At 33.0% G+C, this 284005-nt stretch overlaps 2 protein-coding genes and 1 long non-coding RNA gene across 6 annotated transcripts; 2 read left to right on the top strand and 1 right to left on the bottom strand.

Moving 5' to 3' along the window:
• Positions 1–71427: 71427 nt before the first annotated feature.
• On the top strand, positions 71428–71943 carry LOC129218288 (uncharacterized). The gene has a single exon (XM_054852523.1). It carries the CDS (start codon positions 71428–71430, stop codon positions 71941–71943), a length of 516 nt encoding a protein of 171 aa, XP_054708498.1.
• Positions 71944–81107: 9164 nt separating this feature from the next.
• LOC129218587 (uncharacterized) lies at positions 81108–126350 on the bottom strand. 4 transcript variants are annotated; one of them, XR_008580344.1, is made up of 8 exons: positions 124513–126350; positions 118400–118558; positions 104411–104526; positions 100662–100725; positions 97781–97918; positions 94721–94919; positions 90704–90771; positions 81108–81546 (listed from the first exon to the last, which is right to left on the bottom strand). It is a non-coding gene; the product is annotated as an uncharacterized LOC129218587 (long non-coding RNA). The 4 variants fall into 4 exon arrangements; XR_008580341.1 differs by lacking the exon at positions 100662–100725; XR_008580343.1 differs by lacking the exon at positions 100662–100725 and having other exon boundaries at positions 125531–126350.
• Positions 126351–126777: 427 nt separating this feature from the next.
• Positions 126778–278795, top strand: LOC129218287 (uncharacterized). The gene is made up of 24 exons (XM_054852522.1): positions 126778–127135; positions 149986–150111; positions 186531–186719; positions 193554–193778; positions 193878–194121; positions 194638–194794; positions 209157–209314; positions 229637–229775; positions 229992–230190; positions 230338–230446; positions 233200–233372; positions 239651–240208; positions 241976–242121; positions 243143–243277; positions 245067–245302; positions 249280–249508; positions 258802–258985; positions 263006–263048; positions 263207–263301; positions 267548–267640; positions 271195–271230; positions 271312–271381; positions 277122–277216; positions 278289–278795. The coding sequence occupies exons 1-24, from the start codon at positions 126869–126871 to the stop codon at positions 278793–278795; spliced, it is 4413 nt and encodes a 1470-aa protein (XP_054708497.1). The 5' UTR covers positions 126778–126868.
• The last annotated feature ends 5210 nt before the right edge of the window (positions 278796–284005 follow it).

Here is a 284005-nt window from a genome sequence, read left to right as displayed (position 1 = left end):
AGGATGTTTAACAGCCGTTTTCAATTTTTTTTCCAAACACATGTATAGCAAGAAAGAGTGAGAGTCCAGATTTTTGCTTGAGGGGGGACGGGGGAAATTCATTACTTGCATATGAGCAATCAAATTAGGATAATATAAGCGGAGAAGGAGAATTAAGAATATGAACCTAAAGTTGTAAGTGTAACATTCACGAAGCTCCTCAACCGGAAAATGTTCGAATTTATAGTTCTAAAATCACCGTTTGCACAACTGATAATGTAAGGAGGAGGAGAGGTTCAGAGACTTTTATAAATGGTTCAAGCTCGGAGACTGCTTTTGAAATTTCTTGAAATTGAAGTTCAAAAAAGGAAGTTTTAGACGATTTTTAACGATAGGGGAAAGGGAGGAGGATCGGGAATGCTCTCTATTTTTTTTTTTTTTTTTTTTTGAAAGTGAAAAGGATATGTCCTAAAGAAGCTCAGTTGTAGGCCATCTTTTTCGAAGTTAAGGAAGGAGAAGGGGTTCAGGCAACCCATGCCAGGGGAATTTTTGAATTTGAAGTCCTAAAGATGCAATTATAAGCCATCTTACAAACGTTAAGAGAAAGATTTGTACTCGGAGATATGTGGTAGAAAAAAAAGTTATGAGGCTTTATAAATTCGATGAAAAGTGTCTCATTGTAGCCCAGTTATAGACCACTATGAGACATTAAGTAGGGTCACAATAGGACAGCTGAATAATCACTGTTTTTATTTAAAGTTAGCAAAATAAGTAACTTTAGCTAGCTCATTAAAGAAACTTAAATCGGTATAGAGTTATTAAAAAGCATTTTGCAACAGCATTTCAACCTTTCAGTAGAGCATTTAAACAACTCAATAAAGTATTTAAACAAAAAATAAGCAAAGGTTTTAGTGTTTTTCAACAACCTGGAAATTGCATTATAAGCACTTTCCCTTCTGAATGAGTATCTGGCTGAGACAGTTTTCCCAGGATATCTTGGATGCTAATATTCGAAATATCGTTATCTATATAAATGAATTTGTTTTTAGAGGAGTTTAAACTCTTCAGGCACACTGTATTTCTACCTCATTATCAGAACACTTTGAAATGACAGATACATATTTATAGAAAGTACGCCGGCTTGAGCTTTTTCCACTCAAAGGGAATTGAGCTAAGTCAAAATCCCCTTCTTTAAGGTCCCGGGTCTGACCTAGTTCAACTTCATCTAAGTTTTCACAATATTCATCTGATGAGCTGTCATCTAGTTCAAAAGAACTGCAACTCTCTTCAGTCTCAGAAAGTTTTGGTTTTTTTATTCTTTTGTTTTTGCTTTTCAACTGCAGTTTCCCAGCTTTTTGATTAAAAGAAGGTGTCATTCCTTGAACTTTCTTGGAATAGTTCTGATCCCAATTCAGAATTTAACTCGTCTTGGGCTATTTCAGAGTCTAATACTGCTTGGGCATTACATTCTTTAACACTTTCTTCAACCATTTTTCTGTCTGTAACTTGGCTCAATTTGAAGTCATCCTCTGTGAAGACGTCTCTATCAAATATATAGGTACCAGTTTTGTGAAAACCACTCTGAATATTCGTGGTGTCATTGAACGGTCACGTGCTATTCCAACACAACTTGCAATTTGGTAAATCGTCATCGAAATGCCAGGATGATGAACCAACCATGAATCGACAGCATCATTGTAGTTTGATTTGAATGAGGAATAAATGCCCACATCTAGTGGCTGAAGTTTGTTACTACTGTGAGGGGGGATCGTAACTATAGTAACACCATTTTCTTTTGCAATATTAAGTGTTTCTATGGTTATGTAACTCTTGTGATTGTCAAAGATCAAAAGTGTTGGATTGTCAATAAAAGTTCCACTGTGGTGTATGAAATGCTTCATGATACAAGGGAAAACAACACCAGTCATCCATCCTGAGTCTGTAACAAAACCAAGAGTTCCTGAAGGAGCCACGCTTATCATGTGCTCCTTAAATTTCTTTCAAGGAAATACCATAGCTGGTGGTATTGTGTTTCCAGATGCACTTTATTATGCAACAAGTTGAAACTAATTGACCTCTATCACCACTAGTACATTGGTTAACTTTTTTAGCTCCCTTTCGAGCTATAACTTTCTTTGGTCGCTGTACTGTCTACGTTCCAGTTTCTTCCAAGTTATATACTCTACTTCCATCTGCAAAATTTTCAGATCTGCTGTAAGCAGCTGGCATATTGTCAAAAAACATGTTGACATTTGTTTTGTTGGACGATGTGGCAAGGGAAATACTGCAACTTTCTGGTTGTCTAATACTTATATTTGGATTCCGCTTCAGAAACCCTTGCATCCAGTCAATACCTGCTTTTAGATTTGTTTCCCGAGATACTGGCATTTCTTTTTATTTATCCTTGCCATCTCATATGCTAACTCTCTTAAATCTCTCGTACTTTTTCCACTACACATTTTTGAACTACAACCAGAATAATAAAAGCCTATCCTCTGACTCAGGAACAGGGTTGCAAAGAAACATATTATTTTTGCTTAAAGTATATTTTAAGTGTGCAAAACTGTGTTTTTCTTACTTGCGAAACAATTTTAATTACAGTAAGCAAAAAAAAATAATTAGGATTTAAAAAACAGGAAAAGAAAAAAATAATTAATGCCAAATATTAATTGATGATTAACTTATATAATTATTTTATACAAATATTAATGAAAATTATAAAGTGCTTTGAAATAAGTACCATTTTTGGCAACCTTATGAATACCTAACAGGTTTCCAGTTTTGTTTTGTACAAAGCTGTGTAGTAAAATAAAAAGTTCACTTGTAATAATTAGTTAAAATACAAATATTTTTTAATCAAGCCACTTTTTTATTGTTAAATTTCTTTTTTGTAAACTAACACAAGAAGTAGATAAGTATTTTACACTTGCTTACTGCTGCTTGGAATTCATATCATTTAAACGAAAGAGGAATTAAAAATAATATAGCTGAATAATAAGAGATAAAAGGGTCAGTAACAACATAAACTACAACACTTAGCTCAATTTTTAAAGTTTTTCAAGATTATTACAGATGCAAGAAATTATCCAAATAACTTTCAGTGTGTCCAAACAGTAACTAATTTTTTTTTTTTTACAAAACAAAAGCATAGAATAGCATGGAAATAGGAATTCTGGGAAGCACTTTGGTTATGTTTACTCCTCCTAGGTGGTGGCAGCTGTCAGAATTGTATTTATTTTTGAATTTACAATGTCTCATTGTGGCCCATTTATCATTGTGGCCCACCCTCCCCTACACTATTTTTATCACGTAATATTAAAACAATAATAATTATGGTCTGAATAAAAAATCTGTTGATTTTCGTAAAAATCGTTTAAAGGTGTTCCCCACTCTCTACCACAAAAATGTCCACAAAATGAGTATCAAATTTTCAAAATGGTTGCATTTGCATATAATTTGATCGTTAGAGGGATTTGTTTTCTGGCTATAATCAACTGCACGTTCATTGATATGGTTAAAATGTTGCCGGACAGGATGTGCTGCAAACTGTGCGAAATATTTTACCATATCCCGTTGCCGCATTTCTTGCACCACATTCCCACCACCACAAAAATTCTTTTACTTCCCTTTTAACTGGATTAATCAGGAAAATTTAAGTATTTCTGGTGCTTATATTTACTTTGTAAATACGAAATAAAAATGGTTATGTTCTTCTAATAACGTTCTGCAAACAAATTTATGCTTTTATTCGACCTTAAGTAAAACACTTTTCAACCGTATAGTTTCTATTTTGTTTTCTCAAGCGTATCACGAGAACATAGAAACTTTCTTCTCAAGTTAAATGCACTACTGTTACTAAGGTGGATTATTTTATGATACAGTCAACTCTCGATAACTCGAAGTCCCAAGGGACCGACTAAAATGTTCAAGTTATAGGTAGTTCGAGTAATGGGAAGTTTCCACAACAGTCTCAAAAGTTTGGGACCCAATGAAAACTTCGAGATAAAGGAATATTCGAGTTATAAACTTCGAGTTATCAAGATTCGACTGTATCTTCTATAATAATGCTGCAACAAGACAGTGTAATTACAATCATTATCACATCTTATTTTATGTTTCAAAGCAAAACATGTATTTACCGTCCGCACCCTACTAAAATAAAGAAATAAAATGCCATTTCAAAAAAATAAATAAATGAACATATAAATAAAAACGAGATTACTTCGCTTATGTTTATTTTTACATTGAAACGTGAACATCAAAGTTTTTCCACTACCGTTTTTGTTCTAAATTGAAGCGTTGACTCCAAAAACCAGTCATGTCTACTATCTTACCAAATTGAGATTATTTTACTTTCCAGTACAAATGATGTAGACACGCCTTTTAGTTTGAGAAAAAGTCATCTTGTTCTACTAGTTATAGAAAATAATAAGCATTGAAAGCTCCATTAGTGCGAAAACGGGACATATCCAGGAGATGACTCGTTCTCTAACTAAACTTGAGCTCGTATCGTATATACAATCCTCAAAAATGCACCGCACTGATAAAATCATCAACGACATCACAGAAGTTCGCTGTGAAAGAGGTGACAGCAAATATGATTCTTGATTTCAAAAGCTGGTGGCCGGTGTATTATTAGAAAATGTATCATCAAAAGGTTCGTATGGTAAAACAAGAAAATAAAAATGCCATTTCTGGTACCGTATAGTGAGACTACTTGAAATCATGAGAAAAAAAGTTTAAAATCCATCCTGGTCATATATAACTCAATGTATAGACTTTAAAAACTTTCTCCATGACAGGTAGCAGTACTAGGTAGGGGTTGGAGCATGAAACAAAGTTTCTGCTATTCCCACCTTTTTCTGGTTGAGATTATGATTGCAAGTTGTCTAAACGGTTGCTTTTTGTGTCTGCAAACTTTGACATGTAAGTTCATGGAAACAAACATCTGATATCATCCAGGTCAAGATAGTTTTTTTATGTTTACATTCTATTTCTTAATAAAATAACAATGTTTTAAGGTTATAAGCTACGTAATTAACACAGTAACTAATATAAGTTAGTAAAAGTGCACTGGTTGCCTTAAAATGGGACTACTTGAACCCAGTGTTCAAATAGCCTCAAACCACATTTCAGCGCTAAATTATGTTAAGTAAGGTTTGTAATATTTTAAAATAAAGTTGTTAGTTACTATTTATACCCGTTTTTTGCAGATCTGGGGATAAAAAGGGTCCTAAAGTAAAAGAGAACCCTTTGAAGTAGGAAATATTGCGGATTATTGAGAGGAAAAATTACAATTGTGTCCAGATTCAACTAATTCCGGAGAAATGTCTTAGAAAATGGCATCAGCCCATTTTGACTAAAGTATATCAACTCTAAAAAGGAAATTAAAAGATCGTTCACAAAACAGGTCTGAGCATCCTGTGGTGTTTAGTAGCTAGGAAGAGCAGGTATTAAATAATCCTATCAGAGAAGAAAAATCCACCCGAACCATTAAATTGAGGGGTTTTCATTCTTTCTAATGTTTAAATAACGAGCATTTCAATTGGTTTTAGCTGTAAGTTAGATTATGTTTCTATTTGAGAAATTAGGTTTGCCTAAAAATATGTTTTTATGTACATATTCGTTGATTTTATATTAATTTATGCAAATAATTTGCAATTTATATAAACAGTCTGCTCACTAGAATGTACGTTTTGAATTTATTTTGCAAAATCATTGGTTCTTCTTGATACTACCACCTGTTTTATAGCTTTTTGTAATGGATTTGCTGAGCAGGTTCAAGTAGCCCCAACGCGGGGTTACATGAACCCAATTTGTAAAAACGGAAAAAATATATATAAAGAGTTAAAATTGTTGTTTAAAAAAGGTTTAAGGTGATAGCAGAACTTCTGAAAAGTGGTAAAAGCAAGGTTATCAGTTCACATTATGCGTTTAACAAAACATTCAATGTAAGACTTGAAAAAAGTATGAAATTTCGTGTCCACTTCACGCGGTATCTAATTACAATTCAAAAGTTCAAAAGTTCATTCAATTCAGAAGTTTTACTTATGAAAGTTGAACGCCAGGCGAAGTTAGAATATCTTAATTCATTGAAGATTTAAACAAATTAATGCATGCTTTGACAAAAACTACAGAAAAAATGGCCCCATTGCTAATAAAGGAAGCATATTCTGGAAACATTTCTATACACTGTAAGAAAATTGAGACATTAAAAAAGTGTTACATCACATACCAAGTGATTTTTTTGCTTGATATGAAGATATTAGTTTGTGGCCCAACACAGATTGTAATGATCCAGAGGAGGATTTACAAGTTGATAGATTTATTCAGCTCTCTCTCTCTCTCTCTGTTAAACTTACGTCGTTAACTGCTAATACTATTACAATGGAAGAAATCTTTTTACATTCGTTTAATTTATTGTATATACATGTACAATAAATTTTGTTTCAAGTTGTCAGTGAAGAATTAGCCTTATATTTCCTTGTCAAAGTAATGAAAAGTATTTTTAATGTTCTTTTCCGAAAACAAGTCATCTAAATTTTTTTAATTTTTTAATGAAATAATAAATGTTATAATTTCCATAAGTGATTAAATCTTAAGTAAACTGCCATGTTCTACAATAAAAAAAATAAAAGCCCTATATTTCAGATGAATTAGAAATATTTTAGTTTTTTGTCTCTCTTGTAAAATTAGTTTTAATGGAGATGACTAGTTTTCGAACTCATTGATTCAATTAAAGGAGAGGGAGTTGAAACTTTCCGTTACTCATATAATACTCAGCTGTAGATGTACATAAAAAAAGGAATTTCCCTTTAGTCGATTTTGTTCTTTTGCATTCCAATTTCAAGTGTAACTTTCATATAAATTTCAAACTGTGGGGTAAAGCGTCGTCGCACGTTTTTAAAATTCATACCAATGGAAAGTTTCAATTCTTCTTATGTTCGTTGAATTTTGTTTCAACTTTCGAAATCAATTAGAATGCTCGTGATTAACGTTTAAAGCACAAGAAAGCCAAGTCTTTTTTTCTTCACCTCATTTTAAAGCACTTTCGTGTTTTTGAATGGGAAGGAATGAAATTCGTCACTTCTATCTCTACGGTCCCTTTTTCATATTTATTACTACAATTTCCTCCTTCATCTGATGCATTTTTGATGGCTGATCCTGATATTATCTGTACCCCGGTATCACACATAACGTTCAAACGTTTCGTACACTTTTTAAAATGGTTGTCACAACGTTGACAACGATTTTAAAACGTTTATGAAACGAAGAGTGCTACTTGGGAAGGTATTCAGAGCTAAAGTGGATCGACTTAATCCACTTTAGCTCTAAACGTTGTAGATTTAGGCAACGAAATGCTACATTTTTATACGAGGTGTTTAGAGCTAAAGTGAATAAAATTGAAATGAATTTGATTCACTTTAGTTCTGAATGCCTCATTTGACTGGGCACATTTTCCGCCATTTTGACACATTTTCTTTTCTTGACATTAGAATCATAAAATCTAGCCCAAACATCAGAAGGACCATGAGGGCGTGCACCACATGAGGATTTTTTTGAATTACTAAAATGTTAGAAATCGAATAGTAGACAAACTTGAACGCGTATATAAATATAATAAAACAGTTGTGAAATGTCACAGAAATACCTGGCTTATGACCTTCACCGAACGATTAAATAAACAAGATTTCCCCGACTAATTTCAAAAAACACGCAGTCAACAGCTGCATTTCAAATTCAAAAAAAAAAGGAAAGAACGCATAACATGACGCTCTTAATCCTACATAAATCCAGATTTATCTTTTGGATTTGCTTCAAACAAGCTTTAGCAGAGTGTTCTTAAAAACACAGAGTAAATAAAAAAGAATATTTTCACTCGCTTGTTTTAAAGGTATTTTTTGTCAATACAAAAAGAAATTAACCTTATTGCTTTCGGGAGAAGTTCCATTCCTTTTATCTAAAAAGCACATCTAACAATAAAAACAAAATATTGTTTAACGTCAAAAAATCAAGAAAATTAGATATTCTAAACATTAATTTAGTTGTATTTATTTACCTTTATTAGTTCTTTATTTTTTTTTTCATGAAATAGAAAATATTATTAATAAGAATCGAATCGAAATATATTTTTCTGCCGATTTAATATTGACGAAGATATGAGACTGATTGATTCATTAAGTACATATGAGGCAGTGAGAAGCCAAGGGATGTAAGTGGTCATTTTCAAGTTTTGAGTAAAACGCGTTTATAGATAACATCCTAGGTAGGCTTTCATTGACATTTTTTTCTAAATCATGCTGTATAGCAGCAACTACCAGGGCTACTAGTACCATCTCTTGCCCACTGACAGAAGAGAGGTTCACCTACCATGTGGTTATCTCCAAATTTTTAATTTTGCCACTTACATCCCTTTGCTTCTCACTGCCTCATATTATATTTTTCCCACTGAGAGGAAATGGCAGCAGGTGGTTGTTATTTGCAGTCTAAATGATTTATTAAGGTGATTTATTTATTTATATTTTTATTCTAAATTTTGGTTTCACTTTTTTTTCAACAATGATTAAAAAGTAAACAAATTTTTTCTGCAGTAAAAAATGAATTTCAATATTAGGACCCGTGTGAAGCATTCGCAGAAGAATTTCAGCAGCTCTTTTTTTTTTTAATTAATATTTTTGAAGAACAGCAAAAATGTTACTTTTGTCTATTTTTGGTTGATAACGATGATATTTTCGCTACACCCTTACTCTACAGCAATAAATCGGTCAGGCTATTGAGTAAATTACCGAATTAATGTCTGGCAAATTAATTTTGTACTTATTTATAGATTAATCGACATACTAAAATGATTTATTTATTTGATTATTTTATTTATTTTATTTTATTTTTATCTTTTTTGATGAAAAATAGCGTCTGGCATACTATTATCGATGAGAAAAATGTCTGGCAACAATGAATTTGTGTTTGTGAAAGTGTTCTGAAAACCAATAAACGCAACGTTTACTTTCAGCCAGATAGTTCGCACGCTGTTGAATAGAACATAGGGAAAGATGTATTAAAGAACCAGCTGTCTTAAACTACTCTCCCTAAAACGTTGCCAGCTCTTAGACTAATTAAATATGATCTTAAAATATATTCTGCACAGCGCTTTATGATAAAATAATCCTAAGCTATTCCTTAAAAAAGTTCTGAGCTCAAAGAAAATATTTTCTTCATGGTTAAATGCAATACACATAATTTAAATTTGACATTGAATAAATAGTAGGGGAGACCGGGGTTAGTTGTTACATTTTTTTTCAATATTTTTTTACGCTAAACTATTTTAATTATTTAAACACGTGAAACTTTTAAATGCATCTAGATTGTTTAACATTCATAACATATTTTTTAAAAAATGATTAGAAGCCACTACTCCAAAATATTTCAAGTTTTTTGAATAGATGTAGATTGTAACAACTTACCCCACCACGGGGCATGTTGTACAGTATATGGATATGGGGTTAGTTGTTACATGAGATAAATTTTAGTAATAAAATCAATTTTACACATTTTCTGCTTTATTCTGTTAAATTTTAAAACTTCTTAACCACGTTAAAAATCAAAAACTTTTTGGCTTCACAAATTTACTTCATTAGTGACTTATTCTAATAAACTATCATCATCATTATCATTGTTCGCGAATTACAATTTTCACAAGCATATAATTTATCAAACTTAGCACATCGGTCATGTGCCCATTTGTCACAATTACGACATTGAAGCCGTTTAGTTGGTTTTTTGGATTCTGAGTACGGTTTAGAGCACTCTATGCAGAACCAGTCTTCATCATCTTCACCCGAAGGATGTACTGTTCAGACGCACCTTTTTGCTTTTTTTTTTTTTTTTTTGCCTTTGTGTCTGTTGGTTTCTTCTCTGTTAGATACAATTTCCTTTTCACAGATTTTTGTTTCCCAGCTTTGGCTTGCAAAAACATTTTTTACTAGTGTATCTGTTAAAGTGGCGCTGACTTATGGTTTTCGCTTGCGAACCGTCTTCACTTCTGCACTGCCTGCAGCGTTGGAGAAAGACCTATACATTCGAATAATACATTATTTATTATTATTATCATTGTTATAATTATCATTATTATTTATTCAACCATATATATTAACAACAAATTAATCATAGAATGAAAGAGATCAGAATTACTTTTATTATTATTATTACTATCGTCATCCAACTGCAGTACTTTATATGAATTAAATCATGCGATAACACAGATCAGAAATACTACTTGCCACTACAAGTATTTTTAATATTACTGCAGAATCTCTCTAGTGTCATGAAATTCATCGGCTGCCTTTCGTAATGAACTACCTGCAATTACTTCTTTAGCCACATCCAAGTATGTTTCTTTAGGTGTTTTGCCCTTGCCCGTCTTGTTTTTATAGTCTCCCGACATATTACATTTAAAAAGAAAACATAATATTGAATTAAAACTTGCATGGGACAAGTTGTTACTTGTAACAACTAACCCCATCAAAATTGTAACAACTTGCCCATACGACGCCACTTTAGTTATTGGCACATATTACTGGTATTATATGTATCTTTGTACAAAACTTTTAAATATGTTAGCACTTACCTAAAAATGTAGGTTTCACATGGTATAGAAATAAATTCGTTATCTGCAACGGCTTCGCCAGAAATAGAAAAATAACAGAGGAAAGAAAAATTACTTCCAGACTCTAAAAACCGTTTTTCTTGAGCACTCTCCATGCTACTGACTGCAAGCACTCCAGTGATTGTCAGGGAATGCAGATGGGTGAGTGCTATCATCTACTACAAGGAAAATCAGTTTGTCCTGGCGGTTACTTTTAAATTCGAATGTAACAACTTACCCCGTGTAACAACTAACCCCGGTCTCTCCTAAATGACTACCTTTTGCTCAGATGTATGCATGTCCACTATAGCATTATCTATCATTAGCGCTTTGCAATGAAATGTGTTTTGGAGTTAGACATTCCCCTCTTCTGTGGAAACGCAAACGCAATTTTCTTTCAAAATTTTACTAACATTCCTGGATTTGACAATACATTCATAATGAGTTTAAACAGTTAATTTTCAAAGAGTACGTTTTCTTTTTTCTTCTTGTGTCTTTCCCCACTTATCATTTTTTAAATGGGGACGTGTCCCCATTTTGCCATTGAAAAATTTGGTCACCTTAGTGTAGACCCAAATATCCTTAGGCTTTGCATATAAGAGATAGAAAATTTCTAAGAGCAAGCATTAGTTTCAAAGCATTCAGATCAAGATTTCAGATTTCAAGCATTAGTTTCAAAGCGATCGAAATAGCTTGAATAAATAATTTAATTTAATACCCTTAATTTGGAAACTAGCAGTCTTCCGTGGCTGTTTAAACTAAGTTTGGCGGTTATCGATTTGTTAAGTATTTCAACTAATATCTTTATCTCTGTACATTTATTTGTATCGATCTTATTTATCTCTGTGTATACCTATTCTATGTCTATCTCTGTATCCATCTATCGTTAGATTTATATCCCTCTCTATACTTATCTGTTTTCGTATTTACCTATCAATAAGATGAATATGTTACACTTTAAACATTGTTGCTAAATACACAGTATAGCCAGAGCTGCCAACTTTTGAAACTCTAAATTCGTTGCAGAGTTTTACACGCGGGGGGGGGGGGGGCATTACGACGCGTTTCATAATTTGATAGACGTAATGAATAAGTTACGTTATTAAAATCTAGAAAGTACCTCCCCCCCCCCCTTCCTATTTTCAAAACCAAACTCATAAATTTTAGGTGGCGGGGAACGATTATCGATATTTTTTGAAAGTTGTTTTTAGTATTATGTTATTTCTAAGTTTTGCGAGAGTTTTTAAACACCTTTTTAAACAACGTGTTTTCTACATGGCGTCAGTGTTAACTTTTATTGTACGTTCCGAATTAGTTCGTTCCAAATAAGTTCATTTTGCAACACATAAGAACAAAAAGAAAAGACACCCTAGCATCAAAATAGGCCAAGACAAAGTGAAAGGAATAAATCCCTGGAACTGGCTTTATTTTTTTTTTTTTTTGCATGATGTTTTTTTTAATTTCTTGTTATTATTAAATTATAATTATTTATTTTTTTTTCAGAAAAGAAAACCAGCACATGGGGGGGGGGGAACGTTCTGACTTCTTAAGCAGGGCTGAAAATGCTTGGTGTGAGTGAGTGTTTTTTTTTTTTTTTTTTTTTGAGGGAGTGGCAAAGGGAGTGGCAAATGAAGATCGTCAAAAATTTCGAGGATATACTGGATTACAGAATGATCTTACTTTCTGTTAAAAGACGGGGGTATACTGAAAGGAATGGTTACTTTCGGGATTTCACGATAAATTTAAATTAGGTCAAGTTCCATTTAATTTTCAAAAAATATTTTATTTTTGATTTTTTTTTTATCATTTATTATGATAAATTCTTTTTGTTCATTGTTAAGCAAAACTTTGGAACATTAGTTAGGACAAAAGCATTATAAACTAAATTATTACTAATGTGGACAACATCTATATTGATGGAAATTTTTGTAGGATTATAAAAAAAGAAGAAAATCCTAATTTTTGGACGTGTTTTCGTAGCTTCGTAGTTCAAGGCTGTCGTTCGTAGAAAGTACGATTTTTTCGTATAGAATTTGGCAGCTCTGAGTATAGCTCACAACAATGTAAAATTATTTCTAACCCTGAACGAAATTCTTGGGGGAAATTTCGTTCTTATAGGTTTTTAGCAATTCTAAGTCCAGTAAAATTGAGCCTGCAGTCTCTGGGTGGGATAACCGGGCTGTCGGTATATTGCATGTAGTTCTGCCTTAGGGGCGATAGCTTACTGCTTAATACCCAATCTTTGCCTTTAATTCAAGAGTGGGACCGCAAAATGTCTACAGACTCTCGCTGGTGAGATAAACTTACTTTACCTACCGGTTCATTGACGCTCTCAGCTTCAACGAGATGACATCTGCTTCTGGCTCGGTTGTTCTCTATACCAGACTGAAGAGTTCTAAAAAAAAACTAAACTGCAGTCTCTGGATGGGATAACTGAGCTGTCGGTATACTGCATATAATTCATCTTCCTTGATAACATTTTGACAGCTCATACACTGAAGACAATTCATGTAGTTTGCTCACATTAATTCTTGTTTGTGAGTTAAAAATAATATGCAGAATTTTTTATAAATGTTCTTCAAAAAAAAAAAAATCATGCTGTTTGAAAACTTTAATTCAAATTTGTGGAGGATTTTTTCCACCTTCATTTTTGATTAGACTCGCTAAAGTTACTGGAAGACCTGTACCATAGCTTTCATGGGCTTGGAGCTATTTAAAAGCATTCAGGTTCTAAACACAATAACATTATCGATTTCATGATTATAGGCGAAAACAAGTTTTGTCTCTGAATTCAACAAATATCTCAGCACGCTGGAATGAAAAATTCGCATTAGACAGAGGCTAAAAGGTTTTTCTGCAATGGTGCAACATGTACGCATTTAGAGAGACTTTCCCAAACTTAGGCTGTGAACTTACTGGGGAATTAATTTTTGGTGTGTCGAGACAGTTATCGGTCCATTTAACTTCATCTTAAAGCAATTTTTCACAGCTAATCTAAATTTCAAACATTACTTTTGGAACGAAAAATGTCAAGAAACAAAATGATAAGTTTCTCTTTTTAATTGCAAAATATTTCGGTTTGTGCATATACTGAAGGCAATTAGTTGTAATAATTTAAAGAATTTTCCGTTTTTATTTTAAAAAATGCTCCAATGTAAGAACGAACTGTACTAAGCTTAAACTTCAAGACACTTCGTTGTATTTATTTTCAATTATTTACGCTTTTTCGAACACAAATCTTCAAACCATCAAGAGCCTTCGCAGAATATTCAGTTCTCCGTGCTGGAGTGTAACCACTATCAGATTAGATCCCTGAAAAGTAAATCGCAATGCTTAAATACTTCAAAACTTCGAAACGAAAGAACGATTGTCTGCACGCAATGTTATGCGCCATTAAATTGCTTTGCATAGTTTTGATCTTCCTTGAAAATGAAGTTTAGCGCACAATCAGTAAAGTTACCGCAACTTTTTTTTTCAGAAAACGTTTTGTTTATTTTAATATTTGCCATAAATAGTTATCACCAGCACTTTTAAAGTATGAGTACAGGCTCAATCAAAAGGAATTCCAACAGTGCATTTCAAATTAAAATAGGCTAAAGCAAGCAGACTTTGTCACAGCTCAAAAATGTTTATCATCGTTATTATTATTACTATTACTATTATCATTATATTTGTATTATTATTACTATTATCCTTATTTTTATCTTTACTCTTACTATTATCATGATTTTTATTATTACTCTTACTGTTATCATTATTTTTATATTCACTCTTTCTATTATCATTTTTTTATTTTTAGTATTACTATTATCTTATCATTATTTATTATTATTATTACTATCATTATTATTAGCGTTGTTTTTATTTTTATTATTTCTATTATTACAATTATCATTATGATTGGACAAACGGTTTATGGTTATTTGGTTTCGCGTGGAAGTGTCATTTCTTAGCTTTCAAAATACTAATTTCTCAGGAAGATAACTTTGCAAATACATTAAAAGAAATTTGAAAAAAAAAATCACTTAATTACGATATTACTCCAATAATTTGTTATTCACTAACTAAAATAAGAAAACAAACCATGCCGTTTTACTCTACATTTTCAACTTCATCATTAAAAAAAAAATTACTATGGAAAAGGTCTTCATTACTGACAACGCCAAAAAATTTCCTGATCTGACAGATATGAGTGAAAGAGATCAAAGGTAATTTTTATTATCTGCACAAGACTATCAATTATTTTTCGTTAAGCTCAAAAACACATATCAAGAAATGAGCTTGTTGATAAAAAAGGCTTTAACTCTTTATTATCAGCAGCAACAGTAAAAATAGAGATGCAGCGCTGTTAAAGCCGTAAAAATGATCATATCAGAAAGTGTCCGAAACGTTTGCTCACTTGATAAGCTACTATTTGAAAGAGTTGAAGCGGACTTCTGTTTAGTTTAATGTGTACATCATATCTTAAATACCATATCTGAATCTTATCAAGGAATAAAAGTTTGAAAAGTGCTTCAACTTGTGCGTTGTTCAAAACTTTGTTTGGAAAGTCATTCAACACAAACGTTTTCCTATTATGTTGCAGATTATAAAGCTTATGTTAAAGTAAATTGTTCTTTTTACATGAGTAAATATTACCTTGGAATATCTTAACAATCATTTTTCCTTCTAAGCAAACAGGAACACACTTATTTCCTGATATTGTCGAAGTGCAATGCGTTCTATAAAAATATGTGTAAGAACTACTTAAAAGCTACTACATGAAATATAACATGTTAAAATTTCATTTAATGAAATGATATTTCAACAGATTGTTGAATGCAATCTTAACAATCATTTTACGTTCTGAGCAAACAGGAGCACACTTATTTCTTGATATTGTCTAAATGCAATGCGTTCTGCAAAAGTATCTGTAGGAACTACTTAATGCTGTTTCAACATAAAATTATAATCTGTTAAAATTTCATTTAATAAGATGAATGAATGCTAAATTAATGCATTGCTGCTCCAGTTTAATGCTAGGACAGGTTATAAGAAGGGTTGTTTTGAGAAAAACGTGTTTTAAACTTTTGTCCGCCTTGTAATTCGCTGAAATGAGTCAAGAAAAATGAAAATAGATAGAGGAAAAACTGGAATTCGATGAAGTTCAGTGTAGAACTAGATGAACTACGAATTACTCTTTATATCTTAACAGAAATATCGAAATAACACTTTTTAAAGTTATCTTTATATTTAACTCAAAAATGTGAATAGAACTTCGTAATTTCAACGAAGTTGATTATGTAGAAAAATAATCTTAACACTACGTATTAAATGAATGAATTACTTACCAATGTTTCAATACACAAAAATTGCAAATTTGTGCATTTAAACGTTGGTAATTCATTCATTTAACATTCAAGCACAAAGGTATTTATTTATACGTTATACTGTACGTATTACTTTTGATCTACATCCTCCCCCAACATTATTTATGCAGTGTGTCCCAATGAGAAGGGCTACACTCAAGACTTTAAAATAACCTAACATGATTGCAAAATTGCAATCATTATAGTAGGGGAATGATCATTATAGTGAACGATAAACTATATTTTAACACAACTTTCGTCATATAAAGTCCTTTGTCTCAACTGTGGCACTTAACTCTCCGTTACGGCACTGAACTCTCTTGATGAAATTTCCATCACCTTCCACCCTTGTATATCGTTGAGGTTGATGGCCCATTCAAAATCCAAATCCACCTTAATTTCTGTTCAGGAATGGTTAACATAGGCTTTTGATTTCAAATATCTGTAAAGCAGTGCCTCTATCTGCTTTCCGATCATACAAGGGCTGTTAGAAAAGTATATCCGACCTCATTTTTTGTGTGAAAACCAAATGCATATGAATCAAACGCTCTTGAATGAGTTGACCTTGAACCTTATGCAAATGCGTGATTTTTTTCTCATTTGTCAGCAGCGTCAGTCGCTGGCAAACAGAGTTTGACTGAGTTAGTTTGCAGGGTTCTCGTTGGATTCTTGAATTTCGCAAAAAATAACGGAATGACTGAAGATGCGCTACTGCATCAAATTTTGCGATAAACTGGGCGACAGCTGAATGGAAATCATATTCGAAAGATGCAGACATCTTTTGATGACGATTTCTCAGCACATTTCTCGCATTCTTAACTTCGATTTTCCCATTTCTAAAATTTAAAAAAGGTTCTGGTCATGAATGAAAATTTAAGAAATTATAACGTATAAAGAAGAAAAAAAAACATCTAGCATCCATTGAATCAGTTCAGTGAAATTGTTTGCGTTTATTACCTATTTGGATTAAATAAATTAGAAACGTTGGGGAATGTGAATGGTGAAATATTTAAATTTACTCTGTTTTCAACGTCACCTATCTGATAGTATTTTAATTATGCAGTTACACATGAAATCAGTTCCTGTAAGGAAAAATTTACCTCTGAAAATCAAAGCATTCGATATTATTAGCAATTTTCAAAGATTGATACTCATATTGTAATATTTTGTGGTAAGGTGCCATTCATTAATTACTTAAGAGTCCTGAGACGGAGGGGGCTTGAAAAAATCTCTAAATACCCTTTTTTCGGTAGGGCGGGAGGGGGGGGGGGTCTAACCGATTCTTACGGTACATTTTCCAAGACGATATTTTATATTAGAAATCTCACTGTCAGGTGCGATTAACAAGTCCAGTAACGATTCAGTAACGATTCTAGTGATGTAAGATTCGTGTACATTTGACAAAGAACTGTATTGAAATGTTTGTTCATATTACTTGCGGCGTATTTAATTACGCCGCGCGTAACAGTATTTAAAATATTTAGATAACGTGGGCCAACTACGTCGTCAGCTTTATCTAATCTAATAATGTAATAGTAAAACGGAGTTGACAGCAATAAAATGATATAACTCATCTGTTGAAAAATAAAAGTCTTTGATTTACGACAAACTAGGAGTTTTAGAGTAACTAATCCTTTTCTAACAATATTTTATTATTTTGAAAAACGAAATGGAATTTTTCGTAAGAATAGGGTGGAAGAGTTTGAAAAATCTTACGTACACTTCTATGGGGGTAGAGGGGATCAACAATTGCTAAAATCATCCTTAAATAATTAATAGATGGCCTTTAAGTCAAAAATTATTTTTGTTTTTATTAATTGTAAAGTTCGTGTTGTTAAAATGTTAAATATTATTGTGTCCTATAATATTCGGTGCAACATCTATTTATTGAAAAGTAAGCTAATTTGCATTTTAAATGCTTTGTACAATTAGTCAAGTGCGTGCGGAGTAAAGTGGATGGGAAAAAAAGAAATAGCCCATTTCATTTAATTATTCAGTCATTTATAAAATCATTTATGCATTCATTCATGAATTCATTTACATTCCTTCATTTAAATATTCACTTACTTATTCATTCATTCACTTATTTTCGTATTCATTCACTATTTTATTCGCCCTTTTATTTTCTTCTCATACATTGACTGATTAATTTATTCATTATTAGTGTTTAGCTTCGTAACCTTTTCATTTATTCATTCTTTCCTTTATTTACTCATTCATTTGATCAAAAATATTTTTAATGATCGAATAGAAAGTAGTTTATTAGAAAAATATTTTATTTTTCCCTTCGGAGAAGGAAAAAAAAAGAACATTTTCCACTTTATTTAAAAAGTTACAATTTACTGCCAAAAATATAAATAATCTTTCAATGAAAGTTTTATTATAAAATACATTGTTCTTTCTCAATGTACTGTAATTTTCAAAACAAATTTCTACTTTGTTCATAATGAAAAAGGAAAGCTATCTTAATACTTCACTTTGTCCCATATTCCCCTAACTTCCAAACTGTTTATTTGTTGTTAGTATATTACACAAACGATTTTTGTGGAGTCGCTGCCTAGAGATTTATTACACACATCTAGAGAACGGAAATATCAGGCGCAATAAAAAAAATCATGTATAATCCTAAAAGAAAATATTCGAAAGCTTAAAAAGCTACAAATAAACAGTTCACAAGATAACGTCAAAATTAATCCTATCTCTATGTATTTAACGAACTTTTATCTATCCAAAAATTATCAAATTCGAAAATTTATGCCGATTTGTTATCGGAATGAAAAGTAGGAAATATTTCTAAAAATAATATCTGTCGACTCATTTCAATCACTTAAACTAATCCTCTTGTCCCAAACATAGAGGTGTCCTTTCAAGATAAAATATCTCAAAAAAATAACAAAATTTTGAAGATCTGTTATTACTGTTGGACTTATAAATTGATTTCTCATTTCTAAAGCTGAAGTTATAGAATTGTTTCCTTAGTTCATTAGAAATGGTGTATTTTTAAAAATTACATTAGGCTGCTTTCTAGTTAGTAGATGAAAGCTATAGGAAGAGAGCCTGAGAATTTCGCTATCGCTAACAATGACATAATGCAACGCTTCTGACAGAACAGAAAATGGTATCTATGCCAATTAGAATTGTTTAATGAATTCAATAAAAACTTGATCTAATAAAATGTTATTTGGCTGATATGTAAGTGGAAGTGTTGGTTTTACGTTGTATTTGATTGGAGTAAGTCGCTGAAGGTTGAAGGGAAGGTCGCTGAACATGATATACCACAATAGGACTCTGAGAGAAGACGGTATCCCAACTTACAATTGTTTCATAAACTCAATAAAAAGCGATTGTCTTTCAAATTTTTATTTGAGACGCTTTTACATGAAGTTTTGATGGTTTTACGTTGTGTCTTATTTGGCTCAGTCGATGAAGGTTAGGAAGATGCCCTAAGAGATATGCTGTCACTGATCATGATGTAATACAATGGTTCTCAAAGAAGACGCTGTGGTTTTCTCGATAGAATAGTTTCATATGTTCAATAAAAAGTGGTTATCTTTTTAAATCTTACCTGGGATGTACTTAGAGGAAGCAATGGTTTACTGTTGTATATCTCATTCCGGTTAGGTGGTGAAGGTTTAGAAGATGCCCTGAGCATATTTCGCGATCACTGAGCATGATATACCACACTGATTCTCAAAAAAGACGACATGGCTTTTAGTTGAAACTACCTCATAAATTGCATCAAAAGTAAATGCTCTCAAATTACATTTGAGATTTTTTTATGAAAATAAAATTGTTTAGAAGTTCTTAATTGACGTGAATCAATCTGATTCATTACACTCTTTTTTTACGAATTCAAAGTATTCCTTCTCTCTTCCCACACACTCTGTGTCTCTCAAACTTTTGAGAAAAAATTTACATTCTAGATTAGAGGTCTTTACATACAATTTAACTTTTACAGAAATTCTAATTCATCCTAAATGAGATAAAGAAAAATATTGTTGCTTTTCCCTATGTATTTAATGTATTATATTTATTATGCTGGAAAGCTGTCAAAGTACGTTCGTTTTCAATATAAATTTTAAAAAATGCCACGTGATGAGCAAAATGATAAATGTTAAAAACTACTCGTAGTACATAGAGAACAATCATTTACTCTCGATATCTCTACTTCTTTTATCTCGATAATTTGATTATATATAGGGAATTTTTAAGTTGTCTCAAATTGTCTTAAACGCAGTTAATTCGATGTAACGACTTTCTCGCGTACTCAAAGCTCATTTTGGCTGCCTCGATTTTTCAAATTTAATTTTTTGTTCTTAAAGACCTAAAAATAATCTTTTCATGAACCCCAAATGAATAAAATATAATAATAATGTGTTATAATAAATATTGTGCATGTCATGTTTTCCCCTTGTTACAGTACTTTGTCTTCGATTACTTCTGTGGATTTGTTCAAGTTTTCGAAAAGAAAAGTTCCCTGCTTGGCTATTGGTACTTGAATTACATCTGTCGCGTTGAAAGATAGCAAAGTAATAATAGTATCTTGTATCTTCTTTAAATTTTTAAACTTTTTTCTAATGAATATTCTAAATTGCTGTTCCTTCGAAAGAATCAATCAAACGCAATTGATTTACTTTGATTGTTATCACATCAAGAAATATATAACACAAATGCCAGAACAACGTGTTTTGGTTCATGTAGACAACCCAAATATTATCTTGGAAACATTTGCTGAATTTATGTTGTTTTTGAATGGCTATGTTTTTTATCTTTGACATTAAAAGTTGTAAAATAAAAAAAAATTTAAACGTGTTTTCTTTTTCATATACTGGGGATTAATATTATCAGATTTTCTTTAACTTTAGACAATCAAAACATAAAATTTCTTCTTCCAATTCCACCTGCAATGGAAACAAATAAAAAGAAGTCTTTCACCAGTATCATTATTGCACTGATTTTGGTAGTGTCCAAAGTTAATGCTCTACATTTAGGTGACATTCGCTTTGAGTGTGAAAACAGTGTTTCACAATGTTGACTAAGACATGTCAACTTGCATTTGTTTTCTTCCCACCTTACAGGAACGTTGCCCTGGGATCTTCAACTTCAATTAAGGACTATAAATGAGATTATTTAGGACATGGCCTTGGAATTTCTGGAACGCTAAGAGCTCCCAGAAATCAGCATGAGCTGGGATCGCGTTCCTTTGAAGTAATCTCCCAGCTGAAGCATATTGCGCCATATCTTTATGACACTTTATAGCAGTCGCAAGCAGATGGATTTGAGCTTTCATAAAAATACTATAAAGATGGCTTTTACTTTTTATTTACTTTTATCTTATAAAACCACTGGACTTATTCAATCTCGAAACTCGTTAACATCAACATCATGCATGACAAAACTTGACACACGTGGCAAAATCACACGTGTAGCTACCTAGGTGTTCACTAGAACATTAGCTACATCTATACATTATGTTACATACACTCAAATATGTTCACATTACAGAATCATACACGTCATAAAATAAAATAGAACGCACAAAATGTTACTTTCCAGTACCGAAAAACAAAACTTCGTTACAATTAACAGATATCTTGATTGCAAATTTATATCAAAGAATTAGAGAGAGAGAGAGAGAGGGTCTTGTATCATTATCTTGACAATTTAAAATGAGCAGCAATCAATTTTGTTCTGATCCCGACTACAAGTTCACAGGTAAACTGAACCCTACATAAGTGTAAATCACCGATTGGAATAAAACTTTTCACATCGATATAACACTTAAAAATATTGAACCCGTATTTAATTTTTTTTTTTAAATCGGCAACAAACAACTTTAACTGGGTAAAATTTACCCCTAAATATTGGATAATTGGGATATTAGAGGGTACAATACATTCTTTTATTTAAAGTTTTAATTACAAGAATTCACATAATGATTGAAAATTTGGAGTAACTAAACAAACTAAAGTTGACGTGCTTAAGGATTTACTGAAAATGCTATTTATAGGGGTAAACTGCTCTTCGCAATCTTACCCCGTCGCGTGGCTAGTTGTCTATGAGCAATTCCATGTGAGATAAATCCCCTTCTTGATGTCACTATTTCCGATTTCAGTAAAATTTGGCATGAAGGACACAAGATAAGTAATCTTGCCAATTTTTAGATTTATACTTTGAAAATTGTATTGAGGCGGTTGCATCGATGAAGAGCTGCAGGTCACACGAAGTTTCTGAATGTCGCAGTTTCCTTAACGATCTGCTGTTGCGAAACACACAAGTGAAGTGCTCGGGGCAAGAATGTAAAATGACACATGGTGTGAATTTTTTAGTAGGCCAATTTTCAACTTTTGATAAATTCTACAAATACTTTTTTGGCTTCTTACACTTTATATTCTGCAATGCTAAAACCAGATATGTTTTTCTCCAAATGACATAATCCATTGTCATGTTTGTTTCAGTTTTTTTTATGAAAAACAAAAATTTTGATCGAAAAGTCACTCATCTTGTGGCTTGTCACATTTCTGCCCCAGAACTCTACTTATTGAAAAACAAAGTTAATATTTGTTCTCCGTGTGAAAATGATCAATGTAGCTTTCTGGAAAATACTGAAAATTTTATTTAAGATTACAAAATTTCACAAAATTCTGGAATATGTAAAACCATACTTTTTTTACTAAAATATTTCAGTTACGTTGTCATCTACTGCATTGTTTGGTCCAAGATTATTATAGTACTTGTAGTAAATCGGGGGAAGGAACGGAAGGAGTGACTTCACATCTTTATATTTTTTCTCATTTGTTTTGAGTGGCTCCTTTTTTTTCCAGAAAATTGTTTATTATTTGCAATTAATACGATGATCTGATTTTCCTGCTTTGTCTTCATACCCTTACAATCATCTGCCATGATAATGGCCAATCCTTGTTTTCATTCTCTTTGTTCTCTTCTGTTTCTCGAGTTGAGTGCTCAAGAGCTTCAACTAGCTGGATCAAGCCAAAAGTAGTTTATTTTGTTAATTCTTCAAAACAGGAATTCTTGGAAGATATATGCATTTGTTTCCGTATTAATAAGAGAAAAACCAGGAAATATGTCAAACACGTTGCTGATGGTTAGACAACCTTTCACGAGAACTACCTCATTTCTTTGTTTCTCAACGCAATGACTGAACTGCTTTGTTTGTAGCCCAAAAACTTCCAGTTTCGAATGCTGTACCATTGCGGTACAGCTTTTAGGCATTGCTGTAAGCATTCAACACGTTTTATTTGTAACAAAATGCCTTTCACACCTCCCACCCAAGGTTTCGCGCCACACGAAACTAGTCAACAAGCGAAGCACTGATACATCCCTCCAAATGAAACTTTTGCATCTGAAAAGACACCAAAACTGCTCATTAACGTTAAAATTTCGAATCCTATACCAGAACAATCTACAATTTGGTGCTGACTTGCCCATGTTGCTACAAAATACAGTAAAATAAAAAGCTTCCCTTTGTCACACTGGCCACCTTTTTTGGTGCAACGTATCCCCAAGTTTTTTACAATGTAGGACAAGGATCTATCTCCTTTCCAAATACTAGAAATTCCAGAAGTCAATTTAAAAGAATTGAAAATTTCCTCTGAGACAGGAACCGATAAGAAAAAAAAGCATTTTATTTCTGCCATGTAAAAGAATTACATGGTAGAATTTAAAAAATACTGTGAAAAATATAATCAATCCCATTAATACTGTACAAAATATAAGTACAATTATGAAGAAATAAATGAGTAGTAATATGATAACCGGATATATAAATAAGTTAAATTGAAAAGTATAAATATTGCCTGCAGTGACAAAACCTTGGAAATAGAGGAAACACTAATGGAATTTCATCAAATTGAAAACTATGAAGATAGAACTCTGCCGAATTCACGATCTCTTTTTCGGTAACAATGTCAGTTAGAATCTTGTCAAACCAAGGGAGTGACATGTCGAACGACTTGCAAAAGCTGAAAGATAAAGGAGGATGAAAATTTTTTCTCTTATGACACATTCTTTTCTTTATGACGTATGTATTATCTTTTAACTACGCCAGTAGTCCATTCTGTGATGCGATTAGGAGATATTCTCTTAAGCACCTGTCTTGCTTGACGCTTAAGATAAGGCATTTGATTCCAGATACCCGGCTTTCCTCATTAAAAATTCGGTAAATGAAATTTTAATTTTTGGATTCTAAATAAGACGTATTTCACGCCAATATTATGGGGTTATCTATTTTTATGGTTGGTGGACAATATGGTTGATAAATGCGTTGAAAAATGAAAAACCACGATAGAGTTGCAATGATAAAATGAAAAGGAAATAGAAGTTCAGTATACAACTAAAGACAAATGTCTCGTATCATTACCAAATTAAAAGTTTCACTTTGAAATTAACTCCTTGCGGCTTCATTTTAAAGGATTCAAATAGTACACAATAGCGATATAGTTCAACTAGCCGCCTTCGGAAGACAGATGGTTCGCCTTTTTATGCAGTTTGCTCTTTATCCCATTCACCTTTTTACATCAAGAAGTAGCCTTCGGCGAAAGCGTAAATGAAATTGGCGGCAGCATAAAATCATTTTATACTAATCAAACACAATTACGTGTAAAAAAAAATCTTATTTCATTACGTGCATGTAGTGTACTGAAGTGACAAAATTCATGAGATACCTTCTAGTATGAAGTCGAACCTCTTTTTCTCGAAGAAATGCAACAACTTGACGTGGCAAAGACTCCCTACAGAAATATTAAGCTACGCTGCCACTATAGACGTTCACAATTGAGAAAGTATTGCCGTTGTAGAATTTTTACACAAACTGATTTCGCGATTATGTCCCATGAATGATTAATTGAATTCATGTAGGATTGATATAGGGGCCCAAGCCATTTGCTGTAACTGTCCAGAATGTTTTTCTTGTCAATTGTTCAGGGCACATTGCCCTCACTAAGAATTCCATCATGTTTGGGCGGTTAAAGTTCCTAAGTGGCTGCAAGTGGTCTTACGTTAGCTGAGATAGCTATTTTTAGTGAGTCATGGGCTTTGTTGGACCAGCAGACCTCCATGCCATGTAAAAACAACCCACACCTTTATAGAGTCAACACCAGGTTGCGCAATGCCTTGTTGACAGCTTCGAGGGCTTTGCGTAAGACTCAAACCCTATCATCAGCTCTTATCAACTGAAATCGAGACTCCTCTATCTAAGCTACGGTATTTCAGTCGTCTGGACTATAACCAATATGATGACGAGCCCAGGAGAAGAGTTACAAGTGATGGTTTTGAAGGCACTCGAGTCAGTCCTATTCTGCCATAGTCCATTAAAGCTAAATTTTGCTGCCCTGTTCTAACGGACATGCTCATTGTATGCTCCACACTTATTCCAGTGGCTATTTTACGCAGTGTGTGACTCTTCTGTTAACCCTGGAATTTCTACGAGAAGTTATTCCTTAAATTGGGTATTTAGTCACTCTTTTGACAGTAGGAAGCTCAGAATGTTGAATTCCTCAATGAATTCCGAAATTAAACTACCCCACGCTTCTAAAGCCAACTACCAATCTGGGATCCAAGTCTCTTAATTCCTGTCGTACTGCCGTCACCAGGTTACAAATTTTTTCCTAGAGTAAAAATTAAAACCCTACCAATGAACTGATTTTATACACATTTTGTACGTGATCACAATCTGTTTATTTTCGTATTGTTATCTAATGACTTTTATCACCTCAATGTACTCTGAATTCTTGGAGAACATTTCATTTTTGCACATTCTTAACCATATAAGACTAGTAAAGTTGAATTCAGTCCTACACTGTAAAAAAGATTCAGAAAAGTTCTTGGAAAATAATAGGCAGCTGATGTGCCCAATTTCAACCAGTAACATTTCTTACAAAAACCAGGAACGTTTTCCGATAAAAGTCAGTAACCTTTCTGAAATATTGTGAAATCTACCCTGTTAAAACCAGACGTGAACCTTCTAGAAAAATGAAACATGTTTTATGTATGTTATTAGAGCCTTCCTAATTTCCCAAGAAAGCCCCAAAAGCATTAGAGCACCCACGGCAAAGCTACGCGAAATTTGCAAGCAAGAACCAAGCATATTTCTTGCCTGCAAATCCTGCCTCGCAAGGCTGCAGCTATCCAGTCACTCATTTGCTCCCATTGGGAGTTCAGTCAATCTGGACGAGCCGTGATCAAATTGAAGCCGATATACCTTATAAACATGCTCAGTCAATCTTTAAACTGGTAGCAAAAAATATCTTTCACACCAGTGAAAAGTCTGCATTCGGGCATCTTTTAGCAATTCAGGAAACTTTTTTGCGAAGATACTTGATTTTGCGGGGAAATAGGTGAAAACCTCGGAAATCCCGAAACGTTCCACGGAGATAACCAGTAACGTTTCGGAATTTTTTTACAGTGTAACACTAAAAAGTAACACAGTAATTAGTTCGGGATATGCTAGGTTAAATCTGTTTTTTTTTTCCCTAATCAGTTTGTCATAAAATCGGGTTCCGAGTTGCACAACTTCGGTTAAAACCACTCTTGTTTACCAAATTGCATATTTCTAAACCTTACCATTCCATCATCTTATTTTATTATATGAGCTAGTTTTTCAAGTAATTTCAGCATCGTCTCCTAAGAGTGCATTTTGTGCCCATAAACTGCATTTTCCGGTCCAATTTTGCAAATAAATTCGTAAAAAAAAAATAAGGAGAGGTGCTCCAGTTGTATTTTTACAGTCTACTTAACTTTACTACTCAAATTATAATATTTATACCGCCAAAAAACCGCAAACCGTAAATATTTTTTTTTTCATTCCCAATAATTATACTCTTTCCGGAGAAACTATGCGAAGTGATTCTTCAACTTTAGGGGATGGGTTGGGTACACATGAGGCAGTGAGAAGCAAAGGAATGTAAGTGATAAAATTGGAAATTTGGAGATGACCAGTGCAAATGATAGGAGGACTTCACCTCTACTTTGGGGCAAGAAATAGTGCTAATAGCCCTAGTAGGTGCTGCTGTACAGCATGATTTACAGTTTTTTTCAATGAAGGCCTACCTAGGATCTGAACTTTAAACGCGATTTACTCGAAGCTTTAAATAGTTCACTTACATCCCTTTGCTTCTCTCTGCTTCACATGGGAATTTCTTTCTTTTTTTTTTTCGCTATTATTGTCCATAATCATTCAATAATACTTTCAGATGAGATTTTCTTTTGAGAACAAATAGATCATCCTCCTGAAATATCAAATAAAAATATTCATCAGAACTATGGTTTTTTTTTTTTTTTTTTTTTTTTTTTTTTTTTTTTTTTAAAGTAAATTCTGTCTGAAAAGGATTTGACAATGTTCAATTTTGAAGAAATTTTAAATATTTTATTTCTGCTTATCAAAGCAAAATAAGTTTTATCTTCCACAACTTCATTTAGCACATTCAAAGCATTATCTTTATAACCAGAAAGAACCAGAATCCGTATCTAAAGCTTCAAAATTTTTCAATAAGCTCTTATGCTCTTATCCAAGAACTGACAAACGTTGAAAGTTACCTGTCAAAACATGATTGCCAAAACAATGTGTGCTGCACTGTTAAAATAAAGATGTTTATACATAAACAATATAATGCTTCAATTTTTTTAGTCACAGTAAATCGATTTTTCTCCATATGGGACAGTATCTAAGTCAAAATCGACCTAATTTTGGCAGCGAGATTTCGTGAATATCACATTTTTCCTAGATATTTATATGTAAGTTTGAAAATATTTATTACGCTAACATAAAAATCCTCGACTCGCATCCATGTGGGCCAATTTCCTCAGATAAAGAATCTTTACAGTTTTTCATAGTTCCATTAAAGTTGAATTTATTTTTGTTTTGAATACAAATAGATAAGTTCAAATATTTATTTTAAAAAATAATTAAAGAACTGAAAAGATTAGTGAAATAGTTTATACTTTAATTATAAACTGTTTGAACACAGTGAGGACAGATAATTGTCGACTGTTTAGGGGGAGGGGGGTCATGAACCCCAGATACTCCCCTTGTGTCCGCCCTGCTATTGAACACACCATCTTATGTAATATTTGAAGTTTAATCCTCATTTACGATGCTGAAGAAAATTTTTCACTTACAGTTGTGTTTTTTTTTCCTTTCAAGTTCTTTATATGTAAAAACAGCGTCTTCATTTACGTTTGAAGTAATAATTTAATAGTTTGAAATTATAAGTAAACAGAGTACTTTAAAAGAGAAAGACAACCAACTAGAACAAAAAATACAGTTGATAGCAGTGAAAGCAAAGAAAAGGCAAGCCAGAGCTGGCTGAGCATGTGCGATGTGCGTGCTTAATGTGCATTTAAAGACCATTTCGCAATTGCATAGGTCATTCAACGAACTCTTCATTAAGTATTTATTTTTCTAGAGTTTAATTTCAACCATTAATAGTTTCAAAAGAGAGATAATTAGATTTTGTCAGTCTATTTTCGTCAATTTGGTGAAAAATCCGGCTAAATACTTAAAATTTAATTAAAATTGAAAGTCAAATAGGCAGCTAAAGATATTATTTGTTTTTGTTGAAATTTTGCATGATAAATAGTAGGACTCGATCGATGCATCGGCGCCGATGGTTCAACAATTTAGCCATCGGCATCAGCAACGGCGGCCGATGCTAACTTGGAGGAAACATCGGTCCATCAACCTTAAAAAACATCGAAAAGCCGATAGAATTGGCCGATGTTTTCGAAAAAAATGATCTTCGCTGTTTTACTTTTTAATACAGAGTAAAGGAAGTTATTGTTTTCATATGAAATTTCTGTCAGGGGATGGCAAAGGAAAATCATGGAAAAAAAATTTTCTACTGAAGAGGTTAACTCGAAAAGGAAGAAAACAATGAAGTTTTCCTAACTTTCGTTTTTAGAAAAAGTTAACAATTGATTATAAGAGAGTTTCTTGAAAAATTCCTAATAAAACAAAAACTTCCATTTTTTAACATCAGGAAAATGGTGGCAAGAGTGAGAAAGGGGAAGGGGGAAGGATCCTTCAAATCCCTGACAATCTTAGCAATTTTTTTCCGTTTGGTTTTTTTTTTTTTTTTCTTTTTCTTTTTTTTTTTTTTTTTTTTTTTGCCATCGGCCATCGGCAATCGGCCATCTTTGAACAATCGGCATCGGCCAAAAAATGCCATCGGTCGAGCCTTAATAAATAGGCTTGGTAAAAGGCAACTTTTCCACATATTGCTCGTTTGGAAGAAGAGTGCCACAATACGAAATTTTTAATTTTCATTCGCTTAAAGGCCTTCAAAGAAAGGCCTTCTTCTTTGGAAAATAATGACAGACTGTTTTATTCTAATATTAACCACTGGGAAGCACAGCAAACTTTTCTTACTGCAAATTGCCTGAAGAGTTCAACTTCAAACGCTTCTCCTGTAAAATTTCATTTCTTCGTATTAGGGCACTCTTCTTCCAAATGAGTGATATTGGCTTAACATATTTCTCAGTTTCGTTTTTTTTACTCCACCCTAATATCCAGTATTTGGAAGAAGGTTCACATTATGCTTTGTTTTTCTTCCACTTTACTGAATAATGAAACTTGACAGCTTATAAATAGTTTCTGCATCCGCTCCTGGACACGACAACAACAAGAATGGGCAGATTGAAACTGTATTGCAGAAAAAAGAATAGGGTGAACCGGGGCACATTTACGCAGTGCCCTTTTTTCAAAACGAATTATTACTGGAGTGCCAACAGTCATAACAGATTGATGCTGCTCCCTAGCAAGTATTCTCACAAGTTTTTGAGCATTTGCCGAAACTCAACCTAGCATGCAGAAAGTATAATCTATTTTCTACCAAGTTGTGTAAATTTGTGTTGAGCGTTTTGAAGCTTATTGTGAACAAATAATACTTAAATTAGCAGAATTTTATCCTTTTTTGAGAATTATACTTTTATGAACTAAAATATTATTAAATTTTTTTTCACGTTGAAAATAAATCCAAACTTGGCGATGGATACGCCTTGACGTCGGAGCACCTTTACGCACGTTCTTACAGTGTCTTACTTCTAAATGTGCTCTGACACTTTTTCCGCTCCGAACTGTCTCAAGCCTTTTTTGTATTTTCAGGCCATTTAGTATTGAAAATCACTATTTATTTTTTAATTGAGTTACAAATTCGTATCTTATAGATTACAATCATGTAGTGCTGTCTTCATGCCCATTCAGCTTTTACTTTATACTCTATTCAGTCTGAAATAAATTTGCTTTATTTTAACGATGGTAAGACATTATGTTCAAAACACTAACAGAATCACCTTAGGTGTCAAAATAAATATGCGGAAACGTACAAGTTTACGCAACCGACTTGGACTCAAAAATATTTTTTAATGGTAAAAAACACAAACTAAGCATCAACTGAATACACCAATTTTGACTCCATTAACTGCTTCATAAAATCGCCATGTCTAAAATTTTCTAAGTTAAAACATAAAAATTAAAAAATTCATTGAAAAAAATCCGCGTAAACGTGCCCCGGTCTACCCTAACGTCAATCACTGATGAGAGTAGAGCATTATAAAAACTGCTTAAGGCTTTCACGATCGGCGTCAATATGAAGAGAGGACATTTCCGCTCTTATTGGCCGTGGTCTAATTGAAAACGAAGAAACACCAAACGTTTCATCAAGCTCTGTGGCTGACATCATCGGTGGATGGATTCGAAGTGACTAATAGGTTGCTCGAATCGCTCAGGTATTTAAGTCAATGGAATTAAGACGCTTTGCTGATGAATATCCTGTTACATGCAGATGGTGAAGTCGCGTGGTACCTTGCATTTCTTTCTAAGTCTTTAAATTTGGCGATTTTTCTTAAAATTTCGGCAGAGTTTAAGACCTTAAGTCTCGACAACGGCAAGACGAGGTCAAATAATTTATGCATCAAAAAAAAAATATTTCTCTACCCCCCCCCCCCATTCCGATTGCTCGTATTCCTTTTTTTTATTATTATTATTATTACACAATTCGTGTGCTTCCCTTGTGACGTGAGATTGATTTCACTTCTAAACGATTTATAGCTAAGTAAGTCTGTAATGTGTGACTGTACATATGAGAAAGAATGTTTTTGGCGTCTCTTTCGTCATTCTCTCAGATATGCAAGGAATAATCGACAGAAAACAGAATTTTTGACGGTTACTTTATGACTACAATAAATCACTCTCTCAACAGTAAAAAGAAATAAAATATCTTAAGTGTCAAAGAGCTGAAGCGGATGCATTCCACCAATGCTAAAGTATGATTTGAGAACTTAATATCTTATGGCGTCCAAGTTTAAAGCGTTGTAAAGCTTAATGGTATAGGATGATGCACAAGCCTAAAAACGTTCGTCATAATCTGAATCGAATTTCAGATAGCGTTTTATTCCCTGAAATACAAATCATACTTGTTGCATTTTAGAAGAATTTTTATGTTAAATGATAAAAAGAAGGCAGGGAAACCACAAGAAGTAATAAACGCAACATATTGTTTATAACGAAACGAAAAAATGACTACTAGAATTGTGTCACACTAATTTTAACTATGTATCATCGCTGTACGACGCTTGTCCGTTCAATTTAGGTTAGTTTTAAACTGAGACAGAGAACATCTTAAATTAAAAAAACTCTTCTTTTATTTACATTATTTACAATGCCACTTCTGGTCCAGCAAACAGCTGAAGAGAATAATTTTTGCAGCTTGAGCACCCGGACTTAATCTGTAAGTCATTTCTTGGTAATCAAACTCATTTTTGCATGAGTAATGTATTGCGGAGTTAAAATTGCTTAAATGTAACTAGCGACGATGATAAATCATGTAATTTTTGTTGCAAAGTCTTCGGGACAGGGTCCAGAAAAAGACTGACGATTCAATTAGTCAATGTGGTTTTCATTACTTCAATTTCAATAGAAAGAAATGTATTCAGTAGAAAAAATTGTACAATAACTTTTTTTGCCTTAAATTTATGTTATCTCTGAAGCTTTAGCTTGTAATTAACTGGTAAGTTAATGCTTTGAACAAGTACCATTTGTTAAATGTACATGAATCTATTAAAGTTTGCAAACAAGTCTGGTGACGCAAAAATGACGACGCTTTAAACAATCTTGCTGAGGGAATCCAGTAAAAACCTGAGTCTGATGGCTATGTTACTCTACACGCAGTCAAAATATCTCTAAACTCACTTTTCTCAGCATTGAAGGAGTTTTTTCTAATTGAAATAACCAAAACACTCTCATAGCGCACTGTTTTTTTTTTTTTTTTTTTGAAATATACCTAATAACAAACTAACACCTAATAATACTTAACAGCCTTAAGGAATATCATGCTTTGATGTCAAGTAAAACAACAAAGCGTTATTTTATCTTAAAAATTCAGTTTTCTGAAACTTTTACTACGAATGACGACAAAATATTATAGAAACTCTCACATAAAATACGTGTTTTAATACAATGATTCAAAAGATTGATCATAAAAAATTACAACAGTTTTCTTACATCCAAAGAGATAGCGTTAGTGTTTTGTATTTTATGATTTTATTTAGTAATATTGAACTACACAATCTTCATCTCAGGAAGATTTAAAGTTGCTCATTTAAACTAAGTATATCCAAACGTAGATTAACGCTTCTTCAGTCAGATATGAAACAACGTGATAACGCTATTTTATCGCTGATTGTCATATTAAATGAAATTATCTTTTAAAACGTCTCTTTAAAGGCAATAAAAAACATAATTTTATCTATTAACTTTTTATGAGCACTTGGTTAAGCGTTATAAGTATTTTATTTTAAATTCAAGTTGAGGAAGGTGGCCTAAAATAATACCCACAAGGCAAAAACTTGCGCAAACAGCATATGTATTAAAACATTTGCCACTTAGCTAGTAGTTTCCCCAAGGTTTCCATTATTAATATAGTGAAATGAAGTTTTAATCCTAAAAAGAGCAATAAAAAACGGAGTTTTGAAAAGGTATCCAAAAGATCAGTTTACGCTCACCAAAGGGTAAAATGATTCTTTAGTTGAAAATAATTGTAAATGGTTTTTATCGGTTAATAACGGGTATAAAAATAATTATGAACAGAATTCAACAAAAATTATAAAATTTTAGAAGCTCGAAAAAAAATTTTAGTTGCCAGAAATATTATTTTTCTGGCAACTTCTGGCAACTTTATTTATACTTCTGTAACATCATTCCTACCATTTATACTGATTTGACTTTATTTCTAACTTGGCGACTTCCAAATCTTTTGTTCTACGTTTAATATCCAGAGATTTTTAATAAGGATTATTACTGTCTAAGTTTTCCCCCATTTAAAAAAGTGTTGCTGTTTTTTTTTTTTGGTACTGTGGAAAAATTTTGAAGCTCCCTAATATTTAGGTGAGTCTTTTTTTTTTTTTAAATTAAGATATCCGGTAATCCGGCTGAGCTATCAATATAATTGCTGTAACTTTTTTTCATTATACATGGTTTATTGGTAGTACTTATGTATGTATACAGGGCTGTAGCTGGAAAAAATTATTTGAAAGAATGGACCTCTCTTTCTTTTGGGTAGATGGCATGGTTGACAGACGTTTGTTTTGGGGTCAAAAGAGGTCAGTTTCAACAACTTACGCCAGTTTTTATTTAAAAAGCAAACGTTTTATGATTATAATATGTTTGTTAAGTTTATGAATATTTAACGTACATAGTTTTAATAAACATTTCTTTACTCTCGTGTTTTATGTTATAGCCTGTTTTTTTTTTTTTTTTTTTTTTTTTTTTTTTTTTTTTTTTTTTTTTTTTTTTGCCTAGTTTAACAAAAGACTTGGAAGTCGCCAAGTTAGAAGTAAATTCAAACCAGTATAGATGGTAGGAATGATGTTACAGAAGACAAAAGGATCGCCAGAAAAGTGATAAAAGATATTTTTAAAAATAACTTCTCTCTTTTGTTTATTTCGTGATTTACATTTTTTTATACGTAATCTAGAGTACACATTCAAAGTTATTTTTTGTTTTATTTTCACCTTTGACCATACAACACTTGGAGATATGATATTTCTATTTAGAATTAGTGCAATATTTCTCGTAAGTTCAATTCTGCAACAAATTTTCTGAAGTCACAAACAATTTATTTCTTTATATAGTTTAATAACTTAATTTTGTGACCTGTTGAAATGGAACCTGCGATTTTTGGAATGGAAAACATATCTTACCATTCGGCAACTGAGAAATATCTTACAAAATGAACTATAATTGCTTTATACATCTATACTTTTTGATTTATTTTTCATAGGCACATTTTCTTACTTTTAGATAATTTTAGTAATTTTTTCTTCAAAGAATATTACTAATCTAATGAAACACTTCAAATGTACGTGAGTATGTCGTGCAGAGATCACTTACAACTTTTTTTAAATGAATCAAGTCGTTCAAATGAACGAGTCGAATGAACGGATCAAAAGAATGAACGACCCTCTGATGAACGGATCATTAAAAAAAACGACATTGCCCACCTCTAATAAAACGTGAACTTCTGAAATTCCTGCTCTTTTTAAAATATCAAAACGTGGAATTGATTAAAATCTAGTAAGAGGTGACACTTTGGCAAGAAAATCGTGTTCAGAAAGGCCGAGAGTGTACAAGATGACGCGCACATCACAAACTTTGCAGATAGTGCCAATAATTCTTTCTCATGATAAAAATATCTTTTTAGAAATTACAAATGTCAAAAAATGTAAAATGTCTAGATTACCTTGTTCAACATTGCACGGTTAAGAAATTTGATTAAGGTGGGCAAAGCTAGCATATTGAAGAAGAATGGCTGACAGTTTTTCTGCGATTAAAAAAAATAATGAATGAATTTGGATGTCTCTCATCGTTTTGCTATTTTAGGCACTATCTCCAGAAAGAGTCGGAGTACATTTAGTAATAAGAACATGGTGGTGGTTTGGTGATGGTATGGGATTTTTTTTTAGTGGTTTACAAACATTTTTTGGCCATTAATAAATTCCTTGCATTTATTAATGGTCAAAAAATGTTTGAATAGAATCTTGTCTGTGAATAATTTGCTATTGGATAATTTACGCTTGAAAGTTGAATTTTCTGAAGCATAATGCTTTGATCCAAACTTCAAACTCAACAACCTAAGATCTTCTCTTGAATTTCATATAATTTTTGAAATTTACTGTTACCAATCTCGATATGAATACCATGTAAAATCTTTAGAGTATTATTAATTAGCAATGTTGTCGGAATGCTAAGCACCACTCTTCCGTTGAATAACCGAGGTTTTTTTTTTTATGTTTATTGATGATTGCAATTTTTAATCCATATCAAAACGATTTTAAATCAAAGGCAATATGAATACTTTAAAGGAATTTTTGCTATTGAACTTTTGACAGGCTGTATAATGAGTTCCACTCAGTACAACTGTTAACAGATTCAGGGCAGCTCTTTATGAATACCCGTTATTTTCTAAGATATTTGTGTAAAACGTATTCATATTGTAACAACATATCGATGCGAGTCAGGTTTTTCAACATATAGGGTAGACCGACCAGTGAGTGAACACCACCCAGTGAATGAACAGCGCGTCATTTTTTTTTTTTAAAGAAGCTTCCAAAAATTTTTTTCCGAATAAATTCACTACAAAAGCGTTCGTTATTGATATTCTAAGCTATCTGACACCTGATTGGTTACTTTGGATACGTATTCTTTTCCTGGAAAAAATTTGAAATTTGTACTGCCGTGAATCGTTCTTTCTCTTTCAAAATAATAAGGCTGGTTTCGTGCTAGCAATTATTTTGATACATATTATTTTTATCGATAAATTTTATTTTTTAACTCTACGAAAGAAAAATAAAGTATACATATTTAGGCTATGGATTTAAATTGTTTCAGTCAATACAGAATGCGTAGATTTTCAGGTAGAGGGGTGTTCAGTCACTGGGTACGAAAAATTGCGAAAACCCAGTGAATGAACACTGGCAAAATTTCTTTTGATTTAAAAAGAAATTTGAAGTTTCTTTGAGATATTTTCATTTTCGTACTTTTTTGTAATGCAGATAGTTTTATATGCTTATTTATTTATGTATTTCATTATATATTTTATAATTTCTTTATTTTTGTCTTTGTAAACAATGCACTTTTTACTGACTTTTATCTATATCTCTATCTATATATTAACCTACCTACCTCCCTACATCTATCTTTCTATATTTTTATCTCTCTTGATAGATAGACAGGTAGATAGAGAGATACAGAAATATATATATACAAAGAGAGAGAATAGATAGGTAGATATGTATGTATGTTTGTATATACATAGATAAATAGATAGAGGAAGATATAGAGAGAGATATATAAAAAATAAGAGGTAAATAGATATAGGTAGATAAATATAGAGATAGAATAGGTAGGTAGATAGATAGATCGATAGATTTATTGATGATAAACAGATAGGTAGTGGTTAATAGATAGATAGGTAGATATTTAGATGTACAGACAGATAAATAGGTAGATAGTTAGGTAGATAGACAGACAGATAGATAAGTAGATAAGTGGACAGATACGCATATATATATATATATATATATATATATATATATATATATATATATATATATATATATATATATATATATATATATATATATATATATATATATATATATATATATATATATATATATATATATATATATATATATATATATATATATATATATATATATATATATATATATATATATATATATATATATATATAAAGTAAATAGATAGATAGAGATAGAGATGGATAGATAAGTAGATACGATATATAAATAGATAGATAGATATAGATAGTTATATATATAGATAGATAAGAAGATATAGATAAATAGATAGATAGATGGATCTCAAAGAAACTTAGTTTCTTTTTTAATCAAAATTTATCATGTTCATTCACTGGACCAATTTGTGCTCATTTACCGGTTCGAGGTGTTCATTCACTGGGTCGTTGTGCCATTTTTTCTTTAAACACCTAAAAAAGTCGGAAGCGGTACCATTTAAGTTCCCGCGATTTTTTAGAGATATTTACATAGATCAATTAAAATGTTTTAGCTATCACGATTTGTATAGTATAGAATTTAAAATTACTAGGATTTTTAAAAATTGTGCTTAACTGTTTATTCACTGGTCGGTCTACCCTACACACGCGGAAAAAAAACCTCAGTGCTACGCAGGATGTTACTTCCGATCTATCTGCAAAACGTAGCTAACTTTAGAGCTATTATTAAAAATACAGTGAAGCAATCCTACCGTTCACGTTCATGTGATCAACTATTATTATTTTTTTAAAATTATTAACAGTTCCGATAATTTGATGTAAAAGATGCCAAAATATAACTTTATCTTCCTATTCTTATTTCAAACAACAAATTGTAATTTTCATTGATAGTTTGGTGATACGTCACATGAAATAGTTACCTAAAATTAATAATCAATCTCCTTTTTTCACCTTTTCAACGATCTTTTATCTCATCAAAATTCGCTGTCTTTTTTTTTTTTATTATTATTATTATTGAGTAACAGAGATTATTAAATGGTTTCAGAGTGATCGAAATAAGTTGAGAACCGCTGTTTCAAAAAGTCTAAAAAAATATACTATAGCGCACACGTTTAGTTGAGCAACTTACGTTGTTTTCGTCGAGGATTGGGTAATAAAGCTTTGATAGAGTTTTCATATTTAATCGTCATGTAAATATACAAAGAAAACAACTTGTTTGCAAAATATGATAGCTAATTTTAAATTTTCTTATGAAGGCAGAGAACGCTATAAATACATAATGCATCCTGTTTCACATTCTGTATACTCCTTCTTTCAAAACCAGAGATGTTTGAAGCTTTTCTTCTCGATTTTTCTACGAAAAATATCTAACATTAGAAGAAATATCTTTTAAAGCTGTGCCGAGGAAACTGAAATTAATAGCTGAGTAAAAAACCGAAGACGAAAATAAATGATCCAATTTTTCGCTTTGAAATAAACTTCTGCAAAATTTTAATGAAGAGATACTTCCGCCAAATAATCGGTAATCAATTGTTTGACTTCTAGTTACGTAATCAAACTCTTCATTGTTCTGAAAATCATCAACATGACATGTTTTGATTGTTTCCATGACTGCTCTTTTATTGTGTCAACAAATGATTTCAAGGCGGAAAAACACAGGCAATTTTGTATATTATCAAGGTTAATATGTTGCATTGGGGGATAAATGCCTTGCGGAAGTGTGTTACTATTTCCGTAATTTTTATCAAAATCTCTCTAAATCATATAAAATTTATCATAAAAAATAATACGAAAAATGGTTCAAAAAGGTGAACTATCTCGAAAAACAATCTTCTTGTGAAGTTGCTTTTTTTTTTCAATCCTTCTTGATGTTTTGCTGACAATACTTGCTGACCTGCTCTCAAGTCATGGAATCACCGGAAGAGCTCATTTTCTCATGTCATAGGGACGAAGCATACTGGCCAGTCATAAACATTTTGAGAAATGTCATCATGGGGGGGGGGGAGCAAAATTCGATGATTGGCTCTCGACTGTAATCTGCAAATGAGTTTCTGGATGGAAAGTGCTTCAATTTTTGTACGCAGGTGTCGAAACATATGAGGTGGGAGGGAGGTGAAGTATAGCATTATTATCAAAATATATATTAAATGTTTTATTTAAGATATTTCTTACCTTAGATATAGGCTAAAAATTAGATTTATGTTTTCAAAACTTCATACTACGAAAACGGTTAAGGTAAAAAAAAAATTCTGGCAGCAAATTCACCCGATAAGGCATAATTCTTTCTCCCATAGTTCCCGATTTTAGTTTTAAAAAATTTCTGTAGATGGCGCTTCACATAGTAAATCCGTAAATCAAACAAAAAAAATTTAATTCCCATTACAATTTTTCTAAATTTTTTTAGAAATAAAATTTTATTACAATATTTTCCAAATGTTCACCGTCGGTCGGCTCGATCGTGTGTTCGTGATCAAAGGACGAAATTATAGACATTTTGGGGAAAGTTTAAAATGGAATCATTGCTTATTCGTCACTTATTTTATTTGATCAAGTTTCTCAAATGCTCGTAGATTTTGCCGATATACTGCACAATCACAAGGCACTTGAATTTGTTTCAGAAATACTGGGAAGAAAAATTTATGACTTATCTCATGAAGCCATGAAGATACCTCAAAAAATTTTTCTCAACCAACCCTAAGAATTTTCTTGTAATAATTTTCTGAAAACCGTTAAGTCAACCGACATGTTATTGAAACCGATGGTAGACATTTTGAAAACCTAGCAATGTAATTTTAGTCATTAAAATTTTCAAAACATTGTGATGTAATTTTCAATTATTTTTCTTTGATTTACATGCTTGCTATCTGCACCGCCATCTTTTGCAGAAATTTAGAACTAAATCCCTGAACTCTGGGAGGAAAAATTGATGTCCTGCTACATTAATTTTTCATTATGTAGCAGGGCATAGGGCAGGTTTCCATGTGCTTAGCTCTTTAGTAGCGTACGTAACTTCAAATTTTCGGGCCCCCCGCAAAATCTGATTTGGGCTTTCTCCTTAAAATCGTATTAATCTATATTTTCAGTGCAATCAGGGCTATCACGTGGTCAAAAAAAAGAGGAGGAGGGATACGAGTTTAGCACCCCTAATTTATTTTTAAACATGTATATATATGCACAGAGAGAGGGGATTCCCAAGTAGCACAAAAATATTAATCGACATAGTACCGACATAGATCGATGTTTGAATCCCGATTAATAATGGAGACGGTTTTGAGAATATAGAATTATGTCGAAGTATATTTTTTCGTCGGTTTTATTTAAAAAATCGTTTTTACTTCTTGTTTTGGTGTGTTTAACAAGTTAATCATATTTAAAAGCGTTTATTTAGTAATTTTCTTATGAATGCGCAATTCAGAAGATAATTAGAAAACTTTTAAAAATATCGAAAAACGTTTTTTAATGTCGAAAGAAAAATATTGTAACACTGACGTATTTTGACGTCAATCTATGCAATAAATCTTAACATGGTTTCTACACATAGAACTATGTCAAAATATGTTTTTGTTTCGACATTATTTAAAATTTCATATTTAAGCTGTTTTAAATCAAGTGGAGAAAATAAATCAACTTCATAAACAAATGATTAAAAGGAAGTACTCTGAAGCTGCACATATCGAAACAATGGAAAAAAGAAATACGTACCTCGATGTTTTTTTTGCATGAATTTGATTTAAAGCGTCATTTTTACTATTTTTTTCGTTGTTCGTAATCAATTTATTATTAGTAAAAGTGTTTATATAATGATATTCTTATTTATATAAAATCAGAAACAAAATAGAAAAAATTGCAAACATCGAAAAGCGTTTTTGGCCCTATTTCGACGTAAATCTGTTCTATGAAAATCTATTCTGCGGCTGCATGCACATTCTGGATCCGGATGTCACGTGATGACCCTATTTCCATTTTATGATTTGTGTTGACGGTTGAATTCCGATTAACGGATACGGGTCTTGAAATAGAGAAATATGTCAAAGTATATTTTTTCGCCGCTTTCATTCAGAAATTCGTATTTTCATTTTGTTTTGACATTTCTAACAAGTTAGACTCAATTAAAAGCGTTTATTTAGAGATATTCTTATGAATATGCAATTCAGGAGAAAATAGAAAACATTTGCAAACACAGAAAAACGTCTTTTAATGTCGAAAAAAAAATATTGAAATTCTGATGTACTTTGATTTCAATGTAATATATCTTAACATGGTTTTCTAAACATAAAACTATGTCAAAACATGTTCTTGTTTCGACATCATTTAAAATTCCATATTTAAGCTGATTTAAATCAAATTGGGAACATAAATATACTTTTCCTTTGGTAATATTTTCAATAACAAATGATTAAAAACAAAACAAAAAAATAAAAAATAAAAAATCCTGAAGTCCAGGTAGCACAACATACCGATCAATGTAGAAAAATTTGCAGCAAAAACATAGATCTACATTTTTCCCCCGACATCGATCTTCCGGAAAACGTAACACTTTTTCAAAATAGATCTATATTAGTCCTCAATATAGATCTACATTTTTTTCTTACGTCGATCTGTTTAAGAAAACCGCTTTTTCCGACATAGATCTATATTAGTCCTGAATATAGATCTAGATTTTTTCCTAACGTCGATCTGTGTAAAAAATAGCTTTTTTCCGACACAGATCTATATTAGTCCTGAATATAGATCTAGATTTTTCACCGACGTCGATCTTCCGGAAAACGTAACACTTTTTGAAAATAGATCTATATAAGTCCTGAATGTAGATCTAGATATTTTTCTTACGTCGATCTGTGTAAAAAAACCGCTTTTTTTTCGACAAAAACTTTTTTTTTTTTTTGCCCTCAAACTTGTACGACTTCTTTTTTTTATTTTGCGTTATATATTAATTTTACGCTATTACGCCTGTGCGACTTCGTTTTTTCCCCCTTGCGCTCGCAAACCTAAGCGCCATAAGTTTTTTTGCACCTTTTTTTTTTTCTTTCTTTCTTTCTTTTTTTTTTTTTTTTTTTTTGCGTCCTCAATAATTTTTATTTTATTTGTGCCCTCGATTGTGTGTGCTTTGGTTTTCTTTTCTTTTTTTTTCTTTTCTGTGTCCTGAAACCTGTGCGCCTTTGTTTCCTTTTTCGCCCTGAAACCTGTGCCCTTCGGTTTTTTTTTTTTTTAATTATTTTTTTTTTTTTTGCACCTTTAAGCTTGATCTCCTTCGGTTTTTCTTTTGCGCCCTTGAGCGTGTGTGCCTTGTCCCCTCTCCACTCTTAATTTTCTTTTTTTAAATTTTATAATTATAATATATTTTTTAACTTTAATTGAGTATTCGAACGTTTGCGCCTCCCTTTTTCTTTTTTGCGCTCTCAAACCTCTGCGCCTTCGTGTTTATTTTCTTGATACGCCCTCAAACCTATGCGTTTTCGGTTTTTTCCTTCTTTTTAATTTTTTTAAAAATCTTATTTTATTTAAATATTTATTTTTGCGCCTTCGGAGTGATTTTTTTTTTTTTTACTACCTTCGGGAGTCAAGGTTGGCGCCCTCTTGGGAGGACGCAGTCCTCCCTGAATATTAATAGTAAAAATTACGAACATTAAAACGTGTCTTTGAATATTTTGGAAGACACATTGAAGATTGATGAAAATTTGCCGATCTTTAATTATCTTTTGGCTATCTTTTTTACTTTTTTTTTTTGGTACTGTCAGCAGATGATGATTAAGGATTTTAGTTGAAATTATGGAGGGTTGCATTTAATTTATTCGGAACTTTAAGATTTAGCCGTTACCAAAATTTTAGAATCATTATTTTGACGAGAAATTTCATTTTTTTTTTTTTAAGCCTAATTGTTGAACACGCGTCACTTGCTGTAACTTTCATTTTCGAGGTAGACCGTGCAAAGCCGGGCAACGCAGCTAGTATTAAATAAATCTGCCAGACGAAAGTTTTTTAACTTTAGCTTGTCATGGTTTTGCAAACATCGAAATACGTCGAAGTGTGTTCTTGTTTTGACATTACTTTAATTTTTTATATTTTCATTACTGTTTTTGCCTTTTGAAATGTTATTAACGCAGTGAGAAGCTTCGACGAGTAGGGAAATGAACCCTTTTTCATTGTGGTCCTCAAATCAGCTTTTAAACGTGGGGACAAAGTGTTAAAAATAGGGACATTCGACATCCTTCATTTAGGGGGTCAAGAGTGGACAATTACTCTCCCGACTTGAAAATACTAAATGTATTTACAGTTACAAGGCGTAGTTTTTGCTGTTTTTTTAACATGATTTTCATTGAGAATATACTCTTTTTGTTCCCTCTCCCAGAAAATGTGAAATGATGGAGCTGGGACTCTCCCCTTAAAAGGGGGAAGTTAAGTAGCCTAATTAATGGTTAATGTTCTGCAGATTCTAGAAGAAGTATTGACGCTTTTGATTTTCATATTTTTTTAATGGACAAATGCAGTTTTAGCATTAAAAAAAATTTAGTTTTTTTTTTTTTCTTTTGACTGTTTTTCTTTGACAACAAATTGTTCACATAAACTCGTAACCGTACTCGGACAATTACCGCGTCAATGAAAATGGCATGATAGAGGGGTGTTATGTTACATAATGCCCCATCATAATATTTATTACTCTGCGATTCAATATCCATAAAAGTAAGTGAAACATTTTCTTCAATGTGAATATTTTTAACGGTTTCTTCTTGTTTGTTTTTATTTATAAAGAGCATGTTCATTTATTTATCGCTTACAACGAACATGATTAAAAGCATTGTGTAAAGATTTTTTTTATTCAAGTGGATTAGCATCCTGTGCATCTGTACTTTCTATCCAGAGCAAAATGTATAGTTATTTATGCCATAATTAGACTTCTTTCAGACATCTAATCTAATACGAAAATTCTTGTTAGACGTTAGCATGCATAGATGTACATTAAATACGCGAGACGTTTGCTTTTTCTCCCCTTTGTCTAAGTGAAATTACTGAGCTAATTTTTTTATTTCCCGCCTAAAGTAACGTTCATTTGTTTCAGACGTCCTTAAGGATTCTTCCTGTTAGCTTGCATAGATTCATATCAAATAAATCGTTTGTGAAACATTTGGTTGTTTTCTTTTCCTTGCATAATTGAAACTACTGATCTACTTAACTATTCAAAATTAAAACTCATTTTTTTAGAGGTGTTTAATTACGTAAGAATTGTTCCTGTCCGCCTTTAGCGTGCATATATATGCATCAAATAGACATTTACCGTGAGTAAATCGTTTAATTTCCATAATTAAGTAAAACCATTTTGATATCACCATTTTGAATGAATTTGAATGTTAATTTAATTACTGCCAAAGTTAGATTTATTTCTGCCATCTATTCTTAAGGACAGATTCTTCCTGTTAGCCGTTAGCGTGCATAGATGCAGTGGCGGATTGGTTGAAAAAATCGGCCCTGGCATTAGGAGATGTCGCGGCCCCATAGTTCTTATAGATATATTAAATTTTACCTAACGATTGGGCTATCACTCAAATATGAGGAAATTATTCTTAACAACTAAATATATTTAAACAAAATTTAACAAATAGGAACACTTCTACGCTTTAATGGTGAACAAACTGATACCGTATTAGATAAACACCTTATTTTGGGGGGAAATGTGATTGTAATTGTCCATTTATTTATTTTTATAGATCCCGGAACTTGATTGAATATTTCCGTAATGATAACACTGCTTGGCTAGTATGTCCTTTTCTGCAGTCATAATAAGTAACTTAATTACCCTGTTTTATGAAACTGATCTAACAATGTTCATATGGTGAAGGACTAGGGCTGTCTTAGAACGTGATGTGTCGACACAAACATACATTACTGGGCCTTGTCATAAAAATTGCCTTTTTTATACTGTCATACCCTGACAACACCCAGACTCAATGCGAGGTCAAAAACCTGGTGGGAGGTGTCGGGTACGAGTTTGGTAGCCCCTTATTATTTTTTTTTTCAAACGCATGTATCAATACAAAGAGATAAAGTGGACTTAGCTTTCTGGCTTCTGGGAGTCATTAAAGTATTTGCAATATGAACTTAATGGAAAGATTAACATTGAGTCTGAAATGGGAGGTCCGGGGGTCCTCTCCCCCGGAAATTTTTTTTAAATTGTAGTCTTAAAAACCCAATTTTAGACAATATTTGGAGATGTCAGGGAGCGTAGGTTCGGGGTTTCTCCGGCTGCAATTTTTCGGAAGTCGAAATCCAAAAAAAAAAACATAATTTTAAATTATCTTCGAGTAAATGGTATAAAGAGCGGTTCCGGGGGCTCTTGTCTGAAGTTTTTTTTTAAATATTAGCTCATCAGAAAATTTTCAAATTTAATTTTTGCTTACCTTCAGTGATGTTAGGAAAAGGAGTTTTCATCAGGCTCACCCAGGAAAATTTTCGTAATTGAAGCACTAAAAACGACATTTAAAATGTTCTTCATTGATGATGCCGAGAGAGAGAGGAGGGGACAGGGCACTTTCAAGAAAATTTTTGATACTGTTAATTTAAAAACACAGTTTTAGACTATCTTTGGGAATGTTAAAAAAAATGGGAGAGGTTCGAGTACGTACCTTCAGCAAATTTTCGAAACTGGAATTCCATGTTATGGTGGGAGTGGATTCGACTGTTCTCTTATGAAGTTATTCAAAATTAAAGCCCAAAAAGTTAAATTTTACACGATCTTCGATGATATTAGGAGGGGGGAGGTTCTGGGGACCACCGGAATTCTTTCGACATTGGTTTCTATCAACTTATTTTCTTTTTAAACTGAGGGGTCCGAAACCGCGAGTTTGTACAGCGTACAGAATACTTTGTTTCGTTAAGAAATGTATGAAACTCACATTTCGGTGGCCTTTGGCCTTTGATTTGATAATCTTAATAATGTAGAGTCTTTCATGCTCCTCAATGGTATTTTAAGATTGCATTTTTTAAAAATAATTTATGGAAAAAAAATATTTTTCACTTTTATTCCAATTGCTATAAACAGGATTGCCGAGAGCAAAAGCGGATCCTGGAAAAAAATGACATAGGTCAATTTTTTTACAGGCCCCCTTCTACACCTTTCACCATTAGGATATTTTACCCTCTGCACGAGTTCAATTTCTAGCCGGGCCCCTATTCTTTAACTAAGCTGATATGACCTCACGTCGGTCCTTGTTGTAAGTTGCATTTTATAGCAATCGTGAATAATCATTTATAAATAAAAGTATCAAAGAGAACAAAAGTATTTTAGCTTTTTACGACCGCTAAGGTTTCCTTGTTTTTTTTTTTTTTTAATTAATTTATTTTTTATTACACCACTAAAAACATATTGGCAGCTCCATGGCCCGAATAACTAGAAGTGAGGCCCTAGGCCCACATTAATTTGGAGGCCCCATGAAGACTATGCAATGTTTGATTTACATTTTTAAAGCACGAATGCACTTTTTGGAGGCCTCTTTGTCTAATCACACAACTATGCATAAATCCCTTATGTGCATTTATGAATCCCCTTTGGGCCCCTTCATAATCTTGACCAAGTAAATTCGTTACTGGCAGAATGATTAAAAATTCCCCTTTAAGTTTTTTTCTAAATAATAAGTCATAATTTTTTATTTAAAAAAAATACATGTATTTTTCATATCGCTGCAATGCTATGCATAATTATCTAAAAAATTTGGGGCCCCTTAGGAACATGGGGCCCCAGGCCTAGGCCGACAGCCTGTGCGGTAATCAGGCCCTGGGTAGCCCCATTTTAGGAACCCTCCCCCTCTCTTGGTGACTGCCCTGCTGCCTCCCTCCACCCACAAGCTTTAACCCAAGCGTAAAGAGGAGCTGAGGCTGTGTTTTGCAAATTTGCGTTATTTTAAACACAGCGCACTAAATTTACATTTTGCTGTTAGCAGACAAGCCCGAAAGACTTTGCTGTGAGTTGATCGGCCCGAATCATGACCGGCCCACCAGGCAAATGCCCGGTTGCCCGCCGGCTGTATCCGCCACTGCATAGATGTGCTTTTAATAGAGGTTAATTGTAACCTGTAATGTAGAGCACTTTTCAATGAATTATTATTAATATTTAGCAGCTAATTATATTTACTGCCGAAATTAAATTTCTTTCAGACTTCTAGTCTTAAGTAACGGTTCTTCCTGTCCTGTATATAATTGTGCATCAAGTGACTTCATTCTGACTTTCCTATTACATAGCTGGAACTATTAAGGTAAATTCTATGAGAATGCGACATAGATATCATTTTTTAAATTTAAACTAAACCAACTGTTTTTTGTTTTAGTTGATAGAAAATAAGTCAAATTTTAAGAAAATAACAAAATATGATGAAATAATTGCATACATAATTATTTAAAATTGATCACTTGAAGACTTACTGAGAAACTGAAAATCTGTTATTTTAACCTCTAGTTTCATGCTCCTTAATGCATATAAATACCACATAGATTTTTTAACAAGCGTATTTATTTGAAAGATTGGTTCATTTTCTTCTCAAAAATACCAAAATTTTAACAGGAAACCGTTTAATTAGTTTGCTTTCTCCCCCAAACTTGGTATCCGACCCCAGTAATGTCTGTTACGATAAGTTTTTAAAAAACTTCGCATTAATGCTTAGCTTTTAAGGTTGCTATATTATTGTTATTTAGCTTTGTATTGGTTGTAGCTGTATTTTTTACTACTAAGATTTACTTACTACTAGATTTATAACCTTGAGTTTTACTGCAAAAAATTAGATTCCTTTCAAACAAATATTCAGTCTTTAGGTCAAGATTCTTTCTGTTGTGCTATGCTACAACAAAAATGCGCAACAAATGACATGATTTTGTTTCACTAATGTCATTTAGCCTAATTCTGTCAGCTAATAGTTTAGAGACGTACTGAGTATACTCGGTAACTACAAGGTACTCAGCCAAATTTTGATCAGGTACTCCGCTAATACCGAGTAGTTGTAAAAAATTGAATATTGTTCAAAGCAGATTTTACAATTAGTAAAAAAGTACAAGTATATAATATACTGCAATCATTTACAATTCAAATTTAAAAGTCAAATTTAAATTTGTAAATCTTATATTTTAACGCCCCCAAGTTAATGAAACTTATTTCTTAAATTCGGCAAAAAAGGTAAGTACAGAAAATATGAAATTTTTATATTATTAATGGATTTTTGAAGCATTAAAATACCTTTTCTTAAAAAATAAAACTACATTAAAAGCACAAATGTGCAGGAACACTGCAAACACGTGTTTTGGCATTACAAGAAATGCTTTTTTAATTGCACAAAATTCGAGCTTATGGATTTAAAGACGTACAAGTCAGATCTTTTTACATTCATTAGCTCACATTTTATGCACTGAAAAAGATGTTCCTTGTAATTCAGAGACATGCGTCTGCAGTGCTCCTGCACATTTGTGCTTTTAACGTTGTTCCATTTGCTATTGAAAATTATTTACGTTTAGCGGACTAGAAGTATAGATTGATATAGTGTGTTTTGATTCTAACTCGGTTAATCCTACCTTAATGTATTTGTTTATTTTTGGTTTAAAAAATAACTTATTGGTAAAATTATTGACACAAACAAAATCTTTTCAGAGGTGCATAATTAAATTTCAGCTGGAATTTCGATTTTAAAACTAATTGTGGACATGGAAGAATGGAGGTCTATAATACTATTCCAATGAGTTCAAAATTCGTCACGTATGTGTGTCGTGGTTCTTCTTAAAACATAATTGGTACTCGGCACGTCTCTATAGTAGTTGATACAAATAACAAAGCAATAGAGAATACTTTTCAAATTCTTTTTAAAAAAAGAACAAATGACCTGTGCATATGGTAAGAATATTTTTCTTTTTAATTTGATGGCAATATTTCTCTCAGACATGAAATATTATCTATTTATTTTCATTTCCTGGAATAGTTCTCTAATTAACTTTTTATTTTGTCTAGCAACAAATGCGAAACCTGTTTGCAGTTTGCTTAGAGCTAAATTATTTAAGCATGGAATACTAATAAAATTAGTAGGGCACCTGGCATATTCGTGAATATAACCTGAAGTAAAAGTTTGTCTTTCAGTGAGCAGTCACTGTTGGAACAATTATTGAACTCTTTGAGGTAGTGCATCTGTTTTGCAGCATGAAAGCAATTGCAAGTTCAACTATGCGCTAACTTTCTGCGGATGTGTAAAAATGCCATATTTCAGTGTGTGCCCAAAGTTGAGTGTTCAATTTGTACTGTGAATTATGACTGCATTATTTGTTTATTTACATATTTATTTCTCAGAGCAGGTTCTGTGTTAATTTGGTAACACGTTTGGTAAATCGTTTGATCCTGAATAATGAGAAGATGCACAATTTCATGGAAACTTAAAGCACACCAGTTGACTTTAGACCTTGCATGACAGTTACTTTATTAAAGTCTGCTGCAAAGTCTGAATTTTGCTGGTGATAATGCTTTAATTGGAAGTTCACCTCTAAATGAGCTGGAAAAGTTAATGCAGTGTATCAACTTCCTGTGGACATCTCTGTTGGAATTCCAAACAGTTTGGAATACTCCAGGCATATTTCAAACCTTGGGTTGAGAGAGCATTTCCGACTCCATATTTGAGTCATTCCATTTCAACTGAACTAATTTTCCAAATCGTTCCCACTTGACCATCTCCGTTTTGGATGAAATTTTATAGAGGCCTTTGAAACTAACCTATGCAAATTTTCAGCTTCCTAGATCCAAATCCTGAGAGTTTAGGATCTCCGAAAAATATGATCCAAGATGGCGGATTAGCTTTTTGTGCCAAATTTCCAAGTTTACACCCCAAGTTTACAGGAAATTTTATTACACTGAAAGCGTGAAATTTTAGGCGCTTAAAGTATGTTTGACTGTTAGTATATTCAAGTATTTTTGTGAATTTGAGCTTGTTAGATTTTGTGTAGCATGAGCATGAACTTGTGAAAAAGCGCGATGGGAAATTTTTTGCCTGGGTTTTAGGATGTCATAAAATCTAAACGATGGTGTTCTTTCAAATAAAGATAAAAAAACGAGCTTGAAATTATATCTGTCGTAATGAATTGCCATGTTCAATCTCAGATAACGGGACATTTTATAACACTGGAAGCCTAAAATTTTAGAAGCTTTAAGTACTTTTGGTTGTCAACACCTTCTAGTATTTTTGAATTTGAGTTCATTCATTTTTGTGTAGCACGTATGCAAAGTCTTGACAAAACGCAGCAGAGAAACTTTTCCCTGGATTTTAGAATGTCATAAATTCTGAACAAAAATGGTTCAAATGCTCGAATTTAGTAATTCTATTGTCAATAAGCACGTTTTTAGTGGGTTGTAGTTGCAGAGCGTAAATATTGACTTTCTAAGAGATATTGGCATCCAAAGTGGCTATCAAAATAGTTCACATGAAGAATAACCTGTTTTTAATGCCCTGTAGCTCAAGTTTGTCATCTTGCATCTTCTTTTCGATGGTACCATGAGATAGAATATATTTTTTCCTATAAATATGCTTTTTCTTTTCGATGGTGTTCTTTCAGATAAGTGGAAAAAAATGAGCCTGAAATAGTTTATTTTGATATGATACTTTATTTTATTATGATAGAGCTAATTCGTCGTTAGCGAGAAAATCTCGTTCTACAATAAATAAAGAATGGTGAATGCCGTGACAACTGGCTGATACGGATTTTGCAACTGTTATAAGTCAGAAATAATTTTTTATTTATCATTTAAAAAGATACTTTGCAAATGAAATATGATAAAAAAAAGAAAATTATCTTGTTCTGTCTATTGTATCAGCTTCTTGAACAAAATCTTTTTCTGATTCTAACATATTTAATTTACAAAAGAAGTTTTTAAATGATTAATAAAAAAAACTATTTCTGATTTATAACAGTTGCAAAATCCCTGTAAGTCGGTTGTCACAGCATTCACAGTTTTTTTTTTTTTTTTATTGTAGAACGAGATTTTCTCGCTAACGACAAATAGCATTTCAGGCTCATTTTTTCCCACTTATCTGAAAGAACACCATCAAAAAGAAATAATACGTTTTATCTCATGGTATCAACGAAAAGAAGATGCAAGGTGACAAACTTCAGCTACAGGGCATTAAAAACAAGCTATTCTTCATGTGAACTATTTTGATAGCCGCTTTGGATGTCAATATCTCTTAGAAAATCAATATTTATCCTCTGCAACTATAACCCATTAAAAACATGCATATTGATAATAGAATTGCAAAGTTCAAGCATTTGAATAATTTTTGTTTAGAATTGATGACATTCTAAAATCCAGGAAAAAGTTTTTCTGCTGCTTTTTGTCAAGACTTTGCATACGTGCTACACAAAAGTTAATGAACTCAAATTCACAAAAATGCTAGAACGTGTTGACAACCAAAAGTACTTAAAGCTCCTAAAATTTTCTGGCTTCCAGTGTAATAAAATGTCCTGTAATCTGAGATTGAACATAGCAATTCGTTACGACAGATATAATATCAAGCTCGTTTTTTTATCCTTATTCGAAAGAACACCATCGAAGAAAAAACTTAATTTGAAAGGAAAAAAATGTGTTCTTTCTAATGGTATAGACGAAAAGAAGATGCGAGGTGACAAACTTGAACTATAGCGCTTTGAAAATGGGCTATTTTTTCACTTGAACGGTTTTGATAGCCACTTTGATTCATATCTTTTAGAAAATAGATATTTAAGCTCTGTAGCTGTAACCTATTAAAAACAAGCACTTTTACTATGGAATCACTCAGTACGAGCTTTTGAATTATTTTTGTTCAGATTTTACGACAACCTAAAATTGGGAAAAAAAAAATTCCCATCGCCCTTTTTCGTAAGTTCACGCGCATGCTACACAAAATCTAACGAGCTCAAATTCACAAAAGTACTTGAATATACTTTTGGTCAAACATACTTTAAGCGCGTAAAATTTCATGCTTCCAGTGTAATAGAATTTCCTGTAAACTTGGTAATTAGGCACAAAAAGTTAATCCGCCATCTTGGATCACATTTTCAGAGATCCTAGATCTTCAGGATTTGCATCTAAGAAGCTGAAAGTTTGCGTAGATTAGTTTCAAAGACATCTCTACTCCTGTGCAAAATTTCATCCAAATCGGAGATGGTCGAGTGGGGACCCCCAAGGTCACTTGACATGGAATTACCCATTTCTATATGATTTCGAGTCACCATGATGCATCTGACCCCTCTTTAGAGTACCGAAACAGTTAATTGAGACATCCTGTATAGCTAGCTGAGTTAAGTATGTTTATTTCATTCTTTATTTCAATAGAGTTTATTCATTTCTTATCTTTATTTTAGTTTTTTGTCCATAGCAATCAACAAAATATTTGTTCCTCTTATGTATTTAAATAAAAACATGCAGAAGATTTTTTATGAATCTTAAACAGTTAAGGTATTTCAACATGTTTCAAATGTTTGGGATGTCGATGTTTTTGCTGATCTAATGAGCGAACTGCAATTTGTTCTATTATTAAAAACGAATTGTCGAAGATTCATTGATTACAAACTGGTATTGATAAGTTTTTAAAGCATAATTTGATGTTTTGTTTCAATTTGTTCTTTTAAAATTTGTTTTTTTTTTTTTTTTTTTACTTTTCTTGTTTTAATAATTAATATATAGTATTAGTAATTTGCATATTTTTCATGGAAATTACAAAATTTGAAAGGGTTCAGTTTTTGTTTTATTTATCATTTGTTTTTGACTTAAAATAAAAAATGTAATAAAAAAGATTGTGAATACAAGAGTTAGGAAATTTAAGCATGCCAACATTGAAAGAAAAAAAAATCTTCAAATAATTGCTTACTCAGGCCTAGGAAGTAGTCTTTAAAGTATCTATTTTCATGTTGAAGTCTTAAATCTTTTTTTTTTTTTTGCTCTGCAAAATTCTTATTTTTAGTGTCTTTTTCAAACAATATTCAAAAGTTTGTTCAGAAAATGTGCAAATTACCTATCAGATCGCTTCTAGCTATCAGAAATGAGCCTCAAAAAGAGCAAGCTTGGTGAGCGGAATGTATCAGTTTGTTCAATAGTCCACATTCTCTTTTCATCATACTTAGAAAAAGTACTTCGTTTGTAAGCGGAATGCAGTAGTTAATTTACAGGTTTGGAGACACATCGGAATGTATTTTTTGAGGGCTCCTTTGTCGATCACAGAACTATGTAAAACATTTATCATATGCTTGTATGAATCTCCTTTGGGGCCTCTCTTAATTGTGACATGGTAAATTCGCTACTGACAACGAATAAAGATTCTCCTTTAAGAAAGTTTTTTTCTCATTTAGCAAGTCATTATTTTTTAACTATTTTTAAAAGGTGTTTTTCGTATTGTTGTAATGCCATGCACAATTTTGTAAGTAATTTTGTAGCCCCTTAGGAAGCGGGGGGACCAGGCCTAGTTGGCCTGTGCGATCAGGCCCTGGGATGGGGGGGGGGATTTCCACCCGCCAACATTGCTATGCTTACTTCAGCGATGTTATGCTAACAATTTCGATTCTTTTGCTTCCTGCAATTTTGGAGTATGGAGTTATTTTACCATATGCTAGCCTAAGTTAATCTTTTTAATTTTAATATTTTATATAATTTTTAAATTCATTTTTGTTAGTTGTATATTTTTGGAGATACAAAATGTGAAAGGAGTGAGCTTTTAAATGCTTAATTTTGAATTTGTTCAAAACTTAAAATGAAATACTTATTGAAAATCTTTTAAAAATGAAATAAACTAAAAAATGAAAATTTTCCATACATTGAAACATTGAAGTTTCTTTCCCATTTCCATCCTGTTGCATCTTGCAAATACTTAAGTTTTCAAGTGGAAGAGATACTTCACCTCTTGGAGATGGTTTTTTTATATGAATTTTTTTAACATTTGTTACTTTTTAGTACTTGTCTATTTTTTCTGTTAGAATAGTTGTTTACTTTCTCCTTTTGTTTTTTAATTAAAATACTACGTTTATTAACAAGTTCAAGATAGGATCATAAGTATAAAAGATACTTGACCATGCAAATACTGAAGTTGCCATTGCTTGATGGAAAATTGCTCACTGTATTTGAAATTTCAGTTACATTTGTGCCTTCAAAATATATTTCAATTATTTTTTAGGAAGTTGTTTTATTGTGTACTAAGATGGAATAGCTCTTACAAAATAATTGCTTATTTCTTTTGTGAACTTGAACTTCATGTAATGATTAATTATTGGCACTTACTTATTTCAGTACCGAACTGGAAGGTTAAGCAATTTTTTATTTGTTTTAACATGGAAATTAAGTATTTGATTTTTTAGATGATATAAATTCAAACAATTAAAGAATGCCAACATTGAAACATGTCCTTTGCATAAACTCGATTGTTGTGTTGAGATCCTTTTGCAGCCAGCCAGTGCATTTCATTTATTTTGAAATATGAAAATTCATATGTTTACTGAGAAAGGTTTTATTTATTTGAAATTCCACCTGTTAATACATTTTTTGTAGTTGCATATTTTCTGGGTTTGAGGAATGAACACTTCTTGTTTGATTTTTCTATTGTTTTTATCTCAAAGTAAAATGTTTGAGTAATAACTTTTAAATTAAATAAGAATTATAAAATGCGTTTAAACATGCCAACATTGAATGTTTACTTCTCAATGGGTTGTTTACTGTGTTTGAGATTTCAACCTTTTGTCTTTTTTTAGAAAAAATTTTAATTGTTTAATTACTGATTAATAAGCTGTTCGTAGTTATCTATTTTTCATAAGAATTAAATTTAAAAGGATTATATATTTAATTGTTTCATTTATCATTTGAAAAATAAATGTATTGAAAGCATTACAACAAATAAACAGCAAAATTTTACCTGTGCATGCTCCTTAGATAATTGCTTACTGTGTTTGAGGTGCAAATCCTTATTCCTCCTGCTGTTTTTTTTTCCTCATGTACCAAATAAGAATAGCATATTTTTATTACTTTTATTTTTAGTGAGAGCTATCAAATTTGAAATAAGGAGACAATTGTTTTGATTTTGATTATTTTTCAATTAAACAAATAGCTTATTGTGAAAAAATAATTTTAATAAGATATTTAAAATAAAATCAATATTTCAGCATACTGACACTGAAAGACTGCTTGATTTAAAGTTACTGCTGTGATTAAGATTTCAATCCCTTTCCTTTCCTGAATTTTTTTTAAATCTGGAAATTAGGGAATAAGTTGCTGAATTTTTGAGCTTTTTTAAAATTAAGGTAAAATGTTATTTAAAAGCCTTTAAAATTTGAATGTAAGAGTAAAGTGTAATTGTGTGTGTGTATGTGTGAACACATGGTTTCTGAAAAAATGCTTGCTGTGTTTCAGATTTTGACCTTCTACATGGAGTAAATTTTTCATTTCTTTTGAATTACAGAAATAACACTATATTATAATCTAGCTTTTCTAAATTTAAGAAAATAATAATGTTCAATGTTGTATAAATGTATGTACTTTTGTGTGATGTTAATAAATATTTTTAAACATTATTTGCTTTTTGTTTTTTAGTTTCCATATCAAATTTTCCTGCAAATATTCGATTAATCCACATGACTTATTAACGCGTAGCTTATGCTTGGCCTGCACGTTTCCATTACAGGCTGTAAGAAAACGAAATATTCCATAGAGATGAAGTAGTATTTATTATGTAACAACTTCAGAAAATCTGTAGAATCATGTCGGATTTGATTCGAAATTACCTTTATTTTGGAAGATATTTTATTTTTAAGAATTATTGAAAAGGGTCAAATGAAAAATTGTTTTAAACTTGTTATTCTGTAGGATCTGTAAATGATGTATTTAGTTTTGAAAAAGGAATGGGGGCAAACCCAAGTAACTTCAAGCATGTCACAGCTATTGGTTTAATTCAAACTAAAGGAAGTGGACCAATGGGAAATGCGCAAAAATATTTGCTCAAAAGGTAATTAACGTATGCAATTTCTAAAGCAGAGAATGTTGTAATTTATCCTTCAAAGTTAACAGCCAAGGGGGACAATGGCATGTTTACCATGCCAAGTACGTTTGGTGTCAACGAAGGAAGGAAGTCTAGATATGTCGGAAAAGGCTTGGGGGGGGGGGGGGGGTTACACAGATCGACGCAAGAAAAAGATCTACATTCAAAAAGTGTTACATTTTTCGGAAGATCGACGTAGGGAAACAATCTGGATTTATATTCAGTACTAATATCGATCTATGTCAGAAAAAAAGCTATTTTTTTTACACAGATCGACGTTGGGAAAAAAAATCTAGATTTATATTCAGGACTAATATAGATCTATGTCGGAAAAAAGCTGTTTTTTAACACAGATCGACGTTGGGGAAAAAAAATCTAGATCTATATTCAGGAATAATATAGATCTATGTCGGAAAAAACTATTTTTTACACAGATCGACGTTAGGAAAAAAATCTAGATCTATATTTAAGTTTGATATAGATCTATGTCGGGAAAAAGCGGTTTTCTTATACAGATCGACGTAAGAAAAGAATCTAGATCTATTTTCAAAAAGTGTTACGTTTTCCGGAAGATCGACGTCGGGGAAAAATCTAGATCTGTATTCAGGACTAATATAGATCTATGTCGAAAAGGAAGCTATTTTTTACACAGATCGACGTTAGGAAAAAATCTAAATCTATATTCAAGATTAATATAGATCTATGTCGGGAAAAAAGCGGTTTTCTTACACAGATCGACGTAAAAAAAAAATCTAGATCTACATTCAGGACTAATATAGATCTATTTTCAAAAAGTGTTACGTTTTCCGGAAGATCGACGTCGGGGAAAAATGTAGATCTATATTTTTGCTGCAAATTTTTCTATGTCGATCGGTATGTTGTGCTGCCTGGGTTCAGCTTCTGGTTCAGAAAGGGATCATTACTAGAATATGAGCATAGAAATCAGGATTGCAAGGACAGCATAAGAGTTATGAAAGAAAAAAAAATTCTTCGCGCTGTTGAAAACAAAATAAGTACCCCTTAAATTTGTTGATGACTGGAACCTGGAATTGTCAGCTTGGAGATAAGTTGACTGTTTCTCTGCTTGAGTGTTGTTATTGAAGATTCATTATAATGATCAAAGGTCATTTAAAACTATGCATTGTAATAATCAGGTATAAGGACTTAAATCCAAGCATTTCTCAGAGGAATAAAAAGTAAACTTTTCATTTGGATGAAAAAAAAATGGCGCTATATAAAATGATTTTGTGGAAGTTTATAAGAAAATGTTCAAGAAATGCATACTTTAAGAAGATAATTTGTTTTTACAATTATATTTTGCACCTTAAAAACGTAATTACATTGATAAGCAAGTACTTCTTAATTTATTAACTCTTCGTACATTATTAATTTTTAGTCAGTGAATTTTATTAATAGAAACATTCTAGGATTTTTTCCTAGAAGAGTATAGCGTTTAAAAATAAGTGATTAAAAAATTAATTTCTTTCATTCATCTCTTTTCCTCATCCACACTAAGACATTTCACAAGCTTAATATTTTTTAACAGATTGTAGAATTTTTGGAATGAAATAACCATGTATTTAGCTCTTTTCTTGTAGACCTCTATGGAAATATTCATGGATCACACTAGAGACTAGATGATAAATTTAGGGAAAAAATATAAAAAAGCTGCTTGTTATTTAATGAGAAATCAACAACATGCATTTGTTAAAATTATGAACTTCATACCTTAGCCCCGATAACGAAAAGAAGAAAAAAAATGCAAATGATGAAAAATGCAAAATAGCCTTGTAGTTATTCAAATGAAAGATAAAAAAAAAGTTTTGTCCATGTTTCGTAGCTTTAAAAATAAACTTCAAAAATAGACATTATGGTTTCACATTAGTTACTAAAGATTTCTCGTTCAACTTTTTTTTTTTTTTTTTAATGATGCAGCTCTCATCAGTTGTCTGCCACAATTTTATAATTGAAAAAAAAATTAAAAATTTATTGGTTATTTTATTATTACTGTTATTGTAATAGTGCATTCCGTATCACGTCCCTGACGAGATCATTTACTTTAAACGTTATGGTCTGAAAATTAACATACTTTTGAGTTTCACTCGAAAAAAAATATGTATATCATTTAGTGTACAATTATTTAAACATGCAAACATAAATAGACTCGCTTGCTTGCACGCACACATATATGATACAACTATATATACTTCGTGCCAATGTGCCATTTTTGTTTCTTCCGTTTCTCTCATATTTAGTTCTTTGGTTTCCTTTTGCTTTCTAAGACTTTTTTTTTTCTTTTTACTGTATTTCAATTTCTTTAATGCTGTAACCTGCAACAGGGTTTAAATTATGCAGGGCTGCTTTAGATGTTTCGCTTCATGTTTAAATCTTCCCATTCTTTGAATCGCTTTTAAAAAGTAAAAACGAGCCAAGAAAACCATTCTGCATCTTTTACTATACATTTAAAAAACACATAAAAAAGAGTTTGCTGAGAAATTAGCTTATAAGAAACATAATGGATTATTTTTTGAAACATAAAGAGGAATGAAAAAACTTTGCTTTGAAAATTTTAATATTTCTATTTAGCAGTCGTCATCACTATTCCATAATCGTAGTCAATCATGTTCTCTACCTCTCTAATCGTAGTCATATTCGAAAGCAAATTTTAAAAGCCATTATGATTGTAATTGTCTTCTCAACGTTTTCCATAGTGACCTTAAGCGATACATTTCAGTAAAATTGACCCCTCTAAGCTTCATGCACGTATGTGTTTGTTCTCTTATGTAATATCCAAATATACCATATGAGTACTTAAATTTACAAATTAATATAGATGTTGCTCTTTTAAAGAATATATTACTCATTTGTTGCAACGATGTCGTAATTGGAAATTATGATTTCCAATTTAGCTTTTGTCGGATGTCTTTTCATCCACAAGCTCATTTTTTGCATTGAAAAAGGCGTTCATTGTAACGCCGGAACACGTGTCTGCAGTAACCTGCAATACGTGCTATTTGACGTTGTTATTTCTTATTTTACACTTTATACACAAAGGTATTTATTCAACTAATGATTTCCAAATCAATACTACCGGATAATTGCAATAATCTACATAGCATTAAATCAAAAATCATTATTTTTCGAGTTACGACGTGTTTGCCTCAAAGAGTGATTGATATACACGTAAAATATGATATTTTTAATAAATTACGTAATCGTAATCAAAATTGTAATTGCATATCATAATCGATTTAACATATTTTACCGGCTGTAATCGTTGTTCCTTTTTGCTTAAGGATTAAAATCATAATCTTAACTGTCGTAGTCTCCTATTTTTCATGCTCGTAATCATAATCGTAATCGATTACATTTTCTCGTATTTGATTCAAAGCCAGGCCAGAATACTCACTTCTCATAGCCTACTTTCACATATAAAGAAGAAAAAAAATCAAGAAAATCAAAATATGCCATTACCAAAATTTGTTCTTTTCGCCTAAATTTCAAAACAATACCTCTTAAATATTTTAACTTTGACCAAAATGGCCGTTTTCGCATTACCAAACTTTTTTTCTTCTTTCGTGCATCGATACTATTAAAACCTGTTCGAGTCCGTCTGTGTGTGTGTGCGTGTCTGTAGTCCTATCTCCTCCAGACTGAATGTCTACCAGGTCACTATTATTAGCACCGTCGGATACAGGACATCCCAGGGGAAAACTATTCCCCCCTGTTTCACCCCACTAAACCTTAAAGGGCCGGACTTTCAGGTTGTCCTGAGAGATCCTGGGGGAAGGGGGACAGCATTAACATAATCCATCGTCACCCGCCGTAGATGGCAATAAGTCTTGGCACAGTGCCGAAAAAGGCTTGGCGAGCGAAACGAGCAGGGAGGAAGCTTCGGCATACTTGATGGGGAGACAAACAAAAGAAAAGTCTGACAAAACAACGTAAGTAGAAGCACAAATTTGAAAATTACAGCAGACACGTGTTTCGGCGTTATAGGGAACGCCTTTTTCAATGCAAAAAATAATGAGCTTATGGATGAAAAGACATCCGACAAAAGCCAAGAGCAGATAAGCATGCAGCTTAAAAGATAGAAACAGCGGATTAGCCAAACACCAATGACAAAGTTATAAACCGATCAGGAACCAATAGGAATGCAAGCAAAGGCCAAGAGCTTTCTCTTAGGTACGAACCCAGAAAGAAAGAATTCAATTGGACAAAGATTAAGCCGAAGCTTAAACAAAAAGAAAAGAAATTGTCAGTAACCGTGTACCGCAAGAAAGGAAAAGCAGAATGGAAAACCAAGAAATAAAATAAACAGAAACAAAAAATATTCGAAAAAAGGGAAAAATAAAGATAAATAGAAGAAAATTGAGGGGGGGGGGGCTGTCAATCAAGACAAAAAGGTAAAAATAAACAAAGGAAGATAGCTAAAAATTAAAAAAAGGGGGGGGGAATGGGGAAAGGACAGTATTAAAGATATGGGAACCAAATGTTAGAAAAATATGGAACTGCACTAAGATCGTTAACTAAGTTAGAACTGTTCCTCAAAATATGAAAGGATTCCCAAAAGTCAAGATCTGATGAATTGGGGCATTTTTGGATAATCTGATAAGAGTTAAAATCAAAAGAGAATCCGCTGTTTTTATCTTTTAAGCTGCATGCTTATCTGCTCTTGGCTTTTGTCGGATGTCTTTTCATCCATAAGCTCATTATTTTTTGCATTGAAAAAGGCGTTCCCTATAACGCCGAAACACGTGTCTTCTGTAAGTTTCAAATTTGTGCTTCTACTTACGTTGTTTTGTCTGACTTTACTGTTCAGCACAAAGGTATTTATTTATCTCAAACAAAAGAAAGTTTGAAAAATACTGATTTAGAGCTAGATTGTTGATTAATTGGTACACAAAGCTCAAATATAGATAGAACACGGAAAGAACTGTGCATTAGATTACGCTTTACATCAGATCACTAGATGGCGCCACTATTTTATTAATTTATTTTTTAATTTCAAGAAAGAAAAATTTGTAAAAGTAATATTTTTGATGGTGCAGATTTGCGGTCGGCAACCTGAATTGACTGTCGATCGACGACTTTTCAAGTTCGACAAACACTAAGATCGACTAAGGATGGAGGAATCGACTTCATTATACGACAGTTGTCTAGCATTTCACGGTTGAGTTAAGACTATACATGACTGAAAATTGTAGGTTCATTGATTCTTACCAAAACAAAATCAGGTGCTAATTAAATAAGTGCTTCAAGTTGCTAAAAGAATGTTATGTGAACACTTAATTCCCATAAGCTCTGTTAGGGTTTTTTTCCTTTTTTTTATTTTCAATGAAACACCTCTCATATTAAATGCCGATACATGTTTTGAAACTCACCGAGGACACAGTTATTACGAACAGAGGGCTCGATCAAGGTGAGGGGGTGCAAAAGTTCTAAGGTAAAATTTGGTGCCCCTCTCACAAGAAAATCTGAACGCTTTTAAAGTAATATTTTTCAATAAAAGGGAAAAAAAGGATAAATTTACCTTGTTTCTCGGTGCCCCTAAAATTGTGATGCTCAGGTCCACGGACCTGCAGGGGCCATGGAGACAACAGACTTTTTCCACGCACATTTGGGTCTGGTCACGTCTGAACACTTTCTAGTGGTCCAAATTTACTCTGAAGCAAAAATTTGCATTGGTCAGCAAAAAAACTTTGCTTGAAATTTAAAATGTTCACTGCAGAGAGATATACCTTTTTAAAGCCTTTATGTAAGTGTTTTGAAATTTTTAAAATAAAATTATATGTAAAATCCTAGTCAAAGCAATGTTTTCTTACTTAAAAGGTTTTTCAAAGATATCATATCAAGGTTTTTCTCTGAATGAATAACAAGTTTTGTGGACTATTTTTTCAAGAACAAAAGACATAAAGATTTTTTCTTCTTTCTTTTCTTGTTCGAGTTCTTTAATGCGATGATTTTTTCCTCTTTTCCGCTATTATTACCATTCCCCTAATGTCATCTTACGGTAGCCTTTTTAATAGGGATGTATCGTTCATGAATGAACGGGTCTAAAAAGACCGAATCGTTAAAATGAACGGAGGAGTACAATCTCCTAGAAAATGAACGACAGTTCTTTTGAACGGTGAACAGTCCAGGAACATTGCATTGATGCACTTGGGGTAAAATCTTTTTTTTTTTTTTTTGAACAATCACGATTACTTATTTGCTTTCATTTGACTGTTTTGATGTGCTATGATTTTATTTTCCCGCCAGCACCCTCTGCAGCATCACCGTCGACCGGCTCCTCACGATGCTGCTCCTCTAGCGAAAGCCATCTCCAGGTTGCGTCGATATCCTACACTTACACGCATACATACACGCACGTACAAACAAACACATACACACACATACATACACCCACACACATACACAAACACGCATACATACAGACACCTACACATACGACACCTACAAACAACTACCCACACACACATGCCTGCACACAGACACAAACACATATGCCTACACCACACATACACATTCCCCTCCCCCTACCACAAACACTCATACACACAACTACACACACCCTCATACCTGCATACAGACACAAACACACGCCTACATGCACACACACACTTGTGATTGCGAAAAACATAGTTTGAATTCCAGATATCAAAATTCAAATTAATTTTTATTTATTGAGCAATCACGATTGCTTATTGTTCTCACTTGACCGTTTTTGGCGTCCGTGCCTTTTTCAGCTTGGACCAGGGCTGCAGCACCACCGTCCACCGGCGGCGGCGCGGCTGATCCTGAGCACTGTCCCCCGAAATCCACTTTTGCTGGGCGGTGGCGTCCATGTCCCACACACACGAACGCCTACACACACACACACACACACGAACGCCTACACACACAAACACACGAACGCCTGCACACACACACGAACGCCTACACACACACGAACGCCTACACACACACGAACGCCTACACACACACACGAACACCTACACGCACACGCACGTACACAACGCTCACTCACACACATGCATACTACACTTACGCACCCACACACATGCGCCTACACAAACACACACGCTCGTGATTGCGAAAAACATAATTTGAATTCAAGATGCCAAAAACTCAAATTAATTTTTTTATTTTTTTTTCAATGGAATTACAGTCATTTTAAAGCTTTTAACAATCAATCTCTCTTAGATTTCCCGTCTATCAATGCAACAATGCAGTATAATGTATTCAATTATAACCATTTTTAGTTTCAGCTTTATTCATCACTCCTCTTTAACCATTGTAGTTCATTTGCATGTTTTCAATAAATTCATTAGCAATGTTTTGCGTAACTAGTTTGGGCAACTAAGAAAATATCTGAATTTTCCACTTTTTAACTCACGCAATTGTTGAATTACTGCTCATATTTTCTCGCGGCAAAACTATTTCTAAAAATTCATTTTTTCTCCTTTCTCTTACGCTTTTTTCTTCTAAAGGGGTCCAACCAACGGCTCGCGATCATCATGTATTTCGAGCAGCTGATCTGTGTGGCCCGATGTTGTTTTTGTTTTCTATTTTACCAATTAAAAACCTAGATTAGTCACAATGTCACAAATATGGAGCTAAATACTCAGAAATTAGTTCCTGGAGAATAGATACAATCTTTGCATTGATAAAATAAGCATCAGGTTCAATTACTGATAACAAGTTCTTAAATTTTAATTTTCATTCTTTTCCATGTTTCCCCAAATTATTTAGAGAATTTTCAAATGTTTTAAAACTCTATACCTGTTCTGATCACCAAGCAACCACTTCACTTTGAAAAGCTTTCCGCCAAACAAAATAAACAATTTAAAAGATCTATCCATATTTCTGAGGAGTTGAAGGTGGGAGGAGGTTCTAATGGAAGTAGCTGTGATGATAAAGGAGAAGAGGGAGGATGATAGTTTGGCAGATACTTGGCGGGCAAACTAGATATCATAACTTTTTATGGCTGAGGATTTTTGGGTTTAGGAGGCAGGTTTTCTTTTTTTGTGCGGAAAAGTTAAAGGTGTTCTTGGCGGGGAAATTTTTACAACAGGGTTGTTTTTGATGAGATATCACATCTTTTTGTATTGATATTATTACTTTGTCTGTATTTTTAGAATTGAGAACTTCAAGTCGGAAAATTTTCAATTGAAACAACGCTGTTTTGTGTTTTTAAGGAACAATAATGGCTAGCCTAATTTTACGTCAAGTTATTTTCTGACTATTAAGATTCTATGTTCATTTTGCGAGAATTGGGCGGTTAAAATTTTATTGCAATCCTTGTATCCTCTCTGTTGCAAAGAAAACTTCTTGGATAATAAAATACTATATTTTAAATTATATTGTTTTCGAGTATTTTACAACTTCGCAATAAATTCTATTACAGTTTCTTTATTTGACAGATTATTCAACATTTTCATGAAGGTTTCTTTAAATGTTTTACAGCTTGAGGGCTATTTTAATCTAGCGTTTCACTTTTTGTTTAATTACATTTTTTCTTAAATCGTGGATTATTTTACGTTTTATGGGATAATTTTAATTGCTTGGTGATTTATCTTTTTCTTGATAGAAGTCTTTGTCTTGTTTAATACCTAGTTTTGTTTAAAAGTTCATTTAAGAAACGAAATAACGCATGTTATCACCAAGCAAAAAAAAAAAAAAAAAAAAACTAAGCCATTAAATATTTTAAATTTGAATGTGTCAGAAGATCTACACAACTTTACTCGATGTCAAATCGCGGATATCCCAAATTTGCCGTAGCGAATGCGCATTAGGGTGGAGCGAAAAAAATAATTTTTCGAATTTCAAAACGCCTGAGGTCTCAAAAGTTGCCTTTTAGCATCAATAGGATACCCTCAAAATATTAGCCTCCTAGGATAATATCTTTAGGTTCCACAATCGCCCCAAAAAAGTCCAAAATTGCCAAAAATAGCTCTTTTTTGAACTTTTTTTACGAAATTTAAAATATATAATTTTGAAAATGCTTAGAGGTGCAAATTATAACTCTATGTAAGGTTAATATCGCCTAAAAGTTTTAGATCGATAGAGTAATTTCTTCTTATTTTCTAAAAACCACAAAATAAACCAAAAATCGACTTTTTTCTTCCATTTTCACACGACTTTGTAAAACACAAATAAGTCAAGTGCACACAATATAAGTATTTTTAGCACACAATCTAAACTTGTTTGTGAGTTAAAAAATTTATTTTATTGTTCAGTTAATTTATTGCATTACATTTAACAGAGTCGCCTTATTTTTAGGGTAGACTGAAAAAAATGAATTTCCGAATTTCGAAACGTACATCTGATTTTCTTTGCAAATGAAAAAGAGCAAAAAGCATTTTACAACTAATGTTGGATATCATTATACTCTGATACAAGAACCCGGCTCAAAAAACACAGGACAAATAACAATTCCGTGCAGAGAAGCTGAAATTATAGAGTATAACATTATTAATTTCTAAACAAGTAATGAGCATTTAGCAGCCACTTGCTAACTTGGTTATTATCGGTTGTGACGGTACCAACACCATCTGGTGTGGCAGGAAGTGTGATTCGACGTTTTAAGTTAAAGCTAAACTAACTCATTTAGTGGTTGATTTTGTCTGCTGTATGCAAATCAACTTACTTTGAGACATTTGATGTAACATTTGAACGGAAAACCGAAAGGACCCACAAGTCATTTTAGTAATTATCAGAAAAGATATCAATACCAGCAAAAATTTACCACTAGTGAAGTTCAAAAATATATTCTTAGAGAACATCCCTTCAACTTTTACTGGAACAGATCATAGCCCACTTAAGCAGTATATTATGAAATTTGCCAAGATGTTTCATATAGAGATTTCTCAAAGAGCAATATACACAGCTCGACCACACATTTTCATTCTGATTCCCTGAAAGGTATAACTTTAATAGACGGCGGCAATCATTATCTACCTGGAATGTACTACAAAACGAAGTTTTTTAGTATCAAGATTGCTTGAGCAATCTCCAGATGAAACATCTTGGGAAATTTCATACGAATGTATAGTTGATGGGAGCAAAGATTTATTCTCTGGTCTAAGTAGTAGAGACATTCTCACAAGAATATATTTTTAAATTTCACCAGTGGCAGGTTTTCGCAGGCTTTTCTGTTAGTCAATAAAAATATTTGAGGGGCCCTTCGTTGTTTCGTTCTAATTTTGCATTAAATGTCTCAATCAATGAACGATCATTTGCATACCGCAGACGAAATCGACCACTATGTTTGTTTAGTTTTAACTATAGACGACGAAAGACTCCTCCTGTCACACCAGTATTGGTGTTGGTACTGTCGCAACCAATTAACCAATAACAACCAAGTTGTCAAATAAATTTTCTTCAGCTGTTAGGAAATTAATAATGTTATACTGTATAATTTCAGCTTCTCCGAGCAGAGCTTTTATATATCCTGTGTTATTTGAACCGGGTTCTTGTATGAATGATATTTGATAGGAGTTATAATAAAATATTTTTTGCTCTTTCTCATTTGCGAAGAGAATCACTTGTACGTTTCGAAATTCGGAAATTCATTTTTTTTTCAGTCTACCCTAAATATAAGGCGGCTCTGTACGCAAATTGAGTCAATTCGGACTCCCATAATGGAAAATTCAGTAACAAATGTTTTTATAATCAAAAAGCTAACTGGAAAACAAAATTATTTGTTCCTGTTGGGTGCTTTTGAATGCGATTGTACCATTATGGTATAAAAAAACTACAAAAATGATGTGTAGCAAAAGCTCTTAAATGTAATGTAATAAATTATCTGAATAATAAAATATTTTTTTTACCTCATAAACAAGTTTAGATTCTGTGTTAAAAATACTTATATTGTGTGCACTTGACTTCTTTGTGTTTTACAAGGTCGTGTGAAAATGAAAGAAAAAAGTCGATTTTTGGTTTATTTTGTGGTTTTTAGAAAATAAGAAGAAATTACTCTGTCGACCTAAAACTTTTAGCAGATATTAACCTTGCATAGAGTTATAATTTGCACCTCTAAGCGTTTCCAAAATTATATATTTTAAATTTCGTGAAAAAAGTTCAAAAAAAGCGATTTTTGGCAATTTTGGACTTTTTTGGGGCGATTGTGGAACCTAAAGAAATTATCCTAGGAGGCTAATATTTTGAAGGTACTCTATTGATACTAAAAGGCAACTTTTGAGACCTCAGGCGTTTTTAAATTCGAAAATTTATTTTTTTCACTCCACCCTAATGCGCATGTTGCGCGCGGACTATGCTCATTAAAAGTCTAGCTTAAATTAATTGCAAAAATTTTTTCAGCTAACAAATTACTGCAAAGCACGGATATCCACATACGTATTTCATATATTTTCAATTCATTATGTGTTGTTTGTGAAAAATCCATTAATTTAGAAAATAAGCAAACCAGTAAAAAAGTGCTATTTTTCGCTTTCAAACAAAAAGTTATATGTGCCGTATTCATATGCGTACAGTTTCATATAATTTGTCACGTAAAATATTGTAATGGTTTAACCCCAGTTTCGCGCCGACATTTAAAATTTCTTCCCTCCATAAATATATCAAAACTGAAAAACAGGGGGAAGAAAATTTCGCATCGGCAAAACTTTGGGGGGGGGGGGGAGGGGGAGGACAGCATTCTAATCTTATTCATTAATTTGTTTCTCTGCTTAAGTATAAACAAACAACATAGAATCTGAAAACAGAAAGCCCAATGAGCTAAGTCTGCGCGCATGCGCAGTCGCTGTGGCAAATTTGTGATATCCGCGATTTAACGTCTAGTTGCAACTGCTGGATATCTTTTAGTCTTGATTGAATTTCATTTCCTAAGACAATTTTGGAATAACTGTTAGATCTGTTTTAACCTTGCAATAGCAGTTCGAGATAAACAAACCCTATGAGCTGAGAGTAAGTACATAAGAATTTAGGGAAAATTGGTGATTTTCAAACTTTAATTACTCCGGCCCATGATGTCCCTGGGGGTTGAATTTTTGTATATGTACTCGATGACCCCCCAAGAATATGTATACAAAAAATCATTACCGTAGCCCCCCCCCCGGGGGGCTGTGATAGAACCCCGGGAAGGTACAATTTAGGGGGTAAAAACGGGGGGGGAGGGGGTCAAATGGCACATCAGTAGGGCACAAGGAATGTGTGTGCGAAACTTCAGCTTGATTCCTGTTTTTCGTCTAAGCTGTAGCCCAGTCAAAGAAAGCGAAAACTTTTTTGAACAGCGATTTTATAACTTTAATACCTCCCCCCCCCTGATGGTCCAGAGGATTGTATTTTGGTTTACGGCGTCAGGGGCCACTAGAGATTGAGTGTACCAAAAATCAACTTCGGGGGTCTTCATGGGGCTGAGATACAGAGGGGTGAAAAACCCAAAAAACCGCAACTTGTTCTGTCGTGCAATCTTGTTCTTGGTTGCTTTTATTTTCTTTCGTCTTTGGCGGTGGATTTGCTTCTGTTGGCTGCAGACATTTGGTTTCCTTGGTGGGGCGGGACGTTCCCGCGTCCCGTGATTTGATATCTATTAATTTATCATTGTCTAAAATGTGTATATTTATTTTTGTTATTTAACTTAATTATCTACTGCACTTTTTTTTTGTAGTGACAAAGACAAAAGAAATTTGATAGAATAGTGGAAAGGTTTTGATAGAATATAAATGTTTTTTTCGCCCATTGTCAGCGATAAATGTTAGTATTTTTAATGTCAATAATTATTCTTCCCAAAGTTCTTTATTATTTATTCAAGAGTTTTCTCATCAAAAATATTTCTGAAAGTTGATTAATATTATTCAATTGTCCGGGGAAATTATTCGATAATGTGGGGATCCTTAACATTGCGTCTATGGGGAAATATTCGGTTCTGGGAGGTTTTATTCGTATAAACGGGGTATTTGTTTATCCATTACCCGATTAAGCGGGGCTGACTTTAATGTAAAACTTCCAAACATAAATATGTATATTAAGTACTGATTGTAAGATATTTTAGAGTGAAAATGAAAAAAGTAAGATCAGTTGAAGGTTATGCAAATGTGTAGATAATACAAATGAATATTAATAAGGGTTAAGGCATGTAATTGTATATATAAAAACACATCAGCAGTAAATTTTAAGATGCTTGCCTGTGACATGGGAGGCAAACTCACAAACGTATTTATAAAATTTAAAGGAAGAAAGATAAAGTTTTAACAGGTTACAGTATAAAAACATTAGAAACCATATCAAAAAAAAAAACTAAGATAACAGCACCAGTAACAGACATGCTTAACACATCGTTCTTAGGTTAACTCAATTTTCTGACCCCTTAAATGTATTTAGATTTTTAAAACTATTTTTCTCCCATGCAACATCTCATCTAACCAGGGGGCCCTGGCATTAGGAAGTGTAGCGGCCCATAGCTCTTATAGATATTAAATTTTATCTAATGATTGGAATGTCACTTAAATATGAGGAAATGATTCTTAACAACTAAATATGTTTTATTTAAACAAAATTTAACAGATATGAACACTTCTGCACTTTAATGGTGAACAAATTGATACAGTATTAGCTAAACTTTATTTTGGGAGGAAACTGTGATTGTAATTGTCGATTTAAGTATTTTTATAATGCTCGAAACTTGATTGAATATTTCCTTAATGATAATACTGCTTGGCTATTATGTCCTTTTCTGCAGTCATAACAAGTAACTTAATTGCCCTGTTATATGAAACTGATTTGTCCCTCGACACAAACATACATTACTGGGCCCTGTTATAAACATTCCCTTTTTTATACTGCCATATCCTGATGACAATCAGACTCGATGCGAGGCGAGGTCAAAAACCTGGTAGGAGGGGGGTCGGGTACGAGTTTGGCAGCCCCTTAATATTTTTCCAAACGCATGTATTAATACAAAGAGAGAGAGAGAGAGAGAGGACTTAGCTTTCTGGCTTCTGGAAGTAATTAAAGTATTATCAATATAAACTTAATGGAAAGATTAGCATTGAGTCTCAAACAGGGGGGTCAGGGGGGCCTCTCCCCTGGAAAATTTTAGAAATTGTAGTCTTAAAAACTCAAGTAATAGTTGGTGATGTTAGGGGAGCGTGGGTTCTGGGTTTCTCCTGCTGCAATTTTTCAGAAGTGGAAATCCAAAAACAGAATTTTAAATTATCTTCGAGTATATGGTATAAAGAGCGGTTCCAGGGGCTCTCCTCTGAAGTTTTTAAAAACATATTAGCTCTGAAAACGCAGTTTTAGAAGATCTTTGGTGATTTTAAGTCGAGATAGATTCCACGGCCATCCACCAGAAAATTTTCAAATTGAAGTCTTAAAGCCTTTTTTGGTAAAGACTAGGACACCGGCAGTTACTCGAAAGTTAAGTTCCAAAAACAAACTTTTTGCTGACCTTCAGTGATGTTAGGAAAAGGAGTTTTCAGGAGGCTCACTTCGGAAAATTTTCGCAATTGAAGCACTAAAAACTGGATTTAAAATGTTCTTCACTGATGATGCCGAGAGAGGGGAGGGGACGGGGCACTTTCCTAGAAATTTTTTGACTGCTAATTTAAAAATACAGTTTTAGACCATCTTTGGGAATGTTAAAAAAATGGGAGAGTTTCGAGTACTTTCCTCCAGAAAATTTTCGAAACTGGATGCTCCTCAATGGTATATTAAGATTGCATATTTTTTTAAATAATTTTACGGAACAAAATATTTTGTCACTTTTATACCAATTGTTATTAACAGGGCTGCCGAGAGCAAAAGCGGATTGCGGGAAAAAATGACAAAGGTCAATTTTTTCACAAGCCTCCTTCTACACCTTTCACCATTAGGATATTTTACCCTCTGCGCACGAGTTCAATTCCGAGCCGGGCCACTATTCCCCAACTAAGCTGACATGACCTCACGTCGGCCCTTTTGTAAATTGCATTTTATAGCAATAGTGAATTGTCATTTATAAATAAAAGCGTCAAAAAGACTAAAAGTATATTAACCTTTTACCTGCCGATGTTCCCAAATGGGAACATTTTTTTGTGAATTTTTTTAGTAACCTAATTATTTGTTTAGACTTGTCATATTTTCTGAAATGACACATAACAGTATGAATTTATTTTAAGTGTTCTTAATTTTTAAAGTACGTTTAACCTTTATCTTGAAATTAAAGTCAAATTTACTGAATTTCTGAACTTAGTATTTGTCTAAGTTTTTTTGTATCTGCTTTTAAAGAAAAAGATGTAAGAAATATTTTATTGGCGTTATTTAGTAGCCAGAGGGCATATATTTTATTTCAACTTAACAAAATGTTTCCAATTATTATTTCTTGTGAGTTATTTTCATAAGAACCGACACGTTCCCATTTGGGAACATCGGCATTTAGAGTATAGTATTTGAGGGGGATTTTAGTCAATTGCGGAATTTGAGTGTGATTCCTCTTTATTTCAAATATTTTGTTGTGGAAGATCTGTTTTGTGTTGAATATGCGTGCTCAATTCTTTCATTCACGAACATACATTTTTTATCAATCAGCTTGCCCTTCACACCACTATTCTATTGTAAATATAACCTTCACACCCGCCTTCATGCATTCTCTCTATTATAAGTAAATCGCGTTTTCGGGGTTGGAATTCTTGTTTTCTACCCTACTCACTTTCTATGAATTGTATGTGTTTCACACTTTTAAAATGTATCTCGTGACTGACGGGTAGATAAAGATAAGGGCCTTTTATGAACTTTGACCAGTCTCATTTCATCATTTCATATCATTACTCGGCTCACGTGCGTTCTGTTTCTTTTAGCGAGTCTCATACGTACCAACGATTTTGTTTTTAGACTCAGAATAATGTAGTTTTAATCTATTTAGTGTTTTTGAACTATCATTCCGTATAAACAGCAATCTAGAGATGCCTCGCAAGTTTTTAACGTTAGAAGCTGCGTTAGATTATTTCCACAGCTTATTCAACAGCGAACTTGATGACGGACACGAGCATGATCTTTGTATTTTGCTGCCTGATAAACACGCGAGTCTGAGTGATGAAGAACACATAAATGATGAAGCCTTAAATGAAGTTTATCCTAAAGATGTCTGCGGCCATGTTGACTTGATGCTTAGCGATGAAGATACAGGTTCAAATAGTTCAGATGATCAGCTTCACAATTCAGGATATCAAAAGGGAAACACAACCTCATGCTCGACTCCAGAAGCAAAGAAGTGGAAACAAGAACCCTATCCCAGGTGGAAAAAATATGCTAAGTTGGAAGAAAATCTTCCGGGAAAAAAACTCGAAAAATTGACTGGAAAATTCCCCGAGCTTCAGGCAATGGATCTCCTGCAGTTATTTTTCAAAATACTTCATCTGGATTATATGCAACATCTAGCTGATATATTAACTCTCAGTGAAGGTGTCAAGCAGACCTGAACCTAAATCACATCTTCCTGTTCTGAATTTAAAAACAGATAACCATTATCTTGTCCCCTTCACTCAGAGACGTTGTACGTACGGTTTGTCAGAAGAACGAGCGAAAACGGGCATTGAATGTGAAACGAGACTCCGCTCATCTTGCTTCCCCCAATACCATAGACAATAAGGAAGAAAAAGTGTCATTCAGAAGAGAAAAGTATAATAGTATGTAAAATAAACAAAAATATTCATATTTTTTCATCCATTTCGAAGTAATAAAGTTTCGAGATCAATCCTCCCGTTTACTTCATTCCAAACGCCGATGTTCCCAAATGGGAACATCCTGAAATTCCTATTTAAAAAATTTTTTTCGCCAAAACATGTTTAGGTTAGCTATACTGGAGGTAAATTGAGACATTTAAGCAAAAAATTAGGAGTAAAAATTAAAAATTTGAATTACGGCGTTTAAAAGGTTAACTTTTTACGACCGCTAAGGTTTCCCTGTTTTTTTTTTTTTTTAATTTATTCATTTTTTTTATTACACTATTAAAAAGGTATTGGCAGCCCCAAAGCCGGACTAACTAAAAGTGAGGCATTAGGCCCACATTAATTTGGAGGCCCCCTGAAGACTATGTAGTGTTTGATTTACGTTTTTAAAGCACGAATGCACTTTTCGAGGCCTCTTTGTCGAATCACACAAGTATGTATAAATCACTTATGTGCATTTAAGAATCCCCTTTGGGTTCCTTCATAATCATGACCGAGTAAATGCGTTACTGGCAGAATGATTAAAATTCCCCTTAAAGAAGATTTTTTCTAATTAAAAGGTCATAATTTTTTATTTTTAAAAAAATACATGTATTTTTCATATCGTTGCAATTCTATGCATAATTCTTTAAAAAATGTGGGGCCCCTTAGGAACATGGGGCCCTAGGCAGCCTGTGTGGTAATCAGGCCCTGGGCAGCCCCATTTCAGAAATTCCCCCTCCCCCCCTCTTGTGGTGCCGGCCCGACCTCCCTCCACCAGCAATCTTTAGCCCATGCGTAAAGAGGAGCTGAGGCTGTGTTTTGCGAATTTGTGTTATTCAAAACACATGCGCGCAAAATTTACATTTTGCTGTTAGTAGACAGGCTCGAAAGACTTTGCTGTTAGTTAATCCGCCCCAAGCATGGCCGGCCCACCGGGCAAGTGCCCGGTTGCCCGCCGGCTGTATCCGCCGCTGCATCTAAGGTTTGACTGCTTCTGGATCCTCTGAATTAATCAATTCTATTTTTATTCGCTGAATTTCAAAAAAACTCCGAACCCTAGTAACAGATACCAAAAAAACTGATGATACCCAGTAACAGACAGGATAACTCACATTAGAAGCGATTTTACGTGAAAAAGATGTGAAAACCGAAATGAGATTAGTTCAAACATTAAAAATACCTCCAGTATGCAATCATATCCACATTATACAATGCAAAATTATTGTGCGATGAGGTTTTATCAATGAAGTTATCGCACCGATGACTAATTTAATTAGTGCATTTTTAGTTGCAGAGTGTAACTGGAGTAATTTTCAGGAAATAATACCTGTATTTGAAATTATGACTTTATTTCCTCTTTGGTGATATTATACAGTGGTATCCCTGGCGAGCTATTTACATATGAAATATGATATTGCAACATAAGTTCTCTCGAAGCATAATTAGTTTAGTAAAACAGGCAAAACCATTATTTGTATAATTAATAATATTACCTATTCGAGAGCATGACGGCAAGTAGCCGACTTGGCTGACTACGAAACTTAAATACGGCGCCTTAACCGAGAGAGAGCAACTGAGCTACAGAAGCAACATATATAGTCAGCCAAAGTCATTTGCATGTGAAATGCGCATTTCCCGATGTTAGAACGGCGGCCAATCAAATGGATAAGGAACTTCATCATTTCATAAGGCACGCGCGTGTCTAAGATCGGAAAATACGTTACATACATTGAAATTAGCATATGTGACTTTGCAAGATAAAAGAAAATGGGGATTTAATTAATACCAAATATATCAAAATAAACGCGAATTATTGATAATATTATTTGGAATTCCCAACAGGGCCCGCCTCTTGCAAAGCATAATGTACAGTGAAACCTGTGTAAGTTGACCACTCGCGGTGCAGTACTTTGGCGGTCAACTCATAAAGAGCGGTAATGTTTTTTTCCGTCATTTCTTGCACCATGTATTCATTTTTTGAGGAATTCACCCTTACTCTTTCTGTTCAGCTCCACTTTCATTGTTTAACATTATTGAAAGTGAAACAATAATTAAACATACTATTCAAATACTTTTGTTATTTTCCCTTGTTTTTAACTATATTAGACACTGTAGATTTAGAAATTCCATATATGCCACCTAATTTTCTCTGGCTTTCTCCATTTTCAATTGCTCTTAATATTTCATACTTTTTATTAATCTCAAGTTCCACTAACTTTCTTTTTGAAGCCTTTTTATGTAAAATTTATAGCACAAAGAGCAACAAGCTCGACTCTCCCAGTTCATAAAGGCAAAATTAAAATGTCTTAATCCCTTGCACCAGAAACATGTAACTTTACTTATTACTAGGCCCAGATCTGCGTACCCGCAGTGCGAGGGGCCCGCGTCCTTAAAGGGGCTAACAGCCCTAGAAATTGATGAAAAAAGAGAAAAAATAACTAGCACTAAGGCTTATCGTTTTTCAAATAGACAGTGCTGGCCACTAGGGAGAGGCCCACATATTTTTTTGCAGGGGGCCAAAAATGTATAGATCCGGGACTGCTCTTTTTTGCAGAATTCCTGTGTTGCCACACCGTATTGCAACTGAAAGAAAAGACTATGAACTTTTCTACTGACATCTATTTTTATTGAAAAGAATACGAAAAGCCATCTCAAATAGAACAACAAATGAAAAACAAGTTTGGAAAATAAAGAGCAGCATAAACTTTATGCTGCTGTTTAGTTAGTAAAATGCTAGTATGTCATTAAAGCATTAAAAACGTTCTTTGAACGCTATCAAAAAAAAAAAAAAAAAAAAAATTATTATTATAATAAATAAATAAGTAATAAAATAAAATGCTGAAGAAAGTTTAAAAAAATAAACCAAGTGGTCTACTTTCAAAGGGTTTTTTACAATACTCGAGACCAAATTTGGCGTACATTAGTGGTCAAGATAGACAGGTGGTCACGATAGAGAGGTGGTCAAGTTACAGAGGTTTTTCCTTCATTATATGAGATAGGGCTAATTCCGTTCCTGACAAAAGCGGTCAACATAGACAGGTGGTCAACTTTACAGGTTTTACTGTATCTAAATATTACAATTTTTTTTTCCACAAATGCAATTAAACTTTTTAAAAAAATGTGAAGTCCTTGGCATGACATCAGAAATAGGTTGAAGCTTCAAAAGTCCTTTTTGCTCCAAAACGTCATGTCCGGTAGGCATACGAGAAAATGAAAGATACAATTAAAAAATGCATATGAATAAGTACAAATATACCGAATTTCATTTTCAAAGACAAAGTAATTACATTTGTTCAAGAAAAGCCTTGTTTGTAGTAAAATTTGCCAAGAAACACTCAAGTGTTGTTGGACTTTGAAATTTCTTTTTTTAAACCAAAAAGGTTTTCAAAAAAGAATTTAATTTTACTTTATTTAAAGGTTTCGTGAAAAGGTCCGCAAAATTTTGTTTCGTATTAACGTAATTTAAATCAAATAAATTTTCATAAATTAAATTTCTCAAGAAATGCAATTTTATATCAATATGCTTAGTTCTACAGTTCTCTATCGAAGAATTTGAAAAGTTAATTGCAGCTTGATTGTCACAGAGTAATTTAAATTTAGGTTTCAAGTTGATTAACTTTAAATTTACAATTTCATTAAAAATGCGAACAATCCAGATAAGCTCTTTCGCTGTCTCTGTTAACGACACATACTCCGCTTCCATAGTGGATAAACTGACACATTTTTGCTTGAATGTTTTCCAAATTATGGGAGATTTGTCGATAAAAAGAGTCATACCACCGATTGAAATTCTGTCATCGCGATTTGCAGCGAAGTCAGCGTCGCTGAAACATTCAATTTTCCAATCGGAAACATTCGATAAACAGAGTTTTAACGAGCAGGTATAGCTTAAATACCCGAGTAATTTAAGTAGAACATTCCAATGTATAAGTCCTGGATTCGATTGAAATTGAGACAAGATATTTACGGCGTAACTTAAATCCGGCCGTGTTCTACTCGCAACAAAAGCAATACAGCCCAAAATGTTACGATAGGGAAATTTAGAAACCATTTCAATCTCTTCTTTTGAATCCGCACAGTGGGTTTTTGAAAGAACTGTGCCAACTCCTATAGGCAATGAAACAATTGGGAAATTGAAATTCTTATAAGTATCACATACTTTGTTGATGTATGTCTGTTGGTGAATGAATAAATTGCCATTGCTTTCTTCAAATTCAACTCCTAGAAGTTTACTAGTTTTTCCTAGCATTTTTATATCAAATTTAGATTGGAGTTTCGAAGTGACAGTATTTAGATATTGTTCATTTTTACAAAACACAACAATGTCATCAACATAAAGTATTAACACAATATTATTTTCAAATTTATATACACACAATTTGCCCAAGATAATTTATGGAAAACCCAAATTTAGTAGCCCACTGTGAATTTCAGTAAACCATTCCCTTCCTGATTGGTCTAATCCGTACAGTGCCCTATTTAATTTGCAAACATATTCAGGTTTTTGAGGATCCTTAAACCCTTGTGGTTGCGATATATAAATGGTTTCTTTTAAAGGAGCGTATAAATATGCGCATTTTACGTCAAACTGATTATGCAACCATTTCATTTTACATACAAAAATTGAAAAGAACATTCGGATTAATGAGAAACTAATTACTGGATTAAAACCTGATCAAAATCAACCCCTCTGGTTTGCCGATTTCCCTGGGCACAGAGGCGACTTTTATATCTAACTGCCTCCCCTTTATCATTTTGTTTTACAGTGAAAACCCAACGACATCCAATTATTTTTGAATTGACTGGTTTTGGCACTAACTTCCAAACATTTCTTTTCTTAATAATTTCCATCTCTTGAGACATAGACTCAAGCCATTTATTAGCTTCTGGAGTCTTTAGTGCTTCATTAAAGTTCTTAGGAATCTGAGGTTGTAGTCATAATTGAGAAGATTCTGCCGCAATTGGATCAACAATTCCACAAAAGTCATTTTTACCGCAAAAACTAAAATTTTCTTTTATATACTCAATGTTATGTGAAATGCAGAATTTTTCCACATCATTGTGTGAGCGTAACCTAGCATTTGAACCCTCGATAGAATAATAAATTTTCGTACGCGATTTATCTGGACGAAGAACGGCTTTTCTAACCCAGACAATTTTAGCGGGATCTAGAATCTGGCTCGAACTTGCAGAACTCGATTTTCCTAATTCCGCAACGGGTGTAGGAATGGTATTAAGACTCTGCGCTTCATTATAAATTTCATTACACTTAACATCCGTAAAAATACTTTTAGAAACATTAGTATTTTTAATTTCATCAGATTGGCTATATTTTGAACTCTCCTTAAAGTTACTGGTGTCGGAATTTAAATCTGCTTTATTTTTCGGAAAAGTCTTACTTTTGCTTTTCATTACCGAAGCTTTAGATTTGCTAGCACCGTATTTAAAAGTTGAAATTTTAGTCACATAATCATTAATTTTATCATTTTTGGAATTCTGTACGAAATTGGCAAAAGCATCAAAATGAGGATACGTAGGATTAACAATATAAAAACCCTCTTTCAATTTAGCTGTAAGAACGATTCGACTATTACATTTAGATTTCACAATAAATTTACCACCTCTACAATAAAAAGAATTACCAGCACAGTCAACTAATGAAGCTGAAATTAAATTTCTGTGCAATTTGGGAGAATACAAAACATTATTCAAAGTCACTCTTTCTGTGTTACCTTTATTTCAGGATCATGACCACTGTTCTTTTTCCCTCGATTTTGCAGGTGGATCCTTGAAGAGCGGTAGCCATACTATATTGTTTCACGGGCTGGAAATCTCGAAACAGTCTCTTGTTGTTGCAAAAGTGATTTGAGTCTGCCGAATCCAGGGCCCAGCACAATTTTAGATCCTCTTCAGCTACTGATGCAAAACATATGAAGCTATTTTCTTTTAACCTCTTCTTTTTAAAACACTTGTGTGCCCAATTTTATGGCAGTACTTACACAGTTTGACTTTCATATTATTTTAAGTCCGACGGGAGGCGGCTAATGCAGAACTTGAATATTCACTGCGGTCTCTTTGAACTTGTTGCAACCGGGATTCCTCGGCTAAAAGTTCCTTGAGAATTTTGTCAAATGTGAAATCAGCGTCTTCCCACCGGTATATAGACTGAACTATTCCTTCGAATTCAGCAGGTATGTATCGAACAAGTTGAAAAGCTTCATAGTAACTCGAAACTGGTTTACCGGCATCTTGAAGTTGTTTCATTATTTTTCTCAATCTTGAAAAAAACTCGTCTGTGAGGCTGATTACTCTCGCTCTTGAATCAGGTCTAAAATGAATTTCTAATTTCTTCCAAGCTTCTTTTGGCATTTCTACATCACTGATTAGTGGTTTGTACTCCGAACTTACATTTAAATAAATCAGGCTGTACGCCTTATCGCTTCTTTTACGGAAATCTTGAAGTAAGGCAGAATCTTTTGCTGGCTCTACTTCACTTCCGGAAATTAGTCTCCAACAGTTCTTACACATCAGGACTGCCTTCATATCTTCAGTCCACGCGGCGTAGTTATCCCGATTCAGTTTTCTGATTTCCATTTTGAATTTTCAGGGCCCATCGTCTGAGAAATTTTATAAATCACCAATAAGTGCCAGTTTCATTCATCAACTCCAAATAGAAAACGCAAGGAGGGCGCTGGATGCCAATAACCCTATTGTGCGATGAGGTTTTATCAATGAAGTTATCGCACCGATGACTAATTTAATTAGTGCATTTTTAGTTGCAGAGTGTAACTGGAGTCCTTTTCAGAAAATAATACCTGTATTTGAAATTATGACTTTATTTCCTCTTTGGTGATATTATATAGTGGTATCCTTGGCGAGCTATTTACATATGAAATATGATATTGCAACATAAGTTCTCTCGAAGCATAATTAGTTTAGTAAAACAGGCAAAACCATTATTTGTATAATTAATAATATTACCTATTCGAGAGTATGACAGCAAGTAGCCGACTTGGCTGACTACGAAACTTAAATACGGCGCCTTAACCGAGAGAGAGCAACTGAGCTACAGAAGCAACATATATAGTCAGCCAAAGTCATTTGCATGTGAAATGCGCATTTCCCGATGTTAGAACGGCGGCCAATCAAATGGATAAGGAACTTCGTCATTTCATGACGTAAGGCACGCGCGTGTCTAAGATCGGAAAATACGTTACATACATTGAAATTAGCATATGTGACTTTGCAAGATAAAAGAAAATGGGGATTTCATTAATGCCAAATATATCAAAATAAACGTGAATTATTGATAATATTATTTGGAATTCCCAACAAAAATGATGGTTGAAAGCACTCACCTTCTTAGCGTAAATGGCTAGCTGCAGCATGAAACACCAGCTAATCTTGAGGTAGCTATTCATAACCTTCCACTACTGCTGTGTAAATACCTACTGACTCATGAAATTCACTCTGATAACACTAGATGACTGCACGGTATTCACTGGCCACAGCAACATTAGTTTAACTCGCCTAAATTTCTTGTTATTTAAATCCAAACTTATGACTGTCTGTTACTGGACCTTTGTCCGTTACTGGTGCTGTCATCCTGATTGATATTAGTAAAGAAAATGTTACCATGAAATGAAATTTGTTCTTGTAATACAAATACAAATGTGATGATCAGCAACAGGCACTGGGAGCAGCTGGGCTGTTTCTAGTTAATTTAGTCCCCAATGAGGGTTAATGGCCCTTTTAAAGCTATTGACCCCCTTGCTTATTCTAGTCTCTTCTGGTAAGCTGTTCATAGTGCTCACAACTGTACTAAAGTAGTAGTTTTTTCCTTACTTGTATGACATTAACATATCCATAAAAACATGCAGTGTACAAATATTTTACTATAGAGTGAAATCAAAAAGAAAAAAAAAAAAAAAACTCGAGAAATATAACAGTAAAAATGTTTTTAGATTAAGTTATTGCATAAAGCAGAACAAGAAAAGAAAAATAAATAAATACAGCAATGCATAACAGCCATACTGTAAAATTTTAATATGACAATCAATGTGCATAGATTGAAAAATATTTAATGATTGTCAAATGCTTCATCAGCAAGCCGTTTATCCTTAGAATTTTAGCTTTCATTCGCAATTACCAATTTGTGTTACCAGTTTGTAGCTTGCTTTGTATCATGTCAATATTTGAAAAGATAAGTTCAGTACTTGCTGATGAGGCTATGCAATGAAAAAATTGTTGACATGCGAAATTAGAAATATTTTCTGAATTACTCTATCTCTTCAGTGATTCCCAATCCCACCAATCTGCTAGTGATAGATTATGTTTATGATTGGCTCGGAAAAATACAGTATGTTGGTTGCTAGAAATGGAGATGTTTGAATAAAAAAAATATCGAGCATCAACAAGAGATTTTCATCAATGTCATTCAGTCAATTCCTTGCTATTTCTGATTGGCCCCTAGTAAGTCTTTCACCCATGTATTTCTGATACAATGTGAGCTGGGGTGATGCAGTCATCAAATCTTTTCTTAAAATCCTGCTGTGAATTTTAAGTCAGCTATTTAGCATCTTTCAAAAGTATTTGAAATTCATTAGTTACGTCTACAATAATTATGAGAAATTTCTTTTAGTACATCTAATGAAATACTGATGGGTTTCAAAAGACTAATTAGATATTTCACTTATCAAGCAATATCATTAATTATATTCTTTATGTTTGCATTCATTTCGTCCTCATGTTCATCAATAATTTTCAAGAAAATATCTTTGTTTTTTTATGTATTTCTCCAAGCATTTAATGAGACTGTTCCATTGAGTTCAATTTCTATTATTGTAATCACGCTCATTATCTTGTTCATTTTGTTAAATTTTATTACTTCTTAGTTAGTTATAATCTAAAAATAGTTGCACCAATGTGAGATTAACAACTTTTTTTTGGATTTATTACATTCTAATAAAATACAATCATTCTCATTTAATCAAATGATTAATTAACAAGAGCTAATGTATTATATGTACTAATTTTATTACACCATAACAATAAATCTATGTATCAAACAAATGGAAAATCAATTGATTTTTATTTCATCCAATTTTGTCCATTTTGTTTAATTTCTTCCTCCGTCCCGGACTTTTTACGTAAGAGTGGACAAAATAGCAACCCTGCCACTAGGAGGGTTAAGAGAAAGCATTTTTCCCGTCGATTGCAATGTTTCTTATGGCACATACTGGAAGAAGCATTTTGATAACTAGTCTTTTTTCATGCATAAAATCTCTAGCAACATCACTTGCATGTGGTTGCATGCCCCCAAGCATCTGCTTCAGCAAGATAGGACACTCCTAATTTCTGTAGCTCTTTAATCTGAAAGAAAATGCATACATGTATTTGAAAGTTGAAACAATATACACAGTGATCCAAAAGATAGTACACTTTTAAGAACCTTTTATTCATTGAACTATTTACAATAAAATAATTTGGTTTGCACAGAAATGTTAAAAAACATGGGGGGGGGATGATAAATATATATATATATATATATATATATATATATATATATATATATAGTAGTTACATTTTTGACCAAAAGGTGACACTAGTCACTAGTGAGGCATCAGTGAAATAAAATTAGAATACAGCTATTTTTGATCAATGAAAGTGTTTCAGTGTTGGAGCTATTTAATGTGGTTCCTATCATTGAGGATTACAGCCATCAGACAATCAAAAACACCCTGCACAATGCTAAAAATCATTTTACATAGAGGGTATATTTGTTAACTGGTGGCGAATAGCTTTCCTTGACTGCGTCAGAGCAGTAGGTCAATTTCTACACAAGTGGTTTTAAACAACCCCAGAAAGAGTCATAAGCTGTAAGATCCAGAGGCCTTGGCGACCGTCTTTGTGGATTTTTAATTTCTGTTAAAAGATCTAAGAGCTTCTATTGTGCAAGGATAGCATGTCTAAGCTCAGAAACTAAAGATACATTTTTATCGAAATTAGTTTCAAATTGTTTCTAGAATACACCTAATAAAAACTTAAAATTAAAACAATAAAAAATAGTATAAAACTATAAGAAAATTTTAGCATTATACACCGCATGTTAGCCAAAACAACAATCCTTGGAATTATTGATTAGGTTTCTTTAAAACAAACAAGTGTTTTAACAAAATCTATAATTAACTTACAGTGTTTAATTATCTAAATGATATTTTTATCGATGTATTAGTTTATAAACGATATGGCAAAATAATCAACTGCTGACAAAAAGGTGCTTTAGAGGGAGAAAGAAGAAACTAAGCAAACATTATTTTGTTCCATTTGACTTGTATATTAGGGTGGACCAAAAATAATGAAAAACTAGAATCTTGATTTGGAATACTGGCCAAAAGTTTTGTATTTGTAAGTACAAAACACCTATAGAATATTATCAAGTTTGAACTACTCCTTGAGGCCTCTACCAAGGATTGAATTTCTACAAAAATAGGAAAAAGTGGGCAACTTTCAAATTTTTTTATGAAAATAAAAATGTTTAAAATTTTTGTTCTAATACTACTAATGCTTCTTTTTAATGCTATTTCTAAATATTTTTAAGATTGTTTACAATTTTTAGTTTTCAGTTCACATATAATTCGTAACATTTTGCAAAATTAACCAATTTTGTTTTTATTTTCACAATGCAATACAATAGAATACCTTTATAACGCCGACCTATATAACGCAGTTCTCTATTAACCGCACAACTTTTCAGGTGTAAACAATATGTTTTGCAGTTAAAAAAAGCTCTCTATTCTGCATTGCAAACATAAAAACTGTTAGGCAAATTAAATTTTGAAACACTTTTGTATCTTTCTATCTGAATTTAAATGAAAATTAGAATTCAGTTTAAAAAAAAAACCAGATCACTCTTAAAAATGCAGCTGTTATGCAAACTATAAAGATAGGAGAACTGCAGGATACACTTTATTTTGATTGTGAAACATACTTTTTGAATAGTACATTGTATAATTATTGCTTTAATACAAACTGCAGTTAAAACTCATTCTGAAGCAAAAATATATAGATATATTTTGAATATATTAGTTTCAAAATTTGTGAAATGATCTATAAAATGCAAAAACCTGTATGACGCTACAGCTCTGGTCCCAAGGTTTGCGTTATAACGGCCTTCTACTGTATTCCATCTTTTATAAACCAGTAATCTTTTGTAATGAATGTACCCAATGCAGTTTTTAGTTGGGAATGCAGTTATATTTTATTACAGTAACAGTTTAGAACACACCACTAGAAGATGGCCGCATTTTGTGTTTTATTCTGTTCTTCCCTCCCAGTCATGTTATTTACATATTTACAATGCATTTAAATATTTAATTACTGTTTGATGTTTTGAATTTTTCAAACTGACTTAAAAAGTGAGTTAAAAGTATTTGATTTGATAAAGTATTCATTGTCCAGTCAATAGGTAGAAAAAAACGGGCTTGCCTTACAAAAAATGGGGTCAAAGGTTTTTTTTTAAAAATTTGTGTATACTAGTGCCAATATGAAAAAACCAAGTTATCCAACACGAAAGACCTCGGGAGAAGTTTCGGGGGCCGAAAACCCCCCAAAAATTGTGACTTTTTGTAGTATTTTCAAAATATCTCAAAAATGGTTAAAATTACAAAAAAAAACTTCCAATGCAAATGTTAAAGAAGATTAAATTTCCTTCAACTTTTGTCATTACAACATTTTTGTAGCGTGAAAAGCAAGCGAGTTACAGCTTCTTGAAAGTCACACTTTTTCTGAACCCCCTCAGCAAAGTGCGTGAAAGCGCATCTGATAACGGAGGAAAAAAGGAGAAACGCTGGCAGTCTGACCTTGGAAATCATTTGTCTTTCACAGCTGAGGGTAAATGCCTCCGTTCCCTTTAACTTAAACAAAACACCCCCATTCCATCCCCCCTTTTTTTTCTCCAAATCAGATGAATCGACTCAATAGCTACTCATGTTGGCGTTTCACTTCAGCGTTTGGGCCAGAGTATGTTTTATCAATTTGTGTGTTCTGTATTACAATTTTTTTCCTTAGAAATGAATACGCCTGACCAAGGTGTTTTATTATTATTATTATTTGTGAAATCAGTTTGCGTGAATGCGAAATAAAGATTGTAAAGGAGAAGGGAATAGAAAATCTTCAAAGATGCAGCGCAAAACGGCAAAATGAAGAACATGAGCGTTTTTTGAAGTTCTTAAAAGAAGTGACAATTCACACTGCCTGTCACAAATGCTGTACCAATGAGCAATCAATATCTTCCCTTGAAGTAATGGTTGAACCTAACATGTTGACTAAATTCCGAAAGATTTCTGGCAAATTATAACAACAAGAATAGTCTTATTCAACTTCTTGAGACACATTTCGAAGAGTGTGGCATTGAAGTCAGGCAGACTCAAGATGATGCCGACTTACTTACTGTTCTTTCAAAGGCAAAAGAAATTGAAAAGTTTGTTATAGTGGGCGAGAGGATGTAGATCTGTTGGTGCTGATGACAGCTTTAGGACAGCCTTTCAGCAACTTGTTCTTTTTAAAACCTGGAAGAGGGAATACTTGTGATTTGTTTTTTTCCCCACTAAATCTTTTAAGTTTGACCCCAGCAATATTCTTTTGATCCATGCGTTTAGTGTGTGTGATACGACTTCGGCAATCTTTGGCCAAGGCAAAATTAAGTTGTACAAAATAGTTAAAAAAGAAAAAAACTCCTGAAATTAAGGAAGCTATTGAAGTATTTAGGGACCCAATCTGTCATCATGAAGCCTCAGCTGCAGCTGGAGAAAACATTTTGCAAATATTATACACAGGTGACGTAAAGTATTTGAACCTATCTTTGGATACTTTGCAATTTAATCTTTTTATAAAACTAGTACAGGGCTAAGATAAATCTTGCAGGGCTACCTCCAACGTGCGGAGAGGGGGGGATGCTTCACGTTATCACTCATATCGGTTCTACCACCAAATTCAAAGTTGGGCAACATAATTGATCCAGAGAAGTGGGGTTGGGAATGCAGAACGCAAGGTCTAATGCACGTTGACACGAAAAGAGATTCAGTTACTCAGAATCTTTTGAAGATTGTACCTTAAACCTGCAAGAAAAATTGTACTAGAGCCTGTTCTTGTCACAAGGCAGGTTTAAAATGCTCCAGCACGTGCAAACACTGCAGTGGCACAAATTGTGAAAGTGTTGCAGAAATTTCATCTTTGGATGAGACTGCTGAAGAAGATGATTTGTTCCAGGAGCTTTTGGAATTACCGCAACAAGGAGATGAACAATTAAAGGACCACAGCCTCTTTCTACCCCCTACAGATTCTGAACCAGGAGAACATGGACCTTCAAAACGGCTTCGAAGAAGATAAACAGCGTATTTTGTTGTCCTTTCTCTATTTGCTTTAAGGTCGAATGAATCTCTCTGTAATTTAGATCTGTATTATTCTGTCTGTAATTAATCTGTATTAAGCTTCTACAGTTGGATTTTCATTTTGAAAGGTAATTCTTTTGAGTTTTTCATGCCTCAAAAAGTCAGTTCCTGCAGAATTTTTTCAAAGTGTTCATTACGTATTACTATTGTACCTTTATTTATGCATTATTATGTCTATTGTTTGCTTATTATCACCCTAATATTTATTCATTCACATTTATATTTTCGAATATTGCATTTTCACTTGTAATAGAATAGATGGTACGAATTATGTGCTTTAAATGAATGAGAAGATTATGTAATTCAATTACAAACTGCAATATAAATCATATGTTATTGGAGTCTGACTGAAGACTACCTCTGTCAGACTAGAAATATTAGTTCGTGAGCGGTAGGGGAGGGTTTATTATTATTATTGTATCAGAGCATAGGATGCATGACTGTGTTGATTGTTTGCTTATTAGCTGCCTAATATTCATTCCTTCACATTAATATTTAAAAATCCCATGTTTGTTTGCAATAATTAGACTAGAATGTACGAATTACATCCCTCAAATGAAGGTATATATTGTGCAATCCAGTTATAAACAGCAATTTATCATCTATTATTGGAGTCTGATGAAGACTACTTCTGTCAGATCAGAAAAGTTACTTCGTGAGCAGTGGGGAAGGTTTTTATTTCTTTTTTATTATTGCATCGTCGTATGTGCTTTAAATGAATGTGTATATATGTATTTCAGTTTCATAATACATCGTTTGTTTTTGGAGTCTAGTGGGAACTAATCTGTCAGCCAGAAATGCTACTCTGTGTCCAGGGTGGGGGGGGGGGGGTGGAGCAAGAAACTCAAACTACTCTAACTGTCGATAAACTCTCTGAAACTAAAGTTTCTCTTCAAGTTCTAATAATTATGACGCCTTGCTTTCGGTGTGAAAGCTTTTATTTTCGGAGTGGAGGAAAACTGCCTATTTTCAAAGAGCTATAGCAAGCTTGTTATTTGTGCTACAAAAAAGTTGTAAATACAAAAGTTGTAGGAAATTTTATGTTCTTTAAACTTTATATTTAAAACTTTTTTCTAAGTTGAACCATTTCGGAGATATTTTGGAAAAAACAAAAAAAGTCATAAATTTTTGTGGTTTTTCGGCCCCCAAAAGTTCTCCCGGGGTCTTTCTTGTTGGATAACTTGGTTTTTCCATGTCGGCACCAATATGTACAAATTAAAAAAATAAAATCTTTGACCCCATTTTTTGCAAGTTAAAATGTATCTATTGACTGGACTATTAATTCTGTATTACATATAGTACAGTAAAAATAGGGGTCGGACCCAAACATCCAAAAAAAAAAAGCTAAACCTGGTGCAAATTGTTTATTACCCTCCCAATAAGAACAGGTAAAAAGTCCCACCCCATTGTGCGTCGGGTTTTTGGATGGGGGGCATCTAAAAATTGCTGTTTTGGGTATTTTTCCAGAATTTTTAGAGTAAATTTAAAGTGAGAATATTATGTTATACTAAATTTAAAAGCATGAAACTAAAGGTGTTTGACCCCCAAGAGGGATGACATAACCCACCAATGCTACAGAGCCCCCCTATCGCCGTAAAACGAAGCAGTACCCCCGAACCCCCCTCCATACATTTCGTATGGAAACATTATTTTATGCTAAGTTAAAGTTAGAAATCGAGTGCGTCCATCCTCCAAGATCGATGGTGCACCTCAAAGCTACAGCACCCCCCCCCCTCCGTCAAATAAAATAAATCTTCACCCCCCCCTTTTATTTCAAGTAGAAGTATTATTCCATGCAAATCTAAAATGCATTAAATCAGGACTGTCCACCCCATAAGAACATAGCTCATCTCCCAAAATAAAATTATATACTAAAATATTATCCTCCCCCCCTCTCTGATGGTGCACATTCGATTAAATAACCAGAAAAATTACGCTGACCTGTTTTTTGCTTTCAAATGATTTCTCCTAATCTTGTAACAAAAAGTCAAGATGTTTTTTGGAATCTAGATCCTCAGCAAAATCGTTATAGTTGCAGCTATGTCTAACACAGTTTGAGCATATAATTGAGCACTTCAGTCCATTTTCAGACTTTTCAAACATTCACTATATCCAATGAACCCTTCAGAGCAAGCACAAGATTTGAGACGCAGGAAGTCTTCTAGAGCAGAAGGCTTGGCTGTTGTAACAGGACGCAGATTATATTTCTGTGGTGCTTTCTTTGCACTCATCAAAAATGACACTAGCTTTCCCATACTTACAAGTGACCTATACACTGCATTGCTGGCATATTTCCTTGAAGCTTACAGATCATTACCAAAAATATGATCAAGCAGGTATCTTCCATTTATTATATATGAGGCAGTGAGAAGCAAAGGGATGTAAGTGGCAAAATTAAAAATTTGGAGATAACCAGTACAAATGGTGGGTGAACCTCTCCTCTATCTTGAGGCAAGAGATGGTACTAGTAGACCTGGTAGTTGCTTCTATACAGCATGATTTAGAAAAGAAAATCAGTGAAAGCCTACCTAGGATGTTATCTTTAAACGAGTTTTATTCAAAACTTGAAAATGTCCACTTACATCCCTTTGCTTCTCACTGCCTCATACATGACACCAGCTGTTCTTTCTGTGATGGTGGATGAACCTTTTGCTTCAGATAATAGCACTTTAACGATACAAGATTTCTTTCCTTCTGAAACCAGATTCATCGAATACTGATGGAGGATCAGCGCATAACTCGTACCAGAAGTTTTTAACAATTTGTTATTCCATCTTTACTGTTCATACCATTCGGTGTAAAAGATGGTTTGGGCTTACACATCTTTACAGATAGTAACTACTCTCGCAACAGAAGCTAAAGACATAACTGTTTACCTCCTTTGCAAAGAAATGCCACAAAATTGTTTGCCTTCTATATCCTTTGTACCCGTACGTTAAAGGTCTCATCGCAACTCACCTTATCAGCGAGCAATACCACTACCAACTTGAGAGGGAAGAAACTTCTGGGGGCTTTTGAAACGGATTGTGATTTCCAAAATGGGAGATAAAAAGGTGTAAATATTTAGCATTCCATTGTTGTATTGCTCATTGCTCTCATCAAGACTTGTTCTATCGTTGAATCACTACAGGTTCTAGACCACCTGAATTTGTCACTGCGTTAGATCGTTGGATAGCTGATGTTTTAGCTGATGTTTGATGTGATCAATTTTTTTTTTATCGCATAATGTACTCAAAAGTTTGAGATAGTGTTGCAAGTATATGTCTGCATATTTAGCATAATTCACATAACCAGCTGCGTAAAAGAGAGGTAGCTCGGTGTTTGTCAATGAGAACCCCCACCGACTTAGAGGGTGCAGAATTGCAACATTGCTCGTCTCACTATTGGCAATTTTGGTTTGTCCCCCCTTACGGTGATGGCAAAAGATTGTAGAAAACTTGAAGTAAGTTAATCAAGAAGTAGGGAAACTTTGGTCAATTTGGACTTTTTTTAAGCTGCACAGGAATTTTGTTTTCCAGCGCTCTAAACAGTTTAATAACTCCAATCAAAAAATAATTTGGTTACTGAGCTCGCTTAGATCTTTTAGAATTATCATTCCGACATTACCATATCATTGTGTGGCATTTTGTACTTCGGAAAAGTTTGAATCAGGGAAATTTTTTCATGAACTTCACTGCAACAGTTCATTTTAGAATTTAAATTCATGGTTCCCCCCCCCCAAAAGCGATGGCGCACCCCTTAAGTGTGACGGAGTATCCATCCAGAATAAAAGGCCTCAAAAAAGAAAGAAATACCCCTTGAAAAAACTGCCTTAAAAATTTCAATCACGCAAAGCTGATCCATGAGCTCCCCCCATTCCCCCCCCCCCCGCCTGTGCACCCCTCTGTTAATTAGAATTTTTTTCCGGGAGAGTTTATTATTTTACTATTATAGAGTGTGATTACTGCGACTTTTGAGTATTTTTTTAAGTAATAGAAATTATTTTTATTTACATAGAGGATTATTTCGTCCCCCCCTTCCCCCCAAAACCCGACGCGCAAAGTGCTGGGACTTTTTACCCCTTCTTGCTGGAAGGGTAAGAAGTAATTTGCAACAGGTTTCACTTTTTTTTTTTGGATGTTTGGGTTTGGCCATTTTTTGGCCTAATTTTACTGTACTAATATTGTCAACGTAATACAGAAAGGAAAAAGTGATACTGAACTTGCTGTCAAAAGTCCAAGATTTTTCAGTTTTAACATTTGTTAACTTGCGCAAATGGAGTTAAAGAGCAATATATATTTTTCAAGATGAACTACTAACGATATGAATAGAGTTTGTACACACTTCTTTGAAACAAAACCAAGGACTTATAAGGACTAAAAACTCAAAAAACAAGAACCTCTAAATAGAATTAACAAATTGATGCACACATTTTTAAAAAAATGTTTCATTTTCTCAAATTTAAACTATTAGATGATGATGTATATTATAGAACGTAAAAGATACATTAAACATATAACAACAAAAATTTCTAAAAATGTAACGAAATAAAATGATGGAAAGAAAATCCAAAACTGGAGATTGATTAAATATTTTTTTAATTCTGAACCTTTTTCTCCTAATTTTAGATCTAAGGAACTTCTTTCTTTTATTTTTTTTCAAAAAGTGTTTTTCTTAATTTATATGATTGAATAAACAAGTTAATGTACTTTGATTTTTCAACCTCATCTGCCAAATGATTTGCTTTTGTATTTCTTTCCATTATGTTCCTTTGGAGAAACATTTTATTCTTTTAAAAACAAAATTACGTCCTTCTTGAATGTTTTTCATTTCACTTGCTTAGTTTCATTCTTTTCATTTCATTTTTCCATTTCCAATGACTGTGCATATTTTCTCTAATGAATGCAGCAGCTGTTCTCATTTTTTGGCATTAATTGACTCAGACAGCTTAATAAATACATTAACTACACGCTGGGGAATGTAGGAAGCACAATTTTAAATTTTCTACTTCCATCAATTATTAAAATAAAAAATAAAGTTAGCTAATCTTTGCTTATTTAAGCTATAATCACTTCCATTTGTGAAAAATGCATACTTACAAGATGCAAAAGAATTGAATCTCAAACAGAGACAGCAATTTCTTGCGGCTTACATGTCATATGTTGGCCTGTTTCGAAAAAATAGATTTTGCATTATTTATATCAAAAAAAGAAAAGAAAACAGACTGATCCTTGGTATTATGCATTAAAATAACTTCCAACTGCACAAAATATTAAAATATTTACAAGAAGCGAAAGGATTGAAATCTTAAACACCAAAAGCAATTTCCTGTGACTTGCACATCAAATGTTGGCATATTTCTATAAAAAATTTTATTAATTATATTAAAAAAGAAAATTAAACTAATATTTGGTAATAATCATGAAAATAACTTCCAACTGGGAAAAATATTAAAATATTTTAAAGATGCAAAAGGATTAAACATGTTGGCATATCTGCTAAAAGAAAATTATTTCCTTAATTACATCAAAACAGAAAATAAAATAAGCTAATCTTTGGTAACATAAGTTAAAATAACTCCCAGCTGCCCAAAGTATTAAAATATTTACAAGATGCAAAGTATTAGAAGCAATATTTCGCGAACACATGTTCAATGCTGGATGATTTCCAAAAATAACTTCTTGATACACTATTATAAAGCAAATATTGAAGTAAATACAGAACTAATGACTTTTAAAGCAATTCAGGATTCGATTTGAAAAAAGACAAGATGACATTAATTTAAAAAGAATTTACATAGTTACAGCCAAGTACTGTAAACTTGTTTCAAAACAAAGTTTTTGTTTTTCAAAAAGTAAACATCCCCTTTTTAAATAAAGCTGGCATAAGTTGTTGAAACAGACCCTTTTTGACCCCAAAACAAACATCTGTCAACCATGACATCTACCCAAAAGAAGGTGGTGCATTCCGTGAAATATTTTTTTTTCAGCTACAGCACTGTATATATACATAAAGTATGACCAATAGACCATATAGTGAAAAAAGTAAGAACAAATATATCGGTAGCTCGGCTGGAGTACCAGATAACTTCAATTTCAAAAAAAAAAGACTCTCTTAAATATTAGGGAGCTACAAAATTATTCTACAGTACTGAGATGAACAGAAAAAAAAAATTGCAACATTTTTTTTAAATGGGGGGAAAAATAGTAATAATATTTACAGTAGAATACCTTTATACCGCTTACCAATAAAATGCAATTTTCTATAAAACGCACACCTCTTCAAAAGTAAACAGTAGGTTTTTCAGTTTAAAAACATGTTTATTTTGCCTTTTAAATATAATTCTTCGGCAAATTAAATTTTGAGAGTGCTTCCTATATTGATCCAGAGCTTTTAAATGATAATTAGTATTCACAATAAATAAGTACCAGATTGTACTTGTAAATGCAACTGCTATACAAACCATTAAGTCAGTGAAAATGAACAATAATGCACTTTCTTTTTCAGTTATGAAACATATTGTTTGTGAATGATACTATATGTTAAATTACATAATTTTTGCTTTTAATCCTCATTGCAGTAGAAACTTATTCTAATGTGCAAATATATTCATATATTCTGAATATTAGTTTCAAAATTTGTGGAATGATTTATATCATGCAAAAACTTGTGTAACGCATATCCTTTGGTCCCAAGGTGTGCATTATAATGGTCTTCTACTGTATTAAAAATCTCTGGATATTGAATGTTAAATAAGTGACTTGGGAGTCGCCAACCATGTAAAAAATATAGCCAAATCAATGTCGATGGTAGTTGATAGAGATGTTATAGAAGACAAAAGGATCGCCAGAAAATGATAAAAGGTATTTTTAGAAATAATTTTGGCAACAGAAAGCGTGAGAAGGATTTTAGCAGGTGTGTGGGAGAGAAAGTGGAAAGTCCAAGCATTTTGTTATTAGCCCAAACAAGTAACACAAACATTGCTAATTTACTAAAATATTGCCACCAAACTGTGTCAATTAACTAAAGGAAGTGTTTTTGGTACAGTGCTACGTACTTGAAGATAGGATTTATTTAAATCACTGTCAAATACGTAACATCCAATATGTTTACTTTGCAACAAACTTATCTAATGAGACAATGAAACTGTATCCTTTAAAAGAGTATTGATAAAAAAATTATCCAAAAACAAAACAAAGATTTGTTGTTTTTCAGTAACATCAAGATCAAGTTTATGAAAGCATTATCGAATTCAAGTTTACCAGCAAGCTCAACGAAAAAATGTGATGCTGTTTTCAGCTTCTTATAGCTCATTTAAGTTAATAGCAAAATAAAAGAAAGCTCATAAAATCAGTGAAGAAATGATAATGCTGACTGTCAAGGATGTTTTTAAAACTGATTTAGACCATCCAACTACGTCTATTGTGATCAATGTATCATTAAGTGGCAACAGATTGCTAAAATGAATAAATGTAGAGCTCTTAATGCAAGCTTTTAAATATCCAGCAATTTTTCTCTTCGAACTGATGAACCAAAATTATCTAACAAATGGCAATAGTCACTGCTCCTCTGCAAAGGGAGGAACCAGATATTGCCTATTGAATAATGCTTTACACAATATTTAGTTGTGAGAAACCTTGTTTGCATCATATTGCAATTTGTTATCTCTACTGAAAACGAAATTTGTACACAGTCCAGTCACATTAATGTAACCACCACGTACTTTAAACGTCAGAGTTAAATAATCAATCACAGAATTCAGGTGGCAGCACAGTGCAGTTGAGCGTATATAAAGGGTGTGGAGGGCTTTGGAAAACATTTCAATCGTTGTCGCAATGCAGAAATGAAGCGATTTATCCGACGTCCAAAAGGGCATGATCATTGGCTTTCGGGCCAAGGGTGGAAGCATTTCCGAAAAGGCTGAGTTTGTGAACTGTTCGCGTGCTGACGTGGTAAAAGTGTACCGTGCATGGCAAAATGGGACTGTCCAAAATCAGCGACGTGGCAAATGTGGTGCACCACGAGCCATAGATGACAGAAGCGAACGACGGTTGCGGAGATGCGTTCGGGCAGATAGACGGGCTACCGTTGAGCAACTGACCACAAAAATGAACCAAGGGGCTACCAAAAGTGTCTCCCAAACTACTATTCAGCGAACATTGCTGCGTCTGGGCCTCCGAAGCAGAAGCCTGGTTCGTGCACCTATGCTGACTGCTGTTCATCGACGACAAAGGCTAGAATTTGCACGTCAGTACAGCAGCTGGACGTCCACTGAGTGGCGACAGGTAGCGTTTTCAGATGAATCGTGTTTTATGCTCCATTGGACAGATGGACGTTGGCGTATAAGTTGGCAACCTCTGAAAGGAACCACCCTGCAACCATTGCCTGAACAGTCCAAGCTGGAGGCGGGAGCATTATGGTCTGGGGAATGTTTTCCTGGCATTCTCTGGGTTCACTGATCATTGTGGAAGGCACGATGGATCAATACAAGTACGCATCTGTCCTTGCGGACCATGTCCACCCCTACATGCGCATTGTTTTTCCTCAGGATGATGGCATCTTCCAGCAGGACAATGCGAGGTGCTATACAGCTGCCAGTGTACGTGTGTGGTTTGAAGAGCACCAGAATGAGTTTACCGTCCTCCCCTGGCCAGCAAACTCACCTGACTTAAACCCAATCGAGCATCTGTGGGACCATCTTGATCGAGTTGTTCGCGCCATGGATCCTCAACCGCGTAATCTAGTGCAGCTGGCCACGGCATTAGAGTCGGCATGGCTCAACATCCCAGAGAACACCTTCAGGGACCTAAGTGACTCTCTTCCTGCACGTCTCACAGCAGTCCGCTCTGCGAAAGGTGGTTATTCTGGCTTTTGACAGATGGTCACATTAATGTGACTGGACTGTGTATTAATGTTCTTAACGATAGATTACTAGGACAGTGGTGTGAAGACAATCATGGAGAATTGTTATTGCTTGGTGTTAGTACACCCCGAGGCTTTACAGAGATTCCTGCCTCAATAGGTCCTGAAATCTTCGACTTGGTGCTTGAGTTTATCGAAAGGAAACATGCAGCTAGGAGAGAAGGTAGCTCCTATCTAAGTGTGATATTGCTTACCAGGATTTCCAATCCTGAAGTCCTGATCCCAAATCCTTCATGATATTTAGCTGGATTAATCCTCCGGGATTGAGAACAAAAGTGCCCAAGACTCCTAATCCCAGAGATTTTTCATGCTCACATTTTGCAACTTTTGCCGCTTGAAAAACAAATATTTTCACAAGCATCATCTGAAGTTCGAATCACCTTCCTTGTATATCTGCAAGAAGAGCAAGAAAAAATTTGTCCCTCATATAATGAATGGTTGATTAATTATTTAAGAACACAATAAAAATAGTGTATATTTTTCTGAGACTGAATCGATATTCTCATTCGAGGTTTCAGTTTTCATATGTTCAGTAGTTGAGAAAATGTAATAAAATTATAAACATTTTTGAAAATCATCACTAAAATTTAAAACCCAGAAAATTGAGCCTTAGAAAACATTGAGAAATTGTATTACAGATCACAAAATCTACTGGAGTAGCCAGAATGCAATGCTGGAATGCTTTTGTGAGTTTAAGGAATGCACTCGACACCTTTAACTTAAAGTAAACAATATTGTTCTTCAAAGAATAAAGCAATGAAAATCTAACATTATTTATGCTCTCTATCCTGTAGAAAAAACATGCCGATGTTTTGTCACCGTAAAGCTAATATTTTATGTGTTGGTGGTGAATTTTAAGCTATGTTGAAAGAATTAGCCAAGCTTTTTGCAATTTTTTGCACAACTGTAAAAGAGGCGTCAGAAATTTGGGTGAAACACAGGATAACTTGCATGACAGAGAGTAGTAAGATAACCCGCTTAAGTTTTTGAATGTCTCTTTAAAGTGAGAGTAAAATTAGTGAAACATCCAAAATCTTCCACTGAGGCTGAGGCTTGGTGAAACCAAACAGCATTCAACCTTTGTTAGGGCCGTATCCAGAGGGGGGGGGCTTGACGGGCCCGGGCACCGTAAAACAAGCATAACAAAGTTTTTTTAATTCTTAATTTTGTAACTATTAAACAAGTGAAAATGTGAAGAAATACAGAAAAAGCAATTCTAGTTCTCATTAGCTGCAAAGCGTACTTGTAATTTAGACCCTTAATTAGGACTTCCTGCTCTTTTTCCCAATTCAATTCAGGGCCGTCCAGGGCCAAGGCAGGCCTCTTGTCAGTTTGGTAAACTTGCCCTACTCCAGGGGCGTGAACAGAAATTTTGGGGCCCGTCACAAATGACTTTCTTGGGCCTCCCTCCATATTGTTTACCTCTATTTTCAACCCTAGTTTTAAAAATATTGGGCCCCCTTCAAGCTCGGGCCAACAGGTGTCCCTTCTTCCCCCTACGTGCACCCCTGCCCTCCTCACCCTAAAACTCTTATAAAACTTAGACTGCACAGATTTCTAGCTGAGGACTCCCCAAGGACCGGGTCCCTAGTTTCCGATTAGGCTAGTATCTGGTTGCCAATTCAGCTCCTTGATACATTGATAAAAAATGCAAAAATCATGATTATCACGTTTTTGCAGCATATTTTTCAAGATCAATTTTTGTGACTGATATGTTCTATGTTTTTCCATTTATTTAATGCTGAATTCAGTGTTTTGGAAGTTCTTTTGTTATTGCTTGTTTTTATCTCACTTCTACTGTATACTGTTAATATCGTAAGCATGAGAAAAAAAAGTACTTACTCTACTCTATTTCATTTTCTGTTTTACTTGTGATTGAAAAAAAAATATGTTTGTTTAGAGAAATATTTCGTTGCATTTATTTTCAACTTAAAGTTATAATCATTTTGTAAGACAATTTCTGAAAGTGCAAATAAAATGCTTTAAGTAACTTCAATTGTTCTAGGCTTTGAAAATAATTTAAGTTTTTGAAATTCCTTGAAAAGTTTAATTTTGTCTCTTATGAAGGAAATAAAGTATGAATTTTCCAAATGGAATATTACTCTTTTGTTCTTATTTTCTGAATCTCTATGCCATTTCTATTACATTTTTTATACTGTAGGGCATTTTCTGAAAAGGGGGGGATGGTTGGTGAAGTGATCAAAAACAAACTACACTAAAAGCCGATATGTGTAAATGGCGATGTGCCTCTCTTTTCTCTTCTCTCGTTTTTCCACTCTGTTGATTAATGTCAATGATTCAAGCAAGCAATTTTTATTTTGATTGATGTTAATTTGCAAAATAATGCATAACTTTTAAAAGACTTTGGCTATTTTTCTTCATAATTTTGTAGTCTCAATTACCCCATATAAGGCCTTAAAATACAGCTTTTTATACCTATTTTTCAACAAATTCCCCCCCCCCTGACCGTCTGAAATTATGGGTGTTCTACATCCCACATAAAAAGACACTCTCCTGTTATCCTTACCACTACAAGGTGAATAAAAAAATAATAAGAATTAAAAAAACAGTCGAACAATGGAATCATTAAAAGTCAAGACCAAAAACATCTTCTAAGTTAATATTGTTATGCGTGTATGTATGCCTATATGTAAATGTGTGTGTGTGTTAGGGCAATGTGCAAATTCGGGCCCCTCCCGAAAAAAAATTCTGGATAAGGCCTTGACTCTTGCTGTAATGAATCAAATGCAAAATACTGTAATGAGTCAAATGCAATACAATGACCAACATTAATGAAACAAGAAAACTCAGTGCTAGTTAATTTGGATACAGAAATACACAAATGAAATAGGCATCGTTTTTGTCCAAAATTTGCAGTTCCTGAGCGAAAACCAAGCACGACCCCCCCCCCCCCCAAGAAAAGAAAAATAGATTTTAAAAGATGAAGTTGATGGGAATCTTTTGCTAAATGTCCACAATTATTTAATCTTGGTAAAACTAACTGCAGTAGATCCACAGCATGTTTTCACCAAGTGCATTATTTTTTGCGCAAAACTCTTTTTCTGATATCTTAGCTGATCATCTATCCCTGTAGATCTTAATCCTAATATTTAGCACAGTTTGGTTTGAAATCTTGCAACAAAGAAAGCAAGCTTAAAAGCAATTATAACATTTATTTCTGATACACATACAATGTTAAAAACAAACTAAAAATGGAAAAAGAAATTGACCACCGGAACATGACGGTCACCTACCTGACCAACAACAACATCAAGACTGGATCTGCACAAAATGGAGCAATTCACAAGACAGCATCCTCAACTAACAGAGATGAACATCAACACTAATAGCCAACAACACTAAGTAAGGTAGATGCGGGTAATACTGCTCACCTAAGGAAGATCGGAAATAAAATAAAAACTATGTATCTGAATCAACAAATTGTAACATTAATTCAACATAAAGATCAATTACTATAAGAAACTATGGAAAAATAACTACTTTTGCCGAAAAAAACATAAAATTAAAAATTTTTAAAAACCTTGTCATTACGTCTTATTACACTGTAGTAGGATAATAAGGCCTAAGATTTTTAACTCATGAATAATCAAAATAAGCTTCCAATATTGGTAATTAAGATCAATTATAATATATATGCATGAATCATGCTTTAAAGTCTTCAAAATGATAACAAATTTCTTTGTGTAACAGCCATCAGAGCACTCAAAATTATTTTTGTCATCAGCTGTCAAACCAAAGCATTCTTCATGATACTACTTGCTGCATTTTGAACATGGTCTCAGGTCATTTATCTTATAATTTGCAAATGTGTGACAGTAAAAACCAGGATTGCGGAGTTGGAGGGAAAATGATTAGCTACGGCTCTGACTCCAGAAAATTTAGAACCTTCGACTCCAATTCCGACTCTTTTACCTCAAAATCAGTTTGACTCTGATTCTGCAACCACTAGCAGAGTTGCGGACTTTAAGGAAAAATGACCGACTCCTACTCATGAAACTTTTAACCTTCAACTCTTGACTCCGACTTCTTCACTCCAAACTGAGTCTGACTCTGACGCCCTGGTACCAACTAGAATTGTTTTCTTCAGTATCATTTCTTTCTTTGAGGACCAACGTCTTTTTTTATTTTCTTCTCTTTCTTGTTTTTGTCAAACAGGTCTTCGGTGACTGGAGTTCCCCGATTATTAATGGCTTTTCTCCAAACAATTGGTGTTTTTTCAATGTTTTTTGGCTGGTGTAGCAGGGTTGCCACTCAATTCTGGAGGAAAATTCCCTGTGTTTTCCCTGTATGAATATGCAAATGTGAGAACACTGATATTTTTGCAAGAATATTTATTTCCGTATAGTTTCATTACAGGAAAAAAAAAAAACAGCAAATAGATAAAAATAAGGGGAAGTAAATAAGTTCATTAAAACAGAAATAGCAGTGACTAAAATTTATATTTGCCTCTTATTCAAAAAAAAAAAGACTTTTCTAAACCATTCATTATTTGGACCTTAAAAGAAAAAAATACAACAATTAAACAGAACAATAAATATGGATGACATATCTCATACTCTCTAAATTGCTCTCTGATTGCTCAAATGCGGGGACATAACATCTCACCCCCCACAGTGTCGCGGGTAATCAAAAGGGTACACACCCTTGGCTGGGTTTTAGATCTTCTTTCATTGATTCACAGAACTGTGTTCATTTACAATACTATGAATAATATCTTTCAGGTCAATTAAACATTTTACTTCTTACACAGTAATGTTTATAAGTTAATTAAGTGAGAAGAAACACTTTTAGTGAAGAATAAAAGTTTGAAAAATAGTTTACATGCATATTGGTGCTAGGACTTTTTAAAAAGTATTTTTTAGTTTGAGTCTTGTAAAAGTCCTCACGAGCAAATCCAATATTAATTTTACATGATAATGTTGCAAATGACAATGTAATTATCCTAAATAATCCTTTATAAATAATTATTTTTAGACTTTTTCAGTCATCTATCATCAAATTTTTGATTCACCAGGACATGAAGTAAACCGCCCGGGAAACCGGGATTTCATCTGAATTCGCAAACAAGTTAATTAATTCAGTAAACAGAATTTAGTACCAACTGGGAAGCCATGCATTAAGAAGAATGAAACTTTTTGATAACTGATTGAAAAACTTAAAACGGGAGAAAATCATAAGAAAACAGGAAATCGGACCTAAGAAATGGGAGTCTGCCGTTAAAAACAGTAAAGTTGGCAAGAATGTATTGAACGAAAAAAGTATCACATAAGCTGTGAGCTACAATATGATTAAAGTGAAAAACCAACATAAATAAAGCACTAATTCTGAAGAAAATACAGCATATAGCTATTTCAAGGCAACAATGGAACCTCTTCATCAGTGTAAAAAGCTTACCAACACAACCAAAAGTCATGAAAGAACTAACAACAACCACGTGGACACTAGTACTTATACCAAAGAGGGCCAACCAGTAGGAACTCAGGACACAAGACATCAAACAAACAATAAGCAAACAAGTCAACTTCAGGTTTCAGAGCAAGGGGGAGAAGAGACAACCAATCAGAGGCCAGGAGACAAAAAGAGTGAGCGACAACGAAGAAACCGAAAAAGCAAATATAAAAATTGCTTCCAAATATCATGAAAAAATGGAGTGGAAAAAATGAGAATTTTTCCAAATATCGTTAAGTTTTTCAGAAATCAAGGTAATAGACCGAAGAACATTTTAAAATAATCTATTTTCTTCAGAGTTTGCTTTATTTACATTTGTTTTTGGAACTGATGTGATATACCCCACCCTTGGCGACTTTTTTCCTGTTGGCGCCAAAAAAGCGTTGCCAGGAAAACGATGTATGACGACATATGTCATACATCGTTCTTAGCGGATGCTTTTTTAGCACCAACAGGAAAAAATCAGATAAAAAAACATGATCAAAGCACTTCAGAACACAGTATATATATAAAAAAAAATAAAACCACAACAAAAAACACCACGAATATACGCTTCAAAAATACCAGAAACTAGAAAGTTTTTGTACACAAAGAACAATTACTAGAAAGTATTTAAAATGCTTAAATTGACAAATTACTATAACAGTTCACCAATTCCATACGTACCAATAGAAATAAAAGCTATTTTCCATCATGAATCTCATCGAACAAAAACTTTTCTCATACTCAGCTAAAAAAGAGCAAAGCGATTCAAATTGCGATGTTCAAAGCGGAAAACACCCCCAAAATCAATAACTATTTCAGCCAAAAAAGTGCTTAGTTACTCAAATTTCGATGTATGAAAAGTAGAAATGTTTTAACAAAACATCCTAAACATAAACAGTACAAAAGTACCATATATTTATTTGCTATCCAGACATGCTTTCAAAATACCTATTATATTTTACATAAAATAACACCTTCATATTTTTATAAAATGCTGGAGTCAACTTATTTTCAGAAATTCAGTACCTAAAGGAAGCACGTTAATAGAATGTCTAAATAATTCGTGGCATCGATAAGAATTAACTTTTAGAACAAAATAACCGTACTATTTTTGAAAAATTAATTTACAAACAGTAAAAAATAAAGTTAAAAACTACAAGAACCCCTCAAGGATTTGTAAAAACAAAGAATTTCGGAAGTGAGAGGTTTTTTTTTTTAAATTCTAAAATGAAGAACTTACCTTTTTATGGTATAAATCCTCACACTCAGTCTAAAACAATACATCATATGATAATGGCACGTTACAGATACACACCACGTTGGAGTTAACTTTTAATTAACATTCAAGTTTGAAGAAACTGGCATTTTCTAATGTTTTTACTTCAAAACACAACTACTGAATTTAAACTAACACAAAATAAGCTTTCCTGTAAGGTATATTGCACGAAACAACACGTATCTCTCCTTCCTGAAACCAAGTAAACAAGTTTGAACAGATCTAACTAGCTTGCCTTCGAGTTACCAAACACAGGTTAATTTCGCCAGGGATGCCATGCTTAAAAAATTATCGCCTCATTGGCAAGAAAAATATTTCAATTTTGTACAAAAAATCGGATGTCGCCAAATGGGGGGGGGGGGGTATATCACATCTGTACCTTGTTTTTCACTTTATTTAAGAATGTATTGTATTACATGGTACAAGAATACAATTTTTAAATTTTAAAGTTCATACAAATTTATCTTTGATCATAAAAACTTCATTTTTGAAACCTGCAAAAATAGATCTTATATGCAAGGTTATTTTTCTGATGTGTGCCAAGTTTCATTTGGGGTAAATTATGGGATCAGACATTATCTAAACTTCAGTATTTTAAATTATTACAAATCATATTATCTAAGCTTGATTGACCTTAAATATTTTCAAAGTTTTTTCTTTTTTTTATTATTTTTTTTTAACTCACAAAAATGTTTGTCTATTTACACAGGTACTAACTACCTTATCAGAAAATATAAAGAGTTAAACTCTGTGTTGAAAAACATTGATGGAGTTAGAAGTTAAAGACCTTGATTTATTAAAAATAAAAAAATTCTTTAACTTTCCCCAATTAAACCAGCATAAAACATTGTTTTCTTGATGAGTAAAAGTATCACATATAAGTTTTTTTTTTTTTTTGCAGAGATCTACTTTACATGACTGTGGTTTATACATGAATGAATATCATGCATCAATAAAAGAATTACTATCATGTACAGAAAATCGGCAATTGAAAATTGGAACTTTTCAGCCACATTTTCCCCATTTTTTCAGTTTAGCATTACTTTTATGACAATGTATTAGAACCTGTAAAATATAAAATCTCAGATTTCATGCGTAACTATTAGGACAAACCTTTAAATCCATTTTCTATATTTTTGAGAAAAATTTCAAAATTCCCTGAATGATTCTGCCTTATTTTAATGATTCTTTTTAATTCCATGTTCCCCTGTTTTCAAGGTTCTCCCCTGTGGCATGACAAACCTGATTAAGCCTTTATATGTTTATATATATATTTTTTATTTAAGAAATTTTGGTACTGACATTGATTAGGCACAAACAGATTGCTTAGTTGATCTACATAATAATTATTTAAATATGCTACAAGTTTGGTTTGGGGAAATTTTAGGTGAAAATGTTTTTAGGTTTGTTATCTAATAACATCCCTAGTAAAATGTAGCGCTATTACCGTGTTTATTAGGTAGTGCAGTATTAATGATACTTTTTAAAATTTTCATCAGTTCCAAAACAAGGCAATACCATAAACACAATACAGTGATGTTACGAAAAAAAAGTCTCAAAAGTCTGAAGTTTCCTTTAATTTGAAATGTTTCGCTTCATATTAATTTTGATTAATTTTTTTAACTGCTAAGAATTAATTTGCATTAAAATTTCAAAATTGAAATCTTTTGGTTTTGTAAAATGTCCTTAACTACATATAGTGAAGTAATAAAAAGGTATTGGGAGGTCAGTGTCAACATTCACCAAGTGGCATAAAAATATTCTTACTACTGATGGATTTAGAGATACCTTTGAGATAACTAGATACAAAAAAAGAGAATAAAATCAACATTATTTTACCACACAGAACAAATAAACAGCCTTTTTGGAATATACAATTAACTGTTGTGTTGTTGGGGTACGTGCACAGCACACTCACATAAAAATGTGGGAATAAAACTACAGTAGCCCCCTGTTATATAGTGCCTTGATATATTGCTCATTCGGATTTATTGCTCCTGTCTCTCAAAATATTAAAACCTAAAAAAAAAAAACTTTGCTTTAAGTTTGAAACTATATGGTATTACTCAGAAAAGGTCTTTTTCTTCTTTATTTTGTCAATGAACAAAACAAAGATGCTCCTATTCTTCTGAATTCAATGGAAAAGCAGCAGCAACCCCTACCATCTGAATGCACATACATGCAGTATATTTTACTTAAAGATATAGTTTGGAAACTACTTGAAGTTTTCTTTTGAATTGATACTAAGACCTTTACAATGAGTGAGAGACAGCAGGCAGGTGTCATACTGGTCCAAGTGGAAGAGAACATACGCCCTCTCTGACTACCTGCTAGAACAGAAAAGATTTGTGCTTGGTTGCACAAATCAGGATTTGCATCAAAGAAAGGAAGAATGCTCTGGACGGGCGATAGAGTTTTCTCAAACAATCTGGTTACTTTTACTTTTCACATCCTTTCTACTGCAAATCAAAGAGATTAGAAAGTCTATTGGGACTAAGAGGATATTGGAATGCTCACTCTTATCACACTGTAGCTATTGAAGATCATCTTTAGTTGCCATTTCAAAATGACGATGAAAATTTATTTAAATTTAAATCTTGTGTAAGTTTCAATACGTGTGGTAGTAAATTTGTGAACTATTTCAAAACCATTTAAAAATCATGTCAAAAAAAAATGAATGCTAATTTACTTGTATGTGTTGGAGGGATAACTATTTTTAATGACCTTGGTTACATCGCGCTTTCGGATATATCAGGCTTTTTCTTTGTCCCCCCCGAAAAGCGCAATATAATGAGGGGTTTCTGTAATCAGAATAGATTTGTTTTACACACAAATGTGGGGACTGCCACGGCAAACTCTACAGTCAGGATGAATATCATTCACAACACAAGAGATAATGAAAAAATTACTAACATATAATTAAACAAGATACAAACAGAAAAATTAAATATGTTTACAAACATAAAACAAAAAATATCGTTCTTCAACTTCAGCCATAGTTTGTCTAATACGAAAAATTTAATTTATAAGAATTTTTGGGATCATCTGAGTTTTCAATAATTCAAAGTGGTGTGAGCCCTAATTACCTAAAATTTTCGAGACTCAACGGTATCTGCCATTAAAATAAAAATATAGAGAAAAGAAAAGAACCTACTTTGTATCTATCATCAGATAGAACCAAGTCTCAAATCTATTGGACGGATAAGATCTTCATCAAAGAATTCCATCATTTAAAATCTCGACGGTCATTATAAGCTTTCCTATGATTTCCTAGGAAAATGTAACTTATCATTAAAAAAAATTTATAAAATAGCAGGGTTCGTTGATATATATCGGTTGATGTATATCATGACAGAAACGATATTTATTTTGAAAATATCATATTTTGTTATTTTCGATATTTATTTTTTTAAACTACGGTATTTTCAATACAAAAAGTACATTAATCACAGTATTATAGTTAATTAATTATTAAAAATAATTAAAAAGTTATGTACTATATTTTTAAGATGTATGAATACATCATTAATATAACAAATACAAATACAAATGTGACGACCAGCAACAGGCTCTGCGCCCAGCTAGGCCGGTCCTAGTCAATTAATTAGTCCCCAATGAAGATCAATGGCCCTCTTAAAGCTATCCACTCCCTTGCTCATTACCGCCTCTTCCGGTAAGCTATTCCAAGTGCCCACGACCCTGCTAAAGTAGTAGTTTTTAGTGATTTCCAAGTTAGCCTGAGATTTAAATAGCTTAAAACAATGACCACTTGTCCTGCTTTCCCCGCAAAAATTTAATCCATTTACATCATTCATTTTACAAATACAAATACAAAAATGACGACCAGCAACAGGCTCTGGGCCCAGCTAGACTGGTCCTAGTCAATTTACAATCCCCAGTGAAGATCAATGGCCCTCTTAAAACTATCCACTCCCTTGCTCATTACCACCCCTTCCGGTAAGCTGTTCCAAGGTTCCACTAACCTGCTAAAATAACAATTTTTCCTAATATCCATGTTAGCCTGAGATTGAAATAGCTTAAACAATGACCCCTTGTCCTGTTTTCAGTGCTAAACTTTAGCCCCGTAACATCTTTCGTTTTAATAAATTTAAACAACTGAATCATGTCCCCTCGGCCTCTTCTTTGCTCAAGACTGTACATTTTTAGCCTTCTAAGCCTGGAATCATAATCTAAGGTGGAAAGTCCACTTATTAGCCTTGTAGCCCGCCTTTGAACCCTTTCCAATACATTGTCTTTCTTAAGATAAGGAGACCAAAACTGAACAGCATACTCCAAATGGGGTCTTACCAAACTTCTATATAAGGGCAGAAGAACTTCTTTAGATTTATTTGAAATAGATCTATTGATAAACCCAAGCATCTTATTGGCTTTGTTGCTAGCAATGCTGCACTGTTGGCTAAACTTTAAATCCTGACTTATTAGGACCCCCAGATCAGTAACTTTGTCTGCCTGACTAATGACTGAACCTTGCAAATAATAACTTGCACACTTATTTCCATGCCCTAAATGTAGCACTTGACATTTCCCAACATTAACAGCCATACCCCATTTATCAGCCCACTCCGTAATATGATCTAGATCCTCTTGCAGCTGATTTGCTTGTTCTTCATTTTCTACAGTCCCCATAACTTTGACATCATCAGCAAAACAATTCATGTTCCCAGAAATATTATTGTGAATATCGTTCATAAAGACAATGAACAAAACAGGCCCTAACACTGATCCTTGAGGAACCCCGCTTAAGACCTCACTCCAATTAGAATAATTTCCCCTTACAACTACTCTTTGTTTCCTTCCGGTCAGCCAATTTTTTACCCAAATGAAAGTTTTCCCTCCTATTCCTATATCAGCTAATTTGCTAAGTAGAGCAACATGCGGTACCTTATCGAAAGCTTTTTGAAAATCAATGTAAACAACATCTACAGGCTTCTTATTGTCCAAAGCCATGGTAACTTTGTCATAGAAATGTAATAAATTAGTTGCACAAGATTTACCTTTCCTGAAACCGTACTGAAAACTAGTCAATAGATTATTAGTCTCTAGGAAATTTACTATCTTAATTTTCATCAATGTTTCAAAAATTTTGCAAACCACCGAAGTTAGACTCACAGGTCTATAATTTCCCGCACTCTCTCTTTAGACCCTTTCTTGAAGAGCAGTGTAATGTTAGCCAGCTTCCAGTCCTCTGGCACTGTCCCCGAATTATAAGAAGCATTGAAAATGTTTGCGATTACATCTGCTAATTCCTCTGCACATTCAACTAAAATTTTCGGATAAATATTATCTGGCCCCGGAGCCTTAGTCTCTAATTTTTTTCAAATGAAGTAAAACGTCATCCCTGGAAAATACAAAGTCCTCAAGCTGTACTATAGCTTGTGTCTTGTTGGTGGTCAACTGTTGAGATACAGTTATCGTTAAAAACACTCGAAAAAAAGTTTATTAAGAACATTAGCAATATCACTATTGTCCTGAATTAAAATTCCGTGCTCATCAACCAGTGGCCCAATATGACTATTTCGAACTTTCCCCGAATTAGCATATGCAAAAAAACCTCTTGGGACTCCTGTTTATGTTATCTGCCAGTCTTTGCTCCAACTCTCTTTTCTGAATCCGTACCAAATACTTAAATTTACGCCTTGCCTTACAATATTGGAGCCTATCTGCACTGTGACCCTATGAAAAGCAGCTTGCTTGTAATTTAGAGCGTCTTTAGTTTCCCTGGAGAACCACATTGGCCAAATTTTAGTGTTGACACCCTTTCTCCTAAAAGGAACATGATCCCTAACCGTATTCGCTAGATTTTCCTTAAACTCTGCCCACTGAAGATTCACATTGTCCAATTGTCCAATCCAGAAGAAAAAACTGCTTTCAAACTCTGCCGAAGTGCCACAAAGTCAGTATTTCTGAAATTGGGCACAAACCTAAAATTCTCTACTTTGTGCATATCAAATTTAATCCCAAACCTAATACTGTTGTGGTCACTATCTCCAATGTGTTCCCCTATACATAACCCCTGAACAGAGCCTTCTATGTCGCAGAAAACTAGATCTAAAATCGCGTCCTGTCGAGTACCCTGAGTTACAATTTGATCTAAGAAACAGTCACCAATTACTTTCAAAAATTCCTCTTCTCTGCTATTACTATGGTAAAAATTATTCCACTCAATTCCTGGAAAATTAAAATCTCCCATTATGATGACTGACCCCTTGCTAGAAATGTCACTAATAATACTAAACATCTGTTCGTCTTGACCCTGGCTTCAGTTGGGTGGCCTATAATGTTCCCTAAACGTAGTTTTTGCCCTTATTACTCCTCAACTCCAGCCAAATCATATCAATCTCATTAGGTTTATCATTAATTACCAATTCATTGCAAATTAAAGTGTCTCTGACATAAAATAAAACCCCACCACCTCTTTTACCTACTCTATCTTGTCTAAACAAGTTATACCCAGCAATAGATAATAAATCATCATCACTTTCGGTAGCCCATGTCTCGGTAATTCCAATAATATCCAACCTCTCGTCTATAATTATGCTTTTCAATTCTTCCATCTTGTTCCTAATACTACGAGCATTTGTATAAAAAACCTTAAGTAAGCCCATCTTACTTTTATTTAATGCTGCACGATTGTTTGAATCCCAAGTGTTAAAATCTTTTCTCTTATTAGCCACCCTATTTCCGTTTCTGCTAAAATCCCAAGAGTTAGTACCCTTTCAAATTCTGCTCCTTAAACCATGCCCCCCCATTCCAACTTAGTTTTTTGATTCTGAAGCCTCTAAAACCAAACCACTAACCATTTTGACCCCTGTACAGCTCAGATGTAGGCCATCCCGAGCAATCCAATCTCGTTTACATCTACTCCACACATCAATAAACCTGATACTACGCCTAAAGCAAATTTCCTTGAGTACCAGGTTCATACACCTAGCCTGTTGGTTTAACCAACTCCTATGTAATCCATACTTGGGAAGCAAACCAACCACTTGGACATTTGCCCAACAGTTGGTTGCTTTGTCCAACAGGGAATCCCATTCCTTTGTAAACTCATCATTGTTACTATGGCCTACATCGTTAGTTCCCGCCCACAAAGTAACTACATCCTCTTTATTAAATACCCCCTTCTTTTCAGCAACCCTATTTACATCTCTCACCCGAGCCCCTGGCAAACAACATCTAGCCACCTTACGTCTAACTCTGCCTATTGAGTTTCCCACCTCACGCACCATTGAATCTCCCAAAATTATACCCTTTGTTTCCCAGTCAGTCGCCTCAGCAATAACTTTCCCCTTATCTAACACACAGCTAATTCCCACATCCTTTTTACTAACTTCCTCCTTTAATTCTGGAATATTCCCACTATCTAACACACAGCTAATGCCAACCTCCTTTTTGCTAACTTCCCCCTTTCCCTCTGGAGTGTTTACCCCATCTACACGCCTACAGCCCAATGCTAACTCACCCTCCAAAGTAAGCATCCTAACTCTGATTTCTGAGAGTTCAACACAATGTGCAAATGAAATCCTTCTCATACTCATCCTTCCCCTTAAACAAGCAGAACATCTGACATAGGTCACAAGAAATCCACTTGTCCCCTTTACCACTTTTAACCTCCTTCATTATGCATATAACTCCCATTCTAGCTCAAAATAGTACACTTAAAAAGTCAATACAAAAATACAAAATTGGAGAAATAATGCTAATTATTAGAATTAGAAAGCATTGGAAGTAAAAGATACAAATATTACTAAATCCTAAGGCAAGCAGTAAATTAAAATAAACAAGTTACACCCTAAACAGAGCAGTCAGGCTTAACAAGAAATCAGCACAATTTAGGCTTAGCTACACAGAATAGAAAAAACACTTTAAGAAAGCAAGTAAATCAAAAATAAGACTTAAAAGCACAAGAATACTTAATTATATGATAAAATACAATAAAAATACTGAAACTAAAGTAGTAAAATAAACAATTACAGTAAAAAATCACTTATCTCTATGGTAAGGGAGGTGGGTAACACAGTTGGGAGAGTAAAGCGTAAGGTGGCTAGGTGTTGTTTACCAGGGGCTCGGGTAAAAGACGTTAATATGGTTGCTGAAAAGAAGGGAGTATTGAATAAGGAGGACATGGTTACTTTGTGGGTGGGAACAAATGATGTAGGCCACAGTAAAAATGAGGAGTTTTCTAGGGAATGGGAATCCCTGTTGGATAAAGCAACCAGCTTTTCGACGAATGTCCAAGTGGTTGGTTTGCTTCCCAGGTATGGAGTGCATAGGAGCTGGCTAAATCAACGTGCGAGGTGCATGAACTTGCTACTGAAGTCAATTTGCGAAAAGCGCAGTATCAGGTTCATTGATGTATGGAGTCACTGTAAACGGGATTGGATTGCTAGGGATGGCCTGCATCTGAGCTCTACAGGGGTCAAAATGGTTAGTGGATTTAATTTTAAGGGCTTCGGAGTCAAAAAACTAAGTTGGAATGGGGGGCATGGTTCAAGCACCAGGTATCGAGAGAATGAAATGTTTTTGGGTATTGCTAGAACTGGAAATAAAGTGACAAACAAGAGTAGTAATGTTGACAATTGTAATTTAGGAAATTTCAGGGTGTTAAATAAAAGCAACTTAGGCATGCTTAAAGTTTTCTATACCAATGCTCGCAGTATTAGGAACAAGATGGATGAATTGAAAAGCATAGTTATGGATGAGAAGTTGGATGTTATCGGAATTACAGAGACATGGGCTACCGAATCTGATGCAGAGTTATTACATATTGCTGGGTATAATTTATTCAGACAGGATAGAGTAGGTAAAAGAGGTGGTGGGGTTTTATTTTATGTTAGAGACAATTTTATTTGCAATGAATTGGTCATAAATGATAAGCCTACTGATATTGATATGGTTTGGCTGGAGTTGATGAGCAGTAAGGGCATAAAGCTACGCTTTGGAAACATTTATAGGCCACCTAATTCAAACCAGGGGCAAGATGAACAGATGTACCGTATTATTAGTGACATGTCTAGTAAGGGATCCGTTATCATAATGGGGGATTTCAATTTTCCGGGTATTGATTGGAATAATTTTTATCCTGGTAATGGCAAAGAAGAGGAATTTTTAAAAGTAATTGGTGACTGTTTCTTAGATCAAGTTGTAACTCAGGGAACTCGAGAGGAGGCCATTTTGGATCTAGTTTTTTGTGACATAGGTAGTTTTGTTCAGGGGTTGAGTGTAGGGGAGCATATTGGAGATAGTGATCATAACAGCATTAGGTTCCGGGTAAAATTTGAAGTGTGCAAAGATGATAATTTTAGGTTTGTGCCCAATTTCAGAAACACCGATTTTGTTGCACTTAGGCAGAGCTTGAAAGAGGTTTTTTCGTCAGGGTTGGAAAATAGCGACGTAGATCAGCAGTGGACGGAATTTAAGGATAAACTTGCTAAAACCGTTGGGGACTATGTTCCATTTAGGAGAAAAGGTGTTAGTACCAAAATTTGGCCCATGTGGTTCTCCAGGGAGACTAAAGAAGCTCTTAATTATAAGCAAGCCACTTTTCGTAAGTTTAAAGAAACTGGTCAGAGTGCGGAGAGGCTCCAGTATGGTGAGGCAAGGCGAAATTTTAAGTATTTGGTACGGATTCAGAAAAGGGAATTGGAGCAAAGGCTGGCAGATGACATTGATGGGAACCCTAAGAGGTTTTTTGCTTACGCTAATTCTGGGAAAGCTCGAAACAGTCAAATTGGGCCTTTGGTTGATGAGCATGGAAATTTAATCCAAAACGATAGGGATATTGCAAATGTTCTAAATAACTTTTTTTCCAGTGTGTTTAACGATAACTGTATCTCAACAGTTGACACTAACAAGACACAAGCTATTATACAGCTTGAGGATTTTGTATTTTCCAGGGAGGAGGTTTTATTTCATTTGAAAAAGATTAAAGCAACTAAAGCTCCGGGACCAGATAATATTTATCCAAAAATTTTAGTTGAATGTGCAGAGGAATTAGTGGATGTTATTTTGAATATTTTCAATGCTTCTTATAACTCGGGGACGGTGCCAGAGGACTGGAAGCTGGCTAACATAACGCCACTCTTCAAGAAGGGGTCTAAAGGTATTGCTGGGAATTATAGACCTGTAAGTTTGACTTCGGTGATTTGTAAGATTTTCGAAACTTTGATCAAAATTAAGATCATGATGTTCTTAGAGACTAATAGTCTGTTGACTAGTTTGCAGTATGGTTTCAGGAAAGGTAAATCCTGTACTACTAATTTATTGCATTTCTACGACAAGGTTACCTCAGCTTTAGATAACAAAAAATGTGTGGATGTTGTTTATATTGATTTTCAAAAAGCTTTTGACAAGGTACCGCATGTTGCTCTTCTCAGCAAGTTAGCTGACATTGGAATAGGAGGAAAAACTTTACTTTGGGTTAGAAATTGGCTTACTGGTAGGAAGCAAAGAGTAGTTGTGAGAGGAAATCATTCTAATTGGAGTGATGTTTTAAGTGGGGTTCCTCAGGGATCAGTTTTAGGGCCTCTTTTGTTTATTATATTTATGAATGACATCAATGAAAATATTTCTGGAAGCATGAATTGTTTTGCTGACGATGTAAAAGTTATGGGGATTATCGAAAATGAAGATCAAGTAAAACAGCTGCAAGAGGATTTAGATCATATTACTAAGTGGGCAGATAAATGGGGTATGGCAGTTAATGTAGGGAAATGTCAAGTGCTACACTTAGGTCATGGAAATAAGCGTATGAGATATCGTTTACAGGGTTCAGTCATAAATCAGGCAGAAAATGTTATGGATCTGGGTGTCTTTATAAATCAGGACTTCAAGTTTAGTCAACAGTGCAGTATTGCTAGTAACAAAGCCAACAAAATGCTTGGGTTCATCAATAGGTCTATTTCAAACAAATCTAAGAAAGTTCTTCTGCCTTTATATAGGAGTTTAGTAAGACCTCATTTGGAGTATGCTGTTCAGTTTTGGTCGCCTTATCTGAAGAAAGATATTTTTGTATTGGAAAGGGTTCAAAGAAGGGTAACTAAATTAGTAAGGGGACTCTCAGATTTAGATTATGATACCAGACTTAATAGGCTTAACATGTATAGCCTGGAGCAAAGGAGAGTCAGAGGGGACATGATTCAGTTATTTAAATTTATCAAAATGAAAGATGTAAATGGATTAAATTTTTGCGGGGAAAGCAGGACAAGGGGTCATTGTTTTAAGCTATTTAAATCTCAGGCTAACTTGGAAATCAGGAAAAATTACTACTTTAGCAGGGTCGTGGGCACTTGGAATAGCTTACCGGAAGAGGCGGTAATGAGCAAGGGAGTGGATAGCTTTAAGAGGGCCATTGATCTTCATTGGGGACTAATTAATTGACTAGGACCAGCCTAGCTGGGCCCAGTGCCTGTTGCTGGTCGTCACATTTGTATTTGTATTTGTATCTCAGGAGCAGCAAAAACACTCCCCAGCAACTGTAGCGCCCTCTAGCCGCGAAAGGTCAAAGAAATATAATATTTTTTTACTTTTATTTTATATTCATAAAATTAGTAGCAATATAACAATTTTAATTTATATTAAAAGTGCCTAATTAAATATTAAACATTGCTCAGAAAAAAAAAAAGAAAATGTCTAATGACTGGAACGACTAATGCATATTATTCATTTCTGAATTATATAACTGTAAAAGTAGCTAACAGAAAAAAAAATGAGTAAAACAGCTAATGCTAAATTAACTCCATTAAAATTGATAGAAATGTAAAATGAAATATTAGATATAAATAATAAAAGAAACCTTAATCTTGAGTCTTTATATTGTAATTGTAATATAAGAAAATAAAGAGTGATTTGAGGATGCATTTACTATTTTTTAAGACTAATTTGCAAATTGAAAATATCGGATACATATCAAAATATCCAATATATATCAAAATATCGTATATTTTCGATATTTTTGACAATATCATGATATTTTCGAACCCTGTAAAAAAGTTATACATATATATCAAATCTTATTTCACTTATTCATAAAATGGTAAAATTGAAAACAATGAGAATTTTTCCAAAAAGTTTTTGTGCACAGGTCATTCATACCAAATCAATCTAAAAACTGGAATTATCAACCTGGCCCTCTCTTCTGAAATTCTGTATAATGGTAGTATTTAGACATATAAGTAAAAATTTAAGTTTGTACATTTTGGACAACAAGCACTTTTTGGTTGGCGACAGTTAAAAAAAATGAAAAATTGTCAGAGTACTTTTCAAATAGTAATTGTGCTACATGCAAGAAATGAACTATAATAAATTCACTACCCTCACAGGAAGTTAAGATTATCACGTGAATGCAAAAATTAAAATAGGTACATCTGTAATTTCACTTGGAAAAAAGAACACATCTTAGAAAATTCTTCTTACCAAGATTTGTTCTTTCAAAGTGAAATTACTGGCATAGTTTAATTATAATTTTATATAATTTATTATAAATTCTTTCAATAAAACAATCCTACTTGGAATAAAAATGAAAAATTATTCTCCATTTGTGTCGGCAAAAGCAAACAAATAATATTAATTTTTAAAAACTTTGTCGATCTCCTAAAATGGCAGAGTGCCTATGTTATCATTATTTTTTGCATATGTTATTATTATCTTTTTTTTTTGAAGAATGTATGAATACCAAATGTTGAAGTTCTCAAAGTTTCTATTCAACATCATGGAGGTAAATAATTGTGGCCTACCAGTGATGCTAAGGGAACAGAATGAAAATTTCTTGAGACTCACTGGTAATGCTTTATGTTACTTTAATTACAATGGCCTCTTTGACATTAAACACTACATTTTTCAAATATTTACTCAGGAGCAGTCACTTACTGTCTGACATTTTAAAGTAAAACCTTGCTCGAATTTGTGCATGTGTCAGGTCTATTCTGATTTGATCACAATAGGGGTGATGGAGATAACGAAGTGAGGGTATTTTTATTTTTCAATCAGGATGCATTTGTTAGACCGTGGTTTGACGTGCCATCTGTTTCGCATTTTCTTTTCTTTCTTTTTTTCCCCTCTATTTCTTCCTTATCGGATCTAGGAAAACAATATCGGATTTATCAAAAATGATGCCGTAGTGCATTTTCTTATATACCAATTACAATTTAAAGTTCTAATAGGTTTACAGCAGTTTTTTTTTTTTTTTTTGAATAAAATAAATAAATATGCACTAACCGCCACTTAAAAAATCACTGTATAATTATCTAGATAATCAATGCCAAATCTGCCCTCTGTAATAGATGTCAAAAACACTTGTTAATCACACAAAAATACACCAATATTTGGAGTTCTTTATGTAAACAAGAAAAAAAAACCTTGTGTTTAGTTGAAATGTCAACCATTTTTTGAAATACTTAATATTAAATATAAATACAGCTATTCATTTTTTTTCCAGAGTATTGAAACTTAAAACCTCTTACGTTTTAAAGTGCAGGGATGCCGATTTATAAAATCAGCCGCTTTATAAAATCAAATGTCCTTGGTATCAATGTGATTTTAATAAGCGGCGTAATACATCAAAAGTATCTAACGAATAAAATATTTCCCAAAACAAAATGCTGATGATAGGATCATATAAGAAATTTCCTTATTATTGTATATATATTTTTTTTCAAACCTTATTCAAAAAAATCAACATTAAAAGTTGCAGGCACAAAAAAAGAGAAGAAAATATAAAACCAAAACTTATCAGAAAAAAAATTACCTTCACTCATCATATTCATCCTCCTCTGCCAAAACTGTAGCTTCACTATGCCATTCATTGTTGCTTTCTTCTGTATCAGTTAATACAATTTGCAGGGGTTCACACATTTCTTCAATTATAGCGTCTTTTTCCCAAGATTTAAGTTCTAGTTTTTCAACATAATTGCAGTGAGATTGCCACCTAGAGCTACATGTTTTACTTATGGCATTTTCTGTTTCTTTTAGCAATTTATCCATGTTCAAGTCACTTGTGGGATTCATGTTTCTTATTTCTCTTTTAAGGTTGGCTCAAACATATTCAATTGCGTTAAAATCACAGTGGTAGGGTGGGAGGCGAAGCACTCGAAAGCAATGTTCTTGAAGCAATTTATCGAACTTATATGTTTTATGCTTAGGAGCATTTAATTTTACAAGCTCTAACAACTCCACTTCCAAGGCATCAGGAGAATAAATAATGGATTTTGCAGCGAGCCAATCCAAAAGTTTCCTTTTGCGGCTATTGGAGTTGGGACACTTGTCAATTTGCACAGTGTGATATGGCGCATTGTCAATAATAATAACTGCATTTAATGGCAAATTTGGAATAAGTTTTTCTCTTGCCCATTTTTCAAAGATATTTGAATTCATCTGCCCATGGTAGTCTCCTTGCGTTGTATTGGCCTTATAAATTAAATTTGAGTTCTGCAAAAATCCCATAAAGCCCCTGGCACAAAGCACGATGATACAACATGCAGCATTTCCTGTTTGCAGTACGCCATCCACTTCCTCAAAAATCCCATACAGCCCCTGGCACAAAGCACGATGATACAACATGCAGCATTTCCTGTTTGCAGTACGCCATCCACTTCCTCAGATTGCCAACATTTGCTAAAAGTCAAATTACTATCGACCCAAGTTTCATCAATATAAATTAAAGGCCTGCCTTCACTAAGGAATCTTTAATGTTCCATAAGTATTGGATTCTTTTCAAAATAATATCCTCGCGTTCCAACAGTACTTTTCTTTTATTCTGACATTTCTTCCACTTGAACCCAATTTTATGAAGAAATTGGCGCAAAGTTTCTTTATTCCAAGGGAAGTGTATCTTTTCTTTTAAAACGGGAAGCAACTTACTGAATAATGGGATTTTTTTCTCTTTCACATAAAAGTGAATAGTTCATGAATCATGAATAGTTCGACGAATTACGCTGCAATCAAACTCATCAATATCTGTTCATTCGAAAACATCCTTTTTCACACTTTTCTTGGGAGAACAAAAGTCCGGATTTGATTCATCTTTTGTTTCGCGGCGAATCTTTTTGATACTACTAATCGAAACTCCGGCAATTTTACAGGCTCGTTTTGTGAGATGAATAATTGGAACACTTAATTGCTTATTTTCAGTTTCTTCAAAACAAAACCGAATAACTTTGAATAAAATCTTCTTGGTGCCGCTACAAAAAGCTTTATTTTTACTGGAACTAGCTATATTAAGTGTTGAAACATAATAAAAAAGACTTTCCGATATTCTCTGAGATGCACCAGAAAAGGGAATGAAAAGAAATGTTTACACAGACCAAGTTCAACTTTGTATTTGTGCAGATAACAAAACCCAAACTAACTTTTTCTTTGCAAATGCATAGTAAAACTAAAAACGTGATCCAAAACCTTTTTTTTAAAGTAGTTTTGCGTTCAAAGCATCCTTAACACATCACCTCTTTTTCAAATCGAACTGCTCGTGGCTGCTAGTCGTGGAGTTTGAGAACAGACAGTACTTACAAATACTCACTTAGGAAATGAATGTATTAAAGATCCTTGGAACAAGCTTTAAAATGATATGTATCATGTTTAAAAAAGAACAATTAAAAATTTTGAAGGTTATTCAAACAGAATTCTGACCAGGCCCACGCCAAGCCTGATCGGCGCCGTCGTGCAAATGTCTTTCGAACGCCTTTATGCAGTAACGTTTGAGCAAAACATAGTTATTACCTGGGGTGAGGTTTTGTAGACAAATGCAAAATTTAAAAAAAAAAAAAAGCATCTGGTATTTAATTTTTCAAAAGAAAAACAATCTGTAAATTAGAACACAGTGTATGTTTTCTTTTCATATCTCGAAGTTATTTCGAGTAAGGGTGGATGTAAGGAAGGGGCAATCGAAATTGACTTTTGAAATCCGACTTTCTCTTCGAAACCTTGCATGGAACAGCTGTTAAAAAAGAGATGGCCACTTTCAGTTAATCAAACCATTGTACCCCAACAATCAAAAGATAAATAAATCTTGGAATTTGATTGAAATAGCCATTACACATTTTAGTCTTAAGTACTTCAAAAAAAGGGGGGGGGGAACTGTTATTATGCAGTTTAAATTTCCAAAATTTGATATATTGTCTAGAAAGCAAGGTGTCTATTTTTGAACTTCTTATTGATCAATATTTAGTTTGTTTCTCAAGTAAATGTTTCAAAATGCAGAAAATTGTGAAAAATCCACTTTACTGAAGTAGTGAGTTATTTTAAGTATGCCTGCTCTCCCCCCCCCCCCCCAAAAAAAAAACAGCGGGTTTTCGGGCTTGGGCCGGTTTAATGAAAACTGCCTTTGCTATGCTAATGTGTTTTTGGAAAAAGAAAATATTTCAAATATCAAAGTTAAAGCCGCTGTAAATATCTCTCTAATCTATAAATAATTAAAGTTTTATGCCTGTCGAAACATGACAACAAAGTTCTGAATGCATTTCTAAATCGAAGTAGAGGATATTCCACCTTGAAATCTGAAACTGAATCATTTCCGGTAAAATCAAAAATTTTAAAATACGAAACCGTTACAAAATGCATTGAATTTAATATCTAACAAATATAGTCTCTCCAAAACTTTTTTTATACATTTAATATACAAATAGTTAAATAAAAGGGGAGGGGGGAGAGGAGAATCGAGTAATTATGGTTAATTAGTAACTTTTCAGAACTAAAAAAATTAACCGAAATAATTATCTAAAAATAAATATTACGCTCATCAAATGTGCAAACCGTATTTTTTTAGGTATGATAACACGAAGCAGTGGAATTACTATGAATTAAAAATCACAAAAAGACAAAATTGTACAAATTATAATACAAGATGTCACCGCAAGAACCTAAATAGGGAATAACAAATTTCTTGCGCCTCATATGCCCATCTTTATGTACTATAGACATAACGAAATTAGCATTCACGGCTCCACATTAAGAAGGATAATGTATGCATTAATCAAAATTACATGTTTTTAGTGTAAAATATTGCACTTTTGAATAGCATGTTTAGACAATAATTTTTCCTTTTAGATTCTCAGTAAGATGGATTTTTTGTTTCAATGAAGCAGCATAATTTCACCGCCACCAAAAGATACAATGAAGAATTCAAGTTTACTTTTTTCGGTTAGAGCTTTTTCCCTTCATTTGGAGCATTTTTGATTGGTAGAGCTCGGCGCCTTTTTGGTTCTGGCGCCGTCGTGCGTTGCACGACCTTGCACATAGGGACGGCCCAGCCCTGATTCTGACCTTGAATATCTCAAACACATCATTTTACCTGAAAAAAAAATTGCATACAATGTTATGTTTTTTATTTGCTAAAAGTTCCATACAGAAGAAACTAAGGATTAAGATATTATTATAACTCTATAGCAACATAAAAACATAGTTCCGAGAGCTGATGGCCAATGTCCCGTAACTAGGTCTAAGCACAGAACATTCAATATATCAACATTTCAAAATAGGCTCTTACTTTCAGGTGAACTAGTGGTTCCCACAAACCAGCATTAAACCTTCAAATAAATTAGCAATAGCTGGTTAAAATCATTCATTCCACACCTGTCATGAAATTCCAAGCGACCAGAGCATGCAACCTACAAAAACATGTAACCACACCACCATTCTAAAACAAACTTATCTCCCAGATAAGTCGTAGTAAACAAGAGTAAGCCTGCACTGATTAAACTCCCCATAGGTTATTTATAAACATCCAGGATACAGAACACAAATTTCACAAATTCCTTACTTGCGTATAGCGCAAAATAAGTTGCATGGTTAAATTCCCTTGATTTTTTTTACTGTGTAAACCTCACACTTCCAAACTTTCACCCACAAAAATTCTCTATAGTAATTAATTTTTCATACTTTCTGTGGTATTTTTGGATTGCTAGCCATTCTTTCCCTTTTTCGACAATAAAGCTCGAAGTAAATTGTAGTCAATGTAGTGTAAAAATCATAGCAACAATCAACAGTGTGTATGCATTTTTGACTCAACACAAGAGAAGAGCAATAGCTCTTTGTCCGACTCAAATGGTAAAGAAACTAAACACCAAAATATTTTAGTCGATGAAAACATTACATGGAGATATATACGAGCAAGTTTAATCAATCTTTCTGAGCAAAAGCTTCTGAGGAGAGAAAACTTTCAAATTCTTTCCTCTGAGAACACTATTTATCAGCAGAGATTTTTCAGCATGGCTTCAGGGCTATCATTGTCAATGGAAGCTCTAAAACAGACTCTTTGCACTGACAGAGTAAATTATTTATAATGTAAAATATGTCAGTTAGTATGCAAATATTTTCCTGTTAAGAGTATCGAATGTGCGAGAGCCAAATGAATAAAAAAGGAGCAAAATTTGCTTGAAACCACTTGAACATGAAACTTCATCAGAAACAGGTATGTTAAAGCTCCGCCATTACAATATTATTTTAGCAAACCCACTGAAAACCTCTCGCGAACCCCCAGGGATTAGCGAACCACAGGTTGGAAACCCCTGTTCTAATGTAAAGGAATCTGCCTAACCGTTTACAGGATCTCATTCAAGCTAGAGGATGACATATTTTGTATTAGGTTGTTATACTGTGCATGTAAGCTATCCTATACCAATTAAACAACATTTAGGAAAATTTCCGAGTTTGTCCCCAGGGGTCTCGCCAGAGGATATTTGGGTCCGTTAACGGACCCTTCACAAAAATCCGATCAACCAAAACGGACCTTTCACAAAATCCCGATCAACCAAAACGGACCTTTCACAAAATCCCGATCAAACAAAACGAACCTTTCACAAAATCCAGATCAAAGAAAACGGACCCTTCACAAAATTCTGATAAACAAGATCGGATCTTTCACAAATTGTTTATTGAAAGAGCAAAAACAAAATAACGCATATTTCTGTGTATAAACCGATAATTTTTGGAGCCTTTTTTGAAGTCAAATTAGAGGGTTCAGCTTAAACTAAATTGACTAATTTTGAGAAAAAAAAAAAAATCGGCACTCTTGCGATGTTCCTGCAAGTGATAAGTAATTGCTACTGCCAAATAAATATAATGGTTGTTTGTTTTATCACAGCTAATTAGCAGCTGTGTTGTTGTAAACTTTTCTGAAAAGGCATTGGTAAGCACTTTTCTCCCCCCTCCCCCCGCTCATGATTTAATAGACAATAATAATATATATCTGCGAAATGAACTTAGAATTGCAAAGGGATAGATAGTAAGGGTGGGGAAAAAAATATGATCTCTTCAGATAGGGTTACCAACTTCAAAATTATCACCACTTAGCAGCGTCTGGCGTTAAACCTTTATAATGACTTGATTAGAAAATATTCTTATCATTTTACCAGCTTGTCAATATTTGCATTTTAGCGGTGCCGTGCGATGTTTAATTGTTATTTTGAAAGTAAATTATATGGGTTTTGATTTTTCGATGTTAACAAGGATGATTAACTTTAAATAAACTCTTTTAATTACCGTTTTTTTTTCTTTAGGTGTCTGCATTTTGAAAAATGCAATCTTTTAACATCTGATATGAGAATCATATTTTGTTCTTTTTTCAAGCTAACTTCGCTTTATTAGGATGCAAATAAATGAAAAGTCTCTTTATTTTTGTTGGAACTCTCATTTCAAGTTTTTAAAGCAAAATTCCATTTTCTGTTATGAGTCAAAAATTAAAATGCTGAATAGATTTTTTTTTTTTTTTTTGCGTCAACTGTGTCCACAGATATTAATGAAATGTTTATCATAGGACCCTAAAATGCAATTTTAAAATAATTTTATCAAAAATATTTCTTTTACAAGCCGTTTTTATACTTTTGATGCCTTCACATTGAGAATTGCGATCTCTTTGCATCCGCTATGGGAATCCGATTTTTCGCATTTTTAATGTTTATTACGCTTTGTTAAGAGGTAAACAATTAAAATATCTTTTTATTTTTGTTAAAATCACGGAATTTATAAGTTTTAAATGAAATTCTGTGCTTTTTAAGTGTGTCTTGGGTCAAAAAGTTAAATGCTGAACCCTATTCTGAATTTTATTTTATTTATTTTTTTGTTACAGTTATTTTAAATACTGTACAGAAATATTTCTAGTATAATTTAACATAATGTAGAATAGTAGATAAATATTGATACTTGAGAGAGCGATGCCCCTACCCCCCCCCCCCCCCCAATTATCAGATAAACACTCCAGAATGATTTTTTCGACATAGAAGGGTAAAACACTCAACTTTAAATTTGATTGATGCAGTTTGCGCCATCTCTAAATTCTAAAATTTCGTTTTAACAATTTCTTTTTTTTTTTGCGAAATTATTTGATTTTTCACAAAATTAATTCATTTTTCACAAAATTATTTGATTTTTCACAAAAAACGGACCCTGTGAAAAATCCTGGACAGACCCCTGGTCCCAATTAATTTGCACAGTACTGTACATGCACTGCACACACGTTCAGACATACAAATGCTACAACCAAAATTTATCAAAATGAATTAGGACAGAGCCAAAACGCTTTTGTTTTGGTTGCCAACAAGTTTGCCCACAAAAGTACATTTGACATAATGCAAAAAGAAACTACAGTGGAGCATCAAAAATCTGCACAAATTGGGAGAAGTGGTTGTGGGGACTTTTGATTTTGCGGATTTCAGGTCACTAAGGAAATAGGTGGGAGTTGTACCTTTAAATTGGAAAAATAAAAACAACAAGGAATAAAAATATAATAGTTGCAGTTATTTACATTATTTAATATATACAAGTTTACAAATCATTAGCTATTTACATTTTGAAAACATTTCAGAAATTGTAGCTTGTATCATATTTTTTGATAGTTTAAGCTTAAGTCTTTTTTGTATGCTGTACAGCATTAGGAGTTCTTGCTCCGACACAATATCTTGTTTTAAAAATTCCACGTAGTGTTCTCCTACCTGCACACCCTCCGAGATTAGAATTTTTTTAGATTCTGCCTCTCCTTCATCCTCATTATTTACAAAATTAAGTTTTGGGGAAAATCGAAGCAGATTTTGGATGTTGGCGGATTTCAGGGTGGCAGATTTTTGATGCTCCACTTTACATCAAAATTTGTCCTGTTTAGTTTATGTCAAGTTTATGTTGAAACTTGAATGAAAATTGTCTTGAAGACACCCTACTCATTGCACAAGGAAGTAAAAAGTACATACCTTGTGCAGTCTCAAATAGTGCAAAAATTTAGTTGCTAAGAATTTTCTGGATAACCAGAATTTTCAGTCATCCGAGGTAGTCTGAGCCATAATTGCTTCATAGCTTCAAGACACTACTATCAGGGGTCTGGCCAGAGGATATTTGGGTCCGTTAACGGACCCTTCACAAAAATCCGATCAACCAAAACGGACCTTTCACAAAATCCCGATCAAACAAAATGGACCTTTCACAAAATCCCGATCAAACAAAACGGACCCTTCACAAAATTCTGATAAACAAGATCGTATCTGTCACAAATTGTTTATTGAAAGAGCAAATCTGAAAGCAAAATAACGCATATTTCTGTGTATAAACCGATAATTTTTGGAACCTTTTTTTAAGTCAAATTAGAGGGATCAGCCTATACAAAATCGGCTAATTTTGAAAAAAAAAAAAAAAAATGGCACTCTTGCGATGCTCCTGCAAGCGATAAATAATTGCTACTGCCAAAAAAATATAACGGTTGTTTGTTTTATCACAGTTAATTAGCAGCGGTGTTGTTGTAAACTTTTCTGAGAGGGCATTGGTAAGCACTTTTCTCCGCTCATGATTTAATAAACAATAATAATATATATCTGCGAAATGAACTTAGAACTGCAAAGGGATAGTAAGGGTGAGGAAAAAATATGATCGCTTCAGATAGGGTTACCAACTTCAAAACTATCACCACTTAGCGTCTGGCGTTGAACCTTTATATTGACTTGATTAGAAAATATTCTCATCATTTTGTCGGCTTGTCAATATTTGCGTTTTTACGGTGCGGTGCGATGTTTAATTGTTATTTTGGGAGAAAATTATATGGGTTTTGATTTTTCGATGCTAACAAGGATGATTAACTTTAAATAAACTCTTTTAATTACCGTTTTTTTTTCTTCAGATGTCTACATTTTGAAAAATGCAATCCGATATGAGAATCATATTTTGTTCTTTTTTCAAGCTAACTTCTCTTTATTAGGATTCAAATAAATGAAAAGTCTCTTTATTTCTGTTAGAACTCTCATTTCAAGTTTTTAAAGCAAAATTCCATTTTCTGTTATGAGTCAAAAATTAAAATGCTGAACAGATGGTTTATTTTATTGTTATTATTTTTTGGGGGTCAACTGTGTCCACAGATATTAATGATATGTTATCATAGGACTCTAAAATGCAATTTAAAAATAATTTTATCAAAAATATTTCTTTTACAAGCCGTTTTTATACTTTTGATGACTTCACTTTGAGAATTGCGATCTCTTTGCATCCGCTATGGGAATCCGATTTTTCGAATTTTTGATGATTATTACGCTTTGTTAAGAGGTAAACAATTGAAAAATCTTTTTATTTTTGTTAAAATCACGGAATTTATAGGTATTAAACGAAATTCTGTGCTTTTTAAGAGTGTCTTGGGTCAAAAAGTTGAATGCTAAACCCTATTCTGAATATTGTTTCATTTATTTATATTTTTATTAGTTATTTTAAATACTGTACAAAAATATATCTAGTATAATTTAACATAATACAGAATGGTAGATAAATACTGATAATTGAAAGAGCGATGCCTCCCTTCCCCCTGCCAAATATCAGAAAAAAAATCCAGAATGATTTTCTTATCATAGAAGAGGAAAACACTCAACTTTTAGTTTAATTGATGCAGTTTGTGCCGTCTCTAAATTCTAAAATTTTGTTTTAGCAAAAAAAAAATTTTTTTTGCGAAATTTTTTGATTTTTCACAAAATTAATTCATTTTTCACAAAATTATTTGATTTTTCACAAAAAACGGACCCTGTGAAAAATCCTGGACAGACCCCTGACTATATTAAAGTATGAAATTGTACATTAACAGGTTCTAATCTTGGTACATTGTCCAATCTGACACAAAAAGTAATTGAATATCAAACTTAACAAAATAATTATATTTAGTGTAATTTACTTTAGATAGCTACACAATAAAAGTAGTTAAAAGTTATTGAATGCAGGAATCAGAAATCAAGATTAAAAGATTAAGGTTAACTTCATACTACTTTATTCATACATAACTAAACTCACTTCCAAAAGTTAAGCACAGATTGATAAATGCACCACTCACACACAGTTGCAGCTTCTCCATCAGGAAAAAAATTATAGGTTAGGAGGGGACTTTTTGAAGACCCCTCTAAAAATAAACCTTTGAGGAACAGACGTCCCTCCCCACTTCCCAATTGCAACATAGTAAAGCCGTCCAGGGGTGACCACCTAGGGGGAATCATGGCTTTGACTGTGCCATTGAAATTTTAAGGGGGTGTTTTGAGGGGCATTTTTCTCTTTTTTTTTGAGGGGGGGCTCTTGTTTTTGAGTAGAATCTTAGCAATATTTAGGGAGGGGGCACCCTAGGTGTTAGGGGGGGGGCACCCCTGAAGCCGGCAGTTTTCTAAATGATTTTGGCTTCCTATAATAAATATTTTTCTTTCTGGGCTTAACTTTTGATAGTCGGATGTATCATTGCTTCTTTGATATTAACAATCAATAGGTAGCAAAAGAGCATTTCACAGTATTTGTGACATAGGGATGTCCATAACAAAATTTGTTAAAATTTTTATATATCTTTAAAAAGAACATTCCAAAAACCATGAATGTCATTTTTTTTTAAAATCTTTTTTTACTTTATATTATGCATGTAATTACACTCAAAACATCAAAAATAAACGGTTTTTTGTTACAGACTCTGAATATGGATTGAATTTTTCTTCAATAGTAGCTTGAACTGAATTTAAAGCCAAAACTTGCACTTGGGACAAATGAAGTAAACGATCATCTGTAATACAGGTAATAATTTTATTTAAAAAGTGAGTTCGTTAAAAAATTATAAGTAGTGAAATTGATGATTGTCGAGTCCGTAACAATAATTAGAAGACAAGTTTTGTTAAAATTTTTCTTTATGCTCGTTATATCACTAAATTGAATATTTTCTAATCTTACCTATAGTGTTAATTCCAAAATAAGTTTCATGAAAATTGAAACTAGGTATTTTTTATTAGTTTTATAAATTTGGTTATGGACTAGACAAAACGTTACGGACAATACATACGGCAACTGTTTCAACACAAGCCTTTCTTTACTAAAATACTTGAACAGCCTGCACAGAAAAAAGAAAGAAAAGTACTAAACCCTTTAAAAGGAATTACAACTTATACTTTAAAAAAACTTGGACTTTCGGAAGAACTTTTACTTCACAGAAATATAGGAGGAGTTGGGGCACGTTGGTCTGCATCTCTACTTTTCTTTTTTTTATCTCATCATAATATTAAATGAGTAGTTTTATTTTCTAACACGAGTTTTATTAAATATTTCTCATCATCCCAGAAAATATTTAATTCATTAACTTTTTCAACAGAACTTTGTGAAGTGAACCAACCTGCCCTGGGTCCCATGATCCACATTACAAAAACAATTTCTGGTGCAATTTCAATGATAAATATTATCTTTTATAATGAACTAGTGTTGTTTTGTGATTAGAATTGAAAAACAAAGTTAAAAGAGCAATATAGCATATTAAATTGACCAAAATCTACTTTTACGCTATTATGCCAGAACCATTAAATTTTTTCAAGAATCAGCACAACTTGGGTCTTTATTAACTTCATTTTGCTAATAATAGATTATTGCTCTTTTTAATTGTTTCAAAAGTTTTGGTGGGTTTTCTAAAAGTGAGGCAACATACCCCCCCCCCCCCATTTAATTGCAGCATTAATTACAATAAGCTTGAAAGTTAAACTATAGATAATTAAATCAATGGCATATTCCTCACGAAACAAGTTCGTAAGCAGAGCAGAGGGGTATCACAATAGAAATAATAAATTTAGCTTCAGGATAACTAAGTCACAATTCCTGAAAAAGAGATTTTCAAAGCCAAATTGAGCCCAGAGGAACAACCAATGCCCAATCTGATTGGTTTTCGTATTCAAGTGACGTATCGGAGGATTTGCTCTCCCGAAGAAACTTTCAGCGGCGATGTTTGGAAACTTTTTTTTCTCTTGTCGGCTACATTTTGTGTTTGATTTGTGAGGATGTACATATTCTTAATGAATTAAATATTTATAAACTATAGATTTTATGTTTTCTTTCCGTATTTTGATTTGCAGTATCGGCATCGCCATGCAGTTATTCGTATCAAATGAATCGTTCATCATTTTTTTAAAACGTTTCTTATTTAAAAACTTCCAAATATTTCTTTTTCAAATAGAAATATTAGAGAGAAAGATGAGTTTACTAGAGTCCCTAGAGTTTTTAGTTTGACATGACCAGAGATGGCAACACTATTGGAGGGTAGTAAAAACTAAAAAGTTGACTTCGGAGAAACACAGAACTTTGCAATACTTCAACGTAGACTTAGTTTTCGGCAGCATGGAAACAATTTCTCCTTGGGATGTGTTATTTTTTCAGTTCTGTTTCGATTTCTCTGTTCGTGTTGGACTGTGATGTGTTGTTCGTATTCTTGATTTTTTTTCTATATTATTTTATTATTTCTATTCTTGCCAGCATGGCAAAAGCTGTTGCAGAAGAATACAAGTCATCTTTAGCTGACCTAAATTTTAATAGTAAACCTCATATAAACATGCTAACCATGCTAGCAGAAGAAAACATCAACAATGCTTCTGTCATCGTTCAAACAATTGTGAATCATATTCAAAAGGTAAGTTGCAGACCGATATTAACGTATGGTGTGCGTCATCACTCAACGTTTCCCTATACGAAACAGAACAACTTATAGTTTGTGGTTGTGAAACGTATTTTTATGATTTAAAAAGTTTTCTTTCCCTCATATTGAATCGTTATGTTTTTTTAGAATAAAAAAATGTTCCGTTGTAATCATCGTAGGTCAATGCAGAACAGAACAATGTTATAATACTAAACAGAACAGCATTGAAGTTTTGATATGTTCATGTATTTGTTTTGCTTAATATTCCCCTTCCCCTGATCAACTGCATTGCATTATTCAAAATATGTTTTAAGAACAAAGGATTTTTGTTAGTCAGCAACAAGGCGCGGATTGGCTCCAAACATTTTACATGAGAATAAAAGCTATTCTATGCCATCCCATAACATAGGTCTGTCCAAGATTTTTCACAGGGTCCGTTTTTTGTGAAACATCGAATAGTTTTGTAAAAAATTAATTTTGTTTAAAATCAAATAATTGTGTGGAAAACTAAATAATATTGCTGATTATTTTTTTCGTGCGAACGAAATTTCAAAATTTTGAGAAGGCGCAAACCACATCATTGAAACTTTTAGTTGTGTGTTTTTCCTCTTTTTTGTTGAGAATATCATTCTTGAGTGTTAAGATAAAAGAGATAAAATAAAAAAATGTTCCATTGTAGTCATCGTAGATCAATGAAAAACAAAACAATGTCATAATACTAAACAGAACAGCATTGAAGTTTTGATATGTTCATGTATTTGTTTTGCTTGATATCCCCCCCCCTTTCCCCAAATCAACTGCATTGCATTATTAAATATATGTTTTAAGAACACAAGATTTTCGTTAGTGAGCAACAAGCAGGCAGTGTCCTATTATCCGATATTTTCCTACATTTCTGAAAAAGTTCCTATTTTCCTATAATTCCTATATTTTCAGTTTCCTCTTCCTGTTTTTTTTTAAAAACTTTTCCCCCCGACTTATAGCTACTGCCTTTTCCGCGAGCCACGTGCAGACACCTTTTTTTCTTTCCTACCATGATTTTTCTTGAGCAGAGCAGCGTTCGACTTTAGCTCGTCTGCACAGCTCAATTCTGCGCCCATGAAGCTCCTGTGCAAGTCCTCAAGACTTCGCTTTGGAACTCAGCATTGATGAACTTGGGCAATCATGATGGGTGCATGCGCTGTGTAGGTTTTGACGTCATTCCAGGAAGTTCTCGCCGGCTAACTGCTGTTTCAAGTCTCCATGAGTGCAATTTTTTTTTCCTGGAACTTTTTGTTTTGCTATGGCTGCAATTATTGCTGCTTACGTTAAAGCTCATCGTAACTTCGTTATTTGGTTTTTGATTCTGCAGAATGTAGTTGCTGCAGATCGCGTATCAACTGAACGTTCATTGTAATAATTATGCCTCCGAAGAGGCTGCACAGCCAAGTTTTCAAAAAAGAATAGGCAGAGCTGTTCCCAATTTTAAAGGAATCAAGGAAATCAGAAAAACATGCATACTTTGCTGTCGATCCAAACCCAAATTGGGTCTGCTTTGTGATCCTTTCACAAATTTAGGCATCATAAAAGCGGCCCCACTCAAACTTCCCCATCTCAAAAGCAGCTCATTCACATAATTTCACATCACAAAATAAATATACGAACAACATAATAGGGTACATCGGGAACATCATTTTTTTTCCCAACCGGAAAGCTACCGGACCAGCAGCTACGTGTGAAACATAGTCGCCATATTTGGTCATTCACGGGACGAGATGCTTAGCTGCTTAAGATTATAAGAACAAAGCAGAATGGGATATTTATTTAACTGCAAACTAATGAAAATAACACAATGTGCTGTAAATCTTTTTTTTTTTTTCGATTATTTTAAAGTTTTATCGAGAAATGAAAAATTTAAAATTTCATCTTATCCTCATCGTTTTGGTCGCTAATGTGGTAGAAACTATAGGATTTCCACTAAATTGTGGTTTTATGAGGATTTTTTTTTAAATTATATTTATGCTACTAGTTTCTAGATCGGTGTAGTCGCCATTTTTGGTCATTCCCAAGCTGGAAGTAGACTAAGCCTAAACTAAGTGCCTAAGTTTTCAAAAACAGAACTGGAAGTTTATTGCTATGAAAACTATTAAAAATACCACAAAATGTGCCGGTGTTTCTTTTTCTTTTTTTGGATAACACTTATTTTCTTGAAAAATCCAAATTTTTATCTTTAAAATTTTACCTTCAGAATATTATTTGATCTTCATTGCTTTGGATGCTAATGTGCTGAAAAATCTATTTCATCTGAAAGGCAGTTTTTTGAGCATTTTTAATTATTTACAATTACTTTTATGCATCCAATTCAAAAATCTATTATCTTAAATTTTTCGTGTAGCCACCATGTTTGGTCATTCTCTAGATCAAAGTAGACAAGACTATTATTTGCCTGAATTTCCATAAACAGAATTTTAGATGCTTATCTCAAAACAAACTATTAAAAATAGCATAAAGGTGTGTTATAAATCATGTTTTTTTTTTCTTTTAACTAATTAGTTTCTTAAACTGAAATTTTATCTGCATAATTGCATTTGATCCTCATTGCTTTGGAGGCTTTGGTATGAACTTAAAGAAACAATTTTGATAATATATATATGTATATATATATATATATATATATATATTTACCGTGGAAGGCTAATTATCGGAACTTGTTTTCCTAATTAGTCGAGGCGAAACCCCCTGCTTTTAGTTTTAGGTTCGAGCTCTAGTTTATTGTTTTTAGCTTAGCAAGTGGTGCGTTTGCCCATTGTTACTCTATATTACATGTACTGGAGCTTAAACATTCTCTTCTAGTTTATAGTTAAAATTTTGGTCTTTGACCATAATTAATGAATCCTCCATGGCTGATGAGCTCTGGATTCACTCTTTTTCTATTCCTACTTAATAGCTGTTTGCAATTTTCCTTTTTATCATCATTTGTTATTTAGAATTCGTTTAATATTTGTAATTCTGTTTGCTTAATTTTATATTTACTTGGCTTTTTAGTTTTGCTGCCTTGCGCATCTATGGGCTCTTGGTGTGGTCTTTTCAATATTTTTCACTTTTTTTATTATTATTATTATGTATATATATATATATATATATATATATATATATATATATATATTAGGGTGTCCCAAAAAAATGAAAGTCGTTTTTTTTTAAACGCATACCCTCTTATTTTTTTCCTTTTACATCAAAACCGTTGTAAAAAAAGTTTCATGCAATTTGAAGCACGGTAACCCGTGCCGACTTGCGCCTAAAGGTTTACACGTGCAAATAGCACGTGTATTCATAAGCAAGCGAACGCTGACGACGCGATACTTTGCGAAGCTCAAAACAGCTGTAAAAAGTACAATGAAAACAAATGAAAACAGAAAAAAACATGTGTTGGGGGGGGGGGGCTTATTCGTGGCAATTTTCAAACCGTCAAACGTGTCAGTACGAATACATTCCGGTCAGCGAGCGCAATATAGTCGGTCCATAGGGAACGAAACATGGCACTGGAGTTGCGAAGTTCGAAAAAAGATATTTTTAATAGGAGTCATAAAACACCAAATTACAGGTTTGAAACTTCCCTCTAACGGACAAGTTCTGTCTGTTTTGTTTTATAACATTCAAGAAGTAAATTTAACCATCAGTGAAAGTGCAAATCTCGCTATTCGGGAATGCATCATCTTTTGGGAAAAAGCACGCCTTCCCCCCAAATCGTTGCCAAATTGTGTGAATAACCTTAAAAACCTGTATCAAATTTGGAGAGACTTACAAAAAAATGCAAAACAAAAAACTGCAAGAAGTATTCAGGCAGCGCCAACAAGAATTTAAGAGTAATTTAAACAATTGATTCAATATTGCATATGCTGATGCACTTCGATTAATCAAAATGGCAGAAGATGGGATTTTCTTGCAACTCCAAAGAGAGAACGACCGACGTGGTCACTTTTGGTAAGGTGGATAAAAAACTGGTCGACAAAAAGGAAAGGGCTCGTCTTTGAGCTATCAAAGAAGAAAACAGGCACATGAAATACGATTCCGCTTCAACATCCTCGGAATTGTATGAACCTGTACAAGAAAATTCCTATTCGAACTCTAGTGAAAATATTAATTCAGAAGATTTCCTTGAAACATATAAAGCAGTACGTGGAACAAGTTTATCAGAACCTGGAACAAGTATATTAGAACCTGGAACAAGTATATCAGAACCTGGAACAAGTATATCAGAACCTGGAACAAGTATATCAGAACCTGGAACAAGTATTCTAGAACCTGGAACAAGTATTCTAGAACCTGGAACAAGTATTCTAGAACCTGGAACAAGAATTGTCAGAACCTTGAACAAGTAAATATGTAATGAGGAGCGATTTTATTACTCCGAAGTCAGTTGATGCATTGGACAGGTGTCCAGGTATACGAGATTATGTGTTTATTCCTGAAGCTACTATTGACGCACTTGGGTGTAACATTGATGAATTTCCCATAAGTATCTTCAATTCAAAGAATTCGAACCGAAAAGCGGAAGGAGCACGAGGAAAGAATAAAAATTGGTTTTCAGTAAGAGGTACCACATGTAGTGAATTTACCTTGGGATATGAAAATGTTGCCTGCTTTGAGCGCTCAAAAATCAAATGAATATCGCTTATCTATAGTTATTTCATTAGGATGTGACAAACAACTCATTGCTGAGTCTAAACTGGATAACTCTACAAGAAAAGAACAAAAACAGGCTGTTTGAAAGGCAGTTTTAGATTGGAATCTCGAAGACAAAGTTCAAAACTCTTTTGTTGTGATACTACAGCTTCCAAAACAGGTCCTTTAAGTGGTTCTTGCCCTATTCTTGAGCAAATATTTGACAGAGAAATGCTTTCCTTTGCTTGCCACCATCATATATATGAACTGATCTATCCCACTAAAATACAGTGCTATGGAGGAGCTGCGGAGTTGTTCCGAATTGTACCCTAACTCGGAAAATTTACTTGATTTTTACCGTGCTGAAGTCGCTAATATTACGGTCAGGGATGACTATAAAGAGTTGCTAGAACTGCCTATCATATTTTTAGGTGGAGATACAGAAAATGAATTTAAAATAAGACCACCGGAGCCATGCACCAAGCTCGATGGACGGCTCGAGCGATTTACTCCCTAAAACTATTACTATTTAGTTCACAACTAAAATTAGATACGAAGGAAAATGAAACATTGTTTGATGTCTGCTTGTTTGTAGTGACAATATACGTGAAACCATGGCTTCAATGCATTTTGGCAGTCAAAGCACCCAACAAAGATTTGTGCTTTTTGAAAAAGTGTACGAAAATGTGGACCCAATTATCTCAAAAGCTGCTCTACAAAAATTCACCCAGCTTTTATGGTATGGTCAATAATATTTCATTCTTTGATGTGAAAAAGGCTGTCTCAATGTTTAGAGCAATAAACAATGCAGCTGAAAAAGAGGTAAAAATGATGCAGGACTTTCATGGTTTGCTTACAGCTGATGAGGAACAAAAACAATTCGTGTTACGTTGCGTTCAAGAGCACCAGAAGCTCTATCCTGACTGCAAAAAGCAAACATTGAAATAAAAATATGTGCAGTAATGTTTCTTGTAGTCTAATATTGTTGTAAATATCTGCTTTAAATAAATTGATGTCACGTGTAGTAAATAATTATACAGTTAGCAATATTTTCACTGTAGTCGCTGTACAGGATTTCAGGTCCAACTTTGACCTCAAGTCGGCACGGGTTCCCGTTATTTTATTGCAATAAAACTTTTTTCTCGTGTTTCTGAGGTGAAAAGGAAAAAATCTGGAGGGTATGCGTATTCGATTTCACAAATTTTTTTTTCGCCATTATATCTTGGGACACCATAATATATATATATATATATATATATATATATATATTTATATATAGTGTTCCCGCTAGGCTGTTTTTGAAGGGTGCAGCGCCCTGCCTTTTTTCATATCGGCAGGATGCGCCCTGCCCTTCATTTAGTGCGCAAAGTCAGAAATAAGGAATTGCTCCTTGTGTTTTTGAAAAGATATCACAAGCACCTTATCCGACCCCATGATGTCCAGCAATTTCATTTGCCCAGCGATCCATCGATCACAAAAACATCCAAGTATTGTCATTGTCCCCAGAATTTCACCTTGAAAACAGCCCCATAAAGAAAAGGAGAAGTAAACACCTAGGCAAAGAGAGTAAATGAGATTCTCAGAACTCAGATTGGCTTATCAGTTGGGTACAAAAGCAAAATCTTCCTTCCTCCCAGGGGAGCTTAAAAGGGTATGGGAAGGGGTCCAATCATCTGTGAAGGGGGAGGGGAGAGATTGTTTCATTCAAGCCCCATCTTTGATCTTCTGAGAATCAACAATGAGAGTAAACATTTCATAGCATTTTCTGCTGTAGGATCAGGGATATCTGTTCCAGGAAAAGTAGAAGGGGTACTTGGAAAAAGTCTGAGTGAGAAAGCAAATGACACATGCCTTCTGCTAAAAGGAAATTTAAAGAGTTAGAAGAAAAGAATATAGATGCCAGCAGATATAATATGAAGATTAGTGATGTTTCAGGCATTTTTTTCTTCTGAAAAATAGAAATAGAACAGAAGAAGGGTTGGTATGCTCTTTATAAAACTTGAAAAGGGCTTAGGAAAAAAGTTCATTTTTAAGTGATTGAAAAAGTTATGAAAGCTTATCTAGTGCTTGAATTCCTTAGGCATTCGTTGATTTGTGCATTTTTTTTTTTTAATTTCATCAATGCAATTTTCAATTTTCTTAAACATGTGGCAATATGCTTAACACGTGCATCGCACAAAATCGTCCACCGCGCTTGAGATGTCGATCCTTTTGCATCTTGTAAATATTTTAATATTTTTGACAGTCAGAAATTATTTTGACACATGCTGTCTTATATTAGCATATTTTATGTTTTATTTTTAAAAAATACTTTTTTTTTGAAACCATGCCAACATTGAACTCGCATTTCGCGGAAACGTGCATATCATCTTTGAGATTTAAATCTTTTTCCATCTCGTAAATATTGTAATATATTTGACAATCGGAAGTTGTTTTGACATATGCAACCCAAGATTAGCTTATTTTATATTTTGTTTTAATAAATCATAACACTATTTTTGTGGTGTTTCGCAAAAAATTACTTCCAGTGTTTGAGATTTCAATCTGTTGCATTTTGTAACTATTTCAGTTTTTTAACAATTGGAATGTATATTTTAACATGTGTGACTTTCATTAGCACATATTGTTTTTCATTTTAAATACTAAAAAATTAAATGTTTTTGTTTTTAGTCTTTTCTATTAATTATTGCAAATAGGATTTTAATTATTTCCTCATCACTGATTTTTTGCAAAAAAATACTAAATTTAAACAAATGAGCTCACGGTATTGTAATTTAATGTTTGGCTTGAAATGCAATATTTTTTAAGAAGTTTAATTTACATTCATCATGATCTTGATGTCTACTAAAATATTTCATGGTATAATGCAGATTACTAGGAAGGTTTTTTTTAATCTAAGAATGGTGGGATCCGAAATTAAATGTTGTTCTTCTTACATTGCAATTCAAAGGATTTTGAAATGCCTAAATTTTTTATTCTTACGGAATAAGTAGTCAAACCCAAAATAATGTTGAAAAACACCCAAAAGCCAAATTTCAGCATTAGTAAATGCTCCTCAGGGAGTGGGGAAAATGTGCTTAGTCAAGCAAACCCTTTTCTTAAGACAAGTGACTCTTGCGAGGTGTTTTAATTGTTAAATTGTTATTTTTCCCCTTTTTTTTGGGGGGGGGGGGGGGATTGTGGCACTAAGTACTTTTTGAGTGGGTGTGGTGGTGGGAGGGGGGGGGGGGGGTTTGCACTGTGTTGAATAATGCCCTTTTTATGATAACTGCCCCTTTCACAGATCAGCACCCTGTCCTCTTTTCCTCTAAAGTGAACACTATATATATACTAAAATGCAGTTTGCTGCCGACTTCTCATTTATTTATTTTGAAATAATTCAAAAACCTATTTTAATTTAAATGTTCCAAAATGCATGTTTTGGTAAACAAGTGCAAGGTTCTATTTATTAATTTTTTTATGAAAGGTAGTAAAAACTAACCGACCCCCCCCCCCCTCACTTTTTGTACTTTAAAACATGGTGACAATGGTGGCCACTAAGTTTTTTAGGTCTGGTTTATTTTGCTTTCATGACCAAATCTAAATAAAATGTATATTTTACTGGGTGTCCTTGAAAGTCATGGGAAATCCTGGATTTCAACTATGATTGAATTTGGTACTCAAAAATCAGGATTTTCAGAAAAAAATGCTCAAAAAGTATATCAGAGATTTTTCTTTAAAAAAAAGCATACAGTATAGATTTAAATTTTTAGCTTACATATAGAGGTGCAGATTAGCGGTCGTCAATTTGGTAGCCATTTTCAATGGCTACCAAAGATTTCAGCGCCGATCGCCACCGGGTGACCAAAGGGGGAAAAAAATCCCCCCAAGTTGAAGTTATCGATTGCACTGTGCTTTCGGTTCCAGTTTTTCATGCTGTGGTAGTCACTTGTCTAGACGCGACGTCACTTACTGACCTTCAAGAAAAGTTGAAATGTTGCCCCTCTCCTCGCTGATTCGTTGACCACTTCCCAATTGCTACACCTACACTGCGTTCGGGGCTTAGAGCATTGTTCGGGGAGGGGGGTGAAAACTGAAACCCCTCCGCGGTCCAGCAGACATGATCCCCGAACCCAATCAAGGTCAATACCGCAGCATCTGCTGTGCCTGAGGAGGGGAAACGTAAATACGGCGGCATAGCTAATTCTGATGACTTTTTAAAAGGTTGAAAATGACGAGTAGAGGTAGCTCAAAGAGAATAAAATTGGATACATCTTCCAAGACTTTATTTTATTTCTTCAAAACGAAGACAATCAGCATCAAGTCGGTTCATTTTTCATTATTATAGAAAAAAAAAATTTTTTTTTTTGGAAAGATTACTGTAACGTGTGTGACAAACTAAACATGGCACCAAATACACTATTTTTCTGCTGTATAATACGCTATCGATTTAAAAATCAATTTTTAGAAGTACCAAATTACTTTAAAGTGGCCGACTTACACCGGTGTCATGAAACTTTTCACGACTTGCTTCGCGAAAATCTGCTTCCATTGTTCCTTTTACATCTTGCGAATATTTTAATATAATAATTTTTTTTTCAATCTGAAAATATTTTGACACATGCAGCATTAAATTAGCTTATTTAATGTTTAATTTTCATGATTTTTTATTTAGAGACCCATATTAAATTTGAACTCTTACTTCGTGCGAAAAATTGCACTTCGTGATTTAGATTTCAATCCTTTTACATCTTGTAAATATTAAAAATATTTTTTAAAATTGGAAGTTATTTTGTGCAGGCTAAATTTAATTAGCTTATTTCGTGTTTGATTTTAATGAATGGATTTATTTTTGGATCCATGCTTCCTTTGTAATCGTACTTCACGGGGAACTGCACCTCGTGGTTGAGTTTTCAATACAGGGGTCTGTCCAGGATTTTTCACAGGGTCCGTTTTTTTGTGAAAAATAAAATAATTTTGTGAAAAATCAATTATTTGTGTGAAAAATCAAATAATTAAAACAAAAAAAAAAATTTTTCTTGTAAAAACGAAAGTTTAGACTCTTGAGATGGTGGAAACTGCATCATTGACACTTAAAGTTGAGTGTTTTCTCTCTTTTCTGTTGAGAATATCATTCTTGAGTGTTTTTCTAATATTTGAAGAGAGGGGGGAGGCATCGCTCCCTGGGAGATAGGCATCCCTCAAGTATCAATATTTATCTACCATTCTACATCATGTTAAATTATACTAGAAATGTTTTTTGTATAGTATTTAAAATAACTGTAAGAAAAAAAATTAGGCTGGGGTTCAGCATTTAACTTTTTAGCCCAAGACACTGCTTAAGAGCACAGAGTTTCGTTCAAACCTTATAAACTCCGTGATTTTCACAAAAATAAAAAAAATATTTTATTTGTTTACCTCTTAACTAAGCGTACTAAACATCGAAAATTCGAAAAATCAGATTTCCACAGCGGATGCAAAGAGATTGCAATCCTCAAAGTGAAGGAATCAAAAGTATAAAAACGGCTTGTAAAATAAATTTTTTTGATAAAATTACTTTTGAATTGCATTTTAGAGTCCTATGATAAACATATCATTAATATCTGGACACAGTTGAAGCAAAAATAAATAAATAAATTAATTAAATAAAAAATAAACCATCGATTCAGCATTTTAATTATTGACTCATAAAAGAAAATGGAATTCCCCTTTAAAAACTTGAAATAAGCTTTGTTACAAAAATAAAGAGACTTTTCATTTATTTGCATCCTAATAAAGCGAAGTTAGCTTGAAAAAAAGAATAAAATATGATTCTCATATTGGATGTAATAAGATTGCGTTTTTCAAAATGTAGACATCTATAGAAAAAAATAACGGTAAATAAAAGTTTATTTAAAGTTAATTATCCTTTTTAGTATCGAAAAACCAAACCCATATAACTTTCTCCCAAAATAACAGTTTAACATCGCACCACCAGACACTAAGTGGCGATAAGTTTACATTTTGTAACCCTATCTGAAGCGATCACATCCGCCCCACCCATACTATCCTTTGCAGTTCTAAATTCATTTCGCTGTATATTATTGATGATTAAATCATGAGTGGGGAGAAAAGTGCTTACTACGCCTATTCAGAGAATGTTGAAGTTTACAACAACACCGCTGCATAAAACAAACAAGCAAAATTATAAACCAAACTGACTTTCAGCTGTTAATTTCTTTCAAAGAAAACAACAACAGGCATATTATATTTATTTGGCGGTACCGGCTTGCAGGAGCATCACAAGAGTGCCGATTTTTTTTTTCCCTTTTGCAAAATTAGCTGATTTTGTATAAGTTGATTCCTCTAATTTAACTTTAAATATGCTGTATTATTTTAATTTGAGATTTGCTCTTTCAATAAACAATTTGTGAAAGATCCGTTTTTGTTTACCAGAATTTTGTGAAGGGTCCGTTTTGGTTGATCGGATTTTTGTGAAAGGTCCGTTTTGGTTGATCGGATTTTTGTGAAGGGTCCGTTGACGGATCCAAATTTGCTCTGGCCAGACCCCTGCAATAGTTTTGCATCTTGTTCATTTCTTAATATTTTTGACAAATGAAAGTTATTTTGACGTATACTACCTTAGATTAGCTTGGTCTATGTTCCATTTTAATAAAAGAATTAATTTTTGAAGCCACGCTTCCTTTGTAATCGTACTTTGCGGGGAATTGCACCTCGTGGTTGAGTTTTAAATCCTTTTGGCTCTTGTACAGATTTTAATATTTTTGATAATCGGAAGTTATTTTGGCACAGGCTGCCTTAAATTAGCTTATTTTTATGTTTATTTTAAAGACTTGATTTATTTTTGGAATTGTGCTTTCTTTGTAATCGTACTTCGCGGATAACTATAACCACGTGGTTGAGTTTTAAATCCTTTTGTATCTTATACATATCTTAATATTTTTGACAGACGAAAGTTATTTAGACGAATGCAACCTTATATTAGTTGTTTTATGTTCTATTTTCATAAAATAATTTATTTTTGGAGCCATGCTTCCTTTGTAACCGCACTTCGCGGGGAGCTGCACCTCGTGGTTGAATTTTCAATCTTTTTGCATCTTGTACGATTGTCTTCATATTTTTGATAAGCAAAAGTTATTTTGATGTGTGCTACCTTAGATTAGCTTGTTTCATGTTCCATTTTAATAAAAGAATTTATTTTTGGAGCCATGCTAACTTTGGAATCGCATTTTGAGGATAATTGCATCTTGTGCTTTAGATTTCCTTTTGCATCTTGTACCAACATATTTTAATTTTTTTAGCAGTCGGAAGTTGTCAGCGTATTTTAAGTTTTATTTTAATAAAGAATAAATGCAATTATTTTCGGGAAACGTGCCGACATTGCACACCAGTTTTGCTAATCTTTTTGCATTTTTTAAATACTTCAGAAGTTTTGATAATTGAAAGTTATATTTTAATAACTAAAAAGTAATAAATCCTGTTCATATATTTATTTTTACAAGCTTTATTTTAATCAATTTAATTTTATCCTAAAATATTAAATCTAAACATTTTTTTTTTTTTGCTGTTGAATTTGAAATGTATTATTTCTATGAATGATACTAAATGTCATATGTTGATAGGCAGATTTCTAGAGTAGTGGATAGCTACTTTATTATTAGTTCAATTCTAATTCAGACTTTTAAAATAACCATTTGTTCGCAAAGTACAAATATTTTTCTAGTTTATTTTTATTATGTGGTTTTGAATTTTAAAATTTGGTCCTACAAATTTAAATTTGCAAATATGTTGGCTACGGGGATTCCATGAAAAGTGAAACCAGTAGGTCAAACAAATATTAGATTTTTAACTTAATGTGTGCCTCCGAATGTAAGATTTTTATCCACCAAATAATGCAACAAATCCAATTAGTGTTAATAAACGTATACTAGCAAATAAAATGATTAATAACTTGCTTATAAATATTCTAGAAAAAAAGTTCTATCTATTGAATCCATGCTTTAAAACTAACTATCTAAGAAAATACAACAGATTTTTCTAAATATCACATTGAGCAAAGTATTTTAATATCCATAGTGAAATGTCCCCACCATTTCTATTTCTAGTTTCAATTTATTCCTTTACGTCCACAATATATTTTTTCACACACATTATATCACCGCCTCAGAGCATCAGTAAGATATCTAATCCCAGAAATAATATTATGATATCTTACTGTTGCTCTGAGGCGACAACAGAGCCGATCCTAGCAGGTGTGCAGAGTGTGCGCCGCACAAGGGCGGCCAAAGCAAGGGGCGGCCGCAGGCCGCATCACATAGTTCTTATAATCAAGCAAAATTCCTCTAGAATTTCTCACAAGATAACTTATAATAAGTAGAATAAATATGCTGATTTTTAAATGTTCTATTGTCAAAGTATGTCGATTTCCTGACAGCATAACATAGTTTAAGAAAAATAGAAAGTTAGGGAACATTGTGTTGGTTCATTGTCCATTAATATCTACTCTTAACACATGCTTCATTTGGCTGCAAAGTTTGTGACAGAACCGGTAATCAGGCATGGATACAGGGGAGGGGAAAGGCCCCCTTCTGAAGCATGAAATGGTGCCGTCTGAAAGGAGTTCCGAGGGCGGCCACTAATGTTTACCCCCCCAAGCTTTTATAGACCTAAACAATGAAGACATATTTTATTTATTAAAAAAAAGCTATACTGATTAGATACTCTTGCAAGCATTTCAAACAACAAACTATGTAACAAACTCTGTGGTTAACAATCGTGGATGCGTGGAGAGAAAGTGGAAAATTAGGACTCCCTTGAGAATAACATATATGAATGACGAACTAAAATAGTGTACTTTTCTCCCTTTACGACAATTTTTCCGATTAAAATGTTGAATGAACTGCCAGGTTTCAGATCAGGTAGGAGGACAGGGCCCTTGCCCTGGGAAGCAAATTTAAATGTAGCTCCAAAACGAAGATCCAAAAGGATGCCATGACCTCCTTGACGAAACTAAAGAAGGCTTAAAATTGCGTTTCTAGGACTTTAATTTCGGAAAATTTCGCTGGTTGAACCATCTATCTTAAGGACCCAATTAAGTCTCTGATTCACCTCTTCCACCTTAACTTAATCAAACATAGCCTAAAAATGTTGACGCCAAAATCCAAAACCTGTTTTCAGACGACAGCCCATCCTATCATCAAACGTCATATAAAATTGCTTTGGCATTTTTCGAAATATTTGCAGTGGAGGACCCTGAAATCCATTCACAAACATTACTACCAAAGACAGTCTCAATTAGCGTCTTTAGATAAGCCCCTAATTCCACCCCCTTTCACTTAACGTATTGAAAAAGAAATTAAAATTGCGTTTTACAAACATCAGTTTCAAGAACTTTTGGGGAAAGACCCCGGATCCCCCTTTTCTCCAACGCAATCACTATACCTGAAAATTTCGTTTTTAGACGGTTCCGTGGACCCCCAGCTTCCTGACTAAACTAGCCTGAAATTGACTTCAGTTTCAAAAACACAGTTCGTGAGGGCACACTGAACCCCCGCCCGCTCTTAGTCCCATCGTTATCAAACAATGCTTAAAATACGATTTTGGGACTTATATATTTCTAAAGAATTCCGGAGGAGAACTGCTAGGTTTATGTAACTTTTCACGGCGCTGGGGCATATCCATCAATCGTCGAGGTGAGGAGGACAAAAGTCTATAGTTACATTTTTCAGATATTAATGTTGAAAAATATCCGAAAGATCCGTAGAAGCTACCCAGTTTTGTTAGCGTCACCAAAGATAATATAAAATTGCGATTTTAGAAATATCCGCTTAAGTGCCCCAAAATCCTTCCTCCCCAAAAATAGCCTATAATGGATTTCAGTTCCGAAAAATATTTTGTTTGGAATATTTTCACGTTTCCCCTGTTGTTTTCAAATCTAGTCAAAAACGAGTTTTTGAAAAAATAGTGCCTGGAAATTGTCGGAGGATAGCCGCCAGATCCCCTACCGTCACCAAAGACGGCCTAAATTTGCGTTTTAAACTTATATTTCGAAATCTTCCGATGGGAAACGATTGAATCTCCCTTCCTCTTGAAACGTCAACAAAGGTAACCCAAAATTGCGGGTTTAAAATTTCAATTTCGGAGATTTTTCGGGAAGAACGCCGATCCTTCCTAAGCTACGGTCTTAAAAAATAGCTTCAAATTGAATTCAATTTTTAAAGAATTTTAGGAAAGAACTGCAACATTACTTTCACCTAAAGTCTCGAAAAAGTTCCTAAAATTGCGATATTTGACGTCAATTTCGAAAATTTCTCCATGCACCTTGAATATACTTGACTCTTTTGTCCTTGCAACCAAACACAACTAAAGATTAACTAAAATATTTTTCATACGCCAATTTCGATAATTATCTTGGAGGAATCCTCCTCCCCTGAACCCCTGACGCCTCCACCTTAATCCGTCCCTTCTCTGATGTCACCGAAGAAAGATTATAAAATGCGTTTTTACGACTAGTAAATTTTGGTATCTATTACTTTCTTCAAAGATATTAATTGTACCTAAGGAGTTTCTTACTATAAAAAATTTCTTCCTTTTTATAAGATCATTCTTCTGTTTCCCCCTCCCCCTTTTTTAAATTCGATAGTACGCTCTACCTTAATGTTATGCATTATACACTGCGATGCAAAAGTTTAGACAATGACGTTCTTCAGCTGTAGAATTTAGAATTGCGATAGTAGAAATACAAAAGTCTACAAACATATTCGAAAACTCTTTTGAAATACTATAACCAAAATAAAATTGTTTGATATGTTTTAACAACACTGTTTTGGATAAAAATAGAAATTTGCTTGTTGCAAAAGTTTAGACACTATTACGAGTTTCTGGGAATTTTTTTTCGTATATGCAAATTTAAAAGAGATGATATCACAGACCTCTTTTACTTAAGGTCTGCCAAGCTGAGCAGATTAAAGCGGATGAGGTAACTAAGATTTGGCAGTTGAAAGCTGAAGGTAAGTTTGTTCCTGAAATTTCGGCTATTATTAATAGATCAAAGAAATCTATTTATCAAGTTTTATCATGTCACTGCAATTATAAAGCAAAACGCAGATCTGGGAGGCCTCGTGTGACGAATAAAGGGGATGATCGTCAGATACAAAGACTAGCAAGTACCCAACAAATGACTGTTCGTGAAGTTCAAAGCTCCTTGTGGCTTTCGGTATCAAAGGATACGATTCGTAGCCAAATTTTGGAAACAGGGACAATGGTTCACTGCAAAATGAAAAAGAAACCAGCTCTAAAGCCACATCATAAATCCCAACGAATGTTGTGGGCTCGGAATCATATGTCATATGGATCGAAATGGATATCAGTAATATTTAGCGACGAAAAAAAGTGGAATCTGGATGGTCCAGATGGCTGGACATCGTACTGGCATGACTTACGGAAGAAACCCAAATGTTTTTTTAGTTGCCGACAAGGTGGTGGCTCTGTGATGGTTTGGACAGCGTTTTGCTACAATGGACAAGTGTCTTTGACCTTTACCAGTGGTCGCCAAACATCACAGCATTACACTAAGACACTAGAGGGTACCATTTGCTAAGCTTATAGGGTGCCCTCAATAGAAATTTCAGCAAGACAATGCTTCGATTCACACTGCAGGAAACACAAAATCTTGGTTAAATTCAAATAATATAAAAGTTTGGCCAACTTGTAGCCCAGACCTCAACCCTATAGAGAATCTTTGGGGCATCATGTGTCGCAAAGTTTACAGCAATGGTAGACAATACACTTCTGTATCGGAACTTAGATCTATTGTGGAAGTATGGTACGAAATTGAGCCCCAAACCATGCAAGATTTAGTTTCTTCGATGGAAACTCGTATTTATGAACTAATAAAGAAGAATGGATGCACAAGCAGGTTTCAAAACTGTTTTATTTAATTTTTATTTCGTTTGTGTCTAAACTTTTGAGACTGTTAATTTTTTGTTACAATGTAAAAACTTGCAAAATGCACAAGTCAACTTTTCATTGCTATAAATATTATATAGTATGCATAGCACCTTAGACTAAAGTAGTCTTAGGAAAACTGAATAATAGATTTCAAAATATGTATGAATTGGCTTATTGTTTAAACTTTTGCGTCGCACCGTACTCATGCCAAGCAATACAATCAAATTAAAACAAACTTATTCTAAAACATACGTTTGTATTTTTGCTTACTATGCTATATATTGCAGTGTACTATTGAAGAAATTAAAAAAATATATATATGGCAAACAAAATATTGCAAAAATAATAAAGATTTCTGCAAAGTTACAGCAAAAGGCTAAATTTGTATGTCACACGTGGCATCAAAGAAAAACAAAAATAAGTCAAAAATACAAAGAATTGAGCATGTAAAAGCCAAATGTGAATGATTTAAATTGAAAACTAATGCCTTAACCCTAGCGTCAATGACTGGGTACCCGGGTACCTTTTTGCGACTTTTATCATAATTTTTAATCTTTCTAACTAAGTCTTGGTGAAATTGCTTTCAATCCTTGTTATTTACATAAATATGAACTAGAGAAAGTTGTAACCATGTTTTCCAAAACGTTTTTGGATGAAGTTTTTTAGCATTTAAAATAATTTATATACCTATATTCAATGACCAGGTACCTGGGTACTAGGGTGGGCCGAAAAAACTTTTTTTGAAAATCTGGTTTTGGATAGTGCGGAAAAGTTGTTATATGGGCCCGTTATTACCCATAAAAAATTTCGCTAAATTTGTTTAATATTTAGCCGGCGCTATTTGACCTTGAAAAACTGAAAAAAAGGGGCAAAAATGCACTTTTTTCAAAAAAAAAAAAGAAGAAAATGGGGGGAGGGGGGTTAAAAATAAAAACTTGAAGCTAGTTTCAGCAAACATTAGAAGTATCTGTCAGTGAATTAGTTGAAATCCTCAAAGACTTTTATACATTTCGTAGAATATTTAGCTACGCTCCTTTAAGACTGACACATGGGAAAAATGAAAAAAAAAAATTTTTTTTTAAAATTAGTTTCAAAATAAGTAAATACTGAAATGTTACGCAATACGTCACTTAGAAAAAACAGTGAAAATTCAATCAATTTTATGCGACATTTGTTCGCCAATTTTAAAAAATGCATACACTTAAATAAAAAATAGTTACATAAGATGCTAATTTTTTAATCTTCGGTTCCAATTGTTTCTCCTGGATAATAAACGGCGCTCAACTGCTTCTATTATTGCTAAGATTATGTTATAACTATTTTATATATGTTTGACAAATAGAGCCCTTGATTATTAAAAAAAATGTGAATCCTCGGAAGTCTTTTAAATGGGAGCCTGACATTTCGAATGTCATTGCATTATTATCTTTGTTTTGGTATACAACACGACTGTTATGTAGAAACGCGCGAAAAAGAAAGTAACGCGATCAAGCACAAGTAGTCTTCTATTTGAACCTGGAAGAGATTTGTCTCCTCCCGATGCTTTATTTCTTCCAACATATGAGGACATTATCAGATGTTATCAAATCACTAAGATGCAAATAAAGGGAGAAGGAAGTAAGCAACCATCTTCAGCAAGTGTGGCCGCTGTAGTTGCAAAAAAAGTTATTGATATTTGGGGGCGTGCTTCCCTTCCCCTTGTTTTGATAAGAAGAGTGATTGCCATGATTTTATCTTATTATTCTAAATATAATAGCGCAACAAAAAATGCTAAAAATATAAAGACGCAACTTTTACAATCAAAGCTAGGCAAATTTAAAGCAGAGGAAACGACTTTGTTTGACATTTGTGCCTGCAAATGCGCAGATTTATATTCGTGTCATTGCAGAAAAAAAGCAAAAGTCCCTGATAGAGAAAAACAATTTCTAATTGATCAAAGGACAGTAAGAAAAATGGCTATTGGAAAAGTGGATAAGGTAACAAATAATGCATATTTCGCTCATCCTGAACAGCTACTGTTGACAATGTTGTTTGACTCAAGAAAATGCATTCGGGAATTAGCTGTTAGGTGCATTCTGAACTCTAGAAATAAGAAGACGAAGAGCTCAGATGGTTACGCTTTTTTAAGCGTCCTAAACTCAATTTTGAAGTCATTGATTATGCTGTTTTAGTCCATTGGGCAAACTGTGTTGCAGCAGAGCCACCTCTTACAATGCATCTAAAAGACCAACAATTGAAAGAAATGTACAAAGAACAGCCTACAGCTGTTTCGAGAAATTTCCCTGTCACACGGAAGCTGTGAAACTAATAAACGAAGCTGCAATATAAGTTCGTGGTGAAACTGCACAAGATGGATACATTCCTGCCAAACTTCAAGCTAGGAAAGAGTTTCCAACATTTGATAACAAGAGACAATATTATTCCAAAAAATAATATTCATTATGCATGAGGTATTATAAATCAAATTTGGATATTTCTTTTTCAAAATTTTACTATCTTCATATGTAATTCTAGGAAATGTATGATATTATTGCGTGATAATAATTACTATGATTAATAGTGCTATTTAATTAATTAGTCTATGATTTAATTTTGAAAAATAATTTTCACAATGGTTTTTAAAAAAATTCAATATTTTTTCATTTTTCTCATATTTTTTGATGTCTGAAAGGAGCGGTTAAATGCTTATTAAAATTAATGAAACATTTTATGGGCTCGAACTGGCTCATTATATAACATTTTCGGTGCATTCCGTCAAAATATTTGGAATTTAGTTTTTTTTTAAAAAATTTCGACAAAAATGCATTTTTCTCTTTTTTTTTCGGTTTTTTTAGTGTTGAATAGCGCCGGTTAGATATTTTTTAATATCCAAGAAATTTTTTGTGAGTGCTAACTAGCTCATCACGCAACTTTTGCGCACTATGCAAAAATTGATTTCGAAAAAAAAAAATTTTTCGGCTTATTTCGGCCCACCCTACTGGGTACCCATTACACTGCACGTGAAAAGATACCCTTCAAAATGCTTCTGACACCAGTTTTGATGCTTATCATGTAAACTGAGCCCTTGAATCAAAATATGATCATCATTTTCCCTCATCGCTCCCCCCCCCCCCCTCTTTTGATATCACGTCCCCTAATTTTATTCAGTTTTCGGCAGTTACATAGCAATTATTTATATTTGATAGGGGAAACATCATTGTATTCACCATTAATATTCTTCTAAAGGGTTAGAGAAGTGTATAGTTCAAAGACATGAACATTTCTAGCAAGTTTGGACACTCAAGCAAGTCCCCCCCTTTCCCCCCCCCCCCCAAAAAAATCGAAAAAATTCTCACAAGTTTTTTTTTTTTTTTTTTCACTTCCTACACCCAAAAAATTTTTCACGCTGTAAAAAAATAAAATTTAATAAACGCTTGAAAACATTGCATATTACATACGAGTCACACTGCATATCTTAGACTCAAAGAAACTTTCCTTATTGTTGACATTTATTCAAATTTCGTTTACAGATATAATTAAGATTTTAAGTGAAATTACGGAATACTCATAATATGGAAGGATTAATGTATTTTTATATTTCAGAGGGCACTGCTCCCATTGTTTAACACCGCTCGATCAAATGCTTCGAAATTATAGAAGCATTTGATAAATTGTGTCAACACCAGATTTTGTTTTGTTATAAAACAAAATAGTTGTGACTTTTTGTTGCTCCAGAGTTGCTTTTGTTACTATATGAAGTGGAAAACAATATTACGACTTTTTTTCTTTTTGTTGATGCACGCACATATTGTTACATCGTCAGTGATACCGAATTAGGAACTTTGTGTCTCTCGAGATGTAGACAATAATATTTCAATTGGAATATATTACATGTCTTTTTTTATTATTTGAGTATACTTACAAATGTCGGATGCCATGACAGCAAAGGTTGAGCAAATGATAGTGAGGATAAAAATTACAGATAATATTTTTCGATGCAATGGGCTGGATGCATGAGCTTTGCGGGGCCCATGTGGTCTGCGGGCCGTAAGTTGAACATCACTGATGTAAATAAATAAAATACTACGAATTCACTATGAAATACCAAAGCTTATAAAACCTAATACATCGAGTATTACAAAAAAACTGGAGAAACATTTTTTTCTAGCAGACCATTTAGCATGAAACAAACATGAAATGCTGAAAAAACAATAAGCCATTTCATTTCTTTGGTAAAAACAGGATACATACATTTCCCAAGATGAGGGTGGAAGAAAAAGTTCCAATAAAATAGAAGAGGTGTCAGAATAAAAATATTTTCATACTCTAAATCTTCAAAATTCAAAATGGGTACCCGGTTATTGAGAGTAAGGGAAATGTTTGGTCATTGACGCTAGAGTTAACTCAGGGGTCTCCAACCTTCTTTATGCGAGGGCTACATTGTACATTTTTAAAGTTGAGGCGGGCCAGCAATCCACCAGTATTCGTCCCCCCCCCCCCTTACACCCACAGTTTTTTATTTTTGAATAAGCATCCAGTAGCATGGGCACAGCCAGCATTCACGTTAACGAGGGACAAACCAGGGTTCAACAAGATGGAGTTTTTTTTTCTGCTTCCTCATGCTAAAAGATAGATATCAAAAGTTATAAGGCCTTAAAAGTTTTAGACTTTAGACTCTTTGAATCAGAAGAGGGACGGAAATAGATGGATCATGTTATGTCTCCCAGAAATTTTTCCGAATTGAAGTCAATCTTTGCAAGTGTTAGAGATGGTCAGAGGACAGGTTTCAGAGTCCATTTAAAGAGACATTTTCGAAATTCACATCAAATTGAGCTTCTCGCGGGCCGATTAATATCTGCTCCCGGGTTGTAGGTTGGAGACCCCTGCCTTAGCCACTAAAAAAGAATAAACATCCATTTTTTTTTTCAAAATTGCACTGCTTATTGGTTTTTGTTTCCTCATGTTAGTGGTTACTCCAAGCACAAATATTTCTTTTGAATTCAGAAGTTTTTTAAGTAACAGTTGAAAAAATTAGTTTTATCATACATTATAAATAAGTTTTAAAACATTCAGTTGCATCTCATGGAGTAATTCATGAATATTTTAAAGTGCTTTAGGTATTGTTTTTTTTTTTTTTTTTTTCAATTTTAAGATACAGCTTACAGTTAGTTCCTTTATAGCCTGAAATCCACAAAATCCTAAAATCAGCACAACCACTTTCTCTTCACAGTTGCCCGGATTTTCAACCCTCCACTGTACAATTGTGGTCACAAAAAATGATGGGGGTGGGGGTCCAACCCCCTTTTGCCCTAATGCTACTTTAATGAAGCTTTTTCTGTTTCCTTAGGAGATTACAGTTGTTTAGAGGTGCACGTGCCTTTATTTTTTATTGCAATACAAAATGGGCCTGACAATAACATTCTTTTAAAATATGCAAAAATTAAGTGCTTCTATGTAGTTTTGTCAGCAAACAAGTAATTTTATTTGTAAGTCTGCTTTTTAATTTAGTTTGATTATATAATAAATCATATACCGTATTTTCCTGTGTATAATCCGTGGATTATCTGTTAAAAAAGGCAAAGTGTATGAGGTGTGGATTATATGCTGCCGCGGATTATTTGTGATTTTTTTGTTTTTTTCTTAACACCAACGCATTGAACCTCAATATTTACAATAGGATTCACACGGATAGTGACTGTACGCCGACTGAATGTTGTTTCTTTTACAAAGCTTGCATGTTCATTGTCGCTGCCTGGCTGTATGTTGGTTATTTTACGTTGTTTGATTGTTCCTCTTACGTGAATCAGGCCATGTAAAATAAACAAGAGTACAGTGAAGGAGGAAGCTATTTGCACAAGATTAGACCGTTTGCTCCTTTGTCTTGACTCTTTGTTTTTCAAGTAATTAGTGTACTATAATCATGATTTCAGGATTTCAGATTAATTTTGATTATGCCTTCAAAGTAATTATCTTTTCAGGTTTTTAGTTTAGTTGCTCAAATGGTATGTTAAATTCAAATTTTATTTTTTATATCGTATTATCCGCAGTTTATAAAAAACTTTTTTTTCTTCAGGCCGATTTTAGGTCCTGCCAATTATAGGCCTCCTGCGGATAATATGCAGGAAAATACGGTAGCTTAGAAAGTTTCTATCTTAATTATCAAGAAAAATGTGATTATTTCTTAACAAGCACTTACTTTTTTTCTTGTTTTGCATTTAAAAAAGTATTTGTAAATAAAATATTAATCTAGTTCTGAATTTTTATATGGAATTTATGTTTCTGTTCTTTTGCAGTCGTCAATAGAAATGAAACTGCCCGGATTTTACCTAGTGGATTCCATCATTAAGAACATTGGGAAAGAGTATGTTCCTCTCTTTTGTCAGCATATAGTCACACTCTTTACATCAGTGTTTGAAAAGGTTAGTTTTCTTTTAACTTCAAATCTTTTTTAAAATAGTAAACATTGGCAAAGTTGTATGTGCATTTGAAGCAGAAAAAGAAAATAGGATTTCTTTGTAACATGTGAAAAGCTGAAACTTCTGATTTTTTTTCAGTTTAGTTATTATTTTTTTTCTGTGTATAATCATTTTTGTTCGTTGGCATTTTAAAGTGAACTAATAATCATTACAGTAGGGGACTCGGAATGCTCGGGACTGCAACCTTTTGGATTCTCACTCAAAAAATAGTAAAAACTCTCCAGTTATACGATATTTGTTGTGTTTTTCCTGGTTCTGCTAATGATTGTGCTAAATTTTTATAAAAGTAGGAGATAAATTGCTGTGCCGCATAGTTCACGGATATTGCTTTTTATTTTTATGCAGTGTGCAGATTGATATATTAAATAAATCATGTTTTTACAAAAAATAATTCCGTAATTTTGTGCAATAGGCTTTGTATTGCATACTTATGAGAAGAAAAAAAATCGTTAACTATAAGTGTGTGTTAAAAGAAAACTTCAAAATTTTAACAAAATGCTAATTTTCGCATAACACGTTGCATCGAAAAAGTGTTCAAAAAAAAAAAAAAAAAAAAAGTGCTATGTTTTCAGCAAGTAATTGCCAAACGTTAATAGTTTTGAACCTTTAAAGCTGGGGGGGGGGGGATTTAATTTAAATTAATTTTAAAAATATATTTAAGGAAAGAAGCTCTGGTTTTCAAGGTTCCGAAATTGGGGTCTTGTACTGTGCTATTTTTATTTTGATGAGTAGGGGATACACGTTTTCAGTATTACATATTGTTTTCAAATCAGTGATGTATTAAACATAATACAAGCCTTAACTTAGCAGATGAACTTCTCTTAAGTGTTAAGTGAATTGAAAAAGAACGATTTTTGTTTGAAATTTTTTAATTCAAATAAGATTCCATGTCTGGTAGGCTTTTGCCATATAATGAAAGTCTTTTGCAGTGTTCCAATTTATTAGTGATATTTTGTTTTATATTTACTGTGAATAAAAAATCTCAAAGAAGAATCTGAAAAATGTAAGCATTAAGTCGTAGAAATTCAAAAAGGCGAAAAACACTTCTTAAAAAGAAAGGTTACCATCATTGCTGAAATTCTTGGTTGCGAAAACGTAAAACATAATTGAAATTTTGAAATCAAATTTTGCATGAAGAAATGCCATTGTGTTCCTACTGCTGTTGTTCACAAAATTGAATTAATGTTAAATCCAGTAATTGTGTTAAGAACTAATTTAATTCAATTGAAAAGATTTTTGAGTGCATAAAAAGTCCTTTTCTACATCTTAGGCAAATGATGCGCCAAAAGATTCGAAACGTGATGTTACACAAGAGTATTAATGAAATCTCCAGTCATTCATTATTCTATTTTCTTCTACTAATATACATGTATATTCCAAAGTTTTGTGCAATTTTCAAGTTGGCATGTTTCCAAACTATTCATGAGATACTTGACTCCTGCTACTAAGATATTGAAAAAATAATTATGTGATTCAAATGAAAATGTTGTTGAAAAATATTCAAATTGGAAAAAAAAAATCACTCGTCCGAACTAACGTGTTACAAGTAGTATATGGAATCTACTCTAGCCACCTTTTTTTTCCCTTTTTTGCAGTTTGTTGAGTAATGCACTACACTTTAAAAAAAGGGGGGGGGGAGTGTTAATACACTTTTTAAAAAAAGTTCATTTAGTTCAATGTAAAGTTTTAACGAAACAAATGTTTTGAATCTGATCAGTACAAATCTTACACAAGTTCATGTGCAGATGCAATGAAAGATGCTTTTTGTCTTTCTGAACGGATTCTTTGATAAAAACATACATCTAATGCACCAAAACTAGAAGGTTTTTCATAAAGATGGGCAACTTGTTTTTTTATTGTTGTTTTCTGGAAAACTCTTAAGCGGAATCACATGTGTGGGTGGTACGGAACAGGGAACCCCGCTCTGCTATGCCATCTGGGGCTTCCAGAGAACGGACCTTTCGGCCGGGGCCCCCTTACCCATAAGGGAACGAGATCTAAACCACTTACGACTCTAGACACCGTGGACCCAGGTACGGACCTGACTCCGGTGGTGCCCATTGCCTACTCACTGTTCCACTCGATAGCCATTGGGCAGATACAAATCTGCTCACACGCAAGTAAAGAGTGGTCGTTTTACATACGTGGATGCTACACCATCGTAAAACCCTCCCCATTTACCCGGGCTTGGGACCGGCATAGGGACGGGCCCGGTCCCCCAAAGACCAGACCCCACCTACGGCTGGGTTATGTGTGGGTGGTTATGTTTCTCCATGAAAATTGGTTCTATTTTCAAAAGTAAAGCTAGTTCCAAGTTTCATGAGTCACATGTAAACTTTATCCATTAAACTACTAAATACTATTGATTTCAAAGTCATCCACCTTGAATTTGAACTAGCACATGGAGGTAAGTTGAGTATATATATATATATATATATATATATATATATATTTAAATTTCAGATAGTTTATTGGTTTATTTTAATAATAAATATCAACTGTTTACAATATTTTTTTTTAATATTTTTACTTTTGCTTCTTTATTGAGAAATTAATTTTATTTTTATATAAATATAATTAAGCTGTGTTGTTAAATATTTGTAAGGATTCTTTTTTGTGTGATTGTTTGGTAGTGTTGAAAACATGATTTTAATTCGTCTTTGTCAATTAATGATAATAATCCAAGTTTTATTTTCAATCCTGGTTATGTCTTTAATTTTTTATGTTTTAAAATTACAAAAAGGAAAAAAAAAAGATTTAATGCTGCGCAGTAACTAAGGGAAGACAGTTTTAAAGCCTAATTTTGACCATAGTTTGCTAACCTGTGTATTTCAAACTTTAAACTTTAGTTTTATTTACTACTCACATTTTGTTCACAGTAAAGATACTCCTCCTAACTGAAGCAAGTATTGCTATGCTTGAATTTAAATATCAAATGGCAACAATCGGCAATTTAAAAATTACTGGAAACCAGTGATGGTAATTGCATAATGATGTATGCAGTTTTTACATGGAAATAGTTGTTCAGATACTTGGAGCAAAATAGCAGTTATTCTTGGATTTCATATACTCAAACAACGGTAGAATTTTTTTGAGTGACAGATTCCCTTCTCCAGGCCACAACTGTTTGTGATTGGTTTAAACGATATTCTGTACTGTTCCAGTGACTGATTTAGACACTTAGATGACCCAAAATGGATCCCTTCAAACATTTATGGGTCAGAATCAAGAGGTCGGTTTGAACACACAATAATGGCCTGACAATGCTTTTTAGGTTATGGACGTTTATAGAAGCAGCATGGTGCAATATTTTTGCAGGGGACTTCCCATGATTAATTGAGTCCATACTACATCCAGATGAAGTGCTTTGGCAGTTAAAGTAGGCCCAACACTATATTATAAAATATTCCATGACTTTTGTTACTTCTGTGCATAACCAGATATGGCTTCTTTTAGAAATTGTTGCCAATGAAATCGAAAGGGAAACATTGTTTAGGCTGAATGACTGCCCTTTATTTTAGAATGTCTGAAATTCAGTGTGAATAACATACAGTGACTTATACTATGGGACTAGAACTCAAGCAAAAAGAAAAAAAAAAAAAAGAAACTGCACCAAATAGATATATCCCCTATTTGGGAGTGTTCAGTAAAAAAAGGTTTTACTGTATTATGTTATATATAAGCTTAAAATGCAGATATTATTAATGTAATATATTAAATTAGGCAATCATGATTTTAAGAAACGCTTTGAAACTATAAAAAAATTGACCTTTCATCACATATGAGTCTAATTTAAAGTGTTAAAAATCTCCTTAATTATTACAGCATTTTCTTATTTTAATTATATTTCTTTTTCAGTTAATTCTAATTCGTGTTTGGATGTTTATAAAAATGGATTGCAAATTATTATTTTTTAAATTTCAGTCAAGTTGAAAGATCGTAACATTAGCTCTTCATTTCGAGAAAGCTGAGCACTTTATAAGATTTGAGGAATTCTTTAGAAAGTTATCTGTTTTTCTTAAAAACACAATGTTTTTTTTCTGCTATTAACGTATACTCAAGTGAAGTAATGAAATTTACAATTTCATTACTTCTGTGATGATTTCTTCATGAATAAGTAACAATTTTACTACAGCCTCAAATTTTTTTTGCCTCTATATATATTGAACTATGTGTCATATTGTATGTACTCGCATGGGCAAGTACAAGGGGAGGGGGTGGTGGAGTCGAAAATTTCGTGGGTAGTTAAAGAAAATGATTTTATTTTCATGTTAAAGTATTTTACAGTACATTAAAATCATTGGTTCAAATGTGGTATCCCGTTAGTGATTTCTGCATTTTGCTGTCTATATGCGCTTTTAAAGCAGTTTCATTACACTACATATGGACACAAATCTGGAACGCTCGGGACCACAACCTTTCCGGATTTGTGTTCTAACTCAAAAAATATTGAAAACTCTGGTGCCGTGTGGTATTTGTCATGTCTTTCCTGGTTTCATTAATGTTTGTGCTAAATTTCTTCTATCTTTTGATCAATCTAATTGAAAGTATACTTCATTATGCTAAAACAAAAGTAGGAAATAATTTGCGGCGGTGTATAGTCCGCGGACGTTGCTTTTTATTACTATACAATGTGCCGATCAATACAATAAAAGAACTGAGAAGAACAGAATTTTCGTTAACCGAAAGTGGATATTAAAAGATTGCTACACAATAACAGGGAAAGGCTTATTTAGGCATAACACGTGACATTGAGAAAACTTTACTAAGAAAAAAGGAGCTGAACTGAAAGTACTGTTTTCAGCAAGTAATTGCTGAATGTTAGCAGTTTTAAACCTTTAAAACTGGAGGAATTTTTTTTTTCAGAAAAATATTGAGAGAAAGTTCCGGATTTCGGGATTTTGAAATAGGGGTCTCATACTGTATTTCATTTATGAAACAACCCTATGAAAAAAGTTGATGTTATTTTGGGGCAGTCATTTGGCATCAATGATTTAATTAGTGACTCGAATGAGGAGTTAATTCTTTTTTTTTTTTTTTTGAAGCATTTTTGATTTAAATCACTTTGGTAAACCCTCGAAATCCTCTTGAAAATTCTAAATTTCACTAATTCTGCCAGGGACCAATTTACAGATATCGTGACTCTGGGCACACAGTGATTTGAGTATCCTAGGAGAGTTAGAAAGTTCTTGCTTTGTATACTAGTGATAGCTAACCATAGTTAAGAAAATTTAACAATTAATAATAACAAAACAAAGTAATAGATCCAACAAATTGACAAGACTAAAGATTAAGTTTAATAGTTTTAATAAAAACAATAAAAAACCCCTTGTGTTTCAAATCTAATAAATGAAATAAATTCAAAAATGGAACTCTAACTATAAAGCATCAACATACATTAGTTGGCAAGAATTAGCAACAAGATTCTGCCAAGTTGTGTTTATAGCTCATTTTTTTAAAAATACAATGGCTTAACACCTGTATATATGAAGTTCAGTTGTTTTAATGTTGTACAATAGGGTGGGCCGAAAAACACCTTTTTTGGAAATCTGTTTTTGGATAGTGCGGAAAAGTTGCTATATGGGCCCGTTATTACCCATAAAAAATTTCGCTAAATTTGTTTAATATTTAGCTGTCACTATTTGACCTTGAAAAACTGAAAAAAAGAGCAAAAATGCACTTTTTCAAAAAAAGAAAAAAAAAATAGAAAAAAAAATGGGGGGGGGGGGGGGTTAAAAACAAAAGTTTGAAGCTAGTTTCTGCAAACATTAGAAGTATCTGTCAGTGAATTAGTTGAAATCCTCAAAGACTTTTATACATTTCGTAGAATATTTAGCTACGCTCCCTTAAGACTGACACATGTGAAAAATGAAAAAAAAATTAAAGTAGTTTCAAAATAAGTAAATACTGAAATGTTACGCAATATGTTACTTAGACTTAGTATACGTTATTTAGAAAAACAGTGAAAATTCAATCAATTTTATGCGACATTTGTACCCCAATTTTAAAAAATGCACGCACTCAAATAAAAAATAGTTACATAAGATGCTAATTTTTTAATCCTCGGTTCCAATTGTTTCTCCTGGATAATAAACGGCGCTCAACTGCTTCTATTATTCCTAAGATTATGTTATAACTATTTTATATATGTTTGACGAATAGCGCACCTGAGTATTAAAAAAATGTGAATCCTCTGAAGTCTTTTAAACGGGAGCCGGACATTTCGAATGTCATTGCATTATTATCTTTGTTTTGGTATACAACACGACTGTTATGTAGAAACGCGCGAAAAAGAAAGTAACGCGAGCAAGCACAAGTAGTCTTCTATTTGAACCTGGAAGAGATTTGTCTCCTCCCGATGCTTTATTTCTTCCAACATATGAGGACATTATCAGATGTTATCAAATCACTAAGATGCAAATAAAGGGAGAAGGAAGTAAGCAACCATCTTCAGCAAGTGTGGCCGCTGTAGTTGCAAAAAAAGTTATTGATATTTAAGAGCGTGCTTCCCTTCCCCTTGTTTCGATAAGAAGAGTTATTAACATGATTTTATCTTATTATTCTAAATATAATAGCGCATCAAAAAATGCTAAAAATATAAAGACGCAACTTTTACAATCAAAGCTAGGCAAATTTAAAGCAGAGGCTACGACTTTGACGTTTGTGCCTGCAAATGCGCAGATTTATATTCGTGTAATTGCAGAAAAAAAGCAAAAGTCCCTGATAGAGAAAAACAATTTCTAATTGATCAAAGGACAGTAAGAAAAATGGCTATTGGAAAAGTGGATAAGGTAACAAATAATGCATATTTCGCTCATCCTGAACAGCTACTGTTGACAATGTTGTTTGACTCAAGAAAATACATTCGGGAATTAGCTGTTAGGTGCATTCTGAACTCTAGAAATAAAAAGACGAAGAACTCGGATGGTTACGATTTTTTAAGCGTCCTAAACTCAATTTGGAAGCCATTGATTATGTTGATTTAGTTCATTGGGCAAACTGTGTTGCAACAGAGCCACCTCTTGCAATGCATCTAAAAGACCAACAATTGAAAGAAATGTGCAAAGAACAGCCTACAGCTGTTTCGAGATTTTTCCCTGTCACACGGAAGCTGTGAAACGTTGTATGAAACTAATAACCGAAGCTGCAATATAAGTTCGTGGTGAAACTGCACAAGATGGATACATTCGTGCCAAACTTCAAGTTAGGGAAGAACTTCCATCATTTGATAACTAGGGACAATATTATTCCAAAAAATAATATTCATTCAGGGGTCTGGCCAGAGGATATTTGGGTCCGTTAACGGACCCTTCACAAAAATCCGATCAACCAAAACGGACCTTTCACAAAATCCCAATCAAACAAAACGGACCTTTCACAAAATCCCGATTAAACAAAATGGACCCTTCACGAAATTCTGATAAACAAGATCGGATCTGTCAAATTGTTTATTGAAAGAGCAAATCTGAAAGCGAAATAACGCATATTTCTGTGTATAAACCGATAATTTTTGGAACCTTTTTTAAGTCAAATTGGAGGGATCAGCTTAGACAAAATTGGCTAATTTTGAAAAAAAAAAAATCGGCACTCTTGGGATGCTCCTGCAAGCGATAAATAATTGCTACTGCCAAATAAATATAATGGTTGTTTGTTTTATCACAGATAATTAGCAGCGTTGTTTTTGTAAACTTTTCTGAAAAGGCATTGGTAAGCACTTTTCTCCGCTCTTGATTTAATAAACAATAATAATATATATCTGCGAAATGAACTTAGAACTGCAAAGGGATAGTAAGGGTGAGGAAAAAATATGATTGCTTCAGATAGTGTTACCAACTTCAAAATTATCACCACTTAGCTTCTGGCGTTGAACCTTTATAATGACTTGATTAGAAAATATTCTCATCATTTTGCCAGCTTGTCAATATTTGCGTTTTTACGGTGTGGTGCGATGTTTAATTGTTATTTTGGGAGAAAATTATATGGGTTTTGATTTTTCGATGCTGAAAAGGATGATTAACTTTAAATAAACTCTTTTAATTACAGTTTTTTTTTTCTTTAGATGTCTACATTTTGAAAAATGCAATCTTTTAACATCCGATATGAGAATCATATTTTGTTCTTTTTTCAAGCTAACTTTGCTTTATTAGGATTCAAATAAATGAAAAGTCTCTTTATTTCTGTTAGAACTCTCATTTCAAGTTTTTAAAGCAAAATTCCATTTTCTGTTATGAGTCAAAAATTAAAATGCTAAATAGATGGTTGATTTTTATTTTATTTTTTGGGTCAACTGTGTCCACAGATATTAATGGTATGTTTATCATAGGACTCTAAAATGCAATTTTAAAATAATTTTATCAAAAATATTTCTTTTGCAAGCCGTTTTTATACTTTTGATGCCTTCACTTTGAGATTTGCGAATCTCTTTGCATCCGCTATGGGAATCCGATTTTTCGAATTTTTAATGATTATTACGCTTTGTTAAGAGGTAAACAATTGAAATATCTTTTTATTTTTGTTAAAATCACGGAATTTATAAGTTTTAAACGAAATTCTGTGCTTTTTAAGAGTGTCTTGGGTCAAAAAGTTGAATTCTGAACCCTATTCTGAATTTTATTTTATTTATTTATATTTTTGTTATACAATTATTTTAAGTACTGTACAGAAATATATCTAGTATAATTTAACATAATGCAGAATGGTATATAAATATTGATTCTTGAAAGAGCGATGCCCCCCCCCCCCCCCCCCCCCCCCCGCCAAATATCAGAAAAAAAATCCAGAATGATTTTCTCGACGTAGAAGAAGAAAACACTCAACTTTAAGTTTAATTGATGTAGTTTGTGCCATCTCTAAATTCTAAAATTTCGTTTTAACAAATTTTTTTTTTTTTTTTTGCGAAATTTTTTGATTTTTTTCAAAATTATTTGATTTTTCACAAAAACGGATCCTGTGAAAAATCCTGGACGGACCCCTGTCATTATGCATGAGGTATTACAAATCAAATTTGAAGATTTCTTTTTCGAAACTTTATTATCTTTATATGTAATTCTAGAAAATTAATGATATTATTGCATGATAATAATTACTATGATTAATAGTGCTATTTAATTAATTAGTCTATGATTTATTTTTGAAAAATAATTTTCACAATGGTTTTTAAAAAAATTCAATATTTTTTCATTTTTCTCCAATTTTTTGATGTCCGAAGGAGCGGTTAAATGATCATTAAAATCAATGAAACATTTTATGGGCTCGAACTGGCTCATTATATAACATTTTCGGTGCATTCCAGCAAAATATTTGGAATTTAGTTTTTTTTAAATAATGTCGACAAAAATTATTTTTCTCATTTTTTTTTTCGTTTTTTTTAGTGTCAAATAGCGCCGGCTAGATATTTTTTACTATCCAAGAAATTTTTTGTGAGTGCTAACTAGCTCATCACGCAACTTTTGCGCGCTATCCAAAAATTGATTTTGAAAAAAAAAATTTCGGCTCTTTTCGGCCCACCCTATTGTACAATCAACTTGTATGGATTTACACTCTTCTGATTACAATATTTTAAAAAGTTTTTTAGGAAAATATTTTTTCATTAAAAAAAATATATATATAAGAAATTTGGAGGTCCCTTTCTAGATAAATATTCAACTAGTAAAAAAAAAATTATATGTAGTTGAGGGACCTAGACATGTGCCCGAAATGCCCAGCCATAAATCAGTCTCTTAGTTCTGCCCTTCTCTTAGTATAACCTTTCTTCTTTATTTTTCATTTTATGACTTGAGTTACCACAGCTGCATAAAAATGAAAAAAATGTTTTCAACCTTTGGTTTTGTACATAGCAAATTAAAAATGAAAAAGACTGCTTAACCAACATTTAAGTTCAAATCTTTGAATAAATAAGTAATATTATTTCTTACTTTGTACTATTAGCATTTCTGCAAAACTTGATTTCTAATATACTTGTTTTAAAATTTGTGAAGTAATTATATGGTCTTCCAATTCTGCTATTCTGCAAATAATATCTACTTGAGACAAAATACTTTAGAGTAATTATTTTGTTGCCAAACAAAAAGATAATATTTTCTTATTTACACTATCAATATTGGCTTTTTCAAAAAATATAATTTCAGTTAAAAAAACTCGGTTTACGTAAAACAAAAGTTGTTTTTCTGTATCTTCATTAATAACCTTTCATTTCATCATGTATTACACTACCCAATTCTTTTTATTTTCCCCTTTTTTGTATTTATATTGTACCACTCTGAAATCTATACTTAAATTTGATTTGAGTCACATACTAGATCAAAATTTGCTTTGCGTATATTTTAAAAATGAAGCTAGTAATGCTCAGTAATGTTATAGTTTTTTTTTTATATTTTTGAAAATGTATATTTCAGGTTTAGTTATATTTATAAATGTAGATTAAATAATAGTTCTTCAAGTCTATTAAAAAAAATCTGAACTTTTTATAATTTAAAAAAAAAAAAAGCACCTTGTTTGTGCAGTTAAAGAGTTCTTATTGCACAAGTGTCATTTGCATTGAGAGAAAAACTGAAAGTACCATGCAGTGCCAGATCACTTCTTTTGTAACCTTGCATTTTTTGATGAGAAGTGTATGTTTCAACCAGTTTCCAATTGATCCTATTGCAGCTTATTATGGGGTAAGTAATCCTTACTATGCAATAATTTAGTTGTCTCAACCTAACATGTATTTAGAGATTAGCAAAATTGCTCTTGGGGAAAAAAAAACCCCTTTAAGGAGCATGAGAATAAATTGAAACCATTTTTGAAAGTTTAATTGGCATTAGCTTGTCATGTGTCTGTTTTATATTAGTCTACAGAGACCCAGAGCTGTAATTTTTTTTGGTTCTCCAGCTCAGCTCCCAGATAATCGGCTCAGCTCTAGGTATGCAGTTTTACTGTAGGAGGAGTTGAGGGCATGTTGGTTCACTTTTCAACTTTTCATTTTTTATCTTATCAAAACATTTAATGAGCTGTTGGATTTTCTACAATAACTATTCAAAAACATTTCTCATTTTTCCAGATTTTTCTGAAAATGTGGGATTATTTTTTTACTGGAACCTTGTAAAGTGGACCAACGTGCCTCTTCCTCGGGGTACGTCGTTCCGTCCCCTGGGAGATGTTGGACCGCTTAGTGTGTAAACCAACTTGTTATAATTTTTCTGTTTAATATTATCCAGTATTGTTACTAACTTATTTTGTTTTGTGTGTAGAATGAAAACCACAAAGTTTATGGATCAATCTAACATATTAAATTGATTTTAATTGCTAAACCATCTTTAATTTTAAACAGCCAATAGGTATTCTCTCTCTCTCTCATTGTTAGTACACATTTATTTTTTAAACAAAAGAAATATTGATTATTTATTATTCATGAGGAAAATAATGTAGATTGTAGTTAGAAAAAGATGCATTAAATGATATCTGGAAATATAAAAGACTGATATTTCCAGACCAGACACTAGTTTCTGGAAGGATAAGATGTACAGAAGAACCTTGTTAAACCGCCAAACTTAGTGACAGGAAGAGAGTTGGAGAAAGTTGAGGGTGGCAGTTTAACGATATTTCACTTTCACCAATCCTTCATAAAGCTTGCTTTTATGAACATACATTTGGAGGACTTGAATTTTCTTTTCCAGATAAACTTGCCAATGGATTAAACTGTAAGGGTTTTCTATTCCGAACCTTTGTTTGTTTTTCCTTCAGTATCTCTCCAGTTCTTTTCTTTGGCTAACTTTTTGTTGTCAGAATTTCAGAAAAATGATTGGAACAAATGCCAACTTGTAGCTTCATACTTTATTTTTAAATTTGCAAATTAGAATTTTTCGTGCAGGCTTAGGATTCTTTTCAACATCTTTGCAAAAGGAAGCTAGAGTACACAACGCTACAGAATTCTGATACAAACTGTTGTTTTGGGAAGTTTGCCTACTAAGTCAATCACAGGTCAAAAAAATCCCTGATGAAAACAGAGAGATGGGGGCAGAATGAATTCTTTTCTGTGATTAGGGAAGTGTTAAGATGAAGAAGTAGAAAGGGATGGGGAGAATCTATATAAGCTCAGGTTAAGAATTTTTGAAGATGTTTTTGAAACTTTGTGGTTCATTAGATGGTGAATCCTTAGTAGAGAGCAGCTGAAAGGGATAAAAAAAGCTGTATACTTACCTCAAGAGGTTCCCCCCCCCCCCCCGCTCCCTTCAAAGGTGATGGTGCACTTTCTAGTAATGCTATGGCTCATACCCCCCCCCCCCTAGTGGCATGGTCATGGAGCCCCTCATTGGCATCCCTGCATCCCTAGTAGCTAATCTAGGGTGAATTTGTCAGAGGCCTTAGTGACAGGCATGGTGGCAGGTGCATGTGATCGAGGTTAGCTTGATTTAAATCAATTGAGTTAAATCTAGATTTAAATCAGTTGATTTACAAAAAAAAAATCAGTGATTTAAATCAGACAGTGTGAGTTTTCTTTACTATTAAAAATGTCTAAGCAAGTACTCTGTCAATGATATTAAAAGAAAAAGAAAAACCAAAAACGGTAGAAGCCATGAATCCAAATTTGAAACGAATGAAGATGTGCACCTTTCCTGAAGTAGAATCAGCTATTTAAGTGATTCCAGCAGTATTGAAATCAAAACCATGCTTTTGATTTTTTCCTCTCAATATTTTTAATTGAACTGTGCATATTGGGCTTAAAAACTTTTAAGTTTTGTAATTTTGTCTGTTATATGTACTTATTAATTAAAATATTTGATGGTTTTTTATATTAAAATGTCGAAAACCGAAACCAGCGGTAAGTCGCTTTTCCGATAAGTCGAAGTTTTTCGTCGTCCCGTTTAGATTTGAGTTATCGTGAATTGACTGTATACTTCTCTCCTCATTCGAAAAATCTAACCTGAAACAACAGGTGTCTCTTCTCCCCTCCCCCAATAATAGTTACAAAGAACCTTTTTTATGCAAGAATATGTGAGCTTTTAAATGGAATCCATTTGTTCACATCTTTTTGCATTGAAAAAATAGGCTCATTGTAATCTCAAAACTTGTCTTAAATATCTTTCACTAACTTGCTCTTTTAGCACTGCTTTGTAATGTAAATAATTTCTTTCTGGTGCTGGAATCTATACCTTGTGTATATTTTGTAAAAAGTTATACAAGCAAGTTTAAATTAAAAAAGTTGGTAATGCAGCACGATGTAAAAATTCCTACATCGCCCAGCCCTACTGCAAGCTTCTACCATGAGAGAAAAAGAGATGAGAACCCCTCAATAGATTGAAGAGGAACACACAACTTTAAGGTGGGGAAAAGTATTGGAAAGCATTTTTCTACTTTTGAAAGATGAGTTTAGTCGTCAAAGTATAATCAAATTCTGGTCAAAAGTAAAGATTCCTTTTTGGTTTATTTCTTGCTGATAATTATAGGAAACCCTTTTGTTTCATTCATTTAATTAATTTAGTGGAAAAAAGGAGTGTTAAAAATGTTATTCAAAAACTAAGTAAACCCTTATTAGAAAATGTTTTAGAATTAAAGAAAAAAAAAAGAAGTAATTCAAAACTATAAAAGTTAAATAAAGTTAAAAACATGAAACCATTAACTTCTTTTTCAAACCTGAAATTTCATTTAAAACTCATGTTTAATTACGAATTTTTGAACCATTCCAGTTATGACAACACTGTTGACAGTCCTAAAGGTGACGTGATAACGAGGTTCGACTGAATTTAAAGATTTCCCTCTGGTACATGATTGTTCGCGTGATAGTTTGAGCAGTAATATTATTGTAGCAAGGTTGCAGTTTTCGTAAAAAGTCGGTGGCAGTTGATCGACACCGAGGTAGTGGTTTAATTAAGGAATTTGTACAGTATGGTACCCCAAATCCAGAATGCTCAGGACCGTGACCTTTCCAGATTTTGGATTCTGACTCAAAAGATAGAGAAAACTCTCCTGCCATTAGGTTTTTGTTACATTTTTCCTGGTTTTGCTAAATTTCTTTTGTATTTTGATCAATCTGAATGATCATGCTGGAACAAAAGTCTAGATATTATGCAGTGGTGTATGGTTCGTGGATGTTGCTTTTTATTATTATGCAATGTGCCAATCAATACACTTTAAATAAATCATTTTTACTAAAAAATAAGTTTGTACTTTTGTTCAATGAGCTTTGTATTGCATACTTATGAGAAGAAAATAGAATTATCATTTTGCCAAAAGTCGATGTTAAAGATTGCTGCACAACTACAGCAAAATGTTTATAAGTGATTGCCAAATGTTAACAATTTTGAACTCTTAAAACTAGAAAAAAAATTTTGAGGTTTTTTTTCCCCTTTCAATTTTTATTTGTTATTATTTTTGTTTTGGATTTCTGAATCCCGAAATAGAGGTCTCATACTGTATTACATTTCTATATGGAACAATTTTTTCACCGTTTACCTTGGCAAACTACCAGTTTGGGCGGTTTAATGAGGTTTGCCTGGTATGTCACTTTTATGCGCTGTTGCATCAATATTAGCTGTTGGGAGAAAATAAAAACTTTTTTTCGTTGTGTTTCATGAAAGTTCCAAAAAAAGGGAGGGGGGGGGATCACCTTGAACTAATACCATATACCGTCGGATCTTGATAACTCGAAGTCTTATATCTCAAATATTCCTTTAACTCTAAGTTATTATTAGATTCTAAACTCTTGAGACAGTTGCAGGAACTTCCCTTAACTCAAACTACCAGTAAATCAAAGCTTGTGGCCGGTCCTTTGGGACTTCGAGCTATCAAGAATTGACTATATTGCAAAAGAAAAGTACAATAAAATTGACATCTTTAAGTTTGTATATTTTTGTGTTCTAAAAGTAAGAAAAGGAAATTAGATAACCTTAAGAAAAATCTTACGTTTTCTTCTTTCAATCTATTATTTATTTTACTTTGTTTCTGTGTAGAAGGCTTGTTTGACAAAAATTTCTATTTAATCCAAGCACTTAACTATATAGCAAGTATTAAATATTTCATTCTTTTAAAGCGATTGTTTGCAGAAGTTTAGAAGAATATTAGAAAATGTAAATAGTTAAAAATTGCCGATACAAATAAATATTTTTGTTAAACAATTATAAAATACACCTTTGCTTTTTTCCCTAAGTAATATATTATTTCCAAATATACGTAACATGTAATGTATGTATAAAACAAACAATTGGAACAATGTTATAATTTTTGAGATTTAAGGCAAAAAAAGTTTCTTATTTACTAGGGCTAAATGGTCTAGTCCAGTGGTGCCCAACCTACGCCCGGGGGCCAAATGTGGCCTGCAAAACTGATCCATGTGGCGCGCCGTTGTGATCAATTTTACAAAACAAAAAATATTTTCTGAAACCATTCCAAAACTATCAATCATCTTCATTAGGTATTATAAATGAATGTTGCAAATTTGCCAAGTTGTCATAACTTGGTTTCTACAAAACAGATGAAACATTCGTATCAATAAAATAAGCGTGTAGTAATGATGACAGCAGTTTGTTGTCATCATTACTGCATGGTTGGTTTGTAATTGACTTTCTGTTTTCCCATACTATCTAGAAAGAAATTAAACAATATTACTAAATTTCATATTTGTTCTGGCCCCCAAGATAGATCTTAATATGAGGTATTGCCCGCGAGTTAAAAAGGTTGAGCACCACTGGTCAAGGTGACCCTAAAGAAGTGGACCAACATAATGTTCTTCACCTAAAAAAATGCTCTCATAATTTTTCTCTTTATGCAAAAAATTAAAAAATTGCAAGTAATTATGAACTAAAAGAACTTACTCCAAGAGATGATTCAATTTATTTTTTACAGTATTGATGATAACTGTTAAAAAAAGTTTCAGATTGGATTTATTTCCATTTTATTTATTAGATTTATTTCCATATTTATTTCCATTATTATGTTATGTTGATAGGTACATAAATGTTGTAGCAATTTGTCTAGATTGATTTTTTTTTTTTTTTTGCAGTATCAAATTATTATTTATAAAATTTTTCATCAATTTTGAATATATTTTATCATATTTCATGATCAATATATTTTATCATAGTTCATTTTGCCGTACTTCATTGAATATTTTTTCTTTTTTGTTTGTCTTGATGCTACTAAATGATCTAATGTTTTCATTTCAGAATTTATAATTACAATCCTTTTAGCTGAAAATCATCTTTTATGACCATAGGAGTCATAGAAGACAATTATGTCAAATATTATGTTTACAAGATTTAAAAACATTGCTTGTAAATTTTCTATTAAAACTACCTTAGGTGTAGTGATATTTAAAATCAAAATAAAGATTCATTGTGATATATTTGTTTGTCTTATTTAACAGTTAACACAAGCACATTTGTTTCTTCTTGCTAAGGCAGAAAATATAGAGCAAAAGTTAGAGAAAACTATCATCCCTGAAACTTTTTTTTCCAAAATGTCTGTATCATTTTCAAATAATATTTTTGAACAGTACAGTAGAATGAACTTATTTCATACCAACCTATTGCATTTACTGTTCCCCCCAAAGCAGAATATTACTAAATTTGCAATGTACGTCGCAGAACAGATGCCTGAACTGCAGAACAATTCTGTTCAAATGTGAGAGAAAAATTCTAGATTTTTGTAAAATTTCTGCATATTTTCAACAAGTATCTCCAACTGAAGATAGAAGTTTTGCACAAATTCTGAAAATTTCTTTAAAATAGAAGAAAATTTAAAATTATCGCTAATTAATGATAATTCGGCGGAAAGCTCGCGAAAAATGTTGAATTTTATAAGTCATCTGCAGGAACTTCAGATTTACTTTGAACTTAAAGAAATCTGCAGAATTTGTGGAAAATTCTATCTTGGGTTGGAAGATATTTAGAAAATCTGCATTTTCTGCAGAAATTTCATATTCTAAATCTCAAAAGATTCTGTTTTTTTCTAGGGTTTTTGTGGTTCCCTTTTTCTTTATTTTTCCCACTCAATCTTCATCCACTGCAATTTCCCCTATAAACGTATGTTTTCGAAAATTGCCAACATTGAAACACTTCCATCGGGGAATATTGCTTGTCTTATTTGAGATTTCAATCCTTTTGCATCCTGAAAACATTTCAAATAAGCTAAAACACCAGTAGTGGCCAGTACTTAAGTAGTGACCACTTCAAGATTTATATTTGAAAAAAATTCCGGGTCTCCCAATAGATTCAAAAGTGCAGCATTCAAAGAGGTATTACCTCCTGCATTGGGAAACCTTAATACTTTTTTTTCAAATACAGTCGGACCTTTATTTAACGAATTAACCAGGACCAAAGTCGTTAAATCAGGGTAATTCATGGAGAGAAAAAAGTACTGCTTCTTTTGCTGCCTGCTGCATGAGATATGTTTTTAGTTTCCAGGCCATGTAAAGCATTTGAAAAAGAAAGTTTTAATGGGAGTTTCACTCTCTCTGCATCAGAATCACTATATTTTGGTTACCCCCTTGCCCGTCAAAAATTGAGGATTCTAGGAAAAGTCTTTTTCTGCTTCGGACAATATGGAATTGGAACACAATGGACATTTGGAAAACAATCCAATATTTACTAACTCAAATTAACAAAAAAAAAAAATATATATATATATATATATATATATATATATATTTCCAGCTGTTAAATGATTTTTATTTTGGGGTTTATTATTCGGTAAATAGGGATTTTTGCCTTCATTTTAGTCAGGGAAAAAGAAAAATTTGCTAAATCCCGAAATTCGTTAAATAGAGGCTCGTTAAATCGTGTCTGACTGTAAACTTTGAAGTGGCCACTACTGAAGCACTGGCCACTACTAATATGTTTAACTTATTTAGAAAGTTTTGAAGTGTTTTTTATATGCTACCCTAACGCAACTCATTTTATTTATTATTTTAGTAATTTATTTATTAACATTATTTTAATTCCTCTTTCATGCCATATGTAAAATTAACCAAAAAAAAAACCTGGTTTGCCACCTAGTTTGGATTTTTATAAAATTTTGTATCTTTGCTCTTTCTATGCATTTTAGAAAGCAGATAAAATAGTTTTGGAGAATCTCAATCGGTTTAGGTTCCACTCAGCAACAGTAAAGTTTTTTTAAAAAAAAAAAACCTAATGCATGAAACAATTTTGATTTAGGGCTCCCAATTTGTTTGGTTGCTTGTGTATACAATGCTTGAAGTACTTACAGAGCAATTTTGGTCAAAGGAGTTTACGTTGCAGAACATCGTCAAGTATTCTGCTTTGGGGACTGTTCCTATAATATTTCTATGCTGTTACTTAGCTTCAAAACTTTATTTTGTGCAATTACTTCAATGTTCAGAAATCAAAACGAACAAGTATAAAACTTTACTGCTGTGGGCAGGTAAAGGGAAGTAACTGCAAATTTTTCTTTTTTTTTTTTTTTTTTTTTTGCATTTTTGTCATCTGTTGTATGTTAGCTTTACTGTACAAGCTTCCTTATTTGGTTTCCGCTGAAAAAAAGGGGCGAAAAAAAGTCTAATTCCAACGTTTCTCCATTGTTTGTATTGAATCCAATACACATTTCTTTAAATATCTCCAGAGCTCATTTCTGCATATACTGCCGTTTACCTGCCCACAGCAGTTTACCTCAGTGTACTTATATGAATAAAAATTGATAGGTTCAATAAAATTTAATTTTTGACTAATATGAAATAAATTACAACATGTTTTAATTCAAAATTTTTTGATTGAATTGAATTTTGAAGGTATCATTTAATAACGTAAAAGTGCCAGAACCTAACTTTTAACTAGACATTACTGCAGAGAAGAAGTGAGCTTTTTATTTAAAATAAATTCATATTATTTGAACAAGGCGGTAAACGACATTGGATCTGCCGAGACGGGACCAAGCAAACGCCGTGAGCACCAATGATTCCATTGCCTTCATTAATGAAATGATCCAAGCTAATCGAAGGATTAAGACGTTAAATCAGTGACAAACTTAACCTCTGTAAAGGAACAGTTCACGCTATCATCCACAAGCATCTGCGGTACAATATCCTACACAAATACCCTAACAGGTACCCTACTAAACAAATTCCGTTGGAAAGTTTTGTCATCCAATGAAGTCTGAACCAATGGTACCTCAAGGAGATGCTCATGGGAAAGGATGACCTCCTTACAATAGCGATCTCCTGTTACAGAGCCTCTGTCAAAAACATAGGGCTCAGTCCGCTTGTTCAGCATAATGCCTCCCCAGATCATAACCCCTGGGTCACCGTAATTGTCTTTCCTTTTTATTACTGGCAATGAACCATGTCCTGATCTCTCTCCAAATCAATTGCTGTTCAGAGTCACTTTGTGGCACTAAGCCGACTCTCATCAGTGAAGAGTACATGACTCTACTGATGAGATGTCCAGTTTTTGTACACTTTACACTACTGTAAACAATGCTTACCATGGCAGAATTTCAACAAGATGCAGCGTTCAGGAAGGCAGATGAATAGGCCACCTGTGTGAAGGCGTTAGGACACTGTAAACCGCAACATTTGTCGCCCAGTTGTGGTAGACATTTGCTGAGCAAGGGCACTTGCTGATTAGTTTCAGGCTCTTTTCACCTACAGGACGATTATATTGGTCATAAATGGCAGTTGTTTTCCATGGCCTGCCACCGCCAACCTTGCTAAAAGCTTTACATATGGTTTGGAAGTCTTTCCATATGTGCGAAACTACACTTTTATTGAACTCTTCAGCTACCCTTGTCACATTACGCTCCTCTAGTTTTCCAAACATTCTTCCATGTGTGAAATCGCCTATATGATTTCTTTTAGCCGTAATTAATGAAATTACTGCACAGGCAGCAAATAGCCTTAATTACACCTCTGTCCTTCCTTTTATTCTTGTCTTGAACTGCACGCGATAACTCTAAGTGCTTTGCATACGATTGCATCATTTGTTACACTTTGTTCTTGATATTTGGAGAAATTTTTTTTCCATTATTTGTGAATATCTCGGTTAATCGAATTTATGCAAAAATTTGAAAAATAATATAAAATAAAATGTAAAATTGTACAATAGGACATTAAATATTCATATCATATGGAAAATTTAACAAACTCATATTTAAAAAAAAAGAGAAAGCTTTTAGTTTTTATTTAGATTTACTAATACATAGTATAAATTTATCCTCTAGGGTCTGGTGGGGTAAAGTGGTCATAAAATCGTAGGTTTTCAACTTGGGTGAATAATAAATACAATAAATTCTTTAAACACTTAAACTTTTTTTGTTTTTATTTTACATTGCATTATTAAAGAACATGGTACATTGAGTTTTAGGAAAATAAATATTGATTTAAGTTGCATTATAACCCTTTCTTTTCTATTTGTATTTATGACCACTTTACCTCATGGGGTGGGGGAAAGTGGTCATAGCATGGGGTAAAGTGGTCATAGTTAAAAATAGATGCAAAACCATTATAAACAACCCTAATATTTGTATATTTCGCTTATTTTTATAGTTACAAGTATATGCACAAGCATATGTGAGTATACACGAGTATATACGTATCGTGTAAACATTAGTAAACACGTTCATATATGAGTAGATACATGTATGCATCAGATACATGCATGCACGTGCCTACTCAAGCATATACGTGTATATAAGCATGTATACGTGATAAGCTACAGAAGTGTATGCGTGTATACACAAGTATATATGTGTCACGTGTATGTATGGGTATATATGTGTGTAAACAAACATCATATGAGTGTATGCACTTGTATCTTGAGTATATACGTGCATACATGAGTATATACGTGTACAGTAGACGTATACACGCATATATAAGTGTACATACACAAAAATACGGGTATACACGAGTTAATTCGTGGATACATCCAGTGTATGTTTGGGGGTACGTGTCTACTCACATTGTGAAGCACGCGTATACGTATGTATACGTGCAAACATGGTTACATACCTGTATAGACGTATATACGTACATTTACGTGTATACACAAGTACATGTATGTATACACGAGTATACAAGCTTATATACATGTGTGCCTACAGAATGAAAAGATCTTGGGCAAAAATCTAAGGGGTGTGAGAGGGGAGGATAAGAAGCAAAGAATTATAAAGAACTTACGTTTGCTGACGTGCTACATGCACACAATGCCAGAAACTGATGCAAAACAAATCACCAATTTGTTATACAAAGATGATTTTGCCCAAGATTTTAGTTTTTAAGAAATATTTAGAGCAGTTGTTAAAAGTTACGGCCAGTAGCTCTAATACAAGCATCGCAACAAAGGCGCATCGGCTGATGAAAGTTTTTCAAAAGTCTCGTTATTGTAACAGAGCGTGCTTTGTGATTGTGACGCACATATATCACAGCTGCAAGCCGCAAATTTCATCAATTGCTTTAAAATTTTCTTGAAACCTAAAATGTTGTGTAAAATTATCTTTGTGTAATAAATTTTTGACCAGTTTTGCATCCATCAGTTTCTGACTTTGCGTGCATGTAGCGCGTCAGTATTGTGTTTGTTTCCTTATGTGATTCTTGCTTCTTATCCTCCCCTCTAACACCTTTTAATAATTTGCTTAAAAGTTTAAACTCATCCTGTATACTTGTATATCATATGCTTGTATGTAAGTGTCTACTCGAGTACGTACGCGTATATGAGTGTCTACCTGAGTATATAGGTGTTTATATATATAAAGGAGTATATACGTTATAGTCGAATCTATATCTGTATAGATTAAAAATACTTACAGATACCCATATATGTATTTATTGGTGCATTTATGTGAATAGGTCTATATACGTGCCTACACGAGTATATGCGTATACTTACGCATATACTCGTATATTTAACACCATTTACTGAAAAAACAATACATATTAAGTGAAATTAATATTTAATTTATATCTGCCTTATACTTAATGATTAAGTGACATTAGAAGAACAATACTTGTTAAGCCTAATATTATGACCACTTTACCCCATCTTACTAAAATTGTTCTAAAAAATTATCTAAAATAGATTCAGCTAACTGCTAATGAGTAAGAGTTCTTGAGACATGTAGGAAGCTTCCTATGCAGTCAATCTGTTCATAATTCTAACAAACAAAATTTCACAAGGAAGTTAAAAGAGGTCTTTAGATTTAAAAACTTTTCATATTGACACAAAATATTTTTTTTTACCGAATAACATTTTGCCAGTTGTAAAATTTTGTACTCAAAATGTAGTTTCTAACTATCCTACTCTATAATAAAATTTTCACATTCATTCGAACATTTATTTCCAAGCTATAGCCATTTATTTGACGACTGACCACTTTACCCCATTGACCACTTTCCCCCACCAGACCCTACATTGTTTTGTGATACATGACATTATTGATGTTTGTTTCTGGTTTTTTGTTTACTCTGCAAGTAATTCTGTTCAGCAAACTCCTTAACATTTTCTACAGGTGTGCTGTTTTCCACTTGTTCTAAATGATTTAGAAGAATTTCTTTGTGCATCAAAGTATCAGTACTCCTTTCTCCCCCTTTTTTTCGGAGGAAGGGGGGGAGAGGTGGTTGAGATTGGGTTTACCCACTGCCCAGATAATTTGATCCCTTTTCAAGGGTCTACTGCAGCGGTTCCCAACCCTTTTTTGCTTTGCGAACCCCATTCCAAAATCTGTATGAATTTGGCGAACCCCTTGTACACTGACAAGCACCCCCTCCCTCCCCCATACACACACAGTAATATTTGAGGGAAGTTTTGTTTTTTTTGTCTGAGAAACAAAAATAATAATTGCAAAATTTTGAGGTAGGAACATTGCTACAAGCTAAAATGATAGCTAAAAAATTACTACAAAACAAACTCAATGAACCAAACCCAGTGATAATGCTTTGAGTTTCTACCCATTTTAAACAAATTTTTAATGGGATGGTTGTGGAAAGAAGAAGTTTGGCTCAATCGTCTTGTCTGACAGTTTCAGTCTACATTAGGTTCAACATTTAATTTCCTTCTGCATTTATCTCTATATGATATGTGCTGAAATTCATTTTTCCCATTCAAACTTTGTGCAAAAGCGATATTGAAATTAAAAATGTCTTTTTCTGTCACAACATTTATTCATGACGCTAAATCAATCTATTAAAAAATTATCTTTCAAAATATCTGTTGGAGAAAATGTCTCAGATTAACCATATGATCTTTTTTCTTCCAATAAAATTAGGAGGTTCTCTGAATTAATATCTTCTTGGAAAGGACTGTGAATGTAGTTGTTTGATAAAGTACACTGTATACACTGTGTACCTTAATGGTTTGAGTGCTGAAGAATTTTCTTTTCCTTTTGCTAAAAGTGCGGAATGAAATGCGTAGTTATTTTTTATTTTATTTTGAAAAATAATAGAAACATCTGCAATGAACTCGAATTACTACATAAACGGTAAATTTTACCCACAATATATATTCATGCTCACTTATTACAAGAGTTTTTCTGCACAAATGTCATAAGTTTTTTTTTTTTACATAGAGCGCAAATCTTAATTTTTTATTTCCGTAAAAAATTTTTACGACGTACTTCACTATAGCAACAAATAGCGCCACTGCACTTATTGTGTCACTCACAGTTTCAGGTGAAGCACAAGAGAAATGCCACAGCTCTTCATTGCACTCAAATCGTAAAGAAACTAAGCATAGAAAATTAAGTAAAGATGTTTCAAACACTCTCTTATGCTCCATATAATGTTTCGATCAAGTTCAATCGAATTTTCGAATGTGCAAGAGTCAAATGAAAAAATGAAGAACAAAAAACGCTTGAACTTGAGACTTCATCTAACACAAACATGTTAATTTTCCGCCAATACAGTATTATTTTCGTGAACCCCCTTTGTACCTCTCGGGAGCCCCCGGGGTTTCCCAAACCACTGGTTAGGAAACAATGGTCTACTGTATATTATGTAAAAAATTTATATGCTGCCTGTCAATTGAAATTCATCTGAATTTTCCTCTTTTAAATTAGACAATATAGTCTTCTTACTTCTCGGTAGGGCTGGGTGATATAAGAATTTTTACATGGTGATGCATCACCTACCTTACATTGAGATGTTACGATGCATCACGATGTACATATTTTTTTTTTCTTATTTAAGAGCTTTACTTATAATTACTTGTTTAAATTTTACAAAACATATTCTATATGAAAAAATATAAATACTACAAACAGATTCTAGCACCAGCAGGAAATTGTCAAAAGAAGAAGAAAAAAAAACTACCGTTGAAAGTGCAAGATAGCAATAAATATTACATTAATGTGTTTTGAGATTACAATGAACCTATTTTTTCAATGCAACAAGATGTGAGCTTATGGAAGCAATCTCGTCTTGTGTGCATTTAAAACAGGGTAACTCAAAGCAACAAAATTAGTGCAAGCGATCTGTAGCTATTTTGCGATTTAAGCATTGTGTTTTTCCTTTCTTTCTTTTTTATTGTTTTTGTGAGTGATTATATGATAAACCTTTTTCATCAATGAATTTTCAGTAAAAAGCTTTAGAAGAAATTCCATTTCCTACAAAGTTTGGGAAAAGTGAAAGTCTTTGTTCCTTTATGATGCTAGAGACACCTCCAACTTCAAATGTTTGGGAGGGAGCAATTTTTTAATTTGCTAAATGGTACTCTGAATTTATGGAATGATAAATTACGAGTATGAGCACAAACATGTATCTAATGAGAAGAGACATCAAACATTAAAAAAAAAAATCGCAGTGCAGTCCGCAAATTTACCAAATCCTCGGAAAAAATTGTTGGCGCTGTCAACAAAGAACAGTTTTGGTAGGTCACAGTAACCTCTCGAGGCTTCCCATCAAGGTGCCCCTGCTAGCACCAGCGTTTTGAAACAATTAAGAAATTGAAATGATAACGATCGTAGACCGGTGTCTGTACATCAGTGCTTGAATTTGTTGTTGGTTCGGTATCGATGTATTGGTTTAGAGAAAAATTCTAAACCGGTTTTTTGCAATGCATCGCCCATCCCTACCTCTCAGTATCCAAAATAGGGCTTTAATGGTATATCATTTCTTTTAGCAAGATGCCAGCCCAATTCTATTTTAATTTCTTTATGCGCAGACTAATTGTTCTGTAAGTTTAGTTTTCTCCATAATCCACGTGTTTCACCTTCTATCTCCTCTGATGAACTCTAATATGCACTATATGACCAAAAATATTGAGACACTTTCAAAAATTCATTTTTTCTGATTTCTTGAGAAATACCAGATCAGTTGTTCTGTAACTTTGGTTGCATAAAGATACTGCTTCAGCTTTTATTTTCCAGTAAAAATGCAGTCCCTCTTGCTTTGGGGGACTGACAACAAATTGAACAAAAGACCACCATGCACCGTAAAACGCTGGGAATGCACTGTAAATTTTGTTCATTAGTTTACTTGCCGTGTACAAGTATTCTATAGAATTTCTTAAAAGTATCTTTCATACCTACAAAGATATTTGCATTTCTTTCAAAAATACCAATTTTCTTCCCAAGATTTCGGCCCATATGTGCAGAGTTTTAAAGCAAACTTTCAGAAAACTTGACTGTACAAGAGATCAACTATACCGAGATATGAAGTAAAAATATTAAATATTTGATAAGATATAAATATTTAAAGCAATTATTTTTTCACTGCACATGCACAAAACTAAGAATTTTATAGCTTTTATTATTACATATCTATGTATATTTGTGCAACTCATAAAAAAATTTCAGTTGAACATCATAAAAATTAAAAAAGTTATCAGCAAGTTCGAGAGTTGTGGATTTAGTATTTGACAGCTAAACTATCATTAGAACAAAATTAGCAAACATTATTATTTTAGTTTGATGACCTAACAATTAAGAATTGAAATAATTACCCAAAATTTGCACCAGTGAGATTAATATTACCAATTTTTCGAAATATGAAAACTATTAATTGCAGTATGACCCTCAGAATCGACTGTAAATCATACACATTCAAGAGAGACTATGAAAATTAATCTGTAGCAAACATTCAAATTTCATTCTGAATTGCATTTGAAGAAGGGCATAAAACTTTTTGATTAGCTTGTACAAGAGTTGCCTTATCGTTTGCTATTGATTTTCTGAAAACATAAGCTAATTTTTAGTGCAAAATACTTTTTAAAATTAAGTAAACTCTACAAAACTATCAGAAATTCATGTTAAAAAAACTGCTATTCCCTGGTAGAATTTCATCAAGATCAGTAAATCAAATTATCAATTGAGATTAATGCAATAACACTCTGCTTAATAGACTAATGCAGTAGAATACTTTTATAACTCTGATCTATATAATGCAATTCCCTATAAACGGCACAACTTTTCAGATGTAAACCATAATTTTGCAGTTAAAAAAAACCTCTTTATTCCACATTGCAGACATAAAAATTATTAGGCAAATTATGTTTTGAAACAGTTTTCCATCTTTTCATTTTAATTCAAAGCTTTTAAATGAAAATTAGCATTTACTGAAAAAAAAAAAAAAAAAAAAAAACAGATGTTATGCAAACCATGAAGCTAGCAGAAGTGCAGGATACTTCACTTTCTTTTGATTGTGAAACATATTTTCATATAATATTGCATAATTAATACTCTAATACTCATTGCAGTTAAAACTTATTCTGAAGTGCAAATATATATCTTCTGAGTATCAGTTTCAGCATTTAGAAAATGATCTATATAATGCAAAAACTTTTATAACGCAAAAGCTCAGATCTCAAGGTGTGCTTTATAATGGTCTTCTACTGTATTGCAACTACTTGGAGATTCTGTCAGATTCTTCAGAAGGTGAACGAATTCAAGAAAGACCTTAAAACCTTTGCCCAAATGTCAAACTGTACTACGTAAGTGAAACAGTTATCCAATAGCATAAATACCCAAAAAAAAGAATAGGAAACATAGTGCCGGATTGATCATATCGCAATTATGATTTTTTCAAAGGGCGTAGGGGCCTTGAAGGAGATCATAAAACCTATTTCCATACTTTTAGTTTAACATTAATCATTTGCTTTATGTAGAAACAAAGATAAGGATAACATAGCCTTTAAAACATAAGTTTTTGTGATTTTACCCAATTTTTGTAATTAAACCCAACTTATCAGTTATGTATGTAATTGTTATTTTTAGCACTTTTATTAAATTCTATTTAACTATACTGTGATAGATAATACAAATTGGCAATTTGTGGACAGTCCCTTACTATTCATCTATTACCTGAGAATTATTGAAATACTGCTCCCTTAATCGCTGAAATTGTCAAATATTTGTAGATATGCAATGGTAAAAGTTATAAAATTCTAATTTTCGCACATGTGCAGTAAAAAAGTAATTGCTTTAAATGTTCAGATCTTATCAAATATTTCTGTATTTTTATTTCAAATTTCAGTATAGTTGATCTCTTGTATGCTGTCAAGATTTCTGAAAGTTTGGTAAGCTTTGACTTAAAACTCTGCATGTTAAAGGCCAAAATCTTGTGAAGAAAATTGATATTTTTGAAAGAAATGCTCATATTTTCTTAGGTATGAAAGATACTTTTAAGAAATTCTATAGAATACATGTACATAATAGCAAATAAACTGATGTATATAATTCAGCATTTTACGGCACATGGTGTTCAAAAATCTTTCTGCTTTTTTTTTTCAATTTGTTGTCAGTCCCCCAAATGCACGAAGGACTGCAATTTTTACTGGAAAGTATAAACTAAAGCATTATTTTTTTACAACCAAAGATACAGAACAATTATCTGGTATTTCTCGAGAAATTAGAAGAAATGTGAATTTTTACAGGTACCTTGTCCCAATATTTTTGGTCGTATAATCATATCGCCATGCTTATCGGCTTGTTTCAAGCTTTTGCATTGTTTGGCTCATGAATGTCCAATTTTCTGAGGGAAAAATTAATACAGGCCAAAAGTACTAATCAAAGTTCAAATAAATTGGAAAGACACAGGTCCCCTAACTAATATTTACAGAAATAATCTCTATTGAAAACTATTACTGACACAAAAAACTTGACATTTGTGCGACCAAAACTCAAGGAGATATTCCAGTTCAAAGTTTTAAGGGACCATACAGAAGATAAGATTGGAACTTATCGCACTTTCAGAAGAAAGACAGGTTGTCAAAGTAAGAAAAACAAAGTATAAGTATTTTGCATTGCTATTCAAAAATAAATGCAAATGTTATGCCGTGATACGCAAAAACAACACTACAAAACCTCAAACAATTTGAAAACCACACTCTATATACACATATAATTTTAAACACTTGTTAACTGCTATATTCCCCCCCCCCCCCCTAAAGGTGTTATTGACTGTGAGTGAAAACTGGTGTAGGGCGCAAAATGCTGCGTTTCATATCTGGATGAAGATTGGTCGTACTTATTTCAAGCTTTTTGTGTTGGAATTGTTTTTCAATGCACATTATTTCCCTTAATATAAGTTAGGGGACCTGGGGCTCGTATAAAAGTTGAATTTTGTATTTTGTGACTTCTTTTTATTTTCACTTCAAACTTTCAATATGTTAATGCTGCATCTGATTTTGAACATTTTTGCAATTGGAAGTATACATCTAGGACTAAGGGTTGTGAAAATAAAGGTCTTGCAGGTTAAAACGGAACATCCTGTAATATATACGGGGTAGTCCAAAAAAAAGAAAAAAAAATCCCCCCCCCCTACATAAACACTAGTACTATCTGTTTAACCAATTGAACCTACTTTCTGTCATGGTAGTTTAAAGATATGCAGTGGAGATTGTTACTTTGAAACAACACAGAGCTCATGGTTACAGTGGCAGAATTTGAACATTTTTGAATTGCAACATCTACTTTTTTCTTACACAAATTGATCAGTGTATTGGAAAACCACTGATGACACTGGAGTGAGTGACAGGTGATGAAAATTGCCATCCCAAAGCACTTTCAAAGGAAACCATTGCAGAAAACTAATGACAACATAAAAGAGCAGCTTTGCCACACTAAGCATAATTCTCTGGGAACGAGAACCAACCTCAGAACACCTTATACCAAGCATTGATTGATTAACAACCCTCTCTTATGTTATCATGAGCTCTTTATAAATACAATACATTCAAGGTTTAATTTTACTGAAGAAATTTTTTTTGAGATCTGTTGTAATACTGAATGGTTCATAGGGTATTCATTTCTCTGAATGCTGAAAACAGCAAGATCAATCAATTTCCCTTTCAATTTCTTGTCAGCGAAAATGCCTCATTTACCTGACTTCAAATATTGATATTATTTATTGATCTAGTATTTGTACAGTTTTTACACAGAGCTATAGATACGAAATCCAGTAATACTTAACCTTTTCCCCCTCTCAAAGGTTGCACCTCAAATTAAGATGAATTTCGTGGGCCAGGATACATGTGGGTCATTCTTACCAAAAGTCATTTTGAGCTTATTTAGTTCAGAAAGGTAGGCGGAATCAGGAAGATGAAGCCTTTTTTAGCAACATGTAAGGGCGAGAAAAGGTATAAGAAAAATATTAGTCCTGAAAAATAAAAATATTTTTTGAATGACATTATACTTGTATTTGAGCGTCATTCCCTCACTAGTGAGAGAATGTCGAATTCACTACAATTGAGTTCTAGTAGTTATGTCTAACTGATAACTGACTTAACTCATATACAAATATTCTCAAGCAAAGGAGTAACTTATGATTATTCAGTTTTCATGCAATATTATTTTTCTGTAAGAACAGATGTGAAAGAACGACAGATGCAAAAATCTTATCTGGTTTTATGCTTTCATATAGATTCCAAGAATAAATTTTCGGCAACTTAATGTTGCAAATATGCTGCAATGTTTTTCTGGGTTTTTAGCTGTAGATTACGAGACTATTCTCTTAAACATTATTTCGTTGCAATTCAAGGAAGGAAATTGGCTGTTGTGGGGTAATGACACTACCTGCTGGGGACAAACTGTAAGGTTATTTGTGTGCAAATTTTAAATGAAAATTTTATTTAAATGTTTTTTTTTTGCTTAAATGCTTCAATATTTAGAAATAAAATCCACAAAATTATGAACTTATTGTTTTCTTGCTTAGAAATAATTTTTGCTTATTTCTTACTAACAGTGGCATAATGTCACTTTTTGTCAAAGTTACAAATTTAACCCTCAATGTCTCTAAAATTAATGAAGATGTTTTGTGAACTTTTGCAGTTTAACAAAAATACATATCTTGTCTTTTTAAACAGTGCCGAACTGCACCCCTAGTGAAAAGTTGAAAATTTGGAAAGTTTGGGATGCAAAATAACACTTTTCTATAGAATTGCCTGAAAACAATACATATCCCTGATTTATCAAAACCCTTTGTTGGCCAAAATTCATTTTTAACCATTTTTTTTTCCTCAATTTCAAATCTTTTTGTTAATGGACCCTTTCTAAACTTTTAAGGCAAATTTTGCCTTTTAAACCATATTGTACCACAGTCCTATAAACAAGTCAGATATAAAGGGACAAAAGGAAGAATGATGGAAGTCCCTTTTCTCTCTGCCAAACTCAGGTTACTATGGGACTAGTAAATTATTGCAGATGGTATTTAACTGTAATATTTAGGCAAGTAAGATAATAGTCACTAAGTTATGAGAGAGAGAAGATTGAAGCTAACACACTAGACGGATTAATTTCAAACTTGATATTAACAAACAATACTGATAATTATTTTATGGGAGACTAAAATCATTCTTCTCCTTGACCCTTCATATATACATCTTTAAATCAAAAGTAGCAAATTTGAAATAGATAAATATATCTGGGAAACATTTGAAATGTAGTTGTGTTAAATAAAATATATAAAAAATGGGATTAAATTACGTTTTAAAATGGCTATATAAAATCTTCCTTGCGAAAATACAATTTTTGGCTTGTTACTTCAGATTAAAATCTTATATTCGATATAATCATACCTATTGCTGCAGTTTAAGGATGGAACTATTAGCATTAATTGAAAATTTCTTTTAAAATTCTTTTACAGCTTTCTTCTTTAAATAATATTTTGATTGAAGTATTTCAGTTTTCGAAGCTCAATATTTTATGTATGCTGTACTATACAAAATTGATTTACTATGGGACTTTTTTTTTTTTTTTGATATATTCTAAAATTTGTTGAATGTTAATAGGTTTTGTAATTATTGTAAGAAGTTTGAAAACTAAAAATGCAAATCATAAAATATTTGGCAGACTTCTAACACCTCAAAAAGATTTTAAATTTTCTTTCTGACATTGAATTTGATGAACAAAAAATAATTATTGCTCTTTCTGAACCTGATTCAGTGAGTGATGGAAAAGAAATAGTCGCGGATTGCTTTTTAAACTGTCGCACATTAGCACTACATGATGTCTCTTATATTAAAGATACTGAATTTGGCATAATTTTATCTAAAAATTTGAAGAACCTTATTTTAATGCAAAAGTTTCTAACAAAAAAAAAGTAAACCAAAATTCTTGTTTTTCAATTTTTAACTCTTTTTTTTTTTAACATCAAAACAATAAAAAATAATTTACGAAACAGAGAAAAGAGGACAGTTAACTTTTTGCATAGGTAAGCTTTTAAAACATGTAACAAACCCAGTAGACAGCAGTTATAATAAAAACTCTTGTACCTTAATAATGAACATACACACCTAAAAAATACAAAAATATATCAAAAAAAAAAAAAAAAAAAAAACCCTACAGCAAGAGAAACCGTCTACTTAAAAAAAATATATATATAGCATAGATTTTTATAAATGAAAAATGACAATATTAAATATACTTAAATTTGCAAAATATTGCAGATAAGTGTTTTGAAGTTACACTGAATGTTTTTTTTTTTTTTTTTTTTTTAATGCAAGAAGATTTAAGCTTATGGATGGAAAGACATTAAACAATATTTTGTTTTACTATTTGTTGAATTTCATTCATAATTAGACACCAGGATGACTGAATGAGCTAGGGTGATAACCACTTGTAGTGGCTGGCCTTACCCAGTGTACACCGCCTCCGTCGGTGTACTTCTCAACTTCACCCACCTCTCGCTGTGCTGCATAAATGCTCTAAAATTACACCCTAAAGCAGCAATTTTCAGCCTGTGGTTAGTGGACCACTAGTGGTCAGTAGGCAATTTTCATGTGGTGGGCAAACAGCTTGTGAAAATTGATCTGTATAATTTTTACAGTTCTAATTAAATTTATTAAAGAAAACGTTTGAATTTGTCTCATTCTACCGATTATAATTGTTGTGAAAATATTTATCATGTGTGATATGCTTAGGATTCAGGAGGGTACCAAGTAGTGCTCAGTTGTGAAAAGGTTGAGAACTACTGTTTAAAGGATTTAATGACACAGCCTGTTCTATGAATCCTATCTTTTGGGCACCCCTGACATTACATGCATCACCCGCCCCTATGATTGAGCTGAGAAACAAAGATAATCATAACAGCAAAAACAAGCCTTTTTGACTTTCGCTACGTCGTCTTTTGACACTCCTTTTTTCTTTCAAGCCTTTTTGACATTACTACTTACATGTAAAAGATGTTTAAAAACTCCAACTCTGTTAATGATTATATTCTACTAGTGTACTAATCTGTTTTATCTAATTTGTAGTAGCTTCATTTTTTATAAATCACTTTTTGATCATGTAAAATAAATAGTATATGTGATTGTGACTAGTCTCAAAATTGGAACATTCTTTGATTGTCTGAAAGCAGTTGGCCATAAATTCTTAGGGTAGAGGCTTTACTGTACTTTCAAAAGAAGGTTTTCTTTGAGTTTTGTTGGATGTGAAAATAAATGGTTATTGTATCAATAGAAAAGTATGTGTGCGTACCCTACCTGAGGTTATGCGAGTGTTGTTAGAAAAGTATCCCAGCAGGGGGGGGGGACCTGATGGATATGAATTAAGGGCACTTGTATAAGCTGACCTTGAACCTTTGTGTACGTGCATGAGTTATTTCCTGTCTGCCAATAACGTCAGTCACTGGTAAACGAAGATTCACTGAGTTTATTTGTAAGACTCTCGTTACATTTTTCAGCTTTAGGAAAAAATAAGAGCATAACTGGAGCAGCACTACTCAATCAAATTGTACCAGAATCTGGGTGACAGCCAAGTGCAAACCTTCTGGAAGATAGAGACTGCTTTCAATAACTCTTTCATTGCATTTCTCACACAGGGTTGAGAGTTTTCAGTCTTTTGACAGATTTACGTCTTCTTGAAAAAGCTGGAAACAGAGTGAGATAGAACGAGATAAAAGTTAAAAATTAATTTATAATCTGAGTTAGTTAAATACGGAGAAAATCCAGCCAGCTGAGGTTTTTTAGTTAATTTGCATGATTATAATAAAGCACTATTCATTACCTACTGATAAAAAAATCATTCTTGATAAAATGAGACAATTATAATTATTTCTTAAACAATCATCATAATTCTGCAGTGTAGTTATTTATATTTTCTCTTTTGAAACACTTTTCATGAAAAATTAGCCTTTAATTTTTTAGGTAGGATGCTTTAGTACTCCTACTCCTTCCCTACTCCTTTTCTGTCCAGACTCCTTTTATTTACTTGAAAATTAAATTTTGAACATGCCCCTTTTTATTTTTGAAATTTCGGTCTTGGGAATTTTCACAACTTTCCTTGCACTTGGTTTTTGATGTTTTTTGGCCAAAAAAAAAAAGACTCCTGTGGTTCAATAGGCTTCTGACTCTCTTCATATTGCCCCTTGCAACTTCTGGCTGCTCCTCAAACTCCAGAGGCAATTAAACGATATAATATTTCAGACAAGAAGGGACATTATGACTGCATCTGAACTAGACTCCATTCCAAAACAGGACTCCTAGGAATGCTTCCAACAATGGCAGCACTGCTGAGAGAAAAATGAACAGTCTCAAAGAGACTACTTTTGAGGGTGATTATGTTTCTAATGCTCCAGGTTTGTCAGTTTTTTTTTTTCTTTTTTCATCCAAAGGTCGGATACTTTCCTAACAGCTCTTGTATATTTCCTCCTATGCTTTATTTTATTATTTCACTTATTGTTTGATTTGGAAAATTTCATGTCCATGATGTATTTTCTTTTTTTAATTTTGACAGTGAGAAGCAAAAGGATGTAAGTGGACATTTTTAAGTTTTGAGTAAAACATGTTTAAAGTTGTGATCCTAGGTAGGCTTTCATTAAAAAGTTTTTTCTAAATCATGCGGTACGAGTAGAACAGCACCTTCCAGGGATAATAGTCTACCTCTTGCCCCAAGACAAAGGAGAGGTTCATCTACCATTTGTACTGGTTATCTCGAAAATTTTGATTTTGACACATCCCTTAGCTTCTCACTACCTCAATTGATGGTTGAAGTAGTGTTAATTTTTTCAATTTAATTTTTCTATTTTGAATAAATATGCACATACTTTCACTGTTACAACATGTTTCCTGTGTTGATATTTTTCTCTATGCTCTGCCTTTAGCATGATGCTTTATGATTGACTTATAATTTTCATAAAGAATGAGTTTTGGATTAAGTGGTTACTAACAATAAAAAAAAGTAACTATTAAATTGTAATTATTTAAAATATTATTAAAAAGTGTCTGCTGAGCACAGGCTGCTAACTAAATGTTCTAGTTTCCAAAATGATCTTTTATTATCAATAGTATGCAACTTGGCTCACAGAAATTGAAGGAAAATTTGAAGCATTATTTTGAAAAAAAAAATGCAAATGGGGAAAATAGTTTCATAATAACAATTCATTTAACTATTTCTAAAGTTAAAATTATAAAGAAAAATGGAGGAAAATGAGGTATGTGTGAAAGTGGAGGAATTGTGGAATCAAAATTATCAACAGCGAATTGATCAGGCCAATTATCAACAACCAATTAATCATTTATTGACCATTTTGCATATCGGTACATCCCTAGTTGCAATCGGCACAGAAGAAATATGTACTTTTTTTTGTTTATAGATAATTTTCTTTGTTTTCTTCTTTTTTGAATAACTTTCATTACTTCAGAAAAGTAGATGTTACATGGAAATGGTAATCAATGTGAACATTTATTTATTTCTTTTGCAAAATGTGTAGCCTCATTTTATCAAAAACATTTTTTGATTTCATGGTATTTTTGATTTATTATTATAATTTAACTGAGTATTTTTTCATTGTATTAAAGTTTAAAAAAAATATTTAAAATTATTTACCCATTTTATGCTTTAAGCTGATAAATTTTCAACCTTCAGTTTTATTTTAATTTCCAAAATTTGAGTATCTGATATTGATGAATGATCATCTGATATAAAAGAAATGTAAAAGTTTTTGACCAAAATTTCAGTTTCTTCTATTTTATATCTTATGGTCATTTTCTAATTATTTATCTATTTTGATTTATGCACCATTTTGTTTAAGTGTACAATTGTTTTCAATGGTGCATTTTATATTCTCGAATAAATATCATTACTTCCACTGGAACAATAAAAAACAGTGGAAGCAAGATAAGTTTGCTAACTTCTTATTATGCTTTATATTTCAATTAGGAATGCACCAAATACCATTTTTTACTGAACACCGAGTATTCAGTTAAAATTCTAACCAAATATATGGCTGTTTACCAAATTTCCCTTCAAATTTTTAATTGATGGTTAACATCTATTTTCAAAAACAGGGAATGTTTACGAAACAAAATGTAGTTCTCTGGCTGCAGACTGCCTAATGTTCCTGACTGTTATATTCTGTTATTATACTTAGGTTACAATGATTAACTTAATTCGTTTCTTTTAAACAATTTTTCATATGGTGTGGAAGTTAATAAATTAAAATACTGCAAATTTTAATATCTAAGTGTTTCTTTAATGTATTATTAATCATTTTTTAAAAACATTTGTGAAATGGAGATAAATGTTTTCTTTTCTTTTTAGCTGTATATTTTATTTTTAATAAAAGAGCAGCTAATTGACTTCACATATTTATGAATTTTCAGTGTTCTGAGGTTCCTTTCTGATTTGAGAGTTACTAATAGTGAGATTAATGTAATATTTCAGAAGATTTAAGAGATTAATTAAAAAGCAACAAAATTTAAATTTAACATCAGAGTGTTTTCTCTAACATTAAAAATTATTTTGAACATGATAATGTTTTTAACTTACAATTTGAATTTTTTACTGTATTGCGATACTATAACTGTCATTCATTATATAATACCAATTGTATAAAACTGTTTACCAGTTGTCAAAGACATTTTGATTTGTTTGCTATTCAGTTGCCGAATATTAAAATATTCGGCTGAACCGAATATTCGGTTTGTCTGCCGAATTAGGCAGTACACCGAATACCAACTGAATATTCGGTGCATCCTTAATTTCAATACCTATGTTACTTTGGGTAGGTTGATGAAACCACGAGAAGCTTGCTGTTTAAATTACGACAAACATGGAATGGCCCGTTGCCCAATAAAGTTCTTTATAATTTGGATCTTCAAATTCGAAAGATGGACCCTGCTTGGCCTGTTACAGCAAAACCTTCTACCAAAGGCATTCACATCAATCCTAAATTCCTTGCTGGCTCCACTGATGAGGTATGTACAGCATAGTATATTTAGTTCATGGTGTTATAAGATGATATACCATGATCGTAGTTACCTAACAGTTAAAAATTAATTTTCCTATCCTATTATAGCAAACCATGGGTGCAAGACCTTCCGTCTTGCTGAGATGGAGGACGGGACGGAAAGAAATTTGATAACTTTCCTTTAGTTTTCACTTTGAGAAAAAAGGAAAAATATGCTTTAATCATTCTCCCTTTCGATAACAAAAATTTACATTGACATTTACATTCTCTCAATTTTCCACCATCAAGAGCTATAGGTAAAAACATCGAAAGTTGAGTCGTAAAAACCCAATTGTAGGCCGTTTTATTTAAAGTAAAGGGTGGTTCGGAATTTCTACACTGCAAAAACTCGTGGAAACTTAAGTCAAAATTTTTAGACTGTATTTTGCAATGTAAAAAAGGAGAAGAGGGAAGCTTTAAAAAAATCGGAAACTGGAGTCTTAACACTAATTTAATCTTAGGTGAATGATTCTAACCTGAAAATATTTCGTAGCTGAAGTAATTAAAACTATTTCAGGCTATATTTGATGACTTAAAAGAGAGGGCATTCGGCACCCTTTCCAGAAAAATGTTAGCAACTGAAATCTTAAAACTGTTAGGCCTTCTTTGGTAATGTTACGGGAGCTAGCGCTCTGTAGGCAAAATTCCAAAATAGGAGTTTCAATTCGCAAATTCTTAAGTTAATGTAATGGGTGAGGTTCGGGGTATGTCTCCACTCCCCTTCCCTGAACATTTTTAAAAGCTGAAGTATTGAGAACTCTGTTTTAGGCAATCTTTAAAAAGAGAGGATTCGTAGTCTTTCTTCCGATAAATTTTAGAAATTAAGGTTCTTAAAACGTTAAGGCTGTCTTAAGTGATGTAAAGTTAGATCACAGGGGGAGGTGGGCGCAGCTCCTATTACAATTTCTGAAACTGGAGTTGTTCTGGCTCGAAAATTTTTCGTAATTGAAATCTTAAAACTTTTTGTTGTCTTTGGCAATGTGGGGAGGGGAGGGGAGGGGGTGCTCTTTCTATTAAAAAAACTGGAACACAAGCTTACAGGGTTCTACTGCTCCTCCCGAAAAACTTCCGTTTTTAAAGTTTTGTTTTTGGCTATCTTTGGATGATTTAAGAGGAAAGGGAGTCAGAAACTTCTTCCAAAAAGTTTCCGAAATTGAGTCTTAAAACTTTTAGGCTGTCATTGATGATGTATAGGTAAGGTAAGAGGAGTACTGTTCCTGGAAAATTTCAGAAACTGGAGCCTTAAAAATTTTAATTCCGAACATTTGTGGTGAACTTAGGGGATTAAAAACACTGCTTTAGGCTATATTTGAGTAACTTAAGAGGAATGGAATTTGGGGGCCCTCCCCAGTGTGAGGATTCAAATCCTTTATTGTTTGTTTTAAAATTAATTAATATTGGAAAGTGTTCCTAGTTAAAAATTTATCTACTTCATAGAAGGGTTTTTTGTTTAAATTAGTAATTTTACAACCTGCTATCTTGTGAAAGAATCATTTTTCAAATGAAAACAGGGTAGGGGAATGTTGCCAGTTCATAAGTTGTCCATACCCTCCCCCCGCCCTTTCCCTTCTTTTCTGGTTTGTTCATTTTACCTAGGGTAAATGGCTCTGATCAGAACTGATTTCTATTGTAAATATGAAACTGTTATTCATTTAATGTAATAAAAATGTTAAGAATCAGCAAAAAACTAATGGCCCAAGATCCCGTTTACCCCCAACTTAAAACATCGTCTAAAATTGCGTTTTTGAAACTTCAATTTGGCTTCGTTTTTAAGGCTCAGTTTGAGAAAAATTCCAGGAATGGCTCCCAACCCCCCATTCTCTAAGATTTTTGGAGATCACCTAATATTGCGATTTTGGAGCTTCCAGTTTGAAAAAAAAAAGCTGTAAGAGAGTCCCTTAACCCCATCCTATCTATGAACGTTACCAAAATGGTCTACAATGCATTTTTAAGTCTTCAACTTAAAAGAATTTTCGTGGGATAGCCCCCGATACCCCCCTTCCCCTATTATCTGCGGTTGTTTAAATTTAATCTTTTGGAACTATGATTTGGGAAAAAGTGTAGAGGAAATGTACCAAAAAAGAAAGCTTAAAATTCAAATTAAGCACAAATTTCAAAACTGGCATAGTTAAAATCAACAACATAGATTTTTCCTTAAGCACACATGCATGGAAGATGGGGGGGGGGGGGAATGCTTAAAATATTTTCCGTCTTGAACACTTCACCAAACTTGCACCTGTAGCAAACTAATATAAAACCTAGTGTAATTGATTTGTTATAAAAGAGCATTTCAAACTTTTTTGGGCATCTCATAATTTTTATTGGCATAGCTAATAAAATTATAAAATTTGTACAAATATAACTTTTTGTACCTAACCCCCCCCCCCCTCTCCCCTAGGAAAAAAATGGCTTGTTGAAATATTGCTGTGATTCTCCTTGAAATTTATCATGTCATTTTTTTTAATAACCAAATTTATCATATGCAGTACTAGACATAAAACGAATGACGATGCTCACCTGACAACTGACTCCTTTTTATGCATTGAAGTTTAATGTTATTAAAAGGGGGCATTTAAGAAGGGAAACCAGTTTAGACAGGTCAAAAAATCCACTTTTTTATGCCATAAAATGTTAGTAAAACTATTAAAGAATATGTTGCCAAAATTTCAGTGAAAAATTCTGATTAGTTTGGACGCTATGAGTGCTTAAGTAACTGTAGAGATTCGAAAATGTCCACAGCAGTTTTTTCCAAAAGCGTTTTTCTTGAAACAACTTTTTTTCAACTGACATTCTAGCTCAAAGAGTTACTCACCGTTTGTTCTGAAAATTTGTGTGAATTTTCTTTATTCAGTTATAATTTACATGAACCTAACTCTGGAATGATGATATTAATATTTTTTTTCTTTTTTTTTTGCAAGACATGTGAAAAAAAAATGGTAGAAAAACATGACATTGTAATCAAACACTTCAAAAACATGCAATTCTCAAATTTTTTGATCAGAATCATGTTCCTAGTCTTAAGAAATATGTTTAAAAAGATTTTAAAAGAAGTTATGATTACAGATAAAAACTGTGACTTCAGTAATGCCCACCAGCAACAAGCTCTGATGGCACCGTCCATAGACAGCAGCTTCTAAATCCACTGTTTCTGGTGGAAATAACTTGAAAAAATTACAAAGTGTACTTCAAAAGAGGAATAAAATATCCTCCAAGTTTGAACAAGTTCTGATTATTCCTTCCCTGTGAAAAAACACGAAAAGCACTAAAATTTCGGCCTTTGAAACTGGTTTCCCCCTTTAAAAGAGGTACAGCATTGATCATTGGTAAATGTCAAATACTTCACTCAGGGCATTAGCATACCAGCTATTATTTACATGGATCCATCATTAGCAAGGACAAAAGAGTTGTTAATCTGGGTGTCTTAATCATTCAGCAGTGCGGTATGGGTAAAAATGCCTACAGAATGTTGGGTTTTATCAATAAGTCTACTTCATATAATTCTGAGAATGTTCTAACTTCATACAGAAGTTTCTTAACTTATTTGTAGTATGCTTTTCATTTTTGGTTTCCATATCTTAAGAAAGATATCGACTCACTGTAAAGGGTTCAAAGGAAGGCTACTGGCTTAGCAAATGGACTTATGAATTAGGATTATGATTTTAGAACTTAAAGGCTTAAAATGCATAGAGAGTCTCAAGCAGAGGAAAGTAAGAGAGAAAATGAGCTGTGTCATTTAAGTTTCTTACATTCTGCAGTGACAGCAAAATGAGGGGTCATTGATTTAAGCTTTTCAAATTCCAAGCTAATCTTGAAATTAGGAAAATTGCTACTTCAATAGAGTTTTAGGTATAAGGTATTTGAAATCGTTAACCAGATTCACCTGTTGCTTGTAATAGCTAAAGATAACTCTTGTTCTTCAGAGGAATGATGAATTGACAGGAATCAGTCTAGCTGGGCTTACAGCCTATTGTCGGTAGTCACTTTTGAAATTGTTTTTATTTGTGACATTAAAACTAATTCTCTATCAGAAATAATAACAATAATGGTTATAATTATAGCAACTGAAAAAGTTACTTTTTTTTCTACTTAAATGTAGAGTTCATGAGCCCAAACAAAATCACATTTGACCCTGTATATTTCACTTGTTGAGTGGGGTCCTGTAGATAGCTCAGACCAGGAGCAAAGCAACCTTTGATCCGTCATCCCCCAGAGGTACCACAGGAATTTAATTGTAATGAGAACTTTAAGGACTTTGTTGACAGATCCCATATTGCTAGTCATCATTTGTGTGCATGAAGGGTGTTTGACTGCAGATATCAAACTAACAACTTTTCAGCTATGAGCCGGGTACCCAAACAAACAGGCTACCTCAGCCTTTAAGTAGTAACTAAGGCACTATACATGAAATACACCGCCAGGGTTTCCGCTATAGTCGCATTTTTCGCAAAATGCAAAAAGACTTTCCCAATTGCGAAAATGAAGCAAGGCATTTTCGCTTTTCTGCTCAAACATTTTGCCGAGTGTCAGACACACCCCAAAAAAAAAAAAAAAAAGAGGTGGGAAGAAAGGGAGCTAAGATTTTTCAATTACTATGAAGTTTAACAATACTTAGTCTTAATGGGGATTATGTCCCACGGATAAATGTTTTACTGTGGGAAGGGGACTTGGGCCATTTTAAGAATCAACATTGTGTTCTTTCGATGGTAAGTATCATTCTTTACTATTATTATTTCAAACTTAAAAAATTTATAGTAAGTGCTACATTTGTTGAGAAACGTTAGGTTAAATTTGAAACTCAATTATCAACTGCAAATGAAACACTTAAGGCATCTAAGAAGAAATGCAAACATATTCATTCCCCAAAAGATTTTAGCATTTTGCTAAAGCTTTTTTCGCCATTTTAGCTTTTTTGCTAAAGAACTTTTGAACTCAGCTTAAACCCTGTACACCGCCAGCTCAGTCATTTCCAGCCGAGGACTGCAGTTTCGTGCTTATTAGCACTCATCAGCCCGGCATAGGAAGGCTTCCTTAAGAGGTTTTCCATCTCCAGCTCAGTCACTTTCCTATGCCGGGCTGATGAGTACTAATAAGCACGAAACTGCAGTCCTCGGCTGGAAATGACTGAGCTGGCAGTGTATTTCATGTATTTCTGCTTTAGCCCTGGCTAATGGTAGGTAATTTACTGAATAAGGCACTATGTCTCTTGTTGGTGCTAATGAGCAAAGAGATTCTTACCACTCTTTGGCCTGGGTGCAGACAGACCTAAAACAGGCCTGATACAATTGTGGGAGGGAGATTTTTAAACCCATTCCTCCTTTTACAAAAATGATCTTCAAAGTTAACTGTATTAAAAATCATTTAATAAGGTTAAAACTTACAAATTCGCAAAAAATCGCATATATATGTTTCAGGGGTTACAAGAATCCCTTTTTTCAATGCTAAAGATGTTCTATTGTTAGATGTCTCTTTTTCCAGGGGTCGAAGTGGTCCTATATATCCTATATTTCCTATATTTTCAAAAAAAGCATGAAAATCGTCCTATATTTCCTATATTTTTGGAAAATGTCCTATATTTCCTATATTCCTGTTTTTTATCCAATTTATTTCTTTAAAACAACAGTAAATAAACTATCTGACTTCGGATTTTTCGCCGAAAGTACGTGTGCAAACGAATTTCAAATTAAAAAAACGCAACTCACTAAATCCTGCAACAGGCATCTTCTCTCATTGGCTACAGCAATATGACGTCACTGTAGTGGGTGGAGTTTCGAGAACGAATTCTGAAGTTGGTTTTAGAATTTTGCGTTTGGCAACAGCAGTTTGTTTTGTTTTCCAGCGTGATTTTCGGTTTTTGTTTTCGCAGGTATATTTGTGTTTAGTGCATTTTCTGATCGGAATGTTCTAATAGTCTTTTTGCAATCTTTTCTTTTTGTGAAATTTTATAGCACAAAATATCTATATTTGTGCTACAAAGCATTGGTTATTTCCTGTTAGTTCTCAACACAAAGACGGTTTTTATTTATTTATATAAGCTATGTTTGTGACACTTCTATCCCTGAAAAAATTGCGAGTTGCTGTATTAATTATCAATAAATTTCACTTTGTTCTTTTTTTTTTTGTCTACAAAGTACACTTTTTTCAAAAATTATTCTTTCAACTACAGGAAAGTCATTTCAGGTGTAAGTTATAATTTTTTTTGAGGGTTTTTTTTAAATAAAATCATTGATGAGAATAAATAAATAATATATATGTATTATATCTTTTTTCATAGCGAAACTATTCATATAATGTGTCCTATATTTGTCCTATATTTTATGTGGAAAATGTCCTATATGTGACAAGTCGATCACTTCTACCCCTGTTTTTCTATAACTCAAATATTTTGCAATGAGATAAGGTTCCTTGTGACCCTGTAACACATGTCTACATTTTTTTTCTTTTTTTCCCAATTTTTGCATTTTATAATGTTTTAGTGTGAACATGTTTATTTCTTACACTACTGTATTTTTTTCCTCCTAATAAATTGGCATAAAATCAGGCTTTCTAAAACAACTACTAAATCAGCAGTATCTCAAAATAGCAATCCTTGAAAATTACATACTTAAATACTTAGCTTTACTTTTCGCTAGGTTTAAAATATGTTTGGGGGAAATGAATATTTTTTTTTTCAAATTTTAAAGTGCTAGTGCTTTTTCTGCAATTTTATTTTCTGAATGTAATAAATAAAATTGTTTCAGCAACCATTCATATTTTGTGAGCCATAATTAGTCTGAAATTGTGTGATAAAAATTTACTTTCACAGAAAAAAGAAAAGGTAGAAAAAGCACCTATGATTTCTGAAGCAGTTTCCGCATTTAGAGCTAATATTCAGCAGCAGGGTGAGGTAATGAAACAACTTTGGGAAACGAGGGAGCAGGTGCTTCATAAGAGGGTTGATTTAAAAATCAAACAGATGAAAAGACTGGAAGTTTCTGCAAGAAAGAAACTTGGAGCGATGGAAAAAGAAGCTAATAATCAAAATCTCAAAGTATGTTTAAGTTTTACTTCAAGTTAACTTAAGTAAGTTCATGTGTTTTTGTCTTGTGTAAATGCAGCACCAGTTATTTTTTTCTCTTCATTAATCTAGCCAAATTCTCTTCGAGATCCTAGAATGGTAAAAGTAAGCACTGATGCTTCAAGTAGTATGGCTATAAAAGCTGGTAGTACTTCTCTTGACTCAAAGAAGAGTGAAACAAAATCTGCTGATGGCTTTGTGTCAAATGTAACCAAAAAAACTATACCATCTCCTGAAAAGCCAAAGAAAACTGTTAAGTCTACCAAAAGTGATGCTGTACATAGTAATTTATCTGTTAAATCGAGCCCCAAAAAAGGTGATCAAAGGTCTGGTTTAAACAAAAATGTTCCAGCTCAGGTTGACAGTAGTAAGAGTCCTTTTAAACATGATGCTGATGACATTTATAAAAAATTCAAGGCTGATACATTTTCATCTAGTTCTACATCCTCAAAAAAAGGCTCTCCATCAAAACATAAAATTTCTTCTGAAACAAATTCTAGAAAAAATGACAATTTACCCAAATTTGATAAAAATGACCTTATGCAGAGTAGATCAATTAATAAACCTGAAGACAAGGTAAGCTCCAGTCAAACATGCAAGTCTGTATCTTCAGGTGTATGCAGAAGTACTCTTCATCAATCCAAATCTTTGAAAGAAAATTCTAAATTTTCAGAGATGGAACGTGCTCAGTTTCAAAAAAAGATACCACATATTAAGAAAGGACATGTTAAAAGTGATCATAGCACAACACATATGAAGAAACAAGAACAATCATCAGTCTTAATGAGTCAGAATCGTAATCAGTTACAGTCAGATAATAGTCATTTTTCAGATTTGAAGGATCTTATTTCTACTGATGTAAGTACTGTGACAAAGACTCTGAAAAGGAGTTCAGAAACCTGTGATACCATAAATAGTGATAGTGTTCCAAGTGAAAGCCAAGCAAAGAAGCAAAAGCTTGTTGAAAAGCAGAATATATCTGACAATAAGTAAGTATTTTTTAACTTAATAATTCTTTAAATTTACTACATTAACTCAAGTGTAAAGTTAAAAGTCTAAGAAAGAAATAATCAAAAATAAAGGGGAAGGGTAATAAAATGTCTGTTTTTCCAATGAAAATTCCAATTTAAATTTCATGTTTCAGCATATAAATAACTTTGACATTTGCTGTATATTCTACAGATATGATGATTTGTAAGAAAAAAGTTTCTTGAGGCACAAGTGGACATAAAATTAAGTTTTCCAATTATATTTTTCATATTTCTATGCCTCAAAATTCTATTCTTACCGGGGAACCACACGACTTCAGTAATCATGAAAAAAGTTCAAAATGGTCGCATTCAAAAGAGCATATTTAAACATTTTTTTGACCCATAAAGTATGTGCCCTCGTCTCTTCGTTTTCAAGATATAGGGGCTTAAAGTCTGCTGAAATCTTAAGAAAAATGCCAGATTTAAAGACTTGGCTAAAAATTTAAAACACCACGTAATTTCATCGTCTGCATCTTGCAAGGCATCTCATTTCCTATTTGGGGTCATCTGCAAAGCGTGTGAAAAATATATTGCATTAATCCCTTACTTGTGCGTGTTAAATTAAAGGAATTACCATCAAGCCTATGAAGTGAAAAGCAGTAAGCTTTATCCAGAGAACCAGAGGAACGACATCTTTACAATGAAATTAAACATAAATTGTATCACTTCATTTGTGATAATACGTTTCAAAATTTTTCTGTTTTAAGTGTATTTAACTTAACTTATTTAAGTGTTAATTCTTATTAATGAAATATGTTGTAAGTACTTCTTAATAATCTGGGGGAATTAATATGAATAAGTACAAAAAGCAGACTAGGTTGAGCTCATATAGAGATAATAAAATGAATGGTCTTTAATGTTGAAACAAAATGGTCATGGATTATGGTATCAGTTCTTTTTTTAAGTGATAATTTATGAAGTTTTATTGTCTGACCACTGTGAGGAAAAATATTTAACTTTTAATTTAAAACAGAAAAAAAATGCTTAATAGAAAACAACGGATAAAAAATGTCAATAACCTGCACTCAAAATTATCGATAGTGGAAATTACATCATGGATGGAGGGAAAAATAGTTATTTTTGTTCTTAAAAACTGTTAATATAGTGGACATTAGTTACAACAACCCCTGATGTTCGAACAAAATCTGCCACCACAGCTAAAAGTGAGTATAATGTAAATGCACAACATATTGCATGTTTTTTTTATTCATTTAAAAAAATACTGGAATAAATTTTACAAGTTATGTTTCAATCAAACTACAATCACTAATTCATTTCTAGATTATTACAACCACAATACTTGGACAAGGTTCTATATGTTTGGTATAAGTCTAGACTATTGAAAATTCTGCCACCTCCATTTTAAACACCTTTGCAATTTTGCATTTCGGAGGAGTTTGACGGTTGAAATATCTGTAAACTGCTTAAATTTATGACATGATTCTAGTGCCACAATTTTCTATCTTTTAATCATTTTGTTCAGTGTCATATTTGTCAGGGTCAGTAACATATTTTTGCCTTTTCAACAGGCTTCTTTCATTTATATTTTACTATATCTCTCATTTGTATTTAACATTAATCCATGGGCGCCCATATGCAAAATTGTAAGGGGGGGGGGGCTCAGATATTTTAACCATGGTTTAGCATGGTATTTTCACCATGAAAACCAATTTCAGGACAGAAATAAGTCATTAAAATTGGACATTTTTAACTACTTATTCATTAATGGCTGAAGAAGAAATATTTTTATATTTTTGCAAAGAAAAAAGTACTAAAAACAAGGAAGTTCTAACTCCTAAGGGGCCTCGAGCCCCCTTGCCCCCCTATATGGGCGCCCTTGCATGCGCCTTGCGCTCACCATTATGGGCGCCTTGTCTGCTAGTTAAAATTTCTGAATTAGAATTTTTTTAAAAATGATGTTGCCTCAAGTATACAAATTAACTTATTTCGTTTTTATTTTACTTTAGCTCTTATCTGTATTTAGATTAATGTGTTGATTAAAATTTCTAAATTAGAGGGTTTTTTTAATAATTTATATTTAATTGCCTTAAGTACCTAAACAAATTAACTTTGCACAGAATCTAAAAGAAATGCTCATAATTAATACTTATAGGACTTGTAATAAGAAATACTCAAAATGTATTGCAGCAATAGTATTGTAATTAACACTTAAAGTACTTAAGTAAAATATACTTAACATCTACTAAAATGCAAAAATATACTTTTATCCGGCCCTTCTCTTCAAAATTTTACTGAGGAAAAGATCAATTCTGCCGTAGGAAGTTAAAGCACAGTATCTGCAGAAATGAATTTTGGAAATATTTGGAGAAATGCATTTTGGATTCCAAAAAGGGAAACGTTTGAATATGACGTTCTTTTCATGCTTAATTTTCAGCAGAAACCAAATAAGCAATTTCGTACACTAAAGCAGAGGAAGAGGTACCCCCCCCCCCCATGGGCAAAGGCGTACCCCCCTAAATATCACGGAGACCCCCTCAAAAGCTAGAGCCCCCTCCCCAAAATGAGAAATACCGTTCAAAACACCCACCCCCTAAAAATTTCAATGGTGTAGTCTTCCTTATGACCCCCACTCCCCCTAGGTGGGCACCACTGTCTAAAGTACAGAATGTGGCAAGAAAGCAACAAAAAAAAAGAAAAAAAAATTTTGCTGATACTACGCTTTGCTTTCCCACGGCAGATTTTTACAAAATACTTATCATGCCAAAAAGCATCAGAATACACACCCACATACACAAAGCTAGAGTTGGAAATAATGTGTCTGGGAACTCACCTTGGGGTTGAGGGGACTCTCTAGAAAAAAAAGCTGGTTTGAAATCAATTAACATTATATTTGCATTGTTTTTACGGAAAAAAAAACAATAAATACTTGCAATGACATCGTTCCCCCACGTGCGTCCCCCTTCCCTACCATACTCCACTTTTGCTAGTACATGTAAATACATTTTTCTTAAAAACCAGGAGGGTTAACCTTAGCCCCTTAATTCCTCCCCCCACCTCCAACTGTGGTGGGCCTGGTTAACATGGACCATTAATAATAAGATAAAACTTAAGCTTAATCTTGATTTAAAGTTATTCCTCTGGAAAAATTTTCCTTTTTATAAGCTTGATAGTGGTTCTTAACTTAGATGCACACAAGTAAAGCAGGGGTGCCTATTTCCTCCAAGAGCAATATTGCTACCCTCTCCACACACTAATACCTTAAAGACCCCGCAAAAACAAAAGCCCCCCCCCCCTATCAGATGAGAAAAAAAAATCCCTCTGAAAACAACCCCCTAAAACCTTTAATGGCGAGAGCCTCTCCCTCTGGTAGTCACCCATTCGAAAAGATTTAACTTAAAACATCTTTCACATGTTTTGTCAGTGTGTGGCCACTAGAGGGCGCCTGTGATGCAGGGAGTGTTATTGCTGCTAATTTACATTGCTGCTAAAATTACAAGCAAGCTGCTTTTCATAGGTTTAGAGAAACTGGTCACAGTGCAGATAGGCTCCAATATTGTATGGCAAGGCGTAAATTTAAGTATTTGGTACGGATTCAGAAAAGAGAGTTGGAGCAAAGACTGGCAGATAACATAAACAGGAATCCCAAGAGGTTTTTTGCATACGCTAATTCGGGGAAAGTTCGAAATAGTCATATCGGGCCACTGGTTGATGAGCACGGAATTTTAATTCATGACGATAGTGATATTGCTAATGTTCTTAATAACTTTTTTTCAAGTGTTTTTAACGATAACTGTATCTCAACAGTTGACACCAACAAGACACAAGCTATAGTACAGCTTGAGGACTTTGTATTTTCCAGGGATGACGTTTTACTTCATTTAAAAAAAATTAAAGAGACTAAGGCTCCGGGACCTGATAATATTTATCCAAAAATTTTAGTTGAATGTGCGGAGGAATTAGCAGATGTAATCGTAAATAGTTTCAATGCTTCTTATAACTCGGGGACAGTGCCAGAGGACTGGAAGCTGGCTAACATTACACCGCTCTTTAAGAAAGGGTCTAAAGGGAGTGCGGGAAATTATAGACCTGTGAGTCTAACTTCGGTGGTTTGCAAAATTTTTGAAACATTGATAAAAATTAAGATAGTAAATTTTCTAGAGACTAATAATCTATTGACTAGTTTTCAGTACGGTTTCAGGAAAGGCAAATCTTGTGCAACTAATTTATTACATTTCTATGACAAAGTTACCATGGCTTTGGACAATAAGAAGCCTGTAGATGTTGTTTACATTGATTTTCAAAAAGCTTTCGATAAGGTACCGCATGTTGACGTGAAGGAAACAAAGGGTAGTTGTAAGGGGAAATTACTCTAATTGGAGTGAGGTTTTAAGCGGGGTTCCTCAAGGATCAGTGTTAGGGCCTGTTTTGTTCATTGTTTTTATGAACGATATTCACAAAAATATTTCTGGGAACATGAATTGTTTTGCTGATGATGTCAAAGTTATGGGGACTGTAGATAATGAAGAACAAGCAAAACAGCTGCAAGAGGATCTAGATCATATTACGGAGTGGGCTGATAAATGGGGTATGGCTGTTAATGTTGGGAAATGTCAAGTGCTACATTTAGGGCATGGAAATAAGTGTACAAGTTATTATTTGCAAGGTTCAGTCATTAGTCAGGCAGACAAAGTTACTGATCTGGGGGTCCTTATAAGTCAGGATTTAAAGTTTAGCCAACAGTGCAGCATTGCTGGTAACAAGGCCAATAAGATGCTTGGGTTAATCAATAGATCTATTTCAAACAAATCTAAAGAAGTTCTTCTGCCCTTATATAGAAGTTTGGTAAGACCTCATTTGGAGTATGCTGTTCAGTTTTGGTCTCCTTATCTTAGGAAAGACATTAATGTATTGGAAAGGGTTCAAAGGCGAGCTACAAGGCTAATAAATGGACTTTCTCACTTAGACTATGATTCCAGGCTTAGAAGGCTAAAAATGTACAGTCTTGAGCAAAGAAGGGACCGAGGGGACATGATTCAGCTGTTTAAATTTATTAAAATGAAAGATGTTACGGGGCTGAAGTTTAGCACTGAAAACAGGACAAGGGGTCATTGTTTTAAGCTATTTAAATCCCAGGCATACATGGATATTATTAAAAATTATTATTATAGCAGGGTAGTGGAACCTTGGAACAGTTTACCGGAAGAGGTGGTAATGAGCAAGGGAGTAGATAGTTTTAAGAGGGCCATTGATCTTCACTGGGGATTGTAAATTGACTAGGAACCAGTCTAGCTGGGCCCAGAGCCTGTTGCTGGCACTTTTGTATTTGTATTTAATTTGGTAAGTGTTTTTTTACTATAATTTTTCATTATTACTGTCTAGTTTTAGGTTTTTTTACTTCACTTTATCATGTAATTTAGTTTTATTGTGTTTTGGGGGCTCATTTTTGCTGTTATTGTATTCTTGAAGTGTTTTTGCATTTTTTGGAGCTAAGCCTAACATGTGGTGATCTCCTGGTTTTTGATCTTGTGTGCTTTATTGGGTGGAGCAACTCTGTTTATTTACTGCTGTTTTTAGTATTTATTCTGTGTTTTTTTGCATTTTTATCTTTCTGTTTTGCCTTTTGGAACATATTCACTGAGTAGAAATAGGTGTTATATGCATTATGAAAGAGGTAAAGAGTGGGAAGGGGGACAGGTGGATCTCTTGTGATTTATGTCATATGTTCTGCCTGTATAAGGGGGAAAATGAGTTTGTTTTTCAGAAGGATTATATTTGCACTAAATGTGCTGAACTCTCAGACTTAAGACATAAGATGCTAGTTTTGGAAGCCCAGTTAGCATTAGGGTGTAGGCCAGTTGTAGAGGGTATAAATGTTCCAGAGATTCAGGGGGAAGTTTCAAATGAGGAGTTAGATTGGGAAACTAAGGGTGTAATTTTGGGGAACTCTATGGTAAGGGAGGTGGGTAACACAGTTGGGAGAGTAAAGCGTAAGGTGGCTAGGTGTTGTTTACCAGGGGCTCGGGTAAAAGACGTTAATATGGTTGCTGAAAAGAAGGGAGTATTGAATAAGGAGGATATGGTTACTTTGTGGGTGGGAACAAATGATGTAGGCCACAGTAAAAATGAGGAGTTTTCTAGGGAATGGGAATCCCTGTTGGATAAAGCAACCAGCTTTTCGACGAATGTCCAAGTGGTTGGTTTGCTTCCCAGGTATAGAGTGCATGGGAGCTGGCTAAATCAACGTGCGAGGTGTATGAACTTGCTACTGAAATCAATTTGCGACAAGCGCAGTATCAGGTTCATTGATGTATGGAGTCATTGTAAATGGGATTGGATTGCTAGGGATGGCCTGCATCTGAGCTCTACAGGGGTCAAAATGGTTAGTGGATTCATTTTAAGGGCTTCGGAGTCAAAAAACTAAGTTGGAATGGGGGGCATGGTTCAAGCATCAGGTATCGAGAGAATGAAATTTTTTTGGGTATTGCTAGGAATGGAAATAAAGTGACGAACAAGAATAGTAATGTTAACAATTGTAATTTAGGAAATTTCAGGGTGTTAAATAAAAGCAACTTAGGCATGCTTAAAGTTTTCTATACCAATGCTCGCAGTATAAGGAACAAGATGGATGAATTGAAAAGCATAGTTATAGATGAGAAGTTGGATGTTATTGGAATTACAGAGACATGGGCTACCGAATCTGATGCAGAGTTATTACATATTGCTGGGTATAATTTGTTCAAACAGGATAGAGTAGGTAAAAGAGGTGGTGGGGTTTTATTTTATGTTAGAGACAATTTTATTTGCAATGAATTGGTCATAAATGATAAGCCTACTGATATTGATATGGTTTGGCTGGAGTTGATGAGCAGTAAGTGCAAAAAGCTACGCTTTGGAAACATTTATAGGCCACCTAATTCAAACCAGGGACAAGATGAACAGATGTACCGTATTATAAGTGACATGTCCAGTAAAGGATCCGTTATCATAATGGGGGATTTCAATTTTACGGGTATATTGGAATAATTTTTATCCTGGTAATGGCAAAGAAGAGGAATTTTTAAAAGTAATTGGTGACTGTTTCTTAGATCAAGTTGTAACTCAGGGAACTCGAGAGGAGGCCATTTTGGATCTAGTTTTTTGTGACATAGGTAGTTTTGTTCAAGTGTTGAGTGTAGGGGAGCATATTGGAGATAGTGATCATAACAGCATTAGGTTCCGGGTTAAATTTGAAGTGTGCAAAGATGATAATTTTAGGTTTGTGCCCAATTTCAGAAACACCGATTTTGTTGCACTTAGGCAGAGCTTGAAAGAGGTTTTTTCGTCAGGGTTGGAAAATAACGACGTAGATCAGCAGTGGACGGAATTTAAGGATAAACTTGCTAAAACCGTTGGGGACTATGTTCCATTTAGGAGAAAAGGTGTTAGTACCAAAATTTGGCCCATGTGGTTCTCCAGGGAGATTAAAGAAGCTCTTAATTATAAGCAAGCCACTTTTCGTAAGTTTAAAGAAACTGGTCAGAGTGCGGACAGGCTCCAGTATGGTAAGGCAAGGCAAAATTTTAAGTATTTGGTACGGATTCAGAAAAGGGAATTGGAGCAAAGGCTGGCAGATGACATTGATGGGAACCCTAAGAGGTTTTTTGCTTACGCTAATTCTGGGAAAGCTCGAAACAGTCAAATTGGGCCTTTGGTTGATGAGTATGGAAATTTAATCCAAAACGATAGGGATATTGCAAATGTTCTAAATAACTTTTTTTCCAGTGTGTTTAACGATAACTGTATCTCAACAGTTGACACTAACAAGACACAAGCGATTATACAGCTTGAGGATTTTGTATTTTCCAGGGAGGAGGTTTTATTTCATTTGAAAAAGATTAAAGCAACTAAAACTCCAGGACCAGATAATATCTATCCAAAAATTTTAGTTGAATGTGCAGAGGAATTAGTGGATGTTATTTTGAATATTTTCAATGCTTCTTATAACTCGGGGACGGTGCCAGAGGACTGGAAGCTGGCTAACATAACGCCACTCTTCAAGAAGGGGTCTAAAGGTATTGCTGGGAATTATAGACCTGTAAGTTTGACTTCGGTGATTTGTAAGATTTTCGAAACTTTGATCAAAATTAAGATCATGATGTTCTTAGAGACTAATAGTCTGTTGACTAGTTTGCAGTATGGTTTCAGGAAAGGTAAATCCTGTATCCTAATTTATTGCATTTCTACGACAAGGTTACCTCAGCTTTAGATTAGGGCTCGACCGATGGCATTTTTTGGCCGATGCCGATTGTTGGCCGATTGTTCAAGGATGGCCGATGGCCGATAGTTTTCCTCCAAATGGCCGATTGCCGATGGCAAAAATAAATAAATAAATAAATAAAACAGAAATAAATTGATAAAATTATCAGGGATTTAAAGGATCTTTGATTCAGTTCACTTTACTTGTTTTCTACGAATAAGGAATTGTAATCACAAAAAAAAAAAAAAATCAGATTTTGACCTAAATTTCTATTTTACGATCACCCAATTTAAACTTCTCAAGATTTTTCGGCACATTTGTACATGCATATGTACCTAAGAACATATAGATGATCGAAATATACATTTTGAACATCTCCTCAGTTAATTATCGCAAATTCTCTTGTGATCTCTTCATGCGCGTAAACTTGCGTCACTCAAAAACATTATGAAATAGTAAGTTGAAAACTCATACGTACGTAGTATGATCTAAAAGTTCGAGCACAAGTTGTATAAAACCTTACCCTGAATAGTTCACATTACCGAAGCACATCTATCTACAAAATAGTCACCTCGAACGACTATGCACTTCTGCCAACGTTCGTATAGCTTTTAGAAGCACTCCTGAAAGACATTTTTCGCAAACTCCTGTAAGGCCTCTTGTGCTGCTGCTTTAACTTCATTGTATGGAAGAAGGCGACTTACATGTTGAGGATGCACGGTTCGACTGGTCAATACTCTGATATGACAAACAAATAACATAACTTTTCGTCGGACTTGGCTCCGTGTGACTTTTACCTGTTCTCAGCAAAAAAAAAACATTTGCATGGACGCCGCTTTCTTCCGTCAGAAGATGATAAAGCTGCATTATAGAAAGCTCATCGAAAAATGGCTTCCAGGAGTGTTTCCAAAAGTTATATGAACACTGGCAGCAGTACATAGTCCCTCAAGGTAACCCTTTGAAGGTGGATGTGCTTCGGTAATGTGAACTATTCTGGGTAAGGTTTTATGCAGCTTGTCCCCGAGCTTTTGGATCGTACTACGTACAATCTTTATAGGGTGTAGCTATGCTTCTCCTTTTTTTGACTGCTGTATGATGAAAGAGAAAGAACAACAGCCAAAAAAAAAAAAAAAAAGAAAAGAAAGGAAGGAAGAAAAACAAAGAAATTGTTTGATATCCAATTGATTTGTTTGTTTGTTTTTTAATTGAATATTTACTAAGATTTCAGTAATATCGTACTAATGTATGGATTTAGGTACATTAAACATAGTTAAAAAACATTAAATTATGTTGATTAATCATTAAAAAAAATAAGAACAAAACTATGAAACCGTCAACAAATTACGCAATTAAAGTGGAAAGATTGCACGTAGGCATTTTTTACTCATCAAATTAAACAAAAAATGTAACAGATAAATTACAATATTAAATCATAATGGGAATATTTTTATATTTATTTAAAATTTATGAATAGAAAAGTTTGCATTTTTCATAAAAGCTATAACAGTGACATAAATTTTGCTGAAAAAAATAGCCATGAAGAGAGCGATGTTTTTAAAACACAGCTACAATAAACAAACTCAATATTTACACCAAGTTAATAACTGAATACATATACTACTTAATCTGATGTTTGCACATATAATATTGAACAATTTGATTGTTTAAACTTTTATGAAGCTTTACAAATAAGTTCAAATTAAACTTTTCAATTTAACAATAATTTTCTGAAATTTAAAAAATTGCATAATAGAAAATCCTTGAAACTTTTCTATAAAAAACGAAAATAACTTATTCATTGATTTTATATAAATACAGAAAAATAGTTACTGACAACAAAAAAAATCGATCGCTATTAATGATGAAAAGATGGCGCATTACGAAATATAGGTGAAACAAGTATGAGAAATATGCAAAATGACATTTCTTGACCAAAATAAATAATTGCTAAATATTTAAGAAATGCTTGAAACCTCGAGAGAGGGTTAGGGGGGGAGGTCACTCTCTGATTTTGGAGTAATTCACACTTCGGCCCCAACCTCAACTTAAATTCTTTAGTAAAGAACCGCTAAAACCAACGCCTCGGAAGAGTTTCTGAATCTATTTCAGCACTTCCGAAGAAAAAATTCAAAAGTCCCTTCGATTTCCGAATTATGTCACCATTCAAAACGTCTTTAATCAATTTCTTACATTAATGCTCTAAATTCTTTCTAAACAATAGATAAAGTTTGAAAGAAAAATCTCTAATTTTATGAATGGTGTTACTTTTAAACGACTCAGAAGTACAACTAGAGTTTAATTTCAGAAATTGAGGGAGTAGGAGGAGGAGCACGCAAGTGTTCTCGGAAATTCAAAAAATAGAGTTCAAAATAATCATAAACATTGAGTGGAAAAACCCTTTCAAAACTTGCACCCGAGTTTGTTTTGACGTGCAGTGGCGGATTTAAAATATAGCAAATGTTGCAATTGCGCGAGAGGCCCCATAACCATAGGGGCACCGTAGGAGTTACAAAACTGCTTATGATAAATGTTTTACAACTTGTGTGATAGAGAAATAGAGCCCCATAATGTATTTCGACGGGCCTCAAACTTCTAACTCCGCCGAAGCGATACAGAAAAGACTGCATTACTGTGATTTATATTACAAATATCGAAAAATTAAAAATTACCGTCGGCTCAACGGGAATCTAAAAAAATGACACAAAAATCGGTTTCGCCATCTCATATTTGTTTCCATAGTCTCCAATTCGGCAATATACCACCAAATGATCGTCAGTCTGAGACGCTATATTAGTTTAGCCACAAAAAATGAGTAAAGTGGCTTTTCAGAATACCCGATCAAAAACAAAAAGGAAAGTGCGCAACTGGAACGTACGCACAACCCACATGCGAAAATTTATCCTCCTACAGCTTAGCATTTGTGAGTTATGACTTATGAGAGATACATACGTACATCCAGCTGCAAGAAACAAAGCAATAATTAACTTGTTTGGTACCTGAATGCAGTATTAAAAACTCTTTCAAACGGGACTAAAATAGAAATTCATACTGAAATTTAAGTAACCAATTTTATATGAAAAAAATAACTCCCTTTACTTCGTAATAAAAAGTAAAACATCAAAGGTCCTTTTTTTCTGAAAACATCGGCCAATTCCATCGGCTTTTCGATGTTTTTTAAGGCCGATGGGCCGATGTTTCCTGCAAGTTAGCATCGGCCGCCGATGCCGATGCCGATGGCTAAATGGCTGAACCATCGGCGCCGATGCATCGGTCGAGTCCTACTTTAGATAACAAAAAATGTGTGGATGTTGTTTACATTGATTTTCAAAAAGCTTTTGACAAGGTACCGCATGTTGCTCTTCTCAGCAAGTTAGCTGACATTGGAATAGGAGGAAAAACTTTACTTTGGGTTAGAAATTGGCTTACTGGTAGGAAACAAAGAGTAGTTGTGAGAGGAAATCATTCTAATTGGTGTGATGTTTTAAGTGGGGTTCCTCAAGGATCAGTTTTAGGGCCTCTTTTGTTTATTATATTTATGAATGACATCAATGAAAATATTTCTGGAAGCATGAATTGTTTTGCTGACGATGTAAAAGTTATGGGGATTGTCGAAAATGAAGAACAAGTAAAACAGCTGCAAGAGGATTTAGATCATATTACTAAGTGGGCAGATAAATGGGGTATGGCAGTTAATGTAGGGAAATGTCAAGTGCTACACTTAGGTCATGGAAATAAGCGTATGAGATATCGTTTACAGGGTTCAGTCATAAATCAGGCAGAAAATGTTATGGATCTGGGTGTCTTTATAAATCAGGACTTCAAGTTTAGTCAACAGTGCAGTATTGCTAGTAACAAAGCCAACAAAATGCTTGGGTTCATCAATAGATCTATTTCAAACAAATCTAAGAAAGTTCTTCTGCCTTTATATAGGAGTTTAGTAAGACCTCATTTGGAGTATGCTGTTCAGTTTTGGTCGCCTTATCTGAAGAAAGATATTTTTGTATTGGAAAGGGTTCAAAGAAGGGTAACTAAATTAGTAAGGGGACTCTCAGATTTAGATTATGATACCAGACTTAATAGGCTTAACATGTATAGCCTGGAGCAAAGGAGAGTCAGAGGGGACTTGATTCAGTTATTTAAATTTATCAAAATGAAAGATGTAAATGGATTAAATTTTTGCAGGGAAAGCAGGACAAGGGGTCATTGTTTTAAGCTATTTAAATCTCAGGCTAACTTGGAAATCCGGAAAAACTACTACTGTAGCAGGATCGTGGGCACTTGGAATAGCTTACCGGTAATGAACAAGGGAGTGGATAGCTTTAAGAGGGCCATTGATCTTCATTGGGGACTAATTAATTGACTAGGACCAGCCTAGCTGGGCCCAGAGCCTGTTGCTGGTCGTCACATTTGTATTTGTATGTTTTGGTGAAGGCCAAAAATGGCAATCAGATGTCTTGTCAGATGCAGATCTTGAATTCACGCTGTACTTACCATTTTTGAACAAAACTCGCTAAATTTCGCAACTTAATTTAAAATTTCAGCAAACTTTAACACCTTATGTTTCGATAATGGGGTCGTAAGAGCACATAATTTTTGTGCCATAAACATGTTTTACAATGCTCTTTCAAATGCTACCAATTTCGATTTTTTTTTCGAATTTCTTTGATGGTGTGGTTTCCTGGTTAGAAGAGAGTAGAAGTAATTTTTTTAAAAAACACTCTACACCAGGGTTTCCCAAAGTGGGGGCCTCAACGAGAGGCGAAGCCTGTATGGTATGAATATGTACAAGGTATTTCTAAACTTTTGGGCAAAACTTTGAGGGGTGATAGTACCCATCAAGGCAAACAATATCAAGTAAAAAATAAGGGTCCCGAACGTCTTAAAAGGGGATATGCAGCATTAAAATTTAGTATCCAAAACTGCAAATGATCATAAAAAACGGAAAAATTGGTCGATTTGTTTGCGGTTTCTGCTAAAAATTTTTTTTTTTGTTCGTATTTTCTTGAAAACAAGTTTGGAAGATGCAGTTCAAAAAATGGTGTAGGGCACTTTAGACTTTGGAGTATCAAACAACTATTTTTTACCGTTATTTTTTAATCTCATTAAATGTTTTTAATGTGTTGACTTAAGCTTAAATTTTGAGCTCAAAATCTGAATCATTGGGAGTGATTAAGATGCGCAAACCGAACTGTGTTTGGAAGTTGAAATACACTCTGTCGCAAAAATAATGTATTCATCCAGAAGGAAACTAGCTAGCAAATTTTGCTCTTGAACATCTTTTAGTCAGTGTTCGTTCCTGCTATTATACTTATGCTGATTCTAATTAATAGATTCTTATCTTTTAATACTTATTTTTAGTTAATAAATAAGCTTAGTCTTTAAATTTTATGTATCTTAAATATTTTTTTCCCTTTTTAAATTATTCATTCATGCTGAAAATGTGTAGCATTAGTTACTGTCATTTTTTACCAAAGTTTGAAATAATTCTCTTCAAAGTATTCTTATGAGAATTTTAGATTTCTTGCCATTCTGTCTGACAACAATTCTTTACACAAAAAGTGAGAATGTATAGATGATTGAAATGTCCCTCTCTTCACTCTGAGGCACTTGAATTCTGTATTTTTTTTTTCTCACTTAGTTGTTAATGATCATCTCATTTAGTTCATTTCATATTTTTCGTTTAGTCTAATTAGGACTGTATATGTTTATAATATGAGTGTCTCTGTTATTTAAAAAAACTTTATACACAAATACCACTCATTGAACCTGCATTTCTCCTGAAATTCATTAAATAAATAAATCTATTCCTGTCGGTTAAAGGACACTATATAAAAAAATTATAAGTTTCTATTAAGTGTGTTCAAAGTCCTTTTACCTAAAAACAAGCATGTGAAATGTGCCAGTAAGTGCTGTTTGTCATTGGCAATCTTGTATACTATTAAGAGTTGAACTTAGTGCTTTACTTCTCTGAGTAGAATATAGAAAAGGTGAACAGTGCTTAAATCCCAGTTTTAAAGAAATGAATGAAAGGTCTCTTAACTCCCAAGTAGGAAAAGAAATAAAAGGAAATAAAATCCTTTGTACTGAAATTATAAAAACAAATTTATATGAAATTTATTGTAGCATGAAAGGACCTCCAGTCTTGTTTGGAAATGAAGATCAAGATCAAAGACGCTCAAAATTACAAATTCTTGATTCTAACATTCAAGGTTGGGCTCAATACAAGGCTGTTCACCCAGATGAATTCGGAAGCCCAACACCATCTGTAGAAAATTCTGAAGGTAAAATAAATATAATACTTTAGGTAAAAACTTGATTATTTTTTTTATTTAAAGCAAAATATTATTTAAATTTTACTCTGATAATTTACGCTTTAAATATTTCTCTTATGTTCTTTAATTTTACTATTCATCTGTCTGGTATCTTTGAGAAATGAGATCTCTCTACTGCATTATATTTATATTAGGGTGGTCCTTATTTTTGAAGTTGCAGATATTTTATGCGACGCCCCCTCAATTTGTTCCATTGTACAAATAAATAGCCCTTGCAAAATTTTAAGTCAATCCATGAATATTAACACGTGCCCCTAGGGCCCCCTTCTTTGAGTTTCGAAGAAAAAATTGTGGATTTTCTCATTTTTATGTAAACTTTTTCTAACGTTTTATATTTAAAGTAATTTCGAACCTCAATACGTGCTGCTACTTCCAGACCGACCATTCTCTCACTTTCATTCTGTAAAATTTAACATGTTACAGAGAATGAAATGTACACCAATGGCCTTGCATCAAGCGTACCGCTCTTCTGCGCTTGTTCCAACCAAACAGCAGGGGAGCGTTTCTTCCCGTCAAGATGGACACAAGGGATTCTATAGGCCATTAATGAACGAAATTTGACAACAAAAAATTGCCTCCACCAGGCTTTGGGGGTGTTTATTTACAAAATTCCCTGTGTATGTAATAGGTGTGGCAAATAGAGTCGCAAGGTTTCAATGCTATAAATATAAGTAATTGCATTTATATTTTAATTCGCTGTTCTTTAGTTATAGACATACTTAAATGCTTATGCAATTTTTAATTTTTAAAGTATAAATTTCGAAAAATCCTCGATTACTCCTAACATAAAAATATACTGTATTTTCCATAGCTAAAATATAAATTTAAAAAAAAATATCCAGATCAGAACAATGTAGAAATCTATACTTTAAATTAATTTTCTTCTATTTCAGTGCACAGTCCTTTATTATCATCAAATTCTTGCGATTCACAAGATTTAGAAACCGAAATGGGTATCTATCCTAACCTGTTGAACTTTTGTTTTCTGCAGCCGGTCTACCACAATGCAAAAAAGCTTGACAACTATTGATATCTGTTCGCCTTTCATCACTGTTAGACAAATGCCATATTAGGAATAAAGATGTTGTTCATTTATTTACAGCCTATGTAGATGCAGTAAATTTAAATCCAAATGACCTAGTGATCAATCGTACATTCCTCAAGAGAGCAAAAGAAAATCTTCGAGAGGTAAAATTAAATTTTATGAATTTAAATTCAGATTTTGTAGTCATTCACTGGATACAAAGCTACATCCATATGTAACTGGAAAAAGAACGCCGACAGGATTACCGTGAAAGCTTCAGGTCCTAATATTGAACAGCTACTTGGAATTCCTTAGATTTTTCTTCAGTTGTATATGATATCTTAGCTGATAGCTCTTTATTGCTAACTGTTCTAGCTGTAGTGTTTGATACAACGACTTGCAATACCAACCGTATAAATTGTGCATGCAATTTTTTAGGGCAAAAACTGAACTGTGATATATTACATTTGGATTGCCATCATCATGCACTTGAAATCGTAATGCAGAGTGTGTCCTTAAAGAAGTTCTTGCCTTCCTTAGTTCTAGATCAGATATTCAATTATTTAAGTGCTTCAAAATTTTGTGAAAAGATCTCTATCATTCAGAACTTTTATAACATTTCAATCAAGTACACATACCACTTAAATTCTAAAAGACGAAGTTGATGACACATTATTGTTTGTAAAAAGCGGAATTGAGAAAGATTACAGAGAATTCTCATAACTTGTAATAATATTTCCTGGTGAATTCCCTCCTACAGGAATATGTTTTCGGCAACCTGAAGCTTATCCCTGAGCCACATGGGTGGCAAAAGGAATTTTTGTTTAAAAATATTTGTATTTAGGAAACAATTAAAATTGATCTTACATGAAAAGAAAGCCTTTCAATGCTGTTTTACAAAGCTGTTTTACAATTAAATGCTGTATGAAGACATGGTTTTTTGCAGCAACCCAATGGAGGCTCCTTTGAATAATATAATATGTCTGAAAACTAGCAGCGTACAAAATGACGACAAACATGAAACAGAAGCAGTGATTGGAAAATTCATAAATCACTCATGGTATTTAGGGGATAAACTAGTAGCTTTATCCGTATCCTTAATTAACTTTGAAGATAGGAAAAGACTAGTCCAAAAAATGCTTGTGATAAGGAAGGCGTGTCTGATGAATGTTTAACAAATTTCAAATAACAGGAGATGATTTGGAATAATTACGAGTCAATAAAACTATTTGATAAGTTGCAAATACTAAAAGATTTTTTCCTATTTGATCCTGATTCACGGCAAAATGAAGGACGCTACTTAAAGGGAAGAGAGAGATCGTTAAAATCTTGAAAATTGTGAATGATACAACTGAAAGAGGAGCACAATATTAATCGAAGAATTTCACAATTAATTTACCAAATATAAGTCAAAAAGCAATTTATTTTACAGACCGTCCAAGACTATCGGAAAAAAATACTATCGAGATACATTGTGAAAAGCGTACGATTAAGGAAAGTTTCTAAAGCATTATTTCATTCTTATTCAACGTAAAATCTTTAGATGATATGAAGTAATTAAAAAGATTAATTTTAGTGCTACCTCACTGTAAAAATATTTTGCAAACCTAGGAAAAACGATGTACTGGGTCTGAAGTAAAAACTCGGAAGATTTGTGGGAAAATTATCAAAAGTGTTAAAGTTCAACGGCCTAGGGGCACGTGTTATTATTGACCAATCGAGTTCAAATTTTGCACACGTTACTTTTTATTATAGTGTCACAAAACTAGGGGGCGTCACTTGTTGAATTCCGAAAAAAAAATTTCCCCATATAAATAAGGACCACCCTAATGCGCGATTCATAAAAGATGGGCAGAACTTTAAGAGGTTATAATACACATCTAAACAAACAACTTTCATCAAAGAATGCATGATTGGAAATAACTAGCAAAGGCGCTGGTGCAGTTGGAACTGTGGCCTATGTAAACAATCCATTGCTTGGCCTGCCCTCCCCCCCCCCAGCTCTCCAGATCCTTCCATGCCGCGATTTCATTTTGTGGTGTTATGTATGAGACGCCCATTGAATCTCCCAAGGAACTTGTCACCAGACTTTTGGTCGCTGCAGGAGAATTGTGCGAAATGTCTGGTGTTTTCTCAAATGTTTGCTGCCTCTTTCCTCAGTGTTTTTCTGTGAGCATAACCTTTAACAGTCACTGTTTTGCACAGTAATTATAATCTCATGCATAGTTTTTTTTTTGTAGCGAACTACAACTACTTTGTTACGAATGTAATTAAATACAACTACTTTTTTAAAAATGTAGCAACTACAAACTACTTCTGAAATGTAACCGCTACTTCGCTACTTTTTAAAAAATAAGTAAATAAAAAGCATACAGACTAGGGTGCCCCACAAAAAAATGAAAGTCGATTTTTCAAGTCATTTACCCTCTACTATTTTTTCTCTTGTGTGAAAACAATTGTAAAAAAAAAGTTTCACGCAATTTGAACAACGGTAACCCGTGCCAACTTGAGTCTGAAAGTGTAGGTATGAAAGGCCAAATTGAAAAAAGAAATCTTGTTTTAGTAACTTGAAATTTCAGTTGATAAAACGTTGCCCCTATACCCAAAACCCCACATGCACCATAAAATTGTTTATTTAAACTAAAAAACATTTAGATATCCCATACTTGTCCTAAAATTTGTAATTTTCTTCAAAAACTATTAGCGAACACATTTTAAGATTAACATTTGAAATGAACAATAATTTTTAAAAAAAAAAAAGAAATTTAAAATGAAAAATGCAATTTATCGTTGAAAAAATCCATATCTTTGTGTATTATGTAGGAGACTTAAATATAGCAGGAGAGCAAAAATATTTCTATTCTTGTTTCTATTTAACGCCAATAAACTACTTTACTGTTCATATTTTTTCAGCTTGATAATTTTGTAAAATTTACCATGCTTTTTTAAAATTGGTATCCAAAAAAAAAACCACTTTTTTAAAGAAAATTATAAATTTTAAGCCAAGTGTAGGATACCTAAAAGTTTTTTTTTTAATTTGGATAAATATTTTTGTGGTACATGTGGGGGCTTTAGGGGCAATGTTTTATCAACATAAAGTTTTGAACTTCCAAAAAAAAATTTTTTTTTTATTCGGCCTAGTACCCAGGGCTGGTTTATATTCTCAGATGAAAGCCGACACTGGTTGCCATTGTTCAATTTATGAAACTTTTTTTTCAATTGTTTTGACTTAAAAGGGAAAATACAGAGGGTGTGCGAATTGAAAAATCCACTTTCAATTTGTTTTGGGGCACCCTAATACACACACACAGTACAAGGATTGAATGGAAAAAGGTTTAGATTGATAAATTAGCTCATCTGAACATGAAATATTACTATGAATTATCTATTATTTCTTTTTTTTCCAAAAATGTCCATTATCATACTTTTATATGACACTGTAATGCTTGTATTTATTATAAGCTGGCCAGGGCAGTTTAGAATCTTCTTCTATAACATTTACAGTAGCTTCTTTATTTGGTAAACACTGTAAAAGCACTTAATTTCACGAAACTTTAATTTTCACGATTTTCCAGTGCCCGTCGTGATCACTAAATTTAAGCCTCGCAAAAAATTTTAGTTTTTCAACTTTTAGTCTGTTCATATAAATGTCACAAAATTTTCAACTAGCAAAATCACCGATATCTTAATTTTCGCGAAAATAAGTGCTTTTACAGTATTAGAACAATAATCTCTTTGAAATGTAAAATGTTCATCCACAGGACATTCTTGGCAGCCAGAAAAAATAAAGGAGTTACAGAGTTGGCGGTTATCGCTAATTTGTGTACTTTTCTTTTTATGTCAAGCTCTATTCAATATAAGTATTGGCGAAATATGAAAATTACGATGACAAACTAATGGCGTCAAACAGATGATATAACATATGGCGTCAAAATGATATACCTGAGGTCAGCTCGTATTTTTATGAATCTTATTTCTCATTGCAGCCCCTGATGCACTTGGGTAAAATTTGCACCTGTCAAATTTGTTTGAACCTTGATTCTTCTTTTTTTTTCGAAGTTTATTTAAAAGTAGTTTCTTGAAATCGCTACAAACTACTAATTTTTGTATCGAACTACTCGCTATATTACTTTTTTTTTTTAAAGTAGTGCACTACACTACAAACTACTAAAAAATGTAGCTACTACAGTAGCATCGCTACTTGTAGCGCGCTACTTCCAACCACTGATCTTATGTCATTAAACTTGCTTTAATAACATAATCATTCTTTGTGACTTTTTGCCTTATGGCACAGCAACCCATTCAGCGCCCTGTAGCATCTTTGCGAGTTATTCCGACCATGCATATTCTGATGAAAGTTATTGGTTTCAATGTGCACTGACTTCAGTGGTTTGTAAGGTTTTTGAAACTTTGATCAAAATTAAGATTATGAATTTCTTAGAGACTAATAGTCTGTTGACTAGTTTGCAGTATGGTTTCATGAAAGGTAAATTGTGTGCTACTAATTTATTGCATTTCTCTGACAAGGTTACCTTGGCATTAGATAACAAAAAGTATGTGGATGTTGTTTATATTAATTTTCAAAAAACTTTTGATAAGGTACCGCATGTTGCTCTTCTCAGCAAACTAGCTAATATAGGAATAGGAGGAAAAACCTTACTTTGGGTTAAGAATTGGCTGACTGGAAGGAAAAAAAAGAGTAGTTGTGAGAAGAAATCATTCTAAATGGAGTGATGTTTTAAGCAGGGTTCCTCAGGATTCAGTTTTAGGGCCTCTCTTGTTTATTATTTTTATGAATGACACTAATGAGAATATTTCTGGAAACGTTGATTGTTTTGCTGATGATGTAAAAGTTATGGGGATTGTAGGGAATTAGGAACAAGTAAAACAGCTTTAAGAGGATTTAGATCATATTACTAAGTGGGAAATAAGTGGGGTATGGCAGTTAATGTTGGGAAATGGCAAGTGCTACACTTAGGTCATGGAAATAAGTGTACAAGTTTTTATTTAAAGGGTTCAGTCAATAGTCAGGCTGAAAACGTTATTGATCTGGGTATCTTAATAAATCAGGATTTCAAGTTTAGTAAACAGTGCAGCATTGCAAGTAACAAAGCCAACAGAATGCTTAGGTTTATCAATAGATCGATTTCAAACAAATTGAAGAAGGTTCTTTTGCCATTGTATAGGAGTTAGTAAGACCTCATTTGGAGTTTGCTGTTCAGTTTTGGTCTCCTTATCTCAGGAAAGATACTTCTGTGTTGGAAAGGATTCAAAGAAGGGTTACTAGACTAGTAAGAGGACTTTCGGATTTAGACTGAGATAAAAGACTTAATAGGCTTAATATGTATAGCCTGGAGCAATAGAGAGCCAGAGGGGACATGTTCAGTTGTTTAAATTTATCAAAATGAAAGATGTTAATGGGTTAAATTTTCTCACGGAAAGCAAGCCAAGGGGACATTGTTTTAAGCTGTTCAAAACTCAGGCTCACCTGGAATTAAAAAAAATTACTTCTTTAGTAGAGTCGTGGGCGCTTGGAACAGCTTACCGGAAGAGGTGGTAATGAGCAAGGGGGTGGATAGCTTTAAGAGGGCCATTGATCTTCATTGGGAACTTATAAACTGACTAGGACCATCCTAGCTGGGCCCAGAGCCTGTTTCTGGTCTTCACATTTGTATTTGTAACCTCTTGGAGTCAGCCGCGGATGGAGCACCTTGGACCGGCCCGGGCATTCATCGGCAGGCCGGCCCCTGTCACTCACTATATATAAATAAAAACACACACACACACACATATATATATATATATATATATATATATATATATATATATATATATATATATATATGGCGCTGTGAATTAGAAGTTGAGAAGCTGGATGAATAATTTCGTATATGCAACTATTAAGATTATATATACCTGCAATTAGTATTATTTAATGTACCTCGACGTGAAATTCTGATATTGAAATGATTCTAGAATCAGTAGGTGTTCTTAAATTTTAATTCAAAATTATGCTTAGTTTTATATAAAAAAAAAAGTGAAAACAGAAAATTTTCGATTGATGAATGTGTAAATTTACACATTTGGAGAGCAGTTTTTGTATTGAGTATAAAAATACACATTTTCACACACAATTTCATGTACACATTAAAGAGTTGGACAACAAATTTATAATACATACAACTGCTACGATTTTACATAAATATAAATAAGTAGTTTAATAAATATATCCGCATATATATTGTATCAACGTAAAAATACTTAGAACTGAATAATGCTACATAATTACTAGATCTTCGATCTCAAAAGAAAAAATTGTGAACAAGATGAAAATACTGAAATTCAACACTAATCGGGCTCTAAATTTACATACATACGGAATATGTTTATGCATTTAAAATGAGTCTATTACTAACGCGCTTTTCAAAAGCTTGAAATAGACGCCATATTTTTGACTGTCTCATACTCAACATTGAAAGAACACAGCCATATTCAATATAACTTTGAGACCTTAACTAAAGAAAAAATGGAATTGTATGAAAATGGGGAAGTTGGAAATTTCACATTGATCATTCTCCAAATTAGCGTCAGAATTTCTTTTTCCCCCTATTAAAAGTAAATATGCTATCAACATACTTTTCAGGAACTAATAACATGACGACCACATATTTTAAAATGTATAATTACCGATGATATTTTAATAAGTAAGTAGATAAAGGAAATTAATGTATGCGCATATATACTCGTACTAAGTAAAGAAGATAAAATTTGAAACTGATTCCTTATTCTTCAACTTAAAAAAGGTCGTTTAGTAAAATAATAATAATAATAATAATAATAATAATAATAAAGACTGGAAGTTTTAACAGCATCTCAACTGACATATACCTAAAAAACACTTTATCAATTCAAGTAAAGCTGTTATTCATGTACATTTAAGACACTGACAACAAATTTTAAGATGTACAATTGATATAATTATATTTGTAAATGTAAATAAGCAGATCAATAGTGTATCATGTATAAAACGTAAAAATATTCAATATTGAAATAACACTAAAACCTTTGATCACGTATTACTTTCTGAAGGAAAAAAAAAGAATTGAACTCTGAAAATGGGGAAAGTTGGAATTATTGATCACTGAAAAACACTGATCAATTTTTAAATTGAAATTTATTTTGATTTTTTTCTCTCCAATTGAAGCAAATCTGGTGTTAACATATTTTTCAAAAACTAACAACATGACGACAACATCTTTTAGAATGTATAATTTCTGAGATCATTTTCATAAATGAGTTGATAATGGAAGTTCATACATAAAGTAAAGGTGATGAACTTATAAACTGGTTTCTTATTCTACAATTCAAACAGGCTGCTTAGATGAGGGAAAACAATGAAAACAGGAAGTCTTTTCAACATCTTAATTTACATAATTACAGAACGTTTCTGCAACACAAGTCAAGCTGTATTTCATATGCACTAATGAAAAAGTGAAGGGTGTACAATTGCTACATATATAGCATAAATAACTAGTTAAATAAAATATAGTATATACATATGTATAACCTTACAATATTTAATAAATCTTTGAGTGGAGCGCTTATTACTGAACTAAAAACAAATCGAATTTTGTGAAAAGTTGGAAGCCTCAAAATATTCATACTTTAAAAAACGGACAACATATGACGGAAATATATTTTAAAACACATATTTAATACCATTATATTAATAAAGAAGAAACACATCACAAACACAAATATTATACATAATTAAAGTAAGTTATGAACTTTGAAACAAGTTCCTTTTCTTCAACTCAAAATTGTTGCTTAGTTTCTTTTTTAAATGAAATTTGAAATTTTTACAGTTGTGAACATTTAAATTTAAGCACTGAGAGAACTTTTTTGGTTGCATTAAAAATAAAACTGAATTATACATAATCAAGAAACTACTAGCAAACTGTACACTACGGTTAACTTAAAAAGCTATATTGAAGAATTTTTTTGAAAATATATATGAAATTTTAATTACATTGGTAAAATAAAGTCTAAATCACAAAGTATTGTTCGGCACGAAAAATGATGATACTACTAATGAATATTTACAAAATTTACGTAGTTTTATAGATATTACAGGTTCTATAAAATTTTGAATATGTATAACTACATATAAAATAACACTTCTGATTCATACTATGAAGAAAAAAGTATACGCCTTATGTTTGAGATAAAAGCTTTTAAAAGAAGAAATAGTTTTAAAAAAAAAACACGCTTAAATTACAGATCTGATAACATCAATGTATTAATTCTCGTTTTAGGATTTCGCTTTTTTGAGCAATGTTGTCAATAACTATTTCATTATCAATATTTTGTAAAGAATCCTTTTCTATTTTCATTAGCATGAACGGCTCTAGTCGTTCATCAGCTAAAGTATTCCGTATTCTAGTTTTTATAATCTTCAAACTTGAGAAACTTCTTTCACAAGCTACTTGCGTTGTAGGTAGCGTTAACAAATATTGATATGCAGTAGTTAAAACTGAATAACAATCTTTGAACAAATTATACTTGATAAGTACTTTATAACAACAAACAACACAATTTTGGCAATTTTTGCAAGAACTAGAGGCAAGCTCTTCATAAGTTTCATGGTCAGATTCCATTTCGTCATCACTGGTTTCTTGTACCTGCGGCTCATATATTTCACATTGATTTTTAATGATTGTTTTAAGTTTAGGCCAGTTTTGAGCAAAATTGATGTGTTCTTCCTCTATTCGTTCTGGAGTTGCAGCTTCATTAAATTTTGCGATCTTTTTAGATAGATACTCAAAAGATGCTTTAGGGACTAATTCTTTCTCAGTTGAAGAAAACGTGTCTGGTGAAAGAAAAGACAAACTTTGACTGAATTCTATATTTTTTAAAAATCTGCTTTCTAACGAATTTACAACCTTATCCATTATTACATTAAAAACTTCAATTTTAAAACGCTGGTATTCATTTTGAGGTTTTTCGTCACTTGTTATTTCTCCGCTCATTTTTTTAATTTTACGCCTTCTTTTATTGCTTAGTTCACTTTCAATGTAGATGTCATTTTCGTCGTCGTCATTTTCCAGCTTGTTTAAACTAAAGTCAACAAAATTTTGAGCTGCTTGAACAATAGAATCGAAATCTCTCTGAATTTCTTTTAGTTGTCCAAAAGCATTTTTGATCATACTATTGCACACTAACGTATTTAATCCTTCTGTTTGCAAATACCGGGAAATGGGACCAGTGATTTTGAATATTCTTAAATAAATTTGGGACAAAATAATGGTTGAAAATTTTGTTAGTTGTTCTTTAAAATTTTGGGCGGAAGCTCTGGTGTCGGAGTTAATTTGCTGGCAATTTTCAATTTGGTTTAAAGCCAGAAGCAGCTCAACGTAGAGACTGTCACTTGGGTCGTCATAAGATCCAAAAATTCGTTTTAAAGCATTTTCTTTGGCCAACCAGCGTGTTTTCCCAATGACTTTCAGTCTTTTGTTGCTTTTCGCAACATTAATCCAAACATCCATTCGTTTGTGAGACTCCTTGAAAAAAACGGCTACTAAATTTAGTAATGAAAAAAAGGTTGCTGCTTCTATAGAACATTTTGTGGCATCTGTCAGTACTAAATTTAAAATATGGCTATGACACCATACATGCACGTGTTCGGGTTCTTCTTTTTTCATAAATGAAACATCCATTGTAGCTTCCTTGCATGTTTGCTGCACCATCAGTGGAGTCGGCGATGCACTTCGAGATGTTTAAGTTGTTAGCTTTGAGAACCGACTCAAGCAAAGTGTAAAACGCGCGACCCGAAGTGTCATGGCAGTTCAAAACCGCTAGCAGTTTTTCTTTTACTTCGCCATTTAAGACATATCGAAATATGACGCTGCATTGATCTTTTACAGAAATGTCTTGCGTTGTATCTATTTCAACTGCAAACATGCCTGCTTCTTTAATTTCGTTGCTGATTTCTAATTTAATTAAATTTCCAATTTCGGAAATAATTTTATTTACTGTAGTTTTCGAAAACATAGTGGTGTAACCAGTACGCCGCTTGTTTCCAGCTTCATGCGATTTCCTGCTAACTTCAATTGCTTCATTTATATGTTCTTTCAGAGCCACATCATATTTGGCCAAGAGGAGTAAAATTTCTAGAAGGTTTCCATGATCAACCTTCTCGTCACTTAAGGTATAAGCAGCTTCGTATTGACTACCCCTGTAGCTTAAACCTCTTTTGCCTATTAATTTTACTATGTCAATAATTCTGCTGAGTATTGCTCTACGTTTAATAACTTGTTCAGCTCTGACTCTTTTTAATTTGTTGAAAACAAAATAATCAATTGTTTTATCTTGTTGAAACAAAAGGTATGATTCAATGCTTTTGTCGTGTACTGAACTTGCTTCGTGTTCATTTATGCGTTGATGCACATGTCTCCAATCAGACATTCCCTCTGTGAATGCATTTTCAGATTTTGCGAAAGCTAAACAAACCGTGCAGTAGATTTTTTCATTTGCTCCATTATACGAAACCCAGGCACGTTGAGAGCCATTATTACGATTAAAAACTTTACTTGTTTGAAATGGGATGGTGTAATTTTGAGCTGGCTGTTGAGGATGCTGCTGAAAAAAGTAATGTAATTCACTTTTTTGTGGGCGAAAGAAAAGATTAACTAAACACATTTCTCCCTCTCCATTATACGGATTATTGGTTGCAGTTTCAAATACTGCTGAAACCTCAACGCTTGCACTAGATGTAGCGTTAGAAAGAGCATTATTCGACTCTGTAAGGTCTAGGCTTTGAATTTCAGCTTCCTTTGTTTTGTTTAATTTATCTTCGTTAGACGGATTACTGACTGCAGTTTTACATACTGCTGAAACCTGAACATGTGTACTAGGTATAGCGTTAATATTAGCATTATCGGACTCTGCAGGGATTGAGCTTTGAGTTTCAGCCTCCTTTGTTTTGCTCAGTTTAGCTGCAGGTAATGTAGCTTCTTCATTTGCAAAAAAAGTTTCCAATTTTCTGCACTTCTTCGCATCTCTTTGTAGTGCTTTCCGCTTCCTTTCTCTTTCTTTTTCAGCACCACCTTTCTCTTTTTCTTTTTTACCATTCATGTCATTAAAATTTGTCTGGAAATTTTTTATTTCAGAATTAGTAAAAGTAATTGTTCAACACTTAATTTTAAAAAAAAGCATTTATTATCATTATCATTAAAAAAAAATTTGACCAATGTAATTTAAGTTAAACGCTGGTGCGATGTAGGCGCATCATTGGAACTCATTTGTTTTAGGCATATAAATCGTACCATGACAGCATAAAAGTTTTTAAAACAGCTAATTAAATTTGTCATGGAAAAATTATTGCATGATTGACAAAATACAGCAAGAATCAAACATTCTTGCTGTATTTTGTCGTGCTAAGCACAAAGGTCGTATCCCTAGCGTAACCTCAAAACAAGAAACTGCTTTTTAAAGTTTTGCGTTTCCGTATATTTGATTCAAATTCCACTTTTTCAGAATTTTTATCAAAAAAAAAATTCTTATTACCAAACGACCATAAAACATTAAATATAGGTTAAATAGGTTCTAAAGAACCACTTCGGGATAGTAACTCAACTTTGATAAAAAGTGCGGATACCATTTTTGTACTTAGCACGGCTGCTTCAACTAAACGAACAGTAATAGAAAAATCAAACCTGCACGTATGGGAGCCTATAAACATATTACAAGAGAGCAGTAATAACAAAAGTTTAAATACATGTGCAGAAACTGAAAATGATAGCATTCGTCTTACAAAAAAGGAAGCTAGTCGAACCTCTATAAATCGAACTTCCACAAATCGAAATCTTTTATCGAAATCCCAGCAAATTTCCATGTCCATTACATAGAAAAATTGTTTCCATGTATCGAAAAAATCTCTAGATATCGAAATTTTTTTCGAGACATTCGTATATTTTTATTTTCCACTTTAGACTGTTTGTCTCATGAAAAAAGAACGAGAGAAAATTATGTTCACTAAAAGTTACTACGAAACTCATAAGGAATCTGAGGTTGAAGGGTGTGTAGATAGGTCGTTGTTCCGTTCTGAAGTTCTTAAATTCCCAATAGTTTATTACAAATCTTAGTTGCAACCAGCAATACAGTAAAATCAGTTTCTAGTTATATCTATTGACTGTTGATTATCATTCCTAGTCTTTTTAGCTTCAGTGAAAATCATTCAAGTTAAGTAGATTGATTTTTTACTTTTCTCCCGATTACATTGTCAAAATGAAAATCCACTATGTTGCGGATCAAGTTGAATTGCCGAAGAATGAAGATGTATGAACGAGCAAAAATTTCATTTCTGGTAAATTTACTATTTCTGCAAACAGAGTGCCTGCCATTATGAGACTTCGTAAAGCCGTAATAAAAGTACTGAAACTTACATAAAACTTTCACTCAAAAACATTAAACGGCATTACAGTTGGTTTTTCAGAAACAATGCAGTGCTCAATAAATGTTTCACATTTAATTTATTAATTATTAACTTTCATTTAATCCGATGCTCGTATAAATTAGAAATTGGGTTTCGCACAAAAATGAGTTTTAATTTTAATGTCTTAGAAGATTTTTATGAAACTAAGACCGTTTTTATGTATCAAAATTTCTATATATCGAAATTTTCTCCGATAATTTGCTACTTCGATGTATAGAGGTTCGACTTAAATCAAGCAGGATTTATATATATATATATATATATATATATATATATATATATATATATATATATATATATATATATATATATATATATATATATATATATATATATATAATGTGTTTGTGTGTGGTTTTTTTTTAATGAAGCACTTTAATTGTTTTCCAGTCTATTTTTTAATACAACTTATCGTGAAAAGTAGTGAAACTCAAATCGCAATAAAAAATAATTTATTTTGTATACAATCAGTAAATAAAAATTTGGTTTTGTGAGAAACAGTGATTCTATTTTGGTGTATTAAAAAATGGATTTGTTAAATAATTAATGAACATTTTGCTCACATTTTCTACCGATAGAAGACAAAGTTCTGAATATGTTCTTGAATGATGTTAGCAACAACAGAACCAACACGTGATGCTTTGTTAAATATTAGATGTCAAGAACAAGGTTTTCTATAGAAATGAGGTTCTGTTAAATGCAAGGAAAGACATCAATTCTGAATTAATTACTATTTCTCTGACTAAAAGTTTTCAGTAAAATTCCATATTGATCACTGAAAAAAAAAATTGTAATGGGTAAATACTTGAATATGTCCATTGGTCCATTATTTATTGTTTGGTCTAGAATATGCCAAATCGATTTCTACCAAAGAGATATCAAGTTATTTATTTATGATTTTTATATATTTGTTACAGACTCCAATGATTTTGACTGCCGTTCGTGTTATCAATCGCTTAATGTAATCAAAACAATTCGTGCTACAAATCATCAATTTGTTTTACTGAAGCTACCGCTTTTAACTATCACACATTTTTTTTTTTTTTTTTTTTTTTAATATTATTATTACTTTTAAGTTTTAAGGAACCGATTCAGGTTTTGATCATAAAATGATTTATCACAATACTAGAAATCAGTGGTTCCCAACCTTTTTGAGCCTGTCTTTCCTCTAGCATAATTTAAATTTAAAGTAATATGTACATGGAAAAGCTCATCTAATTACTCTTAAATTTAAAAGATAAATAAACAAATAGAAGTACATTATTATTATTTTTTCTTTTCTTTCTTTTCCAAAACGAACTTATAGGTATTTAAAGGGAAATACGCGTACTTGTCTAAGATCATTAACATACTTTTCAAAAAACAGAAGCACATTTTTTACGAAAATATTTTCTTTTTGATTTAGAAACTGAGAGAACTGAAACTACTAAACTTAAGACTAAAATAACTAATAATAATTCATGGTTGCAATGAATGATGAACTGCTTCCTTAAAGTTCAACCAAGGTGTATGGACCCCTGAACTTTAATTTTTTTCATTTTTAACTTGTGATTCCTTCTCTAAACTCAAAACAAACGTTTTCAATTTTGATGTTCTCAGACTTTTTATTATTATTATCTAGAGTTTTTTTTTTTTTTTTCATATTCATCTATCCTCTATCGCTCCTCACAAATTTATCACCCCCTTGAGAAACCCATCCAGGTTTGAAATTACTGTTCTAAAAGCAAATTCTTATGTTTGTTTACATAAGAGTCAATTAACTGAAGTAATAACATTGCGCAGCCCCAAAAAAAGAAAAAGAAAAACTTTAATAAAAATGCTTCTGAGACCATTTTTGCTGACTCTTATGGAAAATGGTCCCTTGAATTCAAATATGACAACTACTTTTGCCCCATCATCCACCACTTTTTGGTGATAAAACTCACCCCTATTCTTTCCTATTTTCGACATCTTAATAACGGTTATTTTGAGTTGGAGGGGAATGGAACATTATGACCCTTAACTTTCTTCTGAATAACTAGAGAGGTTGAAAAGTTCAAAAACATCAACATTTGTTGCAAGAAGGGAGACTTATGTCGGTGTTACAACCTAAAGTAACAATCAAAAACAAATTCCCTCAAAAACAATCTTTTTTCCTCGGGTTTTCTTTTGACAATGATTTCACTTAATTTTCGGTGGAAAAGCAGATTATCCGTCTTACTCCTTCGAACGCCTATTCAGAAAAAAAAATTAACTTGTATAAATACATTTTTTCAACTAAACTCTTGACAGTCGCATCGCAGATCTTCAGTAAAGAAACCTTCTGTATTATTTATGTTTGTTCGAGTTATATTTACAGATATAGTTACGACCAAAAATGAAATTAATTTTACTTTTAATACAGTAGACCCTCGTTTTACGCGGTTTCGATTATACGCGGTTTAAGATTTGGCCCCTTTATTTCATTTTACGCGGATGAGTTTTGGTTTTACGCGGATGCGGCAATGCAAACACATAACATTTTTCCCTCTTAAAATCCAAACTCCTAAAAAGTGCAGATTACGCGTAATCAACTGCTTTTTGGCGTGCTAATAATCCAGCTTGAGTCACTGGAGACATTTTATGATTGGTTCCAAAGCTCTTTCCAGAAATACAGTTATTAAACTCACAGTTCAGAACTCACTGGAAGAAGAGCTTTTAGGAGTGACAAAGAATTCCAAAACCAACGGGAATACCGACATCGGTGACACACAACCAAAAACGTTCATGTTGAAAATTTTGAGCCCTTTCAAGACAATAGAAATTATCTTTCTGATTTGTTAGTGAAGGAAGATTCCATCATGGAAATGACGCAAGTAATCATGGATGCGTTAATGCTCTGCAAAGAATTACAGAGAAAAATTCTTTAATATCGTCATCAAGAAGTGATAAAACAATGAGGGCGGTGCATCCAAAGAAATATAAATGTACATTAATTTGAATAAATATAAAAAATGCGAGAAGTTTTTCTTTTCATTAAAGATCTGCATTCTTGTGTGCATTCTGTGAGGATTCCATATCTTTAATTATTTTTATCTATCTATTTATTTATTTTTTTTGCAATGTGAACATTTTATTAGAAAAGGGCTTATATATAGCTGTGAGGTCGATTCTCTGGTTTCACATTGAAAAATAAGAGAGAAATTTGTGTGTGTGTGGAGATTGGGAGAGGGCAGTAGAAAAATCTCATTTTTGAATATTTTAATAGTATTTTAGGGGTGAATACCGCCCCCCAGTCTTCTTTCTTGCAAGCTTCCTACAAATGTTGGTGTTTCTGAAATTTGCAACTTCTCTGGCGATTTAGAAGAACGTTAACGAGGAATATAATACTAATTCCCCCTCCATATCAAAATAATAACTATAAAAAGTCGAAAACTGAAAATAAATAAATAAATAAATAAATAAATAAATAAATTGGTGGAGGATGGGCTATCTCCAAAAAAGTGTTGTGTAATAAGAAAAAAGGGTGCTCATATTTAGGTTCGAATGGTCATTTTACATTAAAATCAGCAAAAATGGTGTCAGAAACATTTTCAAAGTGGTTTATTTTATTTTCTTTTTTTTTCCCCTGTGCAGTTAAAATGCAGACATAGTACAAATTTTTAATCACAAAATAATAATAATGATAATAATAATAATAACACACTTGGAATCCTTTTGAGTTATATTTGTGAATAAGTAAACAGTTAGTTTCTCATTCGAACTATTTTGAAGAGAAGAAATATAATATCAATACCCTTTTTAAAATTCATTCTTAAATTGCGCTTTTTTGATAACAAACTTGTGGTTTTTAAAATATTAAAAATATTTTTGGCATAACATTGCAAATGTTTATGGGAATGGCGCTCCCACAAAACTGAAGTACTATGATGATAATGCTTAATTTTGCAATAAAAATTGCTTCATCCTTAATTAAGTAATGAAGTACACCTTTATTTTTTCCAAAAACAAAATTTAGTTACATGACAAAAACATGGCATAATTTTGAAACATGTTCAAAATATTGGCAAATTTATTCAAATGTGATTGATGATACATTATCTATAAAACAAAATAAAAATGAGGAGATCAAACTGTAAGCGATACAGTTGAACAATGGGGAACCACATGAACGAATTCGAATACCAAACCATTAACAAATTCTTCAGAATGTGGAAAGTTCTTGAATTAAAATAAAATAAGATCTGAAGAGCATGGATCATTTTATATCACTTTACTTGAATTATATTAAATGCCTTGCAAGAATTTTAACAATATTGACCAATGTTTAGTTTCCTGGAACTGCAAAAAATGTTCTTTCTAACTTCTAAACACTTGTATCCAATTTTTATTGCAAATTAAAGCTTTAAAGCATCAATTTTTTTCAACCCAATAAAAAGCCGCGCACCAAGTTAAAACTCCTTACCTCTATCATTAGGCCCTTCGCATAAAATTAATTTGATTTCGGGCACTTTTTTATCTATTGACTTCTGTGTTATGTTTCTTATATATATATATATATATATATATATATATATATATAATTAAAATTTATTTTAAAAAGATATATTCTAAGTTTTCTTCTTGTAGAGAAAAGGGTGTCGTGTCGTGTCGATTCACGCTTTTGAAATTTACGAATACCATAGCACTAAGAACAATGTATCAACAGTAAGAAAAATTCTTCGTCTGCTCAAAAGGAGTCCAGTGTGTATTTTTAAAACATAAATTGGTACTTACATAATTGTTTATCCTGGTACTCTTTCTCGCTTACATCAGGCAATGACGAATGAGCTACAAATTAACGGAGTGAATTGTAGTAGTTCACTCTTTCTTCGCACATTTCTTAGGAGATTTGTCATTATTTGCTGAAAGATTCTTTTTTTGATCTGATCATCTCACGGCCCAAGTTGTACTCTCTTTTACTAAAATCACAAGTCAAAGAAACTCCTACTAAAGACCAGGTGTTATAAACCACAAGTACTGGGATATGAAATCTCCAAATCCCCTTCGCTGGTATCCTCTGTTGACGAGATATCAAAAGGCACAGACCGCACAGAAAATTCCTTATAGAATGGCTTGCAGCTAGATTTTGCCACACAGCCCTTTCCTTGTGACCATTGATATTTATCCCGAAACCAAATATTAATAAAACACATGTGTTAGTATAATTGAATCGGACTCTTTGGTTCCCAAGAATTTCTTTCTCCTTCTTCAGGGTCGGAGATCTTCCGGAGTTAATCAAGAGGTAATACATAAGAAACATATTTGCGAGTAATTTTCAGCAAAACAGCTTCATCAAATCTCCTGACAAACCCTCCCGCCCTCCGTCAGACCTCAATAGGGGTGTAAAGTACTAAAGATTAGCTTAAAATGCTACCCATTTGTGAGTTCTCTATGCGTTTTGTTCGTCTGAGAACCATAGCGACATACCTCAGGCCACTCAGACGAAATCCAAATCCTAGGCATGACTTCTTTTTCGGTGATGTTTTTATGGTCACCTTATCAGCTTAAAGCAACAAGCGAAGCCGATGAGCTTGCAGTTGCTGGATAACGAGAATTACCAATTATATTCCAGCACTACTTGGGCAGCCCTGCAACAATGTCACCTTATCTGCCAAGGAGTCGGGCCGACACGTCCGCCCCCCCCCCCCCCCCCCCGGGTGTCGGCTCGGCCCGAGAGAAGGAGCCCTGGAGAGAAGGAAACATGTGGTCTCACAGCATGAGTCCATAAAACTGTCTCTTTCTTTCTTTTCATCAGTTAGACCTATTTACAACAAACTTTTAAGGCTTGCGTCTCCGTTTTGCATCTTGCTGCGTCTTTATAAAATAAAACTGAAGTTCGATCTATAAAAAAAAAAAAAAAAAAAGGAAAGATGGGGTAAACAGTAATAAAATTCAAACCGGCCGACACAGAGCCGGCCCACCGGGAAAATGCCCGGTTGCCCGCCGGCCCCATCCGCCCCTGCTTGGAGTTATGCCCATCTTTTATTAATCACCCTGTACAATATGCAGCATCCGATAATTAACAAGAAACTAAAAGATTTCCTTGTTGACTAGTTCTTTCAGAAGTCATGATATGCTAAAATGATATGTTGGATACCTTAATTATTTTCCTGGCTCCTAAGATTGTGCAATTTTTATTGATCTCTGTATATGTACATTACTAGCCAAAAGTATTGCAAGTTTGAGAAATCTATCATTTTTCAAGATAAGCCACCAAATAAGAGAATAACTGATCTGTAACTCTTGTTAAATAAAAAGTATACTTTTGCTGACATGTTCCAACAAAAATTAAATCATCCATGCATTTAGGGGATCAGCAACAAATTGAAGAAACCAAAAATGGTTTTTGAACATTGTTCAGGTAAATAGCTGGCAATAAGCTGTAATCTTCAGCAGTTAGTTTACTTATTGTGCAGAATAATTTTATAGATTTTCGTGAAAGTTACTTATCTCTAAACATGTAAGTATTTCTTTCAAAAATATAAATTTTGTTTGCATATTTTCCTCTCCTAACGTCTAGAGTTTTCCCTCCTGGCTTACAAAACTTTCAGAAAATTTGACCGCATACGAGATAATCATTATAGTAAAATTTGATCAAAAGTTTTGAAAATTTGATGAAATATGAACATTGAAAACAAATGATATTTTTACTATATTTACATAGATCAACAAAATGTTAGATTTTTTTCCTTTTATAACTTTTGTTACTGAAATAAATTTAGTGAAAATTCTTTCTCTGTAAAAATTTTTACAGGAAGGTTTAGGTTTAGAAGGCCTTCTGTGAATATGGATAGTTTTCCTCCTTTTGACCATAGTAGATTTCCAAGATTTAGGTTCCAAAGAGGAGGAAGATTTAATGGAAGATACACTGGAAGGCGTCCGCAGTATGTTAGGTAATGATTTCTATTCAGATTCACTCAGTATGATTCATTTTGCTTGAATAAGCTTTAAGTGAGGCATCTCTAAGATAGTCTCCTTAAAGTTTTGTTAATGTGTTTTATGTTAGATTTGTAATATGTAGCTGATTTGTTATAAAAGAAAACAAAAAATATGATTTTATGTTATTCCTGATATACTGTTTCTTGTTTCACTGTTACTTTGCTTCACAGAGGCCCTAGAGGAAGGATTTTCTCTCCTAGCATTGGACCGTTAGTACTTGATCCTCATGTTGTTATCGCACAAGCTGAAGAAAAATACCATAGTGGTCGTATATCAGAAGGGGAGTACTTAGATTTATGCCATGACCTACAAAAGATGCTAGAAAGCAAAGAATATCAGCGTTACAAAGAACGAATGTCAAGAATACAGGTGCATTTATTTAGATGCATTCATATCTTTTTATTGTTTATAATTTATTTTGCTTTTGTTATTTAGCTTTACTTTTAATTTACATTTTGCGTGCTGTATGCTTTTAAGGTTATTATATTCTTACTGTATTTATCCCTCCCTATTCAGAACATTGGGCAGTCAAGATTAGATGACTCAAACAACGAATTTAGAAGTAATGATTCTTCTGTTTTCCCCCGTGTACCAAATTTTCAAAAAGACAGCATGAAAAGTCAAGGTTAGTTCTTTAACTTTTAGTACTTAACTTACTTATAAAACTAGGGTGTCCACGCACCTGGAAAGTCGGCTAAAGTTATGGATTTCAGCTATGATCGAAAATGGTCATGGAAAATCATGATTTTCTGCAAAAAATGCTCAAAAATTATGGAAATTGACAAATGGTCATGGATTTTGAGTTTAAGAACATGCATATTTATTGAATTCGATTAGGTGCAAAATTTACATATCTAGCAGTTTCTTTCGCTTTAAACGCTTCAGTCCCAATTTTTCACACAGTTCGAAATCCAATTGATATGATATAATACTCGCTCGTTTTCTTTTCTGTGATTTTACGATTTGGGGATTTATAATTATGTGTTTAGAATTATTTTTAACCCTCCTTATATGTCTAATTGTGTAGTTGAGGACTTTTAGACTTTTAATTTTGACGCAATCGTTCAATAGGGAAATTTTTCAGTCAACCGTGTTGATTGAAGAGACTCATAAAAATTATCAACTTTCAGCAGTGTCTTAGGTTAATGATAATTTAAAAAAATGAAACTAGTCTGAAGAATTAATTAAGTACGTTTTGGACATCAATAAATTACAGAAATCAGGGAATTTTCAACGGTAAAATTTTTAAAAAGTCGGAAAATGTTACAATTTACACAAATTCGAGAATTTTACAATTTTTTTAGCGTATCCTAAAACTTTGGCGATAATATGTCTGGTAATGTCTGGTAAATTAAGTACTTTAATTTAATATTTTATTTTTTCTGATTATTTGTTTTATTTATTGTAAATTTAATTTTAGTAATTACTAAATTATTGCTAGTCACAGATATTTTAGAAAACTCTCCATTTTATATCTTTACAAAATTTGGCTGCCGCTTCAAAGTATGCGTTTTTTGGATTTTGTAGTGCGTTTGCCTAACAATCCAATTGGTGTTGCTGTGCTGGTACTTAATACTTGGAGATTTCCAATGCTGATGAGTTCAATCTCAAAACAGCCTTTCTTTTCTTTTTCTTTGGCTTTGTTTTATTTTTTTTTCTTATTCCTCCCCTTTTTTTTTAAATGTTTAATTCCATTTTTTGTACTTGCCATTATTGTACTTAACTTTTGTAATTGCTGCTTTGCGCATTTTTAAGTTAAAGTTCTGGGGTTTTTTCTTTTTTTTTTCCCCATTTCTACTTTTATTTGTTTACTTATATATATATATATATATATATATATATATATATATAATTATAATAAAAGTGAAAATTATTGAAAAGACCAAAAGCCCATAGATGTGCAACGCAGCAAAACTAAAAAGCCAAGTAAATATAGAATAAGCAAACAAAATTTCAAATATTAAACAAATTATATAAAAATAAAGATGATAAAAAAGAAATTTGCAAATAGCTATTTAATAGGAAAAGACAAAGTATGAATCCAGAGCTCATCAGCCTTGGAGGATTCATTAAATATAGTCGAACAAAAATTTTTTTAACTATGAACTAAAAGAGAATGTTTAAGCTCCAGTACATGCAATATAGAGTAACATTGGGCAAATGCACCACATGCTAAACAATAAACAAGAGCTCAAACCTAAAACTAAAAGCAGGGGGTTTTGCTTTGACTAATTAAGAAAACAAGTTCTGATAATTAGCCATCCACAGGACAGTACCTGCCATAACGTAGGCTCAAGGTAAAGATAATTTTGTTCAATGTATCAGGTGTTTTGTTGCAATGGAATTCAAGCAGTGGTGCCCAACCTAGGGTGTGTGGGCCACATTCGGCTCGGGAAACTTATGCATGTGAGTCCTTGTTTTGTTCAGTTTTACAAATCAAAAAGCACAATTCGTCACAATGTCACAGATGTGGAACCAAATACTCAGAAATTGGTTTCTGAAACGCATGCATTTAATAAAATAAGCATTAAGTAATTGATCAACAATTATTGGTTAGTAATTTTCTTTCCTTTTGAATATGTTCCCATATTATTTAGAAAAGAATAAAATATTTTGAAATTTTATATCCGTTCTGGCCTGTGAGAAAGATTTTTATGTCAAGTGTGGCCCTCGGTAGTAAAAGGTTGGCCACCACTGAATTAAAGCAATGTCATGGAATCGAAATCAGGACTGAAAGTTTATTTCATTTAAACTGATATTTCGTGGTATTGATATTCTTTGTAGCGAGACTTCATTGTGTAAACACACCAATAATTTACTCTTTGAGAGTAGCTACAATAATAGTTTTATAAAAACCATTTTTCTTGGTTTTTTATCTCTATTTTTACATTACTTAATTGAAGTGCATGTTCTTAATTCATTCTTCCTGGCCGTTGGTGTAGATAGAAATCACAGAAATCGACCTTTTTCCCTCCCATCACTTTTTTGTACATAGTAATTTTTCCAAGGTGTTCTTTTTTTTGTAAATGAATTTATTTTTAGGTGACTACACTAGGTCTTGTATTGGGAAAATAGGAAAGATTTTGAGATTCTTTATATTTGTAATGTGTTACTCTCATATCTAGAATTAGATTTGTGGAACATTTTCATTTGTTAAAAATGGATCTTCTATGAATAAAACTAAAAATATTTAGTGAGGACAATATTTTTCATTCACTGCTGATTAATCGGTATATCCCTAGTCTGCATACAGTTGCTGAACTATGTACTTTTGCTTTCCAAAATTGTTTAGTAACATATCTTTAATGATTTGGAAAGTCACAAGCTCAAATGTATTCAGTGTTTATATTTTGCTTAATTTTAATAATGTATTTGCAGGAACAATCCCAGCAGATACAACCTCCTCTCCCTGTACAAAATCTTTTACTTTAGATGGTAAAGTAAGAACAGTGCAGTTTAGGGGTCACAGAGCTTTTGTTATCATGGACAACAATGAACTTAAAGAACTGAGTTTTAAGAGTGAACCACGAAAGGTTTTGATTGAAGGAATAGTAAGTTCAGAAACATTTATGACCTTATTATGTGCCTCATATTCTATTCAATTTTGCAAATTTTACAGCTGTTTAGTTCTCAAATATTAAAGTGTAACTGATTCACATATAGCACTATGCATTATGTTTCCTTAACCTTCTAAATCTTGTATAAAACCTGTAGAATTTGCTATATGTACCAGTAGTATGATATAGTTTAAATTTTTTTTGGCTTTTAAAATAATGTTTCTTCATATAGTCCTGTCAGGATAGGAGAGTTCAATTGTGGTGCCTTAAAGTGCTTAAAAGATAAGCTCAGGGTGTTTCTGACGTCTTGAGTGTTTTCAGGGCAGCATAATAGTGTTACTCTCTGGAAGAAACTTATTAGGAGATCATGCTATCAGCTAAGTCATACTTAGCAACCCATAGAACCCATTTTCCTAAATATGCTTTACAGTTATTTGGATTGCCACAATATATCATTGCCTCAGAGCAACAGTAAGATATGGAATCCTAGAAATAACACTAGATATCTTACTGTTGCTCTGAAGCAACGATATTTATGTATGTCCTAAATGGCAATTATTAACAATTTATAAACATATACTGTTTCATACTTTAAATAATACAGAATAGAATGCATTAATGCTTATTCTCTTCAAATAGCTCTCCTGCATAATGTTTCTCTTTTAAGGAAAGTGCTGAGAATTATTTTTCCTGTTTAAGTTGCAAATTATGAACAATGGAAGAAAAATAAAAGTTTTCTTACATCACTGTTGACAAAGCACTTGTTTTTTTTTACTTTCTGAGTGTACGTAGCATTCTTTGGGATTGTGGAGCCAAGCTGAATTTCACCCTTGATTTAAGCAATGTTTACTCTATGTGTCCGAAATTTCCTATGACAGTCCTGAATTTTCAATTTTTCTGGCCCTATTATTACAAATCAAAAGCCTTTTCTTTTTTGGTTCAGAATTTCAGGCATTTGTCCTGAAGGATTTAAAGAACAGTTGTGCTACTGAGTATTAATACTAATGCTGTAACTGAGCTAGGATTTAGCATTATGAACTGCTTTTAGACCAGTGACAAGCAGTCATTTTCATGAAAATAGTACAAAAATGTCCAACACTTGAATTTTGTTTGTGGATTTAAATAATTTCTGTGTACTAAACATATATATTTTTTTCGATTATCCACTAATTTGAAAAACAAAATATTAATGCTTGTACTTAAGTAATATATGAAGAGTTTTTTTAAATATTTGACCACTTTATGTAACAGTGGACAAGTAAGCCTTTAAGAAAATTGTTCTCATCATAAAAAAGGTACAATAGGAAAGTTGCAGCCTATTAAATGTTCATGTTTTGGCTATTGGATATTGTTAATTGACCCTCAAAACTAAAAAATTCACCATCCCCGAATTTTAAAACACCGTGGTTGATTTTTAATGAATTTTTAAAAATCCACGCGCAAAAGTGCGCGCTTCTGAAACGTCACGAGCCTACGTCACAGGGCGCGAATGGGCAGCCTTCCGCCGAAGATCCCTTGTTTTCGCTAGGAACATTTTGAGCGCGCTGATATTTTTATTTTTTAGAAATTCAATAATCCTTTTGAACACACTATGGAGGCTGGATTCGTTAAAGCACAATCTAAATAATCTTCCTCAAGTAACACCAATGAGATATTCAAATATTTTCGAGAGGATGGAGAGGTTTTATGTTCCAGAAACGCGAGGAGTTAAATGAGAGGAGAAAGCCTTTTACGTTTCGTCTTCGAAGTCGAATGCGTGACCTTCGCTCGACTTCGCTTCTCCCATATCGGAAAAAAGGGGACGACGTCACTTCCTATGCCATTTGACGTCACAAGAGCTTGAACTTTAAAAATTAATTTAAAAAAAACTACTTATCGTATCGCAAAAATTTTTTCACCTATGATGTTCATATATGTTACTCTATCATATAAAAATAAAATTGAAAAATCGAAAACTTCCCTATTGCAGAACAAGCATAAAGTGATGTAATATCATTAATACAAATGTAACAGAATTGACATTCAACTGTTCAAATTAACTATCAGAAAATAAAACTAATCTCGCCTTGTTTGCTAACTGTACATTTCATAGTACAATCAATTCGTGATAACTCAAATCTAAAGGGACCGACGAAAAGCTTCGACGGATCAGTAATTCAACTTACCACTAGTTTCTGTTTTTGTCATTTTAATGTTAAAAACCATCAAATATTTTAATTACTATGTACAGGTAACAAACAAAATTACAAAACTTAAAAGTTTTTAAGCAGAATATACACAATTTCATAAAAAATATTGGGAGAAAAAGTTAAAAAGCATTGTTTTGATTTCGATCCTGCCGGAACCACTTGAATTGAGCTGATTCTACTTCAGGAAAGGTGCACTTCTTCATTTGTTTCAAATTCAAATTAATGGATTCTATCGCTTTAGAAGTTTCTATTTTTCTTTTAGTATCATTGACAGAGTACTTACTTAGACATCTTTAATAATAAAGAAAACTCACTCTGTCTCTCAGAAGCTTATCAGCAAATAATCGAACTAAAGAATGAAGGGGAATGCATCTTAACTTAGGTCAGCCTTTGAATAAAGGTACAATCAGTTGACTTGACAGCTTAAAAGCAAATTTGTAGTCCAACGTGTTGCAGTGTAAACAGTACAACAAAAGAAAACAAGCTCATTTTCGCACGTGTAACTCCTTTATCGCACATTGGCTCAACAGGTTCTCTTCTTGCTTTAGATGTCTTAGGAATCGCAAGTGAAGGTGAATTAATTTTTCTCTCATACTCTCTTGTTTGTTTGTTTCTTTTTTTTTCTTTCAAAATAAATTTCGAGTCATCTTGGAAAAAAACTTCGAGATATTGAGAATAATTTGCATAGAATTAAATACAAAGGGGTCGGGACTTGATAAAAGCTTCCAGTTATAGTAATATTTGAGTTATCTTACTTCGAGTTATCGCGAATTGACTGTAATTAAATAAGCACAGAAATTATACTACAGTCGAACTCACTTACAACGCGCCCTGATTTAACAAGAACCCGGATTTAACGAGAACATCAGGAAAGTGTGGTTTGTACTAGTGATGTGCTGGATCGTTAAAAGTGCAGATCCGCTGATACGAACCTGGATTATTAGTGTCTAGATCTACGGATATGGACTTCATTTTTTAAAAGCGATTCAAGTACCCAAATATAAAGTTTTCCACAAAAGGTATTCCTGTAGGTTAAAGGCACTATTTCTTTACAAATTTCATCTACGGCGAGAACATAATCAAGAGTGGGATCAATTCTTAACAGAAGTCTCCGCTAAGATTGGGGGAGAGTTGAGAAGAATGGGACAGAGCTGCATTTATGCTTAAATAAAATGTAAAATATTATTTCTAGCTTGCTCGGTAGATGTAGGATGTAGGAGCCAGAAAAGCTGCTTCTGGACTGGCTAGAAATAATTTTCCGCTTTGTATTTCGGCATAAATACAGTGCTAATCCACTCCTCCCAACATAGTTACATAGTTGGGAACATCTTTACAAACAGTAAACACGAAAAATTTAGTCTCACTTTTTTGAAGAATACCAAGAAACACCTTAATGAAAAGTAATACAAATCCTAAATCAATTACAAGAGCTAATATTAAATTGAAAAATTTTCAAGGCCATGATCCCAAAGGGCCGACCTAAAGATAAATCTTATGAGTCGGAACACACATGGTAAACAAACAGAAACAGAAAGCAGATAGAAATTTTAAATCATTGAGCTTTTTCCTTTATCTTACAACAAAGAAATTATTGCCAATCATTTTTATAAGGGTTTAGAATTGTATTTAAAATTTTCTTAACAAGATTGTAAATCCTACTGTATTTTATTTGGAAATTCCAAACAAATAGTAGCCGTAGAAAAATTCTTTATTTCGATTAGTACCAAAATTTTTAACGTCCCGGGAAGTTTTTTGCAAAAACACCAGTTTGGTTTTTAATTAATATCTTTGATAATCAAAGTGCTACAAAGATGAGACTAAGCTAAAAACACTTTCAATCAAGTCGATTTTTGAACTAAAAAATAACTATCAAAATCGTTTCATCTGTTTAGGCACTACCATATCACAGACAGACACACAGATACACATGTCACTCTTATTGCCTCCTTCTTTTATCACTTCCATTATCATTGCTATCAAATTTTTGGATGACTCTTACTCTGTCAAGTTCTGGAATACATAACACAATGTTCTGACCAAGACTGGTGGCAGGAAATTGGTCGCCACTTACTTTTATCTTGCTAATTTATAAATAAGGAAGTGTTTCGTCCGTACTCGAAATGTAAAATCGGACTTACATCACTACTGATTTGCCGCATCACGAATTGATCAAATTCAAATGCGCTCTGAATAATTTGCCATTTCCGACTTTGTGCTTTTGTCTGTGATCCATTCACAATGTGAGCATTTTTTCAGACGTCTGATTTCAGAGTTGGGTTCCAACATATACGCTGTTAAAAAACATGAATGTTATAACTCTAAAAGGATTTTTACTTTGTTTTTATAGAACTGATGTATAAAATTGTGTCTGTCTCTGGCTGAAAAGTTTGGTTTGCCCGTACTACCCAAACTTTAAACTTTAAAAAAAATTTATGTTTCTCACCAGTGTTCTAAAAGCAAAGAGGTGAAAATTATTTTGTTTCCAATATATTTAAAGAAAATAACATTAGTATTAAACATAAGCTAAATGGCAAACGACTTAGAAAAATGGAACAAAATATGAAATAAATAAGTAGAATAATTCTATTTATTTTGTTTTGCTGCTGTTGTTCAGACGTACTTTATTGTTACAGAAAAGCTCAGACTTTCTTTCTGATAATATGTGTTTCATTTTTAGAAAAGAAATTTTTCTTGTTGCATATAATAGTTTTAATTTGAGGTATATAAAAGTATCAAGTCATTTATAACAAATCTAATTTTAGATCAGTGGATCCATTGTGTGTTTTTATGAACCAAAATTTCAGCAATTAAAAAATTTGTATTTTAATGTTTGGTTTCGATATAACACAGTAAACACCTTGCTTGATTTGCATTATTTCAAAATCTCATATAACACGGTTTTGATACTACGCAAAACAAGTTTCAATACAGCACAATACATATTGACCTGATTTATGTTATGTATACATGATTAGTTAGTTTAAAAAATAAGTCAAAAAATAATTTGTAAAAATAGTTTTACATAACACAGTTTCGATACTACACGTACGAATTAACCCTGTTAACAAGAGACACCTGAACTAGCCATCACCTCTGCTAATTCCTTTTTCTTAGATGTTTATGTAGTTTTGAAGTAACTACTGAGAAGAAGATCCAGAAGAAGAAGTGGTTTATATGCAGTAAAGTGAATTATGTGAGAATTGATATATGGTTCTTAATCCCTTAATGATTGAATAATTTTGAAAAAAACGGTCATAAAAGTGTCTATTTTTTATTTAAGAAAATTATACAAAAAAAAAATGTGCAAACAACATGTGCTTTTAATTTTTGATATGTTTTATTTAAAAATATTAAAATTTTATGAAAAGCCAACATTCAGGCTTATTTTGACTGAATGTGGGTTTTCCAGCAAGCAGCGGAATTGCAAAAATTTAAAAAATATGTCTTTTTAACATTAAAAGAGTATTTTATTAATCTTTTGTGTTATATTAGTAAAGATGAAAAAAATTTTCTTGGTGATAAATTTCAAAGCATGACATACAGAGCCAACGTCACAATCTAGACAGTAGTACCAAGTTTCCTTCCTGCATCTCTTATTGTTTTCATCTCTCCTGGAAGAAAAAACTTTGGTGGTTTCTGTCTAGTAGGTGGTAGTCTCAATCAAACTAACGCCACGTGTAAGGAAAACGAAGTAACTGGGCTAAGACTGCAAAATACATATCACAAGAACACATATTCGATTAGTGTTGCATCTGGTGGGAAAAAAACTATTTGCAATTACATTTAAAATTGACTGGTTATGTCATCTGGTGCATAAAATAAGAAATAAAATGTGTTCAGGGCAAAAGAAATGAATTGGTTTTATTTGTTTCGTCGCATTAATAATATTGCACACCCCAGCATGGCAATATCACGGGTGTGAGAAATGGAGTGGGAACGAAAACCCGAGCCCGTCATTTTCACAGGAGCGAGAGGAAGTGATTAACATTCTATAAAAGAAAATTATTAAGGGTATTATAATGAATATTTTTGAACTTTCTATTTCTAAAATTTTATAACATCAGTATGTTTTTCTCCTTTCAGCCTGAACCAATAACTATGAGTTTTGATGGAAAGGAAGTAGAATTTGTTTTAAATGGCAATAAACACTGTATGAAATTTGGAACTCCAACTCGAGAGATTTATATTGATAATCATCCTTATGAAGCTCAGTTTGGTGGTCCACCTTTTTCAATTCTGCTTGATGGGCGCTTTTTAAACATATGCCTTAGTGGACCTCCACCACAAGTTATAGTCTCTAATGAAATTGATTATTCTTCGAGTGAAAGTCGGGAAAACTATGAGAGTGTACCAAAAGTAGCTCAGCTTTTTGAAACAGGTTCCAATGCTTCGAATACTGATATATCAGCTCAAGATGTCGATATGCGTGTAACACCTGGTGATATTAACCAACCGTCCATATTAAATGAAGTTGCAACAGTTGTGAAAGATGTTGATTGGAGAGTACTTCCTGGAGTGCAAGCTGAAATGAGAAATCAAAGTTTTAATTCACGGTTTGAAATGAATGAGAAAAACAACATAGATATGCAAAACCCGGGAGAAAAGTTCCAGTCAATTTCTGATGAGAGAAAAATTACTGAGGTATATTTTGATTCATTGATAATCTGACTTATTACATTATAACTTGTTTAAAAAAAATTATGTAACCTTTGAATGGTTCACAAAATGTAGATAATGTACACATTATTGGTAAATTGATGCTCTTGTATACAGCATGCTATGCAGTGTGGTTGTAAAACCAGGGATGCAATTCTTCAAACTTTTGTGCCAGTTTTTAGGACTTTAAATTGTTTTTGAAAAAATGTCACGTTTTTTGACTTTTACCTTCCTTTCCTTTTTTTCCTCTTTCTGTAAACATGAGATACAGTCGAATCTCAAATTACACCAGGGATGCATTCCAAGTCAAAATTTCGGGCGACAAATTGTGGAAAAGCGTATGTATGCGAATTTTCTTATAAACATACCTAATTATTTTGGGCATTTGTAAACATCTCTCAAACCCTTTTAAACCCTTTTTTAACTATATATTATCATTTGTTGCATAAAGAAGCAAATTTTTACTTATTTTTAAAAAGCTGTATCATTCAACACATAAAATATTGTACAATGCACAAAATCAATGGTGAATATGAAGCAGAGACATAAAATGAAACAGTATGGTTTATACAGTATGTAGTAATAATAAAATGCAGCACTTTGATAGTATTGTACAGTAAATAAAGTATTCATATTTATAACTTAAAAAATAAAGATGATGATTCTTGCTGTGCTATCGGATTGTTATCAGTCTTCCCCTGACAGTGCATGCTCATCAGGCAACTCTTCAGAAAAAGAGGAAGAGGAAGAAAGATTCTTCTTTTTTTTTATTCACTTACTTAATTTTACTCTTTTTCCAAATAGTTCTTGATTATTAAAGAAATATATTGTTGCATCTGAGCTGTAGTAGGATATGAGCAAACGTCGTATTTTTGTTAAATGTTTTGCTATGTAAGTGGACTTTTTCGAGTTTCGAGTAAAAAATGCGTTTAAAATTCAGATCCTCAGTAGGCTTTCATTGAAATTTTTGTTCTACAACATGCAGCAGCACTTACCAGAGCTACTAGTACCAGCTCTTGCCCTAAAACAGAGAAGAGGTTCTCTTACCTTCCGTAATGGTTATCTTTCATCCCTTTGCTTCTCACTGCTTTATAAGTATTTTATCTAAAGTGTAAAATAATTCTGATATTCTAGCCTATATACTATCTTCTGTAACTTGTGTGTGCTAGAAAAGTTATTTAAAAGCACATGTGCTGTTTAATAAATCAGCACTTACGGAAATAACAAACTTAACTAATCCCGAAAAGCCAAAATTGAAATTAAAATACATTTTAGTAGAAAAATTGTAGTGTTAAAAAGTATTGATTAATCGGATTCATTAATTAATCAGTATCAGCCTATTATCTTCTGGTGATTAATTGGTAATCGGCCAATGTGCTTATTGGGGCCTCCCTTGTTTCTATGTTTTTAAATTTAGTTTTTTGACCTTTCACCATTAGAAAAGCCGTATCTGATCTATAAAATTAAAATGTCTACAATTTAATTGTATCATTATTATTTATACGTGTTTATTTTTTGGTTGCAATTGAGAAAACAAGAGTGGTAAAAATGCAATTGAGAATTAAATACAAATAATTTTGGAATTTTAATTTCATAATGGCTGCTATTGATTAATTTTTATTTAAATAATTTATTGGTGTTTATTTTGCTCCGATAACATTTTCAGTCATTTCTACTAGCATAACTTTTCCATACAGCACTATATGCGTGAATTTGAATTCGTTTTAAACCATACAAATGGATGTTTTTCAGAAAAAGTGGTATAACTCCCCTGTTCCTGTTGGTGAATGGAAGCCTACTATTGCAGATGAGAAATCTTCACTGCAGTTGAAAAACAATAACTTAAATGCAAATTATGACACTTATGGTGCTATTTCATGGAGAGAACAGGAGCGCTAGTAAGAAATGATTTCTTATAACTTGTTTTTATTTCATTTATTTAATCCCTTTTAGTAGGTATTATTTTGAAGTATTAAATTCTTTATTAAATCTGAAGTAAATTTTCATAAAATGAATTTATTTATTTTGAGTCAGTATTACAAAATAAATACAGGGTAATTATCGCTGTGTTGTAAATTATTTCAATTATGCTTCAGTGGCATTGTATCACTTTATCTCAAATAAAATAATTTATTTCTGTAGTGAAAGGGAGTGGTAAATTGAGTTCATTTCAAAAAACATTACTCTACACAACATTCTTAATGGTGAAAATGAACTAATTTCTTTCAAAATTTGTCACTTAATTTTAACAATCAAATCAGACAAACAAAACATTGTAAATTTCAGAACTACAGTATATTCTGGAAACAGAAGTCATTTTTCTACATATTTTAAAGTGATTTATTATAATGCAGTTTAACTGCCAATATCTTACTAGATGCATGCATTCGAAAGCCTTTCATTAAAGTGTTTGTGTCAGTAAAATTCTAATTCTTGTAGTCAATGTTGTCCATTTTGCAGCAGAAATATTTTACACTTGCCACATTGCAATCTTGGATCATCCATGACAATGTCCAATTTCATCCTTTAATCCATTCAGTTTAATTTTAAAAGAAATTGCACATAATGTAGCTTTCTTTTTATAAAATATTCTGTAAAATTTTTTATCATCAAAGTTGTTTCATATTCTTTTTGATTTTTTTTATGTTTGTGAGTTCCTAGAAAATAACTTCTGACTTTTTAAAACCGTGTTCTATCATTGTGCAGAAACTGTTTATTGTGTAAAAAGCTTTTAGATAATTAGTTATTTGAGCGAATATGAGAGCTATTTCATTAGATAAAAAGAAAAAAAAAAGAATTTATTAATTTTGTTGAATGACTTTTCATAAGGCTTATTTGTGTGACTTGTTATTTTTCATGTTAAAATTGTTAGTTTATGTAATTTTATTTCCATTCTCTCTTTTGTTTTTACATTTGTAGTCAAGAACCTACCTCCTTTGCTGCAAATCAAGAAAGTAGCGTTTATAAAGGTGCTTCTGAATATCATCAACCTTTTGAACGAAAGCAAGCTGCTGCTCCGCGAGAAAATTGGAGAGGCATGGCATTTTCATGGAGGTATTTATGAATGTGTTAATATTTTATTACTGGAAATGTGTGCTGTATTCCTTAAAACAGAGTTTCCCAAACTGTGGTCTGTGGAGCCCTGAGGGTCCGCGAGTCCATGCCAAGGGGTCCGGAGTGTCATCCAGCATCAATGTTAAATATAATTCAGATTGAAGGATACGTAACGATATTTTAATTCAAAAACAAACCACATTTATGAGGGATGAAAAAGTACATGTAGGACGCAGCAGCCCTCCCCCTTCCCTACTACTCTCGGAAGTAAACACAATACACATTAATTTTGTGTACATGACGAAGTTCATGTTGTTACAGAGCTATATTAGGTAAAATGCAAATAGTGAGGCACATTTTTACAGCTGAAATATTTCACTTCAAATAAGTCTTTTTTTTCCAAAATTTTCAAGACTTATCCATTACACAGCATTACGACGCAATCAAGGTAAGTTTGCCTGAACTATAGTTAATAATTAAAAATGTAATATGCCATAAAAATACATTTCATATGAAAAATTTACACACTTAAACTAGACTACCAGTATTTTTTTCACTAACTTCAAAAGTTCATTTTTATTAGTAAACTTGTTGTAGAAATTTGATGATAACATTTTTACTTGTAATTAAATTTCAAATAGAGTTTTACTTCCATAACCCAAAATAATAATGTAAGAAATTCAAACCAGACATGAGCTCTGAAAAATCTACAGAACAATGAATAAATACATTTAAATGACATTAAGCGTAAAAATATACTAGAAAAAAAATAGATTTAATTGTGGGGGGTTTTTTGTGTGGGGGGGGGAGGGGTAGGCGAAGTTTGATTTTTCCAGAGGGGGTCAATGGAGGTCTGAAGTTTGGGAACCTCTGCCTTAAAAAATGGATGCTTAGAACTTTTATTTTTGTTGCTGGCTATGAATGTGGATAAAAGGCTTCATTCACGTATTAGTTTTCACTTTGGCATTACTTTACTTCTGGTTACAAAAAAGCAAATACGATCAGAATTTACTTAAGGGAAAACTTGAACCTTCTTGAATATCCTTCAAGAAAACTTACTACACATTAGTAACCTTCTGCCACATTTTCGAAAATATTATTCATTCATTGTTTATCTCTAGAAATTCGTCCCACAACATAAGTCACTTAATTATGTTCTTTTTTTTTTTTCAAATTTTTGAGTAATTTAATATTTGAATGCACTAATACATATAAAAAGATTATTTTTCATTGATTTGAGGTACAGGGTAAGTCAAAATGAATATAGTGATTGAAAACGGCTACATTTATTTAATGGAAACAATGATCAGTAAGATTTTTACAGAATGTAGACAAAACTTCAAAATTTTGTAGGGATACCTCAGATATTTTCTACGTGACTTCCTTTTTTTACATGGACACGGACAACATCTAAGCGGTAGTCAATTTTATGCCACACATTCTGAATCATTCGTTCAGTAACCAATGCAAGCACATTAAAAATGCGTACTTCAGTTCTTCAACTGTGCTGGGCCAAGGAAGCACAAACACCTTGTCGTAGATAAATTTTGAAGTTTGATGTACATTCTGTGAAAATCTTAGTGATCAATTTTTTTTTATTAAATAGTTGTAGCCGTTTTTAATCGCTGTATTCATTTTGACTAACCCTGCATTGTATATAAATAAAATCTTGCTAGATATGTTTAGTTTTCCTATTTAGTAATGTATACTCAACCTAATGCTTATAATGTGCATTAATAAAACAATCTACTATTTGTTCTCTCATTAAAGATCTAATTTTCTCATATAGGCCACCACCCTTTTATGGAAGGCATTCCAGAGCAGCTCGGATGAGAGCACCGAGATTTGGTCCACAGATTGAAAGAAATGTTAGACCCAGATTGCATGGTTGGAGGTTTGAGTCTCAAAGCCAAGAACCACAGCAAAGCGTTTCACTTACTCAAGATTCATTTAAAAATATGCCCATGCAACCGACTATTCCTAGAATATCGGAACCTTCTTCGAATGTAACAGAATTTGGACAAAGTATCACTGTACCAGCTCTAGTTCTACATGGAAATGAAATTCCTGTTGAATCTGGTTAGTTAAGTTTTTTTCTTTGGTGTTCTATCTTTTGTGGCAAATTAATTAGTGTAAAAGCACTTAATTCCCCAATTTTCACAAGCCAATCATTATCACGAAAATTTAAGCCTTGCAAAAGTTTTAGCTGTTAAAATCACCCATATCCTTATTTTCACAAAAATAAGTGCTTTAACATTAGTGCATTTTAGTGTTGGTATCATTATATTATTCTATGTAAAGCAAGCTGATGTTATGTGCAAATGATGCTAGCCCATTGAAACAATGGTAAAAAGATGCTATATGAATGTGTAATTTTCTGAAAGTTTACACCAAAAAATTCTAAATGTTTTTAAAAAACTGGAAGTCAGCACAATCGTTAAAAAATCTGGAAATAAATTGAAGATTGCCAATACTTTGGCAGATTCAGATAAAGTTTTGCCAAGATATAAAAGTTATTATGCATTATCATTCAATTATAGTTTTAAAAATTCGTAAAATAAGAGCTACAAATGATGGATGCTATAAGTGTTATCATAAAACATAGCTACTAATTCAAAGCTGCACTAGACTTTCCTCTTGGAATGACCTCAAAAGTTCCTATGCAGAAAAAGGGACATTCAAGAGAGTTCCAAACATCTTAAAGTAGAAATTTTTTCTGCGAGCTGCCGAAATTTTAAGCATTCAATTAAAAGTTACTGCTTGCAACTAGACCGTATTTACCCTTTTTTTGACTGTCATCCTATTTCTTCATTTTTTTTCCTTTGAGAAATATCGTCATCAAGTAAAGCATGTTATTATGCTACTTCTTATAACATTATTTTGAGCCACCAGTGGGGGAATATGCATCTATTGGGTAATTACGAGGGCTGTTTTTTTATCAACTTCCGATGTGGTATAAAAATAAAACTAGTGAGAGTAATTAAATAAATTTATTATCAAAAGTTAGGTACATTATTAGTTACTTTTCAACATAATCGCCATTTAAATTGAGGCATTTTTCATTCCTGAGTACAAGCTTCTTAATACCTTCTTCATAGAAGTTTGCCGCCAGTGATTTGAGATGGGTTTACAGGGCGTTTTTTTGTAGCCTAACTTGTCAGTTGCGATAGTGTATAGGGCTGACCTTGAAATCTCGGGAAACTGATCGGATAGGTCCGTAATCGTAAACCTCCGATTGCATCTTACAGTTTGGTCAACTTGATCATCAAGATCTTCGTTTGCGACCAACTTTCTTCCTCGCCCCCCCCCCCCCCCCCCCATCATGAATGTCACCTCGTCCATCTTTAAATTTCCTACACCAATCACGCACTGCACTGTCACTCATAAAACTTTCACCGTAGACTCGTTTCATTCTACGGTAAATCTCACACTTGGCGGGAGATTCTACCATGGTAGCCATGTTTATGTGTCGCTAGATAAACTGGTAATGGCGTCGGACGCCCGAAAACGACTGAGGTTATAGTGGGAGAGGTGCACAGTCGACTGCCGCGCATTACTGGCCGATTCCGCTCGCCCTGCCGTCTAGCGGCACAATCCGAAGTTGAAAAAAAACTGCCCTCGTATATTCTTTATGGCATCAATGCAGAAAAAATGTTGCTTTTCGAATTCACAGTGTAATCTCACTGTATTCATCCCATTTTTAGATGGGACATTTTTAAAAACACCGGTTTTCATGGTGGTAGATCGGTAGATTCAAATGTATGTGGACTGGTGTATAAAGTTTAAAATTGAGTGGATATATTTATGTCAGAACATAGAACCATAATGAATTGTTTGTGTTGACAACTGCACCAAATTGTAGAAAAAATGAACTTATCTAACTGTTAATGTTTTGAATCTTTTATGACCTCAAAATATTTTCTAGAATTAACAAGTTGTTTGAATTTCATTTGTTTGCATTTGAAGATTAAAATTTATCCTGAAGTGTAGTTTTTACTATGCAGAATCTAGTTCTTGATTAGTATACTTTAGAATCTGTATAGCACATTTGTCAGGCATCCTCAAAGTTTGCTGAAAATTTTCTAAATTAGCAGTTTTTTGCTTACAAAGTTAAAGGTTTTTTGTTTTCGTGAGTCGACTTAGGGATTCGGTTTTAATGAGTAACTGGCGATGTGCAAAAGTACTCGTTAACCCAGGTTACTCTCGAAATCTGCACTTAATTTTATTGTTTTTAAGTTTTACCAATCAGTGTGGTATATAAAAATAGAATTAGAATCCATCATTAGTTTAGTAAAATCTTTCTTGTTTTAGTACTACTTGCCTTATAGTTTAATTAGTGAAAAATACATTCTAAATACAAGTATGTACTGTCAAATTTTTTCCTTAAAGAAATTTTCGTTTTGCAAATTATAAAAAGTAATTACCCACATTTTGAATAATGCCATTAGTTCCCTTTTTAAGATTAATTAAAAAAATTTGCTTCCAAAGTAAATTGCTTTACTTTAAGAAGTTTTTTTCCATTTAGTTTTCTTCACAAAACACTTTGTGCATTGAATGTTGAACCATCTGTATCTGCCGTTCCTTCAAAACATTGCTCCAAGTTTTGTAGTGAATCGCTACAAGATACATGTGTTGATGTTGGCTGTCCAATATCTTCTTTCCTTTCGTAGTGATCTTCATGTGGTTTTACAATTTCTAAAATGTCTTCTGTAGGTAGAGTCCCTGAAGTTAATACATAATGATCTATTTTGTCATATTCCTCAGTTTTTACAATTTTATTGAACTGATTTATCTTTGTTATAGCTAAACCAAACGAAGAGTACTGTTTTCTGAATCATATTCAACATCATTTTCGTCACTTCAGTCAGCCTTTTTAAAATAATTTTTAATGCATAATTGCAACATTACTCAAAGCATCAGCCAACAAATGGATAGCATCAAGAATAGGGATTTTTAGTCGATTTTGTCTGTTCTTGAACCAGTTCTAGCAGGGTTGCCAACCTTGGAGAAGCAATTTGAGGAGCATCTGTAGTGATTTTGAGGAGCAAATTAAAATTTTGCGGAGCAGTTCGGTATTTTGTATAAAAATCCATAAAAATAACTAAAACCACTTGTCTAAAATTGTTTTATAGCCGTTTTAATTGTGTTATATCTTAATTGTTAGCTTTAATAACTCATTTTAAGCACAAGCATAAAAATTATTTTTTTTAATTAATAATACTGCTTTAAACACTATTTCAATCTTTGAGTATAAGCATCTTTAATTTCCCATATTTACATGTTTGTTATGATAAAATAGCAAAGTTTAAGCTTGAAAACTCTCCGCCGGGAAATGCGGAGCAAAGAAGTTTCATTGCGAAGCCGCGGAGTTTCGCCATTTTTGTACAGCAACTCCGCAAAATTCGGAGCAGTTGGCAACCATGTAATTAGTAATCGTGGAACCAGGTAAGTTTAATATTTTTAAAGTAGAATAGTTTAATTTTCAGGTCATGAAATTTTGTGTTCCCCTCTCCTTTTGATATCATATTTAATCACATTTTTTAGCGTTTTATGTACGTTGTAACTCATCTTTACTCAGGATTTCATCTCACCACTTACAGTCAGTATTTCTTATCCATCATTTCACTTGACCTGAATTGATGAAAAGAAAATGTTTGTCTTATTTTCTAAGTCAAATATAAAATGTTGATTTTTTTTGCGCTTATTTTTATGAGCATTACTGTGTATTATATGTTGCACTATACAGTGAAACACCATTTATACATTTCTCTTTTGTACGTTTTTATCAATTATACGTTTTTTAAATTGGTCCCGGCAAAGTTTAATACACATTCACCTGTACTTATAATACGTTTTTTCGTTTATACGCTTTTTTCATACAGTCCCTTCAAAAACGTATAAACGGTGCTTCACTGTATTAATTAGAAATACGTATTTGTATATTTCACGCAAACTGCTGCTAGAAGCTATATCATTAAAATGTTATTATTATTTTTTAATAGAGGACAGAATAGCTGAAACTTCACAGGATAGTACTAAAATTGATGTGGAAGCTCTTTTTGCAAAATTAATGGCTGCTGGAATTATAAATACTTCTACGGTATCTGAACCAGTAGAAGAACCTCTTGATGTTGATAAAACTCCTGAAACAGAAAATAATAATGAGAAGGAAGAAATTATACAATCAGAATCAATACCTGAAGTAGAGTTCAAAAGTGAAAGCCTTAAAGTGTAAGAGATTTCACATTTTTTAGTCTTTAGTGAAGAAGTACCTTAAAAATTTTGGTAATGTAATGTTACATAGTCTTAATTTATGTATAATGTAAGCTTTTAATGAGAGAGGCAGTCATATGTTTTGCCTTACAGCCTCACATGTAAGAGTAGTGCTGGTTATAATCTTCTAGATTTGCTCAGCTTGTACTTCTTACAAAACAACATGGTTATAGCAATGCAATAATTTATAAGTGCATGTTCTTGATGCTATTAAACCAAACATAACAGGAATTATTAATTCAAAAAAGCATCCAAAATACTTATTAGTATTTCAAAATTGCATTGCATACAAGTGTTTCTGAATGAACCCCCTTTTTCTTCCTCCCGTTTCTTCGTTTTCCGTTTTCAGTGCAAAATGAGGCAAGCTTAGAGATGAAAAATGAGTTATTTTCAATGCCCAGATTCTTTTTTATTCTTTAACTTATTGTATATTAGTGGCTTAGACAGTAAGAAATGGTCAAACTGTGAGCTTACAAATTTAAAGCTCATGTTTTCATATCCACCCTTAATTTTATATTAATAGTTTTAAAGTGCAATGGTCAAATTTTATAATAACTTCCATTAATGGCATTTCTCCTTATTTTGGCAAGACTAAGATATCACTTTAATCTTGTTCACCTCTAAACAATGTAAGCTATCGTATATAAACATAGTTTTTCAGTAGGGAAAAAAGAAGCCTACAATAAACGTCGTAAAATACAAAAAAGAAAATGGTTTAGATAATTTTAGCTAGTTGTTGAATCTTCTGATCAACATCATTGCAGTTCTATAAAAATTAGTTTATTTGTAGAATTTCTAGAGCATGTCACGAGGTCAACTGATATGCTTTGTCTTCACTCATTATAACCAACCCATTATTATTTTTTTATCTGTATTTAGGAAGTGATGGTTTTAAACTTAACTAACATTACTAACTGTGCAATAATTGAATGAAAATGTGCAATGTGTTTCTGTCAAAAAACAGATAAATACAGTTGATTCTGTTTAATGATGCTGTACCTAACAATGCTGTAATCTGATATCCCTGCTTTGGAAAAAACCTTAATAAAGCCCTTAAGGCCATTGAAGCATGGACCCTAGAAAACAAGTTCAAGATAAATTCTGAGAAGACAACTTTTGAACTTTTCACTCTAAGCACAAAGAAGCACGGATTAGTTTGATCTATAGTGATACATATTTGAACTAATTTTGCTACTTACCTGGGTGTGGCACTAGACTCTAAACTACACTGGACTAAATATATTCATCTAGTGGTCAAAAAGGTGATGAATAGATTTACCTTGCTGAAAAGAATAGCAGGGGTAAAATGGGGAACTTTCCAGAGAGTTCTTATCTTCACCTTTAATTCATACATTAAACCAGTTTTTGATTACAGGCTGAACTTCTTATCACCACTTCTGATAGTGTTCTAGATAAACTAGACGTTGCACAAAACAAGGCACTAAGACTCATTACTGGTGTAACAAAATCAACCCCTATTGCTGCTATGGAATTGCAAACTGCAACTTATTGTTTGTCAGATAGACAGATATACAGTACTTTATCCCTAGGTGAGAGATTGCTCAGAAAAGAGTTTTTGGAACAGCTACATCCCTCCTCAGGTCAAACTCAAAACACAACATCCTTTCTTATTTGAGTTTCACCGAGTTGCTACAGACCTCAATGTCTCGAGCATCAGACAACCCAATTTTAGACCGTCTATTTTCCCTAGTACTCTAAATTACGCTACTGCTAACTTGGACTTGGTGCAGCCTCTACGTAAACATTCTTTCTTCACAGGCTTAGTTAAGGGCTTCTGCCCTGGCTACTATTTATGAAAGGTATCCATTTCAAGATTGGCTTCACGTATATACCAATGGATCTGCTACAGCCTCCTCAGGAAGGGCTGGTGCTAGTGCTTTTCCCAAATTTTTCAGCCTTAAGGAACCTTTGAGTGTCTGGTCAGATAATTTTGCCAGTGAAGTTTTTGCAATTTATCTTTCTCTTAAGGTGATCACTGAGATCTCTTGCCAAAAAATTGTCATTTTTGTTGACTCTCAAGCTGCAATACAGTCAATTACAGACCATAACCTTTTCCCAACAAACTCAGTTTGAATCTAAACTCATTATAAGTTCACTTCTTGATTCCGGTAAAGATGTGCTCCAATGGATACCAAGCCACTGCAAAATCTATGGCCACGAGCAATCTGACTTGTTGGCTAAAGAGGCTTCAACATTAAATCCACCTTTTCTCCCGATCCCTCTTCGAAATGCTAAGCGACATCTTGGGAGCAATATCAGGCTCAAAAGAATTTCCTCTCTCCGTGACATTGCCTGCGGAAAATCTCGGGCGTGTCTTCTTGAAGACCAAACAAGACTGCAACTTTCCCTCCTCCCTAGAGTAAGGGGTTACATCTTTTCGTGTCATTACTGGTCACGAATACTAACAAGCCCATCTTTTTAAAATCGGACTGGCCAATTCTCCACTGTGCCCACTATTTGAAGGGACTATGCAAATGACAGGGGAGCATCTTTTTGATTGCCCTGTTCTTCTCGACGTGCTCAAGGATGTCGTCTTCAAAGAGCTTTCCTGCTCTACTGCTACATCATTGTTGCATTGAACTGGAAGGCGCCTTATGTTCAAGAGGACGTTAGTGGGTGTAATTAAAAAAAAACAATGCTTTACTTAACTACTTGAAATGACTTTTTTTGAAGGCTCCACCATAGAAAAATTCCCGTTTCAGAATAACAGCATTTATGTTTAATAATGATTCAATGGCAAAAAAAAAAAAAAAAACTTTATAAGGAGACAAATTAAGAAATTTTCAACTGTTTTGCTTTGAATAAAAATAGTATAGATCCTAGAAATTTCTTCCTATAGTTTATTAAGAAAACTAAAGAATCTCAGAAACTAAGGTTCAAGAATGTCACCAAGACTGCTTGTGAGTACTGTAGTTGCAGGGGTGCCCACCCCCTTAGAACAAGGGTGTGCCCCCCTAAATTTCATGAAGATCCCCCCAAAAGCAAGAGCCCCCTAAAAATGATTAATATACCCCTCAAAACCCCCCTAAGAATTTCAATGCCGCAGTCTGTGCCATGACCCCCTTCCCCTAGGTGGGCACCCCTCAGGGGTCGAAGTAGTCTTATATTCAGTAAGTTACCGCCCTATAGCCAGAGCTAAGGCAGAAATACATGAAATACACCGCCAGCTCAGTCAATTCCAGCCAAGGACTGCAGTTTCGTGCTGATTAGCACTCATCAGCCCGGCATAGGACTAACTGAGCTGGAGGTGGAAAACCTCTCAAACCCCAGGAAAAAACCCCAGCTCAGTTAGTCCAATGCTGGGCTGATGAGTGCTAATACGCACGGAACTGCAGTCCTCGGCTGGAATTGACTGAGCTGGCGGTGTATTTCATGTATTTCTGCCTTAGCCCAAGCTATAGGGCGGTAACTTACTGAATATACCTGCCTTGCCTGCAATATTCGAGTTGAACCGAACCATTGTTTCGGTCACTCATCTGGTCAGTTTTAATTCTATATTAGCTACCAGTTTATTTGGCACTCTTGGCTTCCTCTAGAGGTTTTCCACCTCCAGCTCAGTTAGTCCTATGCCAGGCTGATGAGTGCTAATAAGCACAAAACTGCAGTCCTCGGCTGGAATTGACTGAGCTGGCGGTGTATTTCATGTAGTCCTATATATCCTATATTTTCAAAAAAACATCAAAATCGTCCTAAATTTCCTATATTTTTTGAAAATATCCTATATTTCCATTTTTTACCCTATATATCTTCTAAAAAGAACAGTAAATAATTTTAGTGACATTGTATTTTTCACTAAAAGTACGTGCCCAAACGAATTTAAAATTAAAAAACGCAACTGACTAAATCCTGCAACAGGCATCTTCTATAACTGGCTACAGCAATGTGACGTCACTCTATAGTGGGTGGAGTTTCAAGAACTAAGTCTGAAGTCAGTTTTAGAATTTTGCGTTTGGCAACAGCCGTTTGTTTTGTTTTCCTACGTGGTTTTCGTTTTTGTGAGTTGTTTTTTTGTGTTCAGTGCATTTTCAGATCGGAATGTTCAAATATTCTTTTTGTAATCTTTTCTTTTTGTGGAATTTTGGGGTCGTGGAATGTAAGTTCCTTTTGATGGCAAAACATATTTTGTTGTAATAAGTGGAATTATAATGGCAAAATCGCATCGCTTTACAAAATTTCATGTGGAGTGGTTGGATCAGGAGGACATTAATGGTACAAATATTGGTGCATGGTGCACCAAAGAAAAGATGATTTTACCGCTTTTTGCCATTTTAGCAACTGTTCAGTACCCATAAGCAATAGTGGATTTTCACAATTGAGGCAGCATGCTAAAACATTCAAGCCTAAATAAAACTCTGAAAAACGTCAGAAGGATCCTTCTCAAGCTCTGTTTGTTGTTAATACAAGTGGTAAAGGTATCAGTTTAGATATAAAATCAAAGAACAGTGGAATTAGTACTTGAGTCATGAGTGAGGAAAAAAAAATAAAATTATCTTTGCTCGAATTTTGTTTAGTTATTTAGTCTATAAAGTACATTGTTTTTTCAAAAATTATTCTTTCAACTACAGGAAAGTCATTTCAGATGTAAGTTACAATTTTGTTTGCGGTTTTTTTTAAACAGAATCATTGATAAGGATAACTAAATAATATATGATATGTATTATTTCTTTTTTCATAGCAAAATTATTCATATAATGTGTCCTATATTTGTCCTATATTTTTTGTGGAAAATGTCCTATATGGAACAAGTCGATCACTTCTACATAGACCCCTGGTAGATTATATCCCTGATTTTACTAAATGGTTTAAAAAATATGCAGTGAAACCTGTGTAAGTTGGCCACTCGCGGTGCAGTACTTTGGCGTTCAACTTAGACAGGTGGTCAACTTATAAAGGGCGGTAATGATTTTTTACTTCCTTTTACAAAAAAGGAAGTATTGTATTCGCGAAAAAATTTTCACTCAAAAATCGCCCTTAATTTCCATTTTGCCATTGGGGGTGACCCAAATGAATGTTGAGTTTTTTTTTCGATTCGACCACATGCGGAAAAGTGCCTAAGAATGTATAGACACGCGAAATATCCATTTTGACCATCACCGAGGTAATTACAACGACTTTTCTCGTGACGTCTGTATGTATGTGCGTATGTGCGTATGTATCTCGCATAACTCAAAAATGGTATGTCCTAGAAAGTTGAAATTTGGTACATAGACTCGTAGTGGGGTCTAGTTGTGCACCTCCCCTTTTGGTTGCTTTCGGATGTTCCTAAGGGGGTCTTTTGCACCTTTTTGGGGGGAAATCATTGTTAATATCAATGCAAACTTAAGTGGTGTTATAATTTGGTAAACACTTGGTGACGTATCGCCAAGCTTTTGGTCGCCAAGTTTTTTCACCAACTTGGCGACGATTTTTTTTTTTTTATTTTAATCTGGTTTCAATTTGGCCACTGTTGGTGATATTTAGAGAGTAAACTATTGAATCATATTAAAACTGCCAATAATGAGAAAATGACATTAAATTGGAGTAAAAGGAAGTCATGTGATGCACACATCAGCTCGTTTTTTTTTTTTTTTTTTGTCATTTCTTGCACCATGTATTCATTTTTTTTTTTGAGTAATTCACCCTTACTCTTTCTGTTCAACTCACTTTTATTGTTTAACATCATTGAAAGTGAAACAATAATTAAAAATACTATTCAAATAATTTTGTTATTTTTTCCTTGTTTTTAACTATATTAGACACTGTAGTTTTAGAAATTCCATTTGTGCCAGCTAATTTTCTCTGGCTTTCTTCATTTTCAATTAATTTTAATATTTCATACTTTTTATTAATTTAAAGTTTCTTTTTGAAGCCTTTTTATGTAAAACTTATAGCACAAAGAGCAACAAGCTCGGCTCTGCGTATCCGCAGTGCGAGGGGTCCGCGTCCTTAAAGGTTGCTAACGGCCCTAGAAATTGAAGAAAAAAATAATAGAAAAAAACTAGTACTAAAACTTATTCACTTTACAAATAGAAACTGCTAGCCACTAGGGAGGGGCCCTACATATTTTGTAGCAGAGGGGCCCAAAATGTATAGATCCGGGCCTGCTCTTTGTAGCCCAATTCCTGTGTTGCCACAACATATTGCAACTGAAGGAAAAGACTTTGAACTTTTCTACTGACACCTATTTTCATTGAACAGAGTACAAAAAGCTATCTCAAAAGAACAGCAAATGAAAAACAAGTTTGGAGAATAAAGAGCAGCATAAGCTTTATGCTGCTGTTTAAATGCTGCTGTTTAAAATGCTGCTGTTTAAAATGCTAGTCTGTCATCAAAGCATTAAAAACATTCTTGGAAAGCTATCAAAAAGAAAATAATAATAATAAATAAATAGATAATAAAATAAAATAATTTGCTGAAGAAAGTTTAAGAAAATAAACCGAATGGTCAACTTACAAAGGGTTTTTTACAATACTCCAAACCAAATTTGGCGTACATTAGTGGTCAAGATAGACAGGTGGTCAAGATAGAGAGGTGGTCAAGTTACAGAGGTTTTCCTTCTTTGTATGCGATAGGACTAATTCCGTTCCTGACAAAAGTGGTCAAAATAGACAGGTGGTCAACTTACAAGGGTGTTCAACTTTACAGGTTTTACTGTAATTAAAAATTCTGAAATGAAAGAGGAAAGTTCTGCTCTGTATCGAATGTTGCTTAGAGTATTTGGAAGATCATCCTCTCTGAATATTGTTAAAGTAGCTCATTTTACTGTTCATTTTACATGCTCAATTGCCTATGAAGTTGCAGCCACTGCACCTGGAAGTCATTTGAATGCAGGGGCGGATCCAGACACAAATCTTGGAGAGGGCCACTTGGAAAAATACGATGCTTTTGAAAAATTTTGAATTTTACAAATATCAATTTAACACACCTTTAACTAGAGCATTTTTTAAGGAATTTTCGCTAGGCAATGCAAGTTTAACATATAGGCTGTAACCTTCCCAATAGTTATCCTTTTTTCTTAACAAATGTTTGCATATATGGTCGCCTCAAAGTGGTATTCCTGTAATCAGTACTGTGTTCTGAGGCGACTGTATATTACTTCTGATCTAAGGGAAGCCTATATGAACTAACGGTAAGTATATTTACTCCAAAGTAAAGGGTGCCCAGGGTTTCTCCCCCAGAAAATTTTCAAATTTGTAGTCTTAAAAACACATTTTAGATGATCTTTGGTAATGTTAGGGGAGAAGAGGTTCGATGGCGCTCCCCTGTCTATTCTTCAAAATAGTAACTCTAAGGATAATTCATTTGTCTCTTGCACATTCGATACTCTGTAGATGCAAATTTTAGCATACTTACTGACATATTATGTAAATTCAGTAATTATGTGTGTCTCAAGGAGTGATGTTCATCGTTTTCATTATCATTATAAAATTCATGCAGTACCGTAAAGGTTCAGTTTTGAATACAAGAAAAGCATATGAATTCTTTAGTTTTCTCAGTAGCTTTTGATCAAAAAATTTGATTACTTATATTGGAAACATTTCATGGAGCTTACACGAGCGTCTGAAGTATTTATGGTTAATTTGGATGTTAAGTTTATTTGCCATTCGATTGTGACGAAGAGATATCCCTCTTCTCTTGTGGTGTAATGAAAATGCATGGAAGTGTGATTGTGCTACTTTTAGTTGCTATAATTTTCAAAAAGAAATAGTTAACAACCCGAAAAAAATTTCAGGTGTGGAGAAAAACATTTTACTTTTAAAAAAATTTCCTGGGTGAAACTTTCGGCATGTACACAGAAAAAAAAAATCAATGGAACTAGAAATTGCACTGCATTAGAACCAGCGCTGCATTTATAAAAGGAATTCATGATATTTGGGGAGAAAAAATCTCCCCAATAAGTGAACATTAAAATATTTTAATTGGTTAAAATCACATTTTTTGAAATAATTGAAGTTAATTGTAGGCATTTAATTGTTTCCAAAAATAAACCTAGATAAAACAATAATAACTATGCATTTTATTTCACACATTTTACATAAAGACAAGAAAATTTGTCCGCACTCAAAATGATTAATCTATGCAGTATCTATCAGTAGCAAAAGCAATTAGACTTGGGTTCTTTTTCAAGATGATATAAATTAAGAGGTCTATCTAATTTCACTGGCAGAAAAAAAGCTCATTTAGTTAATCTAATACAGTTTTCTATAAGGTATTTTTAAAGAGTATTCTTTAATTGACTTTCGATGTTACAAATAAATGTTCTGTTGTGTCAGAAAAGGACATTTTAAAAATTTCATTACTGTTTTGGATAACATTTCTATGTGAAAAAGGATTTTCAACACATTTGGAAATAAAAACTGAAGCAAATTAAATGCTGAATCTAATGCAGGACTGAAACTGACTGATATTTTTGCCTTTCTTTGAGCTTCTTCATTCCACAACAATCCCATACCTAGTATTTTTCAAAATTGAAAAAGCTCAAAAAGAAAAAAAAGCCCACCCCGTTTGTTTTGCGTTCATTTTTAGTGGTCATTTTAATTTGTACTTTTAAATTTTGCAGTTATGTTTTCATTTTTTGTTGCGCATTTTTTTTTTTTTTTTTTTGCTTTTCACTAACTGCTTATTGCACAAGGGTTCACCAACTTCTTTCAGAATTTGAAAGGAGTTCTCAAGGGGAAAAAGGTTGGGAACCGCTGGTTCTGAGTAATAAATTGTCTGGAGCTTAAAATTTTATATTGACTCCATAAGATTTCACAATTTTTGTCAGACTCTGTGTATGTATACTCATGAATTCTTAAAATAACAGTACATCAAAAACTTTTGATGACTCGGAACATGAAAAGTGCAAATTAATATTTTTCTTTTGATAATTCCGTTTAAGAAGGCACTTACTCTACTTAAAGACAATATTTTAGGTCCCTTGAAAGGCATTAAGCATCTTCAAATATTGAATCTTTTTATGTTTTCACACCAACATGAAGTTTATTTCATCGAACTTGATTTATTTGCTTGTCATTTCTCTTTACTGATTATTTGAATTTTGAATCTCAATTTCAAAAAAATTGCAATAAATATCTCTTGTATTTCTATAATGCTTTATTTAGTTTTCCTAAAAGAAAACAACTCTGACTTGACCTTTTAATGAATTATAAATTTTCCTTTGGAAATTGATGTTTTAAGAGAATTTTTTTATTATAATTTTCTTATTTAAGATTACTTGTGTTATATAAGCTAAAATTTTCATGTTTTAGACCTTATCCTAATGTAATATCAGCTTTGCATCAAGGCTCTCAATGTTGTTCTTGTGGTATGCGTTTTAAAGATATTCAAAGTCAGCAGTACAGCCAGCATTTAGATTGGCATTTCAGAATAAATAGAAGAGAAAAAGAAGAATTTAAGAAACCAGTGTCAAAACGTTGGTACTATGAAATAGAAGTAAGTTTCTGATTTTCATATGTTATTTTGGTGGGGATAGGGGAATACTTGGTTGTTTTAAATTTTGTTGAGATGATTGAGTTAGTTATTCATATTTGTTGAATGTTATTGTTTGAAATTCTATGAAGGTGAATAATTTTTTTTTTTTTTTTTTTGATGTATTGGGAAGACCAGATACCACTTGATCCTTTTTTTTTTTTAAACTTATAAGTTTTATTTGATTCAATGGGCTAAACAATCTCAAGTTACATTTTTAGAACAGTCTTTAATCCATCAAAATGCCCTGCCGTTTTCAAAGTTTAGGTATTACAGTAGCATACCAATTGGGTCTAGTGCCCCTGTCAAACTTTTGAGGTCATTTCAGAATTTTTCAGAGGAAGGAGGGCAGGGTTCTCTCTGACATATATCGGTCAATATACATCATGATATAAATTACGATATATATCCAATATTTATTTTGAAAATCTCATGTTATTTTGATATTTTCAATATTTATTTTTTCAAAGTACGACGTTTGAGATGTAAAAATTAAATGTATTAATAATAAAAACATATTTTTGTTTAATTATTAAAAATAATCAAAAGTAATGTAGTATATTTACATAATATATATTAATGTATCATTAATATAATGAAAATAATGTAATATTCCTACTTTATTTTCTATTCATATAATTATTAGTAGTGTAACAATTTTAATTGGTCAGGAAAAAAAATGCCTTACGGATGTGTAGTATGGACTGGTTAATGCATATTTTTTTTGTTCTGAAATATGTAAAATTCATAAAAAGTAGCTAACCAAAGCAAAATGAGTAAAGCATTTAGTGCTTAAATACTTCAATTAAAATTAATAGAAATGTATAAGTTATGCTATATTTTATTTCTAATAGTTTAAATTATCAAATTTTACTAATGATTGTAAATATCACTTTTACTTAAATGCCATTCAAAGTACATAAATGTTGATATAAACTGCATATTTATGATCAAAAATAATGAAAGAAACATTAATTTTAAAATTGCGGTATTATAATAATAATAACATAAGAAAATAAACTACAGTGATTTAAGGGAGCAGTTGCTATTAGATGACTTAAGTTTGCACTGATTGAAAATATTGGATATTTTTGATATGTACTCAACACATGATATAGGAGAAAAGCAACACAATTCATACAAAGAAGCATAGTTTCATTGTGTTCCTGAAATCCAGCCCCCCCCCCCCCCGGACTGGCCTATTCTGCCTTGGGCAGGTAAAGGGTAGTAACTGGAATTTCTTCTTTTTTTTTTTTTTGCATGTTTGTTGTCTATTGTACATTAGCATTATTGTATTATTGTATAAGCTTGTTTATTTGGTTGCAGCCGAAAAAAAGTTTAAAAAAAAAATGGCAAATTCCAACATTTCCCTATTGTAAGTGTTGAATCTATAGCATGTTTCTTCAAATATCTCAAAACACTAAAATTATGGGAGAGGTCATTTTGACCCCCATGCAAACTCTTTTTGCTTACTGCTCTGTATTTTCATAAAAAGCCTAATCCTTCTTGACTTTTCTTAACTAATTTTGCTGTTTAGCAATATAAAGCTTTCAAGAATACTGAATTTATTTTTCAACCCAAATTAAAAGGTTATACCTAAAAGTGTGGGCAGATGTTCTTTTGACCTTTTTGAGAGAAAAAAAAAAGAAATGCAAATACATTTACTGATGCTGAAACATAGCAGAAAATGCCTCTTAGAATATAGCATTGCAAGAACATGAAGCATTTTTAATGTTTTTGTACCTAAAGGCATTAGTCGCTAGTTTCTGAAATGTAAATGAAACAGTGCTGGTTATTTTAAGGGTTTTAAACTTTTTAAAAATGCTTTAATATGTATCCTCAAAATCTCTGCACCCTTCAAATAAACTGCATTTGTTCTAACTATGTTTATTTTTAACAAATTTTTACAAATATACGCCATTATATGGGGAACTATGAAAGATTTCTTTTCGGAGGTCAAAATGACCCCTACAGGGGTCTAGGTATATGAAGATCACCGTAATTCTAGTATTAATAATCATCAAGTTGTCACATTTTAAAAAATCATGAAATGCTTGATCTCAATATCTTGATATTTTTAAAACCAGCAAAATTCTTGCTTTTAGCGTGAAAATGTTTATTAATAATACCACAAAAAAATCTTCTGGTTTTTCAATTTGTGAAGTTGGATAATTCTGGCTTTATTTATCACTTACTTTCACTGTGTTTCATCATTCTTGAATAGAAAAAGGAAAAAAAAAATTCTCTGAATGAATGGATCTTGTTTACAGGATGTGTAAAATCCAAAGTCTTTCCAATTTTTTCTAAGACAACCAGTGGCAGTAAAGAATATATGCCTGTTCTCTTATGACACTCCAAGGTTTTTTTATTTCTAAGTTACAGTTTGTAATGCATTTTTGCTTCTGGGTGTTTATTTTTTTAACAGGTTCTTAAAGAGTCGTTAAAGAGTAAAGGACTAATGCATAGTGTTGACTTCAGAATACAAATATGTACTCTGTTTTCTGGAATAATTATTTATATGAGTATGTGTAATTCTTTTTGATGTGAACTATCTTTTCTGATGACTGTCATCTCAATGTCTATTGACAATCATCTCAATATCTATGTCAATGTCTATTGAGATGGCATATACTGTGTGTTCACTTTTATTTATGTTTTTGACACATTTAACAGTTGGGCTGGAAAGTTTGTAGGCTAGCATAGTAAAATATATTTTTTTGGTAAAATTCGATTGTATTACTTAATATAGTTGCCTTTGAGGGCAATACAGCGATTATATTGATCATACAGTTTTTCAATACCAGTTTTATTGTATGATTTCTCTTAAGCCTCAGTTTCTGCTATTCTCTCTGCGGAAGTGCTTAATTTCTTTCCAGCAAGCATTCTTTTGAGGTCTGCAAAGAGGAAAAAGCCACTGGGGGGGGGGGTAGATCTGGAGAGTACAGTGGTTGGGGAAGCAATTCATAGCCTAATTCATGCAATTTTGCCATAGTTTTCATTGATTTGTGACATGGTGCATTCTCTTGATGAAACAGAACTTTTTTCTTCTTTGGATGAAACCATTGTTTTGTGATTTCATTGTTCTAACGCTCCAACAACTTTATATGATAAATGCTGTTGATAGTCTGACTATTTTCGAGGAAATCTATTAATATAACACTATATGCATCCCAGAATACAGATGCCATAACCTTGCTATCCAACTGTTGAGTCTTTCCACGCTTTGGATTTGATTCATCCCGCGTTCAGTTCATTCGGCTGACTGTTGATTGGACTCTGGAGTGTAGTGATGGAGCCATGTTTCATCCATAGTACTATATAGGATGAAAAATGAGATTTTATTATGGTCGAATATCATTAAACACTTCCAAATCATCAAAATGTTGTTTCTTTTGATCGATTGTGTGTATGAACGGCACACACCTTGCACACAGCTTTCACATGTCCAAATATTCAACCAACATATGCCCAACATGTTCCTTTGATAGCTTAAAGGTCTCAACTATCTCAGTCAACTTCACTTTATGATCATTCAAAATTATTTTGTGGAAATTTTTGATGTTTTCGTCTTTAACAGCCTCTTTGGCGCGTCCACTGCGTGCATCGTCTCCAATATTCATTTCATCCTGTTTAAATGTAGCTAACTACTTCTCAACAGTTGAGTTACCTGGTTCAGAGTCCAAATAATACATATCAAGCCAAACCTTATCTTAAACAGTATTTGTTTTCTCCAAAAAGCATTGTTTCATTAACACACGAAATTCTTTGTTACTCACTTTTTTCACAATAACAAAAGTTGTTTCACTTTCAAAGCTATATCTCACAAACTAGATGTCCAACAACTGTGAAATTAATAAGTATATCTTTTGAAGCTTGGTACTAACTAAAAATAGCATGGATTTAACCCTATTAATGTCCTCTATATGTCAGCCTAGGAACTTTTCAGTTCACCTGTCATGTGTCTCATATTTATATTTTTTATAGGATTGGATTCAATTTGAAGAGTTCGATGATTGTGAAGAGCGAGGTTAGTTGACACAATGTTTTTGACATTTTATCTTTTTTTATAACTTATGCATAAAGGTTGTCCAGTATTTGCATGTGTATTAGTAAATTATTATAAAATATTTTTTGCAGAGAGCATTTTTGTTTTAATTTTTCCTACTGTTGCTTTGTTTTTCATAGCTCCAAGCTTCTTTGATCTTCAGGCTGAGACTGAAACAGTTGAAGTGCCAACTCCCATTATTCCTAGCATTGCAGCAACAGGTGATATATCAGAAGTGAGTATTTTAGTTCATTTCTAGAAGTTCTTCCACCATTGTGCTTGACTTAGGACTGCGTTATACAGATGGGGAACAAAGGAATGTCCCCCGTCTCTAAAACACATGAGAAATAGAAGAAAAGCTTTATTAAAAAGGAGTTAGAGTACCCCTTGACTTAATTACAGATTTTATGCAATTCGGGACCGATTCATAAAGATCATTAACAATGTTTAATGGAATATGAAGCCGTTTTTCCTGGAGAGCTGTTTTCAATCCCAAAATCTCAGAAAAAAATGTGCGATCGATCATCCAGTTTTGACTTCAAATGTCCCCTCAGCTGTTTGTGAATGTTCAACTCAGGAAACTAAGAGGGCCAGCAAGATGTTCTATTTAGCCCGTAGCTCTTCAAACCATTTTTATTTTAACAGTGTATATAAGAAGTTGTATCATCCTGAGACAGTGGGCATTTTCTGAAAATGAAATCTGGAAAAAAAGGCTGCATTCTATCCCGCAAAATGGCTATGTAGTAAATAGATGTTAACCCTCCATACAGAATAACAAGCAGTCTTAAGATTTTGCCAAGATATCACCCTCCTCTCTCCCTATCATAAGGGAACCACCTCTATGCTTCATAGTCAGCAAAATGCAGCCAAAAAATGTGCTTCTGTTTGCTTTCTCCATATATAAATGCGTCCAGTTGTCTCAAATATGGTGAAGATTGAATCATCAGACTAGATAACTTGAACCACTGCGGAGGAGTCTGAAGCACACAATGGGTTGTCATAACTGCTTTACAAAATACAACTCTTCCATAAATTTTCAAAGCAGGAAGTTTCTTTTGAACAATTCTTGCTGAAATAGGATTATGGAGATAGTTATTTTTATATCTGACTTTATCTGGGGTTCCTTATGTTTTCAGACCATTATGCGGGTCATTCTCTTTTATCCCTCTCAGAAAGCCCTCTCATGTTTCTGTTAACCTGGAAATTAGGGGAAATTAATACTTTAGTAGGGTTGTAAGCAATTGAAACAGCTTACCGGAAGAGACGTTAATGAGCAAATGGGTGGGTTGCTTTAAAGAGTCCATTGATCTTCATTGGGACTAATAGCCAGATTAGGACCAGCTTTGCTGAGCCCAGAGCCTGTTGTCGGTTGTTACATTTGTATTTGTATGCTGTCATGTACATACACCCATATGCCCATACTTTTGGAATTCTTGAAAGAAGTAATATAAAATTGGAGCAAGTACAAAATTTGCAGAAATAGAGGATGGATACAGAGGGACTTATATTAAAAAAAAAAATATATATATATATAAAGCTTTTAACATCCTTTGCTTTGTGAGTTGTTATGCTAGACTTTCTATTCATTATTTTCACTAAAAAAAAAATGCTGACACACACATACAAAAGAAAAAAATTGTTGCCTGATAGCTCATTAGAAATTATAGTTCTAAAGCATATAATATGAACTTTTTGAGTATATGCTAATATGAGTGTGCCATTAAAACATGTAACAGGCATAGTATCGTGGTTAGTCTTTCAGAAGTCACAGTGAACCCACAGTCAAATAATGATGCAGATTTGTTTTTCTTTTATTTTCAAGTGTGAATTCGGTGAAAAACTTACTTTCTGAAAAAAAAAAATTGTTTGACCGATATATACTAGTAAAAAATGGAAAAGTTTCCAAGTTCTTTACAAATTTGATGCAGTTTCATATTAAAGTACACTCCTGTTTGTGAAAATTGCAACACCACGAAGGACTTAGGTGAGTGAGCTGAAAAGTGCAGGAAATGTAAAGTAGGGCATGATATGCAAATGATTAGAATTACAGACCGGTAGCACATGCGTATGCTGAGCAGCGCCCTCTGAACGGCGGATCGAACCGAATATCAATAGACGACTGAAGCGAGGCGTGTATGATTATCGGTGGTTGTATGCTAGAGTAAATGTTAACTGAATCTTTAGTATGCCTCTTCGACGAATGAAAGCAAAATTTGAGCAAATTTCAGAGTTTGAAAGGGGCAGAATCATTGGCCTTCGTGAAGGTGGATTGTCTTATTGTGCAGTAGCCGCTAATGTGCAGCGTAACAGCAGCAGAATCATGCGTGTTTGGAAGCAGTGGACGGACAGCTTGGAAATCCGAGAGTGGACCCTGAAATGTGACGTCAGCTCGCGATGACAGACACCTGGTGCATATGGTGCTGACAGACTGCTCAGCTTCTTCTAGACAATTGGCAGCACAGTGGTCAACAGCTACAGCTGTTTCGTTGTGTCCTTCATCAATTTGAAGACGTCTGCTGCTGCGTGGGCTGCGCACAAGGATTCCTTTATGCAGTATTCCTCTCACTTAAAACCATCATCGCCTGCGGCTACAATGGGCCAATTTGCATAGGAGCTGGAGTGCTGATTGGCAGCAGGTCATCTTTTCTGACGAATTCCACTTCAATTTGTGGCACCATGATGGCCGAATTTGTGTCAGACTCTATGCTGGTGAACAGTACATTCTGGAGTGCATTATTGAACGCCACAGTGGACGAATGCCCGAAGTTTTCTGGGGTGCCATAGCATATCATGGACAATCACAATTGCTACGAATTGTGGGCAATTTGAACAATACCCAATTCATAAACGAAGTTTTACAGCCCCAAGCTACTCCTTTCCTGCAAGGATTGCCAGGGGCTGTATTCTAGCCAGTCCACATGTCGCCAGGACTGTCAATTCCTACCTTGATTTGCAGCAGGTACAGCTTCTTCCTTGGCCTGCATATTCCCCAGATATGTCACAGATTGAACATGTGTGAGATTTTGTTGAGCATGATCCTCGTCCTGTTGCTTTGACAGATGAACTTTGGTTGCGCATAGAAGCAATATGGAATACTCTTCCACAGGCAAATATTCAAACTTTGTTTCACTTCATGCCTAGTCGTGTAGCAGCTCTTATTGTGGCGCGTGGTGGCCATACAAAATGCTAATTTCTATCTCTTTTTAATGTTTGGTTTGAAAATGTAATCATTTATTTGTACCATTACCACTAAACTGTGTATTAAATTTCATTCAACTATGACGCTTCCTTCATGGTGTTGCAATTTTCACAAACAGGAGTGCATATCAAAATCTTTTAAAAATCGTTTTATATTATGGTGCATTCATATTTTGCTTAAACATTCCATAGAACCAGTATTGTATGCATTTTTCTAGATAAACATTCCATTTCATTTCAAATGATTTGGCATCTTCAATCAAGCCCGATATTTTATAAAGCTTCTTTTATGCTTGAAGAAAATATATCAATGATAAAAATACCAAGCTTTTTTTGTAATTGTTTCTGTTGCTGTGGTTTTTTTTCTTTTATAATTTCTTTGGTGCAAAAAGTTATTTATTTTCACGTTCCTTAATGTGAAAATGTTTTTTGATGTATGAGAGCTGTCAACGGCCACAAACTGATATCAGTCATTAGTTTCTAATCAAATTTGAAAACATCATGAAAGAAAATAAAAAAGGAAAAAAAACCATTTGCGAAATTTATTTTCTCTTATATTGTCATAACTTTTATAATACATATTTGCAACAATAAATAATATAAAGTTTGGGATTGCTGTCAATATTACGAAGGGAATTAAAGCTTATTATATCTGTTTCACTCAGATCTATTGCAGTGATCAAATGAACACATGAGTGGATAAATCATATTGCTAGAAACACAAAAAAAGAGTCTTTAGTTGTTTGCTCTGAAACAGCCTGATTGCCTGCATTTTTGACAGATGGCTATCGAATGTTAAGAACTCCTTGATCTGCACAATGGTCCGTCAAAGTGTCCTGCTGTCATGGCAACCAGCAAAGAAAACTGGTTTTGGGTGAAAAAACTAGATGTGAACAAGACGTACAGTCGATATTTGAACTGCCCGTGAACCAGTGTGTCTCCACTTTAGGGAGCTATGCATTAATGCAATTTGTAATAAAAAACTGAATAGATTGATTTTTTTTTTTTTTTTTTTTTTTTTTTTTGACAAAATAACCGAGTTGGGTAGGTTTTTGTTTTTTTTTTTTGGCTTAAAATGATGCCATACTTATGCAGTTTGATCAAGTATTGAGGGAGATATTGTATTGGGCACAGAAAAACACCTTTGAGAAATAATATATATGATTTTATTTTGTTTATTTATTTTAAAAGTGTTATTTTGTTTAGTTGTTTAAGGTACATTTATAAGTCATGTTCCAATATTATGCAGCATTGAAATTAATATTTTGCTGTTCACTTTTCAGGAATGTAGTGTATGTGGTGAGCAATTCCAATTATTTTGGGTTCAAGAGGAAGAGGAGTGGCATTTAAAGAATGCTATTCGACATGATAATGAGGTGATATTTTAATCATATTTTCTGTTAAATAAGGACTGGTTTTTGCAACATAAATTGTTGTTGATGCTCAATAATCTGAAGTCTAAATTAAAGTTTGTAAATTACACTATGTAACACAATCTTCATTTTTGGGTAATTAGTATAAACTTTTACTTGTTTCTATCATAAAAACATGAAAACTTTGTTTTTGTGGTCAGGACAGTGGAAAAATTTAAATTTGAGTGAAAGGTACACATTTTCAGGGTTTTTCTTATTTGAATACAAAAAGAAAACATATTTCAAATCTTTAGTGTAGTTCAAACAATTTTACGATTTATGTCAAGAGATCTAGAATTGTGTAATTTTATCAATATAGGACCTATCACTTTCTCCAATAAATCATGAAATGTTATCTCTCATTGTATGTTCATTACAAGTTATCTGGTAGCTTCATTAAAAATTTTGTCGGTCCTGATGAAAGTTCTTTCTTTGCTCTTTGGAATGGATACCCATGTTCACTTTGAAACTTTCAAGGTAAGCTTCAAGAATATATAATTTAAGACAAATCCTGCAGATCATTTTGCTGTTATTTGTAATCTGTCTCAACCCAATCGACTTAGTGTTCATCATTCATGACTTCGGATTAAGAACTATAACCCATGCCTCATTTTTTTAGACTTTGAGAAGCTTGAGAAACTCTTGGCATTCAGTAACTTTCTGGTCTAATGAAAGCAACAACTTTTACTTTTGATTCAAAAAGCTTTGGAGATGTCGTTGATTCTTGAATGCAACAGATTTCTTTATCATTGCTGCCTCAAATTGCTTGGAGTATGGGTTTTATGTAGAAAAGTAGCATCAACACCTTTTGAGAGTATGCAAGTGACTCCTATTTAATGTTGAGCTTCTCCACAGTGATCTTAATTAAGTTTTGGTCGGTATCATTTAGAATAGTGCGCCTTAGTGACTTTGCTATGCCTTATGAATGTTCATTCGAAAAGACTTTTCGACAATTGTATTGTTTTTGAGAATTTATTAAGGAAAGCAGTAGTAAAAGAATGAAAAAAGGCAAAAGTTGGTAGCTATGTAAATACCCCAATGACAGTCGCAAAAATGAAGTTTCAAGGGCGACTGCACTTTTTTACATACTTGATAGCCAATTAAAACTCAGCATTAGAAATCCTTGAAAAAAATAACTGGTCGTACAGAGCTTCAAGCATGATGATATGCTGATCCACTTAACACAAAATGTTGTTTATCAAAAGGGAAATATGTTTCAACATAAGTTTATATGCATTTAATTTAAATCTTGTTTTTCATTCAATCTGCACAATGTAGCTAATTGACTATAATTCATCTCAAATTATTTTGACTCTTGAGATTGTTTTGTGTCTGTTTTTGTAAGATAAATCCATTTTCATGTATTCAGAACAAATTGAATGACTTACTTGAAAAGAACTTATTCAAGCTCCTTAACTGAACAATTCTCTTTCAACTACTTTCCATGAATAACTTTTTTCAAATTCACAAGTTTTAAACATTTTTTTTTCTACTTTGTTGCTAAAGGTTTTGGAAGAGATTTCAAAATTTTCTCAACTGTGACATATTTTAGCTACTGAGCAGTATTCATATATTTTTTTTAACCTTTGCTTATTTGAAAGTTTGCATTAAAGATAAGTAACCCAAGCTGAAGTTCTGCTGCAACTTCTTAATACTTGAATAAGTTCTCTCTGTTTTACAACAGCTAGCATTGGCGGAACTTATTGTGCTGGTTTATGATAGTGCTCATTACAAGCACTCTAAGAGAACTTGGAATGCAGTGTATGTTATTTCCCAGAAGTGCAAACAACTTTTTTTTACAGTTAAATGTGTCAAATTTCATACCAGAAAAAGAGTAATATCAAGGAGCTTCACTTCATTATTTCAGTCAAAAAAATCGGTAGGTATAGCACACAGAATTCTTGTGCAGACTTAAAGGGATGGTGCTCTGCCTGAAACAACCTGTAGAGTGTAGAGATTGGTTTAGATGCTTAAAAAATAGTGATTTTGATTTTAAAGATAAAAAATGCTCTGGTCCATCGAAATGTTTGAAGGCACACAATTTTAAGCACTACTTCATGAAGGCTAATGTCGAACGCTAGTTGAACTTGCAGAATCATTTTGAGTTGATCACACAACAGGTTCAAAACATTTGAAAGCATCCGGAGGGAGGGGGGGGGGGAATGATTCAAAAGCAAGATCATTGGGTGCTGTACCAGTTAAATTCAAGAGATATGGAACAGCATCTTTTCACATATGACAGTTGCTTCAACAGGAGAAAAGGAAAGAACTTACATCATGTCTTAACTGGCGATGAAAGAGGAATACACTACAATGACCCTAAGTGTAGAAAACGTGGGGTAAACCCGACCATGACTCAACTTCAGCAAAATCAATTATCCATGGTTTCAAGCTTCTTCTCTGCATTTGGTGGACTCAGCTAGGTATAGTTTATTATGAGCTGTCAAAACCAAGTGAAAACATCACTGGATATCGCTACAGACTACATTTGGAGCAATTAAGCCGAGTATTGGAGAAAAAACGGCCATTTAATGAGCAGATACACGACAAGGTCATTTTGAGGCATGACGACACTCGACCACATGCTCCAATATCGGTCAAAGCTTACTTAAGAGGGGAGTCCTACCCCACCCACTGTATTCACAGGACACTACTATTTGTTCCACTTGATGACACGTGGCTTGGCTGAGCAGCACTTCCATTCTTATAAAGATGCCGAAAATTGGGTTGACTCTTGGATAGCCTCAAAAGAAGTGTTGTTTTCCAGATGTGGGATTCAGATGCTGCAAGGTGGGGTAAAGTAGTGGTTAGTGATGGACAACACTTTCAGTAACACATTTTTCAATAATTTTTTTAAATAAAGCATTAATTTTTACAAAAAAAAAAGCAAGAACTTATTTAACATTTCAATACTTTCTTTTTTCTTATGTGACATTTTTTATTTATTTGTTATTCAGTTTACATGTATTAGCATACTTAGGTGTTAGTTGTACAAAATAATTTTTCCCCCTTAAATATGAATCATTTATTTACTTAAGGTATCTGAAATATTCCAAACTCTGAATCAGCTTATAATCTTTGCTTAAAATTTTTCTTTCTTCGATGAACTCAGCTCTTGTTTAACAATGGCTGTTTTTAAATTATAAATAATGAATTGCATTGCAATATCTTCAAACGATAATGGCATCCTAAATCTAATTTTGATATTTGGGAAGTGTAATACTGACATTTTATCAATGCATAGATTTACTGAAATTGTAAGTAAAGAAAAAGTTTGATCTTTTACATTTACTTCATTATGTGCTGGTTATGCATTGGAATTATTTGCATTGCTGTTCAGGTAATCAATTGAGAAATAAATTGTTAGTGTCATGAGGAATTTAAAATGGTTCTATGGAAATAATACAAGGTTGCTTTTTGAAAACTCACACAAACAAAAAACAGTTATACTCATTGAATTGTGCAATACTTCGTTGTGTGCATGAAATTTATATTTCAAATGTTTTTATGATTTTCAGGCTTATCACCCAGCTTGTTACGAAGATTTTAAGAAGGTAAGAATTTACATTTCACTAGTAGAGGAACAGTTACATGTATTAACATATGCAGTCCATGCAAAAGTGTGAGTTATTCAGGGTAGCCATTCTGGAACATTGGGAATTCTCAGGGAATTTCGAAATGCTTCTGGAGAACCAGGAAAACTCGGTTAAAATTGGTGAATGACTCTGCAAAATACAAGAAAAATAGTAGAGAGAGAGTTCATGTTTTTTTTTTTTTTAATTAAAAAATTTAAGGTTATAACTTGAAAATTCTTCTTATTTTTGCTGCCTATTGAGAGACTTTCTTGAACGAATTTATTTGCTTTCTACTTTTATTTAAATTCAAATTTAAACTATTACATTGTTCATATTTAAAACAATTTCTGTAGCAGCAAAGTACTTCTTTTTCCCTGAAGATTTTTCAATATTTTTTGTGTGCTCCGAAAATATGATTTTATTTCTAAATTTTTTAATTTCAAAAATCCGATTTCTTTCCTCTTTTTTTTTTGGAAAAAATTGCCGTCGAATTCAAATTAAATGAATTTTCTTTTAAAACTTTCACTTTAATTAAGAGATTTTTAGGAAGGAAATTTTGAATGTTCCTGGGAATTTTCTAGCAATTTAAAGAAAGCAAAACTATGTTTCTAATTTCATCTTTTTCCTGCACAATTTTTAAATTTAAATGCTTATTACTGTTTTAAATGCAGATTATGTAACTTTTTCCAAAAAAAAGTTAAATGGGTGATTCTCCAAAATCTTAACAATGTTATGTCCACGTAGCCTAACACAAAAATGGTTTAACCCAGAAAGTGTTTTCATTTTCTTTTAATAGTTAGAAATAACTTATCTGGTGTTATTCTACTCTTATTAAAACGGTAACTCATTTGGTTTTTTCTACAAAAATTTTCGAATAACCAGAAAGTCACACTTTTGGCATGTCCTCATTTGTTTTTCAAATGGACTTAAATTATTTAAAAATTTTATATCAACATTCCACAAATTCAATTTGTAGTACAAAATTAAGCATACTTAAAGATGTAAAATAGCATTCTTTAAATAAATATAATTATTTAAATCATCAAGGTACATCGTTTTAAATTTTATCACCAGGTTTTCCTGTCATTCTCCTGTCCTATGAATGAGTTCAATTATTATGGATAAAAAAAAAGGGGAATTTGTAATCTGATGGTCTATAAAACTGTTTATCACCATTTTGTTGCATTCCTTGAGTATTTTGTTAATATGATTTGTCTGCTGTTCTCATTAAAATTTTCAAGTTCAAGAATAGGACATGAAACATTTTCACTGTCATTCTCCTAGGCAATATTTCTGTTTTAAATAAACGAAAACTTTTAACCACCTTGCAGTTTATGACGAGATATCTCGCCCATTGAACATGTAATTCTGGGACTGTCCAACTGCAAGGCGGTTAACTCTATCATAGTGTGTGGTTGAATTAAGAGGTTAGAATAGAAAAATAACATTATTTACCTTAAATATAATCTTGAGCCTACATAACTGGCAAATTGTATGGAACTTGTCATACTTCTGTCCTAAAAAAATGTCATACTCCTGTCCTAAAAAAATGTCATACTCCTGTCCTAAAAAAATGTCATACTCCTGTCCTAAAAAATGTCAAACTCCTGTCCTAAAACAATCACTCTCCTAGCATTATTTCTCAAGCATTGGTAATGCATCCCATAGAATAGATGGAGTTATTTCCATTACATTAGTTTGAAAATAAGATTGATTGAAAAAAAGAAAGATAAATTTGGCAAACGATAAATAAAAAATGTATCAGTGGAATAGTTCAATTTTTTTCTCTTTTTTTAATGTTGTTCCAAAGCGATTCCCCAAAGCATTCCAAAAGAGATTTATTGTTTAGACATTTGTTTATCTTAATGTCGAGTATGTAAGTGAAGTTACTATAAATGTTGCAGTTGCTTGAAATTAAAAGTAAAATATATATTATTAATATTGCTGATTCCCTTTTCATTTTATATTTGTATTTCCTGAACCATAAAACGATTCGCAGGTAAGAGAAGGTAACTTTTCGTTTTGTAAATTTTATCATACTGTGCATGGCTAACTTAAAGTTTTAATGTAGCAAGCGATTTTTTTCGTTGAAATGAATGTCCGTTATTTGGAGTGTAAGCTATTCAGAGTGAATAATGTGGAAAAACCTATGTGGGATTTGTACTCAAAGAAATTGGGGGTGTCCGTTAAGGGAGGTTTTATATAAAATTTGTTTTGTCATTTAATAACCGTACTTTTTGAATTAGGCTTCAATTATTTCTTTATTACTGTAGTTACATTTTAAATAACCCATGAAAAAATTAATTTTGTAACCCTCATGGTGCTGCTTGTCCGTCTCTTGCTGTTTGAAAATTTGACCCCCTGTTTTGAGGGTGTAGCATAGTTAAAGTGAGTTCCCTCTATTTTCCCCTTAATAAGTTCCCAACAAAGAGTAGGTATAATTTTTTTAGATTTTTTTCAGCATTTTTAATTTTAAAAAGTTTGTGACTGAAAAATGCCAGGTTATTGGAGAATCAACCAAATACAGGATCTGCTCAATAAGTATTGGGATTGGTTTGCTGTCTCCTCAACAGAGCAGTGAAAAGCACTCTGACAGGTCCGCCTTGGTAGAAGGGTCCTCCACCACTCAGGTGCACTTTAATTCAGTCATTTGCGGCATGCATTGAGATAGGAGGTGAATTTTTGTGACACATTGATTTTTTTATGTTGTTATCACGCCAGCATGCAACGCTGTGAAGTTTTGCTTTTAACTCAGAAAATCTGTGTCCGACACCTTTGAGCTGATTAAACAGGCTTCTGGGGATGATGCCTGTTAGATAAAAATGCTGCATTATAATGTTTCTCACTTCTTACTGCTCAATCTGTATTGAATCAATCTAGTATCAGTACTTTCCCGATTCCTAATCGGAAATTTATCAGCTTTCAAATCGAATGTTATCTTGCTCTCTTTTCATCCGCACATGTGAAGGTCAATGATGGGGAGTGACATGAGTGACGCTGTGGGAGGTGTGGCTTAGCTCATCATTGCTGACTCGAGCCAATTGCATTAAACACGTGTAGTGGGCATTGGCTTCTCATCTTACATGGCTTTAGTGCAAGGATATGGTAATGAGATTGAAGATAAAAGATTCTTGTCTTTGGATTTTCGTCACTTGCACTCTACGATCTGACACACAATATTTTAAATAAAATATGACAACGTATGTAAAGTACAAATTCAAAATGAAAAAAGGTTAAAAAACCAGCAAACAACTGTTTCGGCACTCTAAAATACAAGTGCCATCATCAGTGCAATTAAAAACGAAGACAGGTTCAACCTGACCCTTGGTCCTCGACTGTGTTTTAGTCGGGTTGAACCTGTCTTCGTTTTTAATTGCACTGATGATGGCACTTGTATTTTAGAGTGCCGAAACAGCTGTTTGCTGGTTTTTTAACCTTTTTTCATTTTGAATTTGTACTTTATATACGTTGTCATATTTTATTCACTATGCAGTACAAAGTTTTCGACTACTTTTTATGTACACAATATTTTGTTAGTCAGTAGGACTTAGCTCTTTTTCCCTCACAATAGGATTGTGTTCAGAGTTGGTTTTTACAGAGCTAGTCTCTTGGAAAATAGGCTGATTCTTTCCGGTGATATTCATTTTATCCCAGCAATTCTTAGAAGTAGTGCAATAGTTTTTACTTAATATTAAATTGGTCATGGTAGAAATATTTATTTAAAGTGATTATGTCTTATTTTTAATGTCGTTAGCAAATAAAGCTATTTATTCTTTTACAAAGTTTAAAGTCGTTTATTATACTTTGCTGAACTTATAAAATATTAGAAATGGGCTAATCGATTCTCCAGTAACGTGTCTGCTAATGCCCGAAAACCTAAAGTTCGAAAGCCGCACAAGAGTTTTTGAGGGGCACAAAATGTTTAAGGGAGGCCAAGAGCTCGTCGAAGACGATCACCACATCAGACACCCACTGACCATTCGAACTGATGCTCAGGTGGCCAAAGTGAAAACAGTTTTGGACTCTGACAGGCATTTAACCATCTCCCTTATTAGTGAGGAGACCGCCTTTCAGTCGGAACCGTCCACACCATTATAACTAAAAATCTTGCTATGAGGAAAGTGTGCACAAAGCTGGTGCGGAAAGTCTTGAACAAGGAACAAAATCTCTCACGAGTGGAAATTTTGCCTTGCCCTTCTTTCAGCCTGGACCTTGCTCCACCATTTTGTTTCTTGTTTTCTTGTCTTTGTTTTCTTGTTTCCGTGAATGAAAAGTAAACTCAAAGGACATCATTTTCACTCCATAGACTATTCCAAAAACTGGCTTTCCGCAGGCGTTTGAAGAGGGGCAGACACACCAAACTACAGGAGGAATGTATATTGTATAATATTAAGGAATTTTAATGATACTTGCAATAAATTTTAATTTTTGGAATCAGTCCCGATACTTATTGAATGGACCCTGTAGACTGTTAAGTTACCCTTAACTATATTTTTGTTGGTTCGCAATGAAATATTTACCTTATTGATTTGAATGTTTAATACTTTTATAAACACTACTCTTCTGTCAATAAACAATTGAATGACTTATTTGTATATTTATCACTGATAATAGCACTGATATGAGTCATCATTCATAACACATCACATCAGCAAAGGTTGCTTTTTATATTTACAATTTATTATTATTTATTATTTTTGGTTATTCTTGTGCATCAAACAACAGCTTGAATTTCTTTCAAAAAAAAACTTGTTCAACAAGCATATTTTTAGTTTTCACTTGATTTCAATTTTAAATAGCTTGTTCTATACTGAGAACATAGAAGATTTATAAGCACTATCAGCTGAAATAATTTTACGTAATTGTGTTTGAAGTCCAGAATCAACATGAAAAAACATGGAGAAAACATCCAAAATTCCCAAAGTTCTGGGTTTGCCCTCCAACAATTTTGGGTTTATTCCCATAGCTCAAAAACCGTGAATTTTTTTGTATCTCTACTAATAAGGCATAAACTTCAATAGTAATTACAGAAACGATGAAAGGAAGTATTATTTCAAATATTTACTTAAATGAGTAATTAATAAATTAAAAATAAAATATTCAGGCAAACAGTTAAATATAAGTATTTGAGTACAGTGGATAATAATATAATTGCATGATATTATAGATCTAACATTCTTTCTTGCAATTATTAAATTATGATCACCTGCAATAATGATGAATAAATAATATTGTTAACGATTTAGGGACGTTCATGACCCCCATGATCTTCCCTTTATATCCACCCCCTGACAGATAGTTCAGCAGAATCATTAGAGCAACTGTGAACTTCAGAAAATCTTGGAACAATTGATGGTTGGACCTCCATTGTTAAAGACATTTGTATTAACACATTATGGTGCTCATAGGATATATGCATTGAGTAGATAAATAAGTTCTGTATTTAACCATAACAGATAAGTTTAGCAGCTATTCAAATTATACTTCTCAGGAATTTAAGCTCAATTTAGCCAATGAGATATTGTCATATTATTCTGCTCATTTACTAGAAACTAGTTGACCATTCACTCTGACCATTTTAATTCTGTCGAAGAATTTTTTTTAATTGATGTTTTAATGTTTGAAAATAATTGGCATAAATTATGTATTCAAAGATTAAAAATTCATGACTGAAAACCAAAATCTCATTTTAGAACCTAGCAAGAAAGGCCATGTTAAAGTTTACTGTCAATTTTGTTTTGTATGTAATTCTGTTGATACTCTCATGGGCACAAAGTATTTGTATCTTATGTGGTGACTTTATTGCAAAAAACATAAATTGAACCATACAAATATGACTATTATGAATGATGAAGCAGCACAATCAACAGAAACTTTAGCTGCACAAACCTTTATTGACGTGCCCAAAAGAGTTGGTGGTAGCCAATTCTTCTCTGCAATGCCAGGTGTGCCCACTTGGGGGAGGGTGCAGACTGCACCAATGAAATTTTTAGTAGGGGGTGTTTTAAGTGGTATTTTACTTTTTGGGGGGTTGCAATATTAAGGGGAGCATGCCCTTGCTTTTAGGGGGGCACCCCTGGCAATGCTCCTGGACAAATGAAGGACTGGTGCGCATCAAATGAGACACTCAATTGCTTCTAAAATCATCTTGATGAGTACAATCACTTTCTTATTCCGCCAAAACTTTTTGAGCACCCTTTGTACACTTGTGAGCATTGGTAGTGTATGATATTTTAAATACATCCTTCTCCTTGTTCCTGATTTTTATGATTTTATGCTGCAATAGAAGTTACAATCACCAATAGATTTGTTTTCAATTTCAGTCAAATAAAGTCTTTAAAATTATACAATTTGCTATACGTGTTTTTTTCTGAGTTATATGAATTACACTTAGTTTGCATAACTAGTTGTTAGTGTATGAACTGTATTGTGGGGCCTTGAATTACAAGTCAAACTGCACCATTGCTGGGGACTCTTGCTGGTGAACTAAATTTGTTTTAGCTACCAGTTTGTTGGTGCTCTCAGCTTCAATCAGATAACATCTGCCTCTTGCTTGGTTATTGATTATTGCAGACTGATGAGTCCGTAACAAGGCCAAAATTGCAGTATCTCAATGTCATAACCATGCTGTATTTCATGTATTTCTGCTTTAGCCCTGGCTAATGGGCCGTAATTTACTGAATATACCATGCTGTTGGTATATTGCAAGCAATTGTATACATGTTAGAAATTTTAAAGTTAAGAAAGAAATTTTGAAAATTCTAATCATTCACTGCTGCTTTAAAGTATTATATAATAACCAGACAGCAATCATAACACATATTTCATTATTTCAGAATTTTCCTTCATTACTCTGAATGGTGTACATGTTAGTTCTCACATTTAAAAAAAGGATAATTTTTATAGTTTTCTGGGGTAATTTGTTGTAGAGACTTAAATGTAGCTTTGTAAGTTTAATTTCAAATTGCATGCATAATATGCTTCTTCACAATGTATGGAGAACTCTTTTCTTATTATCACTTTTTATTTCCTATCAGGCCCAAAAAACACAAAAGATTTCTGCCATCATACAGGAGGAGAATGATTCTGCTGTTGTTTTAGAGGAAGTAAATGAAGCTATGAAATGCATGTTATATGAAATGGAAATGCAAGAAGAAGTATTATTGTTCACTACATCGATTTTAGAGGAAGTAGAGAAACTGTGCTCACTTGAAGCTTTGTCAAGAGCAGAAGATATCTTGGAGGGGAGGCCTGGAGTTGAGGAGATAATTGGACTAATTACTGAATCTGAATCAGAATCGGAAAGTAATTTGAATGCTGCAGATGCAAAAATGGTAGTCATGCAATCAGGTGGCATTACTTTGAAAGTGAAAGCAGAGAGCTTACAGTCTAATCCTAATGCAAATTCATCTGAAACTGATATAGGTTCTGGTTTGGAAAACAAAGCTGATGAATTCCGTCCACCTACACCAGATCCTAGATTTCAAGTTTTGCCACCGGTATCAAAAGGTAGTGAGTTATCAGGTTTGTGCTGCATAATGTGATTTTATCTGTGGAGATATGTGATTTGTAAATACATACTAGAGTTTGAAAGCATGTGTTCAGTAATAAGCTTCAAACATTGTTGGTTTTATTTCATATCAGTCATGCCATTTCATTTTGCCAGCCTTTTGTTATTCCTTGAGTATTTTTCAAAAATAGCTCTCGGAAAATTTCCCCTTTTTTTGTCTCCAAAATATTCTCTAATATACTTCTGTGAGCACATTATTTTGTTTCAAGCACTTGCTTAGAAAGCACATTAAATTGTTACAAAATATTTTAATATGCTCATATATTGTTTCATTATTCTTTGACAATTCAAAGAAATTAACTCACATTAACTAAGGAATTCATAACAAAATGTAAAACATACTGCATGTGATGCATTTTTATGTTACTCAGAAATGTCAGGTGCTGAATGATAAAACAAAATGTTTGATTTGAAAAATTTTACATCTTTGGTGAAACTAACTACATATTGTCGCCTCAGAGCAGCACTAAGACGTCTAATCCCACTAAGATATCCTACTGTTGCTCTGAGGCGAATATATATATATATATATATATATATATATATATATATATATATATATATATATGTTTCTTATATTTTGTGTTATTAACAACATAAATGATTCTACAAGTGTGAATGTTTACATATGTGTATTTTATGTAAATGAATTCACATATGTGAAAAAATCTAGTCCCAGTGTGTTATTTTTGTAATATGCAAATGAACTACTTCGATTTATGTATTATCTTGTCGCCGACGTTATTTTCATCATGTTAGTTTCCCTTTGAAATGCAAAGATAGAGTGACGTGTGAACCAGTATTATAAATGAAATGCTTATTCTATTCTGAAAACTTCCAAAACCTAATTTTGAGAATTAAGTTTCATATTGTCTTTTTAATTTTGTACTACAATATGTACACTCCACTCACATCATGTATGCAGGTACACATTTGTGTATTTATGCAGTCTGGTGTATGAGGTATTAAATGAGGAGTAAACACATTGTTAATTACATTTATTGCAACATTGAACAGTTAGAGCCATGATACAGAATTAACACAACATTCCTTGTGGTAATAGACTCTTTGTAATTGGATTTTTCACAAGTATACAACACCACATGTCTATGCTTGCGACAAAATGCAGTTAATTGGTAAAAAATCGTATTCTGTTCTACTTATATTGTTAAGTTTTCTGTGGTAACATATTTGACTCTTTTTTTTATTTAGCTTTCTCGTGAGTATATTACACCACATGTGTATGTTTAAGGAAAAAAAACAGTTAAATGGTTAAAATTCATGTTCTGTTCTACTTATATTTTTATACTGCTTCATCAGTCTGCTTGAGGTTTTGAAAGTATGTTTTAAGAAATGAAAAGTGGTTTCACCTTTTCATTACGTATTTATATTTTTTACTTTACCACCTAATCCAAAAAAAAATTCTTTCTGACAATTTCAACACATCAGCAAAATGAATTTTTAAATGCATTAAAGAAGCAACTTTATTGTGTGGCTAGTAGGCAATGATTATGTAATGTAATAGCGATGCAATCTTTGACAAAAGTTGAACAGGGACATTTCATTGAAGACTAATGTTCTTCAAAAGCCTTAGATGTTTTTTTTCTTCAATTGTTTGATATTTAACTTAGGTATCTATACAGATAAGCAAGTCATTGAAAAATCTCTAACTAATAAATCCTGTTAAGTTATTGCTTAAACCACAGGAGGTTTTGATAAAATTTGTTAAGTAATTAGTAGTACTGAAATAACTCAGCCTTACACAAAGCCCTAACAACACATGACTGAAGCACTTTAGATCCTGAATTTCTGATGTTTTCTTTGAGTATATGTTTAAACATTCATGTAGTTGCTCACTTAACATACAATATTTCTTTTCAACTCTCAATTTTAATGTTTTTTGTGAATAATTTGATACAATATCACATATGTGTGCCACATACTAGTACAAACAAACACCAAGCAAATACATAGTGAGAACCAAGAACAGGCTCTTGTCCCAGCTAGAATGCTCCTACTCATTTAATCAATCCCCAATGCAAGGTATATCACTTACCCCATTATGAGTGCAGGCAAATATCTTAATTGCCTACAACACTCTTGAAGACATTTCCTTATTTCAAGATCAGCCTAGGATTCTAGAAGTTAAAAGCAATTGATCTGTTTTTTTCCTTTGTGCAAACATTTGAACCTGTCAACATCATACAATTTAATAAATTAAATTGACCATGTCCCTTCTATCTCGTGCTTGTTCTAGACGTATTAAGCATTTTAAATCTAGAATCAGTTTTATAACATAAAAATGCCATTTTGAACCTTTTCCAATGAGGTACTATCTGAGGTACAGAGGCCAAAACTTTAGGGAATTCTCCAATGAAAGGCTTATCAAATTTCTGTATAATAGCAGAACTTCCTGAGATTTGTTCATAAAAGATCCACTATTAAAAAGTCATGCATTATGCTATCTCTGTTACTTATGGTGCACTGTGGACTCAATTTAGAGCCTTATGAAAACACTCATTTCCAATGTTTGTACTATGTTGATAATGGATCCTTACAAATAATAGCTTGTATGCTTCTTTCTATAACCTTATTAAACTACATGACAATTTAACAGCATACATTAAATAGCATACTGCTCTTTACTACTTTCTTGGAAATCTGATCTAAATCTTCTGGAAGCCATTATATTTGTTCTTTGTTGTCAGTTTTTTTCTTGATTTTGATATCATCAGCAAAAATATTGACCTACAGCCTTTCACTAGCCTCATTAATAATTATAACATACAAAACTATCTCTATGATAAAACCTTGTCAAACACAACTTTATTAAGATATCCATCCTTAGATAATGATTACACCTAACAACTACTTATTGTTTTCTACCAGTCAGCTAATTCATAACCAAAAATTAAAGTGTTTTATTCCTATCCTTCAAAGGCCAATTGTTAAGATGAGTGTAGTACCTTATCAAAAACTTTATAGGAATCAGTGTAAACATACACTTTTGTTACAAATACGTGTATAAGTATAACATATAAACTTTTGATGAAGATGAGGAAACGGTTCTGCAATTCTAATTACTAGGCCGATTAACATGCACTTTTGTTACAAGCATTTGTATAACATATAAACTTTTGATGAAGATGAGGAAATGGTACTATAATTTTGTTTACTGGGCCGATAAACAAACTTTTGATGAAAATGAGGAAACAGTACTATAATTCTGTTTACTAGGCCAATAAACAAACTTTTGATGAAGATGATTAAACAATACTGTTTTTCTGTTTACTAGGCTGATAAACATACTTTCGTTACAAACATATATATGTAACATATAAACTTTTGATGTAGATGAGGAAACAGTACTGCAATTCTGTTTGCTAGGCTGATAAACATACATTTTTGTTAAATATATGTATACGTATAACATATAAACTTTTGATGAAGATGAGGAAACGGTACCGTAATTCTATTTACTAGGCTGATAAAAAAACTTTTGATGAAGATGAGGAAACGGTACTATAATTTTGTTTACTAGGCCGATAAACATACTTTTGTTCCAAACATATACACTGTATGACCAAAAGTATTGGGACACTTTCAAAAATTCATATTTTTATGAATTTCTCGAGAAATAAAAGACCAATTGCTCTGTAATTTTTTTCACATAAAATGTACACTCCAGCTGTCATTTTCCAAAAAAAAATAAGTCTACTATTCATTGGGAAGGCTAGCAATAAATTGAGGAAACAAAAAAAAGTTTTTGATCATTTTTCATTGTAAATAGCTGGCAATAAGCTATAAATTTCAGAAATAAGTTGGAAAACTACCTAGAATTTATTTTTATATATTATCGTGGAAGTATCTCTTATACCCACGCAGATATAAGCATTTCTTTCAAAAATACAAAATTTTTTTAAGGTTTTCGGCTCATACCACGCAGAGTTTTCCATCAAACGTTACTAAACTTTCAGAATATTTGACAGCATATCAGGAACATAATAGTGAAATTTAAAGTTAAAATATTGAAAATTCAATGAAATATGAACGTTTTAAAGCAATTAATTTTTTACTGCACATGCACTAAAGATAGCAATTTAAAACCTTCATAACCGGAAGCATAGATTCTTAAACTCATTAAAAAATTTTACCTTGATGTCGTTAAAATGTAAAAAGTTATCAGCAATCTAATGAGCCAAATTTTAATAATTCTTGGCTAGGTGAGGACTTGTGAGGGATCGTTCGCAAATAATCGGTTTTTATCACGAATCCCTCTGCAGCAATAAGAGGAAAGTGTTTGCCAGTTTGCGAACGACCCTTTACCATTTGTCGCCTATCCATGAATTATAGAAATTCAACTCATTAGATCGCTGATAACTTTTTAAATTTTAAAGATATTGAGGTGAAATTTTTTTATAAGTTGCGAGATCAATCTGAGCTTTGGATTATGAAAGTTATAATTTGCTATATTTTGCGCATGTGCAGTGAAAAATTAATTGCTTTAAAACGTTCATTTTTCATTGAATTTCCAATGTTTTAACTTCAGATTTCATTATTGTATTTCTCTAATATGCTGTCAAATACTCTAAAAGTTTAGTAACCTTTGATGGAAAACTCTGTGTGATATGAGCCGAAAACCTTCAAAAAAAATTTGTATTTTTGAAAGAAATACTTATATCTCCCTGGGTATAAGAGACGCTTTCATGAAAATATAAAAATAAATTCTAGATAGTGTTTTAACTTATTTCTGAAATTTATAGCTTATTCCCAGCTATTTACAATGAAAAATGATCAAAAACATTTTTTAGTTTCCTCAATTTGTTGCTGGTCCCCTAAATGAATAGTAGCCTCAATTTGTATTGGAAAATGACAGCTGGAGTATACCTTTTATGTAAAAAAAATTACAGAGGAATTGATCTTTTATTTCTCGAGAAATCCGTAAAATTGTGCATTTTTGAAAGTGTCCGAATACTTTTGGTCATATATAGTGTACATAACATATAAACTTTTGATGAAGATGTAGAAACAGTACTGTAATTCTTTTTACTAGGCTGATAAACATGTTTTTTTTTTTTTTTTTTTTACAAATATTGGTATATGTATAACATATAAATTTTTGATGAAGATGAGGAAACGGTACTGTGTAATTCTGTTTACTAGGCTGATATTTTAGCATGTGGG

The sequence above is a fragment of the Uloborus diversus genome, chromosome 3, assembly GCF_026930045.1.
Source record: "Uloborus diversus isolate 005 chromosome 3, Udiv.v.3.1, whole genome shotgun sequence".
Lineage (NCBI taxonomy): Eukaryota > Metazoa > Arthropoda > Arachnida > Araneae > Uloboridae > Uloborus > Uloborus diversus.
This window is presented reverse-complemented; position numbering and strand designations above follow the sequence as displayed.

What these genes read in the sequence shown, in the direction of transcription:
- LOC129218288 (XM_054852523.1), top strand. Translation starts at nt 71,428, where the DNA reads ATGCCTCGCAAGTTTTTAACGTTAGAAGCTGCGTTAGATTATTTCCAC.
- LOC129218287 (XM_054852522.1), top strand. Translation starts at nt 126,869, where the DNA reads ATGTGTTATTTTTTCAGTTCTGTTTCGATTTCTCTGTTCGTGTTGGAC. An exon ending in TTGTGAATCATATTCAAAAG is followed by an intron (nt 127,136 to 149,985) that starts GTAAGTTGCAGA and finishes GTTCTTTTGCAG; the next exon opens with TCGTCAATAGAAATGAAACT. An exon ending in GTGTGCCCACTTGGGGGAGG is followed by an intron (nt 277,217 to 278,288) that starts GTGCAGACTGCA and finishes ATTTCCTATCAG; the next exon opens with GCCCAAAAAACACAAAAGAT.